The 272,399-nt window shown below is 43.6% G+C and overlaps 1 protein-coding gene across 6 annotated transcripts; it reads left to right on the forward strand.

The window, feature by feature from the left end:
* The first annotated feature begins 89,939 nt into the window (after positions 1-89,939).
* bcl9l (bcl9 like) lies at positions 89,940-237,716 on the forward strand. Of its 6 annotated transcripts, none has more exons than XM_059956956.1 (11): positions 90,014-90,568; positions 171,882-172,004; positions 175,184-175,243; positions 179,413-179,729; positions 203,310-203,689; positions 219,063-219,185; positions 220,120-220,330; positions 221,163-221,262; positions 224,031-226,359; positions 234,524-234,748; positions 236,155-237,716. In XM_059956956.1, the coding sequence occupies exons 4-11, from the start codon at positions 179,425-179,427 to the stop codon at positions 237,351-237,353; spliced, it is 4,872 nt and encodes a 1,623-aa protein (XP_059812939.1). In that variant the 5' UTR covers positions 90,014-90,568; positions 171,882-172,004; positions 175,184-175,243; positions 179,413-179,424; the 3' UTR covers positions 237,354-237,716. The 6 variants fall into 6 exon arrangements, with proteins under 6 accessions (XP_059812936.1, XP_059812939.1, XP_059812938.1 ...); XM_059956955.1 differs by lacking the exon at positions 175,184-175,243 and adding an exon at positions 176,736-176,976; XM_059956953.1 differs by lacking the exons at positions 90,014-90,568; positions 175,184-175,243 and adding an exon at positions 89,940-89,958.
* The last annotated feature ends 34,683 nt before the right edge of the window (positions 237,717-272,399 follow it).

The raw sequence follows: 272,399 nt of genomic DNA on the forward strand, positions 1-272,399 counted from the left end.
GAACAACCGTAGCCTCTCCTACAGAATTAAGTCCCTCGTTGGTGAATCACTTCTGCACTCCTCTCCAAAGTCTTTCTATCTCTCCTGACACGTGGTGCCCAGAGATGGACAAAATACTCCAGCTATAACTGAACAATTGTTACATAGTGTATTCGGCCCAGTCCATCATAAGCAAAGCTCTCCCAACCATTGAGCACATCAATATAAAATGCTGCCACAGGAGTCCATTATCAAGGACCTCCAGTACCCAGGACATGCTCTCTTCTCGCTGCTGCCATTGGGAAGAAGGTACAGGAGCCTCAGAACTCACACCATCAGGTTCAGTAACAGTTATTACCCCTCAACCATCAGGTTCTTGAATCAAAAGGGATAACTTCACTCAACTTCACTTGCCCCCTCAGTGAAATGTTCCCATAACCTATCAACTCACTTTCAAAGACTGTTCATCTCATGTTCTCAATATTTATTGCATATTTATTTTTTATTATTATTGTTTCTTTTTTTTGCACTTGTGCAGCCTGTGACTGCCTTTCGTTCACTCCACCAGGAAATGACAAACTTCACATTCCTCAGCCTGAGGTTCCTTCTACCATCTATCCCCAGTCTCCCCGTATTCCCTGGAAGTCCTGTCCCCTTCACCACTCACCACACAAGAAAGCCGGAGCAGAAATGGACGGAGCACTCCCTCAGGCCTACCCCTCCAAGTTCAAGTTTATTGTCATGGGCATACATGCCTACAGTATAAATGCCAGGAAAATCTGCTTTTTGCAGCAACAGTAATCACAGTACATTACAAACACGATAAACATAAATTTAAATCAATAAAATTATACCTGCACATAACTTACGCGACTAAATTAACAGACTAAATGACTTGAGTGCAAATTGAGGGAAATATAGTCCTAAGGAGAATTAGGGCTTTTAAAGGTCTGTTCAAGAACCTGCTTGCTGAGGGGAAGAAGCTATTATTGAATCTTTATAGCTGTGGGTCTTCAGGATCCTGTACCTCCTGATGACGGGTCTCGGCTTGAAACATTGACTGCTCATTTCCCTGCGTAGATGCTGTCTGCCTTGCTGAGTTCCTCCAAATTTGTGTATGTGTTCCTCAAGATTTCCAGTATCTGCAGAACCCCTCATGTTGCCTGTACCACCTGGCTGATGCCAGCATTGAGAAGCGGGCATGGCCAGATGGCAGGGGTCCTTCAAAGGTTTCAAAGGTACATTTAATGTCAGAGAAATGTATACAACATACACCCTGAAATGCTTTTTCTTCACAGCCATCCACGAAATAAGAAGGCATTTTCGAATGGAAGAAGACACTACCGTGGCTGACAGGTGAAGTCAGAGCCAAAGTAAAAGCAAAAGAGAGGGCATACAAGGAAGTCAAAACTGGTGGGAAGATAGAGGATTGGGAAGCTTTTAAAAACTTCCAGACGGAAACTAAGGACATTAGGAAGGAAAAATGAATTATGAAAGGAAGTTGGCAACTAATATCAAAGAAGATACTAAAAGTTTTCTTTAAGTATATAAAGGGTAAAAGAGAGTTGAGGGTAGATACAGGACCAATAGAAAATGACACTGGAGATATTGTAATGAGACGCAGAGATGGCCAAGGAACTGAATGTGTATTTTGCATCAGTCTTCACAGTGGAAGACATCTGCAGTATACCGGACATTCGAGAGTGTCAGGGAAGTGAAGTTTGTGCAGTGAAAATTACAACTGAGGTGGTGTTCAGGAAGCTTAATGGTCTGAGGGTGGATAAATCTCCTGGACCTGATGGAATGCACCCTTGGGTTCTGAAGGAAGTAGCTGGAGAGATCATGGAGGCATTAATGATGATCTTTCAAGAATCGATAGATTCTGCCATTGTACCGGATGACTGGAAAACTGCAAATGTTACTCCGCTATTTAAGAAGGATGGGAGGCAGCAGAAAAGAGACTATAGACCTGTAGCCTGACATCAGTAGTTGGGAAGTTGTTAGAATCGATTACGGAGTACCTGGAGGCACATGACAAGACAGGCCAGCATGGTTTTCTGAAAGGAAAATCCTGACTGACTGACCTACTGCAATTTTTGAGGAAATTACAAGCAGGGTAGACAAGGGAGATGCAGTAGATGTGGTGTACTTGGATTTTCAGAAGGCCTTTTACAAGGTGCCACACATGAGGCTGCTTAGCAAGATAAGATCCCATGGAATTACAGGGTATTTACTAGCAGGGTGGAGCATTGGCTGGTCAGCAGAAAACAGAGAGTGGGAATAAAGGGACCCTATTCTGGCTGGATGCTGGTTACCAGTGGAGTTCCACAGGGGTTGGTGTTGGGACTGCTGCTTTTTACCATGTATGTCAATGATTTGGACTATGGTATTAATGGATTTGTGGCTAAATTTGCTGATGATACAAAGATAGGTGGAGAAGTGGGTAGTGTTGAGGAAACAGAGCCTGCAGAGAGACTTAGATAGTTTAGGGGAATGGGCAAAGAAATGGCAAATGAATTACAATGTTGGAAAGTGTATGGTCATGCACTTTGATGGAAGAAATAAATGGGCAGACTATTATTTAGATGGGGAGAGAATTCAAAATGCAGAGATGCAAAGGGACTTGGGAGTCCTTGTGCAGGATACCCTAAAGGTTAACCTCCAGGTTGAGTCGGTGGTGAAGAAAGCGAATGCAATGTTGGTATTCATTTCTAGAGGCATAGAATATAAGAGCAGGGATGTGATGTTGAGGCTCTATAAGGCACTCGTGAGACCACACTTGGAGTATTGTGAGCAGTTTTGGGCTCCTTATTTTAGAAAGGATATACTGACATTGGAGAGGGTTCAGAGAAGATTCACAAGAATGATTCCAGGAATGAAAGGGTCACTGTGTAAGGAATGTCTGGCAGCTCTTGGGTTGTATTCCCTGGAGTTCAGGAGAATGAGGGGGGGGATCTCATAGAAACATTCCAAATGTTAAAAGACCTAAACAGTTTAGATATGGTAAAGTTATTTCCCATGGTAGGGGAGTCTTGGACAAGGGGGCACGACTTCAGGAATGAAGGACGTCCATTTAGAACAGAGATGCAGAGAAATTACTTTAGTCAGAGGGTGGTAAATCTGTGGAATTTGTTGCCACGAGTGGCTGTGGAGGTCAAGTCACTGGGTGTATTTAAGGCAGAGATAGACAGGTCCTTGATTAGCCAGGGCATCAAAGGATATGGGGAGAAGGCAGGGGAGTGGGAGTGACTGGAAGAATTGCATCAGATTGAATGGCAGAGCAGATTTGATGGGCTGAATGGCCTACTTCTGCTCCTATATCTTAAGGTCTTATGATCTTATAAAAACAGAGGAGTGCTCCCAAAGAACGAATGACAGTTAAATGATAGAACCCCAACGCCCCCCGGCTCCCCCCTCCCACACGTAAACATCAGCAAAGCAATGACCCCCCCTCCCCCACCAGCAGCAAAAAAGCATCGGCACCCCCTCCACTCAAGCGTGCAGCAAAGCATCGACAAAGACACCCTAAAGACTACTCGTTCACCCAGAATTCGACAAACCACAGACTCTCTCTCTCTCCCTAATAAAGGAGAAAAAGGTGTCTCTGTTTCCCTTGATGAGGGATGTTACTGTTCTAGACATCACCTCTTGTAAATGTTATTGATAGTGAAGAGACCTGTACCCGTGATGAGTCTACTACTTCCCAGAGGTGACCCACCCCACGCCTCAACGACATCTGCAAATTCCAAAATTGTGCACCATCCTCAGGACCCTCCTGAGCCAAGAGCACTCAATGTTCAATGTAAATTTATTGTCAAAGTACATATATGTCACCATATACAGCCCTGAGATTCATTTTCCTGCAGGCATTTACAGTAAATAAAAGAAACATAATAAAATCAATGAAAGATCGCACACAACAGAGACAATAAACTGTGCATAGAAAAAAAAGAAAAAAAAGGAATAATTATCGTAAAAGAATTGGAGACCTAGTCCCAGAAACAGAGGGTTTTCCTGTGGCAATGCTGGACTAAGTGGTTAATAACAAAATTATCAAAAATACATAATAAAAGACCAACAAATTCAAGATGATTTCTGTAGAAAATGCCAAGGGAAATCAGAAACAATTCGACATATTACAGGATCCTGAGGCAGTTTAACTCAATCTGATTACTTACACGGGTACAATCAAGTGGTAAACATCATTCACTAAAATCTTGCTTTAAAATACAAACTCATAAAAGACACCAGACCTTGCTATAAATACAAGCTTGATCCAGTTTTAGAGTCTCGTGTCCCACAAATTATATTACAACTGATCCACTATTACAGATAGGACAATCCATAAATAACCGTCCAGATATAATATTACAGGATAAACAAGCAAGAACAGCTTATTTAATAGATACAGCCATTCCAAACACACATAACTTACAGAAATCAGTAAGTGAAAATCACCAGAAATATGTTGAATTAAAAGAGGAAATTGAAAGACTTTGGAATATGAACAGGGTATAAGTTGTCCCGATAGTAATAACTACAATTGGTGCCATCCCAAGGTCACTACACAATAGCATTAAACAATTTGGCTGACACAACACTGTAAATCTCCAGAAAGCCACAATACTAAACACCACAGGAATAGTCTGAAAGTCCTTAATAATTGAGAAATGAGTGTGCTTGGCTGTGTCCATACCTCTGGTTTTACCAGCCTGAGCTGAGAAAAATTAAATAATAATAATTAATAAATAAGCAATAATATTGAGAACGTGAGATGAAAAGTACTTGAAAGTGAGTCCATAGGTTGTGGGAACTAGTTCAGTGATGGGGTGACTGAACTTGAGTGAAGTTATCCTCTCCGGGTCAGGAACTGAAGGGTAATAATTGTTCCTGAGCCTGGTGGAGTTGGTCCTGAGTAAAGCAGTGGTCCCATTACCATTGACCCCCTCCAGACACCTCTGGGCAACTCCAGTCTACAATTTCATCAGATCCAATAAACAACCTTTCACCACTGCTCCTTTTTACCTGTTACTCTGCCCATACCCCGCCCCACAAACCCCTTGCTGCTTCTGTCCACAATTAGCAAACATAATAAGGAATCCTAAAATATTCTCATAGAGAAATACAGCATGGAGGCAGGCCTTCTAGCCCACCAAATATGTGCTGTCCATCAACCACCCATTTATCCCTTCGTTAATCCCATTTTTACTCTCCCCAAATTCTCAACATTTGCCCCCAGATTCTCGCAATTTAAAGTGGCCAATCAATCTACCAGCTTGCACGTTTTTGTGATGTGGGAGGAAACTGGAGCATCCGGAGAAAACCCAGGCAGTCACAGGGAGAGAGTGTAAACTTCTCACAGACATCGCCCAAGATCAGGATTGAACATGGCGCAGCGAGGCAGTGGTGCCACTATCTGCACACTGTGTCACCCCTTATTCTATATGAAGTGCACAGGAAAAGGGTTTGAAGAGATTAGCTTTGTCTGTCACATATGCATTGAAACATACAGTAAAATGCATCATTGTGTGTCAATGACTTACACGGTCCAAGGATGTGCTGGGGACAGCGCACAAGTGTTGCCAGGCTTCTGCTGCTAAAAAAAATGCCCTCAACTTACTAACCCGGTGCAGGTCAATGGAAGTAGGCAGCTTAAATGGTTTTTGGCATGGAACAGATGGGCTGAAGGTCCTCTTTATGCGCTGTACTTCTCTGTGATTAGAGAGAGCCACCATGGCCTATTAATGCACATATTTGTTTCAGTATCTGAAAGGTTTACATTCATATAGTCTTCATCTTCTGAAGACATCGAAAAGCACTTTATCGCCAATGATATGTTTTATTGAATTGTAGCTGCTATTTAAATAATCCTTTATTGCAAGATCCCACACATTATTATGTGACAATTACAAGGTTTAATATGGGGGGTTCACCAATCAACGTTGTAAGGAAACTGGATAGAAGGAAACTGGGAATGTTTTGTCCATGTGTTTGAGACCTTGGTCTTACATCCCATCTGAGAGACCCACTGGTGAACATGCAACACCCCCCGCCCCCAGGGACAGTACGAAGCGGGGTTTGAACCCACAACTGTCTGGTCCAGATACAAGGTAACCCACTGACCATGGTGATGATTCACCAACCACCTGGGCCACAACAATCACCAAGCCTCACTGTTGACACCAGGTGTAAGATAAATAAGATCAGGTTTAATGGTAGTTTCACCATGATTTAATGCAGGGGTCCACAACCTCCTTGCTTAATGGCCTTGGTCCATGGCATGAAAAAATTGGGAACTCCTGGTTTAATGCATAGATGAGTCAACAACGGGAAACAACAGAAAGACTCTCTGCAGACGAGTCAAGATTTTCTCATGACTTTGCTCCTTTCCTTTCTGTAACCAGATCCACAATTTACTCCTGTACTGATTTTGAGTTTGCAGTCCATCTCTGCTAGCTGAGACAAGACCCTCTCCCAAAATCATAAACACAAGAGTTTCTACAGATGCTGGAAATCTTGGGCAACACACACAAAATGCTGGAGGAACTCAGCAAGTCAGGCAGCGTCTGTGGAGGGGAATGAACAGTGGGCATTCAGGACTGGAAAAGAAGGGAGAAGAAGCCAGATTAGGAAGATGGGGGGAGGGGAGGAGTACAAGTAATGCAAGATGAGGAGGAAGATGGGTGGGTGGGGGAACAAGGTAAGGAGCTGGGAGGTGATAACTGGATGAGATAAAGGGCTGAAGAGGAAGGAGGAGGAGAAGCAGAGGGAAGTGATGGGTTGGTGAGGAGAAGAAAAGGGCTGAGAGAGTAACCTCATGAGGAATGGAAAAGGGAGGGGGAGAGAGTCCTTTGTGTGTTCCTCTCACAAAAGCTCTTCTTCTCTGAGAGGATTTTTATAATGTAGTTCCTTGATCACACTACCAAACGTACATATCCCTGTCAACGGGTCATATATTTGTCCCTCCATCACGTCCATGCCAACCACTGCAACTTGTTGATTTTCAAGTAAGGGGATGTGTGCAAATGAGTGATGTCAACTGGTCCGTTGCAAGCTGCAGGAAACTGTGCTGACGGTTAAACCACCAGAAAGGGCGTGCCGCTACTGAACACCGAGTGGCTGGGCTCTGCGCCACAGCGTCAGAGGCTTCGTGGGTGCATTGCTTCAGGAGGAAACATGACTGGTGTTGACAGATCGTTAGAGAAGGTATTGAGTTGATGGTACAATGAATGATGACATTTACTAATTGAATAACAAAGTTTACTGCTGAAATATATATACAAATCACACCCTAGCCCCACCCTGCCTTCGTGTGACATTGCAGGCACAGCACAGTCTGAGATGAAAGCTCACACATGTACACCCAGCCATGCACATGTGAAACATATATCGCTCACATATCACACACATGAAAATACACTTATACACAGGCATACAGCCTTGCATAATTGTTCAGGCACACACACACACGAGGGTAAATGCCTTACAAAACATGTGAAAGAGGCAGTTTGTGATGTTAGCGTACAGGCTGGTGAGATGTTTTAGGTCACCTCTCATATCTCTCTTTTCTGGATGTTGTCTGGCAGGCCTCAGCAACTGGCACAGGGACTTTGAACGGTTGGGTTACTGAGCAGATGCAGTGCAGGACCCACCAGCTTTTCCCTTTCCCTCTAGAAAATTGGGCCATTGAAGGCAGAAACGGGTGAATTTATTATGGGGAACAAGGAAATGGCAGATGAGTTGAACAGGTACTTTGGATCTGTCTTCACTAGGGAAGACACAAACAATCTCCCAGATGTAATAGTGGCCAAAGGAACTAGGGTAAAGGATGAACTGAAGGAAATTTATATTAGGCAAGAAACGGTGTTGGACAGACTGTTGAGTCTGAAGGCTGATAAGTCCCCGGGACCTGATGGTCTGCATCCCAGGGTACTTAAAGAGGTGGCTCTAGAAATCGTGGATGCATTGGTAATCATTTTCCAATGTTCTATAGATTCAGGAACAGTTCCTGCTGATTGGAAGGTGGCTAATGTTGTCCCACTTTTCAAGAAAGGAGGGAGAGAGAAAACAGGGAATTATAGACCGGTTAGCCTGACGTCAGTGGTGGGAATCAATTATAAAAGAGGAAATTACAACACATTTGGATAGCAGTAGAAGGATCAGTCCGAGTCAGCATGGATTTATGAAAGGAAAATCATGCTTGACTAATCTTCTAGAGTTTTTTGAGGATGTAACTATGAAAATGAACAAGGGAGAGCCAGTGGATGTAGTGTACCTGGACTTCCAGAAAGCTTTTGATAAAGTCCCACGTAGGAGATTAGTGGGCAAAATTAGGGCACATGGTATTGGGGGCAGAGTACTGACATGGATTGAAAATTGGCTGGCTGACAGGAAACAAAGAGTAGCGATTAACGGGTCTCTTTCGGAATGGCAGGCTGTGACCAGTGGAGTACCGCAAGGTTCGGTGCTGGGACCGCAGCTGTTTACAATATACATTAATGATTTAGATGAAGGGATTAAAAGTAACTTTAGCAAATTTGCTGATGACACAAAGCTGGGTGGCAGTGTGAAATGTCAGGAGGATGTTATGAGAACGCAGGGTGACTTGGACAGGTTGGGTGAGTGGGCAAATGTATGGCAGATGCAGTTTAATGTGGATAAATGTGAGGTTATCCACTTTGGTGGCAAGAACAGGAAGGCAGATTACTACCTAAATGGAGTTAAGTTAGGCAAAGGGGAAGTACAACGAGATCTAGGTGTTCTTGTACATCAGTCAATGAAAGTAAGCATGCAGGTAGAGCAGGCAGTGAAGAAAGCTAATGGCATGCTGACCTTTATAACAAGAGGAATTGAGTATAGGAGCAAAGAGGTCCTTCTGCAGCTGTACAGGGCCCTGGTGAGACCCCACCTGGAGTATTGTGTGCAGTTTTGGTCTCCAAATTTGAGGAAGGACATTCTTGCTATTGAGGGAGTTCAGCGTAGGTTCACGAGGTTAATTCCCGGAATGGCGGGACTGTCATATGTTGAAAGATTGGAGTGACTGGGCTTGTATACACTGGAATTTAGAAGGATGAGAGGGGATCTGATTGAAACATATAAGATTATTAAGGGGTTGGACACACTGGAGGCAGGAAGCATGTTCCCGCTGATGGGTGAGTCCAGAACTAGAGGCCACAGTTTAAGAATAAGGGGTAGGCCATTTAGAACAGAGATATGGAAAAACTTTTTCACCCAGAGAGTGGTGGATATGTGGAATGCTCTGCCCCAGAAAGCAGTGGAGGCCAAGTCTCTGGATGCATTCAAGAGAGAGTTAGATAGAGCTCTTATAGATAGCGGGATCAAGGGATATGGGGAGAGGGCAGGAACGGGGTACTGATTGTGTATGATCAGCCATGATCACAGTGAATGGCGGTGCTGGCTAGAAGGGCTGAATGGCCTACTCCTGCACCTACTGTCTATTGTCTATAAAACAGCACTCCCTCCTCTCCACTTCCTCTTTACCTGTCCTCTCCTCACTCCTTCTTCCTCTCCCAATCATGCTCCCTATCTCTCTGTTCTTCCCTCTCTCTATTTGTCCCTCTTTCCTCTTCCCTCCCACACTCTCACTTCCTTTCCCTCCCCATCTCTCCCTCCCTTTCCCTATCTCATGCCCCTCCTCCCCTTCCTCTCCCACTCGCTCAACCTCCATCTCTCCCTCTCCCACCCCCTTTCTCTAGTCCCCTTCCCTCTCATTTGCTCTCCTCACCAGTTAAGCCTCTTTATTCTCTCTCCCTCCCTGTCAACTGTCCCTCTTGGTGACAGGGAATCACCCTGAAATTAAGGTACAGACTATTCAGCCCATCTAGTCTACTGTTAACCCTCCACGTATGAACCAACTGTCGTTCCCATTCTCTTTTAGTTTCCATCAGCTATCTTCCCACTTTGCCTTGTCACCAGGGCAATGTAAATCCTTGCTGAATGACTGCCATCACAGTAAAAGTAAAACCTGCCCTGACCAAAGCCCCAGTGACCCTCTTCCCTGCTCTACAGTTCCTGCTACAATAAAGTCCTGAAATTTAACTCCCTTTGTGAAACTGTCCCTCTTGATTTGGTGACGTCAAGTGTGAGGCTATTGCAATAAACAACATTCCTTGGATTCCTCTCTCTCTCTCTCTCTCTCTCTCTCTCTCTCTCTCTCTCTCTCTCTCTCTCTCTTTCTCTCATGTTCTCTCTCTATCTCTCTATCTCTCCCCACTCTCCCACACACACTCCTTTCTTTCCCTCTGTCTCTCCTTCTCCTTCCCTCTATCCTCTATCTTTATCTCTCTCACTCTCCTCTCCCTCTTCCTCACACACACACCTTCTCTCTCCTCTCTCTCTATCCCTCCCTCTCCCTCACACACACTCCCTCTTTCAGTCTCTGTCTCTTCCTCTCTCACACACACCCCCTCCCTCTCTCTTTCATTCACACACTCACACACACCTTTTCTCTCTCTCTCTCTCCCCTCTTCCCCCTCCCCCACAGACTCTCATGACAATGGCTGAAAGTTTAGAACATGAAATGATGTGGCTCTGGGCTCCCTGCTGTCCCTGGTCCCTGCAATCCACCCTCTGAAGTTTGTTCTCTGTCTGACTCACTCTCAATCCTCGTCATTCAGTCTGAGTCACACTCTCTGTCCTCCATCTCTCCCTCATGTCTGAGGCACAGCCAGTGAGAGCTCCAGGAGCAGTACTGTCCAGGCGAACGCACTCTGTTGTGTGCACAAACATTGTGACGAGACCCTGTCCCACCTTCATTGAGTTGCTTTTAGAGTAAAGACGAGGAGAGATAGAGCGGGGCGGGGTCATTCAGCCCATTGTTCTGCTGAACATGGGTTTTCTCCACTGATAATATGGGAAGTATTTCATTGGCAATGGGGCATTTTCGTTCACCCCAAAACTAAAAAAAATTATCCCTATTTGTCACATGCACATCAAAAAATCCAGAAAGATGCCATAAATTCTACCGTCCCCTCGCCCCATCTTCGTTATCTGTGTCTACCTACCACCACCCACCCACCTTCTCCCTCATCTGGTCTCACCTATCACCTCTCCAGCTTGTACTCCTCCCCTCCTCCTCCTCCTCCTCCTCCTAAAGAGACTGAGGTCCTTTAACATCTGCCGGACCATGCTGAGGATGTTCTACGAGTCTGTGGTGGCCAGTGCTATCATGTTTGCTGTTGTGTGCTGGGGCAGCAGGCTGAGGGTAGCAGACACCAACAGAATCAACAAACTCATTCGTAAGGCCAGTGATGTTGTGGAGGTGGAACTGGACTCTGACAGTGGTGTATGAAAAGAGGATGCTGTCCAAGTTGCATGCCATCTTGGACAATGACTCCCATCCACTCCATAAAGTACTGGTTAGGCACAGGAGACTCATTCCACCGAGATGTAACACTGAGCGTCATAGGAAGTCATTCCTGCCTGTGGCCATTAAAATTTACAACTCCTCCCTCAGAGTGTCAGACACCCTGAGCCAATAGGCTGGTCCTGGACTTATTTCCACTTGGAATAATTTACTTATTATTATTTAATTATTTATGGTTTTATTTTGCTATATTTCTACACTATTCTTGGTTGGTGCGACTGTAATGAAACCCAATTTCCCTCAGGATCAATATAGTATGTCTGTCTGTCTGTCTGTCTCATCTTCTTCTTCCCCCTTCCCTTTTCAGTGCCGGTGAAGGGTCTTGGTCCGAAACATTGACTGTTCATGCCCCTCCATAGATGCTGCCTGACCTGCTGTGTTCCTCAGCATTCTGTGCATTGCTCTATCCCTGAAAGTCCACCCTCCTCCTCCCCACCTTGCTCTTACCCATCATTCTCACTTCCCCGCAACAGGTTCCACCCGTCACCTACCAACCCCTGCCTCACCTCTCCCTCTCACTCGATTTCACCCGTCTGCCCTCCCAGTCTCGATGCAAAGTCTGGACCTGAAATGACAATCATCCCTCTGCCTCCACAGATGCTGCTCGACTCACTGAGTTCCTCCAGCGGTTTGTTTTGCTGCCACAGATGGACAGGCCTTTTATCCCAAGTAAAAGGTAAATTTTAGGGTAAATGCAAACAGACCTTTTCCATAGAGGTCGCGTAAGACTAGAACTAGAGGTTATAGATTAAGGATGAAAGGTGAAATGTTTAAAGGGAACCTGAGGAGGAACTTCTTTGCTCAGAGGGTGGCGAGAGCTGCCAGCGTAAATGGTGCATGCGAGCTTGTTTTCAACATTTAAGAGAAGTTTAGACGGGTACATGGATGGGAGGGGTATGGAGCGCTATGGTCCCGGTGCAGGTCAATGGAAAAAGGCTGATTTGGCACAGATTAGATGGGCCAAAGGGCCAGTTTCTGAGCTCTACAACTTGGGCCCATCACCCCAAATGGGGAGTAGGCCGCCAACAGCAGCTCACCGTCCTGGGCCACTCTTTCAAGTTGCCCCAGGTGCAGCCCAGCTTCTCCTTCTCCCAGGGATGAGGCCTTTGCGGCTTCTGCCGGCGTTTCTGTAGCTCTGGGTTCTTACAGGATGGGGTTGGTGGTCCCATGATCAACCCTTCACAGCCAGGCTTGGGACCGTCCAGGCAGACTTGTAGCGCTATATGACTCTATAAAGACACCACTGGGATATGGACTGGAGGGAGATAAGCACAGGGCAGCCATTGCTGAAACCTGATAAGTCAAGAGGTGATAATGAGGAAGAAACTGGCAGGGGGAGAATTCAGAAGAAGTATTGAGGGATTAGTCTGTCGCGACCAGGATGGGAGAGGTGAGGGACTGGAGTGAATGCAGAACAATAGAAGGGATAGGCTGAGCTGATTTCTGCCGCATTCTTGCACTGGGTGGTAGTTGGGGAGAATTCCTGCTCGTGGCGTTGGCTTCTTCCCTCCCTGTGGCACGCAGGAGACAGAAACTGGGGGAACGGGTCGAGCCACATTCCTCTCAGAGAAGGACCAGCTCATCGAAACAGAAGGGCTGATCAAACCAGAGAGAGCCTGAACCTCCAAGTGTCTCGGGACAGGCAAGCAAAGTGTGACGTACTCTGAGAAACAAAGGAGTGTGCAGATGCTGTAAATCTAAAGCAACACACACAAAACACTGGAGGAACTCAGCAGGTCAGGCAACGTCTATGGAGGGAAATGATCTGGCTTCTGCTCTCTTCTTTTGCAGTTCTGAGGGAGGGTCTCGGCCAGAAATGCTGACTGATCATTAAATTAGAGATTCGGAGTAACACACACAAAATAATGGAGGAACTTAGCATCTGTGGAGGCGAATAAACAGTCGACATTTTGAGCTAGATCCTTCATCGGGACTGGAAAGGAAGGGGGCAGAAGGCAGAATAGGAAGGTGGAGGACAGGAAGGAGTACAAGCTAGTAGGTGATAGGTAAGACCAGGTGAGGGGGAATGTGGGTAGGTGGGAGAGGGCGAAAGGTGGAAGAGGTAAAAGGCTGAATCTATCAGGAGTGGACAGTGGACTATGGAAGAAAGGGAGGAGGGAGACGAGAGGGAGGTGATGAGCAGCTGAAAAGAGAAGGGGTAAGAGGGTAACCAGAATGGGGAATGGGAAAAGAGAGAAGGGGAAAGGGGGAAAATTGTTGGAGATTTGAGAAATTAGATTTCATGCAATCAGATTGGGGGCTACCAGATGGGATGTGAGGTGTTGCTCCTCCGATCTGAGTTTGGCTGCATTATGGCAGTAGAGGGGGCCATGGACAGGTGTGTAAAAAAGGTGCCACGCTCCACTTTCTTACTCTGGCTTCGGCCCCTCTCCTTTACAGTCTTGGCCTGAAACGTCAACTGTTCGTGCCTCTCCACAAATGATGCTGACCTCAAACAAGGGAAAATCTGCAGGCGCTGGAAATCCAAATAAAAACAACACACACAAAATGCTGGAGGAACTCAGCAGGCCAGGCAGCATCCATGGAAAAAAACTACAGTCAACGTTTCAGCTGGAAACACCAGCTGTGCTTTTTTCCACAGATGTTGCCTGACCTGCTGAGTTCCTCCAGCATTTTGCAGATGGTGCTGACCTGCTGGCATTTTGTGCATGACACAAACTGAAGAAGATGAACAGTCACTCAGTGAGTGGAAGTCTTGACTGTACATTTGACACTTACCACCTCCAGACCTTTCCCAGGACCTTGTAGCCATTCAGGAGTTCCTAAGAAGTTCTGATGTTGGGGCCAACTTGTTGATAGCAAGTTCCCACGAATGGTAGTATAGTGATGACTCAGTGAAAATCAAAAACAAAACTGCAGGTGTTGGAAATATGAAATAAAAACACTCAGTGGATGATGCAGTAGAACCAGTGCCTGGCACCTCACATGACCCCAGTTTAACCCTGCCCGCCAATGCTCCCCATGTGGAGTTGGTACAGAAAGTTCTCTGCCCCAGTTTCCTCCAGGTGAGCAGGTTTGTTGGTTACTTGGCCACTTTAAGTTAATGTTTTATTTTAATTTAGAGATACAACGCAGAATAGGCCCTCCCAGCCCTTTGAGCCTCCCCACCAGAGGAAACTGGAGGGCCAGGAGAAAACCCATGCACTCCACTGGGTGGGTGTGCAGACTCCTTAAAGAGGTCACCAGGATTGAACTCTGAACTCCAGCGACCCGAGCTGTAATAGTTCCACACTAACCACAACGCTACCATGGCTCCAGTGCGTAGGTGAAGAGTAGAGACTGGGAGGGGAGGCGATGGGAAAATTGGCAGAAACAAATGAGACTGGTGCTGTGTGACCCCAGTAACAGGATGCACATCATAGAATGTAGACATAGCACAATGCCGGTCCTTTAGCCCACAATATTGCACTGACGCTCCTCTTCAAAGCAGTTACATCCACTGCGAGATCATCTCATTTAAACCTTGCCCTCGCCATTGCGTTGTGTGCTCTGGCTAAATTCTGTCTCAAATCATTGCAGTGGGACTCAAATTCTTACCAGTCCTGATACAGGGTCTTGACCCCAAAACACCGACGAGTCCTTTCCCCCTCCCACAGACCTGTAGAGTTCCTCCAGCAGATTGTTGCTCCGGGTTCCAGCATCTGCCCTCTCGTGTGTCTCAAATCTTTTGCAGTCCGATACAAACAGACAGTGTTCATGTGCTCTGTGAGAGTCAGCACTTGCAGAAGATGTACACCAATGAAATTGGACACCTTTAACAGTGCATCCATACATCACCTTTACTATAATAAAACTCTCCAGGGTGGTAAACGGGGAGTGTTATAAGCAGAACACTCTTTTCACTCCCCCACCTTCTCCATTTGCCCATCACCCATACATTCCTCCCACTGTCCCCCACCTCCTTTCCTTTGCTCCATGGCCCACTATCCTCTGCTATAAGGTTTCATATTCAGCTCTTCATAAACACAAGAGATTGTGCAGATGCTGGAAATCCAAGCAACACACACAAAATGATGGAGGAACTCAGCAGGTCAGACAACATCTATGGAAAAGAGTGAGCAGTCAACATTTCGGGCTAAGACCCTTCATCAGTCTTGGCCCGAGTCGTTGACTGCTTATTCTTCAACCCTTTACCTCTTCCACCTATCATGCTCTCAACCAATTTTTACCAACGCACCATAGAAAGCAATCTTTCTGGATGCACAACGGTTTGGTACGGCTACTACTCTGCCTGTGACACAGCTCACACATCACAGAAACCACCACCTCCTCCATGGACTCTGCCCCAGTAATCAAAGACCCCACCCACCACAGAGATTCTCAATGGGGAGAAGATACAAGGTCCACCAGGTCCAAGGTCAGCTTCTACCCACTATTATCAGACTCTTGAATGGACCTTTTGTATAATAAGATGGACAATCTACCTCATTATTGTCTTGTACTTTATCATTTAACTGTGCTGCAATCTTCCAGTAACATTTACACTTAATTCTACATTTTACCTTGTTCTACCTCAATGTGTAATGATTTGATCTGTATGAGCAGTACACAAGACAAGTTTTTCACTGGATCTTGGTACATGTGACAACAATAAGCCAATTCCAATACATCATTCCCACTCTCCTCCGTCCTCATCCGCTTTTTCAACCCCTCTCTTGGATCCACCGGCCAGCTCTTGTTCCACCCCTAAGCCCACACTTTTGTACAGGCTACCTCTGTTCTTTCCAGTCCTGATGAAGACTCTTTAACCAAAACATTAACAGTTCATTTCCCTCCATAGATGCAGCCTGACCCATTGAGTTCCTCCAGCATTTTGTGTGTTGCTGTATTATAAACAAAATCTGACGCTGAGCTACCAAAGGTGATATCACAATGTGGCCAATCAGGGTAGGTTTAAGGAGAGTCATACAGTTGGGAAGAAAAGTAGAGAGAATTATAGAGAAAGAACTTTGAAGTCTGGGATCTTGTAAGCTGAAGGCGAGGCTGTCAGTGGTGCAGCAGGGGAAGAAAGTTTAGATTAGAGGGCAGTCCTGATGAAAGGTCTCCGCGTGAAACATCAACTCTTTATTCCCCTCCATAGATGCTGCCTGACCTGCTGAGTCCCTCCAGCATCTTGTATGTGTCGCTTAAGATTTCCAAAATCTCCAGAATCACTTGATTTTCCGTCTCAATGCTTGTATTTGCAGTGTTGATGGTTAAACACCAGGTGGCAGTGCCTGCCTTACCAAGCATCTTTATTGTGGCGCTTCTGCAGGGGATAAACAGGGCAGCTGATAGATAACAACCCCTTTGCAAATTGGTCACGTTTCAGAATTTCCTTCCAACTGATGTGTTTTTATAAACGTTCTTAGCAGCTTTTTCTCCGAGTAGGTGGCAACAGGTGAACACCAGTCAAATTATATAATTAATTTAATTTGTACACTGATTTCAAAATGATAAAATATCCCAACTAGCATAAGTCAAACAGAAATTGATTTTAAGTGCCATAAGGCAATTTTGAGATAAATGAGCAGGAACTTAGAGTCATAGAAAGGTGCAGCACAGAAACAGGCCCTTTGGCCCATCCGGTCCACGCTGAACCATTTAAACTGCGTACTCCCACCGACCTGCCACTGGGACCATAGCCCTCCATACCCCTACCATCCATCTACCGATCCAAGCTTCTCTTAAGCGTTGAAATCAAGCTCGCATGCACCAATTGTGTTGGCAGCTCATTCCACACTCTCACCACCCTCCAAGTGAAGAAGTTTCCCCTCATGTTCCCCTTAAACTTTTCACCTTTCACCCTTAACCCTTGACCTCTGTTCATAGTCCCACTCAACTTCAGTGGAAAAGCCTGATTGCATATGTCCTATCTATACCCCTCATAATTTTGTATACCTCTATCAAATCTCCCCTCAATTTTCTACATTCCAAGGAATAAAGTTCTAACCTATTCAATCTTTCCTTATAACTCAGGTCCTCCAGACCCAGCAACATCCTTGTAAATTTTTTCTACTCTTTCAACCTGATTTATATCTTCCCTGTAGTCAATGACCAAAAGTGCACACAATACAACAAAGGATGGCAGGGTGAACAGCCTCCTTTGTTCACTGTGTAAGACCTACCCTGGTTGGTCCTACCAAAATACAACACCTCACACTTGTCTGCATTAAATTCCATCTGTCATTATTCCAGCTGGTCTAGATCCCACTGCAAGCTTTGATAGTCCTCCTTGCTGTCCACTACACCACCAATTCTGGTGTCATTCGCAAATTTGCTGACCCAGTTGGCCACATTATCATGCAAATCTTTGATACAGATGACAAACAACAACGGATCCAGCATCAATCCCTGCATCAGAACCACTAGTCACAGGCCTCCAGTCAGAGAGGCAACCCTCTACTACCACTCTCTGGCTTCTCCCACAAAGCCAATGTCTAATCCAGTTTACTACCTCATCTTGAATGCCAAGTGACTGAAGCTTCTTGACCAGCCTCCCATGTGGGACCTTGTCAAAGGCCTTGCTAAAGTCCAAGTAGAACCATCAGCCCTCCTGGTAATTTCCTCAAAAGAACTCTATAAGATTGGTTAGACATGACCTATCATGCACAAAGCCATGCTGACTATCCTTAGTCAGTCCATTTCTATCCAAATACTCATGTATCTGGTCCTCTAGGATACCTTCCAATAACTTTCCCATCACTGACATCAGGCTTATTGGCCTAAAAATTTCCTGGTTTATTTTTAAAGTCTTCCTTAAACAGCTTTCGTACAATCCTTCAGCAGCTCACCTCACGTGTCACTAACGATGATTTAAGTATCTCTGCTAGGACCCCTGCAATTTCTGCACTTGCCTCCCACAGGGTTCGAGGAAACACCTTCACAGGCCCTAAGGATTTATCCACCCTGATTTGCCTCAAGATAGCAAACACCTCCTCCTCTGTAATCTCGATGGAGTCACTGAAGCTGATGCCACTTTGCCTCACTTCTGTAGACTCTGTGTCTATCTCCTGAGTAAATAAATACAGGTGCAAAAATTACATTTAAAATCTCTTTTGGCTCTACGCATGGATTACCATCCTGATCCTCCAGAGGACCAATTTTGTCCTTTGCTAATACATTTGCTCTTAACTTATCTATAGAATCCCTTAGGATTCTCCTTCACCTTGTCTGCTGGAGCAACCCATGCCTTCTTTTAACCCTCCTGATTTCTTTCTTAAGTGTTCTCTTCCATGTCTTATACTCCATAAGCACCTCATTTGTTCCTACCTGCCTATACCTGCTTTGCATCTCCTTTTTATTCTTAACCAGGGCCTCAATATCTCTTGAAAACCAAGGTTCCCAAAGCCTGTTATCCTTGCCTTTTATTCTGACAGGAATATACAAGCTCTGTACTCTCAAAATTTCACTTTCGAAGGCCTCCCACTTACCAAGTACATCTTTGCCAGAAAACAGCCTGTCCCAATCCACACTTGCCAGATCATTTCTGATACCATCAAAATTGGCCTTTCTCCAATTTAGAATCTCAACCCACAGTCCAGGCCTACTTTTTGCAAATTTACTTTGAAACTAATGGGATTGTGATCACTAGATGTGAAGTGTTCCCCTACACGAAGTTCCATCAATTGTCGTGTCTCATCCCCTAATAGGAGATCAAGTATCACACATTCTCCCATTGGGACTTCTATGTACTGATTAAGAAACTTTCCTGAACACGCTTGACAAACTCGATCCCATCTAGTCTTTTTACGGTATGGGAGTCCCAGTCAATATGTGGAAAACTAAAATTACCTAGTATAACAATGTTATGTTTCTTGCAACTGTCTGCAATCTTGGTGAAAGAGGTCGGATTTAAAAGTGTCTTAAAAGAGGGGAGAGAGAAAGTTAGAGAGGTTAAGGGAGGAAATTCCAAAGCTCAGACCTTGTCACTAATACCAAGGGGCTGGAGTACGGGAGATTAGGTGGTTGTTCTAGTGGAGGTGGGGTGCACTGGAGCGTTTGGAAGTAAGGTGGACAGTTTCGGAGTTGGTGTAAATAAGTAGACACCATGTAGCTGAGTGCCTGGAAGTTGGAGTGAAAATCTGGAAAGTTTCAGATGAACTGAATTAAAGCAGGACAAGAGGATAGCAGCAAGTATTGGGAGAGGCAAATCTGAAACTAACCAAAGCATAGATAATACATCAGTGGCAGGAGCAGAGATAGGCAAATGTACAGAAGTCAGCAGGGGCTGTTCAGGGCAAGAACGCTGGCTGCAGGAGGGAGCAGGGGTCAGCCAACTATTGGCACATAAACAGTATCACGGTTCCATGTTACTCCTGAACTGCAAAGAGATAGGTCAGCTGAAGACAGATGGTTTACCACAAGAAGGACATGGAAGCAGGGAGCACTGCATTCTATAAAGGAAAAGTTGATTCAATATTCCATACCAGGGTGGTGAACCTTTTTGAGATCGTCTGCCCAAATTGACAATAATTTTCTGAAACTTTCTCTTGTGTGTGATGGGGATTTTGACCATTGATTAATGAATTAATTAACAGTAATTATATACTTATTTTAAGGAAAAATATGTTGTTTATTTATATATATGTATTGCTTTACAATAGTTATTTTAAGGAAAAAAATGTTGTTTATATATATAAAGTTTGTATGTATTGCTTTACAATTAATGAAAATATAACATAGACAGATTGAATAAATAAAGTATTTTAGAAATCCTGTTCAAAAATGATTAATATTAACCTTTTAAAAAGGCAATTGAAAAACGACATCATTTCTGATTAGTATTGTTATTGTAACCATTTATTATCCAAATCCTGATGTGTACTCCAAGTCTGAGAGGATTTCAAAATGTAACATCCAATGTCTAGCTGGTGCCAAGCCAGTGTGAGACATTTCCTGTGAAAACATCTCACTGCTCTCAGGTTGTAAAAAAATCATTTGCTCCTTCACTTGGCCGTAAAGATTATGTAAATTTTATTAGAGTGGAGTATAAAGAACTGAGGGACTGCACTGCGTGCGACGTAACAACAAAATTTATGCTCGTTCCATCTTGGGTGCATGTGCCAGAGGTTTGCCACCCCTGTAACAGAGGCAGAAACAAGGGTATGGGGAGGACTGAAAATGATGGAATTTATTTTAGATTGTTTGCTAAGCCGTTACAAAAGCTATAAGATTGATGTGAATGCACTGAAGATTCACCAGGACATCGCCTGAGATGGAATGTTTCTTTTTTCATGACGAGTGACTGAGCAGGCTGGGCTTGATTTCTTTGGAGCAGCAGAGGCCAAGGGTAGGGGGGAGACTTGATATAAGGACATAAAATTATGATGGGCATAGATAGGGGAGAAGGTAAGAAAGAGACACAAGAGACTGCAGATGCTGGAATCTGGAACAACACTTCAGCCATTGGCGGAAGTAATCGAGTCTGGCATCATCTCTGGAAGAAAATGGACAAGTAGACATTTTGGGTTAAGAGCTTTGAATTGGACTGAAGCTGGTGGAAGGATTTCGACATGAAATTTAGATAGTAGGAAACTTTGCCCCAAGGCAGAGGTGTCTAAAATCAAAGGACCTGGATTTAGGTTAAGGAGTGAGTGGTTCAAAGGAAATATGAGGAAGACTTTTTTGTTCACTCAGATGATAGTTTCAATCCAGGACACACTTCCTGAGAAGTAGGCACGTACTCTCACAACATTTGGACAAGCACTTGAATTGGTTGGACATAGAAGGTGACAGACCATGGCTGGTAAGTGGGATTTAATGTTCAGGTGACCCCTGAGTCATCTGTACATCCATCAAAATTATGAGTTGAAAACAAAAGTCTTTATTTACTTACTGCTTTTCAGCTAAATTTTGTAAGAGAAGGCTTTTTTTCTATATTTCATAATTTTGGCAGTGATTTGTGAATTCCGTAAGGACGAGTTTCTGTAACCTGAACTATGGGTTAGTTCACAAAGCCTGTTCACATAGGCTCATGCAGCATCAGAATCTGATTCATTATCACTGACTTAGATGGTGTGAAATTTGGTGTTTTGTGGCAGCAAACAAGTGCAAAGACATAAAATTACTATAAGTTACAAAAATAAATATGTAGTGCAAAAAAAGGACAAACAGGCAGTGTTCACGGGCCATTCAGAAATCTGATGGCAAAGGGGAAGATGCTGTTTCTGAATCATTGAGAAAGTCTTCAGGCTCTTGTACCTCTTCCTAATGGTATTAATGAGAAGAGGTGGGTCTTTGATGGTGAGGGCCCTTAACGATGGGTGCTACCTTCTTGAAGCCCCACTTCTTGAACCTGATGGTCAGTCCATATACAGTGGGCTTGATTTTAACCATTGCCTACCCCCATCCCAATAGGTAGAGACAAGCAAAAATTTTCAACATTGAAATTGTAGATCCTGCCTCTCGCACCATTCATAGCAATTAACATGGAGATTTGGGTTATGAAGAGATTTGCAATAAAAACTTGCACTCAGTGGCCACTATATTAGATACACCTGGCCACCTGCTCGTTAATGCAAAAATCTAATCAGCCAATCATGTGGCAGCAACTCAATGCATAAAAGCATGCAGACATGGTCAAGAGGTTCAGTTTTTGCAACACACACAAAATGCTGGTGGAACGCAGCAGGCCAGGCAGCATCTATAGGGAGAAGCGTTGTCGACGTTTCGGGCCGAGACCCTTCGTCAGGACTAACTGAAAGGAAAGATAGTGAGAGATTTGAAAGTGGGAGAGGGAGGGGAAAATGCGAAATGATAGGAGAAGACCAGAGGGGGTAGGGTGAAGCTGAGAGCCAGAAAGGTGATTGGCAAAAGGGATACAGAGCTAGAGAAGGGAAAGGATCGTATCCCTTTTGTCAATCACCTTTCCAGCTCTCAGCTTTACCCCACTCCCTCCAGTCTTCTCCTATCATTTTGCATTTTCCCCTCCCCCTCCTATTTTCAAATCTCTTACTATCTTTATTTTCAGTTAGTCCTGACGAAGGGTCTCGGCCCGAAATGTCGACAACGCTTCTCCCTATAGATGCTGCCTGGCCTGCTATGTTCCACCAGCATTTTGTGTGTGTTGCTTGAATTTCCAGCATCTGCAGATTTCCTCGTGTTTGAGGTTCAGTTGTTGTTCAGACCGAACTTCAGAATGGAGAAGAAATAACTGTTGGTGCCAGATGGGGTGATTTGAGTATCTCAGAAACTGCTGATCTCCTGGGACTTTCACAGACAACAGGCTCTAGAGTTTACAGAGAGTGGCGCAAGAAAACAAAAAAGAACATTCAGTGAGCAGTAGTTCTGTGGGTGAAAACGTCTTGTAAACGAGAGAGGTCAGAGGAGAACAGCCAGACTGGTTCAACCTGACAATAACTCAAATAACCACAGATTACAACAGTGGTGTACAGAAGAGCAGCTCTGAACACACAATACATTGTACCTCGGACAGGCTACAGAAGCATAAATCCAGTGGCCACTTCATTAGGTATAGCAGGTTAGCTTAAGATTCACAACTGGCACAGATCAAAACTAACATAGAACCATAGGTCCTCCAGCCCATCGAGTGTGCACTGGCCATGAACCATGCATGTACACTAATCTTGCATTAATCTCAATTTTATTCTCCTCACATTCCCACAAACTATTCCCCAAGATTCTGAGACTCAACTATGCTTTGGGGGAAATATCATCATCATTGTTATTACCGTATGACGTGGGTGATCATGGTCTTTCCATGACCATGATTGTTCTTGGCAAATTTTTCTACAGAAGTGGTTTGCCATTGCCTTCTTCTGGGCAGTGTCTTTACAAGACAGGTGATCCCAGTCATTATCAATACACTTCAGGGATTGTCTGCCTGGCATCAGTGGTCACATAACCAGGACTTGTGATATGCACCAGCTGCTCATACAACCATCCACCAGCTACTCCCATGGCTTCACGTGACCCTGGTCAGAGGGCTAAGTAGGTGCTGCACCTTGCCCAAGGGTGACCTGCAGGCTTGCGGAGGGAAGGAGAAACCTTACTCCTCCTTTGGTAGAGCCGTACCTCCACCCCGGGGAAAATTTACAATGGCCAAATAAGCTGACCTGGGCACCATTTGGAATGTGGGTGGAAACCGGAACACTCATCGGTTTAAATACAAGTGATCGTCAAGAAAACCTGGCAAGTTCAGACATCAGGATTGAACCTGGGTCTCTGGCTCTACTAACTGCATCACTGTGCCACCCTTTGATAACACCAAAGAAAGTCTCACACTGTCCCTGAGGCTGCAACAGTCTCCCAATAAAAGCCAATACGCATGGACCTGTATGCTAGAAATTGGAGCTCAAAGGAATTCCTTGTCCAGAGAAATGCTCCTCAGTGACTCTCATCACCCTTGTGCAATTGATTGTCACCAAAAGTCAGTACGTGCTGTGTCACCATTATTAACATGTGCTGCAGAGAGAGGAGAAGAGGATCGCCATTGACCTGAAACCTAATTGGACAAGTCACCTAACTACCAGACACTGACTCTCCAGAACCATTCCACCATCTCCAAGGCACGAGTCAGGAGCATGATGGAACACTGTCCAATTTTCTGGATGAGTGATTGGCAATCCACCCGCCAGTAGATGCAGTATGTACCATCTATAAAATGCCCCTCAATTAGTCCAACAGCACATCCCAATCCTTTGACTTCAACCAATGGCCCCTCTCATCCCAGACATTTGCTCCATTCCTCCTTTCCATTGGGTAGCAGATACAAAAGCTTGAAAACTCAGGGGTATCTTCTATCCTCTTGTTGTTAGGATCTTGTGTGGACCTCTTGTCTGTTACAGATGAACTCTTGACCTGACAATTTACCTCGTCATGGCCCTTGCACCTATCCACACTGCACTCTGTAACTGGAATTCGAACACTATTTTGTATTCAGTTTTTACTTTTCCTCAATGTACTTATGTTTTGAATTTATTTCTTTATTTAGTGATACAGCGCAGGGTAGGCCCGTCCTGCCCTTCAAGCCACGCTGCCCCAGTGACCCCACAACCCTGATTAGCCCTAACCTAACCACAGAACAAATAACAAGTAATCAATTAACCTTCCCAGTACATCTTTGGACTGTGGAAGGAAAGCGGAGCACCCAGGGAAAACCCACACATACCACGAGGAGATTGTACAGACTCCTTCCAGAATGGTGCTGGAATTGAACTTAGAACTCCAGAACTTGCACTAACCACTACACTACCGTGGTGCCCGTGATCTTTATAGATGGCATGCAAAACTAAGTTTTTCCCTGCATCTTGGTACATGTGACAATACTGATATTGGTATTGGTTTATTATTGTCACATGTACTGAGATAGAGTGAAAAGCTTGTCATACAGATCAAATCATTACCCAATGCACTGAGGTAGAACAAGAAAGAATAGTAACAATGCAGAATAAAATGTAAAAAGTGTAAAATAAAGTGTAAAAGCTACCAAGAAAGTGCCGTGCAAGTAAATGAACATAACGAGATAGATTGTGAGGTCAAGACTTCATTTTATCATACAAGAGGTCCATTCAAGTGTCTGACGACAGTGGGACGATAGCCGTCCTGGGGTCTGGTGTTACGTGCTTTCAGGCTTTTGTATCTTCGGCCTGATGGGAGGGGGGAGAAGAGACCATGTCTGGGATAGTGAGGACTTTGATCATGCTGGGTACTTAACTGGGACTATAGACAAGAGTCCATAGAGGGGAGACTGGTTCCCATGATGTGCTGAACTGTCACACATCTCTGCAATTTCTTGTGGTCACGTCCAGAGCAGTTGCCATACCAAGCTGTTATGCTTTCGGTACCATTCCTCAGAAGGCTAAAGAAATTTGGCATGCCCTGTGGACCTTACCAATTTTCTTCTATGGTGCATTGATAAAAACTGGGAAGGGTCGATGGGGATACAACAAATTTTTTTAGTCTCCTGAGGAAGCAGAGATGTTGGTGAGTTTTCTTGTCTGTGATATCAATGTGGTTGGACCAGGACGAAGGTAGCAGATGGAAGGGGACTCAGCACCCTCCAATGCCAATCACCTTGACTTGGAGATCTAAAGCCGTTCCTTCACCATCATTGTGACATTGGAACTCAATACCAAAGTGCACAGATACATTAACTCACCAGAAGGACTGGAGCAATTCTATATGTGCTCACCCTCTGAAGGGCAATTTGAGCTGGGTAACAAATGTGGTAACCCCACATCCCATTATTGAATAAAAAGCCTTGGCCCACCAAGTGTGTCTGTGGAACTGCACCCTGTGCATGAGTGCATCTGTAACTGCATCCCAGTAGGCGTCAATCTCTGTGGATGGAGACACATTGCCTGTGAAAGTGACTCCCCGCTGAGTCAGTGTGTGAGAATGGAACGGGATAAAGAAGGGACAAGGTGCAGTCTGTGATTTCTCAGGAAGCCTTGTGATAAGGTAGAGGGAAGTACAAGGATCTATTGTCAGTGGCAAAGAGATTCAACATGGTTCTCTGGCAATCACCAGCTGCCGACAGGTTGCCTCTTGGCGCAGAGATGTGTGATGGGATTTTAAAAAGTGCTGTGACCTGTCAGACTGCTCGCTTTTCACAGAGGAGCCTACGCTTGATGGTTGCCAAGGAAACCATTAGTTACCAAGCAACCGCTGCATCATCTGTGCTGGAGTTCACCGTTTGCATCTAATTAAACTGCCGCAGTGCCTGATTACTCCATTCAAAAAAAACTCTAAATTAAGCCACGTATTAATTCCTCCGCCCATTTGTTTGGTGATTTTTTTTGCATCATGTAAATATTTGACTTGTAATTGTCAGCACCTCATTAGTACTTGTGGTGAATTTCACACGGCTGGGTCTGCTTAGTAATGGGGCAGTAATTGGGGGCAATAGATTAGCAATATCCACTCGAGGAGGCAGGAAAGGAAGACAGGAACAATATTCCAGTCAATAGCAATAATGATTCAGTAATCATTCACCGAAACACGTTTATTACTCTGCTTAACAATTCCCAGCCGCTTCACTCCCTTCACTGGTGTATGTATGCGTGTCAGAGGAGAGGGTGGATCTTCAGGTCAGGGACGTGTGAAGCTAAAAGATGATGAATTGTTATCTGTAAAGCTGAGATATTGTAACTGACGGAATGGGTGGATGAAGTAATTCTTCGGGCACAGCAGGAGGCTACCCAAGACCATCAATGCTGTGTGTGTTCTCCCAGGGGAGCAAAGCCCTCAGCTCTGTTCACTATCCTTCGCCACAGCCCTGCAAATTACTTTCTATCATGATCTTGTCCAATTCTCCTTAGAAAACCCTGACTGACTGTTGGCATCTCCTTTATGGCCATAAATCTCTGCGTAAAACTGTTTGCCCTCACATCCCTCGTATATGCTTTAAAACTCTGCCCTTAGTCTTTGAAGTGCTTCCTACAAGAAGCTTTACTTTATTTGCCCTGCCTAATCCAGTTGTATCACAATTCATATCAAAGTTAAACAGGTGATTCCCCCGACCACACTTTCTGAATCCACTCTGGGTCTTTTCTCTCTCTTGTCCTTGTTTTACTTACCCCGCCCACTTCTCTTCAGCCCCCAAGACTCTACGCTTAATCATTGCCACTTAGGATGACAGAAGAGCGGACACTCAATAGCACTATTGGGTAGTTAGTTTTAGGATTAAGCCCCACTCTAGGGAGCTAGCTGGGTCTGCAATCCAGACTGATTCACTTTAACCTGCAGGAGAAGTGCCGGCTTCCTGGTGCAGCCTAACAGCCCATATCCCCACCGCCCTCTGAGGTAACCTTATATGATTCCATGGTTTAGACACGTCGAGTGAGTCAGCACAGATACAAATGGCAGATACAATATATCTTTCAATAAATGGGAAGTTATCCACTTTCATAGGAAAAAACACGAAGGCAGAATACCAAATAAATAAGGTCATCATGAAGGACCCTCACCATCCAGAACATACCCTCTCCTCATTTCCTCATTACCACCATCAGCGAGGAGGGACAGGAGCTTGAAGATGCACACTCAACATTTTCCTTACACCATCAAACTTCTGAACGGTCCATGAACACTACCTCACTATTTTGCTCTCTTTCTGCACTATTTACTCATTCATTCCATCATTCATTTATTTATTTATTATTGAAACCTATAGTAATTGTTTGTGCATTCCACTGTACTGCTACTACAAAACAACAAATTTCATGACATATATCAGTATTCTGATAGACTAAAACATGATAATATATAATGGGATTTGGGTGTGCATATATACCTGTTACTGAAAGTAAGCATACTGGTCTAGCAAGCTGCTTAGAAGGCAAATGGTATGTAGACTTTCATCGCAAAGGTACAGGAGCAAGAATGTTTTATTGTAATTACCTAGGGCCTTGGTGAGATCACAGCTGGAATACTGTGGACAGCTGTGATCTCCTAACTTAAGGAAGACAACGTAGGCATAGAGGGATTGTGATGAAGTTTAGAGAAACTGATGGCTGGAATGTCAAGGCAATGCATTCACCAGGTCTTTACCGGACTCTAGAAGAGCGAGAGGAGATCTCATTGAAATGTACAGAATTCCATAGGACTTGACAGACTGGATGCTGGCAGAACTCTGGAATGAAGATTTCAGTGAATTAGGTATTTAGAACAAATATCTGAAGGAGGCCATGAGCGCGTCACGTTAGTGCAACACTATTACAGCTCAGGGCATCGGAATTCGGAGTACAGCTCCGACATCCTCTGGAAGCAAGTTTCTTCACGTGCGCGCAAGGGTCTCCTCCAGGTACTCGGGTTTCCTCCCACACGCCAAAGATGTACCGCTAAGTAGATTAATTGGTTGCTGTAAATTGTCCCTTGATTAGGCCAGGGTTAAATTGGTGGGTTGCTGGGCCGGAAGGGCCTGTTCCGCATTGTATCTCTAATAATAAAATAATAAATTAATATGAGAAACTTCATTGCTTAGGGAGGTGGTAAACCTGTGATATTCTTTACGGAGGGGGGTGCTGTAGAGAAAAAGTGCTGAATGTATTTAAGAAAGAGAAAGATGCATTTCTAGACACAAGAGGCATCAGTGGGTGCAGGAAAAGAGCAAAATACTGAGTAAAAAGAGTAATACTGAGGTGGAAGATTATACACAAACGTGTGGACTGAGGACAGGCTCAAAGGGCTAAATGGCCTCCTGTTGCTTCTATGGAGACACAAGACTGCAGCAACATGTAAAACACTGGGGGAAAATCATCATGGCATGCAGCATCTATGGAAGGAAAGGGACAATTGATATTTTGGGTCAAGATCCTTCATATGGACTGGCTGTAGATGCTGTCTGACCCATTGGGTACCTCCAGTACTTTGAGGGTTGTTCCTACTGCTCCTAGTTTTCTTTGTATCTATAAAGAAGAGTTGTACTGTTCACCCCATTTCCTGGGGTTTCTCCCTTACTGCATACCAACTTTGAGAGACGCATTATCTAGTTATCTAGTCTACATTTGATGATATTGAGATCACCTTATGCACAATTGACTGTGGTGTGTCCACAGTACAACAAAGATTGCATTTCAAAATGCTCATCATTGGCTGGAAGGTACTTTGGGGATCTTGAAGCCATGAAAATACCTAAATATACTGTATAAAGACAAATATGTGTTTCCTCATTCCACATCATTAAATAAATGAGGAGGTTCATGAAAAAACTGAGTCAAATATCAAGACTATGACCATAAGACAATAAGACAGAATTAGGCCATTTGGCCCATCGAGTCTGCTCCACTATTCTATCATGGCTGATTTATTGTCGTTCTCAACCCCATTCTCCCTGGAACCTTTGACACCCTGAATAACCAAGAACCTATTAGCCTCTGGTTTAAATGTACACAATAACTTGGCCTCCACAACCATCTGTGGCAATGAATTCCACAGACTTACCACCCTCTGAACAAGAAATTCCTCCTCATCCCTGTTCTAAAGAGGTGTCCCTCTATTCCGAGGCTGTGCTCCCCGGTCTTAGACTCCTCACTATAGTAAACAATCTGTCCACATCCACTCTATCTACGCCTTTCAATATTCAATAGGTTCCTTTGAATACTACCCACCTACAACTCCACCCACCCCCCACCTTCCATTCTTCTAACCCCCAGCAAGTACAAGCCCAGAGCCATCAAACACTCCACATACATTAACACTTTCATTCCTGGAATCATTCTCATAGTATTGATACATCTGACGTTATCTTCTGTCTCTCAAACTGCAGGGTGAGCTCTATCATATAATGATCACTGACTCCTAAGGGTTGCTTTACCTTAAACTCCCTAATCAAATTTGGTTCATTACATAACACCCAATCCAAAATTGGCTTTCCCCTAGTGGCCTCAACTGCAAGCTGCTTTAAAAAGCCATCTGCAAATTCTCCCTCTTGGGATCTAGCACTATCTCCTGCTGTAATTTGTAGCTCACATCCTGGCTACTGTTCAGAGGCCTCTACATAACTCCCATCAGGGTCTTTTTACCCTTGCAGTTCCTTAACTCTACCCACAAGGATACTATCTAGGTCTTCCAATCCTTCGTCACTTCTTTCTAAGGACTTGATGTTATTTTTACCAACCCACCCCCTTTACCTACCTTCCTGTCCTTTCAAACCATGTGAATCCTTTGGATGTTAAGCTCCCAACTATAATCTTCTTTCAGCCACGACTCAGTGATGCCCACAATGTCATACCTACCAATCTCTAACTATGCTACAAGGTCATCTTCTTTATTCTGAATACTGAGTGCATTCACATATAACACATTCAGTCCTGTATTCATCAGCCTTTTCAATTTTGTCTCCCTTTTTAAGATGGTGCTACAGAAGGTGAGTGTCAGCTTACTGGTAGTTTAGAAGGCAAGAAATTTGATTAAAAACATTACTAATAACACCTTTTCTGAAGTAAATTGTGGTAAACTTATCACTGCAAACAATGAAGAGACAAGCAAAGGCGAAGCAAATTCAGGGGATGAGTCGTGCTGGTGCACTGCAAAATTGATGCAAATGGAGTTGGAGTGAGTGATTTGGAGAAGAGGAGTTGAGGCAGAGGAGTATCAATGTCCATCCAACTAAATTGGCTGCAAGGTTGGATCGCTCTAAGCACTGAGATGATTTGCAGAGGTCGAGAACGGCTTCGGGCTAGGCAGCGAGTTCTAGGCCCAGAGCATTTTGCTGAATGTATAGAATTTATGTTCTTTGATATTAAATGTACTTTGAATCTTGAATCTTTTACACCGCAACTCATCCCACTGACTGCAATTTTGCCGTATTATCTGCATGTCCTTCCTGACCATCTCACTACACACAGCCTCTGCTTGTATACCAACTGCCCCATCCTCAGCCCTATCACTCAGTTTCCCATCCCCCTGCCAAATTAGTTTAAGTCCTCCTCTACAGTTCGGGCAAATCTGCCCACAAGCAAGTTGGTCCCTTTTGTTCTGGTCATACCTTCCCCAGAAGAGATCCCAATGATCCAGAAATCTGTAACCCTGCCCCCTACATCAATTCCTCAGCCAAATCATCCTGTTCTTACCCTCGCTGGTGACCGTCATGGGCAGCAGTCAGAGATCACTACCCTGGAGGTCCTGCTTTTCAGCTTTCTATCTAACCTCCTGAATTCTCTATTCAGAACCTCATCCCTTTTCCTACCTATGTCTTTGGTGCCAAAAGGTACCATGACTTCCGGCTGTTCACCCTCTCCCTTTAGAATACTGTGGACCTGATCCGAGACATCCCTGACCCTGGCACCTGGGAGGCATCATATCATCTGGGTGTCTCTTTCACTTCCACAGAATTTCCTGTTTGTTCCTCTAACTATGAATTTCCCTATTACTACTGCATTCCTCTTCTTTCACTCCTCCCGATTTCGCCTCTGAGTCTCAGAGCCAGAAGATGGCTTCCACCTGGTAGGTTGTTCCTCCCCCTCCCCCCCCATGGAATCCAAAGCGGTATATTTATTATTGAGGGGAGTGGCCACAGGGGTACTCTGCACTGTTTGCTTATCCCCTTTCCCTCTTCTGACAGTCACCCAGCTACCTGCCTCCTGCAACCTAGGGGTGACTACCTCCCTGTAGCTCCCATCTATCACCTCCTCGTTCTCCCGTATGAGCCGAAGGTCAACTAGCTTCAGCTCCGGTTCCTCCACACAGTCTCTAAGGGGCTGCAGCTTGATGCAGCTCATGCAGACGTAGTTATCAGGGAGACTGGAAGTCTCCCAGAGTTCCTACGTCTCACACAAAGAACATACCACTGTGAGTGATGAACTGACCCAATGTCTAAATGACCAGGTGCTAGATTCTTTCACGTAGCAACTACTGGTGTGCTGGTGTGTTCGGGGGGGATGAGGCGGGGAGAGCCAGTCACCATCACAGTCTGCGAGAGGCCAACTGTCAGGCTGACACAGCTCAGCACATCAGCCTCCTCTCCGCGAACTCTGTCAACACCTCTCACTGCCTCAGTAAAGCAGCCAGCAAAATCAAAGACCCCAGGCATTCTCTCTTCTCTTCTTTCTCATCCGCAGAAGATTTTTAAAAAAAAGCCTTAACACATACTATCAGGCTCAATGACAGCTTCTACCCCATTGCTGTAAGTCTATTGAATGGTTCCCTAGTACAATAAGAGGGACTCTTGATCTCACAATTTACCTCGTTATGGTCTTGAACCTTCTTGTCTACCTGCACTGCACATTCTCTGTAGCTGCTACACTTTATTCTGCATTCCGTTATTGTTTTACCTTGTTCGACCTCAGTGCACCGTATAATGATTTTTTTCTGTATGAACAGTATGCACAAAACACACACAAAATGCTGAAGGAACTCAGCAGGCCGGGCAGCATCTATGGAAAAGAGTATTGTAAATGTCTCTGGCCGAAACGCTTCATCAAAACTGGAGAAAAAAAGATTGCAAGACTGTACCAGGGTATATGTGACAATAATGCTGAGATACATCCTAGGATGTGCTGAGGCACACCATCAGTGATGTAAGCTGGGGTCATCGGGTGTTTTGGATCTTTCAACATCAGACATCCTCGCCCAAGTGACCCAGCCAGGGTTGATCAGGCCCTGGCTTGTGTCCCAGCTGGTCCATGGGTCACACTTCTTGATCCTTAGCCACCTGGAGGTTTGCTCAGCAGCTACTGTGATGGTCCTGAAGGCTCTTTTCTTTGCAGCCCCCGGAATGCCAAGGAGAGAGTAGGTTCTGCACAGCGAGCAGCCAGCAAAACCTCTATTCCCCACCTCTACAGGCTCACATCATACCCACCTGGCACTGCTCTACCAGCTCCTGGTACTTGGCTTTCTTATGTTCAAATGCCTCCTCAATCTGATCTTCTCAAGGATTTGTCAGTTCTACAATCATAAACATTTCCAATTCTAAGTCCGAGTCACTGGAAGCAAGTTTGGTGGCTTTGCTGTATACTGTTTAGTTCATCAGCAGGGGGCACTGCTGCTGTTGCTTTTAGCAGTGGATTCTGGGAGGGATGACATCATTGGGCTGAGTATTCCTGTCAAGAATGGCTCCAGAAATTCTGGCTCAAAGCAAGGAACAAATATTTATAAATACATTAGTGTGGCCAGAATGTAAAAAGGTTCAGGAATGTAGGAACAGAAGACTGCTTGATTGTCTGAGTGTACTGCCGTCCAAATACATTTTACCAATGTTGCCTCAATTACCCTTCTTCCCCATTCCCATTCCTTTGGTTTCGCAGATTAGATCTTTGATACTAAGTTACCAATTGTCCAAATAACAAATGTCCTTTGAGAAAGAGGGCCTCAAATACCACCCAGGTTCTGCATATAGAAGATTTTTCTCAGGGGCCTGGTCCTAAATTTTCAAGTTCAACTTCAAGTTTAATTGTCATTCATCCATACAAGAATACCCATGAATACAGCAAAATGAAACGGCATTCCTCCAAGGGTAGGGTGCAAAACACAGTACCAACAATCATACACAGCACAAGACACATGTAGCACATATAAGATAGCAGTAAACATACCGTCACACAAAAAAATGTATATAATATAGCCCAAATCCCTGAGTCCATGAATGTTGTTGGCAAGAACAAGCCTGCAGCAGTCTGCAGACGAATGCAATCCAGCTTGTCTTCCACTGAGTGAACACTGGAGGGCAGCACCAATGTCAGCATGGGTGCCATACTACACCATCTGCAGGCACCAACTCCGACGCCACTCTCCTAAGTGGCTGAAAACAGAGACGCCACTGCATGGGGTCTAGTCCTTGTTACAATCAAGGCCATTCAGCTCCCCCACCAATAAACAGCGAACCAGACTTGCAGTATTCCACATTACCAGCGACCAACCGGGCCTTGCGATCACAAGAAAAACAACCAAGTCAATCTCCCACAGGCCTGGACTCGACCTGAAGCAATAGCATTTGACTATGTACCCCATCAGATACCCCTGATATTGTCAAAGCCAGTCAGATCATCTTTTCAAATTCCAGGCAATACAAAGCATGTTTGGGGTAATCTTTCCTCATTGTTTAAAAAACGGTGTCTAGGAATCACTATTAAACCAAGAGTCATGTAAAGATACTGACGCTTGGTTTAAATCAGGGGTGGGCAAACTTTTTGACTTGAGGGCCACAAAGGGTTCTAAAATTTGACAGGGGGGCCGGACCAGGAGCAGATGGACGGAGTGTTTTGGTAATACACCTCATAAGAGAAAATAAAATATCATGGGATATGTAGAAAACATGTGCTTTAATTTCAATTGAAAATGAACAAATGCATTACAACAAAATATCTGTCTTTGAAGTCCCGTGGTATTTAGCTATTTATTGAAATGTCTTTTAAAACACTGAAAATTAAATGAATAAAATACAGCTTTTTTTAATAGTAACAGTTATTATTTTAAAGCACTGAAAATTCTGTTATCCTTCAAGATATTATCATCATCACTCTCCTCCTGACTGTCTTTATTTCAAAAACGGTAGGAAATGCAGGTCTACTTGTCCTGCTCCTTCTTATTCAATTGTCCCCTGTGCCAAAACTCAACAACGACCCGCACAATGACAGAACAGTGAGAGCGCGCCAATATGCGGAGCTCTGTGCTCGCAAATCCCCGCAGGCTATCTCCCTTAGCTGGAACGCTGGCTAATTGTGAGCCGGTTCGGATGTGCCAGGAAATGGGTCGCCACAAGGTCACAAAGTAAAGCGCAAATGTGGAGTAATACGCTGCACCTCAACAAAGGTCAATGTATATAGAATGCGTCATCTATTGGGAAGACACCAGAATTGCGGGGAAAAAACATTAACAAGGTTTATTAATATAATTTCATCAAGTTCTGCGGGCCGGATTAAAAAGCTTAACGGGCCGCATATGGCCCGCGGGCCGTAGTTTGCCCATGCCTGGTTTAAATCCACAAGGAGTGACTCTTAACTATACTATTCCTGAGACATGAATCCTCACTGGAGCTCGGTTCCACTGGCAGTGACTCCAAATGGGTACATTCCACTGGACTGACCCTCACTGGGTACGGTTCCACTGGTGCTGACTCCAACTGGGTACAATTCCACTGCAGAGACCATCACTGAGGCACAGTTCCATTGCACTGGTCCTCACAAATGAAGTGCTTCTTAAACAGTAAAAGTTTGAAATACGTGCTGAGAAATTTATGATGGTATTCAGCATCAAGAGATGCAGCCACACTCCACTTGCAGCGATTCATGTAATCAGAGGCACTGATAACTGATCAGTCCTGGAAAGTCTGTCCAAGGTGCCAAGGTGTTGATGTGCCAGCAGTGGAAATGGCACTAGAGCATTTACATCAGCCACAATGAGCCTGTGACAGAGGAACATGACACACTGTGAAACCATCACAGACAGCTGAGAACAACATGGAACTGATGTAGGATTCTAGTAAGTGGGTGGTTGATGGTTAGCAAGGACTTGTTACTATCCTCTATCTGTGAGAACAAGATATCCAGACACCAAGGCGCAACGTGATATGAATGTACCAACAATACGACAGCAACTCCTTAACACCAATACGCTGAATCGGAGATGGAAACACTGAGATTGACATTCCCATTGAGATCCTAACAATGTGATACCACCATTGACACCAAAGTCAACTCCAATGCATAAAGCCTGTGAAACTATAAAGTCAACAAAATTGCAGAGAGTTGTGGACACAGCTCAGCGCATCACGGAAACTAATTCCCCACCACGGACTCTTGTCTACACTTCTCACTGCCCTGATAAAGCAGCCAACTAATCCCCCACCCTGGACATTCTCTGTTCTACCCTCCTCCCATTGGGCAGAAGGTACAAAAGCCCGAAAGCACGTATCCCCAGGTCGAAGGACAGCTTCTATCCAACAGTGATAAGGCTAATTAAATTCCCTCGTGCAATAAGATGCATTCTTGACTTCACAATCTACTTCATTGTTATTGTCTACCTGCAATGCCCCTGCCCTGTAGCTGTGACATTATATCCTACATTCTGCTACTATCTTTCCCCTTGCACTACCGCAATGCAACGGTCTGATGAAATGATCTGTACAGAAGGCATGCAAGAAATTTTTTTTCTCTATATCTCAGTCCATGTGACAATAATAAACCCATTTGCCAATTTGCTATTTCTTACTTTGCCAATATGAAACACTGTCGCAGTAATAAGACCAACAGTGTGATCATCACATAAGCACTGACACCAAGACCCTGTTAGGCTATCACTTTGAGACAGCGGCAGCCAAACACAAAAAAATAAAGATTAGCTTTATTTGTCAAATAATTGGTTTATTATTGTCACATGCATTGAGATATAGTGAAAAAGTTTTCCTTGCATGTTTTCCACACAGATCATTTCATCACACCATTGCACTGAGGGCCAGGTGGTGGTGTGGTGGCATCAACACAGGACTTCGAGCTGAATAAACTCGGGTTCGAATCCAGCCAGCTCCCTGCACACTTTCCGTCTGTGCTGGGCTGAGCGTTGAGCTAGCAACTCAGTCTTGTGAAAAACACACAAGTGCGACAAAAATGCTCGATGCGCCCCAAAGTGCAAAAAGGAACAATTGCATTGAGATAGTATAAGGAAAAAAGTGAAGCACAGAGACGAGTTGCTGGTAGCAAACAAAACTATAAATTACTCTGCTAATCACACTTTTTCTTGGGCACAATCACTGCAGTCAATAGCCGGTAAGTTCCTTTTGGAGTCGAGCTTTTGAGCGTGACCTGGCATTTTTGCAGCGTGAACTGAAGTGTCAAAGGTGCAGGACAGTTGCGGACTGGCGGGTACGGGCTGAATAGAGCCAGCGGGGCCGAAGCCTGAGAGCCGGGAATGAGTCAATGATTGGCCATTGCTGGAGCGATTGAATGTGGCAGGTCTGAGATGAGGCAAAGTTGAACTGGCAGGGCCCGGGCCCAGATTCAAGATGAGGAATGACTCAAGGTTCGGCCAATTTAAGTGCTGGACCAGATTGAAAGGTTTAGGGTGTCAGGGCCAGAGGTGAGGGACGGGCCAGTGTTTAGTTACTGCTCAGTGAGACTGACTCGTCTTTGTGCTGAACTGAGGCTGTGGCCTGCAACTACTGGGCTCCTGGATCGATTGTGACTGGTTTCGTGGCTGTGGACCCACTTTTATGAACTTCAGCTCTGCATGTTATTTGCTTACTTTTATTGTTTGCACGATTCAAAGGTTCAAGTGTTCAAATATTATATATTATCAAAGCATGTATCCATATATAACTCTGAGATTTGTCTTCTCCAATAGCCACGAAACGATGAAAGAACATGAAAGCCGTTCAGACAGAAACATCAAAGCCAACCAACCCGCCCCCACCACAGTAAAAAAACTAACAGAAAACAAAATGGAAAAGGAACGGGCAATAAAAAACACAGAATATAAAAATAATAAGTCTGAGAAAGTCTGCAGTTCAAATCTGCTATAGTCCAATCCACAAACGCAGAACCATGATAACCTCCTCCGTTATCACCAACATTCATCAAAAAGGACACCACACGAGGGAAAGAGGCCTAATCGCCTACCACAGCAATAGGTCACTCAGACTCCTTCTCTGGCAGCGATCAAAAGGAAGTCAGTTCTTTTGCTGAACTCTCGCTCGCCCTCCACATTCACCTCAATGTCTCAATCTTCCTCAATGCTTTAATCAGTGATTAATGGACACTTTAGCTGGTGAAATAGAGTTCAACATCGGCTCACACCCTGTCTTGAATCTTCTTTGCGTTAAGTCCATCCAAGTATCAAGCTCGCTTCTCAGAATCTCCTCAGAGACAGCAAAGTGCTGGGTCACTCAAACTGTAAATCATAGCCTCTAACGGTCCCAGAAACACATTTAAGGTGTAAAACAGATGTAAGAGAAGTAAAGAAGCCATTTTCATAAGCTATTTGGAAGATGTTGACTGAGGGAGCATTGTACGCAGGCGCCATCTTGATTGGAAGTGGATTTGGTTTTTTTCTGTACACTGGATTTTTGACAGTCTTTTTTTAACGGATTCTATTGGGTTTCTTTGTTTTGCGGCTGCCTGTAAGGAGACCATTCTCAAGGTTGTATATAGCATACATACTTTGATAATAAACGTACTTGGTTTTTTTTGTATATGTACATCAAAGCATCCAAACATACAATGAAATGCATCGCTTGCGTCAAATACCCACACGTCTGAAGATACTTGACACTGGGTGTCACCACATAGCATGCCCATGACTCACTATGGCTAACCCACAACTTGTAAAGCCTGCCTTTGGAATATGGGAGCACCCAGAGGAAACAAACGTGGTAACAGGGAGAACATACAAACTTCTTACAGGCAGAATCGAGAACTGAAGCCAAAGCTTCCAATCGCTGGCGACGTAAAGTGTTGCACTAACCACCACGTCACCCCGAAGACGTTGTGATGAGACACTGGCATGACAGATATGTGTCAGCGTCTCATGGCACAAATATGTGACATATTCACTGGAACTACACTGTGACCACACCTTTAATACCAGGACAAAGACACCAAGAGATGAATAACACCACAGGAAGGACCTGATAACAACAGTAAAACCAGCACTGACTTACTGTGGGCACTTGGCACCAAAGACCACACCAATGTACCAAGGCTGAGGTGCAAGATGTGGACAGCAACTGCAAGAGAGAGACTTAAATGCTTTCATTAATTTCAGACTAGCCATGGGAATAGCTAAGGAGCATCAACAGATATAGATGGTGCTGGTTGCTGTACTGTTTAATAGAAAGATCAGTAATCCAGGCCTTTACCTATCAGCAGGCTTAATTGAAGTGTACCAGAGAGAGACAGCGTGGAAGGGCAGAAGTGGGAATGCCAGGAATGCTGGTCATGTAGTGGATTAAGAGGACAGCGTGAACTAGCTGCTTTACTTCTCACTTCTGTAGTAAGGGCAAAGGTAGGCCATCTGTATCCAGCCTGGTGCAATGCATGACATTCAATCAAATTAATTAACTCTGCACTTAAAGTGTTGACATTCAGCGAGCTGCAGAGAGTGGCAGAGCCCCAGCGCCAGTAACTGGCAGAAAAATTGTCAGCAGGTTTTAGCTCAGATCAACCTCAGCGATAACACATGTTAGCGTAATGCTATTGCAGCACCAGTAGCCCAGGTTCAATTCCCGCCGCTGCCTGTAAGGAGTCTGTACGTTCTCCCCATGAACCGCATGGGTTTCCTCCGGGTGCTCCGGTTTCCTCCCATATCCCAAAGACATATGGGGCTACTAGGTCACATGAGAGTAATTGGGTGGTACGGGCTCACTAGCAGGAAGGGCCTGTTACCGGGCTGTAAAATAAATAAAAATGCCAAAGGTGCTGATACCCTTCCACTACCTCCCTGAATCAATCCTAATATCCTTCCTCTCATTTCCTCCAGTTACACTGTGACTACCCAACGCCCCACAGGAATCCCAAGGCACTGAGGTCAATTTATGCTCACAGTGAGATCGACGCTGAAATAACACTGTTGAGTGCTCGCACATTGCAACAAAGTCACGGCCGTCAATACTCTGAGATCAACGCACTGACAATGACTTAGACAAATGTGTAACAGGTTGAAGAGAGAATCTGAGGAAAAATATTTTCACCAAGAGGGCAGTTGGATCAAAGTTCAAAGTAAATTTATTATCAAAGAACATATATTGTATGTCAACATATACAATCCTGAGATTCCTTTTCTTGAGGGCAATCACAGTAAATAGAAGAAACACAAAAGAATCAATGAAAGACCACACCCAACAGGACAGACGACAACCAATGTGCAAAAAAAAATCAACAAACTGTTCAAGTACAAAAAAAGAGAGAAAAAAGAAATAGTAATAATGATAAATAAGTATAAGCAACAAATATTGAGAAAATGAGATGAAGACTCCTTGAAAGTGAGTCCACAGTTTATGGGAATAGTTCTGTGATGGGGCAAGTGAAGTTGAGTGAAGTTATCCCCTCTGGTTCAAGAGCCTGATGGTTGAGGGGTAATAACTGTACCTAAACCTGATGGTGTGAGTCCGAAAGCTCCTGTACCTTCTTCCTGATGGCAGCAACGAGGGGAGAATATGGTCTGGGTGATGGGGGTCCTTAATGATGGACATTGCTTTCCTGCGACAGCACTCCATGTAGATGTGCTCAACAGTGGGGAGGGCTTTACCCATTTATTTTAAAGGTTTATTAATTTTTTGTAGGTTGAGTAATTAAGAGTATGGGGAACTGGCACAAAGAGTAGTTGATGCCCAGGACAGAACAGTCATGATTGTACTGAATAGGAGAGCAGGCTTGAGGGGCTGAGGGGCCTACTCCTGCTCCTACCTTCTCATGTTCAATCTCAAAGGCTCCTTGACACCAAATCACCACATCTGCACTAAGTCATTAAGATACCTGCATCAAGAACCAAGAACAAGACACTTTCAGTGTGTAGCAGGGACAGCTAGCTGCTCCTCAGTATCTAACTTTATGCAGTCAGCTCAGTACAAGAAGTGTTCATTCAAATTAGTCAGCTTTACATTTAAAGTGTTGATGCTTGCTGAGCTACAGCATCAGAGAAATACTCACTGCCAACTGGCTTTAATTGAGATCACCCACAGTGATCATTTCTCTTTCACTCCCTCCATCAGCAACTGCTCTCTCGCTCCCCTCCTCTCTCTCTCTCTCTCTCTCTCTCTCTCCTTCTCACTCTCCTTCCCTCTCTATCCTTCTCTGTCTCTATCTCTCTCCCTTTTTCTGTCTCTTTCCCTGTCTCTCCATCCTTTATCTCTTCCTCCCTCTTCCTTCCTTAGTAAATGTCCCTCTCTCTCTCCTCCTTCCCTTGCTATCTGTCTGTGCATCTCTCTCTCTCTCTCTCTCTCTCTCTCTCTCTCTCTCTCTCTCTCTCTCTCTCTCTCTCTCTCTCTCTCTCTCTCTCTCTCTCTCTCTCTCTCTCTCTCTCTCTCTCTCTCTCTCTGTTATGTTTGTGGTACAGATGGTCGTGAATAACACACACAAGAGACGGAGGAGAAACAAACGTGTAGCTGTTTATTTTACTTGTAAGTCACCTACCCAGAATACCCTTTCACAACACCTTCAGTACATAACACACAGGGAGGCTTGGCAACAACCTGTGAGGGTCAAAATATACATGAACACAGAACATATCCCTCATTCCTTATTTTAAAGGTTTCTCTCCCTTCCAGGACACAGACCAGTTTCTGATCTATTAACATACAATGGAATAATCATCAAATTCAACCAACAACAAAAACATTTTTTTTAACTAGGAGAAAAGGGTAGACTGTCTCTATTCCCAGACATAACTCTGGGGATTATTCTGCCCCATGTGCTGAGGGTTAGTCACTAAACTAGAGATTTAATCTGTCTGGAGGCCATCTGTTCCTGTGAGGGTACCAACAACCTAGAGATGAATCTCTTGGTGATGCCTGTACAGTATAGATTGTGGTTTGGGTACCATATTGTCAATAGGGGCTCCTCAGAAAACGCAGGTGATGGGGGAGCACTGGCTGTGTCATTTGATCTTAATGGAGGTTCTGCAGAAGTTGTCTCAGAATACTATCCCATTTTTACAACTGGGTCTAGATTAGTCAGTTTGTGTTCATTTTCAGCGGCCTCAGAAATGGGCAATAGCTGATCAACATGCCTTCTCCAGATGTTGTGGTTACTAGTTTCCACTGTGTATGACACGGGACCAGTTTGTGTTACCACCATCACAGGTATCCACTGTGTTCCCGAGATGTAGTTCCAGGCAAAAGCTTCTGTATGCTGCCTTGGCATGTCTCTCTGCTTGTGTTTTCTGTTCATTTAGTACAATCTGTTTTCTGTTTGGGGGTCTAAGTCGGGTGCAAAGCAATCTTTTCATCAGTGCGTAGTTGGGCCCATTTTGGTGGTGGTGTGAGGTGCAAGAAAGTGCTAAGATTCTGGTTGAGGAATCCGCTTCCCACTGAAGTCCTGAGGGCTCGTTTCTCTGCTTGTATGAATCATTCAGCAAAGGCCACCAGTGGCTGCATGATATGGTGTTGATTGATGTGCTGAATATCATAAATACCTTGAACCCTTCAGACAGAGTTGTGGGCCTTTGTCACTTACAAGCACAAAATGGCTGAAGATGGAATGTCGGTGCTCGGTGCTTTTTTCATATGTCGTGCTCTTCATGACGACAACCTCGGGCCATTTTCTGAGACAAGAACAAGTGGCTTTCTGCAGCACCTGCAAAATCTATGTGAATTCTCTGCCATGGTCCTTCAGGCCATTCCCATAGATGCAAAGGAGCAAGTTGAGGAACATTTCACACTTGCTGACAATGTGGACATGCTTTGGCCTTCTCTCAATGCTTACATCCAGTCCTGGCCACCAAAAGTAGCTGTGTGCAATTTCTTTTATGCATACTACACCACAGAGTCCTACATTTAGCTTGTCAAACACTTGCTTTCTTAATGGTGGAGGAATGATAACACAGAAGCCCCATAGTAAACGTCCTGCTTCAACTGTGAGCTCCTTCCATTGAGCCTGGTAAGGTTTCACTTCCATGGTTGGCTCTCCCTTCCATTTGTAAGTTACCAGGTCCACCACTTTAAATAAAACAGGGTGCTTCTGGACTTGGGCCACAGCTATCGGAGCCAAAGGTATTTCCTTGAAGTAAAAGTTCTCTTTTCAGGGTGGCTCTGGAGCTGTAACAGACAAAAGGAAGTGTGGATAGTCCATCTGCATTCAAATGGTGCTCAGGCCTCCTGGATTTTGCATTGTACTGATGTGCAGATAGTAGCAGAGCCTAAAGTTGCATTTGACTAGCAGCCAGAGAAGGAATGCCTGCATGAGGACCAAAAAGTGACACTAAGGGGTGATGAACTGTCAGTTGTGTGCATTGCTGACCAAAGAGGAATTGATGGGATTTCCTAAAGACAATTGTGAGTGCTTCCTGCTCTGTCTGGTTCTGACTTGTTTAATGTCCACGATGCAAAAACGATTAAATGCTCTTCTCCCGATGGCGTGATGTTTGAGATAACTGCCCTCACACCGCAGGGTGATATGTCGCAGGCCGACTGTATGGGCAATGACGGTTTGAAGTGTGTGAGTGCCTCAGATTGTGACAAAGCTGTTTTGGCCTTTTTAAAAGCCTCTTCACAGCGATCTGTCCGCTGCCATTGTGTTGATTTATTTAAAAGCTCATGAAGTGGTTTCAGCAGGCTAGCTAGGTTAGGAACAAACTTTGTGTAGTACGTTAGTAGTCCTGAGAAAGATCTTAATTGGCTTACATTCTGTGGTGAAGCAGCCTCCATGATTGCCCTCACCTCTGATGGTGTCTTCTGAAGCCCCAAGTTGTCAATCATGTGGCCCAGGTATTCAATCAAAGGTAGAAAGAACTCACACTTGTCCTTCCAGACCCTTAGCCCATGTTCCTTGAGCCTTTGTACTGTAACATCCGAGTTTTGGGGTTGCTTACGCTCATTTCTCCCAGTAATAAGTAAGTCACACGAGTTGCATTGCCCCCATGTCAACCTGCTCAGGATCTGGTCCATTGCTTGTTGAAAAAGTGCTGGAGCTGAGATGATACCAAACGAAAGTCTTCAGCTCCTGAACATTCCTTTGTGAGACACTATGGTGTACAGTTCCTGTGACTCTGGTTCCACATGCATCTGCAAGTAGGCTTGACACAAGTCAATCTTGCTGAGTGTCTGTCCTCCAGCCAATGAGGGGACGAGGGTACTATTCAGCCGTAAGAACCAGGCTAATGGTTCTAATAAAACCTTAAAGACCCATCCCTTTTTAGGACAGGAACCATTGGAGATGCTCACTTACTTACAAACACTGGTTCCAATACCTTACTCTGGCCCAGTCTTTCCAGTTCAGCCTCTACCTTTGGCTTTTGAGTGTGTATGCAACAGGTCTTGTCTTCAGGCACTTGAGTGTTATGTCGGGCTTCTTTCATACTCTGTTGAATACTTCTGCATGTTGCTTCAATACCACTTGTAGATCAGTGCTCCCATCAGTCAAGTGCATTTTGTGCTAGTTGAGTTTGAGCTGCTCTAACCAGATGCAGCCCAGAAGTGCTGGATAACTACCTTTAACAATGCAGAGTGGAAGTTTGTTAATCTCCACTGTAACGTGTACTACTCCCCTCACGGGAATAACCTCAGCAGTGTAAGTCCTCAAAGTCAAACGTGCTCCTTCTGGGGTGACATGCTGCAATTGCCCCTTGTATATTGTCTCTGACACTGCAGCCTCAGAGTTTACTGTGGCCCTACCCAACAGCGGGGTTCACCCAGTAGTCGTCATTGTGTCCTGAAACAGACAAAACATGCAGATCTTCTTCAACCACAGAGTGAGAGTCACTCAGTCTGTTCTCAGTATGCTCCATCTTGTTCACATGTTTATTTCTCTTTTTACAAAAGTCATTTTTCTGTATTACAGTGCTTTTGCTTTACAGGTCTTTTTACTTTTGCATGCATGTTCAATATTTCCCTTTTTGCCACGGCTTCAGCAATCTAAATCCTTATGCCAGCATCCTTTTGCTGAATGCCCAGTTTTGCCACAATGGTGGCATTAATTGCCAAGAGGTGTCTTATTCTTAAAGTCAGTAGAAACTTTATGAACTTGGGGAGATGTTCTTAACAGCTGTGCTTCTTTAGCTGCCATCTCCATAGATGTACTGTCCTAATCTCAATTGCCTTCTGTAACGTTAGTCTGTCTTCTGTAAGCATTGCCTCATTACACCAACCACGTATGAGTCTATCATGTAAACGTGTCATTCAGACACTGCCCAAAATCACAGTGTTCAGACAACTGCTTCAGCAAACTGAAATAGTCTCACCTTCCTCTTGATTCCTTTTATGAATTCTAAACCTCTCAGCAATCATCAAAGGTTTACATGAATAGTGGTCCTTTAAGACTTTAACTATGTCCTTATAAGGCTTATCACCAGGTGATTGCATTGGACTGCGTAATAAATTTAACATATTTACACCCATCACAGTCAGTAAAATTAGAGCATGAATATCATCTGAATTTTGATTTGCCAGTGCAAAATATTCAAATGTTTCAGTATATGAACTCCATTGCTTTGTCGTTTCACCATACAGCCCCAAACTCCCAAACATTGTCGCCATTTTCAAACACGATCACATTCCAGAACAGTTATCTGTCTCTCTCTTTCCCTCTCTTATTTGTTTTATTTAACCGTCCCATTCTCGTTCTTTCCTCTCGGATTCTTCACTCACCATGCTTCCAGTGCCCAATTCTTTCACCCACATTACACAGCGGTACCCAACCCTGCCAGTGTTACACCGGACTATTCTTGTCAAAAGGAACGAAACAATAAAAGGTTCATGAGGACTTGTCACCTCATCGCCGGTTGTTATGTTTGTGGTTCTGGGAAGCCGGGTGGTCGTGAATAACACACGCAAGAGATGGAGGAGAAACAAACGTGTAGCTGTTTATTTTGCTTGTAAGTCACCTATCCAGAATGCCCTCTCACAACACTTTCAGTACATAACACACAGGGAAGCTCAGCAGCAACCTGTGAGGGTCAAAATATACATAAATACAGAACACTCTCTGGCCCTCTCCCTCTCACTCTCTCTCTCCATCCTATCACTTTCTCCCTTCCCCAGAAAACGCCACACTCTCTCTCTATCTCTCATCTCTCATCCCTTATGGAATTATATATTAATATAATAAAACATATTAAGTCTACCATGGCATCTGGGAATTTACGTTTAGTTAATTAAATAAGCTGAAATAAAAAGCTATCTTTAGTAATGGTGACTATAAAATCACTGAATTATTGTAAAAACTCATCAATTTCCTTTCGGAATGGAAATCTGCCCACATGATTAGATTTGGTGCTACACAACTCCAGTCCTACAGGAATGCGGTCGTTCCTCACCTGCCCTCTGAAATGGCACGACCAGCCACTTGATTGTGCTAAGCTACAATAAGAAAACAGGATGATAACAAAGATGAGCACAGCATCTGGTATAGACATCGGCAGTAGGTTAGGATGTCACGTGAGTGGGTGAACACAAAGTCCCAGCCAGATGAAACTACAGCAAAGGAGCATGTACATGCTGAGGAACAGAGAGAGCATGCAGTTAGTGGAGCTAAACTGCATGATCAATGTGTTACAGTCCTGTTGCATCTTGTCATAAGTGCTTGGAATTAACAATGACACATCTTCTATTCTGGTTTTGTGGATTCTGATATGGCAAATGTGGGAACTACAGTCTCTTCCAGAGATGGAGCAGGAGACACCTGACAAGGCAGGTGATAACTTTTGAGGTGTTACACCCTTCTGCTGCTTATTTATTTTATTAAGAGATACAGAGATACCAGGCCCTTCAATCCCACAAGCCTGTGCTGCCCAATTACAAACTTCTTGCCTGTTGTGCCGTTGGCATTCAGGGCAGCAATGAAGGTGCTCCATCTCTGGCGGTGTTCAGGGCTTCCTTCGTCATGTCAGTAGTTTCCTCTCAGTTTTCACTACTGTCGGTCATGCAAATCCCGGGTGGAGACTCAGGAATACCATCACACTCAGATGTAGAAGGATTCTTCATTGCTGTTTCCGTAACAGTTTTGTTTGACCAGTCAGGGATGTTAGCCCTGAGTGAACCCACGAACCTGGAGGACCAGTGGACCACTCCTAGTCTGGCTTCTATCCTTTCACCTGTTTGGCATGGGTGACCCTGCCAAGAGGCAAAGCATAAAGCCCTGACTCCAGCCAACACAGCTCTCCTGGTCACCGAGGCACGCAAACCTCGAAATTATAACAAGATTGTGGTCCTCTTGGTGGGCCCAATTACAACCATGGTGGGACCAACTAACCCACTAACCAATGCGTCTTTGGAATGTGGGAGGAAACCAGAACAGTCAGAGGAAACCCACTTACACAGGACTTCAGTGCTACAAATTCTCCACAGCACCCTGACTGCTCCTTCTCTACTGGTCATGGACTAGGGATTCCAGGGGCCAAAGGAAATCTTTAAGGAGATCCTGTGTATGTTTTTTGAATCCTTTCCTCTGCCTGTCTCGTAATTTCTTCCCCAGGATGTGTGTCTGTTTAGAGATGGCAACAACATAGGTCTCGCCAGTGCAGCCCACTGAGTGCAACTAGAGGATTCAGATCAGAGAGAGGACACTGACATAGGTTTGCTTATCCTTCTGGTGAATGCAGTGACTCTGCAGAGTGTATGTAGATGGTACTTATCCAGTGTATTTCCACACTGGCTGTAGTTAGCCAAGGTCAGAAGCATAGGAGAGAACAGGGATGCATGCTGCCTAGTAGACAGGAATGTTATTCCAGGTCTGTGGTATTGTTCTTCAAATACCCTTTTCCTCAATTGACCAAAGTCTCTGCTGGCATATTGATGCACAGTTGCATTTCACCTCTGACAACCTCTCCGTGGGAGTGGAGCAAACCTTCAGAGCTGCTGGGAAGCTCTTCGATCTGTGATGACTACACTCTGAAGTGGAGGTCACCCTAGCCTCAGACAAGCTTCAGAATGCAGATGACACACGTTCAAAGGTAGAGTTACAAGCCATCATCAATAGAAGACTATGAGAGGATGGGCCTTGTATCTTGGGACAAAGGTCCACTTTTAGCCTGCACTGCCCTCGGGCAGTAAAGGCTCATAGCAACATCCTGAACGCGAGGTCTGCTTCCCACATATAGGGAGTCTCTTCCAGTCAAAGACAGATATTGATAATGAAACTCACTGTTACCTTCAGCGCAACACAGAAACTGGCTGACAATAACGAACAAACAGGACAGGAAAGTTCATGAACATTCCCATGTTTAAATTGTGAAAGCCAGGCATGTGTGAGAGACAAGGACCCTTCTGTGATATCTACCATCACAGAAGCTGGACTTCATCCACTTCACCTTAAGGAAAAATGGACACAGCAATGACTGTTTATGATGGTGAAAACTGTTCCAGTATTAGCCGCATGTTTTGAACAACCCGTTGCAGTATACGATTCCCACCAGTGTCTGTAAGGAGTTTGTACATTCACCCCGTGACTGTGTTGGTTTCCTCCAGGTGCTCCAGTTTTTTCCCACATTTCAAAGCCGTATGAGTTAGGAGTAGTAAATTCTGGGCACGGCAACACTCGCGGGCTGCCCCCACCACATCCTTGTACCGTGTTGGTCATTGGCGCAAACAACACGTCTCACTGTATGTTTCGATGTACATGTGACAAATAAAACTAACCTTAGTTTCAGTAACAAAGACACCGATCTGGAAAATTGCCCAAGTACATCCCCTGCATATAAAGCACTCCAATTCCAAAATGGCACTTCAGACCACACGCACCACTAGTAGCACATTCACTGATGTCCATTTTGGGTTCTGCCAGGGTTTCTTGGCTTCAGAAGTCATCACAAGCCTGGTCCAACAATAGACAAAAGAGTTGAATTGGAGAATTGAGGTGAAAGTGATTAGCCTTGACATCAAGACAACAATTGACCAAATGCAGTATCAAAGAGTCTTAATAAAACCAAAATCAATGGGAATCAAGGGGAAGAAAGCTGCCTAATGCCTGCAGTAATAACTTGCACTAAAGAAGATTGATGTGGTTGTTGGAGTTTATTACCCAACCCCAGGACATCAATACAGGAGTAATTTAGGGTAGTTTCCTAAATGCAACCTTCTTCAGTTGTTTCCTCGTGACCTTAGCTCCAGCATGCAGGCAAAATCAGGGATGCACAGTGCTCTGTACCATAAGCAGTTTCTAAAGAAAATGATACAGTCTTTCTTCACATATAGCAAGACCTCAACACCATTCAAGCAAGAACTAATAAAAAAGCACAGCGTCAATGCTACGTAATTTCAATCTATAACTACTTACAATTAGAGTCTAACCAACTCCACATGACATCCTCTGGGTTACTATTTCTGAATTCTTCATTGTTAACATGCTGAGACTCATTGACCAGAAACTTATTTGGACTCACCACACGAATACTGTTTGCTCAGAAACAGGTCAGAGGCTGACAATCTGTAGCATATGATTGGCCATTTTTCTGCAAATGTCCTTTCCACTATCTACAAGATATGAGTCATGAGTGGGCCTGAATGAGAGCAGCTTAGGAAGCTCAACTCATCCAACCCATTTGTTTATGGCCCCACCCACTGCTCCAAATGTACACTTTATCCCACTATTTAATTGTGACAATCACATGCATTATCTATAAAATGCATTTTAGCAACTCAATAGGAATGTTTCAACAGAATCTCCGAAACCCATGATTTCCACACAAATCCTGATGGAAAGTCTCGAGCCATGAAACATTTCCCTCCATAGCTCTGCCTGATTCACTGAGTTCCTCTAGTTTTTGTGTTTGTTGCTCAAGATTTCCAGGGTCAGCAGTCTCTTGACTCTCTATTTCTACATCTAAAGTTACAGAGTCATCAAAAAGTCAGGCACAGAAACAGGCCCTTTGGCCCATCTAGTCCACGACAAAACCATTTAAGCTGCCGACTCTCATCACCCTGCACCGGGACCATAGCTCTCCATATCCCTACCATCCATGTTCTTATCCAAACTTTACTTAAATGTTGAAATCAAGCACACATGCACTGGCAGCTTGTTCCACATTCTCATGACCCTCTGAGTGACTAAGCTTCCCCTCATGTTCCCCTTAAACTTCTCACCTTTCACCCTTAACCCATGACCTCTGATTGTAGTCCCACCCAACATCAGTGTGAAAAGCCTGCTTGCATTTACCTTTCATAATTTTGTATACCTTGATCAAATCTCCTTTCCATCTTCTACTTTCTAAGGAATAAAGTACTAACTTATTCAATCTTTCCTTATAACTCAGCTCCTCCAGTCCCAGCAACATCCTTGTAAATTTTCTTGGTACTTTTTCAACCTTATTTGCATCTTTCCTGTGGGTAGGTGACCAAAACTGCACACAATTCTCCAAATTAGGCCTCACAACTTACACAACTTCAACATAACATCCCATCTCCTATACTCAATACATTGATTTATGAAGGCCAATGTGCTAAAAGCTCTCTTTACAACACTGTGACAACACTTTCAACGAAGTTTCCCAGATCCCTTTGTTCTACCACACTCCTCAGTGCCCTCCCCGTTCACAATGTAAGACTACCCTAGTTGGACCTATCAAAGTGCAACACCTCACACTTCTCTGCATTAAATTCCATCTGCCATTTTTCAGCCCATTTTTTCACCAAGATAGCCTTCCTCACTGTCCACTACACCCTCATTCTTGGTGTTACCTGCAAATTTACTGATCCATTATCATCCAGATCATTGATTTGGATGACAACAATGGTCCCAGCACCAATCCTACCAATCACAGGCCTCTAGTCGGAGAGGAAACCATCTACTACCACTCTCTGGTTTCTCCCACAAAGCCAATGTCTATTCCAATACTACCTAGCCTTGAATGTCAACTGACTGAACCTTCTTAACCAACCTCCCATGTGGGTCCTTGTCAAAAGCCTTGCTAAAGTCCATGTAGACAACATCTACAGCCTTGCCTTCATCCACTTTCTTGGTAACTTCCTCAAAGTACTCTATAACATTGGTTAGGCATGACCTACCATGCACAAAGCCATGGTGATTGTCCTTAATCAGTCCATATCTATCCAAATACTTATATATCTGGTGCCTTAGAACACCTTCCAATAACTTTCCCACAACTGATGTCAAACTCACTGGCCAATAATTTTCTGGTTTATGTTCAGAGCCTTTCTTAAACAGTGGAACAACATTGGCTATCCTCCAAATCTCTGGTACCTCTTTTGTCACTAAAGATGATTTAAATATCTCTGCTAGGGCCCTGACAATTTCTGCACTTGCCTCCCATATGGTTTTAGGGAACACCTTATCAGGCCTTGGAGATTTATCCACCCTGATTTGCCTCCGGACAGCAAAGACCTCCTCCTCTGTAATCTGTGCAGGGTCTGTGAAGTTGAAGCCACTTCTATAGACTCTGTGTACATCTCGTGAGTAAATAAAGATGCAAAAACTGCAATGAGGATCTCCCTGATCTCTTTTGGCTCCACGCATAGTTTACCATTCTAATCATCCAGAAGACCAATTTTGTCCCTGCAATCCTTTTACTCTCAACATACATCTCTGTCAAATCGCTTAGGATTCTCCTTCATCTTGTCTGCTAGGACAACCTCTTGCTTTCTTTTAGCCCTCCTGGTTTCTTTCTTCAGTGTTCTCTTGCATTTCTTATACTCCATAAGCACCTCATTTGTTCCTAACTGCCTATACCTGCGATGCACCTCCTGCTTTTCCTGAACCAGGGCTCAATATCCCTTGAAAACCAAGGTTCAGAAAACCAGTTGTCCTTGCCTTTTATTCTGACAGGCACATACAAACTCTGTACTCTCAAAATTTCACTTTCGAAGGCCTCCCACTTACCAAGTACATCTTTGCCAGAAGACAGCCTGTCCCAATCCACACTTGCCAGATCATTTCTGATACCATCAAAATTGGCCTTTCTCCAATTTAGAATCTCTACCCACAGACCAGACCTATCTTTACTTTGAAACTAATGGCACTGTGGTCACTAGGTATGAAGTGTTCCCCTGTACAAGCTTCTGTTACCTGCCCTGTCTCGTTCCCTAGTAGTAGGTCAAATATCGCACACTCTCTCATTGGGACTTCTACGTACTGATTAAGGAAACTTTCCTGAACACATCTGACAAACTCTTCCCCTTCCAGTCCTTTTACAAAGTGGGAGTTCCAGTCAATACGTGGAAAGTTAAAATCACCTACTATGACCCATTCCCATTCCGATATGTCTATCCATGGCCTCCTCTACTGTCGGGATGAGGCCACACTTAGGTTGGAGGAACTACACCTTATATTCCGTTTGGGTAGCCTCCAACCTGATGGCATGGACATTGATTTCTCAAACCCCGGAATACTGAGCTGCCAGTCCTGACCCTCCTGAAAACAAGTCTCACTAATGGCTACAATATCATAATTCCAGGTGTCGATCCATGCCCTGAGCTCATCTACATTTCCTACGATAGTTCTTGCATTGAAATATACACAGCTCAGGACACTAGTCACACCGTGCTCAACCTTTTGATTCCTAACTTTGTCTGAGGTCTGGCACTCTGGTTCCCATCCCCCTGTAACTCAAGTTTAATCCTCCTCTCCCACTCCCCCCACCCCCCCCCATCGGGAAGCATTAGCAAACCTTCCCACTAGGATATTAGTCCCCTTCCAGTTTGGGTGCAAACTGTTTCTTCTATACAAATCCCACCTTCCCTGGAAGAGAGCCTAATGATCCAAAAATCTTGTGTCCTCCCTCCCACAGCATCTCTTTAGCCATATGCTAAACTGTATAATTTTCCTACTTCTGGCCTCACCAGCATGTGGCACAGATTGCAATCCTGAGATCACAATCCTGGAGATCCTGCCCTTTAACTTATCACCTAACTCCCTGAACTCACTTTACAGAACCTCATCACTCTTCCTACCCATGTCATTGGTACCAACATGGGCCACAACCTCTGGCTGCTCATCCTCACACTTAAGAAAGCTGAGGACTCAATCCAAGATGGCCCAGACCCTGGCATCGGGTAGGCAACATGCTATCTGGGAATCTCATTTTCGCCCACAGAACCTCCTTTCTGTTCCCCTAACAAATGCCCTCTTTCCACATATCACCTCTTCTCCCCTCTTCTCTTCTGAATTGCAGATTCAGACTCAGTGTCAGAGACCCGACCACTCTGACTTTCCTCTGTTAGGTCATCCCCCCGCAATAGTATCCAAAGTGGTATACCTGTTGTTACGTGATGTACCAGATGGCTACAGGGGTACTCTGCACTGCCTGTTTATCCTCTTTCCCCTTCCTAATGGTCACCCAATTTCCTGTGTGTTGCACCTTGGGTATAACTACCTCTCGGTATTTCCTATCTAGCACACCCTCAGCCTCCCAAATGATCCGGAGTTCCAGCTCCAACCCCTTATTGGGGATTGTTAGAAGCTGCAGCTGGATGTTACCCGACCTGCTGAGCATCTCCAGAGTTTCCTGATTTTATTTCAGTTATCCTACATCTGCATTTTTTTTTTTGCTTTTTGATCTCAGCAATCTGGTCGGACAAGAACATCAGGTATATAGGTACACCATGTTTCCTTCTAACCTCAAAATATGTTTTAATGCAGGGTCAAAATCCTTGAACTCTCCACTGCATGAGTATTTTCACCATGTAGTAACTCACAAAAAAGAAAGTTTATGAACTTCTCAAGGACAGTTGGGGATGGATAATGTTATAGGCCTTACCAACAATGTCTGTACCTCAAGTATCTTAAATAATCTTATTACCTTAAATAATCATACTGAGAACCGTCATTCTCAAATCCTGGCTAACAGTTTTACTGTTTTCTGATGAAGCTGCTGGTTGAAGGTAATGTTGGGGCTCCAGGGGATTGAGTGGTCCTGTCAGAGACTGATTGTGAGCCAACAGCTTCAGCTGCAGAGATCAGTGATCAGAACACTGCATATGGGTAAACGCCAGTCACTCATAACTATTCTGATCACTTTCCAGGCTGGTTAATATTCAGCACTGAACCTGTTCAGACTCTTAAACAATCTCTGCTCTGCACAGAGCAATCAGAGGGATAATTGATTTTTTTAAAAAATCTTGACATATTCCCACACCAGACTGATCCTGGGCTCCATATGACAGCTGATGAGAATGTGTTCTGCTGCAACAGATTGAGGGCACACTTTTAAAAAGAATAAAAATGGGGCAAAGAGCAAGATGGAAGGTATCAAAAGCCAAAGTTCTAGTGTTCAAAGTTCAAAATAAATTTACTATCAATGTACGTATATGTCACCAAATACTACCCTGAAATTTATTTTCTTGCAGGCAGGCTCAAGAGTTGGCATGGGGGCTGCCCAACACCAGGTGGTGTATCTACTCAATACTCTTCTCATTGCAATGAGTTTCCACTGAGGTAGGGGATGGGCGGTTAACCAGCAACATCAGTACCTTATCCAATGTGTGTCTTTCATCTGGATAAAGTGCAATGGAGCTTCAAAACCTGGGCCTCTCCAACTGGATCCTTGACTTCCTTACTGGCAGACCACAATCAGCACAGATCGGAAATAACATTTCCACCTCACTGACAGTCAACACATGCTCACTTCAAGGATGTGTGCTTAGCCCGCTGCTCTACTCTCTCTCTACCCATGACTCGACTGCATGGCTACGCACATCTCAAACACCATCTATAAGTTTGCTGATGACATAACCATTGTTGGCAGAATTTCAGATGGTGACGAGGAGGCGTACAGGAACAAGATAGATCAGCTGATTAAGTGGGGTTGTAACAATAACCTTGCACTCAACATCAGTAAGACCCAAGGAATTGATTGTGCCCTTCAGGAAGGGGGAGTCGAAGGAACACACACCAGTCCTCATCGAGGGATCAGCAGTGGAAAGAGTGAGCAGTTTTAAGTTCCTGGGTGTCAGCATCTCTGAAGATTTATCCAGGGCCCAACATATTGATGCAAATACAAAGAAAGCATGCTAGTAGCTATATTTCATTAGGAGTTTGACAAAAACACCAAAGACTCTAGCTAATTTCTACAAATGTGCCATGGAAAGCATTCTAACTGGTTGCATCACTGTCTGGTATGGATGCGCCAATACACGACATTATAAAAACCTGCAGACCGTTGTAAACTCAGCAAGCTCCATCATGGCCACTAACCTCTCCACATTTGAGGACATCTTCAGAAGGTGATATCTCAAAATAGTGGCATCCATCATTATGGACCCCCCTCCCTCACCCCAAGACATCCCTCTTCTCATTGCTACCATCAGGGAGGAGGTACAAGAGCCTGAAGACACACACTCAACAATTCAGGAACAGCTTCTTCCTTTCCACCATCAGATTTCTGATTGGACAATGAATGCATGAACACTACCTCACTATTCTGCTCTTCTTTAGCACTATATATTACATTTTCATTGTTTTTATTGTTATTGTATTTTATGTATTGCACTGTACTGCTGAAGTAAAACAACAAATTTCATGACATACAGTATGTCAGTGATAAAAACCTGATTCTGATCCTAATTCAGCAGCGGATGGGACTAGAAATGATGGTATTCAAATCAATCAAAGTACATTTATTATCAAGGAATGTATAAATTATACACCTTGAGCTCTGTTTGCTTCCAGGCAGCCACAAAGCAAGAAACTCGAAGAACCCAATTAAAAAACAGAAAGACCATAACCACTGTGTTGAAGAAGAGGGAACAAAAACACAATTGTGCAAACAACAGCATTCTGAACCAGACTGAGTCCTTAGATCCGCTCCCCAGAGCAGCCTGAGTAGTAGGCCCAAGCCTCAATCTCAGTTCACCATATTAGCAGGGAAACAAACACTGCAAACTTCAGAGAGACGACAGCCACCAAAGAGAAGAACAGACATCGCGGGAGAGTGAGCGAAATCAGCCCAACACTCGTCTCTACACTCAGGATTTCCAGTCTGTCTAGGCTGGTGTTTAAATTGTCTAAGCACCGGGTAGTGTCTCACTCTAGGACAGCGACACACTGGGCCACACAGCCTGAAGTCATTCTCAATCTTACCAATTCAGCTTGGTGCTTGGAGTGATTCATCCTCGCACTCAAGTTAGGTGGATTGGCATCAAACCTCTTCCATATTGACTCCCCTGCAAATTGCTCAGATCCATGCATTGAATGAATTGCTGTCTTTAAAGCAGAGAGGTTAGGGCAAACTTAATGGAATCATTTAAACATGTGAGAAGTTTTTGTAAAAAAGGAGAAACTGTTCCCATTAAACAACAACCAGAAAACATGGGATCATTGGCAATAAACAGAGGAGAGATGAAGAGGGTTTATTCCCAAAGAGCAAGTTCCTTTGATTTTGAACATGATGCTAGAAAGTTCTGTAGCAAACTTCAAAGAGAAGTCCTTACATTCCAGAAAATGAATAAAATTACATGGCTATGGGAAAAGACTTCGCAGGTAGAAAAGACATGAAGGGTTAATCTTTTAAAACTAATCCAGAGATAGCCTCCTTATGAAATTAGGTGCTGAATCAGGCAGATTTTAAAAGAAGTGAATGCTGCTCAAAAAGCTAAGATTAATTGTGATGTTTTCTCACATGCACACTCATGAAAGCTTTACCCTTTCAGACCATGCCAATGCTCACTGCTCACAAGTTTGTGGCTTCTCTCTTAGCTTTCCTGCTTGTGATTCGAGCTTGTTTCTGCTGTTTACAATGGTGCAGCACTGATCTGAAACATGTTCTCACAAATCCGGACAGGTGAGTGATCAAGAGAGATGGTAAACTCTGAATAACAAGCTTCTCTACGAGGAAACGTGAAGAACATTATCAAATGACATCTGGCAAAGTGTAGGCCAGAAAACTCAAAGCTTTTCCTGTGGAACTGCAGATGCATTACAAAGTAAATAAATTGTAATATAAATCTTACTAAATAGTAAATGCTTTGAAAGTTCAAAGTTTCAGTGAATTAATTTGAGGAAGGATTTGACTCCTGCTGCCAGGATTGGAGCCATTGGAAGGAGAAGTGATTGAAGTGCATGGGTGGGATCACAGACCTTCAAAACTTAGCACTTCCTCTCAAATCTTTGATGTTAATTATAGGTTATCGAATAATTAAAGGAGATTTATCCTTGTGCTGGTGCCAGTTTGCCAGGTCTAAAAGCAAGTATTCTTGCTCATCCCAGACTGTCCAGGGGAAAAAGAAATTAAAACAGAGAAATACAAGACAAATCTGACTTTCTCTTTACTCTGTTCTTCAACTAGACTAAAAAAAAATCCTGTTATTTTCCCCTCATCAGTTTCAATTTCTTCATGATGATTTAGCACTGTTAAACACATCTCTCTGTAATGAAACATCCCCGCCTATGCCCCCACCTCATCGAAGCCCTTCACTTGACTATTAACGTACTTGCTTGCAGTGTGAAACTGCTTTCACCATTTTCAGATTACATATCACAAATTGCCTTTGAGAAGGTATTCGTGTTGGATTTGGTATTGGCTTACTATTGTCACATGCACCAAGATACAGTGAAAAGCTTATCTTGCATACTGTTCATCCAGATCAAATCATTACACAGTGCACTGAGCTAGAATAAGGTAAAACAATTACAGAATGCAGAATAAAGTGTAAAAGCTACTGACAAAGGGCACTGCAGGTAAACAAAAAAGTGCAAGATCATAATGTGGTAGATTGTGAGGCCAAGAGTTCATCTTATTGCACAAAAGTTCTGTTCAATAGTCTGATAACAGTGGGTAGAAGCTGTCTTCTACTTGTAATCACTCGAGTCAAGTAAGATGTTCTCCTAAGGAGTTGTCTATCAGTGGGCCCTCAGTTGTTTGTAAAGGTACATGCTTTCAGGCTTTTGTATCTTCTGCCCAATGGGAGAGGGGAGAAAAGAGAATGTGTGGGGTGGGTGGGGTCTTTGATTATGCTGGTTGCTTTACTGAGGTTGCGAGATGTGTGAATAGAGTGGTTAGTGTGATGTTCTGAGTTGTGTTCACAACTCTTGCAGTTTCTTGCGGTCAGGTGCAGAGCAGTTGTCTGACTAAACCATGAGGCAACCAGGCAGAATATTCTTTCTATGGTGCATCGATAATAATTGTTAACAATTAACTGGGACAAGTACCACCACTGTGCTGCTGGAGTCATAGAATCATGCAGCATAGACACAGACCATTCAGCCCACATCTCTATGCCGAACATCAAACACCCATCTACACTGAAGCTAAAAGCAAACTGCTTGATCAACTCAGTTGAGCAGCAATTGTGGAGGGAAAGGAAAGAAAGATGATGTTTCAGGTCAAGACTCTGTTCCAGGAGCTTTCCTTCATTCAGATACCGTTCAAACTCTGATGTCCATCAGCAGATAGTTTTTTTTGCCCAGGTTACAGCATCTGCAATTGATTGTGTACTAATTCTCTTTAGCTTTGAGCCTATGCCTTGGTGATTTTAGGGCTTATCTAGATACTTTCTAGATACTCACCACCCACAAAGGCAGAAGGTTCCAGTCAGTATAGATTGCCAACAACATCTCCCTCAGCAAAGTGCACCACAAGGCTGTGTGCTTAGCTCACTGCTCTACTCGCTTTATACTTATGACTGGGAGGCTGAGCACAGCTCCAATCCCATATATAAGTTTGCCAACAACACCACTATCTTTGGCCAAATCAAGAGCAGTGATGAATCAACATATACGAGGGAGACTGAAAATCTGGCTGAGTGGTTCCACAACAACAATCTCTTACTCAATGTCAGCAAGACCAAAGAGATGATTATTGACTTCAGGAGGAGGAAACCAGAGCTCCATGAGCCAGTCCACATCGGAGGATCAGAGGTGGAGTGGGTCAACAACTTTAAATTCCGCAATGTTATCCTTTCAGAGGATCTGTCCTGGGCCCAGCACATCAATGCAATTATGAAAAAAGCTCGAGAGCACCTCAACTTTGTTAGAAGTTTCTGTAGTTTCAGCATGTCATCTAAAACTTTGACAAACTTCTAAAGATGTGTGGTGGAGAGTATGTGGACTGGTTGCATCATAGCCTGGTATAGAAACACTAATGTCCTTGTGTGGAAAATCCTACAAAAGGTAATGAATACGGCCCAGTTCATCACAGGTAAAGCCCTCCTCACCACTGAGCACATCTACATGGAGCACTGTCACAGGAAAGCAGTATCCTTCATCAAGGACTCCCACCACCCAGGTCCTGCTCTGATCTCGCTGCTGCCATCAAGAAGAAGGTACAGGAACCTGAGGATTCACACTACCGGGTTCAGGAGCAGTTATTATCCCTCAACCATCGGCTCTTGACTTCACTCACCCTATCACTGAACTGTTTCCACAACCTATGGACTCACTTTCAAGGACTCTTCATCTCATTTTCTCCATATTTGCTTATTTATTTATCATTATTACTATCCATCATTTCTTTTTTTCCTTCTCTCTTTTTTTGTACTTGCACAGTTTGTTGATTTTTTTTAGCACATTGGTTGTTGTCTGTCCTGTTGGGTGTGATCTTTCATTGATTCTTTTGTGTTTCTTCTATTTACTGTGATTGCCCTCAAGAAAAGGAATCTCAGGATTGTATATGTTGACATACAATATATGTTCTTTGATAATAAATTTACTTTGAACTTTGATCCAACCACCCTCTTGGTGAAAACATTTTTCTCCAGATTCTCTCTTAAACCTATTACACATTAGTCTAAATCAATGCCCCCTAGTGTTAGATATCTTTGCTATGGGGAAAAGCTTCCTCCTACTTACCTTATATATGCTCCACATAATTTGTATACCTCTTAAGAGAGGGTGCAGAGGAGATTCACCAGGATGCTGCCTGGATTAGAGAGGGTGCAGAGGAGATTCACCAGGATGCTGCCTGGATTAGAGAGGGTGCAGAGGAGATTTACCAGGATGCTGCCTGGATTAGAGAGGGTGCAGAGGAGATTCACCAGGATGCTGCCTGGATTAGAGAGGGTGCAGAGGAGATTCACCAGGATGCTGCCTGGATTAGAGAGGGTGCAGAGGAGATTCACCAGGATGCTGCCTGGATTAGAGAGGGTGCAGAGGAGATTCACCAGGATGCTGCCTGGATTAGAGAGGGTGCAGAGGAGATTTACCAGGATGCTGCCTGGATTAGAGAGGGTGCAGAGGAGATTTACCAGGATGCTGCCTGCATTAGAGGGGTGCAGAGGAGATTTACCAGGATGCTGCCTGGATTAGGGAGGGTGCAGAGGAGATTGACCAGGATGCTGCCTGGATTAGAGAGGGTGCAGAGGAGATTCACCAGGATGCTGCCTGGATTAGAGAGGGTGCAGAGGAGATTTACCAGGATGCTGCCTGGATTAGAGAGGGTGCAGAGGAGATTCACCAGGATGCTGTCTGGATTAGAGAGGGTGCAGAGGAGATTTACCAGGATGCTGCCTGGATTAGAGAGGGTGCAGAGGAGATTCACCAGGATGCTGCCTGGATTAGGGAGGGTGCAGAGGAGATTGACCAGGATGCTGCCTGGATTAGAGAGTATGTCTTATGAGCAGAGGTTGATCAATCTAGGGCTCTTTACTTTGTAGTGAAGGAGAATGAGAGAAGTCTTGATAGAGGTGTGTAAAATGATAAGAGTCATAAGAGCTGACAACCAGCACATTTTTCTTTTCCTGGTGTGGAGATAGCTAATATGAGGGGGCATAATTTTAAGGTGATTGGAAGAAAGTATAGCGGGTATGTCAGAGGTAGTTTTTTTACACTGAGAATGGTGCAGCATGGAATATGTTAACAGGGTCAGTGGCAGAGGCAGATACATTAGCGACATTAAAGAGACACGAGGATAAAAGAAAAATGGAGGACTACACGGTGGGAAGCATTAGATTGATCTTGGAGTAAGTTAAAAGGTCAGCACAAAATCATGGGCTTAAGGGCCTGTACAGTGCTGTACTGTCCTATGTTCTATATTCAGGATTCTCTGTTCCAAGGGAAATAAATTCAGCCCTCATAACTGAAATTCTTCATCCCAGACACCATCCTGGTGAATGTCCTCTGCACCTTCTTCAGGCAACATATCCTTCCTATAGAGGGGCAACTAAAACTGTACACAGTACTCCAGCTGTGACCTAACCAATGCTCCCTGCTCTTGTATTCTATGCCTTGGCTACTAAATAGAAAAACCCCATTTGTTTGCTTCACCACCTTATCTACCTGTGTTGCCACCTTCAGGAATCCCTGGACCCTTATTCCTCAGTACCCTACCATTCATCATCAATATCATATCCTTCTTGATCCTCGCAAGTGCATAGCCTCTCACTTATCAGGATTTAAACTTCACCTGCCATTTTTCCGCTGCCTATCTTATCAACTGATCAATATTATCATTAACACCACCAGTGTTTATGTCATCTACAATTTACTGATCATACATCCTATATTCATAAGCAAATCTGTATGACAAACCAGCTCCAATCCCTATGGTGCAGCACTGGTCACAAGCTTCCAATCACAAAAACAACCCGCCATTAGCACCCATTGCTCCTATCACTAAGCCAATTTTGGATCCAAATTGGCAACATACCTTGGATCCTCTTAGCTCCAACCTTGTTGATCAGTCTCTCAAGTAGGACTTGTCAAATGCCTTACTATAATCTATGCTGTGTGGGAAATTTCAAGAGTTAGACCCAACAATCATGAAGGAATGAAGGCTGGGAACTTCATCAGCAATACACAAAAAAATGATGGAGCAGTTCAAGAAGTCAGGTTGCATCTACAGAGGGAAATATTTGACAGTGTGGGCCAAACCCTTCATCCATTAGGACTGGAAAGGAAGGAAATTGAAGCCAGAATATGGCAGAAAAGGGAGGAGTACAAATTGGCAGGTGATAGGTGATTCCAGGAGGTGGGTGAAGGAGGGAGATGAAAGTAGCTGGGAGACATGAGAGATAACGGGCTTAAGACAAGCGAATCTGACAGGAAAGGTAAGTGGTCCATGAAATAAAAGGGAGGTGAGGAACTAGGGGAGGTGATAGGCAGATAATAAGAGCAGGAACAGCGAAGAGGAGGGGTTCCGCAGCAGTTGGCTTGAGGCAAGGTAAGAGAGAATTATTGGGTCAGAACCTCAACATAGTATCAATGGGACATAGAAGTGCATGGCTCAGCGTCAGAGTATTTCAGTGGAGAAAGATACACTCCATTACTGTAGCAACACACACAAAATGCTGGAGGAACTCAGCAGCCCAGGCAGCATCTATGGAATGGAGTAAACAGTAGACGTTTCTGGCCGAGACCTGCTGAGTTCCTCCAGCATTTTGTGTGTGTTGCTTGGATTTCCAGCTTCTGCAGATTTTCTGCGTCTTTCAATTACTGTAGAATGGGATTTGCAATGGGCCAGCCGTTTTGAATTTTGGAAGAATTTTTTTCCTCATCGACTGCAGTGCCGGGGGGTGAAAAAAAAACGGGGTGGGGGAGTGATGAACCGTGAGATCTGTGAGGGTGGAAGGCAGGACTGATTGAATGACTGAAGAGATCCTATGCATGACAAAAGGTGCTAATGGTACATGCATACGAACAATAGAAGGGCCCAGAGGAGGTGCAAATGACTACATTTGATCCTCATGGAAATGGGAGTGGCTGTTAAAATGGTACTGTTGCCCGAGGTTGGTTTGAGTTCTGTTGGAACATTTCTGACGCGGGGAGAGAGAGAGCTGATTTTGCACCTTGGTGATTTTCCAGTAGGGGTCAGTGGCTAATAATCATGAACTGGAACCCTAACAAATAGGTTTCCAACCCGCCCCCACCCACCCCCGCCTGGGGCACTGAGGTCCATTGCGGCATCTCTAATTTCTCCTCCAAAATCTCAACCAACGCTTTTGCGAGGCGCAGTGATATTTGAATGGAGCCGAGGAATGACAGGAGACTTCAGCCAGCCGCTCTTTTATAACAAAGAAGGAATTGAGGAGTTAGCAAGGAGGAAATATCTTAAACTTAGCTCTGTGTGTGTGTGTGTGTCTGTGTGTTTGCTTTAAATTCACATTTCTTTATTGTTTTTTATGTAAATATATCTCCCGGACAAGAAGCCGAGTGATGTAGCTGTGGAACAGACTGCTCTCCCTCCGCTTCCACAGCCTCAGACGCCTGCTGAACGAACAGGCTCATTCTCATCATTCCCTCCCCTCTTATTTTCTGACCGGCTTTTCTGTGAGGGATCCTCGTTTATTGTGTCACGGAGCTAGCATTTGGAGCCAGTCTGCTCAGTTTTTTTTCCCCAAATGTTCGACTTCACATTAAGAGTCCCGTCTCTCCGCCAACCTCTTCTCCGCCTCAAAACCGCGAGCGTACTACTGCTACAGAGGGGATTAACTCCTCTGTCGCCAAATCCGCCCGAGTTCATCCTTGCACTTTGTGCCCGCGGGGCACGAATGCTGACCTTGGGTTTGAATTGATCCCAATAAAACACGAGGTGATTCCAATCTCAGCAGCTCACCGATTATTGTGTATCTGATCCCAATACAGCCCAACTGCAGAAAAATACACACCCAGACCCCCTCATTTGAGCGCAACCTTGAGTCCTAGCACTCAGGCTGATTTCTCCTTTTAGAACGATACAGCACGTAAACACCCCCTTCTGCCCAACTCCTCCATGACAACGAAGATGTCTATGCAAGCTGGTCTCATTTGCCTATGTTTAGTCCATAATCCTCCAAATCTTTTATATCCAACAACTCCTGCCTATTTTTAAACTTTCAATACTAATCTGTATCTCATTTTCTTTCTGTCTTGTTTTCCATTCAAGATAAATATCAAAGAGTGGCTGATGTATGGAACATGCTTGCTGAGGTATGTGATGAAGTTACAACTCAAAGAAGCATTGAGACAGTTAAATAGTCAAGTCAGAGAAGAAGGTGGGGTTAATGTAGATGGGCAGAAATTTCTGCCAGGTGATATACAACTCCCAATTCTGCACATTCCTCTGAGAGGGTACCCCCTGTCCTATATATCATTCTCTAGATAATGTACACTGATCACACCATGAATGCGATCCTTCACCATTTTCACATACCGGCAGGTAGGAAGCAGAAGCGGCCATGTTTTACCTCAATCGCATGTCCTTACTTTACTCTCAATACCCCAGAAATTTATCAGTCTCTATTTTGAATGTAATCAGTGACCACAGCTCTGCAGGGTAGAGAATTCAAAAGATTTGCCATCTTTTGGGTAAGGAAATTTCTCATTTCAGTCCAAAATTAATCTTGTGAATATGACTAGTTCTAGATTCTTCACCAGGAGAATACCCTCTTCACCCTCCCCAGTACAGAGGAAAGGCTTCAACCAGAAACTCAACTGGCCATTTCCCTGCTCCAGATTTCAGTCTCCTCTTCCTCTCCATATCTACCCTATGCAGCCCTTGAAAATATTTGTCTGCTTCTTTGAAGTCACTCCTCAGTCTTCTCCTGAAACAGGGCCTAGTCGACTGAAGATTTCCTCGTGACCTTATTTAATGCATTATGAAAATTCAAATAAACCACTGCCATGGGTTCCCCTCATCCTCAAAGAATTCCAAGAGATTAGCCAAACATGATTTCCCTTTCATTATTCCATGTTGACTGAAGTCAAAATCATATTTGATATCTCATCATTTAATATAGCTTTCAAGAATTTCCCCACCATCAACGTTAGCATGGCAGGTGTCTATAATCTAAAATAGTTCCCTATTTTCTGTCTAATTCCTTTCTTAAATAGAGGGATTGTCCTTAGGATATGGTGTCCCATCCCTGCCAATTCCCAAATGTAATGTTTCAACTTCCCCAATTTGCAATAGCACAGTATGGAATAAGTCGGGCCCATCACTACCTCAGATTTCAGTTGTGTCTCATGCTAAGTGTGAATAATTTGTAAGGAACTCTGATCAGGGTACTCTACACAGTTCTAGTATCTATATTTTCAAAAGACATTGGGAAAATAAAGAAAATGAAAGGATGATACAAGAATTGAGGCTATAAAGAAAAGTTACATAGCTTTTTTTCTGCAGGTTGTGACATGTAACTTGATTTTAAAAAAACATTTTTAAGTTATGAAGTTGTAAGTGTGGAACTGTTGCTCTCTTTTGCACTACCTATTTAATTAAATTTTATACATACGGTAGATTCAAGTTAATTGGGTCACATCGGGACCAGTACATTTTGGCCCAACTAAGCAGGTGCCCCAATTAGCCAAAGTTTCATCGAATTAGTTAAAAAAGGTATAAAAAAGATAAACTACCTTTGATTGAGTAACAAATTATGTATTTAAATTAAATACAGAACAAATTAAAACATTACCAATAGGACTATAGCACTAGAAAACTGTATTAGTTCCTAATAATTATTGACAGAAGAATTGATCCAGTGTACACTGCTGTGTTCTTTTGATTGACTGTAAATGAACAAAATCAGCGCAGACACCTAGTGCTGGTAGTGGACTGCCTTCATACAGTGCTTTCAATGATTGCATCCTCCAAATCTTCATGTCCATTGTAACATTCAAGATAATTATCGATACCTTCATTTCTTCATAGTGCCTAACTTGTTGAAGTAGTGAAATTGTTTCATTTTCACTCCTAGCTGTTTCTGGCATCTCCTTGAAACCGAAGTCAGCAAAACAGTTCTGAATTGTCTGACTGCTTATTTCTCACCAACTTTGGGAGACAAAAATCACTGCTTTATGAACACGAACACACACAACTGACGAGCTTTAGAAAGTGTTTGCTCTAAGCACAGTGTAGTGTCGAACGGTGGCACAAGTGCATAAGATTGACACTAGTTAGAAACTGCTTGACAGCAGTCTTCTGGCTCAATTAAATGGCATAGTGTCAGAAATAAAGGGAATCCAGGCTATTTTCTCTATTAGTTTTTGTTCATTAATAGATGTCCCAAATAAGTGGTTACCCCAATTAACCAATGGCCCAATTAACTGGAATTCACTGTATTTTTTTAATATTGTAATTATAGTCCTGCCACAAAACAACGAATTTCACAGCATATGCTAGTGATATTAAACCTGATTCTGAACTGTAGATAATTAAATCTATAGGGTAAGGTCCATAAATACAAGTAGTTAATTAATTCAGCCAGGAGTTCATGCGGCAAGTCTTTACCTAGAGTGGTGAGAGTATGTGACCTGCTATCACAATGAATAGCTAAAGCAGATTGAATGGATGCATGTAAACGAAAGCTAAATAAACACATGAGGGAGAAGGAGGGGAAGGTTATACTGATGGGGTTAGGCAAGGTTATGTTGATAGGGTTAGATAGGAGGGGCCTTGTCTGTTTTTGTGCTGTTCATTCCATGTAATGCCACTGTGATTCAGAGCTTCACTAAACACAGACATGTGTCAGGGCAGGAAGTCTTTATAAACCCTTGTAAGTCCTCAGTTAGAGAATTGTGTGCATTATTGGGCTCCATTCTGCTTGAAGCATATTGAGACCTCAGTGAAATCTCACCACAAATTAACAGACATATTGCTTGCTATGAAGAAATACAGATACAAGGCAAGTATTGATCAGCTGGGTTCTATCATGTTATAAAATACAGATTATGGAATGGATCAGCAAATACCTAACATTTTGAAAGGAAGAGCCTCTGGTAGTGGAGAAACTGATGAATCAAAATTAAATATTAGAGATTTATCAAAGGAGGCAGGAGAAATACCTCACAGACTTAGGCAGATTATCTTCCAGAATGAATGGTTGAGGCAGAAATTGAGATAATTTCAGTTCAAATTGTATAGTGAAAGGAGAAGAAGAGGCAGGAGAGCAGCTGAGTGTACGTGATTGACACTATTACTCAAGTCTTTGGCAAGCACCAACTGAGACTGATAGGGCTCAGTGTTCTCTTTCCATATTGTAATGACAGGGTACTTCCAAAAACAGAAAGCAGGTTCTTTATCTTTTCAAGACATTACACAATGCTCCTAGGAAACATGGCTGTCAATGCTACCTGCATAATAAAAGCAACGACACTTGTTAATAAAATATTTTGAGGTGCAATAATGCTATATAAATGCAGAAATTAGTGCATGCTAGTCTGTCTCTTCTGTTTTCCATTGTTTATGACTTTATCATTTTCAGGAAACACAATAGTGTCAGTCATTCTGTACAAGATGGTACAAATCTATTGGAAATAAAAGTCTCTGAACTGGCCAAATCTCCCCAAGATTTACTTAGATGAGCAATGTCTGGAGGTCGGAGACCCAATGTCTGCAAGTTTGAGAGGCTGGTGATGAAACATATCAACTCCTGCCTGAAAAGTGACTTGGATCCGCTCCATTTTGCCTACCAGAGCAACAGGTCCACAGCAGATAGCATTGCATTGGCTCTTCACTCAATCCTGGAATAGTGAAGGTGCATACATCAGGATGCTCTTCATTGACTACAGTTAAGCATTCAATACTATCATCCCCTCAGAACTAATCAATAAGCTCCAAGACCTCGGCCTCAATACCACCTCGAGTAACTGGATCCTAGATTTCCTCACCTGTAGACCCCAGATGGTTCAGATTGGCAACAACAACTCCTCCACAATCTTCATCAGCACAGGTGCAGTAGAAGACAATATGCTTAGCCTCTTGCTCTACTCACTTTATAGTTGAAGCTAAGCTCAGCTCCAATGCCATATCTAAATTTGCTGAGGACACCACTGTCATTGGCCGAATCAAAGGTGGTGACCAATCAGCATATACCGTAGGAGAGAGATTGAAAATCCGGCTGAGTAGTACCACAACAACCTCTCACTCAATGTCAGCAAGACCAAGGAGCTGACTAGGAAACTGGAGTTCCATGAGCCAGTTCTCATCAGGAGATCAGAGGTGGGAAGTGCCAGCAACTTTAAATTTCTTGGTGTTATCATTCCAGAGGATTTGTCCTGGGTCCAGCACGCGAGTGCCATTATGAAGAAAGCACAGTATTGCCTCTAACTTCTTAGAAGTTTATGAAGATTCGGTATGTCATCTAAAATTGTGACAAGCTTCCATAGATGTGTGGTGGAGAGCATACAAAATATAGTGGATACAGCCATGGATACAACAGTCCATCATGGATAAACCTTTCCCCACCATTGAACACATCTACATGGGGCACAGTCGCAGGAAAGCACCATCACCCTTCTGTTGGGTGTGGTCATTCAATCATTCTAACATGTTTCTTGTATTTACTCTGATTGCCCACAAGAAAATGAATCTCAGGGTTGCATTCAGTGACATATACTTTGATATACTTTGATAATACATATACTTTGACATGTACTTTGATAATAAACTTAGTTTGAACTTTGAGTCTGTGCCAAAGACTGGAGGTTGAAGGCTTGATACCTGCCAGTGTGAAGGTCCGGGTGCATGGTCTGGGGTGGGTGGGGGGGGGATGTGTGTGTGTGTGTGTGTGTGTGTGTGTGTGTGTGTGTGTGTGTGTGTGTGTGTGTGTGTGTGTGTGTGTGTGTGTGTGTTGGAGGGTAGCAAAGGGGCATGTTTTGCTGTTGCTGTCTTGTTTTGTTGTTGTTCTGCTGAGCATGCTATGTTGGTGCTGGAATGTGCGGCAATGTTTGCAGGCTGCCCCCAACACATCCTTACATCATTTTTTCTGAAAATTCAAGTTATTGGGCAATACGACAGAAGCATTTGCAGCTATGCCAGGGTAGGACAGGATAGACATTTCCAACAGATCAGCATCAAAAGAAACTGTAGATCTCACAAAGAGAGATGTGACAGAGAGGTCAGGAGAAGCCTTGAATTATCACACACTGAGTTATGGGGTGGTGGGATTTGCCTCCATGGCTAGTGGCTGAGACAGGGCAGCCATTAGCACATCAATTTACAGCACCAATGATCACCCATTGGGCTTCAGTTCTCCCCGCTCTATGTAAGGAGATTGTCTGTTCTCCCTGGTTTCCTCTGGGTGCTCCTGTCTCCTCCCACATTCCAAAGACATATGGTTAGGGTTAGTGACTTGTGGGCTTCCTAAGTTGGCAGCAGAAGAGTAGCAACACTCCCAACCAGATGGTCTTTTACAATAATCATTTTTCTTGTGGTCATTATTACTTATGGCTAGTTTTTTTAAAAGAAAGTCAGGTTTCTGGATTAGTATTGCAGGTCTATGGTTACTGGTCTGGTAATTTAGCCACTGCCCAGCACAATACTCGCTGATTTGATTTGATAGACAAAGCATTTCACTTGTATGTTCTGATGTTTCGAAGTATACATGACAAATAAAGCTAATCATTAGTCTTTATCTCTACTTCCACATCCAGGAAAAGATTGAAGATTGGGATGAATGAGGATTGAAGCAATCCAATCCTAACCCAGCTAAAATTCATCTGATTTTCCCTCCAACCCAATGATACTATGACTAACTTCATTTCTCTTAAGTCAGCTAACTTTACTAGCATTCCAGAGGAATCTGTTTTATGCAGCAGAACAATTTGGGGCCTTTACTTCTTTTTTTTCTATTTTTGTATAACTTTTCCACCCTACATTCCAATCTCTTTCTGCCTCCCATGTTCAGAATATGTGCCTCTGTAGAGTCTCCTATCGAGCAGGAGGGCAAGGAGCCAAGATTCAGTGGGACTCTTGCAACTGACTGAGAGATGATTTGCAGGGTGTCAGTTGTTTCTTAGTTTACTGGCCTAAATGTTTTGTTTCAAATACTTCTCTCAGTCTGTCAGAGTGGCACCTACACAAAGCCTGCTTTAAGCTCATTCTCAGAATCTTTAATTGGCCATTTCTTTTCCTCCTTCGTGCTCCATACTGCTCGCCTCTTTCTCTCTTCTGCTGGTGTTATTTTACTTCAGCTCCGTTCTCAGTCTTTTTTTTCAAAATTCTTTTCCCCAGGGCTGCTTACACTTGGCTGGGACATGCCTGCTAAATATAGCCCTGCCCTAATGTGTATGTAGTCGGATTCACTCAGTGTTAACGATTTGCCCAAAATTGAAGTTTATTTCTGGAGCTGTGTTCAGAGAGATTTTTCTCTCAGTATCTTATTTTTTCCTCAGGTAGTATAACTTTCTGATTGATCCTATTGCTGTATGTAGCTGTTACAGTGTATAGGAAACTAGGAATCTAGGAGCAGGGAGGTGCAGTAACAGTAACTACTGCACCTCCCCCACTCCTTGGACTCCTTTCAGCCCAGCAATATAAAAGTCCTCTCTCTCTCTCTCTCATACACATGCATCCATTGTTCTTCCCTGCCACTACCTCTCTATACTTTCTTTTCCTTCTATGTCAGTCTGTACCTACCTGTATTCTGCCACGTTCTGCTTCTTTCCTTCTCCCTCTCTTTGTTTCAATCCCTCCCTTCCACTCTCACTCTCAACCTATTTCCCTTTCACCCCTTCTCCCTCTGTAATACCTGTATCATTTTAGATTTTCCCTGTGCTTTCTATCTTCTTTGAGGATTTTTTAAAGTTCATGTTATTAGGGTGGCCTGCTTACCTCTGATTGTCCTTGAGAAGATGCTGGTGAGATAGCTCTTTATTTCCCTGCAGCCTTTCATGGTGGAGGTACTCAGTGTTGTTAGGGAAGTAGTTGCAGAATTTGGACCTGATGATAATGAGGAATCGGCAATATATTACCAAGTAAGAGTGGTATGTGATATTGAGAGGAAACTGCAAGTGGTAATGTTCCCATGAGCCTGAAGTCCTTGTCCTTGGTTGTCAGTTTGAGAAGAGCTGCTGGAATAGCCTAGGCATGTAATTGTAAAACCTTTTATAGATGGTGTACCCTGTAGTTAACAGAATAAATGTTTAGGTGATGGATGAGGTACCAATTAAATATGTTGTTCTGCCTTGAGTAGTGTTAAATTTCCTGAAAGATGTTGGGTTGCCTTCATTCAGAGAAGTGCAGACTATAAGATCATAAGACATAGGAGCATAATTCAGCCATTTGGTCCAACAAGTCTGCTCTTCATTAGATCATGACTGATTTATGATCCCCCTCAATCCCATTCTCCTGCCTTCTCCCCTTAACCTTTAACACCCTTACTAATCAAGAACCTAAAAACCTGCTCTTTAAACATTCCCAATGACTTGGCCTCCACAGCCATCTGTGGCAATGAATTCCACTTCATCACCCTCTGGCTAAAGAAATTCCTCCTCTGTTCTAAAGGAACATCCTTCTATTCTGAGTCCAACATACTCTTGTCTTGTAAATGGTGGAACAGCATTGAATCTTTGAGCTTTGGTGTTTCAGAATCAAAGTTCAAAGTGAAATTTATTATCAAAGTACAGATATGTTACCATACACTAGCTTGAGATTCATCTTCTTGCAGGTATTTACAGGAGAATAAAGAAATATGGTGAGCCATCCATTCTCTGATTTGCTCTTGTAATCACAGTATTTATGTGGTCAATCCAGTCAATAGTTACCCTCCTAAAATGTTGATGGGTGAATAATCTGCAGCGTCAAGTGCCATCAAATGTCAAGTAAGGTTGATAGATCCTCTCATGCTGGAGATACTCATGGTGTGGTAACGTTGCCCTGCCTCACAACATACAGGGGAAATTGTGCGCCCTATTTCCAAATACACTCTCCTGTAGTTACATAGCTATCATTAACATTGCTGGTAGGAATATGGTCATAGGTTTTTTTTACCCCCTGTGTCAATTCTCTCACTAATTGCCACAAAACCAATCTGGTAACTCTGTCATTTCAGACTCAGCTACTTCCAGAAGTCCCTACCCAGAGTACATTGTGTGTTCTTGCTACTTCAGTGCTTCATAGACACGAGAAAATCTGCAGAAGCTGGAGATCCAAAGCAACACAAAATGCTGGAAGAACTCAGCAGGTCAGGCAGCATCTATGGAAATGAATAGATTGTCAACATTTCGGGCCGAGACCCTTCTTCAGGACTGAGAAAGATGGGAGAAAATCCCAGAATAAAAAGGTGGGAGGAAGGGAAGGAGGATTGCTTGAAGGTGATAGATGAAGCCAGGTGGGTGGGAAAGGTAAAGGGCTGGAGAAGAAGGAATCTGATAGGAGAGGAGAGTGGACCAGAGGAGAAAGGGAAGGAGGAAGGGACCCGGGGGATGTAAAAGGCAGGTGAAAAGAGGTAAAAGGTCTGAGTGGGGAATAGAGGAAGGTGGGGGGGGGGGGGGGTTGGAATTGTTTACCAGAAGGCCAAGATGAGGCCATGGACTGACAGATTAGGACAGGAATTGGGATCAAAATTAAAATGTTTGGCCACTGGTAAGCCCCACTTTTGGTGGATGGTGTGGAGGTGCTCAACGAAGCAGTCCCCCAGTTTACAATGGGATTCACCAATGTAGAGGAGGCCACATCGGGAGCACTGGACATAATAGACAACCCCAGCAGATTTGCAGGTGAAACGTTGCCTCACCTGTAAGGATGGCTTGGGCCCTGAATGGAGGTGAGGGAGAAGATATACTTTCAAAGCTTCTTTCAATGCTTCTCCAAAGTGTTGTTCAAGAAGGAGGAAAGAACTGAGATTAGAGCTGAGGAAAGACAGAAGGAGGTCTCCTTGTTCATATCTAAACTGATTCCATGAAGTTAATAATCTATGTTGCAGAACCAAGGCCCTGTATTACCCATTAGTTAATCCACCCTGCCAGTGAGATAGGTGAGTACCTGGGAATTATAATAAATAAATCTAACGGCTTGCATAAATACAACCCATGTTTCTTGACTGGGATGTGGAGACAACTGTATCAATCTAGATGCTAGTGTCCATATATAGCAAGGTTAAGTAAGCCAAAAGCCACTTCACCAGGTTTGAATTGAGTGCATAGCTTGATAACAGGCTACCTCTTTAGTTTTATTTTTTCTCTGCTTCAATGTGGTGGCTATACGACAATTTAACAGTTTTGCTTTGACATTTCAGAGTCAGACTCACTTGTTGGGGATGGAATCACATACCAGCCAGGCCGAATAAGGATGGCAGACTTAACTCTGCTACAAAACCAGATCAAAACTGAGTAATCCGCAGAGGGAGTTTACATTAATCTATTTTGTTTTGTGGTTATTATTACTTATGACTAGCTGTTTTTAAAGAAAGTCAGGTTTCTGAATTATCAGTCCAGGTCTGTGGTTACTGATCTGGTAGTTTAACCACTGCCCAGCATCAGAATCAGGTTTAATATCACTGGCATATGTCATGAAATTTGTTGTCTTTGTGGCAGCAGCACATAATAATAGAAAAAAACGTAAGTATATATAGTAAACAGTTAAGTTAAATAAGTAGTGCAAAAATAGAAATAAAAAAGTAGTGAGGTAGAGTTCATGGGTTCAGTGTCCATTCAGAAATCGGATGGCGGATGGAAAGAAGCTGCTCCTGTATCATTGAGTATGCACCTTCAGGCTTCCTCCTTCCCAATGGTAGCAATGAGAACAAGGCATGACCTGGGTGATGGGGGTACTTAATGATGGACGCCGCCTTTTTGAGGCATTGCTCCTTGAAGATGTCCTGGATACTATAGGCTGGTGCCCATGATGGAGCTGACTGAGTTTACAACTCTCTGGAGTTTATTTTGATCTTGTGCAGTAGCCCTCCCCCCTCCCCATACCAGATGGTGATTCAGCCAGTTAGAATGTTCCCCACGGAACATCTGTAGAAATTTGAGAGTGTCTTTGGTGACAAACCAAATCTCCTCAAACTCCTAATGAAATATAGTCAGTGCCATGCCTTCTTTGTAGCTGCATCGATATGTTCTGTCCAGGTTAGATCCTCAGAGATGTTGACACCAAGGAACTTGAAATTGCTCACTCTTTCCATTTCTGATCCCTCTATGAGGACTGGTGTGTGTTACCTTGTCTTATTCTATCTGAAGTCCACAGTCAGTTGCCTGTATGCTCTCCCAGTGTTTATTCAAGAGGCTACAGCACTTTGTGTGTTGTTCAAGAGGCTCTACTGGCCATGTTTGCATGTATAGATGCATGCATGTGCACACAGCTTGATGTTCTCGTTCTTGCTGTCCAGGGAAGTGAAACACATAATGAGGTAGATCGAGCCTTTAAGTTTATTCCACATAGACTGAGAATCAAAATAGGCCAAACCCAAACTGAATGGCTCACTGACAAGGGTAATCTTTAAATACATCTCAGCAGTTCAAAACCGACCTAAAGTCAGGACACATTGAGGTCTGAGAGCTGTGTTATCTTATAGAAAATGAGGAAAGATGTTTCTGATATATGGTACTTCTCATCATCCAAAACTTTAAATTCCTGTTGCTGTCTGTAAGGAGTTTGTACGTTCTCCCTGTGACTGCATGGGTTTCCTCCAGGTGCTCCGGTTTCCTGCCATAGTCCAAAGACACCAGTTGCCAGGTTAATTGGTCATTGTAAATTGCTCTGTGATTATGCTAGGGTTAAATTGGGGTATTGTTCAGGCCTAGGACTATCCAGATAGTTCCTCATGTGGTCGGTGACAAATTTTGTTAATTTTGTTTGAGAGTGCTTCTATGGAGGAGCTTGCAACATTTAAGAATGCTTCTGGTGCTCTATAAATGCAAGTTAAAGATGACTGAAAACTGGCAAACCTTTCAATTAAGTCGTGTTTGAACTTGTGTTTAACAGCTGAAGAAATCTCAGAAGTGGAACACTTTGGAAACTTGTTCAGTGTCTGAGTGGTTTTTTTTGTAAAGGTTGCCCTGCTGATGAATGTTGAATAAATCAGGAAGTATTAGTGAGAATCCAGGTGAAAGGCCAAGGCTCTGAGAGAAAGATAACAACAACATTGGGAAGCACAGTAGATTGTGGAAACTGTACTGGATGACATCAAGCTTGGTTTTGTCAGGCTACAGATTGGAGAATGTGCAGATAACCTTGGTTAAGGCAGAGTTCTGTCACTATCTACCTCCAGACACATACATAATGCACTAAGAAGTCCAGAGACACATTGCAGTGTTTTGCATACATTTCTATCCTTTCTTCGGGTTATGAACTTACATTTACTTCTGTATAAGGTTATTGATGTTTTGGAAAAAGTCTGAGTTTTCTCAGTATGTAAAAATTTTCTCTTCCCTGAAGTGTTTAAGGTCATTTGCTGGTCAATGCAAGGTCGATGACATCAGTGTGTTTCACTCATGCTGTTGTATGGTAAAATCCTGCTCATTAATGACCAGAAGATCTTAGAAATAAGACAGATGGAAGCCAGGGCTGTGCTTATCTTTTACTTCCATTCTTTTTGTAAATAAACTTTCAGTTGATGCTTAGAGTTTGGAGTCCTTGTGCTGTTTTCTGATTGATTTGCATCTATTTGAGTTGAACTTCAGCAAGAGGCTGAATGATTAGAGCCATAGTTGAACAAATACCAATGTTGTTATCTCCTCCATTTCCTGCACTTCGGCCCTCACCCCATCCTCTCATCACCACAACAAGGACCGTATTCCCCTTGTCTTCACCTACCACCCCACCAGCCTCCAGATCCAGCATTTTATCCTCCACAACTTCCGCCACCTTCAACAGGACCCCACCACTAAGCACACCTTTCCCTCTCTACCCCTCTCTGCTTTTCACAGGGATCATCCCCTCCGCAACTGCCTGGTCCACAAGTCCCTCCCCACAGATCTCCCATCTGGTACTTATCCCTGCAAGTGCTACACCTGTCCCTACACCTCCTCTCTTACCACCATTCAGGGCCCCAAACAGTTCTTCCAGGTGAGGCAACACTTCACTTGTGAGTCTGTTTGGGTAATCTATTGAATCTGGTGCTCCCGGTGTAGCCTCCTCTACATCGGCGAGACCCAATGCAGATTGGGGGACTGCTTCGTTGAGCACCTCCGCTCTGTCTGCCAGTTGCCACCCACTTTAACTCTTCCTCTCATTCCCATTCGGATATGTCCATACATGGCCTCCTCTACTGCCATGATGAGGCCAAACTCAGGTTGGAGGAGCAACACCTCATATACCGTCTGGGTAGTCTCCAGCCCCTTGGCATGAACATCGAATTCTCCAACTTCTGGTAATTCCCTCCCTCTCCCTTCCCCCATCCCACCTTCACTCTGCCTCCTCTTCTAGCTGCCTATCACCTCTCTCATGATTCTGCCTTCTACTACCCATAGTGCTTTCCCCTTTCATTCCTTCTTCACCTCTCCAGCCTATCCCCTCCCTGCTTCCCCTCCCCAACCCCTTGATCTTTCCTCTGATTGGTTTTTCACCTGGCACCTTCCCACCTTCTTTATAGGGCCCATGTCCCCTCCTTCTTCAGTCCTGACGAAGGGTCTCGGCCCGAAACGTTGACTGCTCATTTCAACGGATGCTGCCCGATCTGCTGAGTTCATCCAGCTTGTTTGTACGTGCCGATGTTGTAAGAGAAGGGAGGTCCTGAATCATTGTCCTAGTTATGCCAGAATTCAGTATCCTCATCAGAAGAGATGTCTGTGTCAGCGGCAGGAATCAGGAGCAAGAAAACAAACCACCGGAGATACTCAGTGGGTCAGGTTGCATCTATAGAGGGAAAAGGATAATTGACATTTCAAGTCACAACTTTTCATTTAAATCAGTGTTTCCCAACCTTTTTTTTAGCCCAGCACTCCCCTAAAGCACTTTCATACTTGCCAATGCCCCTCTTAGGCGCAATGATAAGCACCCCATAGTGTAAAAACATGTCTACCATATGCTAACATGAGAAAAATGATTCTGCTGTAATTTCTTATTTGTCTTTAAGCCTAGCTTACACAGTTCCCGTGAGCTGTACAGCAGCTTCGATATCAATGTGATCCTTGAGCTTGAAGGTTTTTAGCAAGAGTTGAAATATTTGGATCAAGTTGTGACAAGCAAAAGCTTTAACTCCCCATGTGTAACAATGTCCAAGTGGTTTCTGTTTTTTTTGTGAGTATGTGGTTTACTGCAGTGAAGCCTCTTTCAACAAGGTAAGAGGATGGAAATACAATGAAGAACAGTTTGGCTCTTCTCCAAAGACCAAGAAGCTTCGTATGACAGTGTAGCCACATACCACAAAGCCGACATTTTTGAAAAGAATATTTGTTTCTTCATCATTCTGAATTTAGATAATTTCTTCTTGCAAGTTCTCTTCCTGTTCTTCCAACTTGCAAAGAAATGGGTTAATTACCCAGTCTAGAATTTCCAGATCATCAAAATCCTTGCATCAATTCTGAAAATCTTTATTCAGTGACTGCAGGTGCAAACAGTACTCTTGAAAATCACTGTCTGTGAAAGCAGAATGCCATACTTTATATGCAGGGAAACTGTGCGAACATTCTTCTCCCAATGTTTTCCTTATATATTTCCAATCTTCCAATAAAAGTGGACACTGCGCTTTTGCCTGGGTTAAATTGAAATTCACACCCTGCAGTTTCATATTTAGAATGTTAATTTTGTCATACAGATCGGCCAGGTATGCCACATCTCCATGTAAAAGTTCTATCTAGTTTCCAAAGCTTTTGTTGACTTTGAGCGAAAATTCAACCACAGCATTAAAAAGCTCAAAGAAACATTTTAAGCAGCACCCTTTGACAGCCAACACTCTTCCATTGTGAAGAAGCAAGCATTCAAACTCTTCATCATTATCTAGGCATAACTGGCAAAATAGTCTGCATTTTAATGGATAAGCTTTAATTTTGTTGATAGTAGATATTACAAGAATCATAGACATAGACATAGAATAGTACAGCACATTACAGGCCCTTCGGCCCACAATGTTGTGCCGACCTTCAAACCCTGCCTCCCATATAACCCCCCACCTTAAATTCCTCCATATACCTGTCTAGTAGTCTCTTAAACTTCTCTAGTGTATCTGCCTCCACCACTGACTCAGGCAGTGCATTCCACGCACCAACCACCCTCTGAGTGAAAATCTTCCTCTAAGATCCCCCTTGAACTTCCCTCCCCTTATCATGCTTGAAAAAAAAGTCCCTGGCTGAGATTTTTAGCTGCAAGATGTTGACAAGCAATTACACAATAGATCGCAAATGGACTTGGAATTTCTTTTTACATAAATGCCACTAAACCAGCATGGCGACCTGTCACATCTGTTGCACGAGAAATCAAGTTCCTATTCAGAGTACTTTTATCCTTAACATACATTTTAAGCTCATTGTAGATTGATTCTCCATTGATATTTGTTTTTAACTTTTTACAAAAGAGAATCTCTTCATAAACTTTTCCATTTTTTATAAACCATATATATGCATTAGCAATGCCTCATTCTCTTACACAGTTAACTCATCCAGTTGTATCCCAAATTCTGTTTTTTGTAGCTCTGTGCATAGTTGATACTCAATGTCTTCACTCATTTTGTCAATACGATGAGCTACAGTGTTGTTACTCAGAAGAATTGATTTTAAAATACTGGCATCCATTTTGAGAACAGTAGTGAGCACTTCTGATACAACAGGCATTATTAATTGTATGAAATTTTCCACACTTTGATATCATTTTGGAAATGTTAAAAGAAGCACTAAGACCACTATCAAGGTCATTTTTAGCTTTCCTGGTAAATGACGAGTATGCAACACTTTACAAATGCTTCCTTCATCTTCTGGAACTGGGTAATATCATAAGCCTTTTCAGGGTGTCTTTTACAGAAGTGTTCCTGCAATCTTGATGGTTTCATGGCTTCATTACAAGTACAATATTACAAATAAGACACATGGGGCGTTGCTGATCTGACAGGAACGGACTACAACCATATTCCACGTATGTAACGTTGTATTGACACACTTTCTGTAGTTTCTGTTTCTTCACAGGTTCAGAATTCAAGGCTTAACTACCTTCAGATTCATAAAGATCGGGATGTACATATTTATCCATCATTAACTGGGTTAAATTAAAATTTAAAAAATAACACAAATTGGGAATGCCTATTGAACGTTGACGATGGCAGTGAGTTGACACAGGTGGAACGATGGTAACGGCACACAAAGGGACAGTGAGGCAAAGGTGAAGACGATCACAACAGCAAAAATTATGTTGACAAGGATTCAGATTGGAATCTGAATGTTAGCTGTGACAGAGCTGGCGTTCGGCGAGCTACCTTCATACTATTCCAATAAGCACGATTGACCAATTTATTGACATAATGTCTCATAATCCCCAAAGATGTTTCTTAACCGCACATATGAAGCTGAAGTCACTTTGAACACCTCAGGAGGAATCCTTGGGGTCAGCAAGTTCACTGATTGGCTCTATTTCACCATTTGGTTCCAGCCAGCACTGTATCGCTGCATGGCCTGTTTTCTAAAGACCTGTAGAGAAAGTTGAGAGGGTGTACTTGCTTACCAACTGTTAAATTGCATGAATTGCATGTTCCATGCCGCAAGTCAAGGGGAACTCTGGTAGCTAATTTATGTATCCTTGATAACGTCTGTTAGGTTGGTAAGGTTGGATGAGATTGCCGAGTATCAGACGCATTGTGACAATGAGTGCTCACCGCCTGCAGAGCTATGGTTCTTCCTGTGTTTCAGTGCCTCATCCTTTTTTGGAAGTGCCTGCTCTACTAACAGTCACAAGTTAGGGAGCTGCTTACCCCTCCCCACCAAGAATATTGAATGCCCCCCCCCGAGGACTTCTATTTCCCTTAAGGCCCCCTTAGAACACCTAACTGCCCCTGTTGGGAATCACTGATTTAACTGACTGACTGAAAACCTGGATAGAGTGAACATGGGGGAAGTCTGTCCATTGGATGGCATAGCTTCAGAATAAAGGGACATCCCTTTAGAACTGAGATGAAGAACAATTTCTTCAGCCAGACGGTGGGGATTTGTTGAATTTATTACCACAAAGAGTTGCGGAGGCTAAGTCATTGGATGTCTTTAATACAGAGATTGATAGATACTTGATTGTTAAAGGGGGTTAAGGGTTACTGAGAAAGGCAGGAGAATAGGTTAAAAAATCAGCTGTGATTGAATGAAGGAGCACTCCTAATGGGCCAAATGGCCTATAAATGCACCTATGTCTCATACTCCTATGATAGTTCTAACCCAAAACATCAGCTATCCATTTCCCTCTACAGATGCTGCCTGTCCCAACGAGTTCCTCCATCAGCCTGTTTTTTTGTTATAAACAGAAAGATTGGTGGTAACATTTGTTAAATAGTTGCAAAGATACAGTATCACTGCACAATCAAGGCCTGCAAATATAATTGTCTTTTTTCTTCTTCTCTGCTTTCTTATTTAACCATCCAACCCCATTTCTACAGGTGCTGCATATAATTCTACTGACTATTTAAATGTCATATCCTTCCCAGCAAGCATCTTCAGAATGTCCTCATATCCATTTCAAAGATTACAGATCTAAAGATTAGCTTTATTTGTCACACTTATGTCAAAATATAAAGTGAAATGCGTTGTTTACGTCAATGACTAATGGAGTCCAAGAATGTGCTTGGGCAGCCTGCAAGTGCTGCCATTCCTGTGGTGCCAACATAGCATGCCCATAACTTACTAACCCAAATCCATGTGTCAGACAGAAGAATGAGGGAGATCTCATTGAAACCTATTGAATGTTGAAAGGCCTCGATAGAATGGATGTAGAGAGGATGTCTCCTATGGTGGGTGTATCTAAGACTAGAGGACACAGCCTCAGAACAGAAGGGTGTCTTTTTAGAATGGAGATGCGGAGAAATTTCTTTAGCCAGAGAGTGGTGAATCCGTGGAATTTGTTGCTTCAGGTGGCTGTGGAGGCCAAGTCACTGGGTTTATTTAAGGCAGAGGTTAGTAGATTCTTGATTGGTCAGGGCATGAAGGGAACTGGAGAGAAGGCAGGAGATTAGAGCTGAAAGGGAAAATGGATCAGCCATGATGAAATGGTGGAGCAAATTTGATGGGCCAAATGGCCTAATTCCATTCCTATTTCCAATGACCCTATGGTCTTTGGACTGTGGGAGGGAACCGGAACACCAAGAGCAAACACACATGGTACCAGGGAGAATGTACAAAGTCCTTACAGACAGCAGCAGGAATTGAACCCTGATCACTGGCACTGTAAAATGTCACACTAGCCGCTACATTACCATACCCTTTTTTATTTTATTAAGTGCACTATACTAAATGAAATTCTGTTGAAGGTGTGTCATGGTTATAATATGGGAAACAGGGAATCCGATTTGTGCATAGCAAACTTCCACAAAAACTCCTGTAATAATCAAAAAATGCTGGAGGAACTCAGCATGACAGAGAGTCAACTGTCCTGATAAAGAGTCTCATCCCAAAATAACAACACTTTATTTCTTCCGATAAACGCTACCTGATCTGCTTAGTTCCTCCAGCATTTTGTGTGCGTTACTCTGGATTTCCAATATCCACAGAGTCTCTTATGTTTACTAATGTAGTAATGATCAGATAATCTGACCTTCTGGTAAATCTCACCTCCCAGTCCTAATAAGACTGATCTTCTGGATCTGGGCCAGATAAGTTGCTCCCAAACTCAGAAGGACTCAATAACACAATTCCTTGACCTGGCATCAAGGGGGAGTCAGCCACTGTTCATGCTTCTGACTTCCATTCTGTCCCCCTACAGGAAAGCACATGTACATCAGGTAAGGACAAGATTCTGATCAGCTGCGATGTGCCCGTGACTGGATATTTCGATCATAACCTTTTGGTTCGCTTGTTATATCAACAGCATCGGTCATAAAAATTGTGGAGAAAATTCAAAGTTCAAAGCAAATTTATTATCAATGTATATGTCACCCTGAAATTTGTGTTTCTTGCAGGCATTCACAGAACAAAGAAATACAATAGAATCAACGAAGAACTACACACAAGGACTGGCAAAGAACAAATTGCAAAAGAAGAGAGACTATGGAAATACAAACAATACAAATAATAACAAAGTAAATAATTAACACTGAGAACATGAGTTGTAGACTTCGTGAAAGTGAGTCCATCAGTTCAGTGTTGAGGCGAGTGAAGTTATTCACGCTAGTTCAGGAGCCTGATGGTTGAAAGGTAATAACTGTTAGGCTTCTGTACCTTCTTGCTGATGGCAGCAGCGAGAAGAGAGCATGGCCTTGGCCTGGATGGTGGGGATCCTTGATGATGGATTCTGCCTTGTAGATGTGCTCAATGGTGGGGGGGCCTTTTACTGTGATGGACTGGGCTGTATCCACCATTTGTTGTAGGATTTTCCATTCTTGGGCACTGATGTTTCTATACCAGGCTGTGATGTAACCAGTCAGGAAAGCACATGTACATCAGGTAAGGACAAGATTCAGATCAGCTGTGATGTTCTCATGACTGGATATTTCGATCATAACCTTTTGGTTCGCTTGTTATGTTATGTTCACAGTGCATCTTTAGAACTTTGTCCTTTAGATGGCATGCCAAATCTGCACGCACATCAAAGAAAACATAGGAAATAAGAGTTTTAGGGTTTGAGTCAAAGCTGATATAAGAAAAATCTGTTTCTAAACAAAAGAAAAAATGCTTAAGTTTCAGCAAGATGTACCTCAGGATATGAGTGGTGAGACTCTTGAATTCTCCGACAGTCTCTGAAAGAGCTATAAATCCTCTTAGTCCTAATGCATGAACATATGAAATTTTCCCTTCTAGAAGCTAGCATGGGTTCTGGAGCAGAAAACCACCTGCTGGAGGAACTCACGTTGTGCATGGTCCTGCCTTGAAACATTCACAATCCCTTTGCCTCCACAAATGCTGCTTGACCAACTGTGTTGCTCCAGCATTTTGTATTTTGTTCTCCAGATTCCACATCTTCAGTTTCCTGTGTTGCCATTATAGGGCCTGCTTCTGAAGCTTTTTCTTTATAGACATTCATGCCTAAATATCCTCGGGTCAAAATTCTCCAAATCTCTCCCCTCTTTCTACAAGTGAATGCTTGTCTTCATTTCCCAACTCATCATTCAGAAAATGTTGTTAACCCAATCCACTATTTTAATCTGAAACCTCCTTATCAGGTCTCCTCAGAACCCAGGATTATTTGAACAAAAATTACACCTTGATTTTCAACCAATGTTCATCCAGTCACAAAGATAACAATCTACTGGAACCTTAGTGGAGGTCCTTGGGGAACTCTGTAGTAGTCTCTGTCACAAAAGCAGTTGAAGTCAAGTCATTAAGTATGTTCTGGAGGGAGTTAGATATAGTAGCTCTTGGAGCCAAAGGGATCAAGATATCAGGAGAAAGAGGGTACAGGATACTGAATTTATTTCAACAGACAAACTGCTGGACAAACCCTGGGGATCAGGCAGCATTTATGAAGGAAAATGGACAATCAATGTTTTAGGCTGAGATCCTTTATCCATACTAGTCTATTTCCCTCTACTATTACTTCCTGATCCACTGAGTTCCTCCAGCATCTTGTTTGTTGCTTCAGATTGCAGAATCTGCAGCCTCTTGTGTCTTCAAACTGAATTTGCATGATCAGCCATAATCATATTGAATGGCAGAAGTTGTTTTAAAGTCCAAATAGACAGATCCTAAATTCCATACCAACACACACAAAAAAATACTGGAAGAACTCAGCAGTTCAGGCAGCATCTATGGAAATGATTTAACAGTTGATGTTTCTTGCCAAAACCCTTTATCAGAACTGAAAAGAAAGAGAGAAGGTGACAGAATAAGAAAGTGGGGGGTGGGGTGGAGAGGAAGGAGGATAAACTAGAAGGAGATAAATGAAGCCAGTTAGGTGTGGGGGGGGGGGGGTGGAGGAATGAAGTAAGAAGCTGAGAGGTGATCATTTGAAAAGGTAAAGGGCTGGAGAAGAAGGAATCTGATAGGAAAGGACTGGGGGAGGAAAGAAAGGAGGATGGACACCAGGGAGGTGGTGGTAATAGGTAGATGAGGAGAAGAGGTAAGAGGCCAGAGTGGTGAATAGAAGAAGAGGGAAGAGGGAGGGAAAATTTACTGGAAGCAGAAATCGATGTTTATGCCATCAGTTTGGAGGCTACCATGTTTCTAAGAATTCTGGTCAATGTTCCTCCTTTCAATCATTAACAGTGAAACAGATTAACTCATCGTTTTTGTCAGAGGGAGGATCTTGCTGTCCACAAATTGTCTCTTTGTAGGAAAGCTCATTTTGACAATACAGACCTTCAGGAAGTGTAATGTGCTTTATAAATATAAATCTTATTCCTCAATGAGTGGGATAACCCAAGGACTGAAATGCATTTTGAAAGGGTCTGAGCCTGTCCACGCAGTAACCTTTCTCTCAGTATTCAAAGTGAATTGAATTGACTTTATTTCTTACATCTTTCATATACATGAGGAGTAAAGATCTTGACGTTACGTCTCTGTCTAAATGTGCAATCATAGTAATTTATAATAATTTATAATAAATATGACAGTACACTCAAATTAGCGTGAGTTAATCAGTCTGATGGCCTAGTGAAAGAAGCTGTCCTGGACCCTTTTGGTCCTGGCTTTTATGCTGCGGTACCGCTTCCCGGATTGTGGTTGGGGTGACTTGGGTCCCCAATGAGCTTACAGGCCCTTTTTACGCACCTGTCCCTGTAAATGTCCTGAATCATGGGAAGTTCACTACAGATGCGCTGGGCTGTCCGCACCACTCTCTGCAGAGTCCTGCGATTAAGGGAGGTTCAGTTCCCATACCAGGCAGTGATGCAGCCAGTCAGGATGCTCTCAATTGTGCCCCTGTAGAAAGTTCTTAGGATTTGGGGGCCCATACCAAACTTCCTCAACCACCTGAGGTGAAAGAGGTGCAGTTGTGCCTTTTTCACCACACAGCTGGTATGTACAGACCATGTGAGGTCCTCGGTGATGTGGATGCCCAGGAACTTAAAGCTGTTCATCCTCTCAACCCCAGATCCATTGATGTCAATAGGGGTTAGCCTGTCTCCATTCCTCCTGTAATCCACAACCAGCTCCTTTGTTTTTGCAACATTGAGGGAGAGGTTGTCATGTATTAGAGTGAGAGAAATATTCAGAAAGGGCAGCAGCTCAAAGCCAACCCTATGTTCGGATCAGCTGCCAATCCCTCTGTAACTGCTGGCCCTGGGAGTAAATTACTGACACACATGGAATGAGCTGAGTGCGCCTATTCAATAAGCAGAATGTTCTGGAAACCCCTCACTTAGTTCATGGAAAATTGGATAAATAAAACAGTCTTGTGAGTGCTGGTGAATTTATCCACCAGAAGAAATGTTATTCCTCCTTGGTTTCCTGACGATGTTTGTGTCAAGAAATTGCCAGACCAATCTCTCTGCTCTTTACACATTTTCCATTCCTAACTCTCACAGTGTGACCATATGATCCTGCCAATATCTGACCAACCATCTAATCTCTGCTACAGTGTGCCTGACTCTCCAAGTAATAATGAACCTGTTACATCATAAATGGCCGTTCATTATCACTTGCATCAGGGTGATAATGGAGAGCATTTACACTGTAACATACAGTTCTGTAAACCAACACTGAGCAACCATCTAATCTTTCAATCCTGCCAGTGGGACCTCAAACCATACACAGTATATTCCTTTCCTGTTCTCTCACACTTCCTTCCCACACACAAGGATAGGCTCCTCCTGTCCTCACATTCCAGCCCAGCATTTTGAGGTTCATCCTCTGCATTTTCTGTCATCTTCAACAAAATGCCACTAACAGTAATTTTCTCCCTCCCCTCTCCTTTTAGCATTCAAAAGGGACCATTCCCTGTGTGACACTGGTTCATTTGTTCATCCTTCCATTCCAACCACAGCTCCTGAACTCTAATTAAGTAAGTTGCGGCTCTATAAAACCCTGGTTAGACCACATTTGGAATATTGTGGTTACTTCTGGCCACCTCATTATAAGAAGTAGATGGAAGCTTTAGAGAAGGTGCAGAGGAGATTTACCAGCATGTTGCCTGTATTAAAGATGATATTTTATGAGGAAAGGTTGAGCGAGCTAGAGCTTTTCCCCTTGGAGCAAAGGAGGATAAGAGGCAACTTGATAAACATATACAAGATGAATGGATAGCTAGAAACATTTTCCCAGGGTGGAAATAACTAAAACCAGGTGGCATAATTTAAAGGTGATTGGAGGAAAGTATAGAAGAATGTCAGAGGTAAGTTTTTTTTACACAGAAAATGGTGCGTGCCTGGAACACCCTATCAAGGTGGTGATCAAGACACATAAATTAAGGACATTGAAGAAACTCTTAGACAGACACATGAAGGATAGAAAAATGGAGAATTACGTAGGATAAAATGGTGAGATTGATCTTAGTGAAGGTTAAAATGTCCATAAGACATAGGAGCAGAATGAGACTATTTGGCCCATTGAGTCTGTTCCACCATTCAATCATGGCTGATCCTTTTTTCCCCTTCCTCAGCCCCACTCCCCAGCCTTCTCCCCTTAGCCTTTGATTGCTTGGCCAATCAAAAACCTATCAATCTCTGTCTTAAATGCACCCAACGATCCGGCCTCCACAGTTGCTAGCTATCCTGAGGCTGTGCCCTCTTGCCCTAGACTCCCCAACCGTGGGAAACATCCTTTCCACATCTACTCTGTCTAGGCCTTTCAACATTCGAAAGGAAATGTCAGCACAACATCGTAGGCTGTTAGGCCTTTATTATGCTGTAGCGTTCTATCAGAATGAGAATCACTTTATTGCCAGTATGTAAAACATAGCAGAATTGATTGTGTTTCGGTGCCAAGCGTAAAACACAGGACAATACCAGAACAGACAACACAATAGCGACCAACTATTTACAAGACAATAGTGTAAACAGCCATCAGCAATCAACAATTAGCAGAATGGTCACATTCACAAGCATCAATAATCCAACCTAAGTATATATAGGAACATATAAACAGACTCAATAGTTATCAACAGAACAAGGAGAGCAGGAAAGAGCACTTAAGGGACAGTTAGAGTATTACACCTGAGTGAGTTTTGTTGAGAAGATGAATAGCTAGAGGAAAGAAGCTTCAGAGATTATGTATAGTCCTGGTGGTGATGGACTTGCAGTGTCTCCCTGGTGGCAATTTGGTGAATAGGTCACTACTGGTGTGGGTGGAGTCAGCAGTAATTTTTTCAGCTCGTCTTCACTCTGTTGATGAATAGATCTTTTAATGTTGGTAGCTGACAGTCAATGACCTTCTCCCTGAGTGGACCACTCACTGCAACCTGGACTTGGAGAGGGAGGATGTGGCGGGAAACCAAACGGTGATAGAGGTGGTCACAACACTCTCTCAATGATGACTGAGTAACAATTCATCAGGATACACCTTGAGATGTTAAGTTTCCTAAACTAACATAGGAATAACAATCTGCTGGGCTTTCCAAGTGATGAGAGTAATGTACTTGTCCCATTTCAATGTATTGGCAATGGTAAAAGCCCCCAGGAATTTGAATGACTTGACCACAGACACAACGTGACCATGACCATTAATTTCCAAGGGGGGCAGGTAGAGGGTTGTTGGCGGAAGTCAATGTTCACCTCCACTGTCTTGATAGTACTAAGCTCCAAGTTGTTACAAACACACCTCAGTGCATGATGGTCTACCTCTCTTTGATAGCAGGTCATATCATTATTAGAGATGAGACCAACTACAGTCCTGACATCTATTAACTTTTGGATTTTAATTGATTTGCCCTATGTTCCAATTCCAACACTCACAGTCCTCTGCATTAGATTTTCCATGCATTCACCGAAGACATCAAAATCTCCCTTTTTACTTTTTCCCTTCCCAAACAGTTATTCCAGATGAAGTAGTATTTCACTTGTATTTTTTCCAAGTTAGTGTACTGTATTAGTTGCTGACAACGTGGCCTCACCTTTGGAGAAATCAAACACAGATTAAGTGGCCTCTTTGCACCAGAGCTCAGTTCAGTTGTAAATTATCTGTCACTATAATTTTCAAACCCACTCCCACTCTGACCTCTTAACCTTTGGCCTCTTATACTGTCTCTTCAATGTTCAAGGAACACCATTTGACACATTACTGTTCTAAGGACTCAGCAATTAATTTAACAGTTGCAAATAATTAGTCTTTCCAGTTTGTTTCAGATTTGGCCATTGCAACCTATAGCTGTCATGAGCCTGCAGGCCTCTGTGAACATTGGGCTCCTCAGTTTCTTCAGCACCTGTATTTACTAATTGTTGTCTTAATGAGAATCATTAAACCATTTGCTTTCTGATTAATCTGGCCAGTTAATTGTGAATTGCATGGGTCCTGTTTAGTGCCTTAGCAGAGAATTATTTGTCTTGAGGTGTCAATCAGTTGTTCCTCTGAGGCTCTGCTGGTATTCCTATGTCTAACCTCTTGTTTCCTTCTCTTCATGGGTAATCTGCTGCCCTCTGTTCCTGGGTTGTCTGTGCTCTCTGTGACTGAGGCTGCTTTCCACACCTGGGCTGAGCTGGTGCCACCATTTGTTGGGACAGGGAGAGCCTGCTGTTCCTCTGCGCTTGGGTCCGGTCCAGCGAGCCAATGACAGAAGCACTAACTCAGTTTTTCTTTCTCCACAGACACTACCCGACCTGTGCATTTTTTCAACATTCTTTCATTTTCATAAGCTGCAGTTTTCTGTATCATACAGATACTGTGTTCTCTCTCCTCTGTCCTCATTCATCTCTTCTCCAGCAGTTTAACAAACCAGACACATCATCTTCTCTTGCATAAGTCAGCCTCTTTTGAGTCTTCATCTTATTGTTCTCCTCAACTCTTCCTCATTCTCTGGAAATTTAAACATGCCTGCTTCTTAACTTTTCCTACTTACAATGAAAGGTCATCAACCTCCAATGTTAACTCTCATTTTCCCCCTCCACAGATGCTGCCTGACCTGCTGAGCATTTCCACCCACCACTTCCAGATTTCATTTTGGATTTCTAGCATCTGCAGATTCTGCTCCTCATTTTTGTCCTGTGACCTTGCCACAGTGTGACTGACCCTCCCAAATCTGTTTGCAATCCACCCAACATGGTGATCTTACACTGAACGTGTTCACTGAGCTGAATACAAGGGCCAATCAAATCAAGTTTAATACGTGGATACAGCTGAACGCAACACTGTTCCTGTGGGGGCAAGCTGCAAAACATACGCAGCACATTCAAAATAGCGAGCAAAAAAAAAAACATTTTCATGCAAGAAAAAAACACATATATAGCCCAAGACACTGAACAACATGTCCCACAAATCGATGGTACAGTGTCCCAGCAGTATGCAGATTCACACAATCCAGCCTGTCATTCCACCGATAGAACATGGGAGCAGCACTGATGGGAGAGGCCAGCCTCCAACTCGAGCATAGACCACTCCGACGTCTCCTCACCTGGACTGCAGCAGCAGACAAGATCTCCCCTCGAGGCCTGGTCCTCGCTGGAAACATGGCTGGTTTGCAATGAGGTGTTGCAATTCAGTCAAAGAAAGGAATGACTTGCATTGATAAAACAGTGCTATTTGTGACCTTAACATGCTAATGTGCTCTACAACCAATGAAATTAATTATTGTGGTATTGTAGGAAGCATAGCATCAAATTTACACAGAGCAAGTTCCCACAAGCGACATGATAATGACCAAATTAATCGTTGCTTATTCATGTGAATTGAGAAATAAATATGTATTAGTTTGGATCCAACATCACCACATGTATTTACAGAGTTGCACTTAATGTTGCAAAACACCTAAGGCATTTGTAAGGGAATTCCATCAAACAAAATTTTATACCATGAATGAGTGAGGCATTGGAGCAGGTGACCAGTAGCAAGGTTATTGAAGTAGGTTTTAAAACTAAAGGAACTTGTTGCTGGAGAAGGAAAAAGAAACAGTACTCTGAAAGAACATGAGCAGTCAGCCAGCATCTCTGGAGGCAAAATGTGTAATTTGACATTTCAGGTCGAGACCCTGCCTCATGACTGAGAGGGAAGAGGGAAGATTGCTGGTGTATAGCAGTATAGTTTGGGAGGGGGGTGGTGGGATAGAGACTGATAGGTGATAGGTGACCTCTCACATACTCTTACCCCTTTACTGCTGTACACTGCCAACCTTTCTTCTCAGTTCAAAATGAAGGTAGAAAACATGCAGAGGTTATTAAAGAAGCCCTCACTCTAATGATGGAACACTGAAAATTGGGTCTTTCTGAAGGGCCAGACTTTAAAAATAAATATATATATATATATACTGCAGGAGATGAGAAGGGGGAAGGCCATGGTGAGATGGGATTGTTAAAACTGAGATGTTACCTCTATCTGGAAGATAATTTGAGTTGGTAAACTCAGGGAATTGAACCTGGGTGCAGGGTTGGGCAGAATAGAGATCTAAATGACCCAGAGTGTAGAGAAGATAGAATAAAGGAGACGGGCTAAGTGTTTGTTGGAAACTGTACAGCTAAGAGGGGCTTCATTGGCAGATGAGCTGAGGTCTGAATTGGTAACGATAAAGACCTTTGATAGAGCAAATATGTGGTAAGAGTTTATTTTGAGATTATTCAAGGCTATTCTGGTTCAGTTTCGGACAATTGCCAGCAACAGTGATACCCGGGGTTGAAGTCAATGGCTTGTTCTTTTCAATATTTAGTTGGAGGGACTTTCAGATTCTATCGAGGAGTACTTTACATCCACTGAAGCACACGAGGACAGCTTTGGATTAATGTTTTAACCGAAATACGTCACCTCCGACAGTTCAGCAGCCCCTCAGTACAACACTCTACATCTTTGTGGTCCGAATTGTCAAGGTTGCAAGAGCTGGGTTGAAGACTTTCAGTGAGTTAAATTAGAACGTCCTTTTGATGTGGCTGTACTCCGTGTAATCGACTGTGAATGCCAGTCTCTCTCTACGTTCAGTGTATTCAGTTGTTGAACTCGCCATAGCAGTGCTGGGTGTGTTTAGTATGATCTGAGAATGCTGTGCTCGATGTGGGCTGTGTTGAGTGCTGGTGCCGCTTGGAGCTGCTGTGGGAGGGAGTAGGGACTCTTATTGTGACACGGCGGCTCCCTCAGCCCCTTCCTCTCGCTCATCCATACTCGCTGCCGTTTGACAACAACAGAGAAGCAGCGGCGCCGAGCAGCGGGAGAGAGAGAGAGAGAGAGAGAGAGAGAGAGAGAGAGAGAGAGAGAGAGAGAGAGATACATAGATAGATAGATAAATAGAGAGGGAGGGGGCCAGGGCTGCTCTCGACGTTCGGGTTGAGGATTGTCCTGGGGCTGAGGTGGGGGCGGCAGGAGGAGGAGGAGGAGGAGGAGGAGCAGGGACGCCGCCACCGCCGCCGAGTTGTCCCCGAGCCCGGGGCCCCGGTCATGGGCCACGGGAGGTGGAGGAGGCCGAGGCCGCGCTCAGCGAGCAACATGAGGCGACTTGCCATCGGCGCCCCAGGTACGTGCGGCTTGTGCTGCGGGGGAACAGGTGAGGGCGGCGGGTTCTTTGATCGCGGCGCGATCGGCAACATTGTATCGGCGCGGGCGGCCCGTTACTTTGTTGCCTTGCTGTTAACCCTTTGTCTTCGGACCTGTCTTGACCGGGTTGTAGCCCCGTGTGAGCGGATTCTGCCGCCGTCAGACCCCGGCTCACCTTTCGGTGTGTGGGAGCTTGTGTTCATTTATTTTTCTGTTGACAATAAATAAGGCATTTGTTAATGTCGACCGAACATCATTCGGGAGACGGGCCGTCACTCTTTGCCCGGTCTGGGGAGATTTGTGTGTTTTGGGGGGGGGGGGTGGGGGTGTGTGGGGTGAATGATTGACGTGGTATCAAACCAACCAGTAGTGGGTGAATCTAGTTTGCCATGCGGGATTTGGCCAATCAGCGTTCGGAGGGCGGGGGCATTTGTCGTCGAGCATGGTTGATTGCGGAGGGGGTTCGGGAGTTGTAGTCCGGTTGGGGGTCCTGCTCCTCACCTGAGGTCAAGTGACTTGGGCCAGGTTGGCCGGCGGTGCCATGGAACGTATCTGACCGTCACAGACAGAGGGGAAGGTGGGGGGTGGGGCGCTGGTGGGATGGTGTGGTGAAGGTGTGTGAAATTCCTCGCTCTTTGGAGCTTGTGAATCAGATGAGTGTTGGAGTAGCTCCCTCTCACGCCTCAAAGTTCCTCAGGAAATCCATGTGGTTAGGTGCAATCTCAATTATGCAGGTAAACAGCCACTGATTTGTACACGGTTACTGTTAGTTACTGAAAGTGAACGTCTGGAAAGAAGTATGTTGATTAAATGAGAGAGAGAAGGCAAATCAGCCCAAAGATAGTTACTGTGCAGTATAAAGGCACCTGAAAGCAGATGAGTTGAATTTTGTATGAAGTTTCATAGTAGTTTTACGAGTGATCAGTTTCTGATGGTATTTGGGATCAATAGTATTATGGGGGGGGGGGGAGGAGAAGGATAATTAACCAAATGGCAACAGAATCAGTTTCCACCGATGCTGCCTGGTTTGCGAGACATTTTCTGACTTTACTAAAATTTTCTATTTTTCTAAATGAACCATAAGTAGATTTTGCCAGGGAAATTCTATCTAAATATCTCTAATAATTAGTTGCATTTACTTGGTACTGCACTGGGGACATCACCCAAGAATGTAGTCAAAAGAATTGCAGATACTGGAAATCTGAGATAAACTTGGGATCAGTGTCCTGAAGAAGGGTCTCAGCCTGAAACATCGACTGTTTATTGATTTCCATAGATGCAGCCTGGCCTGCTGAGTCCTCCAGCAATTTTTTTTGTGTGTGTTGCTCTGGATTTCCAGCAACTGCAGAGTTTTTTGTGTTTAAAGTCTGAAAATGCCCAAGTACTCACCAAGTGAGACAGCATATATTGTGAAAGAAATAGCTACCACTCATTCAAAGTTTGGGTGGTTTGTACCTTGTGGGGATTTCAGTGGAGTGAAATCTGCTATATGAGCAGAATTGGTTGAATGTTTGGGGGTTGTAAACAAGTGTAGTGCTTTGAGGAGTAAAAGTATTCCATCATGCTTTAATGAGAGGAAGCAAAAGGCTTTAAAGGGCATGAAGGGTATGAATGGGTTAAAGTGTACCACAGGTAATACTATCCAATACACCAGCATGCAGGGCTGCAGATCTCAAGTCAAGGTTTGCAAGCTTGCAGGGGATGCCAGGAATCAGTTCCATGCTAAAGAATCAACAGATTGAATGGAAACCATGGGCTTCAGCTGAAGTTAGAATTCCGGACAGTCCTGTGCAGCATTGTACTACACATTCACTGAGGGAGCAAAGTAGACTGGTTCCAGGTGAAGCAGGCAGAAACGAATGGAATAAGATTGTGTATGGAATGTGAATGTGGAATGATGTCAAACTTGGTTTGTAAAGTGCTCAAGGCATCTGTCAGACCCCAGATATTCTTTAAACCATCTGAGCTTAATTTAAATGTTTAGAGAGCAGGAATGCTGCAGACCCTCTTCCTCTATTTTTGATATGTTGGAGACAGATATGCATCAAGTTTACCCAAGCAGTCCTGAACAGACTTCAGGAAGGCAGTTCATACTAAACCTTTGTAGGGGAGTCGGACAGATCTTTGAAGGGTTATCGTCTTTTTGGTGGCAGCTGTGTATAATTTTTCCGGTCTTGCACATCAGTGTTCATGCAGTTTAAATCAGGCTTTTAAAAGGAAAAAAAGCAACTTTATAAAACTCTAGGTCCCATCTACCGTTCTGGATGTCTCATAGTGAGGATCTCAAGGCTTTGGAGAGGGTGCAGAACAGATTTGCCAGAATGCTGCCTGGATTAGAGGGCATGAACCATAATGTGAGGCTGGGCAAACTTGGGTTGTTTTCTCTGGAGTGGCAGAGGCTGAGAGGAGATCTGATAGAGGATTATAGGAGGTGTAGATAGAGTAGATGGACAGTATCTTTTTTTCCCAGGGTTGAGGGCATCGCTTTAAGCTGAAAGGGGGGCAATTTCAAAGAAGATGTGAGGGGCAGTTTTTTTTATACAGTGAGTAGTGGGTGGCTGGAGTGCTCTGTCTGGGGTGGTGGTACAGGCAGATACATTAAGGATTTTTAAGAGAGTTTTAAATAGGCACGTGAATGTGAGGGAAGTAGAAGGATATGGGCATTGTTTCATTGGCCATTTGATTACTAATTTATTTGGTTTGGCACAGCCTTGTGGGATGAAGGGCCTGTTCCTGTGCTGTACTGCTCTGTGCTCTAAATAAATCAGGACTGGTGATGGAAAAGAAGCAGTTACATTTGTGTAGCTCCTTTTGTACCACCTGGCAAAGAGTTTACAGGCTGATTTCAGTGCCATGCGAATGTGGGTTGAGAGGTGGATGGGAGTTTTGGACAGAGTGGAGAGATGGGAACATTCTCCAATTTATACACAAGCTACACCACAGGCTGACCCTTGTAACCTGTCCACCAGACTGACCTCTGACAGTGCAGCATTCCTTCAGGTACTAGATTGTAGTATTCATCACGAATGTGCTTTCAACTGGAGTTGGGATTCAGCCCATAACTTTAAGGAGCCTTGGTTACTATATAGGATGGTTTCTGTGCTGTTAAATAATATGGGCTCTTTACTGTACAGAGCTATTCCAGCAGTGACTGTGTGATGTGGTTAGCAAGCACAGTAAATTGTGCGGATGAGAGCAGGAAGTGGCAAATGGACATAGCTGTACAGTTATGAGTGAGCAAGGCTAATAGAGTTAAGTGTGGCAAGGTGTGAGGTTAGCTAGATTAGCTTCTTTGAACACAAGCAAGATAAATGATAGCAATTTTAAAATATTGAAAGACCAGAATGTGCAGAGGAGCAAAGGGTACTGAATGCAAAGAAAAGAAATTATTTTGCGGTCATTCACACCTCATCTGGAGTATCTGTATTCAAAGGCACTACTCCCCAAGCTACACAGTGCAGATTCACCAAAATTATACAAGAGTTTAAAGAGTTAATTTATCAAGATACTCTCTGTAAACTCTGTACATAAACCTCAGGAGACATTTTTTCTTTTCCATGAAAAAATTATATTTATATAAAATATAAATGAAAGCTGTTGTATTTTCTCAAGTTCAAAGGTATGAGGGGGGTGATTCTGCTGCAGTGATGAAAATCAAGCATTTGATGGGGTAAACAGCTAACTTCTTGCTGGTGGGGAAAATCCATAGCAAGGATTAAATTAGAGCTAGGCTATTCAGGAATGAAATTGGGAAGCAGTATTACTTTTTCAAAAGCCGTTCTGTAACTGTATCCTAAAAGATTATGGTTGTTTGACCCTGAACTCTCAAATTATCTCCCTAATCTTTCTCTTCACTTCTCCCTCTGCTTCTTTTCTCCCTTCCTCACCACTTTTCTTTCTCTCTGCTCCTTTGTTATGCTCTTTAAAAGTCCATTCCTTAACCAAGTTTTCTTCTGCGCTAATACCTCCTTGTGGGTTTCGTGCCACATTTCATTTGAAGCATTCCTACAAAGTGCCTATTTATCTTTTACTGTTAACGGCTCTACATAAATACAGTTTGTATAGGAAATGAGGTGACTGCAGTGTAATGCTGAGTTGTTAAGATCAGAGAGTGTTGATACTTGACGATAAAAATGAAGCAATAGCAATCAAAAGTTTAGGAACTTTATGAAATTAAAATAAACTGCTTCGTGTGTGTTCAATAGATTGTTTTGTCAGGTATGGTGCCTGCAGTTTTTTTTTCCAATCTTGCTGCAGCTTGTAACAACTGATTCATTCCTGATTTCAATGCTGATCTCTAATTTGTTAGAAAACCGCAATTTCTCTCAACCCCATTACCCTGCGTTCTCCGTTCACGAGTGATGCTTAATTGTTCCTCTGCAGATGTTGCAGATTTTACGACAGTGACTGCAGTCACACACAAAATGCTGGAGGAACTCAGCAGGTCAGGCAGCATCTGTGGAGAGAAATGGGTAGTTACAATTTCTGGTCAAGATCAAGGACAGCTTTTATCCCATTATTATTCAACTCTTGAATGGACCTCATGTACGATAAAGGTGAACTCTTGATCTCCCAGTCTATCTCGTCATGGCCTTTGCGTTTACTCATTTACCTGCACTGCACACTTTCTCTGTTTTGGTAACAAAATATTCTGCATTCTGTTAATTGTTTTTCCTTTTTATACTATCTGGATGTACTTGTGTTTGGAATAATCTAGCTGGAAGACATAAAACAAAGCTTTTCCCTGTATCTCTGAACATGTGGCAATAATAAGTCAATTATTCCAATTATTATCTGGACTGAAATGTCTCAACCCAAAACGTCAACTACATTCAAAGTTCAAATGAAACTTATTATCAAAATGCACATATGTCAACATATACAACCCTGAGATTCATTTTCTTGTGGGCATACTCGGTAAATCCATAACAGAATAATAACCAGAATAGAATAAACGGAAGACGGCACCAACTTGAGAGTTCAACCTGTGTGCAAAAGGCAACAAACTGAGCAAGTACAAAAAGAAAGAAATAATAAATATCGAGGACGTGAGACAATGAGTCATTGAAAGTTTCCATAGGTTGTGGGAGCATTTCAATGATGGGGCAAGTGAAATTGAGTGAAGTTATCCCTTTTTGTTCAAGAGCCTGATGGTTGAGGGATAGTAACTGTTCTTGAACCTGGTGGTGTGAGTCCTGAGGCTCCTGTACCTTCTTCCTGATGGCAGCAGCGAGAAGAGAACATGGCCTGGGTGATGGGGGTCCCTGATGATGGATGCTGCAACAACAGTTTAGAATATAGAATAGTACAGCTCATTACAGGCCCTTCGGCCCACTATGTTGTGCCAACCCTTAAACCCTACCTCCCATATAACCCCCCCAACCTTAAATTCTTCCATATACCTGTCTAGTAGTCTCTTAAACTTCACTAGTGTATCTGCCTCCACCACTGACTCAGGCAGTGCATTCCACGCACCAACCACTCTCTGAGTGAAAAACCTTCCTCTAATATCCCCATTGAACTTTCCTCCCCTTACCTTCAAGCCATGTCTCTTGTATTGAGCAGTGGTGCCCTGGGGAAGAGGCGCTGGCTGTCCACTCTTATCTGTTCCTCTTAATATCTTGTATACCTCTATCATGTCTCCTCTCATCCTCCTTCTCTCCAGAGAGTAAAGCCCTAGCTCCCTTAATCTCTGATCATAATGCGTATTCTCTAAACCAGGCAGCATCCTGGTAAATCTCCTCTGTACCCTTTCCAATGCTTCCACATCCTTCGTATAATGAGGCAACAAGAACTGGATACAGTACTCCAAGTGTGGCTTAGCCAGAGTTTTATAGAGCTGCATCATTACCTCATGACTCTTAAACTCTATCCCTCGACTTATGAAAGCTAACACCCTATAAGCTTTCTTAACTACCCTATCTACCTGTGAGGCAACTTTCAGGGATCTGTGGACATGTACCCCCAGATCTCTCTGCTCCTCCACACTACCAAGTATCCTGCCAAGTTTGTGTAGATGTGTTCAGTCGTGGGGAGGGCTTTACCTGTGATGGACTGGGCTTTTTGTAGGATTTTCCATTCACAGGCATTGCTGTTTCTGTACCATGCTGTGATGCACTCAGTCGATATACCCTCTACTAGATATCTCGAAGTTTTTCAAAGTTTTAGATGTCATGCTGAATCTTTCCAAACTTTTAATGATGTAGAGGCACTGCAGTGCTTTCTTCATAATTGCACTGATGTGCTGGGCCCAGGGCAGGCCCTCTGAAATAATAACACAGAGGAAATTAAAATTCTTAACCCTTTCCACCTCTGATCCTCCAATGAGGACTGGTTCATGAACCTCTGATTTCCTCCTCCTGAAGTCAATAATCTTGCCGACATCGAGTAAGAAGTTGTTATGGCACCACTCAGCAAGATTTTTAGTGTATGGAGATGTGAGAATTACCTCTGCAAAGATGCTGCCTGACTTGCTGAGTTCCTCATGTTGCTCTAGATTCCAGAATCTGCAGTCTCTGGTGACTCTACCACATGTCTGCAGTACCTGACATTCCCTTGGGTGCAGTTCATGACTGTCCTTGGATGTAAATGCCAAGAGGACACTCTTCATCTGTAAATCTAAAGAATGAGTTCTGATGTTATTCCACTGTAGGATGCATCCCAGTCATTTGGTCTTGTCATTGCCCAATTTCTGCAGACTTGCACTCTGATCACTGGACGTCTATCTACGTGTTCCAACTCCTGAGGTCAACAAGGAACCCTGAAGATACACACACAATGTCTTATGAACAGCTTCTCCCCCCTCATCAGATTTCTGAACGTTCTATGAACCCATGGACACTTCCTCACTATTTTGCTCTCCTTTTGTATTATTTATTTTTAAATATTTCTTAAGCAACTGAGTTTTTTTTTGTGTGTTGCATTGTATTGCTACTGCAGAACAACTAATTTCAAAGTTCAAATTAAATTATGAGCACAGTACATATAATCACCATATACAACTTTGAGTTTCTTTTTCTTGCGGGCATACTCAATAAACCCATAATAGAATCAATGAAAGACCGCACCAATTTGGACATTTAACCAGTGTGTAAAAGACACTAAAAATAAATAAGCAATACATATCGAGAACATGAGATGAAAAGTCCTTCAAAGTTCTTGACACTCGTGTGTTATGTTATATTACAATCCCAGATATGATTAATTACATTATTGAATTACAAATTGTTGGGGTCCATTGGCTGTTGGCCCAAGATTGTTATCAAATACTTATTAATGATAAATTATGACACAAAACCTGAGCAAGTGCCTTAGTCAATTCTGCAGTCTGAACTAGAAAGAATTCATGTCCACTCACTGATTAATGTAAGAAATGTCCTAGGGTCCTGCTTCACCTCGTCGTTTTCATTCAAATGATGCATGATTTTGCTGATTGGAGTGTGATTTGTACACGCATCAATTGGAATAGAATTTTTTGTGACTTGGACCACTATTCTTGTCTTAAATTTCAGAATGAAGGTATTTAGAACCTGCCAAATACTGTTTTTCTCCATTTCTTCCATCTGCAACCCTTGTTTTTACTAACCCATATTGCCTCATTCCCAGCATTTTGCGGATCCCAGATATTGAGTTTTTATTACTGCTTTGTTGGTGGTCGTCCCTTCGTTCACTGCAGTCTAAACTGTAGAATTCTCCCTTGAAGTCTTTTCACCACTGTTTCTCTCTTGTTTCATGACCCTTCTGAAAACCTGCCTCACCTGTTCTAATATTTTGTGATGCAGAATGGTAAAATAACCGTGATGTGCCTTGAGATATTGCGACTGTGGTTAAAAAAAATATATAAAAGCAACAAGAAAGCCAAATATGCTGGAATTACTCAGGTTAGACAGTGTCATCAAGAGTCGAGCGAGAAATCGCAACTGCCTCCAGCTGCTCAGGGCTTTGTGCCTGCGAGCTCTGTGATGTTTTGCTCCACTGCGTGATAAGCTGAGCCTCTGGGCCTGTGTCTATGGAATCACTTCGTTCTGAATGCTGTTGCTTGCTTTTATTGTTTGCATGATTTATGTGTTCCCCCCCCCCACCCCCCCATGCATTGGGTGTTTATTTGTCTTTAAAATGGGTTCTTTTCGGGTTTCTTGTTCTGTGGCTGCCTGTAAGGAGACGAATCTCAAGGTTGTATAATGTATACATTCTTCGATAATAAATGTATTTTGAACTTTAGACTCTCTTCACAGGAATTGCCTGATCTGATTATTTCTTGCATTTTCTGTTTTTGTTTTTATATTCCACATTTTTAGCACCTGCGTTTGTTTTTTTTTGCTTCTATAAATGTATCTTGTTGTTTTTGTTGAAGGGTGTACCTCTGTGACTGGTAGTTGGATGCTTAGCTGGGTGCCTTGATAGTGTAGGTGAGACCTACAGAATAAAAAGCTGCAGTATCTCACTCATCCAGATACTAATCCTGTGCCTTGTTCAGTTTCTAGCCTAATCATCACCTACCATGATCAGCATGATGTGCAAAAATCTAACCATCACATCCTTGAATATACTCTGCCTGAGAACCTACAGTTAGCAAATTCCAAATGTTGATATTTATTGAAGTGAAAGATCTGCTCATCTTACAAGTAAATGGTTGTTCCCTTTTCTTGAAGCTATGACCCCTTTCTGTATTCTCCAATAAACTGACTGTCATTTCCATTCAGACTCTTAAATGTTACAGTGAGATTTTGTATCCTTTTAGGCCAGTGACCATATCCTTCCTCTGGAATGAAGACCAAACTACAGATACCAAATGTGGAACTGTGGCGACCCACTTTCTGCACAGGTGAACCGGTTCACAAATAGCCAGCGCGCGGGGGGGGAGACTTTGGTAATGCACCTCTGACGTCATTTCGGCCCGGAGAGGGCGGGCGCTAGGGATTAAATGCCAGCGCCACGAAATTTGAATAAACTAGTCTCGAAACGATTTACCGACTGCGTGTCGTTATTTCAGCACTGTGTGCAGCACATCGCTACATTGGTGACCTTGACGGTCCAAACGGGATTTGGACCAAAGATGACCGACTCTTCATCTGTTCACGCAGTTTCGTTAAAACTGCCGACTTTCTGGACGCTGTGACCATGCGTGTGGTTTAGCCAAGCAGAAGCCCAGTTCCAGATTTGGCAGATATCCTCTGATTCCACGCGTTACTACCACGTGGTGAGCACCCTTGTCCAGGAGACGGCTGCCCAGGTTGTGGATTTCATACAGTTGCCCCCAGAAGAAGGCAAATATGAAGCATTCAAAGCGCTGCTCATTGGGACCTTTGGCCTCTCATGGCGTGAGCGTGGTGCCCGCCTGCTTCACCTGGACGGTTTGGGAGACAGGCTGCCGTCAGCATTGATGAACGAGATGTTGGCCCTGGCTGACGGACACAAGCCCTGCCTCATGTTTGAGCAAGGCTTCCTAGAGCAACTACCCGAGGACGTACATCTACTGCTGGCCAACACAGATTTCAGCGACCCCCGGAAGGTGGCGGCCCGGGCAGACGTGCTGTGGAAAGCCAAGAGGAAGAGCATGGCATCCAGCGGTCAGATTACCAGGCCACGCGCCCAACAGCGGACCAGACCAGGCCCGGCGGGGGGGTGCACACAACACAGAGACAGGAGTGTGGAGGCCAGTGAACAGTGGTGTTTCCACCACCAGTGGTGGGGCACAAAAGCCCGCCGTTGTCGCCTGCCCTGCAAGGGCCAGGGCCAGCTGCCGCTAATGACAGTGGCGGCTGGCCACCAGGACAGTCTCTTGTACGGCTGGGACAAATGGTCGGGACGCTGCTTCTTGGTCGACACCGGAGCAGAAATCAGCGTCTTGCCCCCAACAGGTACAACACCCGCAACAGGAAGCCAGGACCCACCCTGAGGGCTGCAAACGGCAGCACGATATGGAACTACGGCACCCGCACAGTGCAGCTGCAGTCCGGCGCCAGCCGGTTCACGTGGGACTTCACACTGGCCGCCGTGACCCAACCACTCCTGAGGGCAGACTTGCGAGCTCACAGCCTGCTGGTCGACTTGCAAGGGAAAAGACTGGTACATGCCGAGACTTTCCAGACATTCTCCCTGGGTGAAGCCAAGTTGCCGGCCCCACACCTGGACTCCATCACGCTGTCGGACAACGAATTCACCAGAATCCTGGCAAACTTTCCATCGATTCTGGCACCGCAGTTCACGGCAGCCATACCCAGACACTGGGTACAGCACCACATCCCGACCAAGGGACCACCCCTCCACGCCCGCGCACGAAGGCTCCCCCCCCCCCCCCAGAAAGCCCCGAAAAGCTCCGCCTGGCGAAGGAGGTTCAAGAGGAGGGAGGAATTGGGGATCGTACGGAGGTCTGACTGCCCATGGGCCTCCCCCTGCACATGGTGCCCAAAGCAGCCAGGGGTTGGAGACAATGTGGGGACTACCGCAGACTGAACGAGGCTACAACTCCAGACCACTACCCCGTGACGCACATACAGGACTTTGCAGCAAACCTGCACGGGGCAGGAATCTTTTCCAAAGTAGACTTCGTCCAGGGATACCATCAAATCCCGGTGCACCCTGAAGACATCCCCAAAACAGCACTCATCACCCAGTTCAGCCTGTTCAAGTTCCTCTGAATGCCATTTGGCCTGAAGAATGCCGCACAGACGTTCCAGCGGCTAATGGATGCGGTGGGACGCGACCTGGACTTTGTGTTCATCCATTTGGACGACATCCTTATAGCCAGCAGTTGTCGCCAGGAGCATCTGTCCCACCTCTGCCAGCTCTACTCCCGCCTGAGTGATTTCGGCCTCACGATCAACCCGGCCAAGTGCCAGTTCGGTCTCGATACCATCGACTTCCTGGGCCACAGGATTACCAAAGACGGGGCAACACCTCTGCCCGCCAAGGTAGACGCGATCTGCCACTTTGCCCGGCCAACACAGTCAAAGGCCTGCAGGAGTTCGTTGGTATGGTGAACTTCTACCACCTTTTCCTCCCCTCAGCAGCCCATATCATGTGCCCTTTGTATACTCTGATGTCGGGTAAAGGCAAGGACATTACTTGGGACGAGGCTTTCGTTAAAACCAAGGAAGCCTTGGCAGATGCCGTGATGCTGGTGCACCCCAGAACAGACGTTCCGACCGCACTCACGGTGGACGCATCCGACACAGCAGTCGGTGGGGTGCTGGAGCAGCTCATCGAAGGGCGCTGGCAACCCTTGGCGTTCTTCGGCAAGCACCTACGACCACCCGAACTCAAGTACAGTGCTTTCGACCGGGAGCTGTTGGCACTGTATCTGGTAATCCGGCATTTCAGGTACTTCTTAGAAGGCAGGCCGTTCACCACTTTCACGGACCACAAACCGTTGGCCTTCGAGTTCACGAAGGTGTCCGATCCCTGGTCGGCTCGCCAACAGCGACATCTGTCCTACATCTCCTTGTACACGATGGACATCCAGCATGTCTTGGGAAAGGACAACGTCGTGGCAGACGCACTCTCCAGACCAGCTGTCCAGGCCCTGTCCCGGGGGTGGCCTATGCAGCACTGGCGGAGGCGCAGCAGGCAGACGACGAGATGCCCAGCTACAGGACCGCAGTCTCGGGTTTGCAGCTGCGGGACTTTCTCGTAGGACCAGGTGAGAGGACCCTCCTGTGCGATGTGGCTACCGGCCAACCTCGCCCCATCGTCCCGGCAGCCTGGAGGTGGCGAGTTTTCGACTCCATACACGGTTGGGCACACCCATCTGTCAGGACAACCGTCCGGCTGGTCTCCAGCAAGTTTGTGTGGCACGGACTTCACAAGCAGGCCAGTGAATGGGCCAGAATGTGCGCGCAGTGCCAAACAGCCAAGGTGCAGCGGCACACTAAAGCCCCGCCGCAGCAGTTCGAACCCACCCACCGGAGGTTCAACCACATTCATGTGGATATCGTGGGCCCCCTACCAGTGTCGCGCGGAGTGCAGTACCTCCTAACTATGGTAGACCGGTTCACGAGGTGGCCAGAGGCAGTCCTGCTCACCAACACATCTGCTGATTCCTGCACCCAAGCAACTGATTGCAACCGGGGTAGCACGCTTTTATATTACCTCCGACAGAGGCACCAAGTTCACCTCCAGCCTGTGGCCAGCCTGTTGGGAATGCAGCTACACCACACTACTGCTTACCACCCACAGTCAAACAGACTAGTGGAACGCTTCCACCGTCACTTGAAGTCGGCTCTCATGGCCCACCTGAGAGGACCTAACTGGGTAGACGAGCTTCCCTGGGTCCTGCTTGGAATTCGCACAGCGCCCAAAGAGGATCTGCACGCCTCGTCGGCCGAGTTGGTGTACGGTGCACCCCTGGTTGTCACATCGCTAATTTCAATAAGACCAGTACAATCTCAGCAAGAATTCACTACTTTTGTACTTCAAACCTCTTGCAGTAACACCATTTGTCATTTTTGATTGCTTCATGTTTACTTTTTGCATCTCCTAAACTTCATCCTTCTTTACATAAACATTTACTTGCTCATCACCATTTAGAAACATATTTGACTTTATCAAAGCATATAGGCTTGCACTTCCCCTAAGTTACTCAAGCTGCCTTTCTCCAGTCCATTCAGCTAACTGGTCTGTCCATAATTTTATTGAAGAGCAGGTGGGAAATTTCAGCAAATTGAATATGTTACCTTCTGTCTTTTCATATATTGTGACCAGCACTCCACTAGAAATATTGCACCAATCTGAAGAAGGTCTTTTAATTCCCACTGTCCTTTAATCAGTCTTCTATTCTTTGCCAATATTGTACCCTAACTGGATGAACCCATTGTTTGTAATAACTTTTAAAGATGTATCTTATTGAAAATCTACTTGTGTTGCTTTCATTGGTTTTTGTCTTTCCACTCTCCTTGTCATTCAAATCCTACAAAAAGATTACATTTGTCAAGCATGATTTTCCCTCCCTAAAACCATATTTGCTCTCTCTAATTGTGATCAGCTAAGTGTCTGGTTGCCACTTTGTTAACGATGGATTCTAGCATTTTTCCAGACTAATAGATTCCAAATTCTGTGTCTCTACTTTTCTTAAGTGTCAGTGTTACATTTGCTACCTTCCAAGCTGTTGGCACTTTTCCAGAATCTAAGGAGCTTTGGAAGATCACAACTTGAGCATCCACTGTCTCGGAAGCCTTCCCTTTGAGAACCCTGAGGTGCGAGTCCTTGGGTCCAAGGGATTTGCTGGCTTTTAGTGCCATTCATTTCTCCAGTGTAGTCTCTTTAGTCATATTAATTACCTTAAGTTCCTCACTTGGTTTCCTTCCACTTTTTTTTTGCTTGCATGTTCTCAAGGGTGAAGATAGATGTGCACTATCTGTTTAATTCCTTCACCATTTTATTCCTCATAATTTCACCTGTCTATCTTCAAAGGACCATCAAATTTTGTTATTCTTTTCTACAGAGCTGTAGAAGGTGCTTCAATAATTCTTTTACATTCTTACTAATTTACTCTCGTGATCTGCTTTCTTAATCTTAATTTTGCCTGATTGTTGCTGCTCCCAGTGCTCTGTTTGATTCCTTTTTTGGCCACATTGTAAGTCAATCACTTTAATATTATCCTTGACCTTAATTACCCACAGATGGATTACTTGTGGAATTTTTGTTTCGTAATGAAAAGTACATTTTTGAGAATATTCAAATGATGATCTATTTTTACTGCAAAGCATTTTTAATCTATTTTCCTGGTGTGTTACACATAAAATGCTAGCAGATTATCTGACTCATCGTTATGGGACAGGTTCTTGAAGTTTGAACTCAGAGTTTAGTGGCCTCTCGCCTATAATGGGTGCTTTTGTGATGTGTGTGACCATTGTGAAGGGTCATTTTGTTTTAAGTGCTGGACAATCTTCAACTCTCATTACATCAGTGATAAGCAGGATGTAGTGATTAAATTACTGACATTGTTTCTTCTCTTGTCCCAATGCCTTAAACTAGGTAAGTACAATATTAACCAGTTATCTTGTTTTTTTAAATAAAGAGCTCTTTCTATATTTTTTTAATTGCACTACGTATAATCTTGGACTCAACACAGGGAGCATTATACTCCGTTTCTTTTGGAGTATACCGTATTAATGTTGGGAAAAACAGCAGCTAATTTGTACTCAGTAAAATTCCATAACCATGTAGTATATGATCAGATAATCTGCTTGAAATGGTATTAGGTTAGATATGATTATTGCTCAGGATTCCAGTAAGAGATGCATTGCTTTTCAAAGCAGCACCATACTTGGAGAAAAAAGGAGTGTAGTCAATAGAGGATTGGATTGAGTTTATGTTCAATAAAGGATTCAGTTGAGTTTGGCTGTGATGCTCTTATGGTTAACTTATCTGATTGCTTTTGCTGCTGAACCTTGTATAAAGCAGAAATATATGTTTGTTACCTGACCTGAATTCTCAGAGACAATCTTCCCTTCATTAGTGGTAGACGGAATAACTACACTCAACTTTAGTCGCCCTGTCACTGAACTGTTCTCATATCCTATGGACTCACTTTCAAACACTCTTCATCTTATGTTCTCGATATTTAATGGTCATTTATTTATTTTTGTACTTGTGCAGTCTGTTAACTTTTGCACATTGGTTGTTTGTCCATCCTGTTGGGTGAGGTCTTTCACTGATTTTACTGTGTTTCTTGTACTTGCTGTGTATGTGATGCACCATCAATAACTCTCTCTTGAGACGTAAAGGCGAGATATCAGCTTTTATTGACTGGAAGAAGGAACAAGCAGTGAGTGACCACCATACTACATCCTGGAGACTGAGAGGCCAGGCTCAGGCCTCAATCGCCTTTATACAGGGGTCTGTGGGAGGAGCCACAGGAGCAGTCAGCCGGGGCGTGTCCAGACAGGTATATGTAGTTCACCACAGTATGCCTGTAAGAAAATGAATCTCAGGGTTGTAAATGGTGACACATGTACTTTGAACTTTGATTGGAATATGAACTGCTTGGGAGTGGGGTTGACTGAGGTCAAGAGCAGGAAAGGGAATTGGTGGTTAAGTATGGTGGTGAGTTAAGCTGGTGCAGTGTTCACCCTGGCACTGTTTGACGTGGTCTGTTTTCACTTGCGTTTGGCTTCAAGTGCAGCTGGTCTGGTGAACCTTTCTGGTTGACATGAATTCTGATGTGAGTTGGCACCATGCCATGCTGCCCACGGTTTGGTACGAATTGGCATTAATCTGGTTGTCTCACACATTGTAGTGGTGGAACAGAGGGGTAGCTGCAGTGTATGATCCAGTAGAGCCACATTTTAACATGTCTTGCACTGACCCTGCACTGTGATCTCAGTCGACACAACTGATTTAATTGTGAGAGCTGAATACTTCACATGGTTTAACAGCTGAGCAGTCGGAGTCAGCAGAGTTGGAGAGGTAATCTGAGAATCTGCTTTCTTGGCCATTGAAGTGTCCAGAAGGGACTGGTCTAGGTATTGGTTTGTGGGTGTTTTTGGGCTGTTGATGCCAGAATTGAATGTAGTGCCAACACATAACTCCATGGTGGCAGTCTCTGCGTATAGCAGTATCCATGCACACTATTTCGTTTGGGGGAGGATATGTGTATTTGTTTGTATGTACCCATATGATCTTACGCATTGTCTCTTTCCAGCTTTCTCTCTCTGCTTGCTTCTCTCTTTCTCTGCACGACTGCATAAATACATAGATGCCTTCAGGATAGGATCGGCATTTGGTAGAATCCTGGAGTAGGGGGACATTTGACAGGGAGAGAAACCCACATTTTAAAAAAAATCTTCCGATGGGTTAGAAGAACCTTGGGAATGAGAATTTGGTTCCCACTCATCTACCAAGTTTCAAATCTTCCCTCTTTCAGTGAAGCTTTAGTGAGGGTGCAGAGGAGATTTCCCAAGATGAATGGTGACTTGATAGAGGCATATAAGATGATAAGAAGCATAGAGTGGATAGACAGTCTTTTTCCCTTGGCAGAAATGGCTAATATGAGGAGGCATAATTTTAAGGTGTGTAGAGGACAGTAAGGGGAAATGTCAGGGGTGCAGTAGGTTTTTTTTAAAATACAGTGCTAGGTGTATGGAACACACTGCCGGGGTGGTGGTAGAAACAGATACATTAGGGGCTTTCAACAGACTTGGATAGGCACATGGGTGATCAAAAAATGGATGACTATTGAAGGAAGGAAAGGGTAGAATGATTTTAGAGTAGGTTAAAGGGTTTTCACAACATTATGTCCTGAACCGTTCTTAAGATTCCCTCCTGCCAACCCCCCCCCCCCCCCAACACACAACACTGAGCATACTGCCTCCTGCTGACATTTGGTCTTGCAGAGGGTCCCCAGTATCTCATTCTAATGACTGTGTGTGGTGATGATACAGCTCCGTGAGGCTTCGCAAATCTGATGTCCGTATAAAGCAGGGGTTCCCAACTTGGGATCCGGGGTCCACAGTCCCCTCAGTTAATGATAGGGGTCCACGGCATGAAAAAAGGTTAGGAATATATTATAAAGTGCCTTACAGAAGGAGTTACCACAGCTGTGATATTGAGTGGAGTACTGAGCCTTGTGGTTTAGTCCCAGGGCATTTTATGCCTTGTTAAATCCTGTTTTGAGAGCTATATTGAGTGGCTTAGGTCATTGTGGGGTTCATTATATAGTAACATTGAGGAAAGACAGTACAATGTGAATGTGACACTCCTATGGCAAGTTAGCTGATGCAATTCTTGCATTTAGGTTCACGTTAAGACTAAGATGACAAAGAGACCATAATTTATGCGGCCAGTCCAGCTGCTTCCTCACAGGTTCAATCCTGACCTCCACTGTACGTTCTCCCTGTGATCACTTAGGTATCCTCATGTGCTGAGATAGAAGTTTATAAAATTATGAGGGGCATACTGGGGTATACTACTTCTGGCTGCTGCTGTTTAAGGCAGCATTGAAGGTCCTCCATCTTTGGCAGTGTTCACAGCTTCCTTCATCACATCAGTAGCTTCCTCTTGGCTTAGTGTCTGTCATGCAGGTGGCGGGTGGAGACTCAGGATTACTATCACACTCTGATATGGAAGGATTCCAAGTGATGGGCGCAGGTAGGACAGTGGTGATCAAGAGGCTTTGGATGGGCGTGTGAATATGTAGTGAATGGTGGGCATGGAACGTGTTCAGACAAAAGGGTTTAGTTTAATTTGGCATCGTACTCGGCACAGACATCATGAGAAGGGCCTGTTCTGTATCTCACGCTCTAGAGACATGCAGGCTGGGAGGTTAGTTGAACACTGTAAATTGCCCCTAGTGTGCAGGCAGTCAGTAGAATCTAAGAGGATTTGATGGTAATCTGGGGAAATTAAAACTGGATCATTGCAGCTAGGTGTTTAATTTCTGATAGAGTTCATTCAGTGGTTTGAAAGGGTCTGTTTCCATCCTGTATGACTATGACCCAGTGAGGCAGCTTGTCATATTTACTGCATTAGATGGTATATGGTTTATCAAATGTTTGGTGAAGGTTATCAGAAGATGAGATTCCTTTTGTAAAACGTCAGGGTTCAATGTAGTGTTGAAGCTTAAGTTGATGAGACTCGAGGGGACAGGTTTATGGTGAGAGAGGTTGAGCAGGTTGGGACTTTTTCATTGGAACACAGGAGAATGAGGGGTGATCATATAGAGATTTAGAAAATCACGAGGGATTATAGACTGGATCAATGCACAGCCCTTTTCCCCTGGGTTGGGGAATCATGAACTAGAGGGCAGGGGTTTAATATGAGAGGGGAGAGATATAATAGGAACCTTGGGGGCAACTTTTTCGCCCAGAGAGTGGCCTGTATATGGAATGAGCAGCCAGACGAAGTGGTTGAAGCAGATGCACTAACGACATTGGAATAGGTACTTGGACAGGTACGTGGATAGGAAAGATTTAGAGGGATATAGTTTAAATTGGAATCTTGGTCAGCATGGGCCTAATGGATATAAGGACCAGTTTCCATCCTCTATGCATCCATCCAGATTGGGATGTATCTCAAGATCAGATCATCAGGGTTTAACACAAACACAGCATTTGTTTCATCTCTTGAAGATGTGCGAAACTTCATCCTGGTTGGGGCTTTGGGGGTACTGGGTACTCACAGCCCAGTGTGAGGGAAGGGGTGAGTGATGAACTTACATTCCCAGAAGGAGGACAGAGTGGTTGGGGGGAGAATGTGGGAGGGTTGTTGATTTCCCAAGGATGGTGTGTGGGGGTTTTGTTGTTGGGAGACAGTTGTGTACTTGCATTCCTGGACTGGAGGAGGAGGGAGATAGTGGGTGTACATTCTGGGGCCAGCTGAAGGCCTTGTGATTTTTGTGGAGGGAATTCAGGCTGTTTTGGAGAACAGCTGATGAGTGGAAACCAGAAGCCTCCATTTGTAGAGAGCCATTCTCTTGGAACAGAATCCCAGAACACAGCACCACCTCATACCTGCTAGTGCTGCTACCTCACAATCCCAGCGCCCCAGGTTCAATCCTCACTTCAGGATTCTCATTTGCTTCCACATCCCAAAGATGCACAGGTAGGATAATGGCTGTTGTAAATTATCCTTGGTGTAGTTTGAGCAACAGGGAAAAATTGATGAGCCCGTGAGAGGGAATAGATTACAGGGAAATAAGTGGGGGAATGGGATTGATGAGTGTGCTCTGAGAGCTGATATAGACTTGATGGAATGAACTTATCTTGTATTATAAAGCAAGAAAATAATATATACAGTACTTACTGCATTAAGGACTCAAGGGATCCTGGTACCATTTTAAATGAAATCAATGGTGAAAAGTAGTCTCCTGTAGGGATTGGCCTGTTGCTGGAGACATGTGCTGTCTGCTGAAACTTGCACTCTGATGAATTGTAGGCATCTTGAGAATTGGAACTCTTCATGGGTTAGTGCATCACATTTTTTCTGATTTTTCTCCATAAGAGATTAGGGGTGGAATTTCTGGGAATAGTCCTTACTTCTTGGGGGTTTTATTAATACTGAGAGACATATAAAACAGTGAATCCTGTCAAGTGTATAAATGGCAAATGTAATACCAGTATTAGGAAGTGTGAAATAAATAGAGCCAAGGAGCTTCATACCACCTGGAGTCTTGAGTAGATCAGCAAAGATATGCAGGGCCTCTGTTAAGTAAAGTGAAAATTAATTTTTCTGGCAATAGCTTTGAAATGTGCTTCAGTTATATTCGACTTGTACAATTCTTGGTTTGGGTAGACAACACTTGTGGTCAGGGTTTAATATACCAACTGGTAACTACCATCCTTCTTCACCGAACCCCAGGGTGGGGTTGTTAAAATACAGATATATCCAGCACGCCTGTGGGGTGGTGAATGACCTACACTCGTGTTCGTGTTCTCCCTGTAGACAGCCATCAGAATGCAGAGTGAGGTGCCATGCCACCAGAAGTCAGTCAGTCTCTCTCTCTCTCTCTCATATCTGGGTCTGACATGAGAATGTCAGTTCTTTTTAGTACATTTTAATGACTCATACATATTTAGGGCACGGTTTCAATGTTTGGATTACAATTTGGAAATGTGCTTTAATACAAATGGGGTCGTAATAGGTTTCAAAGAAATAAAGGTAGAATAGTAATTCGACAAAAGTGTGGCTGGTAAATTACGGAGTGAGATAATTTGCTTTGCAAAGAGTGGGGAGAGACAACGTTATCAAAATAGTGCGAATTTAGAGGGGATGCAGGAACCGATAGACCAGGGGAATTTAACACAAGTCTTTGAAGGTTCCAGGTTGAACATTTTTGGCATAATTAGTTCAGGCTTGTAGTACAAAGGCACTCAATTTTAGACCACAAGATGGAAGAAGCATAATTAGGTTTTTCAGCCCATTGATTCTGCTCTGCTATTCAATCGTGGCTGCTCATTTTTTTTTTTGAAAAATTGCTTAGTTTGTCCATTTCTGAGCAGCAAGATTTTAGAGTGCGGGAAAGGTTTACTAGAGGAGAACTCGGACAATAGAGTTCAGTTATCCAGAAACACAGATACCGGGGCAGTTGAGGAGACCTGATAGAGGTGCTCAAAATCATGAAGGCTTTTTATATAAGTAAAGCGAAACTGCTTCCATGTTAAATTGTCGGTAAGCATACAGGCTGAAATAATTGACAAAAGTGCCAGAGGCAACATGAGGAAACAATTTTTATGCAGGGAGTTATGATCTGGAATGCCAGCAAGGTTAGAAGCAGATTCATTGGCATCTTTCAAAAGGAAATGGAGTTGCACTTAAAGGGTTAATTTTGTGAAGCATAAGGGGGGGGGGGGGAACAAGACCCAGTTGATATTGCTGCCAAAAGGTTGGCACAGGCATAATGGGCTGAATGGCCTCTGTGTTGAGTTGTAATTTGTAGAAAATGATCAGGTTATAAATATACTTGCAGAAGAAGAGGGTTGACGTAAGTGAGTATGGCAGGCACGTAGAGGTCTTTTGTAAGTTTTTTAATGTACGTTATTAAAGTATGAATTAATGCATGAGTGTGTAGACTGATTTTTTTTCTAATATAAATCCAGAACAAGGGGGCATAATTTTAAAATTAGAGTTGTACCTCTTAGAAGTACAATCAAAGTGAAATCTGGACTATGAAGGCTGGAGGACAACAGAACATCCCAAAGCTGTGATTATATTTAATTCTGTAAAAGGAGGGTAGGCTGCAATATTAGGGTGCAAAAGTGGGGAGGTGTTCCTCAGTCATTGGTAGTTGCATGGGTGAACAGGTTGGATGGCTGGAAAGCCTCCTCTTTGTCCTATATTACTCAGAGTTATTTATTGCCTGTTGCTGCCACTGGCACTTGGGGCAGCAGAGGAGGTCCTCTATCTCTGGCGGTGTTCAAGGCTTCCTTCTTCATGTCAGTTGCTTCCTGTCCGTTTTCACTACTGTCAGTCATGCAAGTCCCAGGCGGCGACTCAGGAATACCGTCGCACTCAGATGAAGAAGGATTCTTCATTGCTGTTTCCGTAACAATTTTGTTTGACCACTCAGGGTTGTTAGCCCTGAGCTGAACCCCGAACCTGGAGGACCAGTGGACCACTCTTAGTCTGCCCTGTACCCTTTGATCTGTTTGGCATGGGTGACCCCACCAAGAGCCAAAGCCTAAAGCCCAGACTCCAGCCAGCATAGCTCTCCGGGTCATTGAGGCACACAAACCTCCAAACCACAGCAAGGTTTTGGTCCTCTTGGAGGTGTATCTCACAGTTGCTGTTTATTCAGAAGAAGGATTGCACATTGTGACTGCTCAGGATCATTCTACAAGGTAAGTACTATTTTCTAGAACAGTATAGAATTGCTATTCATTCAGGATAATGACTCTTCGCTATCTAACTGTGCAGAAGCATCGTTTATTTATAGCAGCGATTCCCAACCTGTGTCCATGGACCCCTTGCTTCATGGAGTTGGTCTATGGTGTAAAAAAGGGTGGGAACCCATGATCACTCTGCCAAGCTATGCACAATTAGAGTTTTCAGCAGGGTAAGGGTTAATTTCTCACGCCCTTGCTTATTGGAGAGGAAGGTGCTTCCTCTCCTTAGCCGTTGGTTTCCTTTTCATATCGAGTGTCCTGGAACCTGTGCAGGAATTGGCGTGTTCGGCTGCAACCAGTGACACGTCACCTAAGTAGCTATAAATGTTTCATGAAATTTTAACTAAAGTGTAACTATATTGTGTTAACATTTGGACCCGTGGTAAGAAAAATCCTTAATCTAGGCCCTAAGACTTTCTCAGCTATTTTCTCAGTTTCTCCCCTCTGCTCAACTATCCTTGAGCTTTATGTACACTTGGCTAGTGGTGGCAAAGTCAATGATCCATGGTCACAGGAAGACTATGTTAAGATGAGGCTGGAGTCGTTGCATGGCAGACCAAAGACAGGTTTCTATCCCTAAAGGGTGTTAATAAATCAGTTTAATCTTTTTATTAATATGGCAGATTTGAGGGTCATATACCGTAGTAAATCAAAAGTTGCCACATTAGTTAACATCTGGCATGATCAGATTCCTTGCAGCTCCTTCTGAATTTAATTCTCACGAAGGTACCAGTCCCCTTGTGTCCTGGAGATGCCACCTCTTGCTGGTGTTTCCAATAAGCTATACGCATAATTCATTCTTGTGCTTGGGTCTTTAGCATTGATTACTGACGAGACGTTCACCCATGTTGGTCTGAGTGAGAGTGCAGTGATCCTCAAGTGTGTGGACTAAGTGTGCAGCGAGTAAGAGTGAGACCCAGTCGGTGAGAGTGTGTAGCTATGGTTGTGAGGCTTGCTGTGGACTGAGTAGCCCTCTCCAGGAGCTCAACTACTGGCTGTTTACACTCTGGGTTCAGATGGCTGAGTGTTTGTTATTTTTTTATGAGCTGCTAAAGCTGGAATCTCTCGGCTCTGCCAGAAGAAACAGGACGGAATTTCCTTTGCCGTGTGCCAGCTTTAGCTGTTTGGACCTGCTGTTCCTGCAGCTGGCCTTCTGCCAAGGCAGCCAGGCTCTGTCTGTGACAGGCAATCCATGTTAACCCTTTGTTTAGTGCTGTGTTAGCCCAGGCCCAAGCTTGTGACCTGTTGGGACTGCAGGGACCTTGAGGAAGATAAGTAAACCCATTGGTGATTCAGTGCTGTAGGAATTTTAATTTAAATCCAACTTTTTGTGGTGGTTTTGCTGGGTGTGGTTTGCATAGACTTTGGTTTCAGCTCTATCCCACACACTGAGTGGCCATGCTTTCTGTAGCCCCTTCCTGTCTACATCAGCGACACTTCTCTATTTCCTCACCAGCTTTCAATTCCCTCGCCCTGACTGCCTCATTTTCACCATGGATGACTAGTTCCTATACACATCTATCCCCCATCAAGAAAGCCTTAAAGCTCTCTGCTTTTTTCTCAATAAAAGAACCAACCAGTTCCCCTCTTCCACCACCACCCTCCTCCATCTGGCAGAACTGGTCCTCGGCCTCAACAGTTTCTCCTTTGGTTCCTTTGTCTCTACCATATCTGTTCCCAGGACATGGCTTTCCTTTCCAAGACAACAGAGATATCTTTCTTCAAAGAGCAGTGTTTCCCTTCCTCCACCACTGATGCTGCCTTCACCCGTATCTCCTCCATTTCCTGGACATCTGGGCTCACCCCATCTTCCCACTGCCTTAACAGTAATAGAGTTCCTCCTTTCCTCACCTACCACCCCATGAACCTCCACATCCAACACATCATTCTCCACAACTTCCACCATCTCCAAAGGGATTCTACCACCAAACATATCTTTACCTCCCAACCCCCACTCTCTGCTTTCTGCATGAATCACTCCCTGTACGATTCCTTTGTCCATTCGTCCCTCCCCACCAATCTCCCTCCTGGCACTTATCCCTGCAAGTGGCTTAAGTGCTATACCTGCCCATTCACCACCTCCGTCAACTCTACTCAAAGCTGGTATGTCTCTTATGTCCAGTGCTCCCAATGCAGTCTCACCTACGTCGTAAATTAGGGAGCCACTTCGTCAAGCACCTCCACTCCATCTGCCAAAAGCGGAACTTCCCAGTGGCCCAATATTTTAATTCCTAACCCCATTCCGACATGTCAATCTGTGGCTTCCTCTTGTGCCAAGATGAGGCCACCCTAGGGTGGAAAAGTGACATTTAGTATTCTTCTGGGTAGCTTCCAACCTGATGGCATGAATATCAATTTCTCCTTCCGGTTTAAAAAAAATCCTCCTTCCTCCCACCTTCTTCTATTCCCCATTCTGGCCTCTTATCTCTTCTCACCCATCTATTGCCTCCCCCTGGTCCTCTCCTCCTTCCCTTTCTCCTATGGTCCACTCTTCTCTCCTATCAGATTCCTTCTTCAGCCCTTTGCCTCTCCCAGCCACCTAGCTTCACCTATCACCTTGTTTATCCTCCTTCCCTTTCCCCACATTTTTATTCTGGCTCTTTCCTTTCCAGTCCCAGTGAAGAGCCATGGCCCAAAACATCGACTCATTTCCATCATTCTGTTCCATAGATGCTGTCTGACCTGCTGAGTTCTTCCAGCATTTTGTGTGTCCAGATAGTATGTCATGTCTGATTACTGGGGGAATGCCAGCTCACTTGACAACATGCATCCAATCCTCCTGTGGCTCCAGAAAACTGTAAATGTCACACACCATGGGCACATTCTCTCCCCCTCTCCCCACCATTCTATCACATTTTCTCTCCCTCAGCTCAGTCCGTGCCCTGCTCCTTTATTCCTCTACTCTTCCCCCCACCCCCGGGTAGTCTTCCAACTTTTGCTGTTCCTCAGCTCTTGAAAGAGACTAGCTCTCTTGTCTTCTCTCAACATCACCTTATCCCGTCGCCCATGCCATCCAACCTGCCCCTTTCCCCTCTTCTCCCACAGCTCCGGTTTTTCTCATCTTTCCCCATTTACCCTCTCTCCCTGGAATTGTGACTTCTTGCTATTTCTCTGCCCTGAATTCCCAAATCCCATTCTTCCTGTTGATCCTCAGCCCAACAAGGAACATCTTGTTGCTGAGAGTTTATGGTTTGCCTCTTTTGTGCTGTCCTATTCTATGGGGCCATTACCCAAACATTCTGATTCATCTCCTGGGTTTATTCATGATCACTGACCATGATGAACATTTGACTCAGCAATGTATGTACTCCATGTCCTGTACTCGGAATGGATTTGGTATGAAACCAGAGTGAATGAAGTAACATATTTAATCTATGAGGCATTACTTAGTGATCTTTGGTGAGCACCCATGTTCCCTCCATCTTCCCTGACCCCTTCAATCCCATTACCAGTATCCCATTCTCCTTGCTCTCAGCACAGTCACAACTGAGACCCTTATGGGATTTTGCTAGGAAAACCTAATTAATTTCCCAACACCTGAATTAACTCATCTTTCAGAGACTGACAGGACTGATTGGCAGCCATGCAGCTGCACCCACCATCTCTTAATCTGCATGTGTATGTTTGTGCATATGTGCATTCCACAAGAGCAGGAGGTTGCACATGTGCTCTTCTGCCCTTGTCCTCTCTCCCATTCATTCACGAGCCCTTTCTTTCTCTTGTGCTCTTATTCTTTCTCTACTGTCAACTATATTGGTTTATAAAGAACCGTTAAGTCTACGTACAAAGGTGTTTAATTTTGAGATAGAGCCCTTCTGGGCCAATGAGCCCACGCCATCCAATTACACCCATGTAACGAATTAACCTACCAACCCATATGTCTTTGGGATGTGTGAGGAAACTGGAGCACCCAGGTGGAAACCAACATGGTCACAGGGAGAACATACAAACTCCTTGAACCCATTAAAGAGTAAACTGGGTTTCATGTCTCTGTAGGATTTTGAGATTAGTAATTTTGCTGTGGTAATTTTATGGACAGTGGAAAATGGAAGGCCATAATGAAAACATTGGAAATGGCAGTTACATCAGTATTTCAGAAGCAGATGACATGAGGCAAAAACGTTATAGATTCATAGAAACACAGAAAGCCTACAGCACTATATGAGCCCTTCAGCCCACAATGCTGTGCCAAACATGTCCTTACTTCAGAAATTACCTAGGGTTACCAATAGCCCTCTATTTTTCTAAGCTCCATGTACCTATCCAGGAGTCTCTTAAAAGACTCTATCATATCCACCTTCACCACCGTCGCCGGCAGCCCATTCCATACACTCACCACTCTCTGCATTTAAAAAAAAAACAACAGCTACTATTATTACTTACCCCTGACGACAACGACGATGACTACTACCACCACCACCACCCTGACATCTCCTCTGTACCTACTCCCCAGCACCTTAAACCTGTGGCCTCTGGTGACAACCATTTCAGCCCTGGGAAAAAGCCCCTTACTATCCATATGATCAATGCCTCTTATCATCTTATACACCTCTATCAGGTCACCTCTCCTCCTCTGTCACTCCAGGGAGAAAAGGCCAAGTTCACTCAACCTATTCTCATAAGGCATGCTCCCCAATCCAGGCAACATCCTTGTAAATCTCCTTTGCACCCTTTCTATGGTTTCCACGTCCTTCCTGTAGTGAGGTGACCAGAACTGAGCACAGTACTCCAAGTGAGGTCTGACCAGGGTCCTATATAGCTGCAACATTACCTCTCAGCTCCTAAACTCAATCCCACGATTGATGAAGGCCAATGCACCATATGCTTTCTTAACCACAGAGTAAACCTGCGTGGCAGCTTTGAGTGTCCTATGGACTCGGACCCCAAGATCTCTCTGATCCTCCACACTGCCAAGAGTCTTACTATATTCTGCCATCACATTTGACCTACCAAAATGAACCACCTCACACTTATCTGGGTTGAACTCCATCTGCTACTTCTCAGCCCAGTTTTGCATACTATCAATGTCCTGCTGTAACCTCTGATAACCCTCCACAGTATCCACAACACCCCCAACCTTTGTGTCATCAGCAAATTTACTAACCCATCTCTCCACTTCCTTGTCCAGGTCATTTATAAAAATCACAAAGAGAAGGGGTCCCAGAACAGATCCCTGAGGCACACCACTGGTCACTGACCATGCAGAATATGACCCCTCTAGAACCACTCTTTGCCTTCTGTGGGTAAGCCAATTCTGAATCCACAAAGCACTGTCCCCTTGGATCCCATGCCTCATTACTTTCTCAATAAGCCTTGCATGGGGTACCTTATCAAATGCCTTGCAGAAATCCATGTACACTACATCTACTGCTCTTCCTTCATCAATGTGTTTAGTCACATCCTCAAAAAATTCAATCAGGCTCGTCAGGCACAGCCTGCCCTTGACAAAGCCATGCTGACTATTCCTAATCATATTATACCTCTCCAAACGTTCATAAATCCTGCCTCTCAGGATCTTTTCCATCAACATACCAACCACAGAGGTAAGACTCACAGGTCTATGATTTCCTGGTCTATCTCTACTCCCTTTCTTGAATAAGGGAATAACATCCACAACCCTCCAGTCCTCTGGAACCTCTCCCGTCCCCATTGGTGATGCAAAGACCATCGCCAGAGGCTCAGAAATCTCCTCCCTCACCTCCCACAGTAGACTGGGGTACATCTCATCCGGTCCCGGTGACTTATTCAACTTGATGCTTTCCAAAAGCTCCAGCACATCCTCTTTCTTAATATCTATATGCTCAAGCTTTTCAGTCCACTGTAAGTTATCCCTATAATCGCCAAGATCCTTTTCTGTAATAAATACTGAAGCAAAGTGTTCATTAAGTACCTCTGCCATCTCCTCCAGTTCCATACACACTTTTCCACTGTCGCACTTGGTTGGTCCTATTCTCTCACATCTTATCCTCTTGCTCTTCACATACTTGTAGAAAGCCTTGGGGTTTTCCTTAATCCTGTCCACCAAGGCTTTTTCATGACCCCTTCTGACTCCTAATTTCATTCTTAAGCTCCTTCCTGCTAGCCTTATAATCTTCTAGATCTCTATCATTACCTAGTTTTTTGAACCTTTCGTAAACTTTTCTTCTTGACTAGATTTACAACAGCCTTTGTACACCACGGTTCCTGTACCCTACCATCCTTTTTCTGTCTCATTGGAACGTACCTATGCAGAACTCCACGCAAATATCCCTTGAACACTTGCCACATTTTTGCCGTACGTTTCCCTGAGATCATCTGTTCCGAATTTATGCTTCCAAGTTCCTGCCTGATAGCCTCATATTTCCCCTTACTCCAATTAAATGTTTTCTTGTCTGTTCCTATCCCTCTCCAATACTGTGGTGAAGGAGATAGAATTGTGACCACTATCTCCAAAATGCTCTGTCACTGAGATACCTGACACCTGACCAGGTTCATTTCCCAATACCAGATTTAAGTACAGCCTCTCTTCTTGTAGACTAATCTAGAATATTGTGTCAAGAAACCTTCCTGAACACGCCTAACAAGCTCCACTCCATCTAAACCCCTTGCTCTAGGGAGATGCCAATCAATATTTGGGAAATTAAAATCTCCCACCATGACAACCCTGTTTTTATTACACCTTTCCAGAATCTGTCTCCCTATCTGCTCGTTGATGCCTCTGTTACTATTGGGTGGTATATTAACCTCCCCACCAGGATATTGGTCGCCTCGGATTCAAGTGCAACTCGTCCTTTTTGTACAGGTCAAGCAAGCCCCAGAAATCTGAATCCCTGCCCCCTGCTCCAATCCCTCAGCCACGCAATTATCCTCCACCTCATTTTATTCCTATGCTCACTGTCATGTGGAACAGGCAGTAATCCCGAGATTACTACCTTTGACGCCCTGCTTCTCAACTTCCTTCCTAACTCCAAGCTGCTTTCAGGACCTCCTCCCCTTTCCTACCTATGTTGTTGGTACCAATGAGTCCCTCGACCTTTGGCTGTTTTCTTTCCCACTTCAAGATATCATGGACACGATCAGAAACATCCCGGACCCTGGCATCTGGGGGGCAAACTACCATCTGAATTTCTTTGCTGCGTCCACAGAATCGCCTGTCTGGCCCCCTATCACTACTACCATCCTCTTCCTTTCCCTACCCTTCTGAGCCACAGAGCCAGACTCATTGCCTGGTGTGGAGGCTCCAAAAGCTGCAGAGAGTTGTAGGCTAAGACAGCTCCATCATGGGCACCACCCTTCATTAAAGACCCTCCCCATTTGTGACATGCCCTCTTCTCATTACTACTGTCCAGCAGGAGTATAGGAGCCTGAAGATACCCAACTAATGTTTTAGGAACAGCTTTTTCCCCTGTGCCATCAGAATTCCATGAACACTGCTCTCTCTTTGCACTATTTATTTTATATATGGCACCATACTGCTGCCACAAAACATGACACCTCATTCTGATTCAGATATGTAAATGAAAGCTTGTGTCAGTGTAAAATATGACGGAAGACTACAAAGAATTTGCTTCAGACAATAGCCAGGGAGAGAGGTGGTAGCTATGGCAGGGGAATGGTGTTTGTGGTGAGGTTTGAAAAAAGTCCTGCTGTAGTGAGTCTGGCACTCATCTGGATTACTTGGCTTGTCAAATCTCGGGGTAAAATCACTCAGTATTCGGGTTTGTACAGAATCATGATAGTGATGTATGCATGCACTGCTCATTAAATGTGTGTATTTTAGAATGTCCGAACTCTTGTTGAGAACTGTTGGCAAGTTCTACCTTCATTAATAGAGGTATTCAATATTGAGTAGTTTTGTTGGAGCGTAAAAAAAAACTTCCCACTGACAGAAGGGCTAGTAACCAAAGGACACAGATTTATTGTTAGCCAAAGAACCAGAAGGTCGACAAACAGATTTTTTTTTTTAATACAAGTATTTTGGATGCAATTCCTGAAAGGGGGGTGGAAGCAGATTTAATCATCACACCAAAGAGGATTTTGGATGTATATTTAAAGGAGAAATTCGTAAGACTGAGTTTAACTGCATTTGGAAAGAACAGACACAGGGTGAAGTACCAAATGGCCAGCCACCTATGTTGTAAGATTTCATGGTGAACATCAGCTCAGTTCTGTCGGTGGTAGGAGGCTGTCACTGATGGTGTGTCTTGACTACATGGAACTGTTACTCTAGGAGGTTAAATTTACTGAGGCTTATCTCAACTCTAAGAACTGCAGTTTAAGATTCTGAACGACCAGCCATTGCACAGGAGGGAATTGTGTGACTTTCCATTGTTTCTACATTCTTGGATCATAATTATCTGCCCAATTCTGTATTTAATGTAGTCTATTTTAGGAAGCATGAGGCAATATGACTGCAAGATTTATTTATTGATATAATCTTAATCTATGCCATGCCCAATCCCTTGGTCTCATCCCCTTACCCCTGGCTTGCTTGCTGTAGTTTCCTTTAGCTCTTTCTCACACCTTGTGAAGTATTCAAAATAAGTTCAGAAAGTTGTATTTTTCCAACTCCCGCAGATAAGTTAAATTCGGAATGCCAAATTCAATACATTTAGGAAGAGACTGCCATTGGCAATGAGAAAGCACAGATTGCAGCAGAATTATCGAATCCAGGTTTCAGTCTCCTGCCTGTGCTGTGAGTTGCCATTGAAGTCTGCTCACAAATGGAAGTATATCAAGAGTATTCCACTTGTACTTTGTAGCTGAGGAGTGTAATACAATTTTTTAAAAATGTGTACAAAAGTAGAAAAGAATGCTAGTTCACCCCCACCCACCCCCGAAGATTTTCCAGATCTTAAAGAAACCCGGGGGATAGTAGCATCTTCTAACAACAAAAATATTCAATTTCAGGATTCATTGGTTTTGGAGGATCTTGTAATGCAAACTGTGTCCTTGATGTTGTGTATTTAATATTTCAATAATATTTGAGTAATACTGTAAATATATTGTTGATGAAGCATTCTTTGTTTACATAATTCATTACAGGTTATATGTACAAAGTATATGAAAGACATGCGTCATTACACCATCACATCGTATTTGTGCGCCTCACTAAAGTTTAAAAAAAACACAAAAGTACACGTTTATCCCTGTCTTCCTGTTTTTCTTTTGATTAGTTTGTGGAGTTACACAACATAACAGTGGGGACTGGTAAGTTTTGAAACAAACCCAAGATGACTCCCTACTTGTTGAAGCACAGCGACGTGTTTGAGTTTCTTTATAAAAAAAAGCGTGGAGCACGCTTTCCTCGCAAGAGGAGAGGAACAGCCGAATTTTTTTTAAAAAGTGCAACATGTACTTCAGGAAGGGACAAAGACAGTCGAGTTTAAAAAAAAGGGCAGAAAACAGATGAAATTCATTGGTTCATAAACAGTCAGTACCAGGTGATGATGATGATAAATAAAAACAGCGGAAATGGCTGGCTACATCAGAATGATAGACTCATTCAATTGCACAATAGATAACTAGATTTAATATACTGAGCGAATTGAGCAGTATTTTGAAGCAAATGAGTTAGCCATTGAAAAGCGAGTGCCAGTTTTGCTGAGAGCATTAGGTGGAAAAGCATACAGTTTTCTTAGAAGCTTGACTGCTCAAACCAAACCAACTGAAATGAGCTTCACTGATATCATGAAAGCAATGCAGGAACATTTAGAATGGGAACCATTGTTTTATCACAGAAACCTTTAAGTTTCAAAAGTAGAGTCAAAAGGAAAGAGAGTTCATTACAGCTGAGTTGGCTGAATTGAAAAGATTTATCCAAGCATTGTCAGTTCAATGATGGGCTTAATAATGCACTGTGAGATTGTTTAGCTTGTGGAATCTGACAAGAAAACATTCAAAAATGGCTCCTAATAGAAGCACAACTCACATTTAAAAGAGCAGTTGAAATCGCTGTCTCAATGGAAACAGCAGCCAGAGTTGCAATTGAGTTGCAGTCAGGAATGAAAGTGAGTGTGAACAAAATTGCAATGCCCAAGTAGAAACCTGGCTGGCTGAACAAATTGAGTTACCGTTGTGGCAGGGGCTAACATACACCAGACCAATGCAGGTTTAAAGGTGAAACTTGCAGAAAATGCAATAAAATAGGACACATACAAAGAGCATATCAGGCAAACAAAAGTAAATGGACTGCACAGGGAAGAGGAAAAGATAAAAAGTCAAGTTGCAGTTTCAAAAAAAGCACTAATCTTCATACTGCTGATGAAAAATCCGATAATGATGAGAATGGCACAGGACTGGGTAGCCTTACAATTGGGTAAGATTTACAACGTGAAAACTAACATGAGACAAGCAATATAACTTGCACCAGAAGTGACACCAAATTAATTAAAATGGAATTGGACACTGGCTTAGCTGTTTGTTATTCCACAAAATTAGTTTGAACAGCATTTTAAAGATACTGATCTGAAGCCTACAGATATACAACTAAGAACTTGTACTGGGGAAAAGATGACCACTGTGGAAATGACATTCGTAATAGTGAAATACAACCACCAACAAGCCACACTGGGCTTGTATGTGGTTAAAAATAGGAGGGCCAGCATTGTGGGATTATGATTGGCTGAGACAACTACAGCATGATTGGAGATCCATCCACTGTTTGCATGCCACATCCCCTGTAATAGAGTCAACTGAAAGCTAATTTAGAAAGGTACTGGATGATGCCACACCCAAGTTTTACAAGTCTCATCCAGTTCCTTACACCATCCATGATAACATAGCTGGATCGCATGGAGGCTGAAGGAATTCTTTCCAAGGTTGAGTAGAGTTCATGAGCAATGACATTGGTCCCAGTAACCAAGAAGAATGGGTCCATCAAGATCTCTGGTGACTTTAAGGTCACCATCAACCCAATACTGAAAGTAGATCCTCGGCCAGCATAGAGAATATCCTTGTAAACCCTTCTGGAGGAAGACACTTCAGCAGAGTGGACTTAGTTGAGGCCTACCTACAGATGAAGCTGGAAGACGAGTCCAAAGTGTTTCTCACCATAAACATTCACAAGGGACTTTATCACTACAACAGGCTTATTTCTGGCATAGGATCTCTACCTGCACTCCGGCAGAATGCTATGGAGCAGGTGATGCAAGGCTGTTCAGGCACTCAGTGTTACCTGGATGGCATCATTATTACCGGTTATTATCAGGAGCATCTGCAAAATCTCAAGACAGTGTTAAAAAGATTGGAAAATTATAGGCTCAGACCATGACGCAACAAGTGTGAATTCTGTAAACTAAGCATCACTTACTGTGGTTACATCATTGATGCACAAGGATTACACAAGCGCGCTGAGAAAATTCAAGCAGTGGTGAATGCCCCGAGGCCAAAGGACATAGCACAGTCACGGTCCTCTTTAGAATTTGTCAATTACTGTAACAAGTTCTTGCCAAACTTGGCTACTCACACATGATCCACATCATCCAGTAAAGCTGTGGACTGAAAATGGGCTCTAGTGATTGATGATTGGTAATGAAAGTAAACTCTCTCCCATACAAGTACTGGTTGAAACATTTTATGCCCCAAACCAGACAAGGACTCTGTTAATCTGTGCAGAATTTTCCTGTTTATCCTTGGGAAAGGAAATACCTGAAAAATTACAAAAGAGGACACTCCTTTTGACGTATCTAATGCCCTATTATGGCAGAGATGATCCAAAAGGAAACCGAGAAGACCTCACACTGTCTTGGGTCTACATGGCAACTCAAAATGGCTGGAATGTGCAGCGGAAAACCGAGTTCAACCATTTTTACCAGTGCTGGGATGAATTTACCTTTGACGGGGGTTGCCTTATATGGGGAGCTACATGCTGGTCATTTAGGAGTGGTCAAAATGAAAGCATTGGCTTGAAGCTTTGTCTTGTGGCCTGGGATAGATCAGTAGACTGAGCAGTTTGCCCTGCACTGTTCACAATGCCAATGCATCTAGAAGGTGCCAAGATTAGCACCTCTCCATCCCTGGGAAGGGCCTGCATTGCCCTGGCAGAAGATTCGTGTGGATTTTGCTGGCAGAAATCTCTTGGTAGTAGTGGATATAGCTACAAAGTGGCCAGAAGTGTTCCCAATAGCCTCCACTACAGACTCACACACTGTTGATGAGCTGAGAAGCCTCTCCTCAAGGACTGGTGTTCCAGAACACTGGGTCAGTGACAATGGACCACAGTTTACTATGGAACAGTTTCACTCATTCCTGACAATGAAAGGAATAAAACATATTACATCTGTACCATACCACCCAGCTGGAAATGGCTTGGTGGAAAGGTTTATTTGGAGTTTAAAGAACACACTGCAAGCAACGTCAGCAGAACACACTACACTGAACCTGAACCCTGAAGCTCACTAATTTCCTGCTTGCATATCGCAATGCAGCTAGCTCACTCCACAACCAACAACTCACCAGCTGTGCTGTTCCTGGGTTGTCCCTTGTGTTCACGCTTGTTTCCCCGCAAACCCAAACTCAGAAGGAGTATGCAGGACAAACAGCTGAGGCAAATTGAGGCTCCTCAACAAGGAGGTTTCACTCCTGGAAAAGCAGTCCTGGTGAGGGACTACAGAGGTGATCACAAGTGGGTACTTCAGAAGATTAAGGACAAAACTGGACCAGTTGAGAAGAGCAAAGTCAATTGTTAGAGAAGAAAGGTGTCCAGAGCTGTCAGAACAACTTCTTGCAGTCTCCGAGTCAACTCCTACAACCACCACGGAGGAGGCTCCAGAACCTGAGATTGTTTCACAGCCACAAGTCTCACCTGTCAAGCAGAGTTACCCCCCCCCCACTGTTATCCACAAGAGTAAGGAATCTCTTACTGTTGTTTTAAAAACAATTTAAAACTTAATATGCTGTGGATGTTTATATAGTAGCTGTATCATATAGTATACTGTATATATTATGCATAAGTGTGTGTATCTATATATATATAATTTTATGTGTGTATTGAGACACATTCAATGTTAAGTTGGAGTTTTGACCTAAGCAGAGAGGAGTGCTGTGTATTTAATATTTCAGTAATATTTGAGTAATGTTTTTGAGCATTCTTTGTTGTTTACATAATTCATTACGGGTTATATGTACAAAGTATGTGAATGGTGAATATCATTAGACCATCATGTCATATTTGCACGCCTCACTAAAGTAAAAACTGAAATGTGCATGTTTATTCCGGTCTCTCATGTTTTTTTGAGCTTGCTTCCTTTGCCACGCAAAGTGGGGGACTGTCTCTTTAAACAGCAGTGCCTGTAGATTCCTGATGGATTGCGAAATGTGAACTTACTCTTGCTGCTTGCTCCACTTGGCTCCATTGCAGCATTCCTTGGGGGAGGGGATAGGGAAACATTCACCTTTAACCCCAAATAACATGCTAACTCTCCATGTTTGCACACTGACTAATCATCCTGCTCCCTGTCCTCTCTCCCACTTTGACTGAGAATGAAAATTACTTATTTCCTCTTGGCTCCCCTGATTAGTTTTTTTCTAGTGGGGAGGGGAGAGATGGATGGGAACATGAATGAGAGAGGGGAGAAAGCTTGTTAATGAACCAGAACTGGGCACTCTGTCTGGTTCCCTCATCACTCCCCATTAGGTCTAAAATGAGATTAAATTCAGCTTTTAAAATGTGATTGTCATTTATAAAACCTGCAATGAGTGCACCCTGGAGAGAGATTTTCTCCTGAACTGGTGCTGGCATTGAGGGACTTTTGTTCTGCAGAGAGACTTAAAAAAAATCTAGGATCATTCTCCTTAGAGCAGAGGTTAAGAAAGTTTTAACAGAGACGTTAAAAATCCTCAGGCGTTTCCACAGAGTAAATAAGGAGAAGCTGTTCCTGCTGGCAATAGGGTCAGTTAGCAGAGGACTAAGATTCAAGATGATCAGTAAGATAAACATTAGGGAGACACGGGAAAGTTTTTCTACATCGGGAAATCTGAACTGGAATTAACTGCTTAAAAAGGTGGATGTATGTTCAGTGAGTATGTTAAAAATAGAATTGGATAAAGGTTGATGAGGTTGGGGGTGGAGAACAAATTTGCAAGACTGAAAGTAGAGTGGGCGGGAGGGGGATGACATCAGGGTTGCAGTGAGTTTAAGCGCACAGTACTTCCAAAAGTTGTCACAAGTGTGACTTTGCAAGGCCATACTTGGTTACCGTACTGAATTAGTACCCAGGAAAACTAAGCTAATATTCAGGTTGAAGTTCAAATGCAACAACGTATATAAGGGAATTTTACCTTGGGAAGGTCTGATAGGAGAAATATACCTGCTGGTTGCTGTGACTGAATGATATACCTGTTTGTGCGTGTTCAAGCAGGGTCCCTAATGAGGGTGCCTTGCATTTTTGGAGTAGACTTGTACAACGTCATTTGTCTCTGTCCTCACATTAACTCATTGGCTGATTCCCTTCTCCACGACTGTAACCTTTGCATTCATTATCTCAATACTTTCTCGGCTAGTTATCTACCTCACACAAATTGTATCTTCAGATTATCTCAAACTGTTTGATCCCTATGACCATTTACCCTGTACTTGATAACCTGTTGGCTTTTGCTACTTGCTACTCGCTGGGAAACATCCTACTGAAGATACAGGAGCAGCTTTGCACGAAGCGTACATTCTGTAGGTCCTGAATTCACTGGATTTCATCTTCCATGATTGTTGAATCTATGAATATTGACAGCACATTTGACCAGCAAATGGATCACAACTTGAGTCTGATAGAACTCAGAGAGTCGACAGTGTGGATGACCTGATCCAGCAGGCTGTTTGGTGATTGGGAACAGGAAACTTGTTCCTTTATTTCCCCCCCCCCCCACCCCCCAAATAAACAGGCTGGTCATTGGTCCTGAGGTTTAGCACCAGTCTGTGATCGCTTTACTTGGTACAATTCAATGGCATTAGGAGTTGGCAGAATTGCTTCTGGAAACCCGACCATTCACATTCAATCAAAATCTAGCCAAGGACCACCTTCCCATCAGTGAGAGAGAGCCTTTAATCCCATACATATCCTATTAAACCCTCAGCATCGTTAATTCGTGCTCTCTGGGACTCAGACGGTATCAGCCCCAGATGTCTGTTTTGGCACAAGCAGAGCGGAGTTTCAACTTGATTTTACTGCTTGATTAGATCTGTTCGAATGCAGAAGGTTAGGAATTGGTTATCTACCCACTCTGGATAGTTAGGGACGAAAGTTTGTTAGCCAACTACCCAGTCTTTCAGGTTGTGACTCAACCTTTACTGAGAATTTTACTTCACAGCTTAACAGGAAGTGGATAATAATGTCCCAAACAGGAAATGGTTGGAGGTTGTTATTTGTACAAGTGTTGACGCTTGATGGTGAATGAGAGGAGCCGGGGGACTGGGTATGACGGCAGGTTTGACGCGCTCCTTGTACATCTGAGACCAGATGTCTAATTGAGCTTGTGCTTGTTGCTGAGATTTCTTTCTGGTGTGAAGGTCTGAGCCTGTCAGCTGTGTGTAGGCAGGGAACACAGTGCGCACAACACTTAATATGTCATTAAAATTAGGTCATAGAAAGAAGACTTTCTGTTATACTGTGCCTTTCATGAGCTTGGGACATCACTAGGCACACTGCAACCAATGAAGTACTTTCTGAATTGTAGTCGCAGCTGCAATATAGGAAGTAAGGCAGTACCTTTGTACACACTAAGCTCCTACAGACATCAGTCAGAAGACATTCAGATTTTTAACATTGTTTTGTTTAATAATGAATCTATACCAGAACATCAGGGATTTTAAAAAACTAATTCCATGGGATCTTTTACATCCACATAAAAGAGTAGACTGGACTTGTCTTTATTAGAACAGTGTTCACTCAGTATAGCATGCATTTGAAAGTTTTGATTTTTAAAGTGTTCAGATTGAAACTTTAACTCTCAGTTTATAGGTAGCTAACGGCTTCTGTTGAAGGGGTCTTTGGGAGACATTTTTTTGTCTCCTCATTCTTTCTCACAGGGATATAGACATCACTGGCGAGGCAAGCCAGTGAGGCCCATCGCCATTTGTGTGTGATGCAATCCATGTGGTAATAGAACCTCCTTGGTACTGTTGGGAGGGAGTTCCAGGATTTTGACTGCACTTGTGTGACCAGAAGAGGAATTTGCTAGTGATATCATTCTTGTGAGTTTGCAGCCTTCATCCTTTTAACTGGTTTGGCCTTGGATTATAGGTTTGGGCAATGCAGTTTCAGTTACAATATCAAGGTGAAGGGGGAGTACCTCCTGTACCTAACGTAGTGGCCACTGGGTGTATGTTTGTCGTCTTCTGCCGCTATAGCCCATCCAATTCAAAGTTCACCATGTTGTGTGTTCAGAGATATTATTACGCCACTGTTGTAACACGCAGTTCTTTGAGTTCCTGTCTCCTTCCTGTCACCTTGAACTAGTCTGGCCATTCTTCTCTGACCTCTCTTCATTAACAAAGCGTTTCTGCCTGCAGAACTGACGCTCACTGTATGTTTTTTGTTTATCGCACCATAAACTTCAGTGTGTGAAAATTCCAGGAGATCAGCAGTGTCTGAGATACTCAAACCACCCTGTCTGACACCAACAATCATTCCACAGTCAAAGTCACTTAGTTCATATTTCTTCCCCATTCTGATGTTTGTTTTGAACAACAACTGAACCTCTTGACCACATCTCACAAACACAAGAAAATCTGCAGATGCTGGAAATCCAAAGCAACACACACAAAATGCTGGAGGAACTCAGCAGGTCAGGCAGCATCGATGGAAATGAGTACAGTCAACATTTTTGGGTCAAGACCCTTCGTCAGGACTAATGAAGAGTCTCAGCCCGAAACGTTGAGTTTTTTCCATAGATGCTGCCTGGCCTGCTGAGTTCCTCCAGCATTTTGCGTGTGTTGCTCTTGACCATGTCTGCATTGAGCTGCTGCCATACAAGCAGATATACAGGTGTACCTAATAAAGTGTGTATTCAGTTGAAATATTTGGGGTTTTGAGTGAATTAGAACGTCCCAACTGTCGTGTTTGTAGTTTCACAGAAAAGTGGAGAACATTGCATCACACCTATGACTTGTACTTTGTACATTGAGAAGACTTTAAGGAGTCGAAGTGAGTCATTCACTAGTACCAGTTCTCTTATCTGCTCATGCAGCCAGTTTTTAAGCGGCAAATTCGTGAAAACTTTTGACCAATAGCGATCGTTCAGTGTGTTGACAGTGGAGCATTCAGCAGTGCAATGCCTTTGAATATCAAGGAGGATGGGAGTGGTTGGGAAGCAATTTTGTGTTCAAATTTAATCACCTGGCAATTCGGATTTGTAAGTCTATTTGCCACTCAGACAAAAACAGATCTTGCAGAATGCAAACATAGACCCATTCATCGAGAGAAGCATTTTGTCAGTAGAAATTATGCAATCCCTAGTCCAACTCCCTCCCTCCCCCCACCACCTCCCGCACCCTCTAAATCTTGATTTGAGGATGAATAGATCATTGATGAGGCAATGAAGCCTCAGAACAATGTCATGGGATGCAGCGATGTCCTAGTACTGAGGTAATTGGCCTGTGGTAAACACTATGTCCTCTTTTCTAAAATCTGATACCAGCTAGTGGAAACTTTTTATTCCTTTTGATTCCTGTTCTTCAGTTTTATCAAGGTTCTATACTGCTACATGAGGTCACATGCTATTTGGAAATCAAGGGAATAACTCTCGACTTGCCTTTTGGAATTCAAAGTTCAAAGTAATTTTATTATCAAATTATGTATATGTCACCCTGCAATTCATCTTTCTTGCAGGCATTCACAGTTAGAACACAGAACAGAGAATCAATGAAAAGCTACACAAAAAGACTGACAAGCAACCAAGGTGCAAATACAAAAACAATTACGTAAATAAATACCGAGAATATGAGTTGTCGAGTCTTTGAAAGTGAGTCTGTAGTTTGTGTTGAGTGATCAGTTCAGTGATGAGTTGAGTGGTTATCCACACTGGTGTTCAGGAGCCGGATGGTTGAAGGGCTGTGAGTCTATAGAAATTTTGTTCAATATTTCGGGTGACTTGCTGAATCTGCGCAAACATCTAAGGAAGTAGAGGTGCTTGTTTCGAGTTTATTTCTTTGTTTTGTGGCTGCCTGTAAACAGACAAATCTCAAGATTGTATATAGCATACATACTTTGATAATGTACCTTGAAGCTTGAAGTGTAAGGAGAAGAAAATAATTGTTACCCCAGATCTGATACAGTGCAAAAAACACACTTAAAAGATTAAGAACACAATAGTAATATATTAAAAAAAACACAATAAATACTGTACGTGCATAGCTTATATACATAGTATGTAAAGTAGTGGTGAGGGTGTTGATCAGCCTTACTGCTTGGGGAAGGTAACTTTATTTTGAGACTGGTGGTCCTGGTGTGAATGCTACATAGCCTCCTCCCTGTTGGGAGTGGGACAAATGGTCCATGAGCAGGGTGGGTGCGATCCTTCATGATGTTTCCGACCCTTTTCCAGCACCTTTCCATATATATGTCCTTGATGACAGGTAGACTGGTGTCAGTGACGTGTTGTGAAGAGCATTCCTGCCCACTGCAGTGCAGCCATGAAAATAACTACATCGGACCATTGCCTTGACTACTCCAATGGGTGAACTAGTCTGGAGAATTTTGTGGAGTTGCGCAGGATTGTCCTTGTTATATATGGTGCCTAGTTTAATGCTAAGTAGCCTCTTTGGGTTTCTTCTGTTTTGGAACAGCTTGATACTTGCTAGGTCATCTCAGAGGACAGGAAAGTCAATTACACTGTTATGGCATGAAGCGTAATGGGTTAGAATAGCAGATTTCCTTACCTCAAGGACTTTAGTGAAGCAGATGTTATTAGGTACCGTAGCTTCCTGGTTACTTTTACTGGACGGTTGTGACTTTGATCAACTGAATACAGAGATGAAGCCTGAGAGCTGGCTGAGAATGAGGGAGTCAGAAAGTTGTGCATGGTCAAGGGGTAAAATAGTGGGCTCTGGGAGTGGTGTCTCACTGATAGCTTCTCCTCTCTAGCCTCTTTACTCAGCAAACAGCAGATGAACTTGAACATGTTTGCTAAAAGACTATGTAATTGTACTGTCACCAAGGCAACAGCCACTTCCTCGGTCCCTTTCATTTCTTAGCAGAAAGGGAGTAGCAACTGGGTGTGTCTATCAGTCAGTGCGGCTTCACTGAGCTGCTCTTGCTGTTTTAAGCCTGATAGTCTGTGAAGAATCTCTGTTGATAGAAGTAGGCCATTTGGTTCACTTTATCCTTCTGTTATTATTTCATTAAAGGCCGACAACATTCCTTTCTCCTTCATTCAATTACCTAGCTTCTCCAATGCTGTTCTCCTCAAAGTGGTAATATTTTGCCACTTTCTAATTTCTTCTGGATTCTCTCCTGGATTTATTGAAATGTGTCTTGTATTTAAATCTGGTCCCCCCACACAGTTGGGAGCAGCTACTCTATAGAACCATTTTGGAACTTTTGTCAGATCATCTTTTCAAAGTTCAAAGTAAATTTATTGTCGAAGTATGCATATGTTACTATATGCTTAATGGCCACTTTATTAGGTATACCTGCTTGTTAATGCAAATATCTAATCAGCTAATCATGTGGCAGCAACTCGATGCATAAAAGCATGCAGACATGGTCAAGAGGTTCGATTGGTCAGACCACACATCAGAATGGGGAAGGACTGTGAACTGAGTGACTTTGACTGTGGGATGATTGTTGGTGCCAGACAGGGTGGTTTGAACATCTCAGAAAATGCTGATCTTCTAAAATTTTCACGCACAATAGTGTCTAGAGTTTACAGAGGATGTTGTGATAAACAAAGTCACATCCAGTGAGCAGCAGTTTTGTGGGCAAAAACACCTTAATAAGAGACACAAGATTTTGCAGATGCTGGAAATCCAAAGCAGCACACACATAAAATACTGGAGGAGCTCAGCAGGTCAGGTCAGGCAGCATCTATAGAAATGAATAAACAGTTAATGTTTCTGGCCGAGACCCTTCACAAACAAAATGCCTTGTTAATGAGAGAGAGAGATCAGAGGAGAATGGCCAGATTGGTTCAAGCTGGCAGGAAGGCAACAGTAACTCAAATAACCACACATTTCAACACTGGTGTTCAGGAGAGCATCTCTAAACGCACAACACATCGAACCTTGATGTGAATGGGCTACAGCAGAAGACCACAAACATAATAAAGAGGTATCTCTCCTCTTCCTGATAAAGTGGCCACTGAGTGCATACACAAACACAAACTGAGAAACAATGTTGAAAAGAAGATAAATTGTGTAAATAAAGAAAGTAAGAAAAGACCTTCAACTTCTTGAGCCTGGCCACATTTCTGGTGTTGTCGTATGATGTTTTTCACTGTAATCCAGAGGAGGAGAAAGGGGTTTGAGGTTATTAAGAAAGCTGAACTGCATTTGCCTCCAAACCTCACCAGAGTTGTGGGTGGAAGCAAATAAACAGAAGTTCCTTTGGAGAAAAAGTGGCCTCTCACACTATGTAAAATATCTCTGCTTGAATCTTTCACCCACTCCATGACTCCAAACTTCAAACCTTTTAACATTTAGGCGAGGCAAACTCTCAGTGTTCTGTGTTTATGCCACTAATTCATTGTTACTTTTATTGCAAATTGACCCAAGTTCCAACCCTCAGTGTATTTGTATTTGCTGATGAGATCATGAAACTTGCTTGGATTCAGACTTACTGCTAAACTGAAAGTGCCAATGATTTAATAATCGGAATTAAACTTTATGAGTAATACAACTAAGTAGGGACTTTGTACTAAGAAAATTTAGTTATCAGGTAATTTGAATAAAGCGACTGAATAAAGTACTGCATGAAGGATCAGGGGTCAGACTGTACAGTACAGGTTGATAGTCTATACTGCAGTGAGTTGCACACGTGGTGTGGTGACCTGCAGTGTGGAGGACTGCAATCTCCATTTACAGTCCAGTTACAGTCGGTATCTCAGTGTGCTTTAGTACATGGAGAGGTGGATCCATGCTGTGTAACTCTCTAGCTTGGAGATGCTCTTCGCACTTTGCTTGGTGCATCGGCCAGCAACCTTGCCATTTCTTTAGCATTTGTTCTGCTTTTTTACGAGGCCGAGTTGCGAGCTCGGAGGGAAAGCGTGCAAGGAACCAGCCGGATTTGAACCTGGGACCACTCGCCTCAAAAGTCCAGTTCGCGTGCCACTATAAACCCTTTAGCGTAAATGAGTAAAATTAGAAAATTTAAGAAAGCCAGTATTATTAAATGGGAAACAAAGGGTTGATGGTGACCATACAAATCTCACTCTACAGAAGCAATATTTCCAGCAACTTTCAAGTTTCATTTCAGACTTGTAGTGTTTCTCATTCAATACATCTTCTGCATCTCAGTGCCCATCATAAAGCTGGGCGTTGCAGTTAGCGTAATGCTATTACAGCTCGAGGCGTTCTGGAGTTTGGAGTTCAATTCCAGCGCCGTCTGTATCCTCCCTGTGGAAAGTGTGGGTTTTCCCTAGGTGCTCCAGTTCCTCCCACAGACCCAAAAGACGTACCGGGTGTGTTAATTGGTCATTGTAAATTGTCCCGTGCTTGGATTAGGGCCAATTGGGGTTGCTGGGGTGGCATGGCTCAAAGAGCCAACTCCGTGCTGTATTGCAAAATAAATAAATAAAACCTGCGGTATAATTGTACAACTGTCATGGGGCTCAGGAGCTATTGAAAGTTGGATGTGAGGATACCACAGGAACCCCTTTGGTCATCCAGATCCTGATGTTCTTCCATTGATGTTAACTTGTCTCTTTATTAGTATGCGTGAGTCCCTTGGTCAGGGTAAAGTGATGGTTTAGAATCTTTGAGTTAATGAACCAGAGATTCAACGGGGTGAGAGGGAGGCTCTGAGCTTCTGTGTGGAGCAGCATAGGTATTATAGGACTGGCTCGAGTGGCGTTAGACAGTCTGCAGCATAGCCAGGAGCTGGTGATGAATGTGTTTCAGCCCAGGCAATGAGGGAAGCAGGAAGGCTGATTGCACCACGGCTATTTTGGGAGTCTGTGCTAGCTGTGGAATGTGCTGCTGATGTCATTTACTACAGCAAGAATGGAACAGATGGTGTGGGGTGAAGAGCAGACACGGCTGGGACCAACTGGGTAGTTTTACGTTGCATTTAACTCCTTGCAGCTCAGACTGCATCCGATCCTCTTTGTGTGATCTGTTTACCATTTACTGCCGAATTAATTCACAACCAACAGGAATAACTTGCTGTCAAACAAAGTGTAACACTGAGAATGTAAGTAGATAACTGACTCAGCTAGGTCAAAGAGGTACATTTTAGGGGAAGGTGATGAGGATTGTCGAGGAAATCCCAGAGCCTTGTATTTAGCAGTTTAAGGCGTGGCCACAGGTGGAACAGAAAAAACTGGAGCAACACAATACAAAATTCTGGAGGAACTCAGCAGGTCAGGCAATATCTATGGAGAGGAATAAGAAACTGGGGATGTGGAGGATGCCAGAAATGGAACTTGTAGGTTTGGAGCTGATGATCAAGATTAGGAAGAGTGAGGTTATGGAAAGGGTTGATATAATGGATGAGAATTTCAACAGTCAACCTGCTTAAGCTGGAAGCAGTTTGTGCATGATTAAGAAACTGTTAGCATCTTGACAACCTCTGAAAAGCCCATGTGCTCACACATTCATCCTTGAGATCTGAACATCTAATTCAGGCTGTTATTCGCTGAACATTAAGGAGTACGGCGTGGCCAGAGATGCTGTGTTTTAAAAGAGATACTAACTGAATGAACTGCCTTCCATCTTGTGCAGATATAAAACATAACCATGGCACTATTTGAAAGAATAGCAAGGATGTTCTTCCTGCTGTCCTCCTGAATATTTATCTATTCAACATTTCTAATACTGTTGAATATTGAAAATGGCAGTACTTTGGGCTCAAAGCTGCCTGCCCTCCACATTGGCTTTGTAGACTCACAAGCCTGAAGAGGCCTATATGGGACTGTGGACTCGAGCACAAATGGAGCAAGCGGTACCTGACTGAGTGGGGGGGGGGGGGGTGTGGGAGAGTGAGTAATGCACCTCTTCTGCTATTTAGTTGGGGCATCTGTGAGCTCCCAGTGCATGGAGGAGGTAATCAAAACCAGGTCAAATGCTCTTACTTCACTTCAAGCTGCTGTTTCCCAGAGTTCCCCAGGAGGCAGTGTTGAGGTTGAGAACTTCAAGATATTAGATGTGAACATCACTGATAGCCTGCCCTGGTCCAACCACACTGATGTTATGGCCAAGAAAGCTGACCAATGCCTGAGAAATTTGGCATGTCCCCATTGACTCTTACCAATTTTTAAATCAATGCCCCATACAAGACATTCGGTCTGGATGCATAACAGCTTGATCCTGCCACAAGAAATTGCAGAGAGTTGTGGAAACAGCTCAGTACATTACAGGAACCAGCCTCCTATATGGAGTGTGTCTATACTACTCACTCTCAGTAAAGCAGCAAACATCATCAAAGACCTCACCTACCCTGGAAATTCTTTCTTTTCTGCTCTCCTATCGGGCAAAAGATACAGAAGCCCAACCGCACCTACCACCAGGATTAAGGACCGCTTCTATCCCACTATTATCAGACTCTTAAATGGACCTGAATAAATGGGACCTTTTCAGATTGGCAGGCGGTGACTAGTGGGGTACCGCAAGGCTCAGTGCTGGGACCTCAGTTGTTTGCAATATATATTAATGATTTAGACAAGGGAATTAAATGCAGCATCTCCAAGTTTGCAGATGACACGAAGCTGGGCGGCGTTGTTAGCTGTGAGGAGGATGCTAAAAGGATGCAGGGTGACTTGGATAGGTTAGGTGAGTGGGCAAATTCATGGCAGATTCAATTTAATGTAGATAAATGTGAGGTTATCCACTTTGGTTGCAAGAACAGGAAAACAGATTATTATCTGAACGGTGGCCGATTAGGAAAAGGGGAGATGCAACGAGACCTGGGTGTCATTGTACACCAGTCATTGAAGGTGGGCATGCAGGTACAGCAGGCAGTGAAAAAGACAAATGGTATGTTGGCATTCATAGCAAAAGGATTTGAGTACAGGAGCAGGGAGGTTCTACTGCAGTTGTACAAGGCCTTGGTGAGACCGCACCTAGAATATTGTGTGCAGTTTTGGTCCCCTAATCTGAGAAAAGACATTCTTGCCATAGAGGGAGTACAGAGAAGGTTCACCAGATTGATTCCTGGGATGGCAGGACTTTCAGATGAAGAAAGACTGGATCGACTAGGCTTATACTCATTGGAATTTAGAAGATTGAGGGGGATCTTATTGAAACATATAAAATTCTAAAGGGATTGGACAGGCTAGATGCAGGAAGATTGTTTCCGATGTTGGGGAAGTCCAGAACGAGGGGTCACAGTTTAAGGATAAAGAGGAAGCCTTTTAGGACCGAGATAAGGAAAAACTTCTTCACACAGAGAGTGGTGAATCTGTGGAATTCTCTGCCACAGGAAACAGTTGAGGCTAGTTCATTGGCTATATTTAAGAGGGAGTTAGATATGGCCCTTGTGGCTAAAGGGATCAGGGGGTATGGAGAGAAAGCAGGTACAGGGTTCTGAGTTGGATGATCAGCCATGATCATACTGAATGGTGGTGCAGGCTCAAAGGGCCGAATGGCCTACTCCTTCACCTATTTTCTATGTCTCGCATTCTGGCTTGTTTTGATCTTGCTCTTCCTTGTTTAACTGCACTGTATTCTTTTGTTGGTAGCTTTTACACTTTATTCTGCACTGTTATTGTTTTTCTTATTCTAGTTCAATGCACTGTGTAACAATTCAATCTGTATAAACAGTATGCTAGACATGTTTTTCAGTGTATCTTTGGGCATGTAACAATAATAAACTAATGCCATTACCGACGGAGGTATCTAACTTTGTGTAGGGTAGCTGGCTGATGGTGTAATGACATCTACACCAGCCTTCGAAGTGAGTAGTCCCAAGTCGAATCGGACTGCCTCGTTGTGTGCTTTCCATCTATGTTGGGTTGAGCGTTGAGTTAGTAACTTGGCCTCATATTTTAAAAAAAAAAGACAAATGCTAAAGAAACAACAAGGAGGCGCGGAGAGGAGTGATAATAAATAGGGTACCGCAGGGAACAATTTTCGGAGATCAGGGGTAGATAAAATTAGAAAGCATAGATTTAGGGTAAGGGGGAAGAGGTTTGAAGGACTATAAGGTGGACCTTCTTCACTCAGGTAGTAAGTACCTGGAATGCATTGCCAGAGAGAGTGGTTGAAGTTGGGTTGCTGACAGCATTGAAGAAGTGTCAAGATGAACACTCAAATGACATGGCTGACAATGGACCACGTGCTCGGAGATGAGATTAATACAGAAGGGTGCCCACTGGTCAGTGTGGAATCTTCGCCCTAAATATCCTGTTTCCATGCTCGACGATTCCGTGTCTCTATGACAGAACTCAGAGCTCTAATCCCAGGAATACAAATGACTGAGTGAAATCTGGGCATGTTAGCCTAAGAGTGGATTCTGAGGAGATGGTAGTGTCTATTGAGTGTCTTGGAGTTACCTGCTATAGGTGACCAGAAGCATATAAGAGTGAAGATTTATTGCTATCCAGTAGATCATGAGTTTTGTACTAGGTCTGAGGTCTTACTCCTTAAACTTTCCTTTTCCTCAGTTGGTCAGTTTCGTGCTTTCTAGGTTGCAGTGGTAAGACTGCATTTCAAAGTCATCTGCTTGCCTGTAAATCATTTTGGGGCACCCTAAATTCTGAAAGGCACAGTTTGCTTGTGTTGCTTTGTATGAAGAGGAATTCCTGATCATGCATGCTAAATTAGCATTCATAAGTTTGAACCTTGTATGACTGTTGTGGTTTGGTTTACTGTCTCCGCCTGTCAGGCTTTGGTTTCTTTTACCAACTTCCACCGGTAACATTAAGTTGGCTTAATACACTTAAGCTAGGGGTCAGACTCTTTAAATTTGTTTGAGCAGTACCTAAGTCCAGCATCCAGCTGCCAAGGTTAACTTTAAAGTAGTGTTACAAATTTATCTCTCATAGAATCTCCACTCAGACACCACCTCTTGTAAAGGCAGGATTTTTGGGCACCCTGGTGATGTGTTGGGTTGCTTCATAACTCCATAGTTATTGGAATTTACAATAGAAAATTCCTCATTGTATCCATTTTAACATTTACTGAAGTCTTAAATTGTTTCATAGAATTGTTCTGAAACATTGGGCGACAATCGAGTAATATCCTTGCTGTGGATGGTGTAGAACACTTGAGTCTTGTTAGGTCAGTACTCATCCATGGGTATTCCATCAAACTCCTGATGGGCTTTGTAGATGACAACAAGTTTTGGGGAATCAGGAGCTGAGTTACAAAATTCCCACAACCAATTTGCTCCTCAGCACAGTTATTCATCTAATTCTTGTTCTATCCCTGGTTAGTAGTGGCCCCTTGATGTTAAGAGATGGGCCATTTTTATGAATGTCATGGGAAGGTGGTTATACTCTTTTGGATATGGTCACTGCTTGTCAGGAATAACATGGCCTCCTGCTATTTCCATGTCTGAATATTGTGCACAGATGGTTAGATTATGACTTATTAATGGAATTGAAAGTTACCCAATCATCAGTAATGGCACTGATGAATCTGAGCAACTTCTGGCTGCTGGCTAATGAAAGAAAGAAAACACTAAATATAAATACTAAGCACCAGATCCTTTTAAACTAAATACTTTGTTAATCATACCTTTTCTGGCAAATGATCATTGCAAGTAATAGTCTGTAACTTCCCTTTGGACTTGGAGGCAATTCGATGTTGTGAAACCGAGGCCTGTCGCCGAGAACAAGGAAGACCTGAGGTTTGTTCGATTTTAAATACTGTGCCGAATTGGAAAATTCAGGGTCAGGCTAAGTCAAGGCAGTGGGGTCCAGGCACCAGAGGTGATTAAACCCGATGTTTTGATGACAACTTAGGCGCCAGGCCAGATTGAAAATGTCAGGGTGTCGGGGCCCAAGGTGAGGGCGGACTGGTTCAGCTTGTCGCTCCCCGACATTTACTCAACTCTGTGCTGAACTGTGGGTCTCAGACTCTCTTTGCAGTCTTTAACTCAGAACGCTATTTGCTTGTGGTTATTGTTAGCATGATTTGTTGCTTTTTCGCCCTATACATTGGGTATTTGACATTCTTTTGGGTCTCTTTGTTTCATGGCTGCCTGTTAGGCGAATCTCAAGGTCGTATATTTTATATGTACTTTGTACAGGCAGTCCCTGGGTTACGAACAAGTTCTGTTCCTGAGTGTCTTTAAGTCATATTTGTACGTAAGTGGGAACAGGTACATCCGGTATTATTTAGCGTCAGTTAGTCAAACGTTTGTCTTAGTATATAGTATATATTTTACCTTTCTATGCATATAAAACACTTAAGAAACGTATGTATTTTAATAATTAAACCACTGCATTGCTTAGTAATAATTGTAGCTTTCATCAGGGCGGGGTCTTTCACATGCTCCATTATTCTCACTTTATCCTTTAAAGTTGTTCCAATTGTTGACCCACTGTAGCCTAACACTTTTCCAATGACCGATGGCATTTCACCTCTTTCCGATCGCTTTATTACTTCCACTTTATTTTAAATTGTGATCATTTTCCATCAACGGAACGGAAAGTGCGGATTCAGCAGCAGCCGTGGATGGCGGGTCCTCTGCTCCCCCGGGTCCTAAAGTCTACCCACACTGAGACAAGTTAAATGGGTCAAGTGGAGGAGGCACTGACTGGAAAAGTGGGGGTCAGGGTGAACCTTGCTAAGAAAAATTTAAGCCAAATACAAAGTTACACACTCAACACAGTGTTAACGGCAACATGATCTGACTTAAAATGGCAGACACTGATGAGTTTTTAATATAATAGGCTTTATGGCAGGCCGTTCGTAAGCACGAGTTGTTCGTAAGTTGGATGTTCGTAACTCGGGAACTGCCTGTACTTTGAACTTCTGAAATAAAGTTTGTTGGGCTGGCAACACTCCCCTTGAGAACTCCTGCAGTGATTTTTATGGGTGGCATAATAGGCTTCAGAAAAATCACAGCCATCTTTCAGTGTGTTACATATGATTTCAGCTAGGGGACAAGTACTTTTCTGAATTCCTATTTGTCTCAATTTTACCCAGATTCCTCTGTCAAAAACTATCTTAAAATCAAAGGCGATCATTCTCACCTCAGTCTTGGGATTCTTTGTCCATGTTTGAATTAAGGCAGTGATGAGCTCTGAGACTGCTTACACCTGAACAGAGCATCACAGATTATTTGTGATTAAGTATCATCTGATAGCACAACCCCTTCCATCACAATTCTTGAGCTCTTGTAGCCTTCCTTGATTCCAAATGGATTGAATCAATTTGACTGAGTGGATAACGTGGATGTAGAGAGGATGTTTCCTATAGTAGTGGAGTCGAAGACCAGAGGGCACAACTTCAGAAAAGAGGAACATCCCTTTGGAATAGAGATGAGGAGGAATTTCTTTAGCCAGAGGGTGGTGAATCTGTGGAATTCGTTGCTGCAGGCGGTTCTGGAGTCCAAGTCATTGGGTATGGTTAAAGAGCAGGTTGAGAGTTTCTTGGGTAGTCAGTGTGACAGGGTTGCTAGGAGAAGACAGAAGGATGGGGTTGAGAGAGATAATATATCAACAATAGTGGAATGGCGCAACAAACACAAAATGCTGGAGGAACTCAGCAGGCCAGACAACGTCTGTGGAAAAGTGGAACAGTCAACTTCCCAACTCTTTACTTCATGCCTGCCCCCTCTCCTGGTTTCACCTACCACCTACTACCTTGTATTTCTTCCTCTCCTCTTTCTCCTCCCCCCCCCCCCCACCTTCTTACTCTTAACTTCTTATATTTTTTTCTCCAGTTCTGATGAAGGGTCATGGCCCATAACATTGACTACTGTTTTCCATAGATGCTTGCTGAGTTCCTCCATCATTTTTATGTGTACTGCTTGGATTTCCAGCATCTTTAGATTTTCTCTCGTTGATAATGGAATGGTGGTACAGACTTGATGGGCCAAATGACCTAATTCAGCTTCTATGTGTTATGATCTTGCGGTCTTAACTGTGGAGGTAAAGGAATAGTTCACAGGGAGACCCTGTATTAGGACTGAGAGTGTAGCGGGAAGATGGCCAGTAGATAAAAATGAACGGAGAGATTGAGACAGGCTGGTGGGTGATAGGTGGAACCAGGTTCTTGGGAGATATGATGGGCCGATGAAACCAGGTGAGAGAGGAAAGGTGAACCAAGGAAGAAGAAGCCAATGTGTATAGGTAATGGGCAGTGGCCCTGGGGATAAAGGCAGGAGATGGGATGGAAAAGGTGAACAAACTGAGAGCCTGGGTGGAAGGGGGGGGAGCGGTAAAGGAAGATGAGGTGTGGGTTACCTGAATGTTGTAGGCCACCCAAGTGGAATATGGGGTGTTTTTCTTCTAGTTGGCACGTGGCTTCACTGTGGTAATGGAGAAGACCAAAGACAAGCAGGTCATTGCTCTGCCAAACAGTCACCTAATCAACACTTCATCTCACTGATGTAGAGGAGGCCACGTCAAAAGCTCCACCTGCAGTAAACTAGGTTGGCGGAAGTCAGTGAGTGAAAAAAGTTAAATTATCAATGAATCAAGACTTGTATCCTGTAGTGAAAAATATTGAATGGTAATATAATTGAACTGTTAAAGGAAGGGTAAGTGAGAACTAGTTCCACATCCATGAGAACACATCCATAGAGAACACAGCAGCTAGTTTCTGTACAGCTGGGACCCACAAACAGCAACAGATTATTTATATTTCAGGTGTTAGTTGGGAAGTTTCATGCATTTTTAGGACACCAAGGAGATAACATAAAAGCCAAAGAGAGGGCATATAATACAGAAAAAATTAGTAGGAAATTAGAGCATTTGGAAGCTTTTAAAATCCAACAGAAGACAACTGGGGGGAAAAAAGCCATTAGGAGAAAAGAGAAGAAATGTGAAGGCAAGCTAACCAATAACACAAAAGAATTGTTATTGCTCTCCGCACCTAGTGGCGCATCAGCTGGCAACCTTGCCATTATTTTAGCATTTTTGTCTGTTTTTTATGAGGCCGAGTTGCTAGCTCAACCCAGATGGATGGAAAACCTGTTAGGGGCCAGCCAGATTAAAGCGCGGGACCACTTGCCTCGAAGTCCAGTGCTGATGCACTACACCACTGGCCAGCAATAACAGGGGATACCGTAAGTTTTTTTCAGCTATTTCAAGTAAAAGAGAGGTTGTATACTTTGACAAGGTAAAAGTGCATGGTATTACAGGAAAGATACTAGCATGGATAGAAGATTGGATGACTGGCAAGGGGAAAAGAGTGGGAATAAAGGGGGCCTTTTCTGACTGGCTGCCAGTGACTAGTGGTGTTCCACAAGGGTCAGTGTTGGGACCACTTCTTTACCTGTTGTATGTCAATGATTTGGATGACTGAATTGATCGCTTTGTGGCCGTGTTTGCAGATGATATGCAGGTAGGTGGAGGGGGTGGTAGTGCTGAGGAAGCAGGGAGTCTGCAGAAGGACTTGGACAGATTGGGAGAAGGGGCAAAGAAGTGGCAGATGGAATAGAGTGTTGGGAAGTGTAGGGTCATGCACTTTGGTAGAAGGAATTAAGATGCAGACTATTTTCTAAATGGGGAGAAAGTTCAGAAATCAGAGGTGCAAAGTGACTTGGGAGTCCTTGTGCAGGATTCCCAAAGGGTTAGTATGCAGGTTGAGTCATTGATACGAAATGCAAATACAATGTCAATGTTCATTTCAAGAGGACTAGGATGTAAGGCGGATGCATTGTAAGACATTGGTCAGACCACATTTGGAATATTGGGAATAGTGTTGGGTCCCTTATTGAAGAAAAGATGTGTTGGCATTGGAGAGGATCCAGGGGAGGTTCACAAGTATGATTCTGGAAATGAAAAGGTTAACATATGAGGAACTTTTGGTGGTTCTGGGCCTGTACTCACTGGAGTTTAGAAAAATGAGGGAAGATCTCATTGAAACCTACCAAATATTGAAAGACCTAGATAGAATGGGTGTGTAGAGGATGTTTCCAATAGTGGGGGGTGGGGGTAGTCTGGGACCAGCCTCAGAATAGAGGGACATCCATTTAGAACAGAGATGAAGAGGAATTTCTTTAGGCCAAAGGTGGTGAATCTGTGGAATTCATTGGCACAGACGCTGTGGAGGCCATCATTGGGTATATTTAAAGTGGAGCTTGATAGCTTCTTCATTAGTAAGGGTGTCAAAGGTTATGGGGAGAAGGCAGAAGAATAGGATTGAGAGGGATAATAAATCAGCCATGGTGGAATGGCAGAGCGGACTCAATGGGCTGAATGGCCAATTTCTTTCCCTATGTCTGATGGTCTTATAACTTGACTTAAAATGCACAATCAGTGTTTTTCAAAAACATCGTCCTGGTGTGTGTGAGTGTGTGTGTGTGTTGCTCTGGATTTCCAGTATCTGCAGAATCTTTTGTGTTTGAAACTAAATTTATGATTTACAAATCATTATGATCAACATTACTTGAGAGTTTGGTGTTTCAAATTAACAACCTGAGTCTGGAGAATGAAAATGAGTCAATGGAAGATTAAATAGCGTAGGTGTCAGAATGGGAGACGTGGAGGCTGCTGATGAATTGCTTATGCCAGACATGGCTCTTTAGCTTCACACTCTCACACTGGAAGCAGAGAATGCACTCAAATCACTCACTTCAGGTTACGTAAAATTAATGAGCTGGTGTTTGCAAACTAAGGGCCTCAGTAATAGCTGTTTAGCACCTCCTGCCTGTTACTGCATGGTTTGGACTGCCACTGCTCTCCCTCCAAGCAAATCTTTATCTAATTGGGCTCTGGTGTGATTCTCAAAGGGCAGAAACTCTTAAAATGAAAGAGAGACCGAGAACAGACCAGGAGATATTTCTGTGAGATGCAATTCGCTGGACCTGCCATGTCTATTGCTCTATTACCAAAGTCCTTCAGTGAGCAAATTCATTGCCACAGATGGCTGTGGGGACCAAGTCATTGGGTATATTTAAAATGGAGGTTGATAGGTTCTTGATTAGGTAAGGGTTTCAAAGGTTATAGGGGGATGGAGTTGAGAGGGATAATAAATCAGCCATAATGGAATGGCAACCTAGTCTCGATGGGCCAAATGGCCTGATTCTGCTCCTCTGTCTTATGGTATGAGTTGGTAGCTAATTTCTTAGGGCTAGGAAACACAGCATTTATCCTTATTAGCAGCTTGAAACGCTTTGCGAAGTAGCTCATGGGCTGCAAGGATGACCTAAGATTGTAAAAGGTGCTATGTAAATGTAAAGTTTCTTAGCTGTGTGAGTGAGTGGTAACTGCAGAGTACACAGCTGCTGAGTCAGACATGCGATGCTGCAACATGGAGCAGTTGGATAGGCAGGAAGTCCATCTTTAGACAATATTCTTGGGATGATAGTGGGCTAATTCTGTCGATGTTACAGGAGATGGTGTTGACCTGGCCTCAGTACGATGCATGCCTCCCAACTGCTTCCTGTGCTGTAAGACAATCTGGGGCAGAGGGTAGGGTGTGGGGTGGGGAACGGATTAAAGGCAGTAAACCTCCGCTCTCCAGCTGGGTGGGCTGTTTCTATTCCCCCTTGAACAATAGTGGGCTTGAACTTGGCCAGTCCTGGGACTGGTCCAGGCTTATTGCATCCAAGTGTGTGCCTGTCATGGGCCGGCTAAGGAGCGGGCAGTCTAGGCTCTGGGTCGAAGAGGGGTTGGCACGACAGGGCTTGGACCAGGGGGTGGGGGGGGGGGGCGGTAGGTCAGTCCAAGTGGCAGCTTGCAGATTATGTTTTTGTTTGCTTGGTTGTGCCTTCACTTTCCTTGATTCCTGCTGATTTGTAGTTACAGCTGAAGTAGAGGAAGGTATTTTCAAGAGCAAAGGAATGGGTGATTATCACCAGAGTCTCTGAGTAGATTGACGTCCACTATTAATTTATGTTTTTCCACATACCTCCATTCTTTCTGGGTCACAGTTCCTCACTCGTTGACTGCAGACTGGTACACTGGTGTCAGGGAAGAATTTGTCTTTCTCCAGCACCGGTTCACTATCTGTTGGTCATCCTTGTGGGCAAACATGAGCAAGACTTGTACAGTGCACGTTGTGTCAGTGGGAGCATTTCATTCCATGATGGTTTGATTAATGAGTGACAAGGATTGATTGTACCCTGATCTGAGCAGCCCTCTCACAAGTGTATCTGCCTGCCCACTAAGGAGATTGAGATATCATGGAAAGTTCCCTTGAGCTTCCCTTGAGTTTGTTTCTTTTGCTGTGCTGAACATAGAACAGTACAGCATTGTGCGGGCCGTTTGGCGTCTTGATGTTGTGCTGACCTTTTAATCTACGCCAAGATGAATCTAACCCTTCTCTCCCCTAGAGCCCCTCCATTTTTCGATCATGCTTGTGCCTATCAAAGTCTCCAAATGCCCCTAATGTATCTGCCTCTACTACCAGCCCTGGCAGGGTGTTCCCTGAAACCACTAATCTCTGAATGAAAAAGACTTTCCTTTGACATACCCCCCCCCCCCATACTTTCCTCCAATCACCTTAAAATTATGTTCCCTTGTTTGACCCATATGTCCACTAAATCTATGCTGCCTCAGAAAAGAGTGAAACAACCAATTAACCTCTCAATTTTTTTTTAGGTGCTGTGGATATTGGGTGAAAATAGTTATAATGGCCCCATGGGAGCCACTAGAATGGTCGCCCAGTGAGAGCTGGTTCCATTGTAACAGTAACTGGTTTCACTGTAAGGATGACATTTTGAAGTTGGTGGCACTGGAACAGTGAAAGCTAGTGCTCTAGCACAATGAAAACTGGTGCCTGGTACAGGAGCGTATTTGAGGATGTCTTTAAGACCCAGTGGTTGTGCTGTAATTGGATTTTTAGTAGGCCTTTGACTAAGTCCCCCAGAAGACCTTAAAGCAGGTGACCATTGGGGTCTGTAGGGTTCAGTGATCGAGTCGAACTGTTCAACGACTTGCTGAGGGATGTGAATGCCGCATTTCTAAGATGGCCAACATCATGAAACTGGGTAAGATTGTGAGTTAGGTGATTTAGACACTTTATGTGATTGGGGAAAATACATCACAATAGCAGATAAATAAGATGTTATCCTCTTCAGTAGGAAGAGCTAACAGCAGAGTGTGCTTTAAATGGCAAGGGATTGGAAAATGTCGATGATCTGTGTCCTTGTTTAAAATTCACCGGAAACAGCTTTGCAGGTACAGCAATCTGTTAAGGTAAGTGATATATGTTGGCTTTCATTACAAGCAATGAGGCAGATTGAAGCAGGGATATCTCACTCCAGTTATACTGGACCTTGGTGAGACCACTCCTCAAGCAGTAGCCCTGCAAGCATCAGAGCCCTGTGTGATGAGAAGAGAAAGAGAAACGGGGAACTGTGAAAAAGGGAAGCAGATGGGCGCATTGCCTGATTCAACACTGCCCAGTTTTAACTTTCTGTTTGCCCTGAGACAAATAATAGGAAACCATGATGGAAGGAGCAGTTCTTGTAAAAATGTTTTCATCTTCTTAATCCACAGAACTTCTGATACATGCACTATTGCATTCCTATAGTGTTCTTTGTTCCTTCCCATAAGACATGGGAGCAAAATTAGGCCACTTGGCCCATCAAGTGTGCTCCGCCATTTTATCATGGCTGATTTATTACCCTTCTCAACCCCATTCTCCAGCCTTCTCCCCATAACCTTTCACATCTTGATTAATCAAGAGCCTATCAACCTCTGCCTTAAACACATCCAATGGCTTGATCTCAATGGATGTCCCTCTATTCTGAGGTTGAGCCCTCTGGTCCTAGACTCCCCCACTACAGGAAACGTCCTCTCCACATCCACTCTATCTCAGCCTTTCAGTATTTGATTTCTTTCAATGAGATCCCCCTTCAAGCTTTTAAACTCCCTTTTTCATTCCCGGGATCATTCTAGTGAACCTCCTCTGGACCCTCTCCAATGCCAGCACATCTTTTCTCAGATAAGGGATCCAAAACTGTTCACAATACCCCAAGTGCTAACTGACCAATGCCTTATAAATCCTCAGCCTTACCTCCTTGTTTTTACATTCTAGTTCTCTTGAAATTATGCTGACATTTTATTTACCTACCTTCCCAGCGACTCAACCTGCAAGGTCATCTTTAGGGAATCCTACACAAGGACTCCCCAAGTCCCTTTGCACCTCTGATTTTTGAATTTTCTCTCCATTTAGAAAATCATCAACCCCTTCATTCTTCCTAGTAAAGTGCATGACCATATATTTCCCTGCACTAAATTCCATCTGCTACTCCTTGCCCATTCGCCTGATCTGTCCAAGTCCTTCTGCAGACTCCCTGCTACCTCAACACTTCCTGTCTTTGTATCGTCTGCAAACTTGGTCACAACGCCATCAATTCCATCACCCAAATCATTGACATATAACGTGAAAAGAACCAGTCTCAACACCGACATCCAAGTCACTGACGAAGGTTGGATAAGATTCCAACCTCATCTAACCTAATCAGCACACACACCAATGAGAAATTTGAAAGACCATGTCTCATCTGAAAAATTCGTCGGCTTCTGCTCAGGTTTTAAAATTTGGTAAGGAGGAATTTCAAATTGATTTTAATTCAAGCAAGTGTGAGGTGGTGTACTTTGGGACATCAAATGTCAAGGGAAAGTATGCAGCTAATACAGAATCCTTAAGGGCATTGATGTACAGAAGGTTATTGGGGTACAAGCCCATAGCTCTTTGAAAGTGGCTACACAATGGTAAAGAAGGCATATGGCATGCTTCATTGCTTAGGGCACCAAATGTAAGAGTAAAATGTTGCTTCGGCTGTGATTTCTGACCTTCCCATTACAGGAAGAGTGGGGAGGCTTTGGAAAGAGTGCAAAACGTGTTTAACAGGAATCTACTTGGATTAGACGGTATATGTACTGTAAGGAGAGGTTGGACAAACTTGTGTTGTTTTCTCTGGAATATTGGAGGCTAGGGAAAAATCTGATATAAGTTTATAAAATTATGAGAGCCATACATAGGGTGAACAGTCAGAATCTTTTAACTCAGAGTAGAAATATCAAATGCACATCCTCTAGTATTTAAGGTGAAAGGGGGAAGTGTTTTTTTTACACAGAGTACATTAGGTTCTTGGAATGAGCCACCAGGGAGGTGGTGGAAACAAATATGATAGAGGCATTTAATATGCTAGACACATGAATTTCAAAGTTCAAAGTACATTTATTATTAAAGTATGTATACTATATACAATTTTGAGATTTGACTCCTTACAGGCAGCCACAAAACAATGAAACCCAGTAGAAGAAGTTTTCTTAAAAAAAGACCAATAAGCATCCCATGTGCAGGGAAAAAAAAGAATTGTGGAAACAATACAAGTAAGCAAATGACATTCAGGATTTAAATTCATGAAAGTGAGTTCACAGCCGATTCGGAAGCCTGCTAGTTGAAGGCCACAGCCTCAGTTCAGCACAGAGATGAGTAAACCTTGTGCAGCAGTGAGCTGAACACTGGCCCATCCCTTGCCTTCAGCCCCAACACCCTGACCTTTTCAGTCTGGCTCGGTACTTCATTTGGCCAAACAGTGGGTCTTTCCTTGCTCCCAGACCCAGCCCTGCTGCTTCAATACATTCTCGAGCCCGGGACCTGTTGCCTTGATTCGGTCCCTACCCAACCTTCCCAATTCGGCCCGGCTCTTAAATCAGTCGGCTTGTTCATCACTCTTTGCCTCAACTCTGCCTCAACATCGGTTATGCTGCTTCAAATGGCCTCCAAGTACGCTTCAGCAACCAAATTGGCTCATTTTCCTGCTCTCAGGCCCGAACCCTGCTGCCTTGATTCAGCCTGTACGCACCAAGCCACAACCGTCCTGCACCTTCGAGACTTCACTTCACGCCACAAAAATACCAGGTTGACTCCAAAAGGGAAGTTACAGGCTATTGATTTTCCGAGGGAAAAAGTATGATTAATAAAGTAATTAATAGTTGTTTTTGCTGCCAGCTAGTCGTTGCTGTGCTTCACCAATGCCATCTTAATCCAGAAACTATGCAGGTAATGGAGGAATATGTATGTATCATATATCATATACAGACAGAGAGAATTTAACTTAAATAGGCATGGTGTTTGCCACAGACAGTGTAGGCCAAAGAGCCTGTTCCTGTGTTGTATTGTTCTATGTTCAGACATGTGAACAGCCTTATCTCCCTCATATAGGAAGAGGAGATGGCATGATCCTTTGAAATGCTGCAATTGTAAATGAGTTGAGTTGATGGACTGAGCAAAGATAAGATGGATATTTTTCCCCCAGTCTATACTGTCCTTATCTTGGTGAGGTACTGCCGTCAAGAATGAAGGGGTCTATACCCCAGTGAGATTTAGCATTTGCAGAAGAGGCGAAAACTCCAGTGAAGGAGGTGGCTCCCACAGGAGAGGGGACCTGCCCTCCAGTGAGACTTGGCACTTTTGGGAGGGGCCTGGACCTGCATTTGGTGTTTTAGGAGCTTAGGGGGCATTGATTCAGTACCTTCAAGGGAGGAGGAAGCGCGTATCCTGTGAGAAGCAACACCTACAGCAGAGGGGGTGGGCGATGCCTTTTTAAATGATTGCAGCCAGATTGAAAGGCGTGTCATTGCTGTGAGAGGGGGCCAGTGTTCATTGTTCCTTCTCAGTAACACAAGATGGTGTTTAGAAATCAAGTGACATTTAAGATTGTAGTTTTATGCTTTCTTTGCACAGAGTCTCCCTCGTTTTTTTTTGAGGGACCAACAGCTCCAATACTGACTGATCACATTACACTCTGCATTTCCTCCAACATGTCACGTGACAGGACCCTGCAGCTATTTATGGAACAAGTGAGAAGCCTGCAGAATAAGCCGCAGTCAAAAACACTGCCTGAGCTGCTGTCAGGGCCCTGCCTCTCAGCCTGATTTGTACCTCCGCCCCCTCCCCTGCAGACTCCTACCTTCCTGCCTTCACCTTTTCCTCTGCTTGTCAACCTGACTTGCCCCCACCTTTCCACTAAGGTCGGACTCTCCTCCAGACAAGTAAACCTCCCACCCCTCACCACAAGGCTTCATCCTCTGCCCCTCACCACCCGAGCTCCACCCCTCCTCTGGATCTTGGCCTCATCTGTCCCCCATTAGGGATTCTATCAAAACTACAGCTCAACAGCAGCTGTACTTGAGCGCCTGATTAAAAACATACAGACCCATCTCAAACCGCGGGTTATAAAGGAATCGGGATTTGTGAAAGATCCAAGTCAGCGAGTGTAGGGTGTTACCTGAAGCAGTCTCCCACCTGGGTGCAGTAAGCTGCAGCCTCTGGCTCATTAACCTCCTCAGATTTAACTTTAACCACTCACAAGCACTCGCCATTGATTTCCTGTCCTTGGATGTTGGCATGTTTCTCACAGTGCCAGGCAGGGAGCCTCCAGTATGTTTGTAAACAGTCATTTATCATCCCAACGGAAGCAATTAACCTCCTCACTTTGCCTTCCCCTGGGGAGAAAGGCTTTATTCAGAACACCACGTCTGCTTATCCCTGCAGATGCTCTATCCTGAGCTCCCAGAGGGTCTTGCCAAGTTTACCCAAAAAATTGGGACGTCAGTGTGTATATTACAGCCGTGCTCTAAGATAGTAAATCATCCTACGCTTCTGCACTGGAGTATTATTAAGTAAAACTTGATACCTGGTAAATCAGCAGATATTCAGAAGCTTGATCTAAACATTTTGCAGGTTCTTAAATGAAGTCAGAGGAGTGGAGTGGCTGTTAGAGGGATTTTCAGAATGTAGTCCCTTGTTATTGCCTCTGGAGATAGGGCTGTGAAAATAGGAGCACAAAAGTCAGAATTGGAGAATTGGAATCTGAGAGTTTTGGGGCTGGAGGAGATTACTGAGATGAGAAGGAACGGGGGAGGAATACAGTTTGAAAGCAAATGTGAGGATTTATAGGTTTGGGCTGGGGAAAGGACTTTAGAACTCAGTTTGGATTCCTGCTACTCATCACTATCCCATAATACATTTAAAAAGACCTTCCACCATGTGACTTTTGACTGTGCTGTGGTGCTGCCAAAGTGTTTTTGGCTTGACATTGAGAATAGTTATGCTTTAATGCATGGGAGGGATGAGGAAGAACTTGTGTCCCGGGAATGATTGCGGGCTGGTTCGCAAACATTCTCTGATTGAAGGAATCATGTGAGTTGGATGGAGAAGGGTTCCCTGAATGCCATCAGCATGTTTTCATTTAATTAATCTACTCTGATTTAGTGATGTTATTGTGTAGAGCGACGAATGCTACAATTGTTTGCCTTAGAGCAGGAAAGATTGAGGCCTAAATCGAGTGGAGGGCCAGAGACTTTTTCCCAGGGTGGAAATAGCTAATATGAGGGGGCGTAATTTAATGGTGATTGGAGGAAAGTATAGGGGGATGTCAGAGGTAGGCTTTTTACACAGAGAGTGGTGGCTGTGTGGAATGCCCTGCCTGGTAGGGGCAGATACATCAGGGACATTTAAGAAACTCTTAGATAGGCACATGGATGATAGAAAAATGGATGGTTATGGAGCAGGGAAGGGTTAGATTGATCTCAGTACATTAAGATTCAGCAAAATATCATGGGCCATGGAGCCTGTATTGTGCTGTAGTGTTCTGTGTTCCACTGCGTGTACAATCATGAAGCATCTTTGAGTGGGAGGGACGTTAGTAACTTAAGGACACAGATTACCAGGAGATTATTAGCTAAATAAACAGGGAGAAGATGAGAATTATTTTAAGCGACTGAGTTACGGTGTACTGTCTGAAAGGGATATGGACAGACACTCCATGGAAACTCTCCTAAAGGAACTGAGATGGGAAAAGTGAGTATCAGGATGTCATTTTCAGAGAATTTGCACAGACACTGTGCAGTTTGTTTCTGTGTTGAAAGGGGAAATGTAGGCAGGAACTAACGGATGGTAGACTAATAGCAATAACTGAGATGTGGACCGCCCCTGATTGCACAGATTCAGTCTGATACTGATGGCTGGATGCTTTCAAGGTCTCTATTCAGGGCCAGTGAATGTTTTCCCAGAACATGATCACCTGATTTTTATTTCATCATTAAACTTTACATAGTTCAGCACGATGGCACCATGATCTGAAAGGACAAGGTGATAGTGAGAATCATGCAATCACAGTTTCAAAATCTAGCTCACAATAGGCCCCAGCTAGTGGGTTTGTTTGCAGTAACTTATCTACCTCCAATACAGAGGAGATAGATCAACATACAACAGCTCAAACATTGACCTTTCATGGTCTTGGTCCAGTTACTACAGGGACTCTTCTGAAATTAGGGTAACTGGAGTAAGGAGAGAACATGTGAAGGCCCTCTGGCCTGCTCAGATGAAAGATGACAGTTATTTGTCACATATACTTCAAAATATACAGGAACGTGGTGTTTGTGTCAACAACCAACATGGTTCAAGGTGAGCTGGAGGCTGCCCATGAGTGTTGTCATTTTTCCAGTGTCAACATAATCTACGAACCCCAATTCAGTTTAACCACAGAAGATCTGCATCCAAGTTCTATCTATGGACATACCTGGCCACCTTTGTCCTATAAAGTGTATTGATTTTAGCCTTGAAATTTTCAACGGATCCTCACTGTCCATAAACTTTTGAGAAAAGCATTCCAGATTTCCATTGCCTATTGAATGGAAACGTGGCACAGAAGAAGAGATGAGCTCTGGGGCAGATCAGCCATGATCAGATTGAAGGAGAAGTGTGGAGCGGTGCAGTGCAGTTACTCTCTATATTTTCATGCACTGGAGCCTTTCTGATTTCAATCCTGAATCTTGCCCATCGCCCCACTCCACTTTGTCACTGCACCAGCACCTACTCGTGCCCACCACCCCCTCCCCTCCCCTCCCAATACCCCTTCCGAGGCACTTTGAACTCTTGATTAGCTCCACTATGTTAAGGCAAATGAACACAACCTGTTCTCATAATCAACTACCTTTTGGCATCATTCATTGATGTGAATTTGCATTGAATCCTCCTCCTGCGCTAATGTGTCATTACTTGGGGAGAGTGCATTAAATTGGATTCAGTTCTCCAGGTGACGTTTGATCAGTGTTCTGCAGGACAGAAGCATATAAGACTCACTTTGTTATTTTAGTTTCCTTGGGCATCCAAACCCTAAATGTATTTTATCTACTATTGTTTCCTTGTTTCTCACCCTTAAGAAAATGGTCTAATTTATGTTTTGTTGATACAAGTTGTTAATATGTTGTATTCAAACTTCAGTATGCAGCTCTTTAATGCTTCATCATGTTAAATTGTAAACAGTGGATTCCCATTAATTGGGACAGTGCTTAAAGAACAAAAACGATTGAGAAAATAGGTGGGATTCTCTTCATTTATTTGGGACACTGCTGCTTAATTGGGACAGGAGACTTGCCAAACAGTTTTTAACTAGCGCCAGTTGCATGGCCATTAGAGCAAACAGTTTAAATAGCATCAGTTGCCTGTGTTTGTGTTCAAAAAACAGAGATTTTTTTTCGCTGATATAAGCAACAAGACAATTCTGAGCTGTTCGGCTCACTGCACTTTGCTCACTGATGCCAGAAACGGCCAGGTGTGAAAATGAAACGATTTCACCACTTCAACAAGTTAGGAACTCTGAAGAATTTGAAGGTATCAATAATCATCTTGAATGTTACAATGAAAATTAAGATTTTGATGATTCAAACATCAAAACCATTATCTGCACGAGGTGTCTGCGCTAATTTTGTTCATTTACAGTCAGTCAAAAGAACACAGTAGTGTACACTGGATAAATTCCTCCATTGATAGCAATTAGTAACTAATACAGTTTTATAGTACTGTAGTAATACTGATAGTGTTCTAAATTCTTCTCTATTTGATTTAAATACATAACTCATTAAACAGTAATTTGTCTTTTTCATACCTTTTTAACTATTTCCATGAAGCTTCAGCTAATCGGCAATGTGGCCCAATTAACTGGAAACCACTGTATTTTGAAGACACGGGAATTTGAGAAAAGCTTTGATTACATCTCATCAACAAGGGTACACAACTTTTATCCGTAATCCTTGTGGTGCAGATCATATTTCCCAAAGTTGTCTCAAAGTTGATGTGCGTTTATTTTTGATGGTAAGTTCTCGTATAACTTCTGAAAATTTGGATAGATTATCCCTGTAGACATTCTCTTAATCACCATGTTAGCGATCCCCTCAATCATTGCAACCAGATTAGATTAATCAGGCACCTGTACAGAGGCATTTTAGTCTGATGTTGTACCTGTCTCATATTCACTTATTTGGTCATTACAGAAGGAACTTTTTTTTTTGTTATTAATCTATTAACATAGTTGGGAATCTTTGAGATTCAGCTTTACTCGGTATCTAACATTTAACACACTAAGTGTTAGATGAAGTACTGGTCATTAGAGTGGAAACACAAAAGTACAGATGCTGGGATCTGGAGTAACTGACATAAAGCTGGAGAAACACAGCATCAATTGTGGGTTTCAGAAAGGGGAAGTTGGGAAGAATACACACCTGTCCTCATCAAGGGGATTAGTGGTGGAAAGGTTGAGCACCTTCGAGATTTGGGATGATAGCACCTCAGAGCCTGGGACTAGCACGTTGAAGTAGTCATGCAGAAGGCACGTCGGCGGCTATACTTCATTAGAGTTTCAGATTTGTCGCCAAAGACTTGCAAATTTCTACAGATATAGAGAGCATTCTATTTGGTTGCATCCAATGCACAGATTACAGGAGGGTTGTAGATCAGTGAGTTCCATAATGGGCACAATGCTGCCTGCCGTCAAGGACTTCTTCAGGAGGTGATGCCTCAAGAGCACAGTATCTATCCATCATTAAAGATATTCGCCATTCAGGACAGGTCATCTTCACATCGAGGATGAAGTACAAGAGCCTAAAGACCCATATTCAACATTTTAACAACAGCTTTTTGCCCTCCGCCATCAGATTTCTGAATCCATGAACATGACCTCATTATTATTCTTTTGCATTATTTATTTATTTCGTGAGTCATAGTAATTTTTATGTACTGTTGCCACAAAACAACAAATTTCATGACATATGTCTGTGGTAATAAACCTGATTCTGTCGTTTTCCCTCTGTATTTGCTGTCTGTCCCGTTAAGTTCTTCAGCTTTTCGTGTGTTTGCATAGAGCAGGTTGCTTTTAAGTGAGGTATTTATGATAGGCTTGACCAGGACCTGTTTGAAATACTGCCATTTTTTTAAAATGTAAAGATCAAGGAGATATATGGTGCTTGTGAGACACAGATTACCAGAATAATGCCAGAGCCTTAGTGGTTAAACTGTGAGCAAAGAAAATAGACTTAATGTATTTATTTGAGTTTATAGGATTATGGGATGATCTAATCAAGGTGTTTAAAATCATGGTAGGATTTGATGAAGATAAACTATTTCCCTTGATAGAGAAATCCAGAACAAGGGGCCATATCCTTAAATTTGATGTTAGACTGTGCAGTGAGGCACAAGAGGGGGAAGTTGCTTTTAGGAAATAAAGTAAATTTGGATTCTGTTTAGTGTCTAAAATAACAATGGGTAAAATAAAGACAGAGCACAGGAGCAGGCCTTTAGTTCCCTCTAGTCCATGTTGCACCTGGACCATAGTCCTCCACACCTCTCTCTTCCATGTACCTTTCCAAATTTCTCTTAGATGTTACAATTGAACCCACTTCTACCACTTTTTCTGGCAGTTCATTCCACACTTACGTCACCCTCTGAGTGAAGAATTTCCTCAGGTTTCCCTTAAACATTTCACCCTTCACCCTAAACCTATGACCTCCAGTTCTTGTCTCATCAACCTGAGGGGAAAAAGCTTGTGTGCATTCACCCTATCGATACCCCTCATAATTTTGTGTGCATACTTCATATGATCTCCACTCATTCTCCTGCATTTCAGGGAATAAAGTCCTAACCTATTCAACCTATCCCTGTAACTCATGTCCTCAAGTTTGCATAATGTATAGAAGAACAACAGACCCCAGCCTCTCCTGTTTCAGGTGAAGGGGGGAAGGATGAAAGTTAATCACAGTCTTGATTATTATCTTGTAACTGTCATTGAGGAGCCCTTTAGTGTGGATGACAAACAAGAACTGATTCAAACTTGGTGTTGTTCTTTCTCAAGAGTTGTGTTATGTTCTGCCTTAATGTAGGAAAATATTCTTCCGAGGTATGCAAATCAAATTAAATGTGACAACAAAACACAGAGAAATGTTAGATCAAAAGGCCCGTCAAAGAAGTGGATTTAATGGTCACCCAAAAGGAAATCCAGAGCTTGGGGCCCAGGCACATGAGAGAGTGGTTACAAATGGTGGCTTAAAACTTGGGACACTCGTGAGGAAAGACATAATTATGGAAACATCTTGGAGTGGGGTTTGGGGTTCTAGAGCTGGGAGAGGTCAACAAGGTTGAGATTGGTGAGGGATTTGAGCACCAGTTTATGAATTAAACTCAACATGTTGGCGGATCAAAGCTAAAGTAGATATGAGTAAAAATACTACCCATGTTTGCATTGCCAACTGTCTCGCCCACCATTGTTGAAATGGAAATAGAAGGCAGGTGATGCAGGAGAAACAAAGCCAAGGGCAGAGGAATGAGGGGAATTACCATTGAGTGGTTCAGACATGTCAACAAGTAGCCTCTAGTAGTTTACTTTGCTGCACCATCCCCTCTGCCCGCTTCTCTTTCCTTTCCTCACTCCACTCGATCTGGAAGAGGCACCAAGTCTATGCATCTTGTTTGTTTCTCTCTTAACCTTTTCTTTCTTAATCTCTTCCCCTCCCTCTCTCTCCCTTCCCCTTCTCCCCCCACTAGTTGACTGCCTCTTCCACTTTGCTCTCTTTTCATTACCCCTTCTTTCTATTCCTGCTTCTGCTCCCACTCACCTTTCTGACTTTCTCTTTCCCTTCCCCTCCCTCACAGTTGCCATTTCGCCTCAACCCTCACTCATTCCATCACCCTTCACCTCTCTGTTCCTGTTGTTACTCCTCCTCCACCCCCTCAGACACAATCTCTTCCATTATGACAGGAGTTTCACTTGACTGGATAGGTTATTTATTCTCACCCCTGGGTGGGAGTGTTGGGTCGGGGTGGGCGGGATGGGGAGAGGGGTAAGGTAATGGAAGGGGAATGTGAGTGGAACGGAGAGAGTGTAGCAGGAGATTATGCAATAATGGGCGAGAATGCAATCTAAAGGAGAGAGTAAATGAACCAGGTTGAGAAAGAAGAGAACACCAAGAGCGAAGTGTGGGAAGGAGAGTGCCAGTACACTGCTTGTGTGTATCCAGGTAACCCAAACTGATAGTTGTGTCCCGCCCTGTTGTGTCACGTTGTCCCAGGTGACTCACGGCTGCCTTGCAGAGAAACTACTGCAAGTCTGCTCTCAACACCACAAGGATGTGACTGAGAGGAAGGGGGTGTCTCGGTGGAATCCTGAGCTGGCTGTCCGAGCTACTGGAATAACCCTAGTAAGAGAATTCCTTTGATGGCGTCGGGTTCTGTTGACAGTCTCTGCTGTGGTGAGTGTGTATGCAACAGAGAGGAGGGGAGAGGGAGAGAGAGAGAGAGAGAAACTTGCAGTACAGGTTTGGGAGTCGGCTCTCAAACTGCAGTTCACAATTCCCTGTCTGGAGGTGTATTGTGCTTTAGCTTCACTGCTTCATAGCTTTTGCAGATCAGGCCCTGACTAACTTGCTGTGTCGTTTCTTGGTCTTTACCCAATTAGAGAAAATAGTTAATTTAACTTGGAGATGAGACTCCGAATGCTAAGAGCAGCTTAAAAGGCATATGGTCTGTTCCAGGGTAAGATCAGTCACTACAAAGTCTTGATATTGGAACATTGATTTTCTTGTTTTAAAAGATAAATGTATATTTTAATACCAAACTTTCAGGCTCTTATGGCGTCCTCAAATATAAGTTGATGATATGTCAAAATACTGCCTTGCTTGAGGATCTGAACTGGGCTGGGATACTGACAATGAATCTCCAAATGGTGAACTCCGATCTCATCGGAGCTGACAGAGAGGAGGGAAGAGGCGGGACTGAACTGTGACCCAGACATTTCCCAAGGGAATAACAGCTCATTCCAGCCTGCCCTTGGGCACTCCCTGCTGGTAGGTGACTACTCAGCATTTCTCTGTGACATTCGTGATTCCATCTCTGTACTGCAGCTGACAGATGGCTTGAAGAAGCGAGAGGTACCACATACTGTCAGTGTGATCTCTGCAATGCTCTGCTTCACGTGAAGTTTTTAAACTCTGTCTATCTTATCAGACAGGAAAAACTCTGAGGGGTAAATTGAGATACTTGCTCTAGAATTAGTCTGCACCTGAAATTTGTTTCGATTGTCAATAAGCAGCAGTCTGGCATTGTATATCACCAGGATACACCACTGGTGCATTCAGTACATTGCAATACTTAATAAAAACTATAAATTACAATATATAAAAATCGAAACTTAAAAGCATAGGACAAAACAAGAGCAAAAAAACGTAGTGAGGTAGTGTTCATGGGTTCATTGTCCATTCAACAATCTGATGGCCGAGGGGAAGAAGCTGTTCCTGAATTGTTGAGTGTGTGTCTTCAGGCTCCTGTACCTCCTATCTGATGGTAGCAATGAGAAGAAGGCATGTCCTGGATGATGGGGATCCTTAATGATGGACACCGTCTTTTTGAGGCATCGCTTTTGAAGATAGAACATAGAAAGGCCCTTCGACCCACAAAGCTGTCCTCGATACTGGGGAGGCTATGATGGAGATGGCTGTGTTCACAACCCTCTGCAGCTTTTTCCGATCCTGTGCAGTGGCCCCCTCCACACCAGGTGGTGATGCTCATGGGAGTTACTAAATATTTGATTGAAAGCACTGCAGGAAGAGGACATTGAAATTAATCATCTTTCAATGCAGAACTTAAGAAACGGGGTTGAGAAGGAAACCTACTGGATAGAATGGACCTGTAGAGGATGCTTCCATTGCAGAGTCTGGTATCTGAATGCTCAGCCTCAGCATAAAGGAGTGTCTCTTTAAAACTGAGATGAAGAATTTCTTCAATGAGGGGGTGTGGAATTTGTGACAATATTGCCCCCAAAAGAAAGGAGGCTGCTGCCCATCGGGGTAAACATGGGGAGCACTCAAAATATTTATTGAAGCCGGGTGAAAACCCACTGTGCATCATATCACAGCTAAAGCCTGAAGAGTAGTGCAGATCAGGGACCCCCACCACCCAGGACATGCTCTCTTCTTGCTGCTGGCACCAGGAAGAAGGTCCAGGAGCCTCAGGACTCACACCACTAGGTTCAGGAACAGTTATTACACCTCAACCATCAGGCTCTTGAACAAAAGGGGATAACTTCACTCACTTGCCCCATCATTGAAATGTTCCCACAACCAATGGACTCTCTTTCAAGAACTATTCATCTCATGTTATTGATATTTATTACTTATTTATATTATTGTTTCTTTTTGCATTTGCCCAGTTATCTTCTGCATGCTGGTTGAACGCCCCAGTTGGGTGGTGTGTCATTGATTTTGTTATAGTTATTCTATAGATTTGTTGAGTATTCCCACAAGAAAATGAATCTCAGGGTTGTATATGGAGACATATATGTACTTTGATAATAAATTTACTTTGAACTTTGAGAAATAGAAAAAGAGTAGGTTAAAAGGTCAACACAACATTGTAGGCCAAAAGGCCTGTACTGTACTGTTCTCTGTTTAAGTAACATTTGAAGTGTAGCATGGATATGTTTAAGGGGAAGCTAATAAATAAATGTGGCAGAAATCCATTTAGGACGTGTTAGTAAGATGAGATGAGAAGGAAGCTTGTGTGAAACACGCACATTGGGACTGATAGGTTTGGTCCAGTGGCGTCTGTCAAAGCAGCCTTTGTGAAATGTGAGTAGTAACTGTGCTGCCTTTCAAAAATGAGAACTGAATTTATCCAAACTTTGGAAAAATTCTCCTTGCATTTCTGGCTGCTGGACTGATATTTAGAGGTGGGAATAATAACTTAGTAATAAGCACCAATCAAAAAGCTTTTGATTCAGATCTGAGGGAAAGGTTTGTGACAAAATGAGGAGAAGAAGTTGGCAAGTGGGTTCTTTCAAAGCTGTTGAATGAGTCTCACTTGCTTGTTTGGATTCTGATGTTTGTAAGTAGCAGTGTGAATTGTGGAGCTGGAAATCAAAGCAGCACACACAAGATACTGGAGGAACTCAGCAGGTCAGACAGTAACTATGGAATTGAATAAACAGTCAATGTTTCGGGCTGAGACCCTTTGTTAGGATTGGATAGGAAGGGGACTGAAGCCAGAATAAGGTGGGTGGGGGCAGGGGAGGAGTACAAACTGGCAAGTTACAGGTGCGAATTGTGTGCCAGATCTGATGAAGCAGAGGTTGTCACTTAATTGGCCATACTGTGACTAGCAACAGTTCTTTGCCTTTCTGTTTCTGGGGAACCAGAGGGGGGAGCAGTGGTTCTCTGCTTTTGGCCCTCCATTTCTGTCTTTCATTTGCAAAGGTCACCCCACCCCATCCCTGCCTCATGCTCTAAGCTCCCCTTGAGTAAGTGTGTATGCCTACTTTGGATCTACAGCTGCAATCTACTATCTATTTTGGATGTTGCCTCAGATTGGAATAGGTGCTTTAGAATGGGGCAGAATGGCAACTTAGTAATATCAATTTAAACAGATAGCAGCTTCCTGTCACCCTTTCATCCGGCCAAAGTCAAGTTTATTGACATATGCACAGGTACAGTACGTACAGGTACAATGTAAAATTTACTTGCACAGCAGCATCACAGGTACGTAGCATCATATAAACAGCATTCAAAAGAAAAACATAAATTTAATGTAAATTAAGCACTTATATAAGAAAACATGTAAAAGAATCTATTTTAGTGCAAAATGATCAAAGCATTCATAGTGTTGTTAAACTGTAGTGAGTAGAGTTCTGCCAGTTTTATGGGGAGAAGGCAGGAGAATGGGGTTATAAGGACAATAAATCAGCCTTGATGGAATGGTGGAGCAGACTCGATGGGCTGAATGGCCTAATTCTGCTCCTATGGATTAGGGTCCAAGAACTGAATAGTTAAAGGGAACGAATTGTTCTTGAACCTGGTGGTGTGAGACGTCAAGCTTCTGTACGTTCTTGCTAATGGTAGCTGCAGAAAGATTGTGGGCATCTTTGACGGGTGTTGCCTTCTTGAAGCAGCACCTCCTCTGCATATGACCAGTGCTGGTGAGGGATGTGCCCATTACTATTGGGCTGAGCCCATTGTTCTCTACAATTTCTTACATTATCAAGCATTCTACCATGATGTAGCCTGTCACAATACTTTGAACAGTACATCTGTAGAAGAGTGTGAGAATGTTTGACGATAAACCAAACCTTCCGAAAGAATAAAGACACTATTGCACTTTCCTTATGGTTGCATCTATGTGCAGGGCCCAGGATGGGTCATCCAGTATGTTAACGCCCAGGAATGCATTGCACATCGACAAGGAAATGACAAGTCTCCTGGGAGTCTGAGGAGGGGGGGGGGGGGGCAGCATCCATAAGGCTAATAGCAGACATTTGATGACCTCTGTGACAATAAGGCCTTCAGGGATTTGATTTATGGTTGTTGAAATATGTTCCTTTAATGCAGATTTCAATTATTACATCAGTTGTCCTGTTCCTTCCATTTCACTAAATTTAACTTTGTATCTCGTCCCTTCATCCCTTCTCACATCTGACATTCATTTCATCTACTTTTGTTTTCTACTCCCTTGCTTTGGATTTGTGCTCTCCCCCCCCCCCCCCCCGCCACCACCACTGCTTCACTCCTTCTCATTCTATTCCTCCACCTCATTACATGACTCCTCCTCCTCCCCCTCCCCCACTCCCTCCCATTTCCATTTACGCCTGCCATTCTTGTAGTGGCTTTCTTCATTCACTGTGCCTTCGCAAGCTCCCTCGCAATCTCCATCTCTCCCTCCCATTTCACAATCTGACTCTGTCGGTCTCTCTCCTCCACTATCTCCCTCTTCCTCCCTCCCCACCTCTCCAATGTGCCCTTGCTCCCCTTCCCTCACTCCTTCTTTCCTTCCCCCATGCACCCACCCTCCTCTCTCTCTCTCTCCCCCCCACACTCCATAAGACATAGGAGCAGAATTAGGCCATTCGGCCCATCAAGTCTACTATGCCATTCCATAATGGCTGATTTATTTTCCCTCTCAACCCCATTCTCCTGCCTTCTCCATGAAACCTTTGTTTCCCGGACTAATCAAGAAGCTGTCAACCTCTGCTTTAAATATACTCAGTGACTTGGCCTCCACAGCCATCAGTGGCAAAGAATTCCACAGATTAACCACCCTCTGGCTAAAGACATTCCTCCTCTCTCAGTTCTAAGGGATCCCTGCTCTGCTCCCTTCCTTCCTTCAGCACACACTTCCCCCCCTCCCCACATATCTTCACCTATCTCCTCTCTACACTGCATGCTCTGTTGCCCATCCTCCCCACCCTCTCCCTCCCCACGCTCCTCCCTCATGGCTTCCCTCCACTCCATCCCTTGCACACGGTTTCTTCTGCCCCCACCCCTCCCCCCATTTCTCCCCAATCTCTCAACTGCTGTTTCCACCTCTCTGCCTTGCCCCCTCTCTCAGGCTGGGCCCCTAATTGAAAATTTAACAGTTTCCCTGCTGAATAAACGGGGCTGTTTGAAATTACACACCAACTTTGTGATTGGTGCTTTCTAAGGGAGTTCTTGGAAGGGCAGACTTCCCATCTGTAAATAATGACAGACCTGAATGAAAATTTACATAAAATTCTTGTGAATAAGTTGTGTGAGGCTGGGCCTGATTGAACAGGCCCAGGGCATGTTTCGGGTTCTCTGCATTAGGCCCTGTCTCTGCGGCTATTTAAAAAAATTAACATTATAAGTTTATTATTCAGCAAATTTCTGCTTTTTAAAATTACAGACCTGTTTACAACATAGTGTGAGACAAATTGGGATGGGAATTGACAACAGTAGTAACTGTTTATGTCTGAAAATATGGACCCTGCTTTCCCCTCTGATACTAGTGCCTAACATTCTTCTTCAGTGAGAGTTGTTGCCTGTGAAACTGTTCTCCTTTGGGAATTAGTGCCCTCAGATCTGTTCCCTTGTGAATCTGTTCCAGCTGATCTGTTGCCTGGTGAATCAGTGTTCACAGGACCCTCCTTTAGTCAGAAGCAGAGTGTGTCAGTGTTTTCAACAGATAAGGGAGTGGAAAGTTAGTGCTCTGATCTAACTTGTTTATTAGCAAGTTGCACAGTGTTCGAATCAATCTCTAAATGTGTCATTGGAAATACTGTATGTTCTACATTGGGCAAGAGCAAGAAAATGTCACAGGCAAAAACTACCGAACTAAGGTGTGCCTGATATGCCTGTTTACGCACAACAAATAAAAAAAATCGACTTGTGTTTCTCTATTCTGCACCAGGATGAAGTGCAGTTGCTGTGTACAGTCAAAGTAAATTTATTATCAAAGTGCATACTACCTTGAGATTCATTTTCTTGTAGGCCTTCACAGGAAAAGAAAGGAAACAATAGAATTTATGAAATCTATACATAAAGACTAACAAACAACTAAAGTGCAAATAAAGTAAATAAATAATACTGGGGCCATGAGTTGTGGAGTCCTTGAAAGTAATTCTTTCGATCAGGGGTTCCCAACCTGGGGTCCACGGACCTCGCGGTTAATGGTAGGGGTCCATGGCACAAAAAGGATTGGGAACCAATCAATGTTGTAGAAACAGTTCAGAGTTGAGGTGAGTGAACTTCTGATGAAGGGTTTCTGGATTTCCAGTGCCTGCAGAATCTCTTGTGTTTATGAAGTTATCTGTGTGGGTTCAGGAGCCTGATGGTTGTAGGGTAATAACTGCACAAATGAATATGAACATGTAATGAGAAACTAAGACAGTGTGTATTAATAGTGCAGGAATATACCCAGGGTATTGTTGTGGTAGGGTTTAACGAATGGGTACGGTCTTTCTCAGCAAGTGCTCTCAGCTCATTTCAAAGAAGTAATTATCTTGGGAGGGACAGCAGAATATGTGCGTACTCTCCCCTAAGGGGTTCAAGTTCATGTATGTGGATGTGCAGACATTGACACCCAAGGACATTTGAGTGTGCACACATGCATTCAGACTGTCACTTGCTCTGAAACCCATGACATTTTAAGCAACATAGCGACTCAACTCTGTCCCCTTCCTGTTCTCCAAGTTGCTTTCCTTCTCCTGGGCTGCGCCGTTTCAACTGACACCTGAGCTTACCCACGGTGACTAGCTTGAATTCCCACCTTAACTGTTTCTAGACTAAGATGTGGTGGCTCTTGTTTGTCTACAGTGTGTTGGGGATAGGGTGGGGTGGGTTTAAGAGGGTGGGTCGCGGTCGCAGTCACAGTGCCAGCTCTGTGGCCAGGATTGGATTTGCTCTATCATCAATGTCATCTCTTACTCATTACTCAACCGGAGTCAGTGAGAGTGTGAAAGGAACTAGTACCAGACTACTATTAGCTGCACGCATGTAGTCCACTCTACTGTACCCCCAGTACCAGGTAGGTCTCTGTGTTTCCACATGGCATTGTGTTGGTGTGGTGTGTCTTGTATATCCCTGACTTTAATCATTCTATCATTGTCAAGTGTATTTTTATCTCCCTTTGATTCCATAAGCCACTCTGTTTCTGTTCTTCCCTCCCCTCCTTCAATCCAACTCTGTGACCATATGTACAATAGATTCAGCAGATGCTTCAAGACTTGAGGAGCACACTTAAAATGCTGGAGGAACTCGGCAAGTCAGATAGTATCTATGGAGAGGAATAAGCAGTTGCAGTACATTCTCAGCTTGAAATGTCATCTGTTTATTCTCCTTCATTATTGCTGCCTGACCAGCTGAGTTCCACTATATGTTTTGTCACCTGTAGTAAAATCTCCTTGAGTAGCTTTGTGTGAGATCTTGTGTGTTTGGGCTGTTTTCTATCACCTCACGACACTGTTCTACTTTAAGCTGTTGTTGCATGCCCTCGATCTAAGCACTTTGCAATCAGCGACAGGAGCACAACACCAGCAGTCTGAGGTGAGGCTAGAGTGCTGCCACTCAGAAAGAGGCATTCGATAGTCTTCCAAGTTGCCAAGTGGAAGAGATGTTTGGGCTGCAGGGAACCTAGTTGAGTGTTCTCTCTGTTGAGTGCTAATCAAAGGAAAGGTACCTGTTCTGAAAGGACTGGATAAACCTGTCAGTAAGCTACTTCTCTTTATCCCTGTCAGGTGAAAAGGTAGGAAAAATCAGTCAGGATTATTGCCACTGACATAATCAGAAAATCAGTTGTTTAGTGGCATTGCAAATTACTATAAGTTGCTAGAGAGAGAATGAGAGTCCAGGGTAGCAGTGATTGAGCGCAAGGTGGCATATGTGAACTGTAACCACCCTTGATCTGAACACGTGCTCAACTGTCGTGCAAGAGTTGAGAGCACTGACATATCCCGATGCCTCAATAACTCCTCTACCCCAGAGTGATTAAAAAAAAACAAGAACTGCTGGAGGAACTCTGGGGCAAGGGGAAGGGTTGCGGCCCTGCATCAGGGCCTGGTTTGTTTTTTGCTCCAGGTTCTAGCATCTGCTGTCTGTTCTGCCACCAGTCCTCGACCATGGTCCGTTTTAAGACAGAAACATAGAGAATATTTCTCAAGGCTGTTCCATCACTTGGCCTCTGACTTAGGGCCATATTCCCATTCTCCCATGTACCTTGATGCCTCTTGTGTCTGGAAGTTGATCTCTTTCCTGTTTGGGGTGGGGGGAAATCCAGCAGCTTGGCATTCACCTCCTGTGATAGAGAATTCCACCAGTTCATCACCCATGAGGTTAAGAAATTACTCATTTACTTATTCCTATATTTGTCCCTTTCATCCCCAAATCATTTGTTCTGGACAGCCCATTCAGGGAAAACCTACTCACTGTATACCAGGCAGCCCTGTCAGAATTTAGTGTGTTCTGATGAGATCCCCTCTCATTCTGAATACAGGCCAAGCCAACCAAATCTCTCAGGCACATGTCCACCATACCAGAATCAATGTAGCTCTCTCTCCTGCCGTGGGTAAGGAGATCCCAAACTGCAGACAGTTTTCCAGTCTCACTGTGGCCCTGTATGATTGCAGGATCAAATCACACAATATGGTTGCAGGCCCTTTGGCCCATCTGGTCCATACCAACTGCAATATCCTCTGTTAGTCCCAGTTGCCTACATTGAGGCCATAGCCCTCCAAGCCCTTCCCCTCCATGTACCTAACCAAATGCCTCTTAAGTGTTGTAACTGCACCCACCTCGAGCACTTCCTCTCTTTCTCTCCCCTCTTATCCTGTATCTCTGTCCTCTTGCTTTGAACTCCCAACCCTGGGGAAAAGACTATGACCACCTACTTCATCCACATTGTTTTATAGACTTCTATGAGGTCACCCCTCATTCTTCTGCACTCTTAAGGAATAAAGATCCAGTATGGGGAACCTCAGGCCCTCTAGTCCAGTCATTGTCCTCCCAAATCGATTCTGCACCCTCTCTAGCTTGACAACGTGTTTCCTGTAATATTGGATTGGGCACAAGGAACAGAACCCTATTCTGAGATGGTGCAATTCAACCATGTTTTTGCTCCAGTATTCAAAACTTCTTGCTATGAAGACCAACTTACCATTTGCCTTGTTAACTGTACATTTACTTTCAGTGTCTGTTGCACAAGGATACAGTGTTGTACAATGCATTGTGTATTTCCTAAATCTTTAGGTACACCACCTAAATAGTTTATCACCTTTCTTCTTTATTGCTGCGTAAGTAGATATCTCCACGTTATACTCCAGCTGCCCTATGTTTGCCAAATCACTCAGTTTGTCCACATTTGCTTAAAACCTCCCTGGATCTTCCTCACAATTCACAAACCTTACCAGTTTCATGTTGTCAAATTTTTGAATTAGTCGTTCAAGGGATTGATCTACGTTTTTGCATTTGTACAGCTTGTCTTCTTTTGCACATTGGTTGTTTGTCAGTCTCTTTGTGTGCAGTTTTTCGTTGATTCACAACAGAACAAAGAAATAAAGAAAAACAAAGAATGCCTGCAAGAAAATGAATCTCAGGGTCGCATTTGGTGACGTGTACATACTTTGATAGTAAATTTACTTTGAGCTCTGGTGATTAGCCATGAAGAATCAGCGAGGTTTGTGGAAAGATAAGTTCAGTGTCGGGGGGGGGGGGGGGCGGAGGAGGGGAATGATGTGTCCTTGATCCCTTTCTCTGAAACCACTGTGGAGCAGATGGTTTCACTCAAATCTGTTCAGTCCAAAACGATTTCCACAGGCCTGTGCGATCCAGTTGTATTTGCTGAACCCATAAAAACAATGAAATTTATTTCTCTGTTTCTTCTGGTGTCATCTTGGCCTCATCAGCATCACCCTTCACGGTGAGCTTGGAGTCAAATGCCATGGAAATGCCATGGAAGCAGGCCTCTTGGCCTACCAAGTCTGTGTTGACAATAAAGCAATCATTTACACAAACCCTGTTTAATTTTCCTCGCACTCCTTCCAGATTCTGCTCGTTAAGGGTAATTTACAGTGGCAACTTTTTACCAACCTACACACCTTGGGTTGTGAGAAGAACACTGAGCACCTAGAGGAAACCCATGAAGAGAAGTCAAACTCCACACAGACAGCACAAGAAGTCGGGATCAAACCCAAGCCATTGAGCTATGACGCATCAGTTCTGTGTTGTCCCAGCTGTTCTCCACTCTTAGGTCTTAATGGGTGATTCCTTTGTGGTTGTTGGATCTCCCTGCACTTGCATCCACCATACATTTTTAAAAAAAATTGTTGGATGACAGATGCCTGTGGATATCTGTATTAACTCTCAGGAATGATAATGGATGGTGCTTTTAGCCTTACACTCCATGGCCATTTTATCAGGTACACCTGTAAACCTGCTTGTTAATGCAAATATCTAATCAGGTATAATTATGTGGCAGCAACTCAATGCACAAAAGCATGCAGACATGGTTAACAGGTTCATTTGGTATTCAGACCAAACATCGGAATGGGAAAGAAATGGGGTCTAAGTGACTTTGACCATGGAATGATTGTTGGTGCCTGATGAGGTGATTTGAGTACCTCAAACTGCTGTTTTCATGAGATTTTTCATGCACAACAGTCTCTTGAGTTTACAGAGGATGGCGTGAAAAACAAATAAAATATCCAGTGTTCTGTAGGCGAAAATACCTTGTTAATGGGAGGGGTCAGAGGAGAATGGCCAGACTGGTTCAAGCTGACAAAAAGACGACAGTAACTGAAATAATCACGCGTTTCAACAGTGGTGTGCAGAAGAGCATCTCTGAATGCACAACACATTGAACCTTGAAGTGGATGGGCTACAACAGCAGAGGACCACGAACATTACAGATACCTAATAAAGTGGCCATGGAGTGTGTATGCTTCTAGATCTTCTGCTCATCCTTACCAAATCAGCCTTTGTGTTTGTTGTCTCTCCATAGGTGCTAACTTTGCTAATTAGAGAGGACCGGACCTTATCGATACTCTGCGGCTTCTGTTGGTTGGGTATAGTCAGCTTATCCATGAATTGTTTGCATCCAAAGCCTTTTTGTGGTTTGATTGAGTTTGTCAATATTGCTTAGCCTTTAGCCACAGTTTTGTTGCCTTCAATGTTCAGGAGTTGGGTTGGGTGAAGATGACGAGGATAGTCTGGCAGTTGTTGGGGTCCTGTTCTGGTCCTTGGTGATGTAGTCAAGCAGGACTGAAGGTGAAGCCATTAGGTAACAGGTTGTTAATATTTATGTGGAACAGTACGAGAACTGTGCTGTTGGAGGGGGGAAAATAATGAATACCATGATATCGGGGGAGGAATTCTGTGGGGGTATGACTGAGAGAGGGGATCTCTGCATTGTCGGTTGGGTAGTACTGAGGCATGTTTGAAAAGTTCTCAGAAAGGTGGTTCTGAGATCTTGCTGTGTTGTCCAGGGCTCCTTTGTCATCTAGGGTGAATTTATAAAACTCCTACAGCGCTTGTTTGAAGAAGAGCGAGTTTGTTGTGTTCCCAAGGCCAAAAGTCCAACCTGAAGCAGCATTGCCAAAAAACTGTAACAACTTAATGAGATTTTCTTTTCACTTCAAAGTACAGGAACTATATTATCGGAAAGAAAAGACTTCAAATAGGGCTTCATTGGCTGAATGGTTCTTTGGGACATCCTGAGGTTGTGAAATCATTATATAAATGCAAGAATTTCCCTTCCGGCTTCTTTCAAAGTAATCATTGTAAACAAAAGCAGGTGAGACTGAAAGGACAAGCTTAAGTTTTGGATGCAGGAATGTGGCTGATTTGAAACATTACTCTGACATTTCTGCATCCAAATCAGAAAAAGAAACTTTTAAGATTTCCCAGGAGAAACAGGCCATTTGACCCATCTGGGCTCACACCTATCTGCTTCAATTATCAAATCCATTCAGCATACCCTTTCATTCCCTCCTTGTGTTTCCTCCTGAGTGCATCATTGCATTTACTCTTTGTGGCAGTAAGTCTCACCATTTTGTGGATTTAGTTACATTGCTCATACACTTGGCAGAGTGGAAGCATCTTCTCCAAACCTATTCAACCAAGACCTGGAATAATTCAAAAGACATCCATCAAGTCATTCTTCATATCTAGAGTAAAGAGCCTTAGCTTGTTTGGATATGTTAGGTGTTGGATATCTTGTTAACTCCTTAGATTAGGAGTAGGTTAGAATGTTTTCTTGACCATTGTGGGAGTTGGTGATGGGTGGACTGAGGGAAGTACTAAGACTGGAGGATGCCAGGTATCAATTGCCACGCTTAATGTCATACTAGAAATTAATCTACCAAGGTGGCAAACACCAGAATGGTCAACAGTGATGTGGGAGGAGATTGGCAAGTGAGAGTGGCGTAGAGATGTTCATTTCGTGGGCTGTCAACTACCATCTTCCCTTCTCCATAGCAACCTACCAATGTCTTCATGTTTCTTCTCACTCCATTTGCCCCTTCACTCATTGTGGAAGTGGTACTTTGAGGCAAAATTCCATATATTGTGCCATTAAACCTTTGCTCCACCTGCCCCAGCTTCACTGAGCTTTGAGTTCCATTCCAATTCACCTTCCCATTCCCACACAAATGTATCCACTATCTGCCTTCTCCACTGCCAAGACCAAAGCAAACTAGAGGAACAACACCTCACGTTTCGCATGGGTAGATGGGTAGCATACAGCCCAATGGCATGAACTCTGAACTTTCCACATACAGCTAATCTTCACCTCTGTATGCTTCTTGCCCTCTTCCTCTGCTGCCCCCCCCCCCCCCCACAATTTTGCTTCTGGTCTTCAGACTTCTGTTCCCTCCTCCAGTGCCACATCACCCATTTTTATCCCGTCTCCTTCCTAGATCCATCCGCTTACCACCCACATACTTCACCCCCTGTATTCTCACCACCCCCATTTGACTCAATCTTGCCCTTTACCTCACCCCTCATGGTTCCCATTATCCCTTCCTTACTACACAGATTCCAGCCCTGGTGGGCTTTGTGTTCCTATTATCACCCTCCAGCTTCTGTCTCCACCTTCATCTTCTCCAGCTCTATTTGACTCTTGTACATGCCTCCCAACTCCACCCCTCCTTCTCCCCTACTGGGTTGATATGTCCATCATCCTTAACCTTACCTTAGTCTACCAATCACCTACCAGTCCCTTAGTACTGATCCTTTACCCCTCAGGTGTGTGTTGACCTGCTAAGTTCCTCCACCAGATCATTTGTTGTTGCATTCTTGTTTGCTGCCTCTGCTACCCCTCAAGATATGGGAGTGTTGCAGCAGACCCAGTAATTCCCTGCCGGTCAATACTAAGGCTGCATAATACATGAGAGTTAAGAGCAGCAGTAAACTGCTCCCCTTGGACCCGCTCTGCAGTTTAACATGGTCATGGAGACCTGATTGTAATCTCAGCTCTGTATTCCCATCACTCAGGTAACATTTCATCCTCTTGCTAATCGAGAATATACATCCACTTCTGTTTTAAAACTTTTCAGTGAGTTGTAAAAAAAAATCTCAGGTAAGCATATATTTTTAGCAGCAATTTACAAAGCATTGAAGAAGCTCAGTGGGTCAGGAAGCATCTATGGAGGGAAATGGACTGTCAACATTTTTGGTCAAGACACTTCAATTGGACTGAGGCCAGATGGTCTTGACTCGATGGGCCGAATGGCCTAACTCTGTTCCTATGTCTTATGGTCTTGACCTGAAATGGACAGTTGACTTTCCCTCCATGGATGCTGCCTGAGGATCAGCAGTCTCTTGTGTCTCCAAGCTCATAATTTTAAACAGTTTTAACTCTTCCCACGAGAGAATCATCCTCTCCACTTCCATCTTTTCAAGACTCCTCAGGATCTTGTATACCTCAGTTAAATCCCCTCATACACTTCTAAAGCTTAACAGACACATCCTAACCTGTCCAGGGAGTTGCTGTGTGAGGTCAACAGTGAAAAACAATCTGGTTGTTATGAATTATGTAGACACCACTGTTGGCAGTGGAGACTTCAGATGAACACTGGCAGTGATACAGCTGATTGGAGTTCAGTTGTGTGCTTGAGGATAGGTTCTGGAGCTCCCTCTGGTAGACTAACTCTGCAATAGCTGGTGTCTCTCAGTTAAGCTGTAAACAGTGTCACTCATTCATATTCTTTCTGTTTTGTTTCACAGACCAGTGAAAAGTGCTGATCCAACATACTGTGGAAGGAACAGGAATGTTTTACTATCAGGCTCTCTCATTGGTCGCTGCTTGCTTTCCAACTGCATAAGAAGCTGCCGATTGGAGAATCTTCAGTAAGGATCTTAATTAGATTAAAGTTAAACTAGTTAAGGAGATGGGGAAATTGCATTAAGTGGTCTGATAGGGAACTGAACTTGGGCACCATTCGATGGGCAGCTGGTCTGACACAGCATTGAGTAGGGGTGGTTCTGCTGGGACTGTTTGCTAGCCAGCATATTGTGGACCCAGTGTCCCCTTCCTAAGCAAAATTAATGTGAGTACAGTACAGGTCCTCTTTAGTCAGCTACTCCATTCCTGTGAACTGTCCATAACCTGGACAGTTTGCAACACAGAACCATGGCCACGGAAAGCAGCCACCACTGGCAAACCAATTCTGCCTGGCTTCTAAACACTCATTCACGTATACAGACTGTACATGCAAGATGGGTGTTCGTAAATTGGGGAGGACATGTTTTTGCCTTTTAGTTTTGAGGAGAGTTTATTTTGGAATAGATCTTAGGATGGGTTTAGGGAATGGGTAGTGTCCCATTGGCATTGTGATCAGCCCTGCTCTTTGGCAGTTCAGTTAATTATTTCACTGCAGATGTTCCTTATGTGGAGGAAATTGGCTTTTGCACCATACTTGATGACAGTGAGTGACTGGTTTTCATTTAATCTCAGAGAACTGAGTTTGGTGCCATGAGCGAGCTGGCATGGAGATCATATAATGGCGAAGTAGGCTTTGAGACAAATGAAGTAGGGATGGGGAGTGGACGCTGGGTTGGTGCAGTGGGGTGTGGGCACAAGGACAGTCTAATGGGGATGGAATTCAGCATTCTGTGTGTGCTGAGCCCTAAAGGGGAAGTTGGCAGGGCATGTGGTGACATGAGCAGGAGCGAATACCTGTTCAGAATGAGGACATGGTTAGTGCAAGGAAAGAGGGGCCCTGGCGCTAGATATGAGTTACAGAACAGTGAGCAGGTGAATGGCTGCCGAGATATTGCGTAAAGGTAGGAAGTATTGTGAGGGGAAGAGTGTAGGCTGGGACGATGTGAGTGCAAGAGAGGAGTTATCGATAGGTAACCGTGAAGGTTGCGAGCTATGTTATTGATGTCAGGCCAATAGAATCAACAAGTTTTCAAAAAATATGTAATTCATTCTAAAATATGAGGTAATACAGAGTGCCAAGCAACTCAGTGAATTCTCTTACAATGTGTCAATGTCAATAGGGTTGGACCTTCAGGAATTGCATCAGTTAAACATTTGAGAGGACCCAGTCTCTTGGTGTTAAGTGGTGGCAGGATCCCAGACTGATCTTTCACTGTAGAGCCTTAAAATGGCTACACCCTGTTTCACAAGTACCTCTGCAGCTTGGGCTGTGATAGTTCACAGCATTCAATTGCAGGCTTCTCCTTGCAGTGAAAGGCCACCAAGTTTTGGACAAACCAAAGTACATTCTTCAGTTGATTTTTGTCTCAGTGTGTATCCATGGTAGCCACGCCATCCTCTGTGTAACTTCCTGCCAGGCAGGAAGTGGTGGGATTGAGACTCTGGCCGTGCGTGCTGGTTCTGACAAGGAGAGGCCTTCCTGTCACCAGCCGCATGAGGTCCTGGTGCCTGTATATGAGCTCTGGTGGTGTAGCATTCAACCAAATAATATCAGCAGAGCTTGGGGAATCTTTCAGCAAAATCCACCATCTCCTCCCACAGGACCTCAGGGATACCTCATCCACACCACTACTTGATTGACATAATCCAGGCAATTTTCTGCAGAAGCACTTCCACAAGAGGCATTAAGTTGAAAGGAACGATCTATGACAAAGGGGCCAGGATTATTTCTCACAACACCAGCGACAGATGGAACCGCGATATGTAGCCATATTTGGCTTGTGCTTACTTTGACTCTGTGTACAGCTTTATGTGGCCACACAGTAAGGTCTCAGTTGGGATGAGAGTCAAGTTAGGTATAGTACTGTCCACCCCAGCCCACTTTCTCTGGTGACCTGTATGTAACAACTCCATGTGATCTGCACAAGATATGAGTCATACCTGCGCCATGTTAACGACGGCACCTCGAACTTGGTAACCTGCTTCTTTCCTGTGAACGGGAAAGCTACTCCCACATTCCCAACTTGGCCATGTGCTTCAGCCATTTGTTGCTACGTGTACTAGCTCCTCTGGGCCAGAGGCCCAGAACCCTCAAATAGCAAATTTTATGAAGAAGTAGACAACAAATTATTCAGACCAGAAAAACAATAAAATCTGCAGATGCTGGAAATCCAAGCAACGTGCACAAAATGCTGGAGGAACTCAGCAGGCCAGGCAGCGTCTATAGAAATTAGTAAACAGTCAACGTTTCGGGCCGAAACCTGGTCAGACTGGTTGCTAAAGAACATGGCATCACTCTCACTGTGAGATCCACTCTGGCCTCTGAGATCAGCTCAGACTGGCCGCAAATGCTGATAGATCAGGGATATTGTGTTGGTGCAGAAAATGCTAAGCTGTTCACTACAGGAAGGCTTTAACTTCAGAGCCCCCATTGCCAGGGATCATCTGACTTGATGCCTGCTGCTGCCACTGGCATTCAGGGCAGCAATGAAGGTGCTCCGTCTCTGGCAGTGTTCAGGGCTTCCTTCGTCGTGTCGGTAGCTTCCTCTCGGTTTTCACTACTGTCAGTCATGCAAATCCCAGATGGAGATTCGGGATTACTGTCACACTCCAATCTTGAAGAATTCTTCATTGCTGTTTCTGTAACAATTTTGTTTGTCCAGTCAGGGTTGTTAGCCCTGAGCTGAACCCCTGAACCTGGAGGACCGGTGGACCATTCTTAGTCTGACCTCTACCCTTTGACCTGTTTGGCAAGGGTGACCCTACCATAAAGCCCTGACATCAGCCAACACAGCTTTCCAGGTCATTCAGGCACACAAGCCTCCAAACCACACCAAGGTTGTGGACATCTTGGAGGAGGCAGCATCACTCTCTGCTTTACTCCTTTCTGGTGGATTTATCAAGTTTCAGTACTAGACAAAGAGGATAATGCAGCCTTGTCTAACTTCAGATTTGATCAGAAAGCTTTTTGTCTTTCACCTATTGATTTGGACTGCATTGCTGTCTGTGCAGAGCTGTTGTTTCTAGTTATAGATTCACTACCCAAAGTTGAGGAGCATTTTCATTAAGTATGCTCCATTCTGTCAAAGGCTTATCCTGGTCCATACTGAGCAAGTAACTGTCCTCTTCCTCATCTTGCATGCAGGTTATCACATCTTTAAGCAACCCAAGGCAGTCAGAGATCTTCCTGCTGGGTACAGTACAGGTAATTCTGGGTGGGGATTTGATTAAAATAGTAATTGCATCTTGCATCATTAATTCCTTTATCTCCTCCCTTTCTCCTTTGAAATGAGAGTGATGATGCCCTTCCTCATGGTTTCTGACATTCTGCTAGGTGAAAGCACTGTCTTGTACACTTTCAGTTGATCTGTGCCCGTTTGGTCCCTCAGAGCTGACTACAGTTCAGCCAGTGAGCTGTCACTTCCAGATGTTTTTCTCATCTCAAAGGAGTGGATCGAATTTGTCAGCAAATCCAAGGACATGGAACCATAAGGACATTGGCCAGGGCTGTCACTGACCTCTCCTGCCTGGTCCACCACCATGGCTGATCATATTCCTGGCCTTATCTCTCCTGTACCATTTCCCCAACCCTTCTGATCGTTTAAAAAATACCTACCTCCTTTTTAAACCCCTGCAATGATCTGATCTCCACGAGATTTCCAGTGATTCACTATCCCCTGCAAGAAGTCCCTATGCACCTCGCTGTTGGATGACTGCCCCTGTAATTATGCTGCAACTGCGTCCCCTCGTTTCAGATACTCCCACTAGTGGAGAGAACTTGGCACTTAACCACTTGATCCTGATTATCCTCATTCCTTCAAGCTCTAGAGTATAGATTTAATTTATTTACTGGCTTGTGATAAGGCAACTCTCTCATCCCAGGAAATGGCCTTGTGAATGTTGACTGCCTCTAATGCTAGTATCCACTTACCTCAATGAGGAGAGCAAAACTCTGCGTAGTACTCATGGAGGTCATTGTAAAGTTGCACCCCTACTTCCACACGCCAGCCCTCTGGCAATAAAGACCACTTGCCATTTACCTTCCAAACCACAGCCTTCTAACTTTGTGTATTTCATGCACAAGATCACCTCAGTCCTTTTGTACTTCTCTCATCTGCAGTCTTTTTCCATTGAAGTAGTTGTCTGTCTTTAGATTTCTCTCACCAAAGTGCACAACTCAGAAGACCTAAAGTAGGTAGAGAAGACAACCAGGATGGTTTTCCTGGAGAAGAGGCCAGGGATAGACAGCTGGAGTTTGGCAGCTCAGAGTGGCTGTACCTTCCTTCCTTTCATTGGGCACATTCTCAGCTGAAGCCTTGACAGGGGAGGAGAGATTGTTTTCTAATTGCCCCTTTCAGTTCATGTACATAGGTAAAAGAACCCATGAGGAGGGTGCTGTACAGGTGGTCTGCCTCCCTAATGGCCTCCTTGGTCTGCTGGCCTTCCTATGTAGTTTTTAGAGTTGAGTGTGTAATATTGAGATGACCTATGTGCAAGTTTGCTGCACATATGTCACACTCTGAATCGTCCTCAGTAAATCATGTGACCATTAATTTTCTCTGATTGTGGGAAGTATTTGTTGGGTGGACAATGGCTTTAAATGTAATCTTAACCTGATGCTTTCTTGTCCAGCTCTCAGAGGTTGTTTATGTCAATGATGTGGTCAGGGGTCTGAACATTTGCTCTTTCTGCATCAGGAAGGTAAACAGAGGCTCTGACTTTAGAACTGACAATGCACTTGTCCCAGAAGGATGACCGCAGCTTTAAGCATTCTGCACCATTTCCAAAGATAACATCGAAATACACCTGTCCTGAGAAGTGCTGCTGGCAGAAAGGTTCCTGGTTTCAGAACAGCAGCAATCTTAGCGAACCTCCATGATCAAGAACACGAGGCCAAAGGGCTGCATGCCGCCGTGTTTCTCACTGCCACAATGACAGGTGCAAACACCTTCTCAGCCTCCTAGTTTTGTGACCATGGCTTCTGTAGAAGTGCAAACTGCATTTGCTGGATGCAATATGTCGACGCAGATGGAAGTTCTTGGGTGCTGCATTGTCATCTCAGCGACAATGTTTTGTTACAAGCACTGAGCGACGTCTGTGCAGGAGATTAGGAGGAATTGTCAATGTTGTGAGTCAGTCAAAACCCTGCATCAATTCAAAGCGGACAGGGATGATGGCCAGTATAGGTTTCTTGTCAGTTTGGAACAACTCACAAAATGCTGGAGGACTCAGCAGGTCAGGCAGCATTTGTGAAGGGAAAATGAATTGACAGCCTTCTTCAGGACCCTGTTTTGTCAGTTTTGCAGTGTTGTGAGCACATTTGCAGATGTAATTTCAGCACGTGGCACTATTGCATTTGATTGTTTTTTGGAATTGCATTTACGGGAATGTAGCAATGACTGGACGAAGGTATTGCCAGAATCTCTGAATTTACCTATTACTATCCCATTAGTTATTGAAGTTGACAAATGCTGGCAATTATTATCTATCTGAGCCCCAAGCACCAGGCGGGGAAACTTTAGAAGTTGTCGGTCTGAAGTCAGAGAACAATAGAAATCCACAGCTGGCCATTTAGTTGATGGTGTTCAATCTTATCACAAACAAAATAATCGGTATGATCCCACTTTAAAGGTTTTGATCTGCAGTTAAGATGATTGTCATTTTGGGTGATAATTCAGGCAATTTTCACAACGCTGGGGAACTTTCACATTCAAATACACTGGTGAAATGAAATCAGCAGTGGATGAGGTCATGGAATTCATTTCTTACAGTTCCTGGAACAATATTTTCTGAACCCAATCAACAAGCAAGTTATTTTGGTTGTGGAAATGTGTAATTAAACAAGATTAATTAGTTAATCTTAGTAGCGATCCTCTGTAGAATATGATCCAAACTTTGAGAGTTAACATTGCAAGCTGACCATCTTTCATCAGAGTTATTCCTAAAGAAAAGTTTCATGTTAATAACCTAACTCTATTTTCATCTTCCATTTTGTTGTCTGAACTGTCAGATATTCCCAGCACCTTCTCCTATTATTTCAGATTTCGAGCAATATTTTTTACCATTCTAAAATGGGGAACTGCAGAGATTCTGTCGGTAGTGGTTAGCCCAATGTTTTACAGTCCCAGCGACCCAAGTTCATTTCGTGCCACTGTAAGGAGTTTGTATGTTCTCTCCATGACCACATGGGTTTCCTCCACAAGTCCAAAGACCTACCAGTTGGTAGGTTAATTGGTCATTGTAAATAGTCCCATAATTAGGCTACAGTTAAATCAGGGGTTGCTGGGCCGGAAGAGCCTATTCCACACGGTATCTCAATCAGTCAGTCAATAAATTACTGTCACTCTGGTGAGAGAAAACAGAAGAACAGACCAATGAGGTTAATATCAGAAGCTGGGAAAATGGAGTCACAAAAGATTGTAGATGCGTCAGGGAGCATCTGTGGGAGGAAATGGGCAGTTAATGTTTTGGGTCGATGTACTTTACCCGGACGGAAAGAGTAGGGGTGAGGAAAACGTAAGAATCCATTATTAAGGAAGTAATAGCACAGTACTTGGAAAAGTACAACATGGGTGCAGTCAACATGATAGTCATGAAAGGGAAATAATTTTAAAGCTATTGGAATGCCTTGAGATTTTGATTAGCAGGGTGAATAAAGGGGAGCAAACAGATGTATTTCCAGTAACATGGTATGGGAAAGACAACTGCATAAGAACTTGTAAGGTTGAGAGTGACGTTCACCTTGAACAGTGGACTGGCTGATAGATAGCAAACAACGATTCAGAATCATGTTTATTATCATTGACATACAGTATGTTGTGATAATCGGAATGAATAGGTTATTTTCAAGTTGTAAGCTGTACCGGTGACTTGCCTCGGGGATTAATGCTGAGGCCTCGACTAGTTGCAGGCTATATGAAGGGGCTACTCATAATGTATAAAAGTTTACAGATGTCGCAAAGGTGGTTGTTGAAGTAATTTGTGAGGGGAATGTAAAGTAATTGCAAAGAGACTTGTTGAGTAAGGGAAGTGGAATATAATGAAAAAATACGATGTGTCTTTTTTTGGTAGGAAGTATAGAAAAACAAAATTACTTATATGATCAGTGACTATTAATTGTTTTTTTAGAGGGATTAAGGTGCTTTTGTACAAGACAGAAAACTTGCAAGTCAGTGTGGCGAGTGATTATGAAGGCAAATGAAATGTAGCCCTTATTGGCGGGGGCTTGATGGCTATGAAGTAAATATTGCTAGAATTCACAAGTTTCTTGGCTCCAGCTTATATTTTTGGCTCTGGGTAGCATTTTTGGTAGATTTTTAAAATTTTCTTCGGTTGATATTTAATTTCACATGCCTTTCTTTTCCTTTCCTTCAGTGAGCTCAGGAGATGAGAGAGTACCGGCAGCAAGAACAGGCTGACCCTCAGCGGATACTCTCCGTGCCACAGGAGCTCCCCATCCTGGAGCAGTTCGTTTGTCAGAAGAAAAATAAGAAAGAGAAGACTCGCCTGGCAGACAGTAAGATGTTGGCTGGCTCACAGAAGCCAGCGCGAGCCCAGAAAAACTCGAGCCCCAACAAGCACTTAAAGAGCCCAGGCTCACCTGGCATGATGTCCCACAGCCCAGGCACACTTCATTCGGGCTGTTCCAAGCCTCGGGGTCTGAAGAGCCCCCCACTAACCGACACCCAAAGGTATTTAATCTGTATTGCTGTTGCTAAAGGGTGTTTGGAAGAAAGTTGCCGCTAATTTGCAGCTATTGAATAGAAGTTAGGTTTGAATTAGTTGTTGAGTTTGACATCTTTTAAATTTTGTATCATGAATTTTTGAATAAAGATTTGAGAAAGGACCCAGGGTGGAGGAGGCATTGGCCCTGCCTGCCCACTCAGTTGCATATAAAGATTTTTCGATTCGATGCAAATGCAGCCATCTGCAAACAGAGGGTTTTTCCCCCCTCACTGTCTGGCGTCTTGTGTTTATTGTAAAATATTAGTGAGTCATACTACAGGGCACTGGCCATCTATAATTGTGCCCTGCAGCTCAAGTACTGGAGAATCATTCATAGAATAGGTTAGTGATAGAGGTGTACAGTGCAACAATGTTCACTTACTTCCAGTCAAGGGCATGTGTTTGTGTTGAACCAGTGCCTCTCTGAGCAGTGTAGTTGGGCTATAGTGTAAGGTGAGTGGCAGTACAGGTGAACTAGGGTATCTAGACAAGTGTCAGCACAGCTGGAAGCATCTGTGCACTGCCTAGTGTAAATATAGCTCGACTAGAGTGAACAGATTGAAAGCAGCCCATCTCTATTATTCTGAAGACAAACATTAATAAAGTTGAGTTGCATTGAACTACAATCACAGGATGAGAATAAACAGCTGAGTAACAACACAAGTTGACTACGTTGAACAGATTAGTGTCAGCTAGAGTGAGGAAGCTAATGTGAACATTTCTGGGCCACAGTGGACCATGTTTTGTCACTACAGCTGGACTATTGTATATAGATTAAATGGAAGGACGGGAACATGGGTGACAGATTGGTGGCTGTGCTGAACAGAGAGCAACGTTCAGTAGACAGACCAGTAGCAGAGAAAGAGCACCATTTGCTCGAAGTAAGAAGAATTTGATTGGAAACAAGGTGGCACAGCATTCGATGAGGACTAACCAAACATGAGGGTCGGACAATGGGGGTATAAATACCATTGGACGAGATGCGCCTAGGCGTTATCCTCGATGAAGATGGCAGTTTGTCATCGAAACGTTGGTTGTAATCGATACCTGGACCCAGCTGGAAGCCTAAGAACGGTTTATTTGTCATGTACGCCAGGAAAGCACTGGGTCCTTTTTCAACTAAAAGGAGCGCAGTTGGACTGTAGTCAACACTCATTTCATTACAGTGGACCATAGTGAATAGACTAGTGTTGATCAGCTAGTGACAGTACAGCCAGAGGTCCAGAAAGAGGCACAACACTTGTTGCTTCATGATTGTTTTATTAACAGTTGATAGAACAGGGGAAAGTTGAACAGACGGTGATAGAGGTGCCTCATGTAGAACAGCTATTTTTTTTACTGCAGAGATGAGGGAAAATTCCATTCAAATCTGTGGATAAGAATTACCTAATTAGAAAGTACATATTCAATACTGCAGTACCAAATTAACCAATGAGAAAGCACCTCCAAGTCCCCCTCTCCCCTCCAGGCCCTCACCTCCATCCCCCAACCCTACCCCTAATCTTAACCTCCACAGCCCTCTCTCCTCCAGCCTTTCACTTACAATCCCCTAACCTCCACACCACTACAAACCCTGGCCTGCATCCTCCACAAATCCTAACCCACACCCACCAACCCCAGTGCTCATTCCCTGCAATCCAAACCCCCCACCCCAACACCAATCATAAGCAATAACCCCAACACCCCCACAAACCATTAACATATTCATAACCCTAAACCTTAATAAGATAGAGGCAAGAAGGAGAAAGATCCCAAAAAAAGGTAAGTAGTGTTGGACCAGGTTATTTAGGTGTGGCCAGATCAAAGTGGCAGGGTTGTGACACTTAATCTCTAGTAACAAGATCAAGAAACACAAGCCGGATAATTTCCCCACTGCCCGCATAATTACACCCTAACCTCCACACACCTCTACAAGCCCATGCCACACAGACCCTCTCTACGAGGTTTAAGATGGCACCTGTTTGGGCTGAATTGAGGCAACAGGGCCTGGACCAAGAGCGTATTGAAATAGCAGGGCATGTGTCCAAGAGCAAAGAACAACCTGCGGTTCAGCTGATTTAAGCACTGGGCCAGGTTGAGAAGGTTAAGGTGTTGCGCCAGAGGCAAGGGACGGGCCTTTTTTCATCACACTGCTCCACAAGGTTTACTTGTCTCTGAGCTGAACTGAGGCCGTGGCCTGCGACTTAACAGTTTCCTGAATCGACTGCAGTGGTGACCGGCTTTGTGGCTGTGGACTCACTTTTGTGAACTTCAGTTCTAAATGTTATTTGCCTATTTTTATTGTTTGCACGAGTTGTTTTTTTCCCCTGCATATTGGGTGTTTGACAGTTTTTTAATGGGTTCAACTGGGTTTGTTTGTTTGTGACTGCCTGTAAGGAGAGAAAGCTGCAGGTTGTATACAGTAACAATACTTTGATGTCTTAATGTCGGTACAGTTGGACTGAAGTAAACTTGCCAGTGTCACTACAGCTAATGACATTGGAGCTTTTTAAAAAAAGAGGTGGTTTATTCAGTGATTACAGTATCACAAGAATACAGTACTATTGTACTTCATGATGCACTCTATATACAGTAGTTTCACAGTCATTACTCATCCGAAAGCACTCAAGCCCAGAGGTCACGGAAATCCTCATTGACCTGTGGATATCACGTGCCCCTTCTCGAGGGACACTCAGGCACGGGCATAACTCCAGAAGAGGGTGCAGGCAGTTGTCTCAGGCAGAAGCCTTGACTGCACGTGGCAGTGGAGCTCGTTGATAATGAGCAGAGCTGTCTCAGTGGAGCTGCTTCAGAGTGAACAGACCTGTGGCTGCACAGTCGGACCAGCCGAAATAGACTTCTGACTGCATGGCTGGACAACACTAAACTAATTTAAGCACAGCTGGACAGCAGATAGACCCACTGCAGCACAGATATGCTATTGTGGACAGAGCAGTGTCAGTTTCTATCAGAACCATTTGAGAACAGCTAGTTGGGCTGTACAAACCAGAGGCAGCAGAGTGGACTATTGTGAGCAGTTAGTGTCAGAACAGTTGGACTTCAGAAAGGAGATGCCTCAGTACGGTTAGGCGAAAGTGAGCATGTAAGTTTGACTGAATGAAGCAGTTAATTTATGGTAATAGAATCAGAATTGGGTTTATTATCACTGTGAAATGGTGGTTGATAGTAAGCAGAAGTGTGTCACTAGAGCAGAATTACTGTGAATGTGTATAATTCACCATTAGTGTAATGTTATAGTGAACAAATTGCTACCGGTAGAAATTGATTCCAATGATTAATGATGCCCAATTCTATTTCGCCCCAGTTATTGTTGACTGCCCAATAAATGATTTTGTTGAGGATGAAGATATACTTACTGACCATTACGTCGTTGGTGTTTAGGGCAGCAATGAAGGTCCTCCATCCCTGTCTGTCCATACTGTTGCACACAGATATAGGCGGATTCTTCATTGCTGTTTCCATGACCGCTTTGTTTTACCAGTCAGGGTTGTTCACCCTGAGCAGAGCCCCTGAACCTGGAGGACCAGTGGACCACTCTTGGTCTGTCCTCTACCCTTTGACCTGTTTGACATCAGTGACCCTACCAAGAGCCAAAGTACAAGGCCCTGGCTCCAGCCAACGTAGCTGTCCAGGTCACTGAGGCACACAAATCTCCAAACCCTGTGACGAGGTTGTGGTCCTTCTTGGAGGATGATGAGGATATGGTATCAGAAATTACGTGCCCTACTTGGGAAGAAGGGCAAAGAAGAGGTAAAAGAGTTTGTCCAGTGGACAGAACAAACGGTGAGTGTTTGTCAAGAGAATTCAATACTAAATTGCATTTATTATAATGCAAGAAGTATCGCAAGTAAAGTAGATTAACTCAAAGTTTAATGTAGTTCCTTTCACTGAAGCATGGTTGAATGTTAAGCAGGACTGGCAACTCCATCCCAGGCTGTAGAAATTTTAGGTGAGAGAGGAAGAGGGCAGAAAAGGTAAGGAGATAGTGCTCTGTTAGTCAAAAATTACATTATTTCACTGTTCAGGGAGCAATCTTGGAAGGCTTCTCATGCCCACATGGGTAGAGATTATAAACAAAAAGGCTGTCATCACTTTGCTGCAGGTACCTCACAGACCTCCCATCAGTCAGCAGGAGATGGAGAAAGAGATATCTAGGCACATATCAGGGAGATGCAATTTGAAAAAAATAGGTTTATCATACTGGGGTTGGTGGAATTTCAATCTCGCTTATTATGAATTTGGGTTGGCGACTTTAAAGGCTCAGAGAGGGTGGAATTTTTGAGGTGTGTCCAGGAGAAATTTTTGCCACTGAATGTGGACTGACCAACAAGGGAAGGAGCGTTACTAGACCTCATCATGGGGAATGGAGTTGGTCAAGTGGACAGAGTGTCAGCTGGGGATCATTTTGGAAGCCATAGCTTCGTATTTTAAAGTGTTTCTGGAAAAGGATGATGATGGACCAGTACTGAAGGTCTTAAACTGGGGGGGGGGGGGGCAATTCAATTAACATAAGGGAGGAGCTGGGTAGATCAGGCAGGTAACTCTACATATCCTTTGAGTTCCATGGAGATATCAGTAGTTCAAGGCCAATATGTTCCTGTAAGGCTAAAAGCCACAGTGACAGGTATTGAGAATCCTGAATTTTGAGCAATAGTGATGCTTGGATGAAGAAGATAAAAGGAAACCTACGACAAGTATGCAGATCTAATGATGGAGAAGGCCTGTCAAAAGTATAAAAAGTTGAGTGAGTTGCTTAAAAAGGAAATTAAGAAGGCTAAGAGGAGTCACAAAAGATCACTGGCAGACTGCATTAAGTTTATACACAGACTATGGAGCAACTGCTGGGTGATGAGATATAGAACGGATTGGCATGGAGGACAACTTGGCTGAATGGCTCTTTCAATGATGTACGATTCCATGACTTCTGAATGCATAACTCTGTGACCATGGGTTCAAATGGTTTGGTCCATCGGCAAGCAATGGTTGGTGAAAAGCTACAGAACAAAGCCAGCAGCTTCAGGACTTCCCTGGACTGAGTACTGGGTGCCTGCTATTCCTTGTGCTTTAACTGTAATCAAAAGCTGCTAAAGGCACAAGAAGTCTGCGAGGGAATGACTATCACTCCCTTTAACGCTGCTCTCAAAGTTCCCTTCAAAGCCATCGATAGCGGAGTCGAGCAGGACTGATGTCAAGTTCACCCTCTTCTCTCTGAGCCAGTTGGCCTCAAACCCTGTGAGACAGTGCACCCACATTTGCGAGGAGGTGTTCGGTGCAAGAGAACTGCCTGGATTCTTTCCCGTGCTTATGTAGGGAACCTCTGCATTACCATTTCAGACCTGGATGGCTGCTGAGTGTGTAGGTGGTACATTTACTCATCATTCTGGGGAATTTCACAATTGGTAATACAGAAATATGTTTTTGATGAAGTGACGTGTTAACTTCCTATTCAACCTGACAGCTGCTGCTGATGTCATTGGGTGTCACCCTTGACTAAATGCCACTTGTGATATTAGGTGTTTCTTATAAACTGATTTTATTTGTTCTGTGTCATCAGCTGCCCTCTCTGCCCCCTTTTACCCAGTGGTTTAAGGATTATCTTTTTGCCATATACATTTACATTGCTGAGGTGTGTTTGTGCAACCCACAACAAAAACAGCATTAATACAGAATAAAGGATTATATAAAAGTAAAGTTAGAAGTACAGATATGGAATAAAATATTTACAATGTAAACAGCATTATAAAAAGTGGTTTAAAGTGTCTACAGTGCAGTGACCAGACATAGATAAAAGACAATTGCTTCAGTTGCCAATTGTTTAAACCAAAGAAGAAATTGGGGGGGGGGGGGGTGATGTTCATGCATTAGTCACATTAAATTGAAAATAATCTGAAGTGGTTTTAACACAGCCGATGCTGCGATTGTGTCTCCTGGTGGAGAGTTTAGAGCTCAGATATTGTCATAAAATGGAGGCAATCATTTCAGACTAAATGAGGAATTTCTTCTCTCAAAGTTGTGAATCTTTTGAATTCTCTACCCAGAGACTTATAAGGGTCACAAGTATTTTCAAGACTGAGATAGACTAATTATAGAGGAATCCTGGTTTAAGGAGTTAAGGAAGGAATTCTCTAATCAGCTGTAACTGTATTGAATGTCAGAGCAGAATTGAGATGTCAAATGGTAGAACTGAACTGCTACCTTTTTAGTTGATCTGCTCTTTTGGTCTGGAATGGAGTGGTTGAAGGAGCTGCTGAAACGCATTTACTAAAAACTTTCAAAAGGCAAGTGAATAAATGTACTTGAATGACAGCGTTTTGCAGGGTCATGGAAAAGCACAGGGGAGCTGAGACCATTTGGTTAGCACTTTTCGAGAGCCATTGTAAACACAATTGAGTACTGGTAGCTTTTGCTGTTTAGTTCTAAGGAAGGTCTTTCCACAGTCGCTGTGTGTGGGTTGTGGGGGTGTCCAGCAGCAAGCTCTCGGAGTTTTAGCCCTGCTGTGGGAACCAGTGGGCTGATGCTTGTTGCAGCTGCTGCGTACTTCCCTTTCCTCTGGGGGTTTCCCCCAGAGAATCTTGATCACCTAGCAACATTAAAAAGAATTGCATCCAACTTGTCTCAACCTTTTCCTTTCACTGCCACTTTGCCGTCTGCCAGAACCTCTTCACCTCGTTACATCCGTTTTTGGGAAGTATTTTCTGAAATCTGAATCCCCTGCCTCTGAGTTTTGGGCCCTTTATCCTCGACTCTCTCAGCAGTGCAAAAGTTTCTTCCACTTAATTATTTTCAAAGTCCCAAACCCTCAGTCAAATCATCTCACAAATTTTTAGCAGAACATAGGAAACAGAAGCAGGAAGTTGTAACTAGGCTCCTTGAGCCTTCTCTGCCATTAACCCTCTTTTCCTTGATTTCTTTAGTATCTGAAATTTTGTTTCGATGTTGAACATATTCAGTGACTGACCTGCCACAGTACTCTTGAGCAGGGATTTTCAAAGATTCATAATGCTCTGGGTGAAGAAAGTTCTTCCCATCCCTGTCCTAAATTTTGAAACTGTCAGAAGCATTATTCTTGCATTTATATGCCTCAGTGACTCAGACTATTGTATGCCTCAGTGATATTCCATATAAACTGTATGTAGCAAGCCCTTACTGCTTAACCTCCTAATGAGACAAGTTGTACCGTCTTTCTCATCCACCCCACATCCTCAGAATTAATCTGGTACATCTCTATATGCTCTATTGCAATATATCCTTCCTTGAGTAGGGAAAGCATACAATACACATTACTCAACATATAGTCTTCGAAGACATAGCCAAATCGTTCCATAATAAAGACCAATTTAATTTTCTTCCTTCCAAATTGCTGTGTTAACTTTTAGTGATTTCTTTATGTGGATAACACAATCTCTCTGAACCAACATCGTTCCACCTCCCTTCTCATTATTTCACCAAGGAATCCTCCCCTCTATAAATCTGGTGGTTAGTCCACACTTGGAGCACTGTGTTCAGTTTTAGTCACCTCATAATAGGAAGGATGTGGAAATTTTCAAGAGTGTGCAGAGGAGATTGACCAGGATGCTGCCTGGATTGGAAAGCGTGTCTTATGATGAAAGGTTGAGCAAGCTAGAGTATTTTTCCTTTGAAATGAAGCAGGATGAGAGGTGTCTTGGAGGTGTATAAGATGACAAGCATAGATAGAGTGATAGCCAACAACTTTCTCCCAGGGTAGCAATGATTAATATAAAAGGTGATGGGGTGAATATCAGATAGGTTTTTTAACACAGAAAGTGGGAAGTGCATGGAACACACTGCCCACAGTGGTGATAGAGGAAGGTACATTCAAAACATTTAAAGCACTCTATGCTAGGCACATGGACAATTAAAAAATGGAGGAATAAGTGGGATGGGATGAAGGGTTAGATTGATCTTGGAGTAGTTTAAAGGTCAGCACAACATTGTGGGCTGAAGCGCCTGAAAGTATGCACTTAAGGCCTCTACAGTCTTCCCCCAATGCCACTTTGTGTATACATACCTCAGAAATGACTTCAAAAGATTCTAAATAACTTGTAAGGCTTCTTTAGCCCTCATTATAAAGACTAACACTCCCAATAGTCTTTTATATTATATTTTATGCTTAAATGCAGCACGTTATTGGTTTGTATACATAGATCCCAAGAGAGTCCTGATGAAGGGCCTCAGTCCGAAACATGGACTGTTTACTTTTTACCATAGATGCTGCCTGGCCTGCTGAGTTCCTCCAGCATTTTGTGTGTATCTCAAAATTGTGTTTGGTTCTGATTCTTCATCATTGAAATAATACTTGGAAATATAATGTAAATGCTGACCTTTCACTTACAATCTATTACAGATTCATACAATTAATCAACCCTTTCATATTTTAAGATGCCTTTACATACTACCCAAGCTTAAGTTGTTGGCAGATTGCAATACATGACTCTTACCCAAGTCATGTTAAATATAGTGAATAATTGAGAAGGCAGTATGTACTTTGGAGCACCTTAATTATCTAATTTAAAGACATGCTCATTAACATTACTGTATTCAAATGTCTAACCAGCTCAATAACCCACCTTCATTTCTGTAATGCAGAATTATATTTAATGCCTTCAAGTCATATAAGCTACACCCATTGAGAGATTCTACTATAGTTGTTTCAGACAATGCAGTTCTATTTATTAAAGTTGAAAGTATGTTTATTATCAAAATATGTGCACCGTATACAATCTTGAGATTCACCTTCTTGCAGGCAGCCACAAAACAAAGAAGCACAATAGAATTCATGAAAAAAAGCCCACAGCAAAGATCATTAAACATCCAATGTGCAAAAAAAAAACAAATCTGTTCTTTATACTTTAAATCTATGTTGGTAATTGCTAATAAGTTCAGATTTCCACTCTGCACTTTCGTAATGCCACATGGTGAGTGAAATATTTGCAAGAGCCGGCTCCTTTTATGACTACAGGAATCAGAATTGTTGACACATTCCAGTCAGATGAGGCAGAGACTGTAAAAAAAAATGTTAATATTGAGTATAAAATAATTAAAGGAGAGATAAGTAAGTGGGAAAGGCAGGAAATCTAAGAGTTTATTGGGGGAGAGGTACTGCCATTGGAAAGGTAGCAAATGGCCTTTTGTGCATCTCCAATTTTCATTGCTTCTTACTGGAAGCTGTCCTAGCAACTCCATGGACAGATCTGATTTCCTCTCTAAATTTTGAGTATGTTTCAATAGTGGATGACTTGGGACATCCCAAGCTGCTAGCCAGCTAATGAATTACTTTTTGAATTTAAAATGCCAGGCAAAATATGCAGCACAGGGTCTCCCAGAACAGTACCAGTTTGCTCACATGGCCGATGAATGAATTTGGATGTGGGGCACCCGTGGAGAATTCTACACTATGTCTCCAAGCATCCTACCATCTCTTAAAGTCAGGAAAGTTTGGGATTGGAAAAATTTGTACTGTGTTAAAAGTTACAGGTGTGCATCAGTTGTAACGTAACAAAGCTCAGTGCTACATCATCATGTGCGAGTAAACCCATTGTTGCTCACTGACTCTACAGTATATTAGCTATTTGGGTGCTGAGCTGGAGAGAAACTGACGGAGACATTTGATTCCCCCATTTAGGACAATGTTTGGTTGTCAAATTATTATTTTACTCTGTAGGGTCAGTGTTACTGGGCACAGGACGTTTTGTGTTTTTACACCAATGGTTTATCAGAACTTCAGCACCCGTATTTTGCTTAATTTAGGATTCTCCCGGGCTGAGTGCTGATTTCCTTTTATCAACTAACAAAGCTGTTAAACTTGAATCCCTAAAATTCCCCAGGCAGCGCATTAAAAAGAATTAGCAAACAAAGTATCTGACAGGCACTCCCCTCATTTTGCCTGTCTCCCAGGCAAATATTAAAGAATCCAAAAGGATTTTTGTTTAATCTGAAAGCCGTTGAATCTTGCAGTGCTCGAAGGGACCTGAGTTCATGGGCACTTTTAACTTGGTGCAAGCTCACTTCAGATTCTAATTTGGATTCTGTAGAGCAACAAGGAGACTTTATTGATTCTGCCTGCAGCTGCTAGCTTCCTTTTGGTGGCAATTATATTTTTAAGTTTCCCCAGAGGCCTTGGGGATCACTCAAGTCAAATATGATTGGCTGTCTCATAGCACATTCTCTCAGTTAATTCAATTCTAACAGCCCCCATAAACTTACAACGTGTTTGGAAATTCCAAGTGACTGGGACTGTTAGGTTGAGCCTATGTCTACTTAACCTCACAGCGTTGGTTCATGATCCAGAGAATGGTATAATAAGGCTCCTGTGGAAATCTGTGTAGAGCTAATTGAGGGTTAATTGAATCGCCTCATTCCCAAGATAAAAGTTATTTTTATTTTGCTCTATTAAGAATACATCAAGTTGTAATTGAAAAGTAATTAACAATTTCTGCGTTACCAATTCAGTTTGCCCAGGCTTTTTATTGCTGTAAATCCCTGATGGTTTCAGTCCACGCTGACCCACTGCTTCAGTCAGCATTCCACATTTGGAACCATCCTTTCCCATATCTTATCCAAGTTTCTCGAGGTTGCATGATCCTTACAGTCTGACTGCGTGCCGCCTTGGTCACTTTGTCATTTTCTTGTTTTTGAAGGTTGTGTTGGCATTTTAGTCTTGCTTGACTTCTAGTTTCAAACATGAATGTCAAATTTTGGATATGTGAATGATCAGTACCTAGGTTCCAGCCAACAACTCGCTAGTATTAGAAAAATAAAGAGGTTCACAATGCCAGAACACTCCGAAGCACATGACGCTCAGTGACCACCTTATTAGATACAGGAGTGGAACCCGGTGTGGTTTTCTGCTGCTGTAGGCTTGATGTTTAGTGTGCATCAATGTTTAGTCTGAACAACCTCTTCACCGTGTCTGCATACTTATAGGTAGAAGTCCAGTCACATGACATTTGCAATGGATGGAGGACATTGGTCCACTCTCCTCTCCTATCAGATTCCTCTTCCTTCAGTCCTTTTCCACCTATCACCTTCCACCTTGTATTTCTTCCCCTCTCCCCACCATCTTAATCTGGCTTCCTCTTTCCCTTCCAGTTCTGATGAAGGGTCTCAGCCCGAAACGTCAACTCTGTTCCTCTACATAGATGCTATCTGACCTGTTGAGTTCCTCCAGCATTTTGTCTGTGTTACAGTGGAGGACGGGATAATGTTGGACAGAACAAAAAGGAGGACTGCAAGAAGATAAAACTGAGACAGAGCGGTAGGGGCTGGTGTATAATGAACGTGCATCGTGAAGATGTGCAGACGATGACGGATATCGGAAATGAGAGCACAATTGAGGAATAGGCCATTTAACACATCACATTTGCTTGACCATTCGATGTGATGGCCAATGTTTTACTTTGGCACTACATCCCCGATTCCAGTGGCCACTTTGGTAGGTCCATTAACGCAAGTACCTAACCGGCCAATCATGTAGCAACAAGTTGATACATAAAAGCATGCAAGCATGGTCAAGAGGTTCAGTTGTTGCTCAGGCCAAGCATCAGAATGGGGAAGAAATATGATCTAAGTGACTTTGACTGTGGAATGATTGTTGGCACCAGGCAAGGTGGTCCTCCCAAACTGTTGATCTCCTGGGATTTTTATGCACAACAGTCTTTTAGAGTTCACAGAAAATGGAGTGAAAAACAAAAATATCCTAGTGAGTGGCAGTTATGTAAGCAAAAACACCTTGTTAATGAGAGAGGTCAGAGGAGAATGGCCGGACTGGTTGAAGCTGACAGGAAGGAGACAATAACTCAAATACTCAAATAACCAGGCATTACAACAGTGATGTGCAGAAGACCATCAACACACACGTCGAACCTTGAAGTGGATGGGCTGCAGCAGCAGAAGACCACGAACATTCACTCAGTGGCCACTTTGTTAGATACGAGGGGTATTCAAGAAATGAGAACTAAATATTTGAAATGAGAGGTGGAAGACATGGCTGATAGTTTGAAGCTGTTGAATTCATTGTTATGTCATGAAAATTGTGTTCTACCAAGTTGGGAGGGGAGGTCATGAGCTGCATTAAGGAGTCAGGGTGGCAAGGAGAAAGTTGGTTTACCTGGAAGGAGTTTTCTGATCCCTGGATGTTAGAAAGCAAAGAGGTAAAAGAGCAGGCATTGAGAACATGTCATGGAGAGGAAAGTGGCTATGGATGGAGAGAGAAAAGAGGATCAGAGTTCACAGAAGGAGTGGTACCTTTGGAATGCTGAAAGTGGGGGATGAGGAAAATGTGTCTCATGGTGGCATTTTGTCAGAAATTGCTGAGAATGATCTGTTGAATGTAGAGGCTGATGGATGGAAGGCAAGGACAAGGGAAACCTCTATCTGTGTTCTATGTGGAAGGAGGGGTCTGGAAAGGAAGCAGTGGTTGAAGAGAATGTGTCAGAAGTACATTTGTGGGGGGGGGGGCATCAGAATCAGAATCAGGTTTAATATCACTGACATACTATGTGAAATTTGTTGTTTTGTGGTAGCAGTACATTGCAATGCATAGTAAAAGCTGTAAATTACAATAAGTATATATAAAAAAGGAAATATAAATTAAATAGTGCAAAAACAAATTAAAGAAAAGGATGAGGTAGTGTTCATGATTTTATTGTCCATTCAGAAATCAGATGGCAGAGGGGAAGAAGCCATTCCTGAAACTTTGAGTGTGTCTCTTCAGGCTCCTGTACCTCCACCTTGATGGTAGCAATGAGAAGGGGGATGGGGATCCTTAATGATGGATGATGCCTTCTTGAGGCATCACCCTTTGAAGTGTTCTAGGCGCTGAAGAGGCAAGTGCCCGTGATGGAGCTGGCAAGAGATGGGGGAAGCTGCGAAAATGGAACATAACCCTTCGAAGAAGCGGGACTCAAGAAGTGTAGTCACGTTTGTAATGTGAATCTGTTGCCTTGTGGCAGAAACTAATTGTTCACCTGTCCCTGAGGTAAAGAAGTTAAGAGAGGATAAAGGGAATGGTGGACCAGGTGAAAAGAAGTAGCTTTATTAATAACATTTTAGTTTTACTGGATTCCAGGAGGGGAGTTGCTGCAGTTGGAGAACAACTATTTCAATTTGCCATTCTAAATATAAAAGCAAATTTCTTGGTTATAACAGCTGGAACTCCATATAGACCAGGGTACTTTCCACTGGGAGAGACCACAGGAATGTGTGCTTTTTTAAAAAAAAACACACAATGTCTTTTTAACATTTCCAAATAATTTTGTAATTGTTAAATGGAGCAGTTTGGAATGATGGGGTTAGTGGATGGGAGATGTGTGAAGAATGTCTGAACATTTATCTCACTGCTGTTTGTTAAACATTGCAGTGCATAACTTGCTTGTTTTATGCCTTGAACTGTAAGAATAACTATTCGACACTAAATACAGCATTTCTTGTAAAGTACTTAGGGTTTCCTGACATTCTAAAAGTTGCTAAAGAAATGGAGGCTACACTGTTCTTCCTCACTTCAGTTTCAGTTTGAATCTATCTTGCCTTTTTAAATATGTATGCTTTCCTGTCCATGGACTGGCCACTGAGAACCTGCTCCACAATTAGTTTCTTCTTGTGATACATATAAAGGCTCTTTCCAGGATATGGCAGCATTCCGTTCCTGTGAACTGTTCATGACCTAGACAGATCGCAGCTGGTAAAGGCAGTTGCAAATGGCAGAAGGTGCCTTCAGCATCCAATAAAACCGTTTTATCTGTCTGCCAAATGCTAGTACACAGTTGGGCATTTTGTAAGTTGCGGAGGACCTTTATGTAATCTGCCCATTGGTGTGTATGTTCCTCCTGAACCTCTACTCGTCTCTTCATAATCATTTGTCAATGTTTACTCTTTCCTTCTCTCTCAAGAACCTGACTGGTTCTAAAAAACTACCATCTTTTTTACTTTTGATCATTCAACATGCCTTCAATACTGAATTTCTAGAGAGAGAGAGAGAGAGATACACACACACACACACACACACACACACACACAGACACAGACACAGACACAGACACACACGCACGGAGGAACTCAGCAGGTCAGGCAGAATAAATAGTCAACATTTCAGGCCGAGGCCCTTCACCAGGACTGGAAAGGAAGGGGGAAGAGTCCAGAATAAACTGACTTTCCTATGCATTTAGTTCAGAATTTTTTTTATTGATGACTCCTGATTCTAGTCCTCTGGTACAAAAATGGAAATGTCAAGTGTGAGTCTATGCTATCAAACTGATTTAATAAAAACAGTCCTAAAAGGTCAACTCCCAGCCTCATTCCTATTAGGGAAAAAAAGTCTGTCTGATGTGCATCCTTTCAATTCAGCTTTCAGATTTCTCAAGTAAAAATTTTTCATTTGTCCAAGTATCTCTCCAAAACGTAGCTATTGTCCAACAACCTCTGTGGTGGTAGGAATGCATGAGGAGCCAATATTGAATGTCGACTGACTGAAGTCATAGAGTTGGGTAGGGATTCCTGATCGGCCCTTACTTGTGTTTGTCTGCACAAGCTGTCATCTGAAGGGTGCAGTCCCTTCAGCCCACAATGTTATGCCAGCCTTTTAAACTTGATTAATTAGGGCATGCAGGGACACGGGGAGAAGGCAGGAGATCAAGGCTGAGAGGAAAATTGGATCAGTCATGATGAAATGGTGGAACAGACTCAATGGGTCAAATAGCCTAATTCTGTTCCTATATCTTGTGGTCTAATCTGCTCCACAGTCAATCTAACCTTCCCCTCCTACACAACCCATAAACTTCGATTTTTGTTTTTTCCATGTGAGAAATGGATGGTGAGCTGACATTTTGAACCACAGGTGAAGTCATAATCCTAGTACTCTTCAAAGTATATTGCATGGTTTAGTGAATACCAGGATTAAAACTCAAAGCCGAGTTGTATGTAGAACATACGTAGCACAGAACAGGCCCTTCAGTCCGTAATATTGTGCCAACTTCAAGATCAATCTAACTCTTCCCTTCCTCATGGTGCTCCATTAATTTATCATCCATGTGCCTATCTAGAGTCTCTTAAAGGTTTCTAATATAGCTGCCTTTACCACCATTCTAGGCAGTGCAATCTGCGTGTAAAATAAAACATACTTCTGACATCCCACCCTAAATGCGATTTATGAGCCGAAAAGAGCCGATCTGGAATCGCAGTCTGCTGAGGTTTCCATTGAGTCAATCTGGAGCTCTTTGATCCTGAAGCAGATGGGTGCATCTTGCCAGTACTTGTGTGCAGGCATGCAGGAGCGTACTCTCTCAGTTCCAGCCTGCCCCACGAAGGCAGTACTCTGCACTTCACAGCCTCTGTATTGTTCACCACCCAGCTCCTCTCTCATCCTGTCAGACACGGTCTTTTTATCCTGTTTTTGTACTTTCTCCATTTCTCTCATGCACCTTCAAAGGAATCGTTTCTCCCAAAGGGATAATTCTACAGACACCATCCTCTCACTGGGCTATAGGCACACAGCTGCAGACTCACAGTGAGCTACGGTTCAGTATGCTAACCCCTGTAATGGCACAGTTACACAGGCTCGAGATCCCGATGGGTACTGCTCTCCAGAAGTTGGAGAGGAGATGTTGAGAAAACTCTCTGAGGGAGAGGGGAGTTTTGTAAATGCAACTTGTGGGTGAAATAACCAGCCGCCATTCCATAGTCTCGGGCTCGCATCAGCCTGCTCAGGCATGGGATCAGCTTAAGCATTGTTTCCAGGCTCCTATCCTTCTAGGTTTGGATGTGGTGTCCCTTTAGAACCAAGATGAGGAGGAATTTATTTAACCAAAGGATGGTGAATCTCTTGAATTCATTGCCACATTTGGCTGTAGAAGCCAAGTCATTGGGTATATTTAAAGTGGAAGTTGATAGGTTGTTGATTAGTCACGGTGTCAAAGGATATGTGGAGAAGGCAGGAGAATGGGGCTGAGAGAGAGAATAAATCAGCCATGATGGAATGGTGGAGCAGACTCGATGGGCCAAGTGGCCTAATTCTGCCCCTCTGTCTCGTAGTTTTACAACAGAATTACAGATCTTTGTCATGAAGCCCATCATCTTTAACCAAGATTACTACTGGTTCCTAAAGGGGATAGCTGTGAATTTGTAAAAGCTTATCTGTTAATGACAGGTTGATTGAGTATCTACTGTAGACTTTGCATCTCTCTGAGGGTTAAATATACAAGATCTTAGTTTCTATGATCCATTTGCTCTTTAATGGTAAACACCAGAAATACCCAGCAGGTTAGACAGTATCTGCGAAAAAGAGAGAGTTCGGTCCAAACCATTCATCAGCACAAAGGATTGTCATTTTGAAACATTAACCCTCTTCCTCTTTCCATGAAGCTGCCAGACCTGTTCACTTTATCATTCTGTTTCTCCTCCCCTCTCCTCCAATCACTTTGCAGTAATCCTTTCCAAGCCTCCACCTGTCATAAAGTTAGGGGGCACTGCAGTGCAGAAACGGGCTCTTCACCTGTCCCATTTACCTTGGACATTGGCCCTTGATACCCCTCCCATCCTATTCAGAGGCCCTCCATTGGTGGGGTCGACTGCAGATGTTGCGTCCTGGCTGTCTACGTGCCAGTACACAAGTCCGGGCAGTACGATATGGAGAGCAAGTTGTTGCCCTTGCAAAACAAAACAATGTTGAACTCAACTCAACGTAGGACTGCCTTAGGGACCCCCAACTCAGGATTTTTCCTCTGGTTTACTCCCATGAGTGGGTAGAGCCGCAAGCGGAGGTTTGTGATCAGAGTTTTCTTTCTCCTAGATGAGCTGCCAACCACAGCTGACCAGCCTGAAGCAACTGGTTTTAAGGCACCATTAACCCACTGTTATCCCTTCTGTCAGTAGAAACAGTTTTGTTTATTTATTTAGTGATACATCACGGAGTAGGACCTTCCAGTCCTTCAAGCAATCCCCTACCCCCGCAACCCCACAACCCAGGTTAACCCTAAACTAATCACGGGACAATTTACCATGACCAGTTAACCTACCCAGTACATCTTTGGACTGTGGGAAGAAACCAGACTACCTGGGAAAAACCCACACATCCCACGGGGTACAGAGACTCCTTGCAGAGCAGCACCAGAATTGAACTCTGAATGGTTCCTCTGGGCTTTGCAGCTCAGCCACGTGTCAAGGCCAGGAGATGGACTTGGTTGTCAGAGGCAATTTGAGACATACCTCTGTATCTGAACCTCTTAAATGTAACAAATATTTTTAATTCATATTCCAGTATCTTGTGAATTTTTTAGCTGTTTTTTTTAAAAAAAAACATCGCATTTGTTTGTGCACCCTTTCACCAATCTCTACCATCCACCTACTCAACATTTTTTCTAGTTCCTTCACACTGTAGCTCTCAGCCACTTAATGTCCGTTTGCACTTTTGACAGAAAGTGTTCTTCCCCTTAACCTCTTGTGTGCGCTCTATCCAATCTAAGCCTGCATACAGCTGTTCATGAACTCATTGTGTTGGACGAGGTTTAAAGAGGTGTTCCTGGAAATTACTGTGGGGAAAGTGGTAGAAAAGTGAAAAGGGCATTTCCTCTCTGTAATTCACTGACCCTGTTTCACACCTTTCTGCAAGCAAGCAAGCAAAATGCAGATTTTTCTTGTCCCTTGTCATCCCCTAATGTCTCTCACAAACTATACATACCAAAGGCATCCAAAGTATGGTGGGAGGGGTTACATACTTGATGAGATTAATAAGTCACCCTGTGCCCAGGGGAAGCTTTATACAGTGGGCAGTTAGACTGTAGAGATTCAGGTGTTGTATGCCAGTAATACATCCATTGTCTGTGAATTGATCAATCCATTCCTATCAATCTCTTTCCTACCCCTGTGCAGCTTCGTTCCTCACTTGCCCTGTTTACCCATATGCCCAGCTTTGCACCTATGCCTCCAAACTCCATCATCTCCTCATATTCCGCAGCTCCACCTTGTCTGTAGTGGCCCCTATTGCATCCACTGCAACCCTTCAACCAACCACTGTTCTCGGCCCATCATTTACCCCCTTCCACTTTCTTCCCAGACTTCTCAGCTTGCCCCCTTTCTCCACTTGCCAGCCCCATCCCATCTCTCCCTCATCATCATGCCATCCCATCTTCAGAAGCATTAGATGCTTTTCTAACATTATTTTCAACTTTAGTATCTGGCAGCTAACCCCAAATCCTTATATTTTAAGTGGAGGAAAAGAAATCTCAATTTCCACCCTCATTCAGAAATTCTTCATAGAGAACCCCAGAGAAGGTTCTCTGAGGTTAGTTTGTGTGAAAACGTACCAAATTTAATTCTACTTTGAATCCTGAAAATTTGGAGTCCTACCACCTCACAATTACCAAGTGAGAACCATATCTTAATTCTGCAATTTCCTCTCGTGCATAAAGCTTGAGACGGTACTAGATGAAATTCTTTGTGTCTCTGACATGCTGAATTATTTTTTTATTTGTCTGTGATTCAGTACTTTTGTGTCAGTTGATTGCATTTCAAATTAAGTACCTCACCCATAAGCACCTCAGTGATCTAAGGGGAGCCCCTTGCCAACAGCAGTCTGTCTCCCTAACTGCATGGCTACAGCCTCGTTAGTTGTATCTAAAGCAGCAGTTGATGTTTCCCAATATCGCTGGTTAGTGGGAGGTAGAGGGCCATTCTGTGAGATGGCACAAACACAAAAGGTTCTGCAGATGCTGAAAATCCGGAGTAACTTGCACAGAAACTGGATCGTCGGAGGCTGTGGAAAGACCTGATAGAGCTTACAGGATTATGAGAGGCACGAATAGAGTGGACAGAGAGTATCCGTTTCCCAGGGTTGAAATGGCTAATACCAGAGGGCATGCATTGAAGGTGAGGGGGTAGAATAGTTGTGGATGCCTGGAATGCACTGCCTGGTATGGTGGTTGAGGCAAGAACATTAGATTTTGTTTTAGAGAACTGGATAGGCACGTGGATGTGAGGGAGATGGAGGGATATGGACATGGTGTAGGGAGGAGGGATTAGTGTTTGGGTGTTCTTGATTTGCTTTTTAGCTGCTTCAGCACAGCACTGTGGCCTGTTCCTGTGCTGTACTCTTCTATGTTTGAAAATGCTAGAGGAACTCAGTGTGTCATAAATCATCTATATAGAAGAATAAACACATTTTGGACCGAGACCCTTCATCAGGACTCTGAAAGATAAAGGGTTGTGATCCGAAATGTCAACTGTTTACTGCTCTCCATAGATGCTGCGTGACCTGCTGAGTTTCTCCGGCATTTTCTGTGTCACTATGTGAGATGGCATGATGTTTGAGTAGCAATTTCTAAATCATTCATTGAATTGGAACAATTTTTAAATTAATTTTTGTCTTTTATTTTGAAATTTTGGTAGGGCACGCACAAGGCGGAGACTTGAAGAGGATTGCTGTAAGGTGAATTGGGGGAGAGGGGAGTTAGAACAGAAAACTGAGCAGGCCAGGCAGTGTTGTGGATCGGGAGACAAGTTGTGCTAAGGACAGTTTCTGTTGGGTCAAGGTGAAGCCGATGAGAGGACAACGCGTTTGCACGTTGGGAGTGTTTTATGAGAAACGATGAACGAGGGCCTTTTGTTTATGCCTGAGATTACAAGCAAGGGTCTGAGCTGAATTCCATACATATAAATCATGTAGCGACAGGCTGTGGTTTTGGGCATGAGTCATGCTCTCGTTTGAAGTGAGCTAAGTTTGACGGGAGGAAGCAATGTAGGTGCAAGGATTGAAGCCCCGGTCGTGTAAACGTAGAGGGGAAGGAGCAGGCGGCCGATTAGAGTCACTTCGCCCACATATTGTATCATGGCAAGCTTATGCTGGAGGAATCGGTGACATTTAGAGCTGTGTGTTGGTGAAGTGCACATTCTGTGAGGCAAACCTGCTTTCTGGGTGAGTACAAAAAAATGCCTTCAGCCTTGTATAACAAAAGGAGTGAAACTGGAGGAGTGATCTCTGTTCATAATATTTAAAAGAGAGAATTCTTGTTTGAAGTTAACCAGACAGTTCTCTTAAGTTGACATATTAATAGTTATTTAGTTTAGTGTGATCTGTAGATTAATTTTCTCTATGCACTGTTGACAGTCCCAGGTCACCAAGCAAGTATGCAAGTGATGTCCTTCTGGAGATTCTGAACAGAAGCTTGTGTGGGGACAGGCAGTGGCTGACCAGGTGCGCACTGCACAGTTATTGGGTGCATGTGTCCTCTGGCCAGCTGATCGTTCTCTATTCTGCCTAAGTGCAAGTGAGAATTGATCAGGTGTGCTCTGGCCAGATGTGAGGTCTGTATGCTGGTTGGAAGGTTGGCTGCTCTAACCAGCTGTGCATTGTTTACTTAGGAGCTTCACGTGAGATACACCTCCAAGAGAGCCACAATCTTGTCATGGTTCGGAGGTTTGTGTGCCTCAATGACCCGGAGAGCTATGCTGGCTGGAGTCTGGGCTTTAGGCTTTGGCTCTTGGTGGGGTCACCCATGCCAAACAGGTCAAGGGGTAGAGGGCAGACTAAGTGGTCCATTGATCCTCCAGGTTCGGGGGTTCGGCTCAGGGCTAACCACACTGGCTGGTAAAAGAAAACTGTTATGGAGACAGCAGTGAAGAATCCTTCCACATCTGAGTGTGACGGTATTCCTGAGTTTCCACCCGGGACTTGCATGACTGACAGTAGTGAAAACCGAGAGGAAGCTACCGACACGATGAAGGAAGCCCTGAACACCGCCAGAGACGGAGCACCTAAATGCCAGTGACGCAATGGGCAGTAACTCAAGTGAGAATGGTCCACTTGTGCACAGGCCCTTGAGTATATACCTGATCAGACATCCACTAAGCGGGTGTGAAGACCGTCTGTTAACTGTGACCTCATTCTGTCCACGGAAGCTTTCCCTGAGTATCATGATCATCACCACTCCTCAGTGCTGAATTGGTTGAATTGATGCTGTAAACCAAGTGGATGATTTTGGAATGAGACCTGTTGCCATCTGCTAATCATAGTCACCAGTTAGTGATATTCCCATGTTCATTCTCTCAAAGCTGTACATTGCCAATTCTCCAAGAAAGATTCTACTTTGTATCCTTCAGTGGACAGTTCCTGTCTTTTTGTGGGATCTGCTTCTCCACAATTGGCTGCTATGTTTCCCATGACTATTTTCACAAGGTTCATGAGCTACCCCTCATTAGGGATCAGAGGTGGAAAGCATCAGCAACTTTAAGTTCCTCAGTGTTATAATTTCAGCGGATCTGTCCTGGGGGGACCAGCACGGAAGTGCCATTATGAAGAAAGCACAGCAGCACCTTTACTTTCCGAGAAGTTTACGCAAATTCAGCATGTCCTCTAAAACTTCTATAGATGTCACCAGGTTCAGAAACAGTTAATACCCCTCAACCATCAGGCTCTTGAACTGGAGGGGATATCTTCACTCAACTTCCCTTGCCCCAACACTGAGCTATTCCCACAACCTATGGACTCTCTTACAAGGACTCTTCATCTCATGTTCTTGATACTTATTGCTTATCTACTGTTTTTTTGTTATTCGCACAGTTAGCTGTCTTGTGCACATTGGTTGTTTGTCCGTTTTGCTGTATATGTTTTTTCACTGATTATCTGGTGTTTCTTTGTATTTACTGTGAATACCCACAAGAAAGTGAATTTCAGGGTTTTATATGTGTACTTTGATAATATATTTACTTTGAACATTGAACTTTGAAATGGAGGGCTTTGTGGAAGGAAACAATTAGATTGTACTGTTCTATGTGTTTAGTGCCCTCTCCTCACCTGAAGACTTTGTTTGACTTATATGCTGATGAACTATGTAAACTTCAGATCCTCAATCATAAGAAGAGATGTGATTGCACTGGAGAGGATGTGCAGGAGATTCACTTCAATATTCATGGGAAGGAGCATGTTTCCAATCAGTTGGTGGTTAGAAGTTAAAACAAAATGCCTGAGACAGAGCCTGTCTACAAAGTATCGAGAGGAGCATTTAAATTTCCAAGGTATAAAGCCTACAAGCCAAGTGCTAGGAGATGGGATTAATACAATGTTCAGCCTAGCCATGTTGCGTGCTATGGATCCCATGCGCTCTTGGCCAATGGAACACAGATGACTGACGAATAACTTCTTTCACAGCTTTGGGATTTTGAAAGGAACTATAGGTAGTGAGAAACTCTTTCCATGGATACAGAGGTTTTTAACAGCAAGGTAGAATTTTTAAATTCGAACCCAAGAATTCAGGAAGAAAACATTTCTTCGTAGTGTGGACATTAGCGCATAAAGAGCAATGGAAGCTAAAAATTCAAAGTCTGCAGTTGATATACTTTTGCCACAGACAAAGATATTGCTTTGCACGGGAAGAATTTGTTGCCCTTGACGATATTTTTAAACAGAACTATTTTAGGGAGGCATTGAGTTGTACAGCATAGAAACAGGCCCTTCAGCCCACATGTCCCTGCCCATCAATATTCATCCCATTTGCCACATGAGTAGTGTATCCTTGACCAAAGTCGCATGTTATACACAGCAAGTTCCCAGAAGCTGAACTGCGAGAATCTGTTTAAGTGGTAACTGAAGGGTAAATATTAACCAGAGTATCAGGAGAATATCCCTGCTCTACTTCAAAATTGGCACATTGAACTTTTACTTTCACCTGATGGACCTTTTGGTTTAAACTTTCAATTGTAGGATACACTTCCGACAAGCTAGGCCTCTACTGGTCTACAGGTTTCCCAGCCAAGATGTTCGTGCCCACATAGAAACATAGCAAATAGGTGCAGGAGTAGGCCATTCGGCCCCTTGAGCCTGCACTGCCATTCAGTATGATCACAGCTGATCATCCAACTCAGAACCCTGTACCTGCTTTCTCTCCATACCCCCTGGTCCCTTTAGCCACAAGGGCCATATCTAACTTCCTCTTAAATATAGCCAATGAACCGGCCTCAACTGTTTCCTGTGGCAGAGAATTCCACAGATTCACCACTCTCTCTGTGAAGAAGTTTTACCTTATCTCGGTCCTAAAAGGCTTCCCCTTTATCCTTAAACTGTGACCCCTCGTTCTGGACCCCCAACATCGGAAACAATCTTCCTGCATCTAACCTGTCCAATCCCTTTAGAATTTTATATGTTTCAATAAGATCCCCCCTCAATCTTCTAAATTCCAGTGAGTATAAGCCGAGTCGATCCAGTCTTTCTTCATATGAAAGTCCTGCCATCTGAGATGGGGCTTGAACCCAGAAGCATCTGATGAGGAGAAGCCACCACCATATATAACTGCACGCAGAATTACATCAGACATAATCACACTTTAAATAGTAGAATAGCCTCGGGGCTAAATGACAGACTCAGTCTGGGAACTTGTACCTTCTGACCTCTTGTAAGTTGTGGGTTTGCAAGCTGTACTGATCATGCATCTACCAGAAATTGTGTTTGCATCTGATAGGAACAGGCAGGATTGTGATTCGTGTGAGATATTTGCAAAATTGCATTTTATTTATTTTAATTTTGACGTCTTTTTCTGTCCTGGCAGGTTTTCTGAAAACAGTTTGAAAATCAAACACGAGACAGAAATCCGGATTCCACCGGTCCCGTCGCCAAAAGCCGTGACCAATCAGATGCACCCAGACAGTAAACTGCCCAACCACGGCAAACCAGTCAATAGCAATGCCCCACCCCCAAATGCTAGCCAGGGAACGCCCTGCGGCCTGGGGTCAAAGGCCACAGGAGCAAGTAGTCACGGCGGAAAATCAAGTCAGATTTCTCCCGGAAACTCTGGACTTAAAGGCTCCCAGAACTCTGTGACAAACTTGGGAGCTTTGAAAGGGAAGGTGAAGCGGGAAAGGAGCATCTCGGTGGACTCGGGAGACCAACGGGAAGCCAGCACGCCGGTCATAGACACAGAATCTAAAGGTGGGTTTGAGTGGTGACTGGAGGTGCTACAACAGAGACAATTAGTGTGGAGTGTAGAACCTAGCCTATTATTCAATAACTTTATGTCTCTCTCTCTCTCGCTCTCTTGCTCTCTCCCTTTCACACTATTTGCATGGTTCCATGTTTTTGGGTTCACTGAGATTCCCCGCTTCTTGCTAAGCTACATTTCAGGGAGAAAGCTCAAACGTTGTACCACCCTTTGTATAAGTTATTCCATTTCTGAATGTTTGGTCTCAAACATGAGCCCACAAGCCTCTGCTCTAGTTTTTCTGTTGCCATATCTACAAATAAGATTCAGTGATGAGGAAGGAGGCAATACGGAAGCCTTCTTCTGTGTCCCTTAGTATGGTTAATCGAATAGGCAGGAGAAGGGGGTTCCATGGAGGGGTTTGAAATCATTGCCCTCTGTTTACTGAAGTGCAGTGAATTGGTGTCATTTGGATTTGTGGTTGGGCAATGGGAATGCGTGACTGAATGGATAAGATTCTGGATATTGGACGGTGCACAATGTAGTAGTTGGGCTGAGTCACAGTAATTGTGTGTCTAGCACTAGTGTTCCTGCTTTATGAAGGTTTATTTCCCCCCCCCCCCCCCCCCACAACATTTGTACTTGTGGAAAAAAAACTACAAAGGACCATTGTTGTTAGCATCTTCAAGAAAGAAGAGAAGCCCAGTTGCTGGGGGCATGTCATGACCAATATTCTTTACATCCATTACTCTGAATCGCTGAGGAGGAGCTCCACATATTGTAGTGTAAAATCTTTCCATTTAGCGATATAACTGACATGATCTTCTTCCCGAGGAATACAGGGCATTAGACACTATACACAGTCTTTTTAACCTTCAATAAAGCCCTGGATTCCATCGGTGGAGAGAGACTGTGGAACATCCTTCTCAAAACTGGCTGCCTGTTGGCCCATTCCTTCTCCAGACCATGTTGATGCACGTCAAGTCCAGCTGCTTAAGTTACCTAAGTGATTCTGCATTCAAATCCAAAGCAGATTATTTTACCACAGCGGATTCCGGTGAATGGGGACATATCGGAACCAGAACATTTTGGCCTAATTAAGTGTCTGCCCCAATTAGCTGAAGTTTCATGGAAATAGTTAACTTTTTTAAAAAAAAGACAAAATGAGAAACAAATTATGTAAATAAATGAATACAGAACAAATTAGAACACTACAAATACTACTGCTGAACTGTAAAACTGTGTTTTAGTTCCTGATACTTACCGACAGAAGAATTCATCCACGTTGCATTGTTTTGACTGTAAATGAACAAAATCAGCACAGACACCTAATGAAGATCATGGACTGCCTTCATGCAGTGCTGTTGACGATTACATTCTCCAAATCTTCCTTTCCATCGTAATATTCAAAATGATCGTCAACATCTTCAAATTCTTCATAGTTTCCAACTTGTTGAAGTAGTGAAATTGTGTCATTTTCACTCCTGGCTGTTTCTGGCATCTCTAAGCCTGGATGCTTGAAACCGCAGTGAGTGAAGCAGTTCTGAATTGTCTTGCTGTTTATTTCTTGCCAACTATCAGTGACAAAGATCACTGCTTTTTTGAACACAAATGTGCATCTGACGCTATTTTAAAAACTTTGCTCAAACCACAGTGTTGTATCTAACAGCTAAACAAGTGCATGTAACTGGCACTAGTTCGAACCTGTTCGGCAAAAGTCTCTTGCTTCAATTAAGCAGCATAGTGTCCCAAATTAATGAGAAAATCCCGACAATTTTCTCGATGAGTTGTCCCAAATAAGCATCTGCATGGCCCAGAATCCACTCTATATGAAGCCTAGAGTAAATATTCATGGAGAGGAGACATGATATAAAAATAAATTAAATTAATTGACACTCATGCACTTGACACATGTATTTGACCATAAGATATAGGAACAGAATTAGGCCATTCAACCCGTTAAGTCTGTTCCTACATCATGGCTGATTTATTATCCCTTTCAACCCCATCCTCATGCCTGCTCCCCATAACTTTGACACCCTTACTAATTAAGAATAATTTTAAGAACAAAGCATTTGCAAATGTAAAATGATACTGTACTAATAATCCAAAGGTGTGAACAAATAGTCCAGAGACATGGGTTCAAATCCCCATCTGGCAACTGGGCTATTCAAATTTATTTAAATAAATCTGGAACAACAACTTGAAATTAATGTCTTTTGAGGAAGGGATTCCATCGTCCATATACAGCCGCCAGAAGAAATTTGGATGACTGTTTAGTTTCCTCTAGTGGAGCAGATGAATCTGCAAAAAAAAAGTTTTGCAGAAATGGACTGCAGCCATGAAGGAAACGGTTCACCCCCAACATCTTGAGGCAAGCAAGGGCTTCACAGTAAATGCTGCAGCAAAGGAATTGTGATACCTGTGCATGTGATGTTGCACTGATCCCAGTCTGATCTAGCAGGGCATACAGGTACTTGGCTATGAGTAAGGGTGACAGTGAAGGAGGTGAGTTTCATTGAGAAGAGGTGAATGTGGATTATAGTGTAGGAAAGGAAGGGAAAACAGATGGAGTTGAAAAGTCCCACTGGCTGTTGTCTTCGGTGAATCTACTGGAGGATGTAACATGTAGAGAGTCGAGGGATAATGAATAAATAGGAAAAGAAGTGTATCAGTGTTTGGTTTAAAGTAATAGATATCTTAAAATGTAAATGCTTGTTTGTTTTTTCATCTGTCCCACCTGACCTTATAACCATCATCAAATCAAGTTTAATTATCATTCATGGATACAGCTGAACAAAACAGCATTCCTCCGGGGCCAGGGTGCAAAACATTCAAAACAGCAAGCAAACACTCAAAAATAGCGAGTTACATAATTCAAAATATCGAGCAAAGAAGCATTTTCCGCATCCCTCATCTGGTCTGCAGCAGCAGGCAAGCCCATAGCTTGAGGCCTAGTTCTCGCTACAACTGAGGCTGCACAGCTCCCATGTCGACTGTTCCTCCACCAGACAATGGTAATAGGCTTGTGTTGACTTGCATTCTCACTGTCCAACAGAGTCTTGCAATTGCAAGTGAAATGTTAAGACAATTTCCCACAACTATACTGTACCATCTTCGATGCTTCTGTGCAGCAGGCAGCAACACAGTCTGCAGCCAGGTCAACTTCTTTGTACCCAAACCAGCTCTTCCAACATCCCAACTGGCTCCTTCAACACCTCGGCTGGCTCTGCCACCGACACCAGTCCAGCTAATCTAATCAATGAGTATTGTTACGGATTCAGCAACAATAAATATATAAGTGAGGCAGGGTTTTTTTTAATAACAAATAAAACATTTATTAAACACTGAAAAACAAACCACTAACGTAACCAGAAATCAGCTGCTGTGCGGCAGCTTAAACAGTTCTCAAAGCGATGTTGCAGAAACAGTTCTTCAAAGTAGTACTGCAAAAGTTCAAAATGCTTACAGTCCATTAAAGGAGAGACTTTTTAGACAATTTAAATTCTCTTTCACGTCGTGTTGTTGCAGTTCCCAGTCGAACTATACTTTTCCCAGAGAATTTATGAAGATGAAAATGAAACGGCTTAAAGGCACTGACCTTTCCTTCACAAAACTGTACCCAACCCTTTCTGCTATTATTCACAGGGATTAACACGGGGACAGCCAACGAATTCCTTCCGAATGAGGATCAAACAAGGTCGAACCTGTTTCACCGTCGTAATCGACTTTCCTCGATCTTTTAGCTCCCGAACTCCGACCTTCACTCTCCACTGATTTTTAACTGGCAGTATTATAAAGAAACTGCCAGCAATGACCTTTTAAACTTTAGGCATTAAATAAAACTCCACCTTTCAACCAAACTGTGTCATAATATTGGACCACGCAGTGGCATGGAGTCAAAATGGCAAATCCAGCCACGAACTGCCCCTCCTCACAGGGAGGGGTCCTCCTTTTATACCCTGTATAAATAAAACCTGTCACATGACCTCTACTGGCAGGAAAATGACGTCACTCCACCATCACAAGACCACTATCTTAAGTCCAGTATAGCTTCAACACCACTGTCACCTGACAAGTACAAGATACCCCCACGGGTATGTAACAGTATACATACATATATATCCCACTAGTCTTTAACCAGGGATCCAATGACTGCCATATTTAAATTTTCTGGCAACATCACCGTTATAGGCTGAATTGAAGGTGGTGATGAATCAGCATGTAGGAGTGAGATTGAAATATCACTCACTCAATGTCAACAATACCAAGGAGATGATTATTGACTTTAGGGGAAGGAAAATGGAAGGCCATAGTCCTCATCAGGGCGAATCAAAAATGGAGAGGGTTGCAACTTTAAATTCCTCAGTGTTATCATTTCCGAGGATCTGTCCCAGGCCCAGCACGTAACTGTCGTTACAAAGAAAGCACAGTAGCACCTATACTTTCTCAGAAGATTGCAAATATTTGGCATGTCATCTAAGTCTTTGACAAATTTCTACAGATGTGTGACGGAGAGTATATTGACTGGTTGCATCACAGCCTAGTATGGAAACACCAATGCCCCTACAGCCCAGTCCATCACTGGTACAGTTCTCTCCACCATTCTGCAAATCTCCACAGAACGCTGTCACAAGAAAGCAGCATCCATCATCAAGGACCCCCACTATCCAGGCCATGCCCTCTTCTCACTGCTGCCATCAGGAAGAAAGTACAGGAGCCTCAGGACCCACACCACCAGGTTCAGGAATAGTCATTACCTTCCACCATCAGGTTCCTGAATAGAGGGGATAATTTCGCTCGCCCTATCACTGAACTGTTCTCACATCCTATGGACTCACTTTCAAGGACTCTTCCTTTCATGTTCTCAATACTTATTGCTTATTTATTTATTACTCTTTTTCTTTTTGTATTTGCACAGTTTGTTGTCTTTTACACACTGGTTGTTCTGTTGGGTGAGGTCTTTCATTGATTGTATTGTGTTCGTTGAATTGACTGTGAATGCCTGCAAGAAAATGAATCCGAGGGTTGTATATTGTGAAGTACATGTACTTGATAAAAAAAACTTACTTTGAACAAGTTAGCACTTGAACCATGTGGCTGAGACACGAAAGATCCTCAGGATTCAGAAAGTGTAGATATGAGGACAGTCCAACCCCAAATTGTTTGGCAGAATGCCCTCTTTCAAGGTACCATGAGGCTGAGGACATAGCTGATGATTTGGCAAGAAGATATCCGGAAATCCTAAAATTAATGAATTCTCAGAATAGAAATGCAGAAAATAGAAGAAGCTGTGTCATTCATTGACTATACATTTCATCACCATGTTCCTGTTGTCTCCCCAAATCCCATGATGTATTTTATGTTTTTAAAAAAAAGTCTGTCTCTTCCTTAAGTTTAATCAGTGAATTGGCCTGTAGCATCTTCTATGTTGGAGAAGTTCACCAGCCACTTGATTGAAGGAATATCTCCTCATCTCTGTCCTAAATGTCTACGGATTAACAGACGAAAAATGCTGGAGGAACTCAGCAGGTCAGGCAGTACCTATGGAGGGAAACGAACAGTCAACACTTCAGGCTGAGACCCTTCATCAGGATTGGAACGAAAGAATGTACAAGCCAGTATAAAAGGGGGGAAGAGCAGCTGCTGGCGGGCAATAGGTGAATCCAGGAGAGAGGGGGGAAGCTGGGTAGGTGGAAGGGGTGTGAAGAAGTGGGAATGATGTGAAGCTGTGAGGTGATCGAGGAAGAGGCAAAGGCCTGAAAAATAAGTGGAATCTGATGGGAAAGGACAGTGGACCATGGGGGGAAAAAAAGGAAGGAGATGTCACCCTCCAACTTACCACTCCACAAGCCTCTGCGTCCAATGTATCATTCTCGACAACTTCCACGATTTTCGCGGATTCTTCTCTCTGAGACTCCTTTGTCTGCTCATGCCTCCCCACCAATATCCCTCCGGGCACTTATCCTTGCAACCGTCCCACGTGTTACACCTGCCCCCTTCATCTCCTCCCTCATCAATATTCAAGCTCCAAACAGGCAACATGTGACTCCACTGGCATCAATTACTGCATCTTGAGTGAAGATCTGATCACATTTTAGGTCATATTTATGCAGAAATAGAGAAAATTTCACAAAGATCACAAATTTTCTAGCTCCACTGTATGTCCATGATCTTCTCTACGGCCAAGTTGAGGATAGATGCAGATCCAAGGACAGCACCTTATATTTCATCTTGGTAGTCTCCACTCTGATGGCAAAAACATTGACGTCTCCAGTGTTCCCCTACACATTTTCACTCTGGCCTCTATATCCCTTCTCTTTCCTTCTCCAAAACCCATCACCCACACCTTCTGCTCTCTGCTTCCCCACTTCCTTCCCTTTATTTCATGGTGTACTGTCCTCTCCCATCAGATTCCATCTTTTTCAGCCCTTTGCCTCTTCCACCAGTCACCTCCCAAATTCTCACATGATCCTTATTTCCTCCCTTTCCCACCCACTTTCCCCTACCGCTTGTCAGCACCTGCTCTCCCCCCACCCCCCTTGCCAAGCTTTGATTCTAACTTCTGTCCCCTTCCTTTCCAGTCTGGATGAAGGACCTCAACCCAAAACATAGACTATTTATTTCCCTCCTTGACCTGCTGAGTTCCTCCGGTACTTTTTGTATATTCCTTCTTTCCAGCACCTGCAGTCTTTTTGTCTCTTTTATCTGTCTTATCTATCAGGAGACCTTCACTTACCCCTCCTCCAACATTCTTGGATAAGTCCTCCCTAAATCAAATCTGTTTAGCCCAATCAGAACTGTGCACATCTTAATAAAATCACTGCCATTATTCTAAAATCTACTGTATATATAAGACTAGAAGATAAAGGAGCAGAAGTAGGCCATTCAGTCTGATCTGCCTTTCAGTCATGGGCTGATCCAATTCTTCCAGTCATCCCGACTCCCTGCCCTTTGATGCCCTGGCTAATCACGAACCTATCTATCTCTCCCTTAAATACACCCAATGACTTGGCCTCCACAGCCACTCGTGGCAACAAATTCCACAGATTTACCACCCTCTGACTAAAGTAGTTTCTCCACATCTCTATTCTAAATGGATGTCTTTCAATCCTGAAGTCATGCCCTCCTGTCCTGGACTCCCCGACCATGGGAAATAACTTTGCCATGTCTAATCTGTTCAGGCCTTTTAACATTCAGAATGTTTCTATGAGATCCCCCCCTCATTCTCCTGAACTCCTGGGAATGCAGCCCAAGAGCTGCCAGATGTTCCTCATACAGTAACCCTTTCATTCCAGGAACCATTCTCGTGAATCTTCTCTGAACCCTCTCCAATGTCAGTATATCCTTTCTAAAATAAGGAGCCCAAAACTGCACACAATACTCCAAGTGTGGTCTCACGAGTGCCTTACAGAGCCTCAACATCACATCCCTGCACTTATATTCTATACCTCTAGAAATAAATGCCAACATTGCATTCACCTTCACTACCGACTCAACCTGGAGATTAACCTTTAGGGTATCCTGCACAAGGACTCCCAAGTCCCTTTGCATCTCTGCATTTTGAATTCTCTCCCCATCTAAATAATAGCCTGCACGTTTATTTCTTCCACCAAAGTGCATGACCATACACTTTCCAACATTGTATTTCATTTGCCATTTCTTTGCCCATTCACCTAAACTATCTAAGTCTCTTTGCAGGATCTGTGTTTCCTCAACACTACCTATCTTTGTATCATCGGCAAATTTAGCCACTAATCTATTAATACCACAATCCAAATCATTGACATGTCTTTCTCCCCCCCCCCCCCCTTTACAAAGGTGGAGCGTTCCGATGAAACCTTTCTTAAGCCAAAATGGCGTAAAGTGAAGAACCATTAATTTATGTGGGAAAAATTTTTGTATAAGTGAAAATCCTCTTTGTAATGCGATAACAGGTTACTAGTGCAGGTCCTTTGTAAAAGCGAAGTGGCATAAAGCGAACATTCGTAAAGCTGGGGACACCTATACATGGTAAAAAGCAGCAGTCCCAACACCGACCCTTGTGGAACTCCACTGGTAACCGGCAGCCAACCAGTGTAGGATCCTTTTATTCCCACTCTCTGCTTTCTGCCGGCCAGCCAATGCTCCAGCAATGCATAACTTCCCTGTGATTGCACGGGGAAGTTAAGCAGCCTCATGTGTGGCACCTTGTCAAAGGCCTGAAAATCCAAGTACACCATGTTTACTGCATCTCCTTTGTCTACCCTGCTTATAATTTCCTTAAAGAATTGCAGTAGGTTTGTCAGTCAGGATTTTCCTTTCAGGAAGCCATGCTGGCTTTGGCCTGTCTTGTCATGTGCCCCCAGGTAGTCCGTAATCTCATCCCTAACAATCAATTCCAGCAACTTCCCAACTGGGACTAGGTGAGAGTAAGTGTTTAGTATGGACTAGAAGTGCTGAGATGGCCTGTTTCCGTGCTGTAGTTGTTATATGGTTATAGTTACTGATGTCAGGCTAACAGGTCTATAGTTTCCTTTCTGCTGCCTCCCATCCTTCTTAAATAGCGGAGTAACATTTGCAGTTTTCCAGTCACCCGGTACAATGCCAGAACCTATTGATTCTTGAAAGATCATCGTTAATGCCTCCACAATCTCTCCAGCTACTTCCTTCAGAACCCAAGGGTACATTCCATCAGGTCCAGGAGATTTATCCACCCTCAGACCATTAAGCTTCCTGAGCACCTTCTCAGTTGTAATTTTCACTGCACAAACTTCACTTCCCCGACACTCTTGAATGTCCGGTATACTGCAGATGTCTTCCACTGTGAAGACTGATGCAAAATACACATTCAGTTCCTTGGCCATCTATGTGTCTCTCATTACAGTATCTCCAGTGTCATTTTCTATTGGTCATATATCTACCTTCGATTCTCTTTTACCCTTTATATTTTCTCTTTTACCCCAATTACCTTCTTAGTTTCCTTCTGCAAGTTTTTATAAGCTCCCCAATCCTCTATCTTCCCACTAGCTTTGGCTTCCTTGTATGCCCTCTCTTTTGCTTTTACTTTGGCTCTGACTTCACTTGTCAACCATAATAGTGTCCTTCTTCGCTTTGAAAATTTCTTCTTATTTGGAATATATCTGTCTTGCACTTCCCTCATTTTTCACAGAAACTCTAGCCATTGCTGCTCTGCTGTCTTTCCTGCAAAAGTCCCTTTCCAGTCAACTTCGGCCAGTTCCTCTCTCATGACATTGTAATTTCCTTTATTCCACTGAAATACTGACACATTGGATTTTATTTTTTCCCTCTCAAATTTCAAAGTGAACTCAATCATATTGTGATCACTGTTCCCTAAGGGTTCCTTAACCTTAAACTCCCTTATCACCTCCAGATCATTGCACAACACCCAATCCCCTAGTGGGCTCAACAACAAGCTGTCTAAGCCAACCCTTAGACATTCTACAAATTCTCTCTCTTGAGGTCCAGTACTGACAGATGTGTCTGATCAATCTAATTGTATCTGAAATGACACTATTGGTCATCCCAGGAACCAGTTCTACAATCCCTCTGTGACAAGTTTATCCTTTCTGAGAAACGAGACCAACCAGCACACAACTATAATCTTGCAAAAGCCTTGTATGATCACAGCAAGATTTCTTTTCTCCTGCAGGCAACACCAGCATGCTATTTGCATGTTTGCTTTTAGTGACTGGTGTCCGAGGTTACTCGGGTCCCCTTGTACCAAACGACCACAAAACTTAAGAACAGAATTAGGCCATTTTGTCTATCAGGTCTGTTCCATCATTCCATCATGGGTAATTCATTCTCCCTCTCAACTCTGTTCTTCTGCCTTCTCACCATAACCTTTGACACCCTTATTAATCAAGGATCTATCAACATCTACTTTAAATATACTCCACAACTTGGCCTCCATAGCCATCTGTAGCACCCTCTATCTAAAGATTAACCCTTTCATTCCCGGGATCATTCTTGTGAACCCTCTCTGGATCTTCTCCAATGCCAGCACATCCTCCCTTAGATATGGGCCCAAAACTGCTCACAATACTCTGTAGTCTGACTAATGCCTTGTACAGCCACAGCATTACATCCTTGTTTTCATATTCTACTGCTCTTGAAATTAATGCTAATATAACATTTGCTTTCCTTCCCACTGACTCAACCTGTACGTTACCCTTGGGGGAATTCTGCACTAGGACTTCCAAGTCCCTTTGCACCTCTGATTTCTGAAGTTGCTCCCCTTTATTCCTTCGACAAAAGAGCATGTCCATACATTTCCCTGCACTGTGTAAACCGACCTCTCTCCTTTTAAATAATGTTCTTCCTTTCTGATTAACCTATCAAACTGGATAACTACACATTTATCTGCACCTGCCATATACTTGCCCATTCACCCAACTTGTTATAACCACCTTGAAGTTTTTGCATGCTCTATACAGGACCACCTAGGTTTGTGTAATTGTGCATTTCAGTAATATTACATTTAGTTCCCTCACTGGTGTATGTTGTGAACAGCTGGGGCCCAAACCCTGACCCCTGCAGTACACTGTTAGTTAACAGCTACCACCCAAAAAAGACCCACTTGTTTCCCATCCTCCAACTAACTTTCAATCCAAGCAAACATGCTACCCTTAATCACACATGTTTTAGTTTTGCATACTAACCTCTTATGTGGGACTTTATTAAAGGCCTTTAGTAAATCCAGATGCACCACATTCACTAGTTCTGCATTATCTATTCTAGCAGTTACATCCTCAAAAAAACACTCCAGCACACTTGTCAAATGTAATTTCTCTTCCATAAATCCATGTTTACTTTATATTTCTGTTGGTATGTTTCAAGTTTCCTACTATCACACCCATTATTAAATGCTCTAGAATTGCCCTGCTACTGATGTTAGGCTAATTGATGTGCAGTTCCCTGCTTTTGCTCTCCCCCTTTTAAATAGCAGGCTTGTATTTGTCACCTTCTGCAGGAACAGTTCTGTATTGTGCAGAACGTTGAAGGATGACAACTAATGCATCTGCTCTTTCCATGGCTGCTACTTTTAGTACCCAGTAGGGATTCATGCCCCTGGGGATTTATTGGCTTTCAGTTGTATTAATTACTCCAGCACATTTTTTTAAAACTGAGAGTAATTTACCTTAATTCCACTTTTTTATTCAACTCTTTGTTCCCTTGCATTTCTCAGAAGTTATCTGTGCCGTCTGCCATGAAGATACAAGCGAAGTATTTCTTTAATTGTATTTTCATTCTTTTTACTCCCTGTTATTCCTGACGCTGAGGAACCTGTTCTGTTTTCTCTATTGTTTTCTTTCCATATTTGCAGATAGTTTTATTTCTGTGCACTTTTAAATTTCTGGTACCTTTATTTTCATCTCATCATCAAGCCCTTGATTTTCTTTTGCTGAATGCATTGATTTTGGAGGTCGGTGAGGTTGAAGAAGATTACCGACAATGGAGAATCCCAGTTCAAAGTAAATTTATTGTCAAAGTATGTGTATACGTTACCAATGCATGTTACCTTGCAATACATTTTCTTGCCGGCATTTACAGGAATAAATAGTAACGAACTAGAAACAGTATCGACAAAAACCCACAAAGATGGACCATTCTGACAGAAGTTGACAGGGGAATGAAAATTTTTAAATTGGAGTAATTGTTGAACGAGCATTCATTGCCACAGGAAACCCTGTGTCGGCTGCAGAATGACCTGAAGTTTCTGAGGAGCAAACTTGGTGGTCACTGATTCGGCTGGCATTTCTGCAGCTGTAGATTCTATGGTTTACAAGTGATTGTAAAGATGGCCATTACTCCTCTGCAGTTCAGTGAGTACTTGTTCTGAGCTTGCCCATGTAAAAAGCCCTGCTGACTTTAGGCAAGGTTGGATCTGTTAGTATGTTCAATAGTATCTTGTAGCAAGATATCATGATGAGATTGTGTTGGGAATGTGAACGGGTCAGAAAGCCAGTTACTGAATAGAATATCTTTCATACAGTTCCCGTTAAGATAAATTGTACTTTTGGTTTTGTGCAATCTCTGCTTTCAAAGTGGGAACATTACCTGTCTACAAACTTAGAAAAAAAGTTTAGAACATGTGTAGATCAGGAGGTTGATGGTTGGGTTGAGTTGTTCTCTGATCTTGGGAATTTACTTGCAAACCTTTCATCACCATAGGAGGAGGCATCATCAGTGCATGTTAATTGTGATGTCCTCCAAGTGCTTGGTCTTTATATACTTAGCAATCATGAACATCAATTAAAGCAGTACGAGCAACTCTTCCTAGTCTCTACCCAAGAAGGGCACAAGTTTGACTGGACATCAGTGAAAGTCCTGGAGCAAGCAAGCATGCGGCATGCAAGAAAATTCCTAGAAGTGTGGTTTTTCGTGGACAAATCTGTAAACAGACGTGTAGACCTCAATCCTATTTATGAGCCAATGCGGGCAAAATTCCAGACCACAACGTGCGAACTTCACCACACAACCAATCAACGACGAGATTTCCTCCCCACATCACAATTGAGTTTCCATAATGACAGCCAATCAGCTGATTGAAAACTATATGAAGGCCAAGCATTCGGAGGGCACTCTACAGTCGACAGCGCACTGACAGCGTGTCCTCGTGTGGTGACAAAACATTTGCAAGTAAATTGCCGGGATCAGAGAACAACTCAACTAAGTGTGTGAGAATTGCTTTAACGCTCCCACAGCCACGCATGCCCGGTGAGTGTAGTGTGCTGCCTTAAGGAGAAGGTGCAACCCTGGGCACTGTGGTCAAGCACATGCCTCAAACAAATTATCTGGTGATCCTTCGATATTTTTGTTGGTTTGGGGGCTTACTTTGCCACCCTGACTACATTCCTTCTTTGCCTGCAGGCATTTTAGGATGGCCTGAAGTCATGAAGTACATTATATTCAGTCAAATTTAAATGTGGATTCCACAGCCCTGCTTTTTCTCCTCCTTGTGAATATTATCTGAAGCAACCATTTGTGCATCAGAGACCTTTTAGGATGCTTTTTTTTTGTCAGTCTTTGTTTCTATTGTATTTGTTTGTTCTACTGTGAATGCCTGCAAGAAAATGAAGCTCAGGGTAGTACATGGTGATGTGTACGTACTTTGATTGTAAACTTGCTTCGAACTTTGAAACAAAATGAAAAGGTAGGGGAGCATGAACTCATATTCACAAATTGAAGGGTGACTGATAACCCAGTGCCTCATGAGTTGTAAATGGTTTCTGGGGATTTCTCTGGGACAGGGCCAGCTAAAACTTAGTGTAACAAAGAGGCGGGTGAGTCACTGACTGGAGGAATGGCTTTCAGTATTCTATTTCTGCCGGTGCAGCTCACAGCTGCAATCCCCCTTCACTGTCTGGGTTTGTGTGCAAAAAAATGTAATAAAAAACACGTGCATTTTTCACATCCACAGACTAGCTTTGAACTCAATTTGTAGTCTTCACTGTGATATATGAAAAACAGCAGCTAACTTGTGCAGTTTCTCGAGGTGCAGGAGGGTAAAGAGCCGATCAGGGTCTACATGTGCTGGAGGTTACTCTCGTGCCTTTTTCCTACGTGCTGGTCCGAAGGAAATTTTTTACATCCACGTGGGAGAGGCACAACAACAGTTTTTGCTGCTGTGGTAGAGCAGCAGTTCGTGTGATGCTCTTACAGCTCGGGGTTTCAGAGTCAATTCAGTAAGAAAGTGTGTTTGCTCTTCCCGTGTGCGCTTGGGTTTCCTCGCACGGTCCAAAGACCTTGCTGTTAGTGAGCTAATAGGCCATTATAAGTTGTCCTGTCATTTGGCTAGGGTAAATCAGTGTGGCTGATTGGGCATGAAGGGCCTGTTCTATGCTGTTCTACTAAAGAAATAAAAGCCATTTGGTCACAGGGCATCTGAGGATGGGATTGAACCTGGGTGACTGGAGATATGAGGGTGCAACTAAACGAGCTGAACCACCGTGTATAGCAGATGACTTGGTCGATAACCCAAAGTGTCCCGGTGCTTCAGAAGCTGCATTTCCTCTGGAGCAGCAGAGGCCAAGCGGAGACCTGATCAGAGCTTATAAGATTCCAAGAGACACAGGTGGGCAACTGGTACTTTTTAACCAGCGTTGAAATGTCAACTAGACACTAGAAGGCACGCTAGTGAGATGAGATTAAGGTGAGCTGGGTTAAGTTCGAAGGAGATGTGTGCAGCAATTTATTTTTAACATGGTGGGTGTCTGAAATGGACCGCCAAGTGTAGCAATGGAGCCAAATACAACAGAGACATTCAGATAGGCACACGAGTGTGCAGAGAATAGAGGGATACAGACCTTGTGTGGGTCGAAGGGACTGGCTTAGTTAGGCAGCTAATTATAAGTTTAATTAGTTTATCCGAACATTGTGGGCCCAAGGTCCTGTTTCTGTACTGTACTGTTCTATTTTCTATTAGAGTAATGGAGATGTACAAGGATAATTCCAGAGGTTTAGAACCACAACAGTTTACTCTACAATAGTGCATGGGGAAACAATTAAAAGCAGGGCAGCGAAAGAGACTGGAACTGCAGGGATTTCAAAGGGTTACGGTGGATGAGGCTAATAGACAAGGAGAAATGTATTAAACTGAGGACTGGTGTTAATTTAGGTCAGCAGCTGCAAAGTGAAGGGTGAAGTCTGGATATGTTTTAGATGAACTCTGGTTTATGGACAATACTACCAGGGAGGCCAGGCACGAGTGCATTGGAGTTGTCAAGCCGGGAGATAAACTCCTGGATGAGAGTTTCAGTAGCAGAGGCTGTTGTCGGGCTTGAAGAGGGCACAGCGATCTGGTGCCAAATGAAGGCAGTCAGTAATCAGTTCCATTTTCAGGTGATTGCTGGGAAGAGGGTGACAGCGGCTTTGGTCTTTCTAGTATGTAATTGGAAGAAGGTAAGGATTCTGCAGATGCTGGAAACTCAGCATGTCAGGCAGAACCCAATGGAAGGAATAAACAGTCTGAGATTCTTCACACTTTTCTTCATTGAACTGCATCTGCCACCTCAGCCCAGCACTACATCCTGCAATATCTATGCACCCGAGTAGTACACTCCTCAAATCAGTTTCCCTCTTCCTTCTTCATTCCCAGTTTTCCTCAGTCATGGCTATCAGGAGCTCAAATAGGCAGAGTATTATCCATTACAGAATTGAGTGAGGCACTAAGCTCAAAACAGCCCAGTGGTTCCATGGCTTATTGGTTATGGAAGCTTTGATGTGCCTCCATCTCGATGTCTTTAAGCTTTGAGCAGACAGTTGGGGATCTCTAAGGAAAAGGATTCATTTTGTTCTGTGCATGAGTAAGGTGATCTTGTGATGCAGCCAAACTCCAGCTTGTGATCTTGTACTTATTACTTTGTGCTTCCTTGACAGCAGATGGAGCCCCACGGAGCAAGAGGCGTTGTGTTCTGGAACGCAAGCAGCCATACAGTGGGGATGAGTGGTACTCAGGACCAGACAGTGAGGACGAGGATAAACCTGGAGTGGCTGCCCACAGTAAGTAACACGAGGGTCAGTCTCACAAACCAGCCACTCAGTTCCTTAACACATTTCTAAATCTGGCATCAGTTACTCTCCAATATCTAATTGGATTATCATCCACATTTATCTCCATAATATTTACCTTCCTTTGTCCTTACCTATAAATAATATATTGGTCTCAATTTTTGAAATTTTCAATTGTTTGTCACTCCAAATAGCTTTCTGGGGAGAAAATCATGAATACAAGATTCTACAGATGCTGGAAATCTTGAGCAATGTACACAAAATGCTGGAGGAATTCAGCAAGTCAGGCAGTCTATGGAAGGGAATGAACAGTGGACATTTTGGGCCGAGGCCATTTATCTGGACTGCATTTTCTGTGTGTTGGGGAGAGGATGTTTTCAGTAGCTTTTGTGTGAGGAGTGCTTTTGTTGCAGAAAACCTGAATGGCTTAGCTCTAATCTTAAGGATGCATTCCCTCAGAAGTAGTAGTTTTTGTGCCTTGGGGAGATATTATTCTTATCAGCAGACTTGGGTCACGTCTTTGCTGCTTCATCCCCGTCTGACAGAAGTTTGCTGAACCCTGGTCTGCAGCGCCATCTGGTGGCCACTGGCAAATTTTAAGTAAATCCTAAAGTAAGCTGTGTTATATATACACACCCAACTCTACACCTTGTCTTTCCCTGTTGTCTGATTTCCTATCTCCTCTGCTTACCTTCTGCCTTGTTTTTCCTCAAGCCCCCCGCACCCTGCCCTGCTTTCCCCATTCATCTCTCCTCCCTCCTACTTTCTGTTTCCATCGGCCATTGGGTACCCCCCAGCAGCAATTCTGAGAGGCACGGTTGCAATGAGTGTCCACAGGGTGGGGAGAATGCCACAGACCTTGTGGGAGGGAGCACCTGGGAAGAATGCCAAACTCCGAATTGACTCTGTTGTTTCTTTTGTGCAGATTGTACTGTGGTGGAGTCTGCCCTCTCGGGGGCTGTTCAACCTTCTCCCAGTTCAAACCCCCTCCCGACAGTCAGCGACAGTGCCCCTTCCAACGTTCCTCACAACCCAGCGGGTGGGCCCTGCCTGCGATCGGACAGTGGCAACCCCAGGAACCCCAGCAAACCACCTTCGCAATTTGTTTACGTCTTCACGACTAACCTGGCCAACATGTGAGTGTGTGAAATGGGTGTGACAAAATGTGGCAAAGCCCTGGGAGGTCAAGCAGAGCCTATTGAGCTGAGTCTGAGGTCGATAGCAATGAAATTGCTCAACTCTCCTTGTACACAACTCCAGAAGCTAGGGAGAGGAGAAACAGAGAAAGAATTTGAATTAGGCTTAATATAATTTTTTAAACTATAAATTATGATAAGCATATATCAAAAATTAAGTGCAAAAAGAGATGGGGGAAAGGGCAATGAAATATTAGAGAGAAAGTAAATTGGAATAAATAAGCGTGGATAGTTTTAGAGCAAGTTAACAATCTTAACAGGTTAGTGACGAGCAGGTGTAACCTGAAGTGAGGGGAAAGAAATTGCCTAGGCAACAGAAGACTTGCAGGATATGGGAGAGAGGGTAGAGCGCAGGTATGGTCTACTCGGACAGGTATGAACTGAGAATCCCCTCATCAGAACTGGTTCCAGTGGAGTTGTGTCTCTGACACAATATTCATTCCAAAGATCTGGAAAAATAAGAATGGAGGTGGGGGGCTGGAGGGAGGTGGTAGTAGCATTGGAGTGGAAGGGTCGGTCAAGGGTTGGGGATGGTGCCGGTGGGCAGGAAGGAATCAGCGATGATTTGGAGAGCAGGACTCGGGTGGATGAAGGTGGATTCAGTGAGAGTAGAGAAAGTGGGCCCTGGGAAGGCGGAGTGAGTCACGGCCGCGAAGGTGTGGCCAGTGGAGTTTGGGAAAGAGGAAGGTGATCCCTGAGAGTTGAGAGTGAGGGGGCTGGATGTGGCATTGAAAATCCTGGCTGCTCTTATATCTTCTGTGTCGGATGGCAGGGCTGCGGAAGCTGTAATCCAGGGCCGGTCAGACTCGATTGTTGCCTATCACACGCACAACGTGCCTCGCACGAAACTGGAGCAAGTGTATGATCAGAAGGTAGGTGCCAATGCAGCTTAAAAGTTACATGCCATGCTTCAGGGCTCAACCAGCCCAAGTCATTCAAGTTGCCACTGAGCCTGGCTCAGCAATTTTCCATTTGGGCCTCTGTCCATTTGCACAGATGGTCGAGGGTGAAGGTGGGTTTCATGGATAAGGACTTGGTGGTTTGGGGGGAGCGCTCCATTTTCCTGCTTTAGGTCCATTTTCCCTTCATTCTTCCATCTAACAGAAATCTCAGGCTTTAAGTTCCCACTGGGCCTCGATGTCCCCTGCAAGTGCATGTTCCAGCTTTCTCCTATAGTTACCTCCCGTGTGGATTCAGAATTGTCCTGCCCATAGAAGGCAGAAGGTGGTAGCAGATGGAGTGTATTATGCCTGGAGATCCATGATTAGTGGTGTTCCGCAGGGATCTCTTCTGCTGCTTCTGATTTTTATAATTGACTTAGATGAGGAAATGAAGAGTGTGTTATGAAGTTTTCAAATGATACAAAGTTTGGTGCTGTTCTGGATAATATAGATACTTTTTTGATCCCAAAGGAAATTACAGTGTCACAGTAGGATTACAAGTGCACAGATATACAAATATTAGAAGAGAAGTAGGAAAGAATAAAAAAATAAGTTGCCTCGGTCTAACAAAAGCGGGTCATCACTTCCTTGGCTATAGGTTGGCTCATTATGGAGCCTATTGGCCGAGGGCAAGAATGACCTCATATAGCGTTCTTTGGGGTAGTGCAGTCGTCTTAATCTACTACTAAAAGTGCTCCTCTGTTCAGCCAAGGTGGCATGCAGAGGGTGAGAAACATTGTCCAGAATTGCCAGGATTTTCCGTAGGGTCCTTTGTTCTATCACAGCCTCCAGTGTGTCCAGTTTGACTCCTATAACAGAGCCAATCTTCCTAATCAGTGTATTGAGCCTGTTGGCATCACCCGTGTTGATGCCATTGCCCCAGCACACCACCGCATAGAAAATTGTACTAGCGGTAACAGACAGGTGGAACATATGAAGGAGAGGCCTGCATATTCCAAAGGACCCCAGTCTCCTCAGGAATTAGAGGTGACTCTGGCCCTTCTTGTACACAGCCTCTGTGTTGGTACTCCACTCAAGTCTGTCATCCAGATGGACCTCCATGTATGTGTAGGTCCTCACCACATCCACGTCCTCACCATCAATAGTAACAGGCAGTGCAGGCTTCGCCTTCCTAAAGTCCATCACCAAATCCTTTGTTTTACTAATAATGAGCTGCAGGTGATTCAGCTCGCACCATTTGTCAAAGTCCTCCACCAGGGCCCTGTCTTCATCCTCCCACCCTCCTTCTAAACACCCAACTATTGCTGAGTCCTCAGAGAATTCCACAGATGACATGACCCAGTGTTGTATCTAAAGTACGAGGTACACAGGGTAAACAGGAAGGTAGCCAATAGTAGGGCCCCAGTGCTGCTCATAGTCATGTCTGACACACAGCTACAACATACAGGTTGTTATAGGTTACAATGGGACATTGACAGGATGCAGAGCTGGGCTGAGAGGTGGCAGATGCAGTTCAATCTGGAAAAGTGTGAAGTGATTCACTTTGGAAGGTTGAACTTGAAGTTGGAGTACAGAGTTAATGGCAGGATTTGTAGCAGTGTGGAGAAACAGAGGGATTTTGGGGTCCACGTTCATAGATCCCTCAAAGTTGCCATGCAAGTTGATAGGGTGGTCAGAAGAGTATGGTGGTGCTGCCTGGATCAGAGAACATGTCTTCTGAAGAAAGGTTGAGTGAGCTAGAGCTTTTCCCTTTGGAGTAGGAAGAGGATGAGAGGTTAAGAGGTGATATCAGATGATGAGGCGTAGACAGAGTTCATGGTAAGACAACAGTAATGATCTGGAAGAAGTTGTGTCTTTCCAGAACAAGATGTCAGGAACACAATGTTAAAAATACCAAAACCATGACCTCAACATAAAACAGAACAGTACCACACAGTATAGGTCTGTTCACCTACTCTAAGACCAATCTAACGCAATGGTAGAATTGGAAGATAACAGCATGATGCCAAGACCTTTGGCAAATATCAGTAATGGTAGTGAAAGGGGAGAAGGAACAACTGTGTAGAAAAGAATGAAGCAAAGTGGTGAAAGCGGAGGAGGAGGACAACGACACGGTCAGTCTGAGTGGACACAGCAGACGATGACGTGGAAGCCACCATCACTAATTGTAACTGTAGTTAGGTCTGACAGTGGAGAGAAAACGTTTAGAGATTAGTCAATATCCTAGAAACAGATTGATTCTATTTAGGAAGCAATTTGCAAATGTTTCTAATATGGAGGAGCTTTGTTTCTCTATAGCTGGGGAAGGGGGATTTCTCGGTCACACTTTGTAAAGTGAAAGGTAGCTCCAGGTATCGACACTGCGGCAAATGCACATATATCTTTAAGCTCAATATGGAGAATCAGTGCTCAGCGCATGCAGTGTTGCCCAAGCTGGAGTTTACTGACATTCTGGCAAAAACAAAATCGCTCCTCTGAGAGACTCTGCACATTTTCATGCAAGTGTGGTTGAGTTTGTGAGCCCAACTAAATAGATCTGGAAGAGATAATCTGGTTGTAAATATGGTTCAGCCTTTTCTTTCTTCTCCGGGGTCCCATTGTGCGCAGGATGGTAGTGAATGAAATAGCAAACCATACTGGGTGTCATTATACCCAACGCTGGTGTGTGTGGGTCTGACTGGAAATACAATATGCTGCCAGGGTCATGGAGTAACAGCTTCCCTTCCTCTCACTGACAGGCTTCCCACACCGCCCAGAAAGGAGCCGGACTTCAGGAGCAGCCATCGCGTAACACCCCGCCATCTCGCACGCCCCAGCCTCAGTCCCAGCAACAGGGCCAACAGTGCTTACAGACCCCCAGCTCACTGCCTCAGGAGGGAGGAGCTGGACCTGAACCCTTACATTCTGACATGGGTTCCAAACCGATGGAGAGCAATGGCGGAGCAGGAAACCAGCCAGGGAATGCTCACCCCAACATCAGTAACGCAGCCACCAATCCACTACAGGGGGTTCCGGGTGATCCAGCCAGTGGAGGAAATGGGGAGACCAGCAATCCAAATGGGAATGTATCATTGGTGATGAACCTGCACGGCAACACTGAAGGCTTGTCCAAGGAGCAGCTGGAGCACAGGGAGCGTTCCTTGCAGACCCTAAGAGATATCGAGAGGCTCCTGCTACGCAGCAGCGAGAGTGAATTTCCGTTGAAGGGCAACTGCGGCCCCACTGGGCAAGGAGATGGGCAGCAGGCAATGAAGAAGCCAGAAGAACCTTTACAGTCCATGATTTCCCAAGGACAGACTTTGGGTGCGGTTGAAGGGCCAAATATGGAGCAAGAGGCAATGCACCACCAGGAGGTGATGCAACATGACCCCATGGGACAGCAGGTCAGCATGATGATGAATCCGGTCAACCAAGAGAATCTGACTCCAGAGCAAGTGGCCTGGAGGAAGCTTCAGGAAGACTTCTATGAAGAGAAAAGGAGGAAGCAGGAGCAGGCTGTGGTTCAACAAAGAACAATGCAAGAGATGATGATGCAGCGGCCAATGGGAGGTATGATGGTGCGAGGACCTCCCCCGCCCTACCATAGCAAAGCCGGCGACCAGTGGCCGTCTGGCATGGGCAACCGGTTCACGGGCCCCATGGACGTTCCCGAGTCCATGCAACCCCGAGGAACCACCCCTTTCTCCGGGCCCCGCTTCCCCAATAGCCAGATGCAGAGGGTTAGTGGATATGGAGGAATGCAGAACATACCGATGGAGGCTTTGGGGGCCATGAACCCAATGCAACGGACTGTGCGACCTGGGATGGCCTGGCCAGATGACATGCCGCCGATGGGAGGTGGAGGGAACTTCCCCCAAGGTGGCATTCCGTATCATCCTAGCCAAGGTGATCCCGAGAGGTTCATGAACCCTAGGGCCAGGGATGAGCTACTGAGGCAACAGCTGATGGAAAAGAGATCCATGGGTATGCAGCGCCCACTGAATCTGAACAACACCAACAGCATTGGTGGCATGAACCAGGGAATGGAGATGGAGCGAATGATGCAGGCACAGAGACAGATGGAGCCAGGAGCCATCTCTGGGATGTTCCCTGGCCAGTTGCCTGGAGATAATGTGAGCGGAAATCCAATGGCATTGGATTTTGTTGGATCAAGGGGAATGTTGAGCCCTCCTCTAGGGCAGGCAGGACCCGTGCGTGATATGGACGCGTCGATGGGTCCCGGTAATGTCAATATGAACATGAATGTAAATATGAACATGAACATGAATCTCAATGTCCAGATGACACCTCAGCAGCAGATGATGATGTCACAGAAAATGAGAGCACAGGAAATGATGTCACATCAGGTTTTGACTCCAGAAGAGATGGCGAGAGTCAGGGCACAAAATGGCAGTGGGATGATGGGCGACCCTCAGAAAATGTTGATGCAGTCACAATTTCCTAATCATGGACAACAGGGTTTTCCTGGTGGTCAAGGGCAGTATTCCAATATGTCTCAGGAAGTGAATAACATGGGAAATCCTGGGGAGATGTTTAGTCCTGAACAAGGTCCCATGCCCGTGGGTAGCATGAGCAACACAGCCAGACTAAGCCACATGCAAATGACACCAACTTCAAATCAGTCCAGCAGCCACAGTAATGTGAGTGCAATGCTTCCAGCGTCACAAAGGGGGCTAGGCCGAAGACCCTCTGACCTCACGATCAACATCAATCAAATGAGTTCTCCCAACATGGGTCACCTAAAGTCACCGACCATTAGCCAGGTTCATTCTCCCCTGGTCAGCTCTCCGTCTGCCAACCTTAAGTCACCCCAGACGCCATCTCAGCTGCCAAACTTGTCATCGGCTAATGCCTCGGGTCCAATCAAGTCTCCCCAGGTCATGAGCTCATCGCTTCCTGTCCGCTCTCCAGCAAGCTCTCCCAGTCGGTTAAAGTCACCATCAATGTCTGTTGCCTCACCTGGATGGACCTCATCGCCCAAGACTACCCTTCCAAGTCCTGTGATAAGCCAGGGCAAGCAGCCAATGAGCATGAACTCTTCTGCCCCATTGGGAAGCATTGAACAAGGTGAGAAAGGGGGTCCGACTTTTGCACTAATCACTCAGTTGCAATCAAATCTCAAAATTTTATTTCTTTTAGCCATGTTTATTTTTTTCCCCATTGGAGTCCCCCAACCCACTTCAGACACCAGAATCAAATTTACCATCACTGACGTATGTTGTGAAATTTGTTGTTTTGTGGCAGCGGTACAGTGCAAGACATAAAAATTACTGTAAATTACACGAAGAATATATTTTAAAAAGTGTGAAAAGAGAGCAAAATAGTGAGGTAGTGTTCATTGTTCAGAAATCTGATGGCAAAGGGGAAGAAGCTGTTGATCTTCAGGCTCCTGATGGTATTAATGAGAAGAGGGCACGCCCTGGAAGGTGAAGGACCTTAGTGGTGGATGATGCTGCCTTGAGCCATCACCCTTTGAAGGTGTCCTTGATGGTGGGGAGGCTAGCCTTACGACCCTCTGCAGCTTTTTCCAATCCTGTGCAGTGGCCCCGCCATACCAGATGGTGACACGACTAGTTAGAATGCTCTTCACAGTGCATCTGTAGTGATTTGCTCGAGTAGCAGAGAAATGCAGCAAGTAGAGCTCCGGTGACCCAAGTTTGTCCCTGTTCTCCAGTGCTGCACATTCACCTTGCTGATTACATGGATTCCCTCTGAATGCTCCAGTTTCCTCCAAAGGCAGGTGGTTTGACAGGTTAACCTATATTCTGTTTGTGTCTTTTGGTTTTTATTTCGGTGTGTTTGTTTTGGGTGGTGAGGTGGAGATGCGTCTCTGCCAAAGGAGGTGTTAGACGCTCCTTCCCTCCACCGGCCAGCAGGTCACCCTTGGACAAGGTGTCGCACCTGCTTAGCCCCCGATCAGGGTCACATGAAGCCATGGGAGCAGGTGGTGGACGGTCGTATGAGCAGCTGGTGCAGATCACAAGTCCTGTTTATGCGACCACTGACACCAGGCAGACAATCTCTGAAGGGTATTAATGATGGCTGGGGTCACCCTTCTTGGAAAGAAACTGCCCAGAAGAAGGCAATAGCAAACCACTTCTGTAGAAAAAATTGCCAAGAACAATTATGGTTATGGAAAGACCATGATCACCCACGTCATACAACACAGCACATAATGCTGATGATGATAATTGTAGAGTTTACAGTGCATTGATAGACTACTCAACTGCTCCTCCCATTTCTCTTAATCTTATCACTAAGTCTTCCACTTCCTCTTCATGTCTGTACCCCTTAACTCCATCTCAGATCCCTATATGTCAGTTACTCATGAATGTGCATTTCTACATTCTCTTTGGTTAAAGAAATTTCTCAATTTATTAATGACCATTTCATGTTCATTGGCCCTAGTTTAAGAAGAAGCCATTTTATTGGTAACTACATTGTTAAATCCATTTTTGAGATATGAGATTGCTGCTTAAACTCTCTCCAATTAAGGGTGAAGATGTGTCACTTAATTAAGACTTCACTGCTTCTGTTACCAGACGATCAGACATTGTTTACACCTCTTCCCACTTGAGGGTGCTATTTGCCATGTCCGTGCTGATGGTTCATTCTGCTGGGGCTCTGCTCCATGAACTTCACCTCAGTACCACAATTACCTGTTCATAATCTTCTGCTTATTCGGTTCTCACATTTATTTTGATTCCTCTGAAGTCAGGACCCGTGTTGTCCATTCCCTCAACTTTACAGAGGTGGGAGTGTTATTTAGTTACTCTTATTCAGAGATGAGAGTAAATAAATAACACGCATTCTGGCCCAATGAGCCCGCGCCACGCAGTTACGCACATGTGACCGATTAACCTACTAGCCTTTATGTCTTTGGAATATGGGAGGAAACTGGAGCACCCAGAGGGAAATCTACGCAGTCACAGGGAGAACGTACAAACTCCTTAGTAATGCAGCGGTAAGCGTAACACTATTATACTGCCAGCGACCAGGGTTCATTTCCACCACTGAGGCAGAGCTGAACGCTGGTTGCTGGCGCTATAATAGCATTATGCTTTCCGCTGCATTACTGTGCCTGGTTTTTGGACAGACAACAGCGTGCCTGGCGGAATCAGTCCCTGGAATTGAGATGGCTGAAGGACAACTCAGCACAGTGCAGCTGGATGGCACGGGTATTGTAAAGTGGCAAGCTAACAGCTAGAGGTACCAACGCCAAAGATAAAAAGAGGGACGAGGTCCTTCAACAAGAGTATATAGAGCTGGTTGAAGATTAATGACTGGATTACATCCAGTGCCCTTTTATTTGAGAGAATAAACAGCAAGAAAGGGTAAATGAATGTGTGTCTAAAGGGATGGAGTAGGAGCTAGCTCTTTAGATTTCTCAATCACTGCAACTATTGATGGGAAGGTGGGACCTGCAGAAGCTGGGCAGGTTGCATCTGAACTAGAACAGGTCCAACATCCTTGAAGGGAACTCTGTGGGGAAGGGTGTAAGTTAATATAACAGAGGAACAGGACACAGCTGATGTACAGTTGGAGAGGAGGTGCAGTTAGATACGCATTGAATCGAAGGCTTGTGAGTCCAATGGCAGTCGTTCAAAAGTTACTGTTAAAAATTCAGAGTGACAGGATGTATCTACACTTGGAAAGGCAGGGATTAATCAAAGATGAGGCTCATTAGGGGTGATCCCATCAGACAAATTTGATTAAATTTTCAGTGGGAACAAGTTATTTTAAATAAAGTCTACTTTAGCTTTAGTAAGGCATTTGACAAGGACTCACATTGGAAGCTGGTTAAAAAGACTAGAGTCTAATTGGAAAATTGGATCCAAAATTGGTTTGATAATTGGAGCCAAAGTGAGGTGATAGAGGCTTGTTTTTGACATTGGGATCCTGTGACCAGTCACGTGCCACAGGTATCGGTGCCAGAACCCATTCTGTTTGTTATGTGTCATGGTGCGTGCTCACAGGACTGGACCCCAAGTGCGGAGGAACGGCAGACTCTCTGTCACGACGGTCGCTGACACCGACTCAACCCAGGTGCGGAGGATGGCAGGCTCTGTCATGGTAAGCACTGGCAACGACTTTCCCCGGAAAACCTGGGGCAGACCTGATGCTCTCGAGATTGTGCTGGAAAAACCTGAGGGAGACCTGATACACTCAAGACAGGGCTGGAAAGACGAGGAACAGTGTGCATACAGCTCGGGAACTTTGCATTGCGTACAGCTTTTAATTTTGCATTGCATATAGCTCAGGAACTTTGCATTGGGAAGAGCTCGAAAACAGTGCGCATACAGTTTGGAAACTTTGCATTCCGTACAGATCGGGAATTTTGCACATATAGTTCAGGAATTTTGCATTGTGTACAGATCAGGAATTTGGCGCATATATTTTAAAAAATTTGCATTGCAAACAGCTCGGGAACAATGCGCATACAGCTTGGGAACTTTGTGTACAGATCAGGAACTTTGCACATATAGTTAAGGAATTTTGCATTGTGAACAGCTTGGGAACTTTGCATTGCAAACACCTCAGAAACAGTGCGCATACAGCCTGGGAACTTTGAATTGTGTACAGCTCGGGGACAGTGTGCATACAGTCAGAAACTTTGCATTGCTTTCAGCTTGGGAACAGTGCACATACAGCTCGGAAACTGCATTAAATACAGATTGAGAACAGTGTGCATACAGCTCAGGAACTTTGCATTGTGTAGAGATCAGGAAGTTTGCTTCATGCACAACTTAGGAACTTTGCATTGGGAACAGTGTGCATACAGCTCGGAAACTGCATTACGTACAGATCGGGAACATTGGGCTTAAATCTCGAGAACTGCATTACGTACAGATCGGGAACATTGCGCATAAATCTCGAGAACTGCATTACGTACAGATCGGGAACATTGCGCATAAATCTCGAGAACTGCATTACGTACAGATCGGGAACATTGCACATAAATCTTGAGAACTGCATTACATACAGCTTGGAAACTGCATTACGTAGAGATCAGGAACATTGCGCATAAATCTCGAGAACTGCATTACGTAGAGATCAGGAACATTGCGCATAAATCTCGAGAACTGCATTACATACTGCTCAAACTTTGCATTGCTAACAGCTTGGGAACAGTGCACATATAGCTCGGAAACTTTGCATTTCAAATAGCTTGGGAACAGTGCGCTACAGCTCAGAAACTGCATTGCAAACAGCTTGAGAACAGTGTGCATGCAGCTTGGGAACAGTGCAAATATAGCTCGGGAACTTTGCATTGTGAACAACTCAGGAACAGAGTGCATACAGATCTGAAACGTTGCATTGCGAACAGCTCGGGAACAGAGCGCGTACAGATCAGAAACTTTGCATTGCGAACAGCTCGGGAACAGAGCGCATACTGATCAGAAACTTTGCATTGCAAACAGCTCGGGAACAGAGCGCGTACAGATCAGAAACTTTGCATTGCGAACAGCTCGGGAACAGAGCGCATACTGATCAGAAACTTTGCATTGCGAACAGCTCGGGAACAGAGCGCATACTGATCAGAAACTTTGTATTGCAAACAGCTCGGGAACAGAGCGCGTACAGATCAGAAACTTTGCATTGCAAACAGCTCGGGAACAGAGCGCGTACAGATCAGAAACTTTGCATTGCGAACAGCTCGGGAACAGAGCGCATACTGATCAGAAACTTTACATTGTGAACAGGTAGGGAACAATGCGCCTGCAGCTTGGGAAGTTGCATTGTGTACAGCTTGGAAACTTTGCATACAGTCGGGAACTTTGCATCGCGAACAGCCCTTGCTTTATGTGCAACTTGGGAACAGTGCGCATACTGCTCAGAAACTGCATTGCAAACAGCTAGGGAACAGTACACTGTGTACAGCTTGAGAACAATGCGCATACGGCGCAGGAACAGTGCATATATAGCTCAGAAACTTCACATTGCCAACAGCTCGGGGACAATGCGCATACGGCACAGGAATTTTGCATTGTGAACAGCTTGGGAACAGTGCGCATACTGCGCAGAAACTTTGCATTGCGTACAGCTCGGGAACAGCAGACTGTGTCACGGTGATCACTGGCACCAACTCAACCCAGGAGCAGAAGAACAGCTCCCTGTGAAGAGACAGAAACAAGAGGTTAGACGTAGGAATGCCGAAAGAACACTGAAGGCATGACCAAGCAACACCTCAAGACAAATCATTCTCCCAAACACACGGTAGGACTCTGCTAACAGAGCAAAACAAAAATACCCTTTAAATAATCATAGAATCCGTGAAATATGTGCTGGTCACAATTAACTTGAACAAGATTAAACCAAAAGCACAAGGGCTTAATGGCTTTAACAATTGGTCAGTACAGGTGCTCACCTCACACTAATCAGGATCACAAACTGGACACCCATGTGACCAATTAACCTACTTCTGGTTCGGCACCTTTCACTGCTCTGCTCATCTGACCAACTGATAGAATCACCTTGTAACCCAAAAATACCTCACTAATACATATCCTACATATAAAACATATTAATATGTTTTTAGATGACACAGAACTTGGTGTGATGGTGTTGGTATTAGTGAGGTAGTTTTGGGTTCATGATCCTGATTAGTGTGAGGTGACACCGTTGGTCGGATATAAAGAGGGCCAAAGAAATACCAAGGAACAGAAAGACCTTGTGTACAAGTCCAAAAATTCTGAAGGAGGCAGCGCAGGTTAAGAAGGAACAAGAGACACTTGGCTTCATAGAATATAAGAGCAGGAAGTTTTTGATACATTGCTTAGAATGTCGTCGGAGTACTGTGCAGTTCTGGAAGGGTTAGATTGCTCTGGAGAATTGCAGTGGAAATTCACCAGGAATTTGCTGGGGTGGAGTGTTTGAGTTGTAAGAAGAGACTACATAAGCTGTGTCTGTTTTCCTTGGAAAAGAGAAAGCTGAATAGAACCTGACTGAAATTTACAATGAGGAGGGAAAACAGGGTAGATAGTAAGAAACATCCCCACAGGAGAGGTATCTTAACGTAGAGGCCATAAGTTTATGTTTGAGGGTAGAGTGTGGTGGAAATGCAGAATACATTGTCCGAGTGTATGGTGAAGACAGGTACCCTCACAGCATTGTGGACCATGAGGCAGAGGGTTATTGGTTAGTGTGGACATGGTTTCTCTCCTGTTTGATTGAAACAGCTGCTTTGTGCTCTCTCTGATGGATCAGGATCGAGTAATGACACCTGAACTGACTGGGCCTCTCCACCAACCCCAGAAGTTGGAGATCAGTTTTACTTATTCATTTTCAGGATCTCAGTCTTCTGTGTAACAGTTAGTACACTTGTGAAGGTGGCAGTGAGCTCAAAGGTTCATTTATAATCAAAGCATGTATCCCTATACAACTCTGAAATTTGTCTTCTCCAGATAGCCGTGGAACAAAGAAAGGACATGAAAGTCGTTCTGAGAGAAACATCAACCACATACACACACCCCCCCCCCCAAGAAACAACTCCTCCCCTGCACAAAAGAGGCTAACAGAACATCAACCCTCGCACCCCCTCCCCTTGCACAACAAAACAGAAAAGGAACAGGCGATTTAAAATATAAAAACTAAGTCTGGAAAAAGTCCGCAGTCCAAAACCACAATAGTCCAATCCATAAACGCAGAACCACGACACTATCCTACAGTGTCACCAAGTTCATCAAAAGAGAGGGACACCTCACGAGCACAGAGGCCTACCACAGCAAGCCATCCAGCTATAGGCCACTCACAGACTCTTTCTCAGCAGTGATCAAAAGGAAGGAGCTGCCTTTTTGAAAGCTGTAGTCCTTTTGTAGAATGAGTGTTCAGGATGATTGATAGTTGCCAGTCAAGTGGTCTGCTTTGTCCTGGCTCATTGGCTCGTGCAACACTCCATCAGGGAACTGAAGAGCATTCCGTCACCTGCTGACAAAATTTTTAGATGGTAGAAAGGTCTTTGGATGTCAGGAGATGAGTTACACTCCACAGGATACCCAGCCTTGGGCAAATGCTGCCTAGAGGTCATGGGCAATCATTGCCCCTCAAATTTGGCTCCTTGATTCAAGCTTGTGTCTGGAGGTCTGGAACCAAGTGGTCCTATGCAAACCCAAACTGAGCATTGGTGAGTAGGTGTTACTTGACAACAGTACAACAACAGTTTCCATCCCTTTGCTGGGCACTGCGAGTTGAACTGCACTGCCCTTTACCCACAATATCCCTTACCATCTGCACGCCTTTTCTCCAACCCAAAAAGCACCTTTAATACAATTGAGATAATTTATTTCAGATTAACATCAAATGCAGATGCTGTGACCTCAAAAAGAATTTAGATGCGAGGTGTGAACTTCATTGGTATAGATTCTCGGCTATGTAATTTCACTGATCTGAGGATGGGTGGGGTATTTTGTTTCATGAAGTACTCGGGTTCAGAGCTTTTCAATTCTCACTTCTTCCAATAAACTTGCAGACTGAAATAATAAATAATGAAGCCCTGGTTCCAAGGAGAGGCTGTTTCCTATAAGAAAACCTCAGTGGGAGATGGGGCCCATGAAACTGTACCTTTGTCAGTGGTGGTAGAAATGCACCCTGTGTGAGTCAGTGTACCAATTCACATTAATTCCTGTACCACGTTCAGAGGGAGTCCCAAGGAAACTACTCCAGTCAGCCCCTGGAAACTGAACCCATGTGAAAATCAGTGCTTATGAGACTGTACTGCAGAGAGTTAGCTCCAGTGAAGCTGAGCATGTGTTCCTTTGAAACTGTAACTGCAAAATTCTCTCCATGTAAACTGAGAGACAATCTCATGAGAAGGCAGTGATGCTGTGTTCCAGTGAGTGTGTCAGACAGTTTCCCAGTGAGAGTCACATGTCAACTGTCAGTCCACATAGAGGTATAACCCTGGAGATTGCCCATGAAATTCTGCCTCAATGCAGAAATGAATCCCAGTCTTATTACATGCCTGAGTGACTTCCCACTATGACGTTCAGTGCCCGTGGGACTGTACCCCGTGATAGTCGGTGTCCATGAGAATGTACTCTAGTAATTTCCTATGTAATTCTTTCAGTGTCAGGTAAAGAAAGATGTTTCCTCCTGGATCTTTGGTTTCTCACTTTCAGAAAGTGCTCCTGTTCAGTCTCGTTTCTGTGGGATCTCTCATTGAATAGTACAACAAGCTCAGTCAGATTGGAACATTACTGAGATGTTTTCGACTTCTCTTCACACCAAACAGGTCCTATTGTCTCCGCCTCTCGCTCTGGCCCTGGCTTGCCTTATAACTCACCGGATTCAACACCTTCCCAGAATCCCCTCTCACTCATGATGTCACAGATGTCCAAGTATGCCATGCCAAGCTCCACCCCGCTTTACCATGACGCGATTAAGACCATTGCCACCTCTGATGACGAGCTGGCCCCAGAGCGATCAATGTCGATGATGCAGCCCACCAGCGTCTCTGGTAAGTAAGCCCACAGGAGAGAGAACCTGTATATGCTTCAGAAACATGTCTTGTCCAGTAAAATACTTCCTAATGTTGACATAAAAAATGTACCAGCCAATTGGGACATAAACAGGATCTTGATATATAGACCTGAGAAAGCAACACACACATAATGCTGGAGGAACTCAGCAGGTCAGGCAGCATCTATGGAAATGAATAAACAGTTGATGTTTCGGGCTGAGACCCTTCTTCAGGACTGGAAAGGAAAGAATGATGCCAGAATAAAAAAAAGATGCGGGGAAGGAGGCCAGCTGGAAGGTGATAGGTGTGAAGCCAGGTGGGTGGGAAAGATAAAGGGCTGGAGAAGAAGGAATTTGATAGGAGCGGAGAGTGGACCATGGGAGGAGGGGACCCACAGGGAATTAATAGGCAGGTGAGAAGAGATAAAAGGTCAGAGTGGGGAATAGAGGAAGGGGGAGGAATTTATTTACCAGAAGGAGAAATCAATATTCATGCCTTCAAGTTGGAGGTTACCCAAATGGAATATAAGGTGTTGCTCCTCCACCCAGAGTTATACAATATATAACTAAATAATTGACTAAACTCTTCTCGGGCTTCCAGCCGGGTACAGATAGCAATTATAACCAACGTTTCGATGACAAACTCTGTCATCTTCATCAGGGATAATGGCTGGGCATGTCTAGTCCGGTGGTATTTATACCCCCGTCATCTGCCCCTCCTGATTGGTTAGTCCTCATCCAATCAGGTATCCACTGTCCATCTTGATTACAATCAAATTCCAGTTCTTAGAGCTAGACCTTCATCTTTGTTGAAATTCTTTTTCTCTAGTTTTATTTCAATGGCTTTCATCGGAATTAGATTGTAAACAAGGTGGGACAACGGAAACCAGATTGGATGAGAACTAACCAATCAGGAGGGACAGAAGAAGGGGTATAAATACCTCCAGACTAGACATGCTTAGGCAGATGAAGATAGCAGAGCTTACCATCGAAATGTAGGTTAAAATTGATACCTGTACCCAGCTGGAAGCCCAAGAAGTGTTGATTCATCATATACGCTGGGAAAGCACTAGATTCTTTTATAACTAAATAATCTTTCCCAGTGAAGTATGTCCAGGTTTAAATATTGGCCTCAACATCAAAGCAATCTTCCTAACATTACTTTCTTGGTACTTTTAAGTTTGTTTATTCTGCTCCCTTTCTCTAGCTGGCTTTTTACTGTCTGTCTTCCTTTGAAGATACTTCAGAAAGCCTAGCTCGGTTAAGGATCTGGTCACTTGTCCTAATATCTGGCTTGATTTGATTTGCAAATTAGCACAGGGCATTTTTATCTAGTTAGATGGAAGCTAAGTTGCTGGCATGTGGGATGGGATTTTGTTAACACCTTTTTCAATTCCTTTGCAGGAATGACTGGAAGCCAGAATCCACAGCCACATATGGTGTCACAGAGTGTGGTAGGGCCAGGGTCTGCCAACAGCCCCTTGGCGATGAACATGGTGGGGCAGCCATTGTCCCATGAACCGCCAGCCCCCATGATGCCATCTCCTGGCATGATGGGACCCAACATCCCCATGCACGAGGGGCACGGCCCTGGGATGACTGTACAAAGCCCCATGATGGTGCACCCACCCCAGGACTCGCTGGGGCAAGCCTGTGGCTCGATAACCGGCAGTGGTTCCCAGATGCTACCTCAGAACCCCATGGTCCTCCAGCGAATGCAGCATCAGCCCCACAACACTCTGCAGTCCCCAGGTTCCGGGATGCAACAGGGCTACCCCCCAGGGATGGCCATGCCCCATGAGGAAGGTGTCCCGCCCCACGGGGTCCCTGCTGGACCGGCCCCTGCTCAGCCACAGCAGCAGCAGCCCCCGCCTCCCCCCCCTCCACCTCCACACTTGATGACCAAGAACGTGTCGAGCCGAACTGGGGGCGAAGGCTACCAGCTGTCGGGAGTGGCTTCAGTCCTCAATGACCCTGAGCTCCAGGATGTTATCCGCCCCTCAGCAAGTGGGATTCCAGAGTTCAACCTGTCGCGCATCATTCCTTCCGAGAGGCCCAGCAGCACGCTGCAGTATTTCCCCAAAGGAGAATCCCAGGCATCAAAGGCCCCATCTTCCAACCCTCACCTCATGAACCTTCAGAGCATGATGTTGGAGCAGGGCCCCGCAAGCAGACCCAACCTTCCGGGACAACAGCAGCAGCCGCCGCCACCGCAGCAACAGCAACAGCAGGTGGTGCAGAGGGGCCTGAGCATGCACATTTTCCATCCGGGGCAGGTGCCAGGGCCCATGATGGCAAGGACAGGCATGCCAGGCCAGCACAGTGTCATGAGCAACAGTCTGCACCAGGTTCTTATGTCTCCACAGCAGAGCCTGATGGCCCAACAGAACATGATGCTACAAACCAAGCAGAGGAGCCTCTCGCTTTCGGGGGAGATGTACGGACAGGGCGGTCACATGCTTCCTCCGCAGGTGGGCATGCTGGGAACGCCGCCCCACCAAAGTATGATGTTCCCTCAGCAGTTGAGACAGAGGAGCATGTCCTTAGATGCACCCATCACCTTTGTCCCGGGACCAGGGAACACTGCCAACATGCCCTTCTAGCTCCTCTCATCGACTTTTCGTACAACTAGGATTTATGCAAGTCATGAAGCGACAGTGATGGGAAAATAAAAATAATTTTATTACGAAAAGTGAGGCCCGGAACTGAGGAGACAAAGAGTTTATACCAAGACGGGGCTGGAAGGTGGGGTGGGTGGTGGGGTTGGAAGTGTGGGAGTCAAAGATTATTTTTTAACAGAGTGAGCTCAGCTGAAAGACTTCCAGACATTTGCGTTTTCGATTTTAATTTTTTAAAAAAATTTTCTCTCTCTTTCCCTTTTCCCTCTCTGCCCCCAACCCCTCGCGCGCTCTCTACTCCCCTCTACCCCTTCCCCTTTGTGCGCTCTATTCCCCAGCCCCCCTCGCTCTCTCTACCCCAGCCCCCCCTCGCGCTCGCTCTCTGCTCCCCAGCCCCCACTGTGCTCTCTGCTCCCCATCCCCCCTTGCGCGCTCTCTACCCCAGCCCCCCTCGCTCTCTCTACTCCCTACCCCACCCTCTCTCTCCCCTCCATCTCTTCACACACACACACTCTCTCTCTCTCTCTCTCTCTCTCTCTCCCTCTCTCTCTCTCTCTCTCTCTCTCTGTCTCTGTCTCTGTCTCTCTCTCTCTTCCCCCCCCCACCCATCCCCCTCTGTCTCTCTCTCTCTCTGTCTCTGTCTCTGTCTCTCTCTCTCTTCCCCCCCCCACCCATCCCCCTCTGTCTCTCTTTCTCTCTCGTTTGGTTTCCTCACCCGCTGTTGTGCAAAGGGATTTTATTATTGCTGTAAATATTCTGCCTCGGTATGTGATTTGTTTTTACGGTTCCTGTAACTCTGTGTTTTCGCTAGAGAACCATCCAGAACTGTGACAGGGAAATTCCAGGAAGGACCTCTCTCCCAAAAGAGAAGTTCTCTGCCCATCAGATTTCTCAGGTTTTTGTCCTGAGATACATAAGTAGTGGGGTCAATGTTCTCAGCCCTGCCATTGCCGCCCCCCCCCAACCCCACATGTACACATTCCCCTGGATCCCTGTGCGTTCCATCAGGTGTGGTGGCTTCACTAGGAGCAATGTGCATCCAGTAAGTGGTTGGAGGTGTTTATTGATGAGCACAAAACTCTTAACCCATTTGGAACCTGAAACGTGAACGCAGTGAAAGGACCAAGGCCTCGGAAATAGTGAAGAAAGGACTGGGCTGATTTGGAGGGAAATGTGTGGAACAGGCCCAGCCCTCCCTGAGAGCTGGTCTATCTGAGACTGGGAATGTGCCATTCAATTCAAACATAACTCGGTATGAGAGAAATGGTAGGTGGGGGAGCAGACATTAAAAATGGCCCCAGAACTGAGGAACTGAATAGTGTCTCAATGGGTTTGGTGGTTTGGTTCAGTCAAGATGCAGGATACATCCAGTAGGTACTGAGGTCCAAGAAGAGTGCGTGTGCGTGTGTTAAGTTGGGGGAGGGAATGAGTTGGGAGAAAGTTTACCTGTTGGGTAAGGGTCCAGGGAATGGTTGAAATATGTATGTTGCTTACTGCAGTATCGTTTTGGAGGCCTGTGCGCAGGGTAAATGAGCTGGGTGAAACCTGAGCTCAATCTTGGAAGCTCCAGAGGGGAGTTGGTGAAGATAAATTCCACTCCCTCACCAAAAAAAAACTCAGCATCTGAAGAACCTTGACGCTAAATGATCCAAACAGTCTACAGTTGGGAAAAGCCCGTCGTTCATTGAAGTGTCTTCCCATGATCTCTGAAGGTTATTAATGCTCAGAGTAACCAAGGGGTTGCTGGACTAACAGCTGCTTCCATGACCAGGTCAGGAGGTCCTGAGGAAGTATCATGCCCACTTGCAGACACAGCTGGGTGGGTGGAAAGGAGTGCAAGTGGGCAAAGATCAACACACTGATCAGGGGGTTTACAGGAGAGGTGAATGAAAACGTTGGATACGAACCCAAAACATAGCACAAATCCTGAATGTATCCTGAAATAAAGTAAGATTGACTTATTTTTCGCTGTCACCCAGTAGCCCAGAATTTCCGAACAATTGATTGATCAGAGGGGATTGGGGTTTAGAACTGAATCTCATGCTGCATACCACCCCGGCTCCCAACGGTAACCAAATCCAGTTACGTGGTCCAGCCTACAGCGTCCACCCACCAGGTTTGGTGTTTCAGATCGTTCTTGCAAGGATTTAACAAATTTTGTCCAAGAACATTCTCACAATCTGATGTGTGGTGTGAAAAGAAAGGGTTTACCAGGGTTGGGATTGGGGTGGCGTCTCATGGCAAGTCATTCTCTGGAGATGTGTCCAAGGGAGGGGAGTCTCTCGGAGAGAGGGAGGCTATCGCAAGGAGGATTTTTTCCGGAGAGGGTTTTCTCGGACAGATTTAACTGTCACAGATCTTCATTTGAAACTTTTTTTTTGCACCTTTTGGTCCAGAGGCTGGTTTTGTTTTGTTTATATAATACAGACATTCATAAAATAAATGAAATTATAAAAAATGAACTTGCGAAGAGAAACATTTTTAATCAGCATTGAAAAGTCTGTCTCTGAATGTTTTTGAAATTACTGGAACCAAATGTTCAAATGATTGCAAGGAAACTCCCAAGGATGAGGAGGAAATTCCTGAAAAGCAGTGCAAAAATGATAAAGCATTGAGGTGTTAAATGTTGGTGGAATGTGATCTTTCCAGAATCCAACAAAGGAAACTCGAGGGAAGAATGTACTGTATCACTTGGAAACTATCTTGAGGGGCAAATAGGTGGTGAGGAAATAAATCGTGTATAGGAAATGGAGGTTGGAGCAATGTGTTTCTTTGTACTTCATCCTGTAATGTTCTTTTCCAGGAATCAGGAAATTATAGGAGCCCTCGCCACCTTCATTCTGCCTTTCAGAACCTTCCAGAGTAATCCCATCTTCTCTTCTCTGTTCGTTGGTGCCCTCTTTGGAAAGTCCCTGCCCTCCTGTTTGTGGTAGCCCCACTCACATTCAGCATCATCTTGCTTGTGCAAGGGTGAATTTACTCCTGTCACTTCTGTTGCTGACCCTCACTAATGCAACCTACTCTTTTGTGCTGGGACCCTCCAATGTCTGGATCCAGCGTCACCCATAAGTGCCTGGGTATTCTTTTCCGGTGTATGTCTTAACTAGGTCAAAGCTAACAAATGCAAACAGAGGACCCACATTGCTGAAGGGATGGTTCCACGTATTCACCTGAGCACCACAAGGTTGAGAGTTCCAAGTATAGCATCACTTCACACTTCCTTGGCTAAAAGCCATAAGAGCACTGCTCTATCATGTCATAGGGGAAGTAATTACTGAAGACTTCTGAGCAAAACACTGAGAAATTGTGGCAATATTAACATGGTTTTGTGAAAGAACAGCTACCGGTATATTTAATACATTTATTGGAGTTCTTTAAAGACTATTGTGCTGTGATTAAAAGGGAACTGGTAGATCTTTATATACTAAGATGTCCAAAAAAAAATTAAAGCTTGTGTAGGGGTTTAGCTCATTAACAGGAAGCAGAGTGGGCTTAAGTGGCTCTTTCTCTGGTTGGCACAAGGTGACAAGTGTTGTGCTGGAATCTGAACATCACATAGTTTATATCAGGGGCTTAGATGAAGTCAGCAAAAGTATGGCTGCAATGGGATAAGAATGTGAAGTAGACATGACAAGGCTACGTAAGTGTTTTGGATAGGATAAGTGAGTGGACAAGGACATGGCAAATTGCCCATTTTGGCAGGGAACTTTTAAAAGCAAATTAGCTAATCATTGATAAATTTCAGAGCTCCAAGCGGTAGAGAGATCTGGGTGTTGTAGCATATTACTTGGCATGAGCCAGTGTGCAAATTCTCCTCAAGTAATTGGAGAAATGAGCAGTGTTATGGTTAATGGAAAACCATATCTCCATCACGAGAGAATCTAGAACTCGGGATCACTGTTTAAATTAATGGATCATCCTTTTGGATGGAATGAGGTTCAGACATCCTCAGTTGTTCAGGAGACTTTGGATCGTTCTTCCTCAGAGGATGGTGGATGCAGAGCCATAGTGTCATACAGTAATGAAACAGGCCCTTCAGCCCACCCCATCCATGCTGACCATCAGACTTTGAAATACTGTTAATGCAGACCAAGTTAGATATTTGATAACCAAGGCAGTGAAACACTATTGTGGGTCAATAGGAATGAAGAATTGAAGATGCCATCAGATTGGCTATGTTCCTATTAACTGTTGAGTTGGCTTAAGTGCCCAACTGGCCTGTAGCTGCTAGTTTATACACTTGTGTTTGTCAGAAGTGACATCTCTTATGTAGACTTGTTTGTCTCTAAGGTGAATGAGTTCCAGGGCACAACTGAAAGAAAAGCTTGGAGTTTTCCCTTTTGCTCTGTCAAATACTTATTTTGTAATATCACAAGATGAAGAGTTTGCTGTAGTTGTTTATGGGGCTTGCATGTATAAACTGTTTCCAGTGATGCAATAGTGACGATGCTTCCAAAGTTTTATATTGATGCAGAGCGTAAGCCCTTTGCCAGTGACCAATAAACTGTCGGCACTGGCCAGGGTTCTGTAAATCAGTTTGCCTTGAAATGTGACTAATCGTACGTGGGAGGCTAAAGTAAAATGACACATTTGAAACTGCTGTTCTTTGGAAGTAGATTTACGTAGACATGGGGCTTTTCAGTCAAACAGATCCCTGCTGATGAATATGCCCCATACAAGTCTTCCACCCTTTATCTTGACTGATATCCTTCAATTGCTTCACCATGTATGCTTATCCACCCACTGTGCATTTGTCTGCAGGACCTCCCCGGGTTACAGATGCCTGCGTTATGTACAGGCCATGCATACAAAAGTGGTTAGGAAGCCAGTGGGATGAATTTTCCAGCTGCCACGTGGCTGCAGTCATCATCTGCTGTGTAGGAACTAAGCACACAGCTGCTTTTGCAACTTGTGAATTGTTTTGTGTTATGAACAATTAATGGAACAATCACCCTGTCATAACTTGTACTTTGTTTGACTCAGTTAGCAACTCTCAGGGAAATTGAAAGTGCTGGAAACGCCCACCAGGTTAGACAGCATCTGTTGAAAAATGAAACAGTTAACCTTTCAAATTGATAACCATTGACAAGAACTGGAAAAGTTTGTTAAAAAGTTAGAGTTAAGTTACAGTAAGGGAAGGACAGAGATGGATGAGATGAATCTTTGAAAGTGTGAGGCTAGTTTGCTATGATAATAATGGTGTTTACAAAACCATTTGGTTAGTGGAATAATGAGGGTTGTTATGAGAAAAGAGGCAAGTAAGAGCCAAGAAACAAGATTCTACAGATGCTGGAAATCCTGAGCAACACACAAAGTGCTGGAGGAACTCAGCAGATCAGGCAGTATCTATGGAGGGAAATAAACAATGTTTGAGACCCTTCATCAGGTCCTGTGAAGGTTTATTTCCCTTCAGAGATGCTTCCTGACTTGCTGAGTTCTTCCAGCACTTTGTGTAAGAGGCATAAAATGCCAATCAGACCTATTGCCTCGGCAGGAAGCCAAAAGGACTTTCCCAAAAATGCAAGCAACACACATAAAATGCTGGAGGAACTAAACAGGCCAGGTAACAGCTATGGAAAAGAGTAAACAGTCGACATTTTGGGCCGAGACCCTCTCAGCTTAGCGGACTGAGTAGTGTTTGTGGAGAAAGTAAATCTGAATTAATATAACACATGGACCACTTCACCGCAGAGCCGGCTGTTTCTAGTAAAAGCAAGTTAGTCAAAATTGTTGAAGTCAATATTTTGAGTCCCAAAGGCTACAGCATACCCAGATGAAAAATCAGATGCTGTTCCCCAGGTTTACATTGGACCTCATTGGACTGGCACAGCAAGTGACAGTAGGGCAGTGGGAGAGTGTGCTGGAGAATTAATATCATGGATATTATATAATATTATGGAAGCTCAGAATATCCCACAATTTAAAGACCAAATGGAGGCATTTCACAAAACTGTGACCCAATCTGCAATTAATTTCTCCAATGTAGAAAAGACCGCATCATTAGCAATACAGTAAATGGACGAAGTGCAAGTGAATCGCTGCTTCTAGAATAACCATAATCTCTGGATGGTTGGGTGGCATGAGGTAAAAGTGAGTGCTGCATCTAATGAGAAGAGTTATAAGGTGGAAGACCCTCAATATGGAGAGGGGAAGGTGTGTCTGGTGATGAAGTCTTGGGAACTGTGGGGTAGAAGGTGCCACTTTATCAGTGCTGAGAGAGGTGGCCCTATCAAGAGAGTCTGACTAGAGACCTCATAGCGAGACCACTGAGCTAGACTGGTGAATGATCTCCCTGCGAAAGAAATTTGCTCCTAATTTTTAATTAGACATTACAGTGATTTATATTAATCACTCGAGTTTGTTCTGCATGAAGATGGTCTAACTCCTTTGTAAAGATCTTTATCAGATCACCCTTTCCTGATAGACAAGGCATCTAAGTTCTGGTGTCATCCTAAAATGTTTTTATTTAATTGTTTCCCGTACCAGAAACAATTCACTCCACTTTGTGCAGTCTTCCCCAAATTTAATGTGACCTCTGCTTTATAATTCAAGTGATGTGCTTTAATGATTCTTATTTTCGTGTTACTGTTCTTCCACTCAATTCAAGAATCTTCCAAGCATTGTGGACCCTACTCCATTATCCAATTTAGATTTGAACTTTATTGAAATTAATTTGCATTTTGCACACCCATTGTTCATGGTTCCTTGAGTTTATTTCTCCTATATTAACCATACCTCCCCCACCCTCTCCACAGGCCCTTCAGCCTAACTCATCCATGCCAACCACAATGCCCACCTAAACCAGTCACATTTACTCAAGTTTGACCTCTAAACTTTGCAATCTCTGTCCAAATGTCTTTCAAATGTTGTTGTACCTGCCCTCAACCATTTCCTTTGTACATTGTAGATATGCCCTGCCCTCTGTATGAAGATCTTGCCCCATTCGTTCTTTTTAAATCTTTCCCCCCTCAGCTTCAACCTATGGCTTATAGTTTTTGATTCCCTTTCCCTTGGAAACAGGTCACCATTGTCCAAGCACAAATTAGTGGGACATCGCTAAGAACCATTACCAGTCAAAGTAATTATAGTTAACTCCTGCTCTGTTTTCTGTATTGTAATGTATTTACTTGGCATAATACTTGTTCCTTGATCATAAAGGTTTTGATCTTGTGCATATAGCCTATTTTGTGGTAAGTTATTAAAGGCTTCTATTTTCTTACCATAAAATTGGCGAAGTGTGACCTTATCTTTTGAAGTCTTAATTACTCAATCATTTATAGATTATGTTTTTTGATTATATTTGAGTATGCATTCCATTATTGTTTCTACCACTGACATTAACTGTGCTGGGAAATGAGTAATTGCTGTCAGCTTCTACCCACAGAACACAGTATGAATCATTGTGGTGTGCAGAGCGTGGGGAACGTATGCATTTTTTTTCCATCCCTGCGAGCCGAGATTTTTTAAACTCTTATTGCACTTATCATCAAGAAAATGCTTCAGCCTAAAGAAAATACTGCCAGAACTCTAAAGCAAGATGTTTGAGCCACTCACCAGGTTAGGCCACATCTGTGGATGGAGAAAAAAGTGATTGTGTCAGGCAGATGATTTTTGATTGAAGATTCCTCTCTCTTCACAGATGCTACCTGATCTACTGAGTGTTTCTAGCTGTTCCTGGTTTGGTCATTGATGCTGGGGTGGTGAATAGAAAACGTTACTTGAGGGTATGGATAACTTAGCTGCACTTCCTGACTGGAATGAGATAAGGAATTTAATACTCATTTCAAGTTTCAATTAGAGATTGTCATTCTGAGTTGATCACTTCCTGAACATGTCTAAGAGATCAAATAAATTTACTTTTCTTTGGCTAATTTATGAGATGTGATTTTGTTGGCTAGCACAAGATTCATTGCCCATCACTAGATACCCTTGAGAAATGGATGGAGAGCCAACGTGGGCAGCATGGTAGCGCAGTGGTGGGTGCATCACTATACAGCGCCAGCGACTGGGGTTCAATTCCCGCCACTGTCTGTAAGGAGATTGTACATTCTCCCCGTGACTGCGTGGGTTTCCAGATGTATGGGTTAGTAGGTTAATTGGGCAGCATGGGTTGGTTGGGCCGAGAGGGCCTGTTTATCATGCTGTATTTCTAAATAAATAAAATAAATTTTGAACCACAGGTGAAGTTTTAATCCTAGTGCTCATTAAAACATACTGCATGATTTGATGAATACCAGGATTTAGACTCAAAGTCTAGCAAGACAGTGTGCTTCTTGGAGGGTGTCCTCTACATAGAACATTACAGGATACTACAGGCCCTTTGACCCACAGTATTCTGCAGACCTTTTAATCTACTCTTAAAATCAACCTAGCCCTTCCTTCCCACGTATTTCTCCATTTTTCTATCATCCAAGTGCTGATCTAATATATCTACCTTTACCTTCACCCTTGGTAGCATGTTCCATGCACCCACCATTCTGTGTGTTTAAAAAAAAATAATTTTAAAAATCTACCTCTGACATCCCCCTCTTCCCCCACCCCCATACTTACCTCCAATCGCCTTACATTATGAACCCTGGTAATAGGAAATTGTCTCTGGCTATCCACATGATCTATACCTCTTATCGTCCTGTACAGCTGTATCAAGTCTCCTGTCATCCTCCTTCGCTCCAATGAGAAAGGAACTAGCTCGCTTAACCTTTCCCCATAAGACATGCTCTCCAATCCAAAGTAATGATGTTCATATATTAGTGTTGCACTTGACCTTTTTTGGCAGAGATTTGTGTGGAACCCATCTGATATTCAGTTATATCAAGATCAATTCAACTCTTAAATACTACAAGACCATAAGACTTAGAAGCAGATTTAGGCTGCTCGGCCATCGGATCTGCTCCACCATTCCATCATGGTCAATTTATTATCCCTTTCAACCCCGTTCTTCAGCCTTCTCCCCAATAACCTTTGATGCTGTGATTAATCAAGAACCTACCAACCTCTGCTTTAAATATACCCAATGACTTGGCCTCCACAGCCATCTGTGGCAATACGTTCCACAGATTCACCACCCACTGGCTAAAGACATTCCTTGTCATCTCTGTTCTTAATGGGTATCCCTCTTTTCTGAGGCTGTGCCCTCTGCTCTAAGACTCACCTACTATAGGAAACATCCACTCCAGGCCTTTCAATATTCTATAGGTTTCATTGGGATACACCCTTCTTTCTAAACTCCAGCGGGTACGGGACCAGAGCGATCACGTGCTCCTCGTATGTTAACCCTTTCATTCCTGGAATTATTCTCATGAACTTCCTTTGAACCCTCTCCAGTGCCAGCACATCTTTTCTAAGATAAGGGACCCAGAGCTGCCCACAATATTCACAATGCAGTCTCACCAATGAGAGTGGTCATAGTCTTTGAATTACTTTCCTAGTACTGCAATGCCTATTACATTCTAGCTTGAATATATTTAAATAACAGACCATCCAGTGGACCTGTGAGGTAAAGAATGACCAGAAATTAGCATTTTCATTTCTGTAACTAAGGAAGCACATTCCCAGCACACATTTTAGGGAATGTATGATTCCTAGGCTCAATCTCTCCTTCCTAGGACAATCCTCTATCTCATGAATCTAGTAACTCTGTTTCTGTTCCCTCTTAAGTTTATTTTATCCAGGTGAAGCATTCACCTGCACTTCTTTCAATCAGATTTACCGCATTCAGTGTTCAGTGTGGCCTCCAATACTTTGGAGAAACCAAATGCAGATTGGTGATGTCTTTTCAGAGCACCCACATTCCCTGAGCTTCTAATTGCGTGCCACTTTAATTCACCACCCCACACCCACTCTGACCTCAATTTGTAATCTCTGCACTGTTGCAACACTTACTCAGTGTGAGATGGAAGATCAGCACCTCATCTTCCAGCCAGGCACTTGACACCATTCAGGACTCAGCATCAGATACTCAGATTTGGCCATTTCTGCCTGCCATTATTTCTAGTCAGTTTTTCTTTCAATTTTCATCTTGTTTATTCTAGTACAGGGCCAACCTCACAATCACCTTATTAGCAAGACATGATCTTAAATGACCACATTTTGTCTTTGGGATAACCTTATCAGAGGGGTATATCTTTATTCTAACTTTTCTCAGCCCAGCCTATGTCAGAATCTGTTCTATTGTCACTGGCATATGCCATGAACTTTTTTGTTTTGTGGCAAGATTACAGTGCAGGTGGATCAAATTTATTTGTTACAATAAAAATCAAAAAAATGGTGCAAATGAGGAATAGTGTTCGTGGATTCATGGATCAGTCAGCAATTTGATCTCAGAGGGGAAACGGATGTTCCTAAAACGATGAGTGTTGATCTCCATTTTCACTGATGACAGTAATGAGAAGAGGGTATGTCTCTTAATGAAGGATGGATGTTGCGTTCTTGAGGTACCGGCTTCTGAAGATATCCTCAGTGGTGGGGAGGCTTGTGCCCATGATGGAGCCGTCTAGGTTTACAACCCTCTGAGGTTGGTGCCATGATATGATGCAGTGATGTAACCAGTCAGAATGCTCTGCATGTAGAAATTTGCTGTCTTTGGTGATGCACTAAATCTCAACACCTATAGCCACTGTTGTGCCTTCTTTGTAATTGCTTCAGGATGTTGGACCCAGGGTAGATCCTCCTGATGCCCAGGAACTTGAAGGGGCTGAACCTTTCCACTACTGAATCTTCAATGAGGACTGGGGTGTGTTCTCCCAACTTCAGAGCTACCTCTCTCTTCCTCAGTTCAGATGAAGGGACCTGCTCCTGAAATATTCACTATTTCTGTTTCCACAGATGTCTGACCTGCTGAGTTTTTCCAATATGTTCAGTTTTTATTTAAGCTAGTTAGCATCTGCAGTTTACTTTGTGATTTTTTTGTGTTTTAATTAGATGAGAAGTCTAAAATTATACACATGACTATAATTGTGGTCTCCCAGTGAAATAAGATGTTAATTGTCAATTGCAGAGATTCTTCATTTTGAAAGTGCTATCTGGCAGTGATTTTGTAATTATAATTGCACATATTCTATTCATTTATTTGCTTGCTGCATCTGCAAATTAACTTCACACACAAGGTCACTGTGAATATCAACATTTCTCAACTTTCACCTTTTTAATAAGTATTCTACTTTTCAGTTTTACCCCTTAGTTATCAAAGGTTAATTTATTACCGAAGTGTGTATGCAGTATACAACTCTGAGATTCTTCTTCTCTAGATAGCCACAAAACAACAGAAAAACATGAAGTCAGTTCAGAAACAGCAAACCCATCCCTCCCGCACAAAAAAATTAATGGCACAATCATCAACTCCCAACCTCCTCCCACCCCACGAAATGCAATAAAAACATCGGCTTCCAAATCCACCACCCCCCCAGACAAAAAACTGGCAAAAATGCAACAAGAGCATCAACTCCCAAACTGCTCCCCCCACCACACAAAATGCCACAAGAACATTGACCCCCACCAAATTTTCCTCCCCTCGCACAAAAACAATGAGAAAGTAAATAAAACATATAATTTAAAAACTGAAGGGAGGTCCAGCATTTAGATCCACTGGCGACAAAAGACTGGTGATTCACTTCCGGATCATTACATAGGCCGTTGTGTTCCCATATACCTGCTGCTCCTGTGTTTCTCAGTTGTGGGTTTGTGAGCTGTTGTCAGAGGTGATTGTAATGCATTTGAAGATGTCACACATGGCAGCCATTTTGTGCTGGTGGTGGAGAGAGCAGAGCTGAGTTATTTGAACTGCACTTGTACAAGAAAGTAGCTAGTATAACTACACATTACTGAGTGGTACTTGTAGCTGTGAAAAGTCCATAGGGTGTCAAGAGGTGAGTCTTTAACCACAAAGTACCCAGTTTCCAATCTACTCTTAAAGCCTTACTATGCTGGTCCCATTTGAGTTTCTAACCAACAATGGTGACCACCAGCGCCCAGGAGATGTGACAGTGTTAATACTATTCAATATCAAGGGGGAGCTGTTGAACATTCTCAAGTTGCAAGTAGTCTTTGCCTGGGAATGGATTGAAACATGATGCAATCAACTAAGAACATCAGCAATTCTCACTTTATGATGGAAGGGAGGAAACTGATGAAGGTGGTTGGGCCTCGGACACTGCTCTGAGGAATTCTTGCAGTGATATCCTAAGAGTGAGATGATTGACTCTGGTCACCACCACCACCTTCCTTTGTGCAAAGTTTGACTCCAACCATTGGAGTGTTTTTCCTTGATACTTGAGTTTAGTTTTACCAGGGCTCTTTGATGTCTCAGTCACTTGACTGCTGTCCAATATCGAGGGCAATCACTCCCACCCTTGTTTGGAAGTCAGTATCTTGGATCCAGAGTGGAATATGGTTCTTACAAAGCTCTCACTGGGCTTTAGTGAACATTTTATTGGTGAACAGTTGCCACTCAAAGGCACTGTCAATCACCATTTTGCTGGTGCCAATTGGCCTGATTTGATTTAGAGTCATAGAAGAGCTTAGAAACTTCGGCTGCATTGTCTGTGGTAACATTTCAAGTACCTTTCCTTATTCTTCCCATTTGATCTGTAGCCTTCTATGCATGTTGCTTCAAGCCTTCGTCTAAATATTTCTTAAACAGTGCAATCTGGATTTCATCCATTTTCTGGGTGGGGGAAAAATCCCCATTTCCCTTTTAAATCAACCCTTAGTCTAAATTATAATCACAAATATCTGCTACCACTGACTACCATATTTATACCCTTCAAGATTGTGTACACCTCAATCACATGCTCCCTTAGTTGTCTCCACTCCAAGGAAATCAAAATAATCCATTCCAGTTTCTCCTCACAGTTGAAACATTCCAGCGAATCTGCTCTGCATCCTCTCCAGCCAAATCCCATTCCCCTTGTAGTGGGAGACCTGGTTGTTGGGAACAGAATGTGGAATGTATCCGGGTATTGGACAGATGCCAACATTGTCACTATTCTGGTGTGCTGCCTTTAAGTATTCCAGCTGCAATATCTTCTAGTCACAGACATCTTGCTGCATCCTGAGCTCTCAGCCATTGCCTGATAGCACATGAAGAAAAGCAAACTGGCTGAAGACTGGCCTCTGTATCTCAACAGGGAGTCAGGATGGATAATCTGTTTGGCATTTCTGCTGAACATGGCTGTCACGTGCCTCCCCTGTGATCATGGAGGATGAGTACTATATTCACTTGGAACTGCCTCCTCCCATTAACTATTTAATTGTGCATCAACATTCAGAGCTCAATGTGGCAAGGTTGTGGAGCTTTTGATCTGATCTGGAAATCGCCTTCTGTTTAGCCTGCATTGTAGCTTGCAGCTTCTCTAGGCTGGCATCTCATTTCTGGACATTCTTGGCATTGAACCTGGGTTGATGGAGGGTGTTAATCACATGAAGTCAGAACTTTGTCTCAACAAGGATCACACATTTGTCACACTTACCATTGCTATCATGGGCAGATGCATCTCCTACAGGCAGGTTGGTTAGAACGAGGTTAGAACCTTCATGTTTGTTTGCACGCTGCCTTCCACAACCTCAGTTGATCAGTTCTCTCCTTCGGGTCTCAGACAACACAGTCAGCACTGGTGGTGTCAAACCAGACTGACTTCTGCTCTTTCTACTTCCTTTGCCTCTTGTACAACATGGAGGAGCACTGACTCTTCAGCTGCTGGATGAAGATGATGTTTGCCTGGAACACCACTGAATCTTCCAAGAGCTGCTCCTTGGTTTTGGAATTGGTTTATTATTGTCACAAGTGCCAGGAGATAGTGAAAAGCTTGTCTTGCATACTGTTCAGGCAGATCAAATCATTACACAGTGCATTGAGCTAGAATAAGGTAAAACAGTAACAATGCAGAATGAAGTGCAAAAGCTATCGAAAGAGTACAGTGCAGCTAAATGATAAAGTGCAAGATCATAGTGAGGTAGATTGTGAAGCCGAGTCCGTCTTATCATACAAGAGTCTGATAACAGTGGGATAGAAGTTGTCATTCAGCCTGATGGTACATGCTTTCAGGCTTTTGTAGTTTATGCCCAATGGGGGTGGAGGGAAGAGAAGAGAGAAGTCTGGACTGGGTGGGGTCTTTTATTATGCTGGCTGCTTTACTGAGGCAGCAAGAAGCATAGACAGAGTGTGAGTGTGCCTGCAGCCATGATGCTTCCGCCTCTGGGTCTGCCTACTGGTGGGATAAGCCTTTCACATGGTTTATGATGGAGCCTGGCACGTTGTTTGGATGGTATGATTCTCTGAGTGCCGACAAGTCAGGCACTAATTGACTAATTTGTGGGACAGCTCCTTCCAATTTGCACGCAGTCCCTAACTCTGTGAGGAGGACTTTGCAAAACTAACCGGGCTAGAAGTGACTTTCTGTATCCATGTTCAGTGCCTGCTTTGTCTAAATCAGAGATTAGTTTTCCACCTGATGCTGCCTGCCAATTGAAAATCTCCCTGACATCTCTCCATTAACCAACCCTCAAAATATACATTTCCTTGATATTCTTAAAATATTCCTAATGTGAAGCCTTATTGAATACAGTAATGTAATGAAGCTTTAAATATATTACACCCACATATACATCACCTGGCCCTTGAACCTTTAATAATTTTGCAAAAGTGTTCCAGAGTGGCTTACAACCATTAACAATATAACTGAAGTATCATCTTCCTATTTTAATATTATATTATTCCTGACCAATTTTAATTGATATTGTCACATAAGCTTTTTGTTAAGCAATTTGGCTCTGTGTTACGATCTTCATTGTTCATTTGCACATTCCCTGAGTACATTCAGCGTGTTCTCTTGAGTACAGAATAATTTACGTCCACCCTGACCATACAGTGTATAAGGTGTGCACTGTATCTCTAACTTATTTTGGTTTCTATAACCAGAAATCAAGACCTCAAAGTTCCCTTAATTTGAGATAAAGCAGATAGTTTGAAACAGTTTTTGCTGTTTATCTTATCAAAGTGATAGCAGGTACTGAGTGAAAACGGAACTAAGTGGTTGTGCTGTGAATGAGAGCAGGCAGATGGTGTGGGAGAACAGAAGGTACAGAATGTGTTCAACCTTCTCCCCACTCCTTCCTCTGCTTTGATTCAAACTCCAAAAGGTTTGCTTTTCATTTTTAATCTATCATTAACTACTATCAGGTACTGTATTAAAAGACATGTTTTACAGTCCTGGAGTGGTCTCTTCCTCAACCTGCGTCCACTCCACCTTGGTGGGTTCTGAGGTGGCTAATGTGAGATACGCAGTCTCTGCCACAAGTGGTGGTGGGAGGCCCTGAGAGGGAAAGTGGGTGGGTAGTAAGGAAGGTGATGTGATCCCTTTTGCCACTGCCATTTGAGGTGCCAGTGCTCTGACAGAGACTCCAGGCCCTCAGTGGCATCCCAGGTACTGCTCCCCCATTTGGATGTGTCTGTGACTGAGCCACATTTAGTTCAAGGAGGTATTGAGAATATCTTTGAAGTAGTTTCTACCATTTACCGGTAATCTCTTGCTGTGGCAACAGATTACCAAGACTACTTCTCTGAGTAGAATCCTTGTTTGAAATGTGGTGTCAAGCACAAGGAAAAGCTGGTTTGGCCATCAAAGCTGACACAAAGCATTTAGAACTTCATGAAGGAGGGTATTGACCCAGAAAAAGATGCTGACATTGGTTCACTTCTGCAAACTAAACCTAGCCATAGGTAGCCCAGGTCTCAGATGTGTACACGAGGGACGGTATCAATGCAGCTTAATTTGAACATGAGCCTTGAGCAAGTTTTGGGGACCTGATTTTCAAGCTCTTTCCTCAGACATCCAAAAGCTGTGTTGTGCGAGAGTGAATTGCCATTGCTCTCACCATTTGGAGAACAGTCCATACTTTTCCAAGATCTTACAATGTAGTTGCATTGTCCAGAAGTGGTGTTGTGCTGCAAGGGAGGACCTTTGTTTTGTGGGTGCTCTCTCTGAAACCTTTAGTGAATGAATTGCCATTCACCTGGAGTATACACAGATGCAAGTATTGTCCACTGAAGCTCAATGTCTGAACCTGGCACCAAATTACCCAATTAATTTGAAAGATTAGCTCGATTCCAGTGGTAAGTCTTTGCACGTGTGGTATAAGAAAGGTTAAAAAACAGTTGGAGCAATGACAGAGTCTTGCTTGACTCCAGCCTGTACTCGTATCAAAATGGCGCCAAGCTGTGCTGTCCATCGATGGTGTGGCTCAGGCATAGTAGTTTTGTTTAGGTATGGAGTGATGGTTTTAGGACAACACAGGGAATTAGAGGTTAGATTGGGATTTAGGGACAGGGATGAGGGAGAGTCAGAGGTCCCATAAGACATAGGTGTAGAATTAAGCCATTTACATTATGGAGACATAACGTAAAGATTTTTACTCCTCATGTATGTGAAGGATGCAAGAAATAAGTAGTCAATTCAATTCAATACATTTGGCCTATTTGAGTCTACTTCTGCTCCACCATTTCATCATGGCTGATCCATTTCCTTCTCAATCCCATTCTCCTGTTTTCTCCCCTTCACCTTTCACACCCTGACTAATCAAGAGCCTATCAACCTCTGCCTAAAATGCACCCAGTGACCAGGCCTCCACAGCTGCTTGTGGCAACGAATGTCACAAATTCACCACCCTCCGACTAAAGAAATTCCTCGTCATCTCTGTTCTAAATGAGTGTCCTTCTGCTCTGATCCTAGAGGTCCTAGATCTCCCTACCAAAGGAAATATTCTCTTCACATCCACTCTATCTAGGTTTTTCAATGTTCAATATGTTTCAATGAAATCCCCCCTCGTTCTTCTAAATTCCAGCAACTACAGGCCAAGAGCTTTCAATTGCTCCTCATGTAGTAACACTTTCAACATGGAATCATTCTCATGAACCTCTTCTGGACCCTCTCCAATGTCAGCACATCCTTTCTTAGATAAGGAGCCAAAAACTGCTCACAATACTCCAAGTGAGGCCTCAACAGTGCCTTATACAATATTAACATTACATCCTTGCTTTTATATTCTAGTCCTCTTGCAATAAATGCTAACATTGCATTTACCTTCCTCACCACCAATTCAACCTGCAAGTTAACCTTTAGGGAATCCTGCACAAAGACTCCTAAGTCCCTTTGTACCTCATCTTTGAATTTTCTCCCCATTTAAAAAAAAATAGTCTATGCTTTTATTTCTTCTACCAAAGTACATGACCATATACATCCTGACACTGTATTCCATCTGCCACTTCTTTGCCCATTCTCCTAATCTGTCTGTCCTTCTGTAGCCTCTCTGCTTCCTCAAAACTACCTGCCCCTCCACCTATCTTCATATCATCTGCAAACTTTGCAACAAAACCATCAATTCCATCATCCAAATCATTGACGTGTAACGTAAAAAGAAGCGGTCCCAACACAGACCCCTGTGGAACACCACTAGTCACTGGCAGCCAATCATAAGAGGATCCCTTCATTCCCACTCTTTGCCTCCTACCAATCAGCCAATGCCCTCTCCGTGCTAATACCTTTCCTTTAATATCCTGGGCTCTTGTTTAGGAGCCTCATGTGTAGCACCTTGTCAAAGGGACCCTCTGAAAATCCAAGTACACAACATCCACTGATTTGTCTATCCTGCTTGTTATTTCTTCAAAGAGTTCCAACAGATTCATCAGGCAGGATTTCCCTTTAAGGAAACCATGCTGACTATGGCCTATTTTGTCATGTGCCTCCAAGTACCCCGAAACCTCACCCTTAACAATCGACTCCGACATCTTCCCAACCACTGAGGTCAGGCTATCTGGCCTCTAGTTTCCTTCCCTCTGCCTCCATCTCTTCTTGAAGAGTGGACTGACATTTGAAGTCTGTGGGGAGATGCCCAAAGGTCAAAGCCCTTGATGTTTTTGCTGCTTGTATTATTCTGCTGAGATTTGTGGACCTGATATGTTGGTGCTTGAGGCTGCCCCAGCTCATCCTTAAGTTGTGTTGGTTGTTAACAGAAATGAGGCATTTCCTTCTGTGTTTCATGTACATGTGATAAATGAATCTGAATCTAATGTCCACTGTGCCTCGTGATAGATGGGGTCCAGTCTGTGATTTGGGGAGCAGTTCTTCGACCACAGGGAAGAGGTGGTCAGAGGATCTTAACAATTGCTTTTTCAATGGCAGACTGCAGCTACCGCAATCAGTTATGTCTCTTTTCTTGAAGATGTTCAACATTACAGCATCCTTGAGAACACTTGGCATGTCTTCCTCATTCCAGGTGAGAGAAAATTTATGTCTGAATTTTCTCACTACTGAGGTTTAAAACCTGAGCTGTATGAAGTTTTAAAATGGTACTGTGCTGTTTGCTATTTTTTTTTGTAGCAACTTCGTTTTTATTTCAGATTTTCAGCATCGGCAGTTTTCATTACAGAAAGCAGCCATTTGGGCAATGTGTTGACAGACAGACATACTTTATTGATCCCGAGGGAAATTGGGTTTCGTTACAGTCGCACCAACCAATAGTTGCGATAGTTCTCTGAGAGCAGAGCTATCTAACGAAACCTAATTGCCCCACTCTCTCCCCAAAGAGGTGAACTACTGTCTCTTCCTCACTACAGTCATCCTATGGACAGCTCCGGGCATGAAAGAAGGAACAGACTAAGAGGGCCCCTCTCACTGCCAGCTGGGTAAGGTCTTGGTGCCTGTTAGTGATGAGGCGTTCTGCTCAGGGAATGGTCCCACTGTGTTCCTCGACTCCTTCTCATGGTATGTTTGCAGGACATGCCATGTGGACCGCTGCCTGATGGACATGTGGTCAAAGATGCTGGTCCAGAAGAACTTTTCCACAAAGGACAGATACTACAGTAATGTAGTGGTACTTGGTGCCCACGTATTTATTTTATTTAGAGATCCAACACAGAACAGGCCCTTCTGACCCAATGATTTAACCCTGGCCTAATCACGGGACAATTTACAAAGACCAATTAACGTACTAACCGGTACATCTTTGGATGCTGGGAGGAAACCAGAGCACCCGGAGGAAACTAGCGCAGTCACGGTTGGAACGTACAAACCTTCTTGCAGAGGATGCCGGAATTGATCTCCGACCTCCAACACCCTGAGCTATAATAGCATTGTGCTAGCCATGGTGCCTGAGGTTCCACATGCAACCTGATCTAGCCACACACAGACATGGTCATCAGGGTGAGGGTGACACTGGGTATGTTTTTGCCCCTCTTGTCCAGGGACTTTGGCATTGTGGCCCCTCTGACCCACTCCAGATGACCCTGAAGATAGCTGGAGGAGTGGGGGGCTGGGCCACACCACCAAGTACAGCAGCCCTGAGAGCACCTCACACCTGATGACCAGGTTATTCCCAGTTATTGAGAGAGAGCACCCTTCCTGCAGTCCTAATTTCTGTTTTACTTTCCCAGTCTGCTCCAGCCAGTTCTTGTTACATGCCTTAGCCCCTCTGAACCAGATCCCCAGCACCTTCACATAAGGTGAAGAGGACACTGGACTGGCTGAGCCAGTTGCTGAAGAGAATGGCCTCGCTCTTCATTCGGCCAACCCTGGCTCATGATGCCAACTCAAACTATGTGACAGAAAGGCTCCCAGAACTTCCTGTCATCTATCTCAGGGGCGTTAGACGACAGTAAGCAGGGGAGTCTGGGCCAACCACTGACCCTGGAGGAACTGACTGGCTCCATCCATCCCTTTGACTCAAATGAAACTTCTGGAAGTGACTGCTTACCAGCTGAGTTGTGTTCAGCTCTGTGGCACTGGAAGAGTACAATGCTCTGCTTTTAGTTGACGGCATTGCACTCATCTACAGGCGGAAGGAGGAAAGGGATGACATCAGCAACTGAAGCTCCATTTCACTCCTGAATGGGGACTACAAGATCCTGTCCAAGGCTGTCACCGACTGTTCTGGGACAGGTGATCCAGCCAGACCAAAGTGACGCTGTACCTGCAAGGGGGATCTTTGACAGCCTCGTGCTGCTGAGGGACACCATTGCCTATGTTCGGCATGAGGGTGGACACCTGCCTGCTCACCTTGTACCAGGAGAAAGACACACGTACGTGACGGACGTACTCTCCAAAATGGGCTTTGGGGAGGGAATCAGGAACTGGATCCAGCTGCTCTACAGTCTGAATCAATGGGTGGGAAACCAATCACTTTCCTGCTGTCCACTCTCCCCTGTCTTGTTCGTGTGCTGTATAGAACCCTTTGCCAAAGCTATCAAGAAGGATGGGAGCATAAGAGGGGTGATGCTGCCAGGCAGTGGAGGGATCCAAGTGAAAACCTCCCTGTAGGTGGACAATGTCACTGTATTTTGCTTGGATCCGATGTCAGTTCGCAGAGTGATCCTAGTGAGAGACTTAAGTAGTGCCTCTGCCTCCAGTGCTTGGAAATTAACAATGTGGCGACTCCACAGTCTTGTATACCTCCTGGTTAACCAGTGTTAAGCCGCAGGTCCTTCCGTCGTGCTAGCAGAGACTTGTACATGGTGGTCACTTTATTAGGTACACCTGTTCAATAATGCAAATATCTAATCAGCCAATCATGTGACAGCAACTCAATGCATAAAAGCATGCAGACATGGTTAAGAGGTTCAGCTGTTATTCAGAACGAACATCAGAATGGGGAAGAAATGTGATATAAGTGACTTTGACCATGAAATGTTGTTGGTGCCAGATGGGGTGGTTTGATTATCTCAGAAACTGCTGACCTCCTGGGATTTTTATACTCAACAGTCTCTAGAGTTTACAGAGAACAGTGTGAAAAACAAAAAACATCCAGCGAGGAGCGAGGGCGAAAATACCTTGTTAATGAGACGGGTCAGCAGAGAATGTCCAGACTGGTTCAAGCTGACAGGAAGGTGACAGTAACTCAAGGAAGCACACATTACAATAGCCGTGTGCAGAAGAGCATCTCTGACCGCACAACATGTCGAACCTTGAAGTGATGGGCTACAGGAACAGAAGATCACAAACATGCACTCAGTGGCCACTTTATTAGGTACAGGAGTATGTAACAAAGTTGCCACTGAGTGTTTTTTTAATTAACTTCCAGCATTGGGCCAGGTATCATCCCAGATGTGGAGGAATGAATGTAAAAGTTGTGATGATACCTCGGTCCAGAAGCTGGAGGGGTGATGTGGTGTTTGAGGCCAGAAAAGCAGCCTCCACATTAGCATCAGCTGACGGATGGCTTTCAGGAGCCCTGGAAACTACCAACGATCAGTAGGAAATTCCAAGCCTGTTTCTATGGTGCCAGATTCCGTTTCACCTCATGCTTTGAGCTCTCATTTCTCATCTGCTTTAAATACAGTCTACTTTGTGATCTTTCTCCTCAACGAATTTGGCCAGCTCAGGCACAAAACCTTTTTTTTTCATGCCCTGCAGATGCAACTGCTTCACCATTTAGTTTCATATTATGCAGCCTGTACCTTCCTTTGAGTTCCTCAAATCATCCTAAGCTGGATGTAAAAGCAATTAATTATCTGTACAGTCACTTAATCCTTTCTCAAATCACTGACCCATCCATTGGAATTCCTCTCTGTATTTGTACCTCACTCCATCTGAGGTATCAGACTCGCGTTTAATATCACTGGCATATGTTGTGAAATTTCTTGACTTTGCAGCAACATTACATAATAGAAAAAAACATGAATTACAGTAAGAGTGCGTGTGTGTAGTGCCTGGTTCACACCTTTTACTGCTATGCTGTAGGTATTTCATTTAGCAGTTCTGTAAGAGCTGTTTGTTCTGCTTTCAGTCTGTTAGGGTCATTGTTGAAGATGAGGGGTGATGTAGAATGTGTGCCATTCAATTAGCGGGAGGTTTTTCTTGGTGAGGGACACTAAAGTTGGTCTTGGGGGCTTTTGTTCGAGAGGAGATGAAGAGAGAAGACGCTGGGGAGAACCGGTCATAGCACACGATCCGGTGGGAGACCCTTTGTTGGAGATGGATTGCAAGCGACATTCGGGAGGTGGTGTGTGCTTTCACGCTGACCGAGGGCACAGCGTGTGAGTGACAGAGAAGTTCAAGATGAGCTCCAACTTGTGCACTTTTGACTGTTTAATTAGAATGAGCCCTTTTCTTTTTGTTATTCTTCACCAGCCCTTTAGTAAAGATTCATAAATATAATTCCTTTAATCGTATGCAGTGCACTGTCTGTTATTTTGTGGCATTAATTTGTAACAGGGCAGTGAATGACACAGCATCCACACAAACCGGGGGTTCAGGGTGGGAGGGAAACGCTCACACCTCAATCTCACACGTTTGGCGGGGCCGGAAACTGTCTTCCCTAGACTTACACAACTGAGGAAACCAGAGTGTTTCACATATATATGAAACAGTTAAATTAAGTAACTTGTGCTAAAATAGAAATAAAAAAAAAGCAGTGAGGTAGTGTTCATGAATTCAATGGCCATTTAGAAATTGGAAGGTAGAGGGGAAGAAGCTGTTCCTGAACCATTGAGTCTTCAGTTTCCTGTACCTCCTTCCTGACAGTAACAATCAGAAGAGGGCACACCCTTGGTGATCGGGGCCCTTAATAATGGACGGTGCCTTTTTGAGGCATCGCTGCTTGGGGATGTCCCGGATACTATGGAGCTGACTAATTTTACAACTCTCTGCAGCTTACTTTGATCCTGTGCAGTAGCCCCCCCCCCACCCCATACCAGGTGGTGATGCAGCCAGTCAGAATGCTCTCCACAGTACATCTATAGAAACTTGCCAGTGTCTTAGGTGACAAACCGAACCTCCTTAAACTCCTAATGAAATGTAGCTGCTGTCGTGCTGCTTTTGTAGCTGCATTGATATTTGATATGTTAGATCAAGGATAGATCCTCAGAGATGTTGACAGCCAAGAAATTGAAATTGTTCACTCTTTCCAATTCTGATCCCTCTATGACCATTGGTGTGTGTTCCCTTGTCTTACCCTCTCAGTAGAATCATGAGAATGGAGCAATATTGAGCATCTATCAGTCTACTTGAACCAACATTTGCTCTAATTTTTGCATCACTTCTTTTCACTGTACACACAGTTAACTCCATCAGTTCTAGCCATGGATAGGGAACCTTCATTTCCACATTCTGACGGGGCATTTTTCTGCTTCATGTATTACTTTTTTGAGCCACTTTTACTCAATTTCCCCTCTAAGTTCATTTCAAACACATTGATGGTGATGAAGACAAGCAGATCACGTGATGTTTAGGAGGTGTCACACTGCCCACAGGACTATGTGGGGCAATAGGAAGCAACCAGCTAATTGTAGGCCTACCTCTGCGTGGCACCATGTGACAGAGCATCTGCACCACCCATGAACAGTGGTCACATTGACCAAGTATTGCTGAATTCTTACAAAAGATATTTGAAAACTGAGTCTGATTGTGTCCATTTTGGCTTTGAGTTTTGCTCTTCGGTCATGTAATCTGGATCATTACAGTAAGTGGCAAATAAAGGGACAAATGGCAGAAACTGTAAATCTGAAATAAAACCGAACACTCTTGGTGGGGGAACAGGTAGTGTATCTCAGCTGGTTGAAAGAAGAACAGTTAGTGTGTCAGATCTGGGTCCTCTCTGGGGGAAAAAAAACAGAACCAAATTTGTCTAGGTCTTGAGAAGCTGACATTAACCAAAGAAGTTTTCATTTCCTCCCGATTTGCACCTGAAACAGTTTTCCTTTTTCTATCAAAACCCTTCTTAATTCTGAACACCTCTGTTAAATTAACCCTTAACCTACCGAGGAGAACACAGCTCCTGCAGTCTGTCCACCTAACTGAAGCTTTTTGCACCATTACAATAAATCTCTCCTTCACCTTTTCCAACACCTTAGTAAAATACAAGACGAGCCAGTGATTTGCAAAAACCTGGTATATAATTTACTAATGTTTCTGCTTTAGTTCAATTGCTGACAGTCTGGTGCCTTCTGAAGTGGTCAGTGACAGGAAGCAATTTAATCTGTGTGAACAGAAAGGAGACTAGAGCTGTAAACTGGGACACAAGCAGTATTACCAAATGGGCAGGAGTCCTGGTGAGTTCAAAGTAGATTTATTATCAAAGTACATAAACTGAATGTCACCATGTACTAGCTAGAGATTTATTTTCTTGCAGGCATTCACAGAAGAACACAGAAATACAATAGAATCAATGAAAGACTGCACACAAAGACTGACAACCAACCAATGTGCAAAAGAAGACAAACTGCAAATATAAAATAAATAAATAAATAAATAAATAAATAAATAAATAGTACTGAGGACATGAGTTGTAGAGACCTTGAAAGTGAGTCTATGGGTTGTGGAATCAGTTCAGTGTTGAGGTGAGTGAAGTTATCCATACTGGTTCAGTAGTCTGATGATTGAAGTGTAATAACTGTGCCTGAACCTGTTGGTGTGGGACCCAGGGCTCTTGTATCTCCTTTCTAATGGCAGCAGTGAGATGAGAACATGTCCTGGATGGTGGGGGTCCTTGATGATGGATGTAGCTTTCTTATGACAGTGCTCCTTGTAGAAATGCTCAGTGGTGAGGAGGCCTTTTCCTGTGATGGGCTGGGCTGTGTGCACCACTTGTAGATTTATCCATTCTTGAACATTGGTGTTTTCACGCCAGGGTGCGAAGCAACCAACCAATATACTCTCCATTTTGCATCTATAAAGTTCGTCAAAGTTTTTGATGACACCTACGCAAACATCTAAGGAAATAGAGGTGCTTTTGTGCCGCCTTTGTGAGTACCCTCATCTGCTGGCCCAGGACAGCTCATCTGATTGGTTTTGCAGCACTCTGAGTGGTGATGAACCACATACAATAACAGAATTTTCATTACTGAATCAACATTTGCAAGAGTGATTATTATACAAGTTAACAATAATTACCTATATTTCCCATCACAATCAATGATGCAGAAAGGAGAAGAAAAATCCTGCAGGTGTTGGAATTATGAAATAAAAGCTGACTTCTGGCCAACTCTTGATTGCTCCTCTACACACGCTGCTTGAGCTGCTGGGTATTTCCTGAATTTATTTATTTTTTTCTGTTTTTGCAATGTGAGGCAAAGGAACTGTTTTAAAAACAGAAGTAGACTAAATGCATGGTCAGGAGTGCGTGAAGAGGGTGGTTGCCAAATGGTCGATGATGAGGTTGGATGGGTACACGCCTCTCATTCATGGTGACCCTGCTTGATTGGAAACGAGCACACTGTGCATTTCCTGAGGCAACAGATGTTGGTTCGTGGCCAGCAGCCGTGATGCACTGGCAATCGTGTGTGTGTGTTAAAAATAATGCCATGTATTGCTGGAATGTAAGTCGTAAGGGAGCTGAGTGAAAACAAGCAGACACGATGCATGATCGGCAGTGTGTGAAATGCAGAAGATGTTTAGCTGGTTGACAACTGGGAGGTGGGTGGGGTAAGGAGAGGAACTTCACTGAGGGCCTGATCCCACAGTGCAGGGTACTGGAGCAAGGCATAGTCACATTTCACTGGAAGTAACAGTAAGCTGTTGTCTCCCCCCTTGCTGTGTAAGGGGTGATGCCTCTCTCTCCCTTATTAGTGAGAGAGGGAGTGCCTGTGGTATGTCGAACCGTTGGGTGAACGATGGTTTTTGAAGGGTTGCAGATCATGGTCTCTCTTTGGGGATTTGCTGTTGCTTGCAAGGTGGGTGGTGGGGGGGGGGGGCTGTTGCTTTCTGCTGGAATAAGAGGGGGAGGGAGAATGTTGATGCTGTTGTTGATGTTTGTGAGTGGGAAGGAGATGGGGGGGGGGCTTTGGGCTCCTAACGTATTTTCTGTCATTCATTTTTTTTTCTGTTTCATGAATGCCTGTGGAAAGTATATTGTATACATTCTCGGATACTTAATGAGACAATTGAACCACTGAAGTGCCCACAATACAGGGCATAGGGAAGCACCCTCCCATAAGGCCAGGCACCGTTCCACAGGGTAGATACTGAGGGAAGGACTCGGTGAGGAAAAAAAATCCCACACGCAGGTCACCAGAGCAACAGTTCTGTCCCATAAGTCTCAGCACCAGGCTTAGGGACCTGGAGCCAGAGTGCAGGGCAGCATGAGAAGGGCATAGCTCCATACATTAGATATAAGGAAGATCCAGTCCCATAAGGCAGGCCAGTAAAGGAAGAACTCAGTGAGGAGGAGTTGGAAAGGGTCCAGGTCCATGGGAGCACAGGGGAAATTTCTGTGGTATTATCTGTAAACTTGCAGCTTTGTGTTAGCTAAAGTATGAAACTGATGGAATTGAGAGCAGATGACTGACCTAGTTAGAAATTGGCTGAGTAGCTAAAGAGCATAGAAGGTGATAATACAGTAGCTGTGTGGGTGACATCTTATAGGAGAACGGCTATTCATTATCTTCATCAGCACCTTGGATAATGAGATGGAGAGACATTTGTTTTAAATGTGCTGATGCCAGAATTGTACATGGTATTGATTAAGTTAAAGGGCAAAGCTGACAAACAGATTTCACCCTTGGAAGGTCCGGCTGCATTTAGAATTGACTTCTGCAAGTTGTTAATGAGGTTTACTTAATCAAAGCTTTAGATGTTTTGGGCAAAATTGAATATACTTTGTCAGGTCACAGGTCAGCCGTGATTTTGTTGAATGGTTGGAGACAAAATATCATTGAAGTTAAAGGACACATTCCCCGTGCAGCTACCAACAAGGCAGATCAAGTGATTCTGTGCAGAATTGAGTTTGAATAGATGGTGCAGAGTTAACAAGAGAGGAACATTTATACGGTGAAATGTTTGGACTTAGAAGGTCTGATATGTGAGCAAAATTTTGATGTAAAACAACAAATCATTTTCTTCAAATAGCGAATAGTTTCAAATGAGAAGTGATGGGTTTGAGGGTTTAAGCAAGTGAGGGACTATTCTTAGATGCCCTTCTTTTCCTTAAATACAGATAATGAATCTGAGGGTGGTCTAGGTGAACCTTCTTAGACCTGGGCAGAAAATCAAGTACTGTAAATTCTGGGGTACCCATCCTTCAACCCTACTCAGGACCTATTCTTAAAATCTGGGAGTAAGTAAAGTTGGGAAGTCTGGTTAAAATTACCCCACTATCTGATATCCACCCTTTCCCTTATCCTGACCCTTCAATATATAATGTGATTTTTTTTCAGATAATAAGATGACTTAGTAGGTTTAAACAAAAGTTACTTCTTCCGGTGAAGATGCCAGAACAAGGGGTTACATCAATGTTCAGCTTGGAGGTTCCAGTGGTGATCAGAAAGCAATTATTCACATGAAGGGTGCTGGATTCCTGGGAAACTGCTGTGATTAATGAGAATTGTGAGACTAGGGTTTTTGTGGGGGAAAATGTCAGTTGAACGATATTAAAGATCATGAACTGCAGAAGGTGGCCAAAGTAAAGATACATTTCACTGTCGGTTTAACTGTATAGCAGAACAGGTGTGACAGGCAGACAAATAGAAAGGCAACAACATTTCGTCCACACCCTCCATCAGCACAGGAGAACCACAGAACTGTGTACTTAGCTCCTTGCTTTACTCACTTTATACTTGTGATTGTGTGGCTGGGCACAGCTCCAACACCTTATTTAAGTTTGCTGACAACACCACAGTTGTTGACCGAATCAAGGATGGTGATGGATCAACGTATTTAGTTAAGATGAAAATCTGGCTGAATGGTGCCATAACAAAAACCTCTCACATAATATCAGCAAAACCAAAGAGCTGATTATTGACTACAGAAGGAAGAAGCTAGAGGTTCATGAGCTCGCCCTCATTAGGGGATTGGAAGTGGAAAGGGTCAGTAGCTTTATAATCCATGTTGTTAACATATTAAAGGATCTGTTATGGGCCCAGCACGTAAGTGTCATCACAAAGAAGGCACAACAGCACCTCCACTTTCTTAGAAGTTTGCATGGATTTGCCATGTCACTTGAAACCTTGGCAACCTTCTGATGATACACAGTGGAGGGTATCATAACAGGTTGCACCGTTGTCAGGCATAGAAACACAAATGTCCAGGAACAGAAAAGACTACAGAAAGGGGTGGATACAATCCAGTCCATCACAGGCGAAGCCCTCCCAACCATTGAGCACATTTACCTGGAGCAAGCGATGCCACAAGAAAGCAGCATCCACCAAGGACCCCCACCACCAGACTCGAGGTACAGAAGCCTCAGGTCCCACACAACCAGACTCAGGAACAGCTATTTTCCTACAACTATCAGACTCCTGAACAGCCGTAGATAATTTCATTTACCACTACTCTGAACTGATTCCACAACTTACAGACATACTTTCAAGGACTCTTTACAACTTGTGATCTCAATGTTAATTTCTATTCGCAGTTTGTCTTCTGCACATTGGTTGTTTATCAGTTTTTGTCTTTTTATGTCTCGCTTTTTGAAAATGCTATTGCATAGCTTTCTTTTCCTGTAAGTGCATCCAAGAAAACTGATCTGAAGGTAGTATTTTGTTACATATGCATACTTGGACAATAGATTTACTTTGAATTTTGAGAATGCCTTCCGTTCTCTTCTAAATACTTTATTACTTATTGGAATTTTTTGAGGAGGCTGAAAGTCTTGTTATAAGAGGGCAGTGACATTTGTCCTTTTTGTCATTTGGCTATATTTCATGGACTATTTTTTAATAGTTTCTTTTTGGTCTTTGATGTTTTTTAAGTGGTTCATCATCATCTTGCAGGTGCATCCTCCATGCTGTAGCATTGAGCTGCTCAACTGAGTTCTTTTCATTGTATCAAAAACATCCTTATCGTCTGTTGCCCTCATTTCCGCCTTCAAAGTTCACATTGCAATCAAAGTGTTTAATGCAAGAATATTTTTATTTTGTAAGTTGATTCCGATGCTAGGTCACCAAGCTGGTACATTAACTCTGTTTTTCTCATCTCCAACATGTACTATTTTAATTTGTCAAGTAAAACAATGAGCACATACATTTCCAGGTTTCTATGTGGTTTTGTGGAGTAAAAGAGGCACTCACACAAAGTCTGTTCTTGGGTCAAACAAAATCCATGATATTGTGCAAACACAAAGAAATCTGCAGATGCTGGAAATTCAAACAACAACACACACAAAATGTTGGTGGAACACAGCAGGCCAGGCAGCATCTGTAGGGAGAAGGGCTGGTGTGCCACAAGGATCAATTCTTGGCCCCTTGTTGTTCTCAGTTTACACACTCCAATTAGGTCAGGTTATTTTAAAATAGAAGGGGTTAATCACCACGGCTATGCAGATGACACACAACTGTATTTGTCTATTACAGCAGATGACCTTAAGACTCTAAAGTCTGGTCTGGGGTCTTACTAGCATTACAGAATGGGCCGATTTCTGAATGGACATGGAATCTATGAATACTGCCTCACTACTACTTTAAATTTATTTCTGTTTTTGTTCTACTTATTATAACTTAACTAATATATGTATTTGTTTTTTTCTGTATTTATCATATTGCATTGTACTACTGCCGCAAAGTTAACAAATTTCATGATAAATGCAGATGATATTAAATCTGAGTCTGATTCTGATTCTGAATGGATGAGTTTGAATTTCCTTAAGCTTAAATAAGGAAAAAAAACCCAGGAATTTTGGTTATTGATAGCAATAAAAAGAAGTGAATCTTAGAAATAAATGTGATCATCTGGCCTTACAAATCAAGTCAGAAGTAAAGAATTTAGGTATTATTAATGACTCTAAGCTAAATTTTGAATCATATATCAACCATATTACTAAGACTGCATTCTTTAATTTGAAGAACATTGCAAGAGTTTGACTTCTTATAACCTTTTTAGCTGATTAGACTACTGTAATGCTCTCTTTTCAGGAGCGCCTAAGACAGATACAAATCACTGCAACTTGTTCAAACTGCAACAGCAAGAATCTTAACCAAAAAAAAAGGAAACCTGAGCACATTTCACCAGTTTTGGTATCATTGGCTATCCGTGTCCTTTAGGATCAATTTTAAATACTCTTAATTATATATAAACCTCTGATTAATCTAGCTCCTCCATATATTTTGGAGTGTCTATCCCGCTACATCCCTAATTGTAATCTTAGATCCACAAATACTGGTTTGCTTAGTGTTCCTAGAGCCGAGCATGTAAGAACTGGTGTTGCGGCCTTTTGCTCTTATGCACCAAAAATCTGGAATACTCTACTGACTGAGACACGTCAGATTAGTACTGTGGAGCATTTCAAAACACTTCTAAACACTTTCTTTAAAAAAAATTATAGGATTACTTAATGCCTGTTGGCATTAATTACATATATATAATTTGGTAATTTGATTACATTCTATTCTGTATAATGTTTGTCTTTATGATTTTTAATTTTGTCTGATATTTTATGACCATATTGATTTATCTTTACAATCTCTGTAAAGCACTTTGAGCCTGCTCAATGTATGAAAAGTACTATATGAATAGTTATTATTAAAATCACTTTTTTTATTTGATCTCTCTTACAGGAGAGAGAGAGAGAGACCCAATTACACACATTCTCCCCAGTTGTGAGGTGCAATGCACATATTCTCTTCTATTGTACAAAGAATGGCATTTTTATAAAAATTTTGGAAGCAAGACACAACAATTCCACCAATGTTCAGAAGATCACCATGGTGGCGTAGCGGCTAGCGTGATGCAATTACAGCTCAGGTTGCTGGAGTTCAAAGTTCAATTCGCACCTCATCTGCAAGGAGTCTGTATGTCCTCCACTTGAACACATGGGTTTCCTCTGGGTGCTCCAGCTTCCTCCCACAGACCAAAGATGTACCAGTTATTGGGTGTATTGGTCATTGTAAATTGACCCGTGATTAAATCGATGGGCTGCTGGATGGCATGGCTCAAAGGGCCTATTTCACACTATATCTCTAAATATCTTAACCAATCCAAAGCAATAAAGTATATGATTTGCTACTTATGACATCACTTTCCCTGTATGATCATTGTGCACCTTGGAGACCCCCCATCTGATTATTGAAATGCATTCCTTTGATTTAATTAATCAATATCTGTTTATTAACCACTCTCTCCAGGCATTATTTGTACCCAGGTGGTCAATTTTTCACAGCCACAGCCCACTATTTGCTTTGATAAGACTTGTCACCTCTTCCTGCATTGCTGCAGAGATTAATTGTTTTGAAACAAGTCTACAGGAGCTATTCCTCTCATTATCTTTTCTTTTCACGTTCTACTTGGCACCCTCTGTCCCAGAAACAGACCCATTAAAAACCAGAAACACAGAAAATCAAAGTATGTGTAGGACCCCTGCCATTCAATATGATCATGGCTGACCATTCCCTTCTGTGCCCATTTCCCCTTCTTCCTGTGTCCGTTGATCCCTTAGTATTCAGAAATAAATCTCATCTTCTTCCCAATTATATCTAAGGATTGGGCCCTCAGTGACTTCTGTGGCGGAGAATTCCTCACCCTTTCTTGGCCTGAAGAAGTTTCTCCTGCTCTCGGGTCAGAATGCATACTCCACATCCTCAGACTGTGATATCTGGATTGTTGCTCTTGTTCCTTGGGGAATGTTCTCCCTGTAGCAAATCCATTTACTACTGTTAGGATGTTATTGGTTTCAAAGAGATCTCCTCTCATTCTTTTGCAAAATGAATGTAGACCTAACTCGATCTTTTGTCATGTAGCAGTCCTGCTAATTAACCCAACCTAACGTCTTCTATCAGTCATTCACTGCAATGAGGTTAGTAAACTTTTGTTGCATTCCCTCCATGGTACGAACATGTTCTTTAGAGAAGGAGATCAAGCCTACACACAAAGCTCCAGATAGCGTCTCACCAAAGTCCTGTGAAAGTGCATCAAGACATCCTTGCTCTTATACTCAAATCCTCTTGCATTTGAAACAAATACACAATTTCTTAACCAACTGCTTGTTGCATCAGAATAATTGCTTTCAAGACATTTAGACATTTAGTTTCCATTAGATTTTTGCTTTTCCCAATCCAAAAAAAGGCGGCGTCCATCACTAAGGACACCTATCACCAAGGACATCCCCTCTTCTCATTGCTACCATTAGGAAGGAGGTACAGAAGGCTGAAGGCACACATTCAACAATTCGGAAACAGCTTCTTCCCTTTTGCCATCCAATTTCTGAATGGACATTGAACCCATGAACACTACCTCACTACTTTTTTTATTTCTATTTTTACACTACTTAATTAATTGAACTATTTAATATATATATTCACACCATAATTCATTTTTTTCTCTATTATCATGTATTGTATTGCATTGTACTGCTGCTGAAAAGTCGACGATTATCATGACATATGCTGGTGATACTAAACCTGATCCTGATTCGGATCCATTAGCCTCTGATTTTAGAACTCCTGGATAATCATTCATTTATTCATATCATGTATTTGCCATGCATTTTCTCACACAATTAACTTGTCTGAATCGCATTGGATCCTCTTTGCAGCTAATCACTGTACACATCCCACTTCCAACCACCCCAGATCTCACCCCGAAGCTTTGTGTTTTTGCACTCTGGAAGATGTCACATTCAGTTCCCTCCTCCAGATCAGCTGGGGTCCAAGCATGATCTCTGCAGCATTCTGGAAGACACTGACATATTTATCCCTTTTCTCTCTCTTACCTGTCTCTCAATTCAGGCCTTTATATTACCCCCAGTTTCATGTGCTATAATTTTATACATTAACCAATTATCTGTGACATTATTAAACATCTTCTGAAAGCCCAATTACATTCACATCTACTGGTTCCTCCTTATTTATTTAGTTAATCCTTAAAAAATGCAAATAGATTTGTTAAGTCTGATTTTCCTTTTTCAAACAAGAAGTCCAGTGCTGGCATTGTCCTTTTCCATTAATATATACTTCATGTTCTGTTATTCCATCTTTTAAAATTGATTCTAACATCTTGTCCACAACTAACATTTGTCCTACTAGTCTGTAATCCACATTTTCTCTTTCTATTTTTTTCAATAGTGTGGTTACATTTGCCGTCTTCCAACCTAAGAGAAATGTTCCAGGTTCTAAAGAATGTTGGCCTGTGTTAATGTGTTTAAAAAAAAGACTATTTTATCCAAATATGTCAATAAATTCTTTACCAGTGTTCTGATAAGTGTCCCGTGTTCAACCCGCCTATAATTACTACGGAGCTTCAGCAAAAGAGCGGTTATCTTTAAAGGAACATGATTTAATAAGGGAAATAGGGATAATCCAGGAAGCTATAGGCCAGTGAGCTTCACAATAGTGCAAGGGAGCTGTTGGAGAGGATTCTTGGGGATAAGATTTATTCACATCTGGAGGAGTGTGGGCTAATCAAGGACAATCAGCACAGCTTTATGTGGGGCAGATCATGTCTTACAACTAGAGTTCTTTTGAGGAGGTGACAAAGGTGATTGATGAAGGTAGGGTAGTGGATTCAGCAAGGTCCCTTATGGTAGGCTGATCAGAAGCATGGGACCCATGGTGACTTGATAGTTTGGATCCAGAACTGGGTTGTCCATAGAAGATGGAGAGTAGTGGTGGAAAGCTTTTATACTCACTGAAGGTCTGTGACCAGTGGGTGTGCAACAGGAACCAGTGCTGGGGCCTCTGTTGTTTGTGTCTGCTCTGTATTTTTACTTTACAAAATGGAAATTAATCTTACATTTAAAGCAGACATTTCAAATGGTCTTTAAATCATGAGCAACATAAGATCAAAATTAAAAAGGTTCAGATATACGCAAATAATTCAACAGATTCTGTGCAGTGTAGGATATGTCCTTTATTAATGAATAATAAAATCCATCAGCAATACATGATTAAGTTTAAATTGCAAAGCTTTAAGCAGTTTCTAATAGTCTGTATATGCAAATTCTTACCATCAGTTTGCAATCTAATACTTATAGTATCTGAGTTATATTCAAAATAAGCGGAACAACATCAACTTGCATCTTGTGATGTGTTAAAAACAGAAACTGGTGACTTCAGAGCCAAACAGCAATTACTAGTGCAGCTTAATCACAATAAACCATGCCATATACTGTATTTATGAAGATTCTGCAAATACATTTGCACAAAGATCATTGTAGGCATTGCAAGCAGAATAAATCCCTTTTTGTTCACTGCAAGCTAGACAAATCTTACTTTGAGCAGTCAGTTTTCTGCTGTAAGATTGTTCACAACAAGTTTATTGCAGCTTCATCCATTTTAGGGTGCACAATGGTGATGACATTAACCTTTTAGTTCTTCAAAGCATCTGTAGAGTATGTATGCTTTTTAAATGTTTCCATTGTTACATGAAGTTTTTAATGAGATCATTTTCACCCTAAATTGTGGCATTCTTATAAACTGTCATGATTCTTTTTCTTAATTGCCTGAAGGAGAGTGCTGTTATTGTACATGTGAATATTTGGAGCTCACTTCCTCCACTACCTCTCTAACCTGTTCAGCCTTAAAGATCCTTAACAATCTGTTCAACTGCAGAAGTATTACATATAGAATGTTAGATGGAAATCAAAGTTACTCAACGACTCCTTGTTGGAGTGCACTGGTGGACAGTTGCAACCTTAATAAAGGAGTGATTGTGTATCATAAACAAATAGGTGCTGGTTAGGATATTTGGTGATTGTGACCTTTCCGCTTTGTTATGCATACAGCAAGATGTACTTTCAACTTATCACTCCATCATGCATAGGTCTTCATCTCTAGGCACCACATCCTAGGAAAGGTTATAGGCCTTGGAATGGGTATAAAGTTGATTTACCAGAATGAAACTTAAGGCTCATTAGACTGGACAGGCAATTTCTTTTTCAGGCCAGAAAGAAGCACTGTAGTGCAAGACCAGGTATACAGAGGAAAAGATTCAGGGATGTTTTCAAAGCCTTCTTGAAGAAATTCAACATTCCCACTGATTGTTGAGAATCTCTGGCCTATGACTATTTACAGTGAAGATGGAGCATTTAGGGAAAATCTGGAGAACCTCAAGTTCATTCAAGAAATATGTTGATGCCCTGTATCTGGAAGTGGAAGGAATAGACCACCTCACAAACTATTCACTC

This window comes from Hypanus sabinus, chromosome X2 (genome assembly GCF_030144855.1).
Source record: "Hypanus sabinus isolate sHypSab1 chromosome X2, sHypSab1.hap1, whole genome shotgun sequence".
Taxonomy (NCBI): Eukaryota; Metazoa; Chordata; class Chondrichthyes; order Myliobatiformes; family Dasyatidae; genus Hypanus; species Hypanus sabinus.

Bases quoted from the DNA above. Each gene is read 5' to 3' on its own strand.
- bcl9l (XM_059956953.1), top strand. From the start codon at position 179,425: ATGAGAGAGTACCGGCAGCAAGAACAGGCTGACCCTCAGCGGATACTC. The intron at 221,263-224,030 runs GTAGGTGCCAAT...TCTCACTGACAG, and splicing joins AGCAAGTGTATGATCAGAAG to GCTTCCCACACCGCCCAGAA. The intron at 226,360-234,523 runs GTGAGAAAGGGG...CACACCAAACAG, and splicing joins ATTGGGAAGCATTGAACAAG to GTCCTATTGTCTCCGCCTCT.